This window comes from Citrus sinensis, chromosome 3 (genome assembly GCF_022201045.2).
Source record: "Citrus sinensis cultivar Valencia sweet orange chromosome 3, DVS_A1.0, whole genome shotgun sequence".
Lineage (NCBI taxonomy): Eukaryota > Viridiplantae > Streptophyta > Magnoliopsida > Sapindales > Rutaceae > Citrus > Citrus sinensis.
The window spans coordinates 48,912,955-49,142,788 of record NC_068558.1 but is presented as its reverse complement, the minus strand read 5'-3'; the positions used below and the strand labels follow the sequence as shown (position 1 = coordinate 49,142,788).

General features: G+C 35.4%; 39 protein-coding genes, 3 long non-coding RNA genes, 1 other non-coding gene and 5 pseudogenes across 80 annotated transcripts; 21 read left to right on the top strand and 27 right to left on the bottom strand.

The window, feature by feature from the left end:
• Window positions 1-4,142: 4,142 nt before the first annotated feature.
• LOC127901383 ((+)-neomenthol dehydrogenase-like) lies at window positions 4,143-6,649 on the top strand (annotated as a pseudogene).
• A 490-nt stretch (window positions 6,650-7,139) lies between these two features.
• On the top strand, window positions 7,140-9,431 carry LOC127901381 ((+)-neomenthol dehydrogenase-like). Of its 2 annotated transcripts, XM_052438543.1 has the most exons (5): window positions 7,140-7,334; window positions 7,439-7,688; window positions 8,272-8,340; window positions 8,495-8,677; window positions 8,762-9,431. In XM_052438543.1, exons 1-5 carry the CDS (start codon window positions 7,315-7,317, stop codon window positions 9,134-9,136), a joined length of 897 nt encoding a protein of 298 aa, XP_052294503.1. In that variant the 5' UTR covers window positions 7,140-7,314; the 3' UTR covers window positions 9,137-9,431. The 2 variants fall into 2 exon arrangements, with proteins under 2 accessions (XP_052294503.1, XP_052294504.1); XM_052438544.1 differs by lacking the exon at window positions 8,272-8,340 and having other exon boundaries at window positions 7,145-7,334.
• A 1,681-nt stretch (window positions 9,432-11,112) lies between these two features.
• On the top strand, window positions 11,113-14,145 carry LOC102611933 (phosphomannomutase). Its single transcript, XM_006490990.4, has 12 exons — window positions 11,113-11,290; window positions 11,385-11,478; window positions 11,547-11,591; window positions 11,673-11,739; window positions 11,847-11,923; window positions 12,093-12,128; window positions 12,346-12,401; window positions 12,518-12,617; window positions 12,735-12,830; window positions 12,938-13,027; window positions 13,347-13,398; window positions 13,799-14,145. Exons 2-12 carry the CDS (start codon window positions 11,410-11,412, stop codon window positions 13,855-13,857), a joined length of 747 nt encoding a protein of 248 aa, XP_006491053.1. The 5' UTR covers window positions 11,113-11,290; window positions 11,385-11,409; the 3' UTR covers window positions 13,858-14,145.
• Window positions 14,146-14,197: 52 nt separating this feature from the next.
• Window positions 14,198-17,702, top strand: LOC127901242 (putative threonine aspartase). 3 transcript variants are annotated; one of them, XR_008053390.1, is made up of 10 exons: window positions 14,198-14,506; window positions 14,631-14,681; window positions 14,795-14,915; window positions 15,055-15,139; window positions 15,410-15,491; window positions 15,635-15,925; window positions 16,020-16,183; window positions 16,793-16,916; window positions 16,988-17,085; window positions 17,415-17,702. XR_008053390.1 is itself a non-coding variant. In XM_052438144.1 (10 exons), exons 1-10 carry the CDS (start codon window positions 14,363-14,365, stop codon window positions 17,505-17,507), a joined length of 1,260 nt encoding a protein of 419 aa, XP_052294104.1. In that variant the 5' UTR covers window positions 14,198-14,362; the 3' UTR covers window positions 17,508-17,702. The 3 variants fall into 3 exon arrangements, 2 of the variants coding, with proteins under 2 accessions (XP_052294104.1, XP_052294105.1); XM_052438144.1 differs by having other exon boundaries at window positions 16,981-17,085; XM_052438145.1 differs by having other exon boundaries at window positions 15,050-15,089; window positions 16,981-17,085.
• Window positions 17,703-18,023: 321 nt separating this feature from the next.
• LOC102612232 (bifunctional protein FolD 4, chloroplastic) lies at window positions 18,024-20,788 on the bottom strand. 2 transcript variants are annotated; one of them, XM_006490991.4, is made up of 5 exons: window positions 20,387-20,788; window positions 19,702-20,039; window positions 19,372-19,608; window positions 19,057-19,224; window positions 18,024-18,863 (listed from the first exon to the last, which is right to left on the bottom strand). In XM_006490991.4, exons 1-5 carry the CDS (start codon window positions 20,598-20,600, stop codon window positions 18,693-18,695), a joined length of 1,128 nt encoding a protein of 375 aa, XP_006491054.1. In that variant the 5' UTR covers window positions 20,601-20,788; the 3' UTR covers window positions 18,024-18,692. The 2 variants fall into 2 exon arrangements, with proteins under 2 accessions (XP_006491054.1, XP_006491055.1); XM_006490992.4 differs by having other exon boundaries at window positions 19,702-20,027.
• Window positions 20,789-21,546: 758 nt separating this feature from the next.
• On the bottom strand, window positions 21,547-32,598 carry LOC107178705 (K(+) efflux antiporter 2, chloroplastic-like). The gene is made up of 21 exons (XM_052438143.1): window positions 32,277-32,598; window positions 30,409-32,097; window positions 29,798-29,969; window positions 29,611-29,701; window positions 29,197-29,333; window positions 29,053-29,112; window positions 28,834-28,953; window positions 28,336-28,404; window positions 27,714-27,779; window positions 26,805-26,894; window positions 26,102-26,206; window positions 25,893-26,021; window positions 24,962-25,171; window positions 24,459-24,608; window positions 23,283-23,336; window positions 23,101-23,159; window positions 22,818-22,884; window positions 22,567-22,743; window positions 22,293-22,349; window positions 22,003-22,077; window positions 21,547-21,856 (listed from the first exon to the last, which is right to left on the bottom strand). The coding sequence occupies exons 2-21, from the start codon at window positions 32,019-32,021 to the stop codon at window positions 21,734-21,736; spliced, it is 3,624 nt and encodes a 1,207-aa protein (XP_052294103.1). The 5' UTR covers window positions 32,022-32,097; window positions 32,277-32,598; the 3' UTR covers window positions 21,547-21,733.
• A 3,187-nt stretch (window positions 32,599-35,785) lies between these two features.
• Window positions 35,786-37,397, bottom strand: LOC127901130 (LIM domain-containing protein PLIM2b-like). Of its 2 annotated transcripts, none has more exons than XM_052437433.1 (5): window positions 37,108-37,397; window positions 36,924-37,023; window positions 36,806-36,834; window positions 36,526-36,618; window positions 35,786-36,341 (listed from the first exon to the last, which is right to left on the bottom strand). In XM_052437433.1, the coding sequence occupies exons 1-5, from the start codon at window positions 37,240-37,242 to the stop codon at window positions 36,063-36,065; spliced, it is 636 nt and encodes a 211-aa protein (XP_052293393.1). In that variant the 5' UTR covers window positions 37,243-37,397; the 3' UTR covers window positions 35,786-36,062. The 2 variants fall into 2 exon arrangements, with proteins under 2 accessions (XP_052293393.1, XP_052293394.1); XM_052437434.1 differs by having other exon boundaries at window positions 36,526-36,615.
• Window positions 37,398-38,002: 605 nt separating this feature from the next.
• Window positions 38,003-42,484, bottom strand: LOC102613814 (uncharacterized). 7 transcript variants are annotated; one of them, XM_052437427.1, is made up of 14 exons: window positions 42,335-42,484; window positions 42,185-42,238; window positions 41,896-42,097; window positions 41,719-41,793; window positions 41,429-41,593; window positions 41,232-41,272; window positions 40,908-41,021; window positions 40,543-40,657; window positions 40,242-40,432; window positions 40,033-40,149; window positions 39,670-39,750; window positions 39,223-39,461; window positions 38,960-38,999; window positions 38,003-38,750 (listed from the first exon to the last, which is right to left on the bottom strand). In XM_052437427.1, the coding sequence occupies exons 2-14, from the start codon at window positions 42,230-42,232 to the stop codon at window positions 38,172-38,174; spliced, it is 2,007 nt and encodes a 668-aa protein (XP_052293387.1). In that variant the 5' UTR covers window positions 42,233-42,238; window positions 42,335-42,484; the 3' UTR covers window positions 38,003-38,171. The 7 variants fall into 7 exon arrangements, with proteins under 7 accessions (XP_052293387.1, XP_015389726.1, XP_052293389.1 ...); XM_015534240.3 differs by lacking the exon at window positions 42,335-42,484 and having other exon boundaries at window positions 42,185-42,334; XM_052437429.1 differs by lacking the exon at window positions 42,335-42,484 and having other exon boundaries at window positions 41,492-41,593; window positions 42,185-42,334.
• Window positions 42,485-42,561: 77 nt separating this feature from the next.
• On the bottom strand, window positions 42,562-45,596 carry LOC102613129 (uncharacterized). 2 transcript variants are annotated; one of them, XM_025092506.2, is made up of 6 exons: window positions 45,484-45,596; window positions 45,302-45,392; window positions 44,664-44,736; window positions 44,033-44,186; window positions 43,743-43,793; window positions 42,562-43,509 (listed from the first exon to the last, which is right to left on the bottom strand). In XM_025092506.2, exons 2-6 carry the CDS (start codon window positions 45,379-45,381, stop codon window positions 42,632-42,634), a joined length of 1,236 nt encoding a protein of 411 aa, XP_024948274.1. In that variant the 5' UTR covers window positions 45,382-45,392; window positions 45,484-45,596; the 3' UTR covers window positions 42,562-42,631. The 2 variants fall into 2 exon arrangements, with proteins under 2 accessions (XP_024948274.1, XP_024948273.1); XM_025092505.2 differs by having other exon boundaries at window positions 45,302-45,565.
• Window positions 45,597-50,398: 4,802 nt separating this feature from the next.
• LOC127901135 (DEAD-box ATP-dependent RNA helicase 8) lies at window positions 50,399-56,334 on the top strand. Its single transcript, XM_052437536.1, has 10 exons — window positions 50,399-51,168; window positions 51,386-51,446; window positions 52,463-52,697; window positions 53,216-53,454; window positions 53,974-54,225; window positions 54,318-54,498; window positions 54,915-55,003; window positions 55,093-55,166; window positions 55,309-55,431; window positions 55,988-56,334. Exons 1-9 carry the CDS (start codon window positions 50,894-50,896, stop codon window positions 55,385-55,387), a joined length of 1,485 nt encoding a protein of 494 aa, XP_052293496.1. The 5' UTR covers window positions 50,399-50,893; the 3' UTR covers window positions 55,388-55,431; window positions 55,988-56,334.
• A 2,808-nt stretch (window positions 56,335-59,142) lies between these two features.
• On the bottom strand, window positions 59,143-60,047 carry LOC127900851 (uncharacterized). Its single transcript, XM_052436111.1, has 2 exons — window positions 59,264-60,047; window positions 59,143-59,180 (listed from the first exon to the last, which is right to left on the bottom strand). The coding sequence occupies exons 1-2, from the start codon at window positions 60,045-60,047 to the stop codon at window positions 59,143-59,145; spliced, it is 822 nt and encodes a 273-aa protein (XP_052292071.1).
• A 4,595-nt stretch (window positions 60,048-64,642) lies between these two features.
• LOC127901163 (transcription factor MYB17-like) lies at window positions 64,643-67,065 on the top strand. The gene is made up of 3 exons (XM_052437705.1): window positions 64,643-65,380; window positions 65,727-65,856; window positions 66,079-67,065. Exons 1-3 carry the CDS (start codon window positions 65,248-65,250, stop codon window positions 66,752-66,754), a joined length of 939 nt encoding a protein of 312 aa, XP_052293665.1. The 5' UTR covers window positions 64,643-65,247; the 3' UTR covers window positions 66,755-67,065.
• A 230-nt stretch (window positions 67,066-67,295) lies between these two features.
• On the bottom strand, window positions 67,296-70,841 carry LOC127898616 (remorin-like). 2 transcript variants are annotated; one of them, XM_052437706.1, is made up of 5 exons: window positions 70,528-70,841; window positions 68,511-68,576; window positions 68,110-68,197; window positions 67,837-67,918; window positions 67,296-67,698 (listed from the first exon to the last, which is right to left on the bottom strand). In XM_052437706.1, exons 1-5 carry the CDS (start codon window positions 70,712-70,714, stop codon window positions 67,504-67,506), a joined length of 618 nt encoding a protein of 205 aa, XP_052293666.1. In that variant the 5' UTR covers window positions 70,715-70,841; the 3' UTR covers window positions 67,296-67,503. The 2 variants fall into 2 exon arrangements, with proteins under 2 accessions (XP_052293666.1, XP_052293667.1); XM_052437707.1 differs by lacking the exon at window positions 68,511-68,576.
• A 5,623-nt stretch (window positions 70,842-76,464) lies between these two features.
• On the top strand, window positions 76,465-80,187 carry LOC127898696 (tRNA-specific adenosine deaminase TAD1-like). 3 transcript variants are annotated; one of them, XM_052438937.1, is made up of 11 exons: window positions 76,465-76,702; window positions 76,783-76,903; window positions 77,032-77,192; window positions 77,350-77,484; window positions 77,794-77,907; window positions 78,240-78,409; window positions 78,488-78,564; window positions 78,648-78,767; window positions 78,853-78,940; window positions 79,348-79,458; window positions 79,621-80,187. In XM_052438937.1, exons 1-10 carry the CDS (start codon window positions 76,567-76,569, stop codon window positions 79,435-79,437), a joined length of 1,212 nt encoding a protein of 403 aa, XP_052294897.1. In that variant the 5' UTR covers window positions 76,465-76,566; the 3' UTR covers window positions 79,438-79,458; window positions 79,621-80,187. The 3 variants fall into 3 exon arrangements, 2 of the variants coding, with proteins under 2 accessions (XP_052294897.1, XP_052294898.1); XM_052438938.1 differs by having other exon boundaries at window positions 76,466-76,702; window positions 77,350-77,460; XR_008053658.1 differs by lacking the exon at window positions 79,621-80,187 and having other exon boundaries at window positions 78,869-78,940.
• A 2,078-nt stretch (window positions 80,188-82,265) lies between these two features.
• LOC102617039 (uncharacterized) lies at window positions 82,266-85,767 on the top strand. The gene is made up of 4 exons (XM_006491009.4): window positions 82,266-82,830; window positions 83,472-84,031; window positions 84,661-84,853; window positions 84,950-85,767. Exons 1-4 carry the CDS (start codon window positions 82,618-82,620, stop codon window positions 85,577-85,579), a joined length of 1,596 nt encoding a protein of 531 aa, XP_006491072.1. The 5' UTR covers window positions 82,266-82,617; the 3' UTR covers window positions 85,580-85,767.
• Window positions 85,768-87,523: 1,756 nt separating this feature from the next.
• Window positions 87,524-91,101, top strand: LOC102617343 (uncharacterized). The gene is made up of 6 exons (XM_006491010.4): window positions 87,524-87,945; window positions 88,907-89,358; window positions 89,464-89,656; window positions 89,836-89,900; window positions 90,010-90,220; window positions 90,538-91,101. The coding sequence occupies exons 1-6, from the start codon at window positions 87,778-87,780 to the stop codon at window positions 90,895-90,897; spliced, it is 1,449 nt and encodes a 482-aa protein (XP_006491073.1). The 5' UTR covers window positions 87,524-87,777; the 3' UTR covers window positions 90,898-91,101.
• A 934-nt stretch (window positions 91,102-92,035) lies between these two features.
• On the bottom strand, window positions 92,036-92,806 carry LOC102630532 (actin-depolymerizing factor 10-like). Its single transcript, XM_006495304.3, has 2 exons — window positions 92,329-92,806; window positions 92,036-92,256 (listed from the first exon to the last, which is right to left on the bottom strand). Exons 1-2 carry the CDS (start codon window positions 92,574-92,576, stop codon window positions 92,106-92,108), a joined length of 399 nt encoding a protein of 132 aa, XP_006495367.1. The 5' UTR covers window positions 92,577-92,806; the 3' UTR covers window positions 92,036-92,105.
• Window positions 92,807-93,841: 1,035 nt separating this feature from the next.
• Window positions 93,842-95,134, bottom strand: LOC127901027 (uncharacterized). Its single transcript, XR_008053001.1, has 2 exons — window positions 94,132-95,134; window positions 93,842-93,994 (listed from the first exon to the last, which is right to left on the bottom strand). It is a non-coding gene; the product is annotated as an uncharacterized LOC127901027 (long non-coding RNA).
• Window positions 95,135-95,136: 2 nt separating this feature from the next.
• LOC102617920 (FT-interacting protein 3-like) lies at window positions 95,137-99,621 on the top strand. Its single transcript, XM_006491012.4, has 2 exons — window positions 95,137-95,498; window positions 96,338-99,621. The coding sequence occupies exon 2, from the start codon at window positions 96,422-96,424 to the stop codon at window positions 99,446-99,448; it is 3,027 nt and encodes a 1,008-aa protein (XP_006491075.1). The 5' UTR covers window positions 95,137-95,498; window positions 96,338-96,421; the 3' UTR covers window positions 99,449-99,621.
• A 433-nt stretch (window positions 99,622-100,054) lies between these two features.
• On the bottom strand, window positions 100,055-104,619 carry LOC102618201 (ripening-related protein 3-like; annotated as a pseudogene).
• Window positions 104,620-105,647: 1,028 nt separating this feature from the next.
• Window positions 105,648-106,258, bottom strand: LOC102623027 (kiwellin-1-like; annotated as a pseudogene).
• A 1,327-nt stretch (window positions 106,259-107,585) lies between these two features.
• LOC127898608 (AT-hook motif nuclear-localized protein 9-like) lies at window positions 107,586-112,805 on the bottom strand. Of its 3 annotated transcripts, none has more exons than XM_052438160.1 (6): window positions 112,316-112,805; window positions 110,945-111,405; window positions 109,881-109,948; window positions 109,132-109,263; window positions 108,340-108,501; window positions 107,586-108,035 (listed from the first exon to the last, which is right to left on the bottom strand). In XM_052438160.1, exons 2-6 carry the CDS (start codon window positions 111,369-111,371, stop codon window positions 107,799-107,801), a joined length of 1,026 nt encoding a protein of 341 aa, XP_052294120.1. In that variant the 5' UTR covers window positions 111,372-111,405; window positions 112,316-112,805; the 3' UTR covers window positions 107,586-107,798. The 3 variants fall into 3 exon arrangements, with proteins under 3 accessions (XP_052294120.1, XP_052294121.1, XP_052294119.1); XM_052438161.1 differs by having other exon boundaries at window positions 110,945-111,389; XM_052438159.1 differs by lacking the exon at window positions 112,316-112,805 and having other exon boundaries at window positions 110,945-112,300.
• Window positions 112,806-118,671: 5,866 nt separating this feature from the next.
• LOC127901464 (uncharacterized) lies at window positions 118,672-119,805 on the bottom strand. Its single transcript, XM_052438837.1, has 3 exons — window positions 119,638-119,805; window positions 119,485-119,546; window positions 118,672-119,187 (listed from the first exon to the last, which is right to left on the bottom strand). The coding sequence occupies exons 1-3, from the start codon at window positions 119,693-119,695 to the stop codon at window positions 119,062-119,064; spliced, it is 246 nt and encodes an 81-aa protein (XP_052294797.1). The 5' UTR covers window positions 119,696-119,805; the 3' UTR covers window positions 118,672-119,061.
• A 1,007-nt stretch (window positions 119,806-120,812) lies between these two features.
• On the top strand, window positions 120,813-125,584 carry LOC127898614 (serine/threonine-protein kinase BSK3-like). Of its 4 annotated transcripts, none has more exons than XM_052437203.1 (11): window positions 120,813-121,303; window positions 121,860-121,941; window positions 122,046-122,266; window positions 122,707-122,842; window positions 122,945-123,078; window positions 123,170-123,275; window positions 123,508-123,593; window positions 123,705-123,893; window positions 123,999-124,151; window positions 124,413-124,526; window positions 124,876-125,584. In XM_052437203.1, exons 2-11 carry the CDS (start codon window positions 121,860-121,862, stop codon window positions 125,128-125,130), a joined length of 1,476 nt encoding a protein of 491 aa, XP_052293163.1. In that variant the 5' UTR covers window positions 120,813-121,303; the 3' UTR covers window positions 125,131-125,584. The 4 variants fall into 4 exon arrangements, with proteins under 4 accessions (XP_052293163.1, XP_052293162.1, XP_052293161.1 ...); XM_052437202.1 differs by having other exon boundaries at window positions 121,636-121,941; XM_052437201.1 differs by having other exon boundaries at window positions 120,818-121,303; window positions 122,037-122,266.
• Window positions 125,585-125,798: 214 nt separating this feature from the next.
• LOC102619947 (hypothetical protein) lies at window positions 125,799-127,659 on the bottom strand. The gene is made up of 3 exons (XM_006491018.4): window positions 127,364-127,659; window positions 126,897-126,951; window positions 125,799-126,408 (listed from the first exon to the last, which is right to left on the bottom strand). Exons 1-3 carry the CDS (start codon window positions 127,580-127,582, stop codon window positions 126,071-126,073), a joined length of 612 nt encoding a protein of 203 aa, XP_006491081.1. The 5' UTR covers window positions 127,583-127,659; the 3' UTR covers window positions 125,799-126,070.
• Window positions 127,660-128,159: 500 nt separating this feature from the next.
• On the top strand, window positions 128,160-130,407 carry LOC102620231 (hypothetical protein). The gene is made up of 2 exons (XM_006491019.4): window positions 128,160-128,466; window positions 130,110-130,407. Exons 1-2 carry the CDS (start codon window positions 128,353-128,355, stop codon window positions 130,233-130,235), a joined length of 240 nt encoding a protein of 79 aa, XP_006491082.1. The 5' UTR covers window positions 128,160-128,352; the 3' UTR covers window positions 130,236-130,407.
• A 553-nt stretch (window positions 130,408-130,960) lies between these two features.
• LOC102620517 (UPF0187 protein At3g61320, chloroplastic) lies at window positions 130,961-133,392 on the top strand. 2 transcript variants are annotated; one of them, XM_006491021.4, is made up of 4 exons: window positions 130,961-131,820; window positions 131,944-132,111; window positions 132,329-132,535; window positions 132,876-133,041. In XM_006491021.4, the coding sequence occupies exons 1-4, from the start codon at window positions 131,134-131,136 to the stop codon at window positions 132,903-132,905; spliced, it is 1,092 nt and encodes a 363-aa protein (XP_006491084.1). In that variant the 5' UTR covers window positions 130,961-131,133; the 3' UTR covers window positions 132,906-133,041. The 2 variants fall into 2 exon arrangements, with proteins under 2 accessions (XP_006491084.1, XP_006491083.1); XM_006491020.4 differs by having other exon boundaries at window positions 130,963-131,820; window positions 132,889-133,392.
• Window positions 133,393-133,671: 279 nt separating this feature from the next.
• Window positions 133,672-136,098, bottom strand: LOC102620969 (riboflavin biosynthesis protein PYRD, chloroplastic). Its single transcript, XM_006491022.4, has 3 exons — window positions 135,550-136,098; window positions 134,898-135,196; window positions 133,672-134,725 (listed from the first exon to the last, which is right to left on the bottom strand). The coding sequence occupies exons 1-3, from the start codon at window positions 135,925-135,927 to the stop codon at window positions 134,119-134,121; spliced, it is 1,284 nt and encodes a 427-aa protein (XP_006491085.2). The 5' UTR covers window positions 135,928-136,098; the 3' UTR covers window positions 133,672-134,118.
• Window positions 136,074-136,147, bottom strand: TRNAV-CAC (transfer RNA valine (anticodon CAC)). Its single transcript has one exon. It is a non-coding gene; the product is annotated as a tRNA-Val (tRNA).
• Window positions 136,148-137,282: 1,135 nt separating this feature from the next.
• LOC127901425 (serine/threonine-protein kinase STY8-like) lies at window positions 137,283-138,575 on the bottom strand. The gene is made up of 4 exons (XM_052438728.1): window positions 138,461-138,575; window positions 138,293-138,378; window positions 138,056-138,171; window positions 137,283-137,688 (listed from the first exon to the last, which is right to left on the bottom strand). Exons 1-4 carry the CDS (start codon window positions 138,480-138,482, stop codon window positions 137,553-137,555), a joined length of 360 nt encoding a protein of 119 aa, XP_052294688.1. The 5' UTR covers window positions 138,483-138,575; the 3' UTR covers window positions 137,283-137,552.
• Window positions 138,576-139,306: 731 nt separating this feature from the next.
• Window positions 139,307-141,398, bottom strand: LOC127900850 (integrin-linked protein kinase 1-like). Its single transcript, XM_052436110.1, has 7 exons — window positions 141,366-141,398; window positions 140,958-141,185; window positions 140,785-140,859; window positions 140,167-140,247; window positions 139,962-140,056; window positions 139,470-139,590; window positions 139,307-139,399 (listed from the first exon to the last, which is right to left on the bottom strand). The coding sequence occupies exons 1-7, from the start codon at window positions 141,396-141,398 to the stop codon at window positions 139,307-139,309; spliced, it is 726 nt and encodes a 241-aa protein (XP_052292070.1).
• A 757-nt stretch (window positions 141,399-142,155) lies between these two features.
• LOC127901026 (uncharacterized) lies at window positions 142,156-144,474 on the top strand. The gene is made up of 2 exons (XM_052436837.1): window positions 142,156-142,573; window positions 143,929-144,474. The coding sequence occupies exons 1-2, from the start codon at window positions 142,303-142,305 to the stop codon at window positions 144,132-144,134; spliced, it is 477 nt and encodes a 158-aa protein (XP_052292797.1). The 5' UTR covers window positions 142,156-142,302; the 3' UTR covers window positions 144,135-144,474.
• Window positions 144,475-144,682: 208 nt separating this feature from the next.
• LOC102621529 (F-box/kelch-repeat protein SKIP4) lies at window positions 144,683-146,914 on the bottom strand. The gene is made up of 3 exons (XM_006491024.4): window positions 146,566-146,914; window positions 145,640-146,222; window positions 144,683-145,405 (listed from the first exon to the last, which is right to left on the bottom strand). The coding sequence occupies exons 2-3, from the start codon at window positions 146,122-146,124 to the stop codon at window positions 144,820-144,822; spliced, it is 1,071 nt and encodes a 356-aa protein (XP_006491087.1). The 5' UTR covers window positions 146,125-146,222; window positions 146,566-146,914; the 3' UTR covers window positions 144,683-144,819.
• A 426-nt stretch (window positions 146,915-147,340) lies between these two features.
• Window positions 147,341-153,872, bottom strand: LOC102621834 (acyl-CoA hydrolase 2). Of its 2 annotated transcripts, none has more exons than XM_006491025.3 (17): window positions 153,626-153,872; window positions 153,325-153,417; window positions 153,125-153,192; window positions 152,959-153,046; window positions 152,824-152,870; window positions 152,523-152,648; window positions 151,766-151,843; window positions 151,121-151,208; window positions 150,255-150,367; window positions 149,298-149,360; window positions 149,174-149,229; window positions 148,987-149,091; window positions 148,829-148,885; window positions 148,500-148,601; window positions 147,892-147,940; window positions 147,735-147,803; window positions 147,341-147,638 (listed from the first exon to the last, which is right to left on the bottom strand). In XM_006491025.3, the coding sequence occupies exons 1-17, from the start codon at window positions 153,639-153,641 to the stop codon at window positions 147,564-147,566; spliced, it is 1,293 nt and encodes a 430-aa protein (XP_006491088.1). In that variant the 5' UTR covers window positions 153,642-153,872; the 3' UTR covers window positions 147,341-147,563. The 2 variants fall into 2 exon arrangements, with proteins under 2 accessions (XP_006491088.1, XP_024948314.1); XM_025092546.2 differs by lacking the exon at window positions 153,626-153,872 and adding an exon at window positions 153,522-153,613.
• Window positions 153,873-154,479: 607 nt separating this feature from the next.
• LOC102622123 (60S ribosomal protein L36-3) lies at window positions 154,480-156,987 on the bottom strand. Of its 4 annotated transcripts, none has more exons than XM_052436838.1 (5): window positions 156,741-156,800; window positions 156,144-156,248; window positions 155,745-155,944; window positions 155,584-155,627; window positions 154,480-154,730 (listed from the first exon to the last, which is right to left on the bottom strand). In XM_052436838.1, exons 2-4 carry the CDS (start codon window positions 156,243-156,245, stop codon window positions 155,597-155,599), a joined length of 333 nt encoding a protein of 110 aa, XP_052292798.1. In that variant the 5' UTR covers window positions 156,246-156,248; window positions 156,741-156,800; the 3' UTR covers window positions 154,480-154,730; window positions 155,584-155,596. The 4 variants fall into 4 exon arrangements, with proteins under 4 accessions (XP_052292798.1, XP_024948317.1, XP_006491089.1 ...); XM_025092549.2 differs by lacking the exon at window positions 154,480-154,730 and adding an exon at window positions 154,836-155,233; XM_006491026.4 differs by lacking the exon at window positions 154,480-154,730 and adding an exon at window positions 156,888-156,987 and having other exon boundaries at window positions 155,447-155,627; window positions 156,741-156,781.
• Window positions 156,988-161,815: 4,828 nt separating this feature from the next.
• On the top strand, window positions 161,816-165,392 carry LOC127901036 (uncharacterized). Of its 2 annotated transcripts, XM_052436895.1 has the most exons (7): window positions 161,817-162,056; window positions 162,243-162,355; window positions 162,530-163,240; window positions 163,716-163,774; window positions 164,029-164,157; window positions 164,319-164,454; window positions 164,934-165,392. In XM_052436895.1, exons 3-7 carry the CDS (start codon window positions 162,536-162,538, stop codon window positions 165,252-165,254), a joined length of 1,350 nt encoding a protein of 449 aa, XP_052292855.1. In that variant the 5' UTR covers window positions 161,817-162,056; window positions 162,243-162,355; window positions 162,530-162,535; the 3' UTR covers window positions 165,255-165,392. The 2 variants fall into 2 exon arrangements, with proteins under 2 accessions (XP_052292854.1, XP_052292855.1); XM_052436894.1 differs by having other exon boundaries at window positions 161,816-162,056; window positions 162,243-163,240.
• Window positions 165,393-165,773: 381 nt separating this feature from the next.
• Window positions 165,774-174,365, bottom strand: LOC127901035 (beta-amylase 7-like). The gene is made up of 11 exons (XM_052436893.1): window positions 173,668-174,365; window positions 172,667-173,294; window positions 171,774-172,058; window positions 171,410-171,487; window positions 170,937-171,140; window positions 169,791-169,985; window positions 169,207-169,371; window positions 168,623-168,883; window positions 167,980-168,198; window positions 166,283-166,502; window positions 165,774-166,106 (listed from the first exon to the last, which is right to left on the bottom strand). The coding sequence occupies exons 2-11, from the start codon at window positions 173,114-173,116 to the stop codon at window positions 166,078-166,080; spliced, it is 2,106 nt and encodes a 701-aa protein (XP_052292853.1). The 5' UTR covers window positions 173,117-173,294; window positions 173,668-174,365; the 3' UTR covers window positions 165,774-166,077.
• A 389-nt stretch (window positions 174,366-174,754) lies between these two features.
• Window positions 174,755-180,202, bottom strand: LOC102623695 (beta-amylase 2, chloroplastic). Of its 3 annotated transcripts, none has more exons than XM_006491033.4 (10): window positions 179,158-180,202; window positions 178,629-178,706; window positions 178,130-178,333; window positions 177,440-177,634; window positions 176,724-176,888; window positions 176,372-176,507; window positions 176,247-176,275; window positions 175,880-176,098; window positions 175,511-175,730; window positions 174,755-174,979 (listed from the first exon to the last, which is right to left on the bottom strand). In XM_006491033.4, exons 1-10 carry the CDS (start codon window positions 179,431-179,433, stop codon window positions 174,909-174,911), a joined length of 1,593 nt encoding a protein of 530 aa, XP_006491096.1. In that variant the 5' UTR covers window positions 179,434-180,202; the 3' UTR covers window positions 174,755-174,908. The 3 variants fall into 3 exon arrangements, with proteins under 3 accessions (XP_006491096.1, XP_006491097.1, XP_006491095.1); XM_006491034.4 differs by having other exon boundaries at window positions 176,429-176,507; XM_006491032.4 differs by having other exon boundaries at window positions 176,247-176,507.
• A 2,532-nt stretch (window positions 180,203-182,734) lies between these two features.
• LOC127901489 (transcription factor EGL1-like) lies at window positions 182,735-186,739 on the top strand. Of its 2 annotated transcripts, XM_052438920.1 has the most exons (8): window positions 182,737-183,315; window positions 183,887-184,141; window positions 184,272-184,368; window positions 184,520-184,534; window positions 184,815-184,871; window positions 184,968-185,876; window positions 185,957-186,397; window positions 186,481-186,739. In XM_052438920.1, the coding sequence occupies exons 1-8, from the start codon at window positions 183,191-183,193 to the stop codon at window positions 186,550-186,552; spliced, it is 1,971 nt and encodes a 656-aa protein (XP_052294880.1). In that variant the 5' UTR covers window positions 182,737-183,190; the 3' UTR covers window positions 186,553-186,739. The 2 variants fall into 2 exon arrangements, with proteins under 2 accessions (XP_052294881.1, XP_052294880.1); XM_052438921.1 differs by lacking the exon at window positions 183,887-184,141 and having other exon boundaries at window positions 182,735-183,315.
• Window positions 186,740-187,206: 467 nt separating this feature from the next.
• On the bottom strand, window positions 187,207-188,611 carry LOC127901490 (gibberellin 20-oxidase-like protein; annotated as a pseudogene).
• An 889-nt stretch (window positions 188,612-189,500) lies between these two features.
• LOC102623604 (16 kDa phloem protein 1) lies at window positions 189,501-190,567 on the top strand. Its single transcript, XM_015534186.1, has 4 exons — window positions 189,501-189,567; window positions 189,901-189,966; window positions 190,078-190,216; window positions 190,420-190,567. The coding sequence occupies exons 1-4, from the start codon at window positions 189,501-189,503 to the stop codon at window positions 190,565-190,567; spliced, it is 420 nt and encodes a 139-aa protein (XP_015389672.1).
• A 2,284-nt stretch (window positions 190,568-192,851) lies between these two features.
• On the top strand, window positions 192,852-193,074 carry LOC107178696 (probable cytochrome c oxidase subunit 5C-1; annotated as a pseudogene).
• A 2,074-nt stretch (window positions 193,075-195,148) lies between these two features.
• Window positions 195,149-196,470, top strand: LOC127901398 (uncharacterized). The gene is made up of 4 exons (XR_008053543.1): window positions 195,149-195,316; window positions 195,689-195,852; window positions 195,994-196,126; window positions 196,254-196,470. It is a non-coding gene; the product is annotated as an uncharacterized LOC127901398 (long non-coding RNA).
• A 780-nt stretch (window positions 196,471-197,250) lies between these two features.
• LOC102624946 (rop guanine nucleotide exchange factor 3) lies at window positions 197,251-200,833 on the top strand. 2 transcript variants are annotated; one of them, XM_025092463.2, is made up of 8 exons: window positions 197,251-197,728; window positions 198,106-198,475; window positions 198,588-198,704; window positions 198,794-198,948; window positions 199,032-199,106; window positions 199,212-199,505; window positions 199,821-200,145; window positions 200,396-200,526. In XM_025092463.2, coding segments are annotated over exons 2-8 (1,293 nt in total). In that variant the 5' UTR covers window positions 197,251-197,728; window positions 198,106-198,150; the 3' UTR covers window positions 200,398-200,526. The 2 variants fall into 2 exon arrangements, with proteins under 2 accessions (XP_024948231.1, XP_006491099.1); XM_006491036.4 differs by having other exon boundaries at window positions 197,253-197,728; window positions 199,821-200,165; window positions 200,396-200,833.
• On the bottom strand, window positions 200,796-201,890 carry LOC127900617 (uncharacterized). Its single transcript, XR_008052726.1, has 2 exons — window positions 201,608-201,890; window positions 200,796-201,317 (listed from the first exon to the last, which is right to left on the bottom strand). It is a non-coding gene; the product is annotated as an uncharacterized LOC127900617 (long non-coding RNA).
• Window positions 201,891-204,589: 2,699 nt separating this feature from the next.
• On the bottom strand, window positions 204,590-216,950 carry LOC102625411 (mediator of RNA polymerase II transcription subunit 12). 4 transcript variants are annotated; one of them, XM_052438230.1, is made up of 14 exons: window positions 216,475-216,950; window positions 215,421-215,482; window positions 215,096-215,287; window positions 214,772-214,831; window positions 214,453-214,558; window positions 213,931-213,999; window positions 213,749-213,802; window positions 213,437-213,544; window positions 213,211-213,360; window positions 212,777-213,121; window positions 210,207-212,620; window positions 206,958-209,570; window positions 206,068-206,401; window positions 204,590-205,515 (listed from the first exon to the last, which is right to left on the bottom strand). In XM_052438230.1, the coding sequence occupies exons 3-14, from the start codon at window positions 215,221-215,223 to the stop codon at window positions 205,063-205,065; spliced, it is 6,834 nt and encodes a 2,277-aa protein (XP_052294190.1). In that variant the 5' UTR covers window positions 215,224-215,287; window positions 215,421-215,482; window positions 216,475-216,950; the 3' UTR covers window positions 204,590-205,062. The 4 variants fall into 4 exon arrangements, with proteins under 4 accessions (XP_052294190.1, XP_015389690.1, XP_006491102.1 ...); XM_015534204.3 differs by having other exon boundaries at window positions 216,576-216,950; XM_006491039.4 differs by lacking the exon at window positions 215,421-215,482 and having other exon boundaries at window positions 216,576-216,950.
• A 4,411-nt stretch (window positions 216,951-221,361) lies between these two features.
• Window positions 221,362-223,005, top strand: LOC102626074 (hypothetical protein). Of its 3 annotated transcripts, XM_025092479.2 has the most exons (5): window positions 221,403-221,524; window positions 221,824-221,848; window positions 221,969-222,087; window positions 222,415-222,494; window positions 222,578-223,005. In XM_025092479.2, the coding sequence occupies exons 3-5, from the start codon at window positions 222,019-222,021 to the stop codon at window positions 222,840-222,842; spliced, it is 414 nt and encodes a 137-aa protein (XP_024948247.1). In that variant the 5' UTR covers window positions 221,403-221,524; window positions 221,824-221,848; window positions 221,969-222,018; the 3' UTR covers window positions 222,843-223,005. The 3 variants fall into 3 exon arrangements, with proteins under 3 accessions (XP_006491104.1, XP_006491105.1, XP_024948247.1); XM_006491041.4 differs by lacking the exon at window positions 221,824-221,848 and having other exon boundaries at window positions 221,362-221,524; XM_006491042.4 differs by having other exon boundaries at window positions 221,383-221,524; window positions 221,824-222,087.
• A 181-nt stretch (window positions 223,006-223,186) lies between these two features.
• LOC102626559 (uncharacterized) lies at window positions 223,187-229,484 on the bottom strand. Of its 3 annotated transcripts, none has more exons than XM_052436984.1 (7): window positions 228,287-229,484; window positions 227,319-227,733; window positions 226,973-227,037; window positions 225,204-226,848; window positions 224,935-225,098; window positions 224,656-224,848; window positions 223,187-224,548 (listed from the first exon to the last, which is right to left on the bottom strand). In XM_052436984.1, the coding sequence occupies exons 2-7, from the start codon at window positions 227,467-227,469 to the stop codon at window positions 223,851-223,853; spliced, it is 2,916 nt and encodes a 971-aa protein (XP_052292944.1). In that variant the 5' UTR covers window positions 227,470-227,733; window positions 228,287-229,484; the 3' UTR covers window positions 223,187-223,850. The 3 variants fall into 3 exon arrangements, with proteins under 3 accessions (XP_052292944.1, XP_006491107.1, XP_006491106.1); XM_006491044.4 differs by having other exon boundaries at window positions 227,319-227,659; XM_006491043.4 differs by having other exon boundaries at window positions 227,319-227,619.
• Window positions 229,485-229,834: the final 350 nt, after the last annotated feature.

Below are 229,834 nucleotides of genomic sequence, written 5' to 3'. Positions count from 1 at the left end.
TTCTTTGTATGATAAGAAAAATTTCTTATCATTACAAACATGAATTGTTGCACCCGAATCGAGCCACCAATCATAGGACTTAGTTTCAGCCATATTGGTTTCAGTAATCATGCCAATTTGCATTTCAGAAACCATAGCACAAATCTCTTCAGATTTGTTTTCAATAACATTAGCTTTATGGGAATTCACTTCTTCCTTTTTCTTCTTGAATCTGCAATCACTTTGGCATTGGCCTTTCTTACCACAAAAGAAACAATTTTCAGAAAACTTTTGTGTGCTGGACTTCTTGAATTTCTTGTCATTCTTGACTTTAAAATTCTTTGAGAATTTACTAGCTTCAACAACATTAACTTTAGTATAATCATGCTTATCCTTGGATTCACGAGACCTAGTTTCTTCTTCAATTACCAAGTGTTTTTGCAATTCTTCTAAAGTTATGTTCTCTTTACTATGAAGGAGTTTCTTTCTATAATCATTCCAACTTTGAGGCAATTTAGCAATAATAGCCCCAACTTGAAATGATTCAGAAATTTCAACTTTTAACTCTCGAAGCTTAGCAACAATAATTTGTAACTCATGTATTTGATCAAGAATGGATTTTGTGTCTACCATAATAAATTCAAAATATTTAGATACAAGGAATTGTCAGTACCTTCTTTCTCCGTTTTGTATTTGTATTCAAGAGCATTCCAAATTTCCACCGGAGAAGTCATAGAATTGTAGAGATCATATAATCTGTCAGAAAGCGTATTGAGTATGTGACCCCGGCATATCAATTCATCATCTTCACGACGTTTCCTTGCAGCCTTAACAACTTCGGTATCATCTTCTCGTGGTTCTGGAAATGGTTCCAATTTCGGATCAAGAACATATGCCACTTTAAGAACAGTAAGGAGAAAGAACAATTTTCCCTTCCAACGAGTGAAATTAGTTCCATCAAAACGATCGAGATGGACACTAGGATTCAGAAATGATGTCAAACTCTTCTCAACCTCCATTTGCACAAAATAAAACCTTAAAGATTGTTGGAGAATTATGAGAATATGGAGGCAAAGAACAATGAAATTTCTTAGGATTTGAGACGTGTTTACACACTTTCCTTTAAGGTTTTATTTGCCCTCACCAATCTTGGTTTGCTATTGAGTTTTAATGGCAAATTACCCCTAAGATATATCAAATCCTGAATACAATCTTTAGCAAATAAGATTGTATTTCCAGAACAAGCATGAAATCTTCAAAATCTGATTTCTAATCTTATTGTATGTCTTTCTTTTTATGAATAAGATGTTTATTTGAAAGAATACAACCATTAGAAATGGTACTTCTTCGAAAAAACTCTTTTGGTTTGAAAATGCATCGATTTACAATTGAAATCTTTTCAATCTTGCTAACCGTTTTCCAATTGACAACTTTCTGGAAATAAACGGTTAGCCGTTTTCTCAATAAACGGTGAGCCGTTTATTCTAGGACATAAAATATGCTCTCTGGACTTAAACGGTTAGCCGTTTTCTCAATAAACGGCAACCCGTTTTCGTCCAGAATATCAAACCAAATAAACTTGAAAGATGTTACAATCTCTCTTACAAAATCAGCATTAGAATGATCACTCTTGAGTTACCCTCACTAGAGTCTAATCTGAATGTTAATGGCTTCTATTTTTACTTTTATGTACTGCATTTTTTTCTTTTTTCTGGAACTGCAATTTTTTATTTTTTTAAATTCTTGTGGTTGGCAGGTTGAATGTTGTTAAATCTCAAGTATTTTTTTTTTCTCAATGATGAATTAGATTTAATGTCGAGGAAAGTGTCGGGGGGTTTTTGATACGATAATTGGATTGGATGTTGTGCTAAATGTTGTCAAAATAATGACATTTTATGTTTGATTAAATTATCCTTATTTTATTAGTAAATTATTAAAGATATTTTTATTTAAAAAATTAAATTTAAATGTTCATGATAAATTTTATAGTGCAAATATCCTCACTCAAGCCACTCGGCCCAAGGCCGAGTAGTCAGGGCTTGGAGGGCAGCAGTTCGAACCCCCACAAATGCATTGTGGGGGTATTTCCTTCCTTAATTAAAATTAAGTGAAGGTAGTCTTCTCCCTTACCCAATAGTGATGAGTATACATCCCCCAAATATTTGTGAGGGTTAAAATCTATACAGAACTCCATTAACATAGATGTAAGTTGGTCTTAATAATAGTCTGATTTGTAAATATCAGTTATAGTCTCATGTAATATGAGTTTTAGTTTGAGCAATAGTCTCGTGTAATAAAAAAAAAATTTCAACTCACAAAACTTTTGAAATTGAATGTTGTTTGCTTGTGTAGAATTTATAGAGGCCTTTGAGACACCATTCTTTCAAATAAAGAGAAATTTAATTATTATGTAAGAATAGACCTATCTAATATTGGTTGGTTCATCTTTTATCGAGATGTAATTTTTTAACTCCTAATAAATTATGGATTAACTACCGTGAAAAACTATCTCACATGTCTTTATTTATTATTTTTTTTAATCTATTCTGAAAGTAATTTAGTCGTTGATTCTTTCACCAATTTGGAGTTATCTTGTGATCAATTTACTAAGTTTGATGATGCTCCCTCTCCTGTGTTCAAAGAGCATTGTTTAGTAGGGTTTTCCAAATTATAGATTAATGTAATTTTTCTTTGTAGCTGATGGCTCATCCTTTAGCTTTGTCTTTACATTCTCATTTGGTTTTGGGAGTTACTTTTAACGCCTATGTATGCTACTCTTCTTCCACTTTTAACTTAATGAATTTTCTTTTATTAAAAATAAAATGAAACTTTTAAAAAAATGAAATTAACACTTAAAAGTTATGATATTTATCATTGGAAAATGATGTTCTCACACATTCGCGCACAAACGTTTGCACAAAACGGTGCGTTTTGTTTTAAAACGCTCTTCAAACGTGCACAAGAACACACACGCTCACGCTCATGCTCTTCCCAGCTCGTCACACTCACGTTTGCCTCCTTTCATTGCAACAAAAAACCTTGTTCCTTTCACTGCAACAAAAACCTAGCAGCTTCCTCATTCTCTAGACACTATTCTCTCTCGCTCTAAGCTCTGTACTGCCTCATTCTCGCTGGATCTGTTTTGCCACACTCTCTCGGCTCCGATCTCCCCCAATCTCTCGATCTCAGTTTCATCACTCTCTCTACCCCATTTGGGCCACTTGGATTTTGAATGGTTATTGTTGAGGGTATCGTGATTTTGGGTTGTATTGATATTAGCTTTGGATTTTGAACGAATTGATTTATATAAATGCATCAAGATTTGTAAAGAAAAAGAATTTAAATAAATTATCGTTGTTACTTTCAGATCTGGTTGTATATACGTAGTTGACAGACAAAAAAATTCCAAGGGCTCCCTCTTTGCATAAAGTTGTTGAGCCTGCAAATTTTGTACAGAAGCCATGATTATCTTATCCTCGCACGGCTCATTGCCTTGCTTCGGGTGATATCCCGGTGTCATGCCTTGGAGATAAGGATGGAAATGCTGAGGGAAATGGATTTCTTCTCCTTGACTCAGAATTCAATGTGAAAGGAAGGTAAAACAATAGATTTGTGTAAACTTGGGCTACTATCTTGCTTTTTTCATGCTATTCACTATTTTAAATAATGTAAACTTGAGCTTAAAAAATAGATTCATGCAAGTGATGTTGCAAATTATTTGAACAATGTGAGGCGGTGATATTGTTTGTCATTAGTTCAGCGAAGGGAGAATGAAAAGCTGCTGCGTTTTTGTTGCAATGAAAGGAGCTTTTTAGAATGAAAACCGAGCTGTTGCAGTGAAGGGAGAATGAAATGTAACGTGCGCGTGTCTTGTGAAATTATGAGTCGTCTTTTAAAGGTTGCACAAAACGCACCGTTTTGTGCAAACCTTTGTGCTCGTTTTTGTGAGCATATCGCTACTGTCATTTTTTAAAATTTTTTATTTTTTTATACAAACACATTTTAAAACTGTAGACTTGAAAAAAAAAATTTTTTTAACTTCTTTAAAACATAAGTTTTTATAATTTATATAATAACTAACTCTTTTAAATTGAATGATTTAAAAGTATTTGCGCTAAAAAAATAGATAAGTGGCACCTGTGGATGATTTTTTTATCACTATCCGCACAAAAAATCTAAAGAAATATTTTTTTTTCCCGACTTTATCCAAGACATGATGGAGAAACGGAAACTCTCAATATATCTCAAGCCAGTGACCTTCGTTGTCGTGCACAACTTTATCATTCCATTCAATGGCAGAAGCAGCAACAAAGTACTTCCTTCTTCCTGTTCTTCTTCTTCTTCTTCTTTCATGTTCTGTTTTCTTTTCTTCTCTGACTTCTTTTTATTTTTTCGGTTGGAAAATTTCTTATCAGGCATGCAGTTGTTACAGGAGCAAATAAGGGAATTGGGTATGAAATAGTGAGGCAATTGGCTTCAAATGGGGTCACTACGGTACTAACAGCCAGAGATGAGAAGAGGGGTCTTGAAGCTGTTGAAAAACTGACACAGTCTGGCTTTGATAATGTGATCTTTCATCAGCTTGATGTTGCAGACCCTGCTGCTATTCACTCTCTAGCTAATTTCATTCGAAGTCATTTTGGAAAGCTTGATATTTTGGTACGATTGAACTTCCGTTTCTCGATACTTTTTCTATCTTTTTTCTTAAAATATAGCCGGGTATGTACATCATAATTCGGATTTGTGACGTAATATAAGATTGTATGCGGCATTTATACTTTGTAGAGCATATTTATTGCAAAATATAATAATAGTGTGTAACGTTGTATGTCCCAGTTGGGTACACAATTCTAGAAGTGATTCTTCTTGATAAAACTACGGTGCTGTTGCTAATTGGTGGGGCCTTACATTAGATTGAAATATTCAGGGCTTTTTTAGGTAGGCAAGTAATATCAACTAATTTGTTAGATTTTTGGGTTAATGACAAGTCTCTGAAATATAACAAGCGGTATCAGGGCAATCCAAAGTTCATCCGTCCTCCATACCACAAGAATATATTAGTTTTCTTTGTCATGTAACTATTTTTGGTCGATATATAAACCAATTTATTGTAAATTTTGGATTTTTTGGCAGGTGAACAATGCAGGGATTAGTGGAGTCTGTATGGATGGTAATGATTTATCTGGTGTTGTCAAGGTACTTCCACATATATATGTGATTTATTTTCTTTCCATTATCTTCAAAAAAGGGATAAGAATGGTATTAGATGTAATTTGAAGGAAAATAGATGGCTTGGGTGCTGTCATCTAAGATCCTGTTCGTAATGTTTGTTGCAGCTTGATTTTGAAAGTACAGCAACTAAACACATTTTGTAAACTCTTTCAAGTTACTTCTTAAAGTAATATGATTTATTTCGCAGTTATATATACCCAATAGTTTGGTCAATATATAAACTGATTTATTATGAGTTCTGTACTTCTTGGTAGGTCAACCGTTCAGGGACTAGTGGAGTCATTTTGGAGGGTGACAATTTCTCAGGTTTTGTCAAGGTATATTTTGATATATTTTTTTCCCTTTTCTTTTCTTTTTCTTTTTTTCCCCCTTGCCATCCACAGGCCTATTTGTAACTGCAATGCTGTGGCTTAATTTTGATAGAGTAGTAGATAAAGTGTCTTGCATCAAGTTAGTAGACAGCTATTGATAAGAAACTGTTGATAAACGTCATAGTGCTTTGATCCCAAATAGATCATGTATATTTCCAATCCTTTCAATTGAGAGCCACATGAAGGTTTAGAGTTGAAAGTGAACAACAGTTTGAAGATCTATAGACTTAGCTTACTGTATATAAAATCCTTTGGAAAAAATGTATAAAACAGCACCTCTGAGACCAATTCCCCCCCCCCCCCCCCCAATGATGCAGGATGGTACGCCGGTCAAATGGTATGAATTGACAACTCAAACTCATGAGTCAACTGAAAATGCCTTCAAACAAACTTCTATGGTACCAAAAGAATGTGTGAAGCACTGATTCCCTTCCTCCAATTATCAGATTCACCAAGAATTGTTAATGTTTCCTCTTCCTGGGGAAAGTTAAAGGTAAAATAATTTGACAACCCTTATAATATTAAACTGTGATTTATGAATGGGCAAAAGGAGTGCTAAGCGATGTTGCTGATCTTCTTGTTCAGTATGTGACAAATGAATGGGCAAAAGGAGTGCTAAGCGATGTTGAGAACCTAACGGAAGAGAGAGTGGATGAGGTGCTGAGGGAGTATTTGAATGATTTTAAACTAGGTTCCCTTGAAACCAAAGGCTGGCCGGTTTCTATGTCCGCTTATGTAGTATCAAAAGTAGCTATCAATGCCTACACAAGGATCTTGGTCAAAAAATTCCCGAATCTCCACATCAATTGCATTTGCCCTGGTTATGTCAAAACAGATATGAACTACAACAACGGCAAATTAACCACAGAAGAAGGTGCAGAAAGTCCTGTGTGGTTAGCTCTGCTGCCCAATGGCGGTCCTTCTGGCCTATTCTTTTCGCGGAAAGAAGAGACCTCTTTTGATTGAAATCTATTCATCCACCTCTGCATGTGAAAATTTGTGAATTTGAATGCTATTACATTGTATACTGTAAGACTAGCAAGCAAGTAATATTTTCTATTTTGTTAGATTCCTTTTTGTTGCATGTATATATCGTATCTGAATGCTTGCTTCTTTCAGACATTTGACAGGCAGTGTTGCTACTAGAAATAAAGCTAGCTCTATGACTTGTTTCTTTATTATTAAGCTGATCTTTTTTAATAATTTAATTACACAAAAACACTTTTAGTTTTACATAAGCAAACAATTTAATGTTTCAAAAATACTTTTTTAATTGACAATCAAACATCAAATAATTTTTTGTCAAAAAACTCTATTAATAGAAACTCTACTTATATAATTTTTATTGTTATAAATTTTATTTAATAAATTGTACCAAACGGAGTATAACGGACACCCGAGCAAATTCTACCAAAAATCTTTATGTCATTTACTTGCAAGTGAACTAATATTAAATATTACAAATAAAAAGCCCGCCTTTGTTGAAAACAAGGATAAACAACCGGCACGGGTTAATTATGTGTAGACATGGGAAAGTTTTTTCAATTCTTTAAAAATGTCTTATTATGATTGCACCTATTTTTGGTGTTACTTTAATGGTGTTTTCCCCTGAAAAAAAAAAATCTCCGCAGGAGAAGAAATAAATCAATAAAAGCAAGAGTTTCATTGCTTTTCATCGATACAACCAAAAAATTTTGAATACATTGCTCAATTCTCCCACTTCTTCTCATCAATGGCGGAAGCAACTAAGAAGTATTTTTTTTCCCTTTGGCCTTGATTCGTTTTCTTTCACGTTTGATTTTCTATTTAATTGTTCTGACATTGTGTTTTGTTTGTTTTAAATAAATTGTGTTCAGGTATGCAGTTGTTACAGGATCAAACAAGGGGATTGGGTTTGAAACAGTGAGGCAATTAGCTTCAAAAGGAATCACAGTAGTTTTAACTGCTAGAGATGAGAAGAGGGGTCTTGAAGCTGTTGAGAAGCTCAAAGCTTCTGGTGTTGACCCTGAGCTTTTGCTTTTTCATCAGCTTGATATCTCTGACCTTGCCAGTGTTTCGTCTCTCGCTGACTTCATCAAAACCCAATTTGGAAAGCTTGATATTTTGGTAAGATTTTATCAGTTCTATTCATTTCCATTTCAACCCATACCCATTGCCCCTCCTCTAACCTCCCCTAACCTAAGAGGAGGACGGGGATGACATATACTGTATTTATTTCATTCTTGGGGTGGGTAATATCATCCAGCTCCCTTTCATTTTTTTCATATTTTTCTATTAAGGACAACTTTTATTCTTTTTCTATTTGTATGAAATAGGTCCCTGACTAGCAGCGACCAGTGACCGCCCTGTTGGAATTACTGAAATATCTTCTAATGTTAACTTGCGTGAATGCATTGCATCAATCAAAATTCAGTATTTTAATTTTACTTTGGTCAAAGCAATAGGGACAGTGACCTATTTGGTACAAGAAAAATATGAAAATCAGGGATGTGGATGTAATTATACAATATGATAATGTATGAACCAAACTGCAATATAGTGAGTTTTTGAGACAGATCTATTCCTGAAGGTATCTATTTTGCCAAGTTATCAAAGGTTCTGTCTATGAATATGTTCTTTCAAGTCTATATTCTTGTAGTCGAAGTATAAAATGAAAGATGCTGAGGGTTAGACCTGTATGTGCATACAGGCTAACAATGCAGGAATTGCAAGTGTCAAGTTTGATATGGATGCTTTCGCAGATTCAGGCTATCAAATTGTAAGATGTAATCAATATATTATATATGATTCAATATTAATTAACCTCATTTTCCACCATCAGAAAGTGAGTTTGGAACCACTAATATTTTAAATTTCACATATCTATAGGTGAAATAATAATCCCATTATTAGTTAATGTTTGTTTTCTATAGACGAAGGGTGATGCTGAAGTTGACTGGAGCAAAGTTTGTTATCAAACTTATGAGTTAGCAGTAGAATGCCTGAAAACAAACTACTACGGCACTAAACAAACATGCGAAGCACTTATTCCTCTCCTGGAATTATCTGATTCACCAAGACTTGTTAACCTTTCCTCCTATGTCTCTGCCCTAAAGGTACCGAATTTTCCTTAACTGAAGGATCAGTTGTACATTTACAAAAACAAAACTTATGATATTCTCGTGTATAATTTGTTTCAGGATTTACCAGAAAAAGCCAGAGCTGTGTTAGGTGATGTTGAAAACCTTACAGAAGAGAGAATAGAAATGGTGGTGAAGGATTACTTTAAAGATTATGAAGAGGGTGAAATTGCAAATAGGGGCTGGTGTCCTCACTCTTCTGCTTATAAGGTGTCGAAAGCAGTTATTAATGCGTACACAAGGATTTTAGCCAAGAGGTATCCAAAATTTTGTGTTAATTGTGTGTGTCCTGGCTTTGTCAAAACCGATATAAACTTCCATGCTGGCATATTATCTGTTGAAGAAGGTGCTGAAAGTCCTGTGAAGCTTGCTTTGCTGCCCGATGGTGGTCCTACTGGTCGTTTCTTTCTGCGCAAGGAAGAGGCACCTTTTTGATGCAATGCTGCTGATGAAAGTTTAACATATACACAGATGGAGAAGAACTACGGTTCTAACCCTGTCACTAGTTTTATGTTGTGTTTACTTGCTGGAGTGGGAGTGAGGAGTGTGGATTCCTCCCACTCCAACGTTTACTTAAAATGGAGAGGGGTTGGGAGTTCCACTCCGTGGGCCCCACTCATTTTTGGAGTGGGGAGTGGGAGTGGGAATCCACTCCCACCTCTCCCATTTCTATCCTTTTTTTATTTTATGTTTTATAATTAATAAAATAAAATAAATAATATTATATTTATTTAAATAATAATATTATATTTAACTAAATAATAATTTACATTGATTCTAAGTTAAAATTATTTTAAAATAATATTATTATATTAATAGAAAATTAATAAATATAATATTATTATATTTATTTTAAAAATAATAGTACTATATTTATTTAATAATAATAATAAATACTTTATTCTAAGAAAATATTAATTTTGTACTAAATAATATTATATTATTATTTTATATAATAATAAATTTAATATAATTATATAAAATAAAATAAAATAACATTTTATTTTATATTAAAATTACAATTAATAATTTATTGTTCATAATTAAGAATATTAATAATTATAATAAATTTACAAATATAATAAAATAAATATTATTCATTAAATATATTTTTTATTAGTTTTGCAATTAAAAATTATAATTCTTTAAATAAGGGTAAAATTATAATTTGAAACTATTTACTTCCAATCCAAGACAAAGTAAACACATAAATTAGATTCTGATTTCCATTTCATGCGTCCATTATAGTGTAAGTAAACAACCTACTCCCACTCCTACTCCACACTCTCAATTCTAGGATTCCCACTCCCCAAGATTCTCAATCCAATCCAAAAAGTAAATGCTGTCTTAAAGTAACATTTGATTCCTTCATCTGTGTAATTCAAATCCAAAACACGCTTGCTTGATAAAATAAATAATAAGTTTGCGAGTACTTCTGAAATGTTGATGTCATGTGCATGCATATTCAGGTTCATCTGAACATATTTTAATGGCCTAAAGGATGAGTAGCCAAAAGGGTCCCAATGAACAGGAATTCAGGGCAATGAGAAATTTCCTCTCAAGCTTAAACAAAAAAGTGGTTCTCAGAAGCAATTTCCTTTCACGTCTTTTGTAGCTTGTACATAGGCAGCTTACTGGTTACTGCCAACGCTCTATGTCGTACACTACAATCACATTTTGTCGGATCAAATCTTATTCTCTCACGTAAATGGTTTTTCTGTTTTCGACAGGAAACAGAGTATTGTCTGTTCTTCCAAACCCAGGTTCCATCTACTTTGAGTGACCCTAAACACAGAGTAAAAGACCATTCATCAATTGAATATGGGTCTTGCAAAGTTACAGATAATTGAACTTACAATAAATTCACATGTAATTATTCATGACTTTCTACTTATTTTATATGGTACTATTCTCTTATATTGGTTGATTACTTTTGGATTGTTGTAAGTTACATATAATGTAATTTAATTACTGTCTTTAAATAAAAATATAAAATATCATCTTTTATAGATATTCATTTATTTTTTTATATACATGCGCGCGTGCGCACACACACACATATATATATATATGGTAAATTTTTAACCAATATCCTTAACCATATTAAAGTTGAGAATGAATTAAGAAATAAAAAAATACAGATTTTTAATAAAAAAACATTTACCTCATTGTAGTCTCGTAGACATGCAAGTAAAAGCTACTGCAACCAATGCAAATGCGACACGTCACCCTCAGTAAAAGCAGTCAGACCAAATTGAATCTCTCTAATTCTCCATCGCTTGAGATTGACGTTGGCCCGCAACCCATCACCGTCAGATATCGCATATTCCAACGGTAATGATCTAATGAGTACATCGGAACCACCGAACATCCGCTAGAGCCTGAAGCACGAGAGAAGAATCGATAAACCACTGAAGACTAATCTCCAGATCTAACGTCACTCTCAAGTTACCCTCTAGAATACAATTACTTCCCCGTAACTTCCCAGCTTCCGCCATTCAAGATTTCAAGATCAAGATCTGCTTTAAATTCCGCGTCCAAATTCAAAGCTCTGCGCTCTACTCACGCTATTCATTCACTTCTATTCAGGTTAATATTTTCTGAATTTAAAAGGAAGAAACATCTTTTATTATTATTATTATTATTATTATTGCCTTTACAAATTTTGTGAATTTGATTTCAGATAAATCTATACATTTCAAACTCCAATGGCTGCTAGGAAGCAAGGTTTATTAGCTCTGTTTGATGTTGACGGAACTCTCACGGCTCCGAGAAAGGTATCTACATTTTCAATGCTGTTGAATTGAAAATTATATTTCATTTTTAATGTGCTTCTGTCATTCAGGCGGCAACACCACAAATGTTAGAGTTCATGCGGGAATTGAGAAAGGTAAATGGCGTTTGTTATTGTAAATGAGTGATCTTTGAAGTGCTTTGTTACAATTTGATTTAAGATTTGTTCAATTTGTAGGTTGTTACAGTTGGAGTCGTCGGTGGATCTGATCTTTCTAAGATATCAGAGCAGCTTGGGAAGACAGGTTTGTAGAGCCTATGATTCCAAAGCTTGTGTGTAAATTTATTGCTTTCTACATTACAGTCACCAAGATTTGTTTTCGGGCTTTAAACAATGTTTTGGTTAATGCAGTTATTGATGAATACGATTATGTGTTTTCTGAGAATGGTCTTGTGGCTCATAAGGATGGGAAATTAATTGGCACACAGGTACTTCATGACATGAGCCCTGAAACTTGAACTAGGCTTCGTGACATGAGCCCTGAAACTTGAACTAGGTCAAAGGCATATATCACACTGAATCTGAAGCGTCAAATAGCTTTTTATGAACTATTGATGTAGAGTACCCTGATGGGTTGTGTATTTTTCCTTTTTCCAGAGCTTGAAATCATTTCTTGGAGGCGAAAAGCTCAAGGTAAGATGTGTCCCTACTGAGTGTGATAACTCTTTGATGTCATGTTTGCAAAATTAATAATTAGGGTTAAAATAGGTGTTATACCATGACAATATATGGCTTCTGAGCTTTTTTAAATGGTTTTTGAATGCTATGCTCATATACACCATGGTCAATGGTCTTACTGGTACATGGAATTTGTACTTTTTAATTTGATGAAGTGGAAACAATTATGCAGGAATTCATAAATTTTACTCTTCATTACATTGCTGACTTGGACATTCCAATTAAAAGGTGAGCCGGTAGTGCATCAGAGCCTGATTATTAATTTTCAGGTAAAGTTGAACTATCTATTCTTTTAGCTGCACAGCTGAATATAACTTCATTTTTTTTATTGGTTCAAATTATAGGGGAACTTTCATTGAATTCCGAAGTGGGATGCTTAATATTTCACCAATTGGGCGAAACTGCAGCCAAGAAGAAAGGGACGAGTTTGAGAGGTATGACAAGGTAAGAAAGTTTTGTTCTTTTTATCTAAAAGATTATACTAGTCTATATTTATGCAGTGTAGATTACCTCTTTGACAATATTTTTGCTGACATACACTATGCACAACTGAGGTTTCAGATTCACAATATACGGCCAAAAATGGTATCTGTGCTTCGGGAGAAGTTTGCTCACCTTAACTTGACATTTTCAATTGGAGGACAGATAAGCTTTGATGTGTGTTGATATTATATCAAGATTATGGTTCAATAACCTTTGAACTTTTTACTTTTTAAGGTAAATTGGAAGGATTGCTAATTGAATCTAGATGACGTGTGTAACAGGTGTTTCCCCAGGGATGGGACAAGACATACTGCTTGAGATACCTTGATGACTTCAATGAAATTCACTTTTTTGGGGACAAAACTTACAAGGTTAGCTTCTGTCCTTGCTCATTTCTTTTGTGCTTGCTCTTCCTTCTTTATGTCTATGCCACTCAACCTTCATTTTTTATCCTTTTGATGATATTTCTCTCTTTTATGTAAATGTTATCAATAAATCATATTTTCTGTGACTTATTCCAATCAACTGCTTTTACATGGTTTCTATCACTACTAGATTTATCATTTATTGGGATTGGGATTCAGGCTTGGGCCCACACTTCCACACGGCTTTGTAGTTTTAGTCTAATGATGTCTTAATGTATCTGTTGGAAGTTGGAACTAATAAAAGAGCTTGGGTGTTTTGTTTCAGGGAGGGAATGATCATGAAATTTTTGAATCCGAGCGAACAGTGGGTCACACAGGTCAGCTTTACATTTTAACTTCAATCTACTTCCTGGCATATTGCATGTCAGATGGAAATGATATTGCCCTATTCTGTTCTCCTAACCAAATGGGTGCCCAATTGAACAATCATTAGAATTGGTGATGATGCTGACATCAATAGCTAGTGTATGTAAAAGCGGTTGTATCCTTGGACACAAAAGAAATGATCTTATACATGAGATGACAATAAGTTGTTTCTACCAGACGCCAAGTAAAACAAAGTAAATAGAGTTATTTTTTACGTGGTTGCTCAAGATAAGAGAATCTCATTTCTATGGAATTTCCAATGAACAATTGTTGCTGCAACAATGCTTTCCATTATTTATATTGTGGTATTAATATGAATATGATGTCCATTATGGGGTTTCCCTTTTGCAGTTACCAGCCCTGAGGATACTATGGAAAAGTGTAAGGCTCTCTTCCTGGCTAAACCGTGAATTTGGGAGAAGTTATAGTAAGTCTACAAACACAAGAGAATAATTCGTATTTCTAATGCGAGCAATTCAATGTAATTTTATTTGATCAATTGAGAAAGGCATTTGCCAATTGGATTCGTTGTATTTGATGTATGGATATGTTGCGGTTGTTTGATCGCGGGGTAAGTTCCTGCATGCTGGATGTAGGAGTGCAAAATCTCCGTTAAAAACACGGGAGCGGCAGCAAAACCTGCACATGAACACTATAATATATCGTTTCATAATCCAATAAACAAATTTCTTTGTATACTTTTTTAATTTATCCAACTGATAGCAAACTGAAAACGCAACTGCGTCCGTGGGCCGACATGCTTAATTTTGAATCTGTTAATTTCCATAAAATGGCTTAACTGAAACCGACAGTAGCCCGCGCAAAGCCGCAAAGACTCGCCCTCGTTACTCTTTTAGTGCTTTAATCTCTCTTACAGCGCGCATTGATTCCACAGCCACTTAAGCTGATCATCTCATGGCCACTAAGTCGGGGGATCATAAACCAAGGTTCTTCGTAGCAGTCCATGTAGGCGCTGGATATCACGCTCCTTCAAACGAGAAAGCCCTAAGGTCCGCCATGAAACGCGCTTGCCTCGCCGCCGCTTCTGTTCTTGGCAAGGTCTTTCTTTTCTTTTCTTTTCTTTTTATCAATCATTCCCTCTCTACTCTCGAAAGTTTGTTTAAACTAAACAATTTTGTTTTCTGTTTTTTTTGGGGGGGAACCGGCTGGTCTTTCAAATTAGGGTTCTGGTGGATGCATAGACGCTGTTACAGCGGCAATTCAAGTGTTGGAGGTGATAAAATAAACTATTCTCCTCTAGAATGTTTACTTCCATTCTTAATTTTGTACTTTAAAATTATAGATTCTGCAAATTTCCTTGTGGTTACATATTTTACTTTATTGAAGGACGATCCAAGTACGAATGCAGGCAGAGGCTCCAATTTGACGGAAGATGGTCATGTGGAATGTGATGCAAGTCTCATGGATGGTGAATCTGGAGCCTTTGGAGCCGTTGGAGCAGTGCCGGGTATTTGTTTAGTATTACTAGACTGTTACTTTGTCTTACAATCAATGTGACCGACTTCTCTGCTGTTACTTACTCCATCGGGGGTTTTCACTTTTATTTGTACTCAATAGTTTCTTAAATTTCATTAGTTGTAGACCAGGTGTCTGGAATGCTATCCAGATTGCTGCTTTTTTGGCCAAGGAGCAAATGATGGGGCCTTCATTGTTGGGTCGAATACCTCCCATGTAATAATTGCTCAACATTGCTTCTCTTTAAATCTCTTGGACAATTCTATTATTTCCTCTTCAAAGCATTGCCTTTTCATTTTTCCCTTTTGATTTTTGTTTGAAACCCAACATCTGTGGTGTATATTTTGAAATTCTTGACATTGAATAGTTTTTAATGTTGAGGCAGACATGGAGCGCCATTATCATTCAATGAACTGCTGTTGAAATGATATCATATAAAATGAACTTTTTTTCTCCCTAGTTTAAGAAGTGTTCTGTTTTGTCCAGGTTCTTGGTGGGTGAAGGTGCCCGTGTATGGGCAAAATCCAAAGGCATTGCATTACCAGCAACTATAGCCGAGGCTGATGAGGTATAGTTAGTTTATCTACCTTGATTCTGATAATTAAAAAGTTCCTTTTTATTTAATTTCGTGTGCAAAAATATTTCAGTCAAAATATCTTCTTGTATATCTTAGGATGATGGGTATGTTGCAATTTTTGTTTTTTGAAATAGTGGATGGTAACAGAGAGGGCAAGAGCACAGTGGAGAAAATACAAATCAATACTTGCTGATGCTGAAGCTAAGACTAATACCTCTGCTGAAGGACATTCTAGCGTGGCTGAAGAGACTGCTTTTACATCTGGACGTTCTTGTGAGCCCTTAAAGTGGAATGGCAGTGGCCAATTATCAATACCTCAAGTTCTGGAAGAGGACAGTAACATCATGGACACAGTTGGAGTTATTTGTGTTGACTCTGAAGGGCATTTAGCATCTGGTGCCTCAAGTGGTGGTATTGCATTAAAGGTAATGGATTAGGTAATTCTCAATGTCTTTTCATACTATTATAATTTTGTTATCATGTAAAAGCATATCTTTTCTCTCTCCTCTTTTAAATCAGGTTAGTGGACGTGTAGGATTAGCAGCTATGTATGGTTCAGGTTGTTGGGCTTCCTCTAAAGGTCCCTTTGGAGCTCCATTCATTGTTGGATCTTGTGTTAGTGGTGGGGGAGAATACTTAATGAAAGGATTCGCTGCTCGGGAGTGCTGTGTCTCATTGTCGCTGTATGATCAATCTTTAAGCTAACATTTATAATTCTTCATTAAAACCACTGTTTTTGGTAAGACTTCTTGTATGCTTAGGCTGCAGCCCCCTTTCTACTTTCGGTGATTGTGTTGATCTGCCAAATAAAAGAGAAAATTGGATAATTATTGTTGTGATTGGCATTGCTAAATTCTGCTTTTTGTTCTTTTACCTCCTTTTTCCATTAAGAATGTTTGCACATGATCACTTTGTCTGTTTATTTAGTTTTCCACATATATGTCACCTGATTGTACTTATGGGAATGCAGAGTCAAATATTTTACCTATTGGAATGTATGTATTGTCAACTATAGCTCTATTTAATATTATAAAGCTTGAGCTTTGGAATTATGTCTGTTGTTGAAGTCTTTTTGGAGTCTTTCAAATCTATTTAGGAGGCAAAAGTTTTAAGTGCTGTATATATACAAACGTATTTAGTTGCCCAATTTTCTATCTTAAATGCCTTTTCTTGTTTCTGAAGATTTTAGAAACCTACCAAGTTTTGCTTCCCTTGAATCCTCTTTTATTTTATTTATTTATTTATTTTTAAAATGCTGAGTTGGTGTGATTGACAAGGTCATCTTCTTTCAGTTCACAAGCTGGTCCTGCCTCTGCATGCATGACAGTTTTATGCCCTATCGTCCAAGAGAGCAGTCAAAATGGTACTGATAAAAGTGCAGGGATATTAATGGTGCAGGCTGATGCTCCTGTGATGGTGAGTACCTTTGCTGAAAGTTTGGTTGTCAGGGTGGTCATCTTAACTTACTTTTGTCTGATAGGTTTCAGGAAATCCACCAGAGCTGAAATCAATAGAGATAGCAGCTGCTTATTCTTCATTGTCTTTTGGCGTTGGATATTTTGGAAGCTCTATGGAAAGGCCCAAGGTATCGCTGTCTGTTAAGTCTTTATAGTTTAAAGACCTAACAGTTCCTTCAATTTCCACCTATTAATTTTGTTCTTTTGAAAGACAAAATACATGCTACCAGAAGTAAAGAATAGCAATCTAAAAGTTCATTCCTTACCAGTATAGGTGAGGGATGGTTTTCCTGCTTAGTTGTCTACATATTAATATAAATGAGACATCTACAATTATCTTCTTACCTGGTAACATAAAATGCAGCCTCATCTTTGTGCAATTGTTGGTGTCTTTTGATTCTTCATTATTTAAAATACTATTCTAAGTTAATCTTTTCTTGTTCAATTTATATTCCAGGTCTCAGTTCTCCGTAGTACAAGGCAGCAAAATCAAACTGGGATAGACCGTTTTGAAGCACGAATTGATCTTTCTGAGAAAATAGTACAATGATTGCAATCTTTTAGTGGTTTTGGATTTCTGATTTTGAATATTGAAAGAAGATGTTTTCAAGTTGTCCAAGAACAGTGAAGAAGCCTGCAGATTATCATGTGTTTATGATGGAAAAGGGCTTGTATTTCTGTGCAAAGGTTTGATGCATCGTAAATGATCGAGCAGGCAGTACAAGTGCCTTTAGATCCCGTAGCATATCTTGCCTAAGCTTTTACAATTACAAAAGTAAGGTTGAGAAAACTAGTTAAAATGACTAGTTAATTCGAAGCGTGGGTGAGTTATGCACTCATGCGAAAGGGGCCAATAAGGATCCAAGACAATGGCTGGTCTTGGTCATAATAATAATGGCTTTGGTTGCCAGCTTCTCTTCTCAAGTGGTGAACTAAATCGATTCTATCGATGCCGTCCTTTTTTTCAAACCAAAACTTCTTGTATGTCAACCGACTGCGAGTTCGTCGTCCAGGATATAATTACAGCATTGAACAATGGAATCAAAAAAAAAAAAAAAGCGCCTGGTGAAAAATGATTTTGAAAACTCTTTGTTAAAAATTATGAGGGTCACATACCACAATTTGTTCTTTTCTACATGAACATAAACAGTCCGATTGAACTCAGTGAACAGAAGAATTCATGGGACATTGGTATAATAAAATTACTAGAGAATGGTGGGCTGGAAGGCCAGTACAGCATGGCACTAGGATACAGATGAGTTTTTTGAAAAATAACCTCCCTCGGATCCTTATGCTCGTTCTCATTCACAGCAAAAACTGAAAATGAACCATTTCTTTCGTTCCATCGCCCTTGACAAAAAATTTCAACCAACACAATCAGTGTTTAAACAACCAAATAAATTAGTTAGAAACATTTTGGTTTAAGAAAACCACCCAGTTTGCCAGATTTTGGCGTCAGAGGGCTGGGACATAAACCAAAAGCTACGAAACCTCCACTGACAAATAATCCGCAGGTTTTCTGGCAGGACTGGAATCCTTTGAACTCTGCTTTTAAGACTCTAGTATTTCATAATCCTAAACTACTGATATGACACGGCTGGATTTGAGACTTTATTCCCACAAAAAATGAGGCTCAAACTGATACAGAGACAGGAGCAGCAGTATCTGGATCTGAAACATGAATTTGAATGGTAGATTTCCCTACTAGAACAATCATCTTGAAATCTTGTAGGGATCACTGGAAGTTGTGCACCCTCTTTGCCGAAGTGAGAGTATTAGAGAGCAGCATTGCTATAGTCATTGGACCAACTCCTCCAGGAACTGGAGTGATAGCTGAAGCAACCTCACATGCCTCTTCGTAGCAAACATCTCCAACCAACCGGTAACCTCGGGGACTTTTTGCATCCTTTACAGAGATGCACATACACGAAACAGTCATTAACAAGATGGTCCAAAAAGCAAGCATAAACTAAGACAAATCCAAAATTTACACAAGCCTATAGGCGTGTATGAAGGGAAAGGAGAGAGAATGTAGAAAAATTATTGAGAAAAAAAAAATTGCTAGACTTTATCACAAACCAACAAAAAAGTTTCCTCACCTCGACTGGGTTTATTCCAACATCAATTATGACTGCACCAGGTTTTATCCAGCTCCCCCTTACCATATTTGGTTGCCCTACAGCGGAAATTATGATATCGGCTTGTCTCGTAATCTCCTCAGGGTTCTTAGTTCTGGAATGGACAATACTAACAGTAGCATCTTCCCTCTACAAACAGATTGAGGGAAAGAGATTAAAAAGAGAGAGAGAGAGAGAACTGGCAACTGGGCATTATTGTTAGAAGGGAGAGGAAAGCAAAGCCAAGAAACTACTTTCTGAACATTGAAATACAACATTGGGGTAAAAGATTATTACTTGGAGCAACAAAGCAGCTGGCATCCCAACAATATTGCTTCGGCCAATCACGACAGCCCTTTTTCCTTTGATATCAAAGCCATATCTATGCAACAACTCTATGCAACCTTTAGGCGTACAAGGAATGAACAAGGGTTCTCTACCTCGCATGGCTAGACGGCCAATATTCAGCGGGTGGAAACCATCCACATCTTTCTCCATGCTGACAGCATTTAAGATGCTCTGCTCATCTATATGCTGGAGGAAACCAATGAAATGAATAACAGCAACGGGAAGGCAGCTTTAATCTCAATGAACAAAGAAAATTTAGTGTTTGCATTAGAAACATACACAAGGCAGAGGCAACTGCACAAGGATGCCATGAACTGAAGGATCATCATTGAAGACTGAAATATGCTTGAGTACTTCTTGTTCAGAGGTGTCCTCAGGTAAATGAACTTCAAAAGAATTGATCCCCACAGATTGACAAGCTTTTTTCTTGTTGCGAACATAAGTTGCAGAATCCTTCCTATCTCCAACAAGAATAACAGCTAACCCAGGGACAACTCCAATGGCATCCTTCATCCTGGAAACTTCACCAGTTATCTCATCTCTGATTTGCTTTGCCACTGCTTTTCCGTCAATAACCTTGGCAGACGCCTCACTAGCCATAGTTGCTGAACAAGACACTAACCAAACAGGTAAAGAGGGGAGTATCAAAAGTACATAAAATTCATCATATGAATTATTGGAGTATATACAATGAAACCAATTCAGATACAAAGCAATGTCAGAGTAGCCCACTTACAGAAAGTGAGAAGAAGTAAACTAAATGATAGGACAAAACCATTGCAAGTAACAGAAAATCTATATTGCTAGCAACCACCCTCATTACAACTAAACACACATTAAGTGCAGATAAGATAAGCGACCTAAAACCTAACATTAAATATTGTCGTAAAATTGAAGTCCTGATTATAGGAATTTTTTTTTTTAAAAAAAAAGGAAAAAAAAAAGGTTGGAATTATAAATATACCGTTCATAACAGGAAGAGACGGTGAGGGAGAAGAGTGGACGGTGAGGGTGGTACGGAGAGAGGCAGGAAGTGAAGGTCCCACTCCCACATGAAGACGCCGCCGAGCACAAAGGGCGCCTCCGCCGCAAAGTAATCGGCTTCGGCCGAAAGGAACGAGCCGAGCCGTCGTGGAAGAAGAGCAGTCAGCAAATATCATCGACCTCGAACCACCCATTCGAATTCTTTTACAGCCCGGGTTCAGTAGTTTGCTTGCCGTTTTGCGTTTTCTTCTGGTTTGTCTATATAATAAAATAATAATATAACTAGGGTCTCTCACTCTCACTGATTCAGTGCGCGCTCAGCCGCGCACGAGAGAGAGTAAAGGCAAAACGGTGCGTTCATACTTGGCTGATTATTTAAGCGTACTCGGCAGTGCGTGCGTGTGACTGAAGTATTTGCCAATTTGGTATAAGATTAAAAAATCATAATATTTTTATTATTTTTGATAAAAAATTTATTCATCATGCTCCATAATTTTATTTTTATAGCCACAACTATTTCATATTAAATTTTTAGCCAACGTACCTTAATTCTAAACATAGACTTAATTTAATTATTTATTTTGGGAGTCTTGATCAAGAATTTGAATCAAATCAAAATTGTAGTAAAATGTACTCAGCTACTTAATGTCATTCATATGAGTCAGAAGTTTTGAATTAATATTGATTATCAATTTTTTAGAGATCAAAATAAAGAAGGCAAAAAAAAAAAAAAATCAATAATTGACTATGTTAATGGGTTAGAATATTTTTAACTTATAATTTTGACGTAAATTTTTAATCAACAATTTTAAATTTTAATATCTACCATATGAATGGTAACCTAATTTTTTTTTACCAACAAAATTAAACTACCCAGAGGATGAATCCCCAGTGCCCTGCCGAAGTCCGTCCTGTAAACCCAAGGTTTCAGGTTTTCATCTCCTCCCCGCTAGCTTGTTAATTGAACGCGCATGTTTTAACATGAACGAGAACTTTCTGAATATCATGTTTCCGAATTATAATATTTCGTTGAGAATCAAGGCTTCTGCTCTTTCTTTTCTTCAGCAAGAGATCCCATCAACTACTACTGCAATGGAACAAACAACAATTTTCTCCTTCTAGACATCTTACAAAGAAGAATTTATCAGGGTCTATCAAAATTTATTAGAGGAATTGAATAATAGAATAGTTTGTAGCTGCCTCTTCTTCTCTGGTCTATTTCTGTACAATTTATACCAATGAAACAAGTTTTTCACTATACAGTTTTCCTTTTCCTTGTTTTTCCCCTTTTACTAGGCTTTATACTTAGTTTGTCCCAAGAATTTTTTTATATAGCAAGTGTTCCTTCAGCGACTTGGCTTTCATCTGAAGAATCTGATGACTGAGCTTTTGGTTTACTCATTACCCGAGAAATCCCATAACCAAGTGAACTTCCACTTGCTTGACATAGCTGCAAACATAAGAGAAACAACAATTGTAGATACTCTGATCTCAAAAGTTCATATATCCAATGAGGACGATTATCCAGATCCACAAATTAAAAATCTTATTGACAAGATCCACAGATTAAAAATCTTATTGACAAGATTTGAGTACCTCAGTAAGCTCGGACAGGTGGCGAGTTCTAAATTCATTGATTGTTGCCGCAATCTCTGACGCGGGCAGTTTTGCCTAAACACACAAACAAACCAAATGGTCAGTTTAGCTCACATCCTGTCACTGAACAGTCTTTCGTACACTGGATGTAGCACAACCATCTCACGATTTTACTTAAGATGGGTATACTTGCGAACGAATTACCCATTTTTATAAAACTCGTGTGCTTGTTCAACTTGCTATTTTACACCAGATCTAAATACCTTTTCACGTTGATAATCATGTATTACCTGTGCAAGAACAGCAGCTGCTAACTGCAAACTTGGTTCCAAGGTTTCTGGAACAACCTGCAAATTTTTAAACCAAAAGGTTAACTGTAATGGAACTCAACATGTAATGCAGGAGAGGTGATGTCCATGAAAGTAAATTCCAGCTCAAATGGGCAACTTTTGTTTCTCTGTCTTTTTCTTTGGGGAAGAAATAAAGCTTAATAGGAGAATGTTAAACAGAAAATGGAGGAATATAGCAATCGCCAAATAAAACAAAAAGAGTTTAGAAAATTACAGCTGTGGCCCCAGCCTTCTCCAAATTGAGACCATGGTCAATGTCATGAGCACGAACAAAAGTCTTGACATTTGGGAAATACTTGCTCAAGGCCCAAACAGTTCTATAATTTGCACCAGGTGTATCCAAGGTTATTGCTGCAGCACATGCTCTTTCCGCACCAACTTTATGGAGGACCTGATCATCCAGTATGAAGCACATCAAATATTCATCTGCAGGTAAGCATTTTGACATGACTTACTATATTTTACCTCCCGACTTCCAGCGTCTCCAAAATACACAGGAAGATCCAAGGCACGCCCAATCGCCACTCTATCACTGAAACAAAGGAAACGCCAATTTAATACATCTTGGAAAGATATGAACTTGATAATTCTGGAAAGCAAAATTACAAACTGTATAGATCCATCTGAGAGAACCAAAAAGGCATACATAATACTTGTACACCATATACACACACAGTGAGTATCTGGTGAGTGATTCTTTTCTCTTGGTAGGAAGGGGGGAAAAAAGATAAGACATGGTTTGGTTTACCTCCGCACATCAAGAGCAACGAATGGAATTAGTCTCTCTGACAGAAGCTGAGCAATGATCTGGGGAAAGAAACCAGAACTATTATGATCAAATATATGTATCATACTGTAAACTAAGAGCAGATTCACCTTGAGATGCTGTTAACCTAATTCATCAAATAAGTAAGGAAATCCAATCAATACCTGGCCAACACGTCCGAATCCACAGAGGATAATATGATCTTGCAAATCATCAGTCTGTAAATAAAATTAAGCCCAGATATACCTCAGTTGAGAATGATTTTTAACAATAACCAAGTGAATCATACAACAAAGTTGAAATTCAGCATATGAACAAGTATGGCTAAAATTATAGCACAGGAAAATCATAAATGTAAATAACTTGGTATAGAAGAAATATTAATCTTCCAGTGCATCATCAAGGTGCTAATGAGCTGCATGATGTCACATGGCAACAACAACCTCTTTCATAGGATGAAGGTTATAAATAACGCAAACCCTACGTACAACAGGTGGTGTAGGTGGAATCAACTTGTTTGAGGTACAGATCTTTATTAAGGGCACAGTCTGATTCTATGAAAAAAATAATAATAATTAAAAAAAAAGACTCACTTCACTATTTCCATATTCATTATTGATGCTGAAATCAGGGATTCAACTATAATACAATCATGTTTTAAATTGAGTTAGACATCTAAACTTTATACATCTGTTAGAATTTTCAAATAATTCAACTCTAATGTTAGAGAGTTCAGATAGGATATCAACTTTAGTTGGAGTTTTCAAATTCTGTGTAAAAAATTTAACATTTGTGTGTCTGTAATATTACATGTATGTATACTAGCCTCTTGAAATCCTCAAACTGAAATTTAAGCAGTGACTATTTGAGAAGGAACCTAACTCAATATACTAAACATGGCCAAGTAAGACATTTTTATCAATTTCTTTTGAACAAACTGATCAAGAAGTTGAAGAATTCTGTCATGTGAAACCAAAAAGTACCCACCAAAACTAAAGACTTGTCCAAGCACATAAAAACACTTGAACCGTGCCACAGTTAAGAAACTTCTTTTATCATTTTCTGCTGCAACTATGAAATGGAAAGAATGAGAAACAAGAAGTCTCTTTTCACGTTTCAATTGCTTTAGGACCCAAATGTTGCCCAAAATTATCATAGTTGCCAAATTAAGATGATATAATTAACTGATAATAGATGACAATACTTCTGACTAGAAACTCATCATATCTATCCATCTATCTGTTATTAAATCAAAATACTACCAATAATGATCTAGAATTCTGTTTCTGAAGATATATAATTCTTCAAAGCTCACTAAATTTATACTTTATGCATTTTACCTCACTCTCAACAGGTAATAAACTTCGAACGTCATGCTGCTCAAAGCGAGAAGCAATTAACTGGCCTCCAGCAGCTAGCCATGGTGTAAGGGCCATTGAAATTCCCACAAGAAGAAACAGCAGAGATGATAGCTGAGAAGACATTATTCCCTGGAGAAAAACCAATTAGCAAAGTAGTACTTCTGCAAGTAACCAGTTAACACCTTTAGCAGTAATTTTGCAATTAACAACAATTGTTTTGACTATAACTATTTAATTCAGAAACGCAATTTTGTCCCTCGTTTTCCTCTTAAATAAAATGACTTCGCTTATCTATATGAAATATGTATAATTAAGCCATATCTAACACAGGCATCTGAGATTCCAAAGGGCTTGCTGTTAAACACTTAGTACCATGTTGAATCAAAAGCCCACAATTAAAAAAAAAAAAAAATCATTATAAGCTGTAGGTAAATCGAAATACCATTGGGAATCAAGAAAACTGTGTGTGGTTGGAAACAAACCTGATTAACAGCTTCACCAAAAGCCACAAATGCAAACTCTCCACCTGGAGCAAGAAGGAGACCAGTCCTAATTGCAGATATCACTGAAACGCCAAACAGTCTACCAACTAAAGCAACCAATATGGTCTTGCCACCTATTAAAAGTCCTAATGCCCCCGTAATAACAGGAAAATTTGAAAGAAGAAGCTTTGGATCAATTGACATTCCAACCTGAAAACCAACAAAAATATTGCTGTTAATTGGATAGAAATCGAACAAACAAAATTACCAAGTATTATCATATTCTCACTCAGTCGCATAACAAACTTAAGCGCATAAATAGTGAAAAATAAAATGTCCAAAAACTGGCTCAAACAGCCTAAAGATTATTCAAAGAAAAATAGTAAGTTGGATTTAACATCCAACTTACTATTTTATGGGACTGTGCAGTCTTGGCTATTTTTTGGGTTGTATGGAATGAAAGAAACCAAAGAATCTTTGATAACAAGGCTGGGGAAGATCCTTCATACCTATGGGACAAAGTCAAGTTCTGGGCTTCCCTCTGGGCATCTATAACTACTGAATTCAAAGACATCTCTTTCTTTTTTATTTTGCTTAATTGGGAAGCTTCTATATATTAACAGGGATGCACTCTTAGTGAGCTAGTGTTTTTGGGGATTGGGTTATTTTATCTTTGCGGTTTCTAAGTGTTCTGTTTATATTGGGACTTCTCATCCTTTTTTGTGGTTTTGTAATCCTCCTAATCCTTGTACATATTTCTTATAGTTATATTTAATCTTTGTTTCTTAGCAAAAAAAAAAAATCCAAAATTTCTCTCAGATTATTGTCTGCATGAAAGTAACAAGCCAGTAGCCTTATCCTTCTATCGAACAAGAAATAAATTTTAACACAAGAAGTGAGCAAGCATAGAGATGCAGTTACAAAGATTTACCGTCATGAAGAAGAGACCCAATAAAAGGCCACGATAAGGAGCAATATCAGATTCAACCTGCAAAGAGAATTCAGTTTCTGCAAGGAGTAAACCAGCCAAAAATGCTCCCAGTGCCATCGAAAGTCCAGCCTGCTCCAGAAAAGGACAAAGATATGATTCATCATTGTAAGATATACGAGAACAGCAATCAATAAATAGCATTTTTATACCCTGGCGGTAAGGAGACTAGTTCCCAGAATCACAAGGAGCGTATTTGCAGAGAATATCTCTGCATTCTGGTTTTCTGCAATTTGCTTATAGATTGGTCGAAGCAGCTGCAAAATCGCATAAAGAGAATATAAATTCACACACCAAATTTCATTATTCACTGATGGGCAGAAGAGAATGGGAGACCCTGTAAGTCCCAGAGAATGAACTCTCCAGTCCAAAGAAACACACAGAAGAGGGATACAATTGAGAACTATCTTTTCCCCGTGGCCATGTATTACTGCACCAAGGAAGTTCGCCTATACTTCACAGTAAAGAACATCACCCTAAAATGCATATCCCATCATCATGTGCAGATCTAAACTGACAATGAGCTAAAGTTTTATGAAATAGAATATAAAAACTAACTAAAAATTTGGCTAAGGTCTCAACTTATTTAAATTTCTGATGCACCAGAAGAATGGACCATAGAAGGTTAGAACACAGTAAAAAAAGTAGCTATGAACAGCATCAAAACAATAAAACAGGTTGCTACTTGGACTCAAAGTACAATACCAGCTTACAACAAAGTTTCTCATGATTTCTCATCAGGCAAAATGGTTGAATAGATCAAGAAATAAAATCACTGACAAGATGTCTTTATCAAAGTGATTCAAACAAATTGAATGTCAGTATGCATGATGTCTTAGAAATTTTAAAACTTACCAAGCGTCCACCTGCAATTATGGCTGTGATGGCAACAGCTGCCTTCACAGCAGCCACTCCAAGAGCTTCAGCAATGGCTTGAAAACCAACCTGAAACAAAGCAGATTGCATATTCAATAATTCTGACAAGAGTGGTGGTAGCGACCATGACCGCTACCAAAAGGAAGTTAAGTCTGGAATAAATTCTTGACACACACTTCATAGGAAAGAACAGCCTTTAGTGCATCATGCTTACAATGGATGGACGCGGCAGTTTAGGGTTGTTTTATAGGCCTTACTGATTCTAATAGAGGGAAATAGGCATTTAAGGCCATATATCTATCTGCCATAATAACACATAGAATTGTAACATTGCAGCTTTAGTCCTCAGATAGAGATAGAAAGAGAGATGCAAACAGTCATTATGGCAAATTTTCCAAGATAAAAATAGTAATATTCAATTTCTGTTCAGACAGATGCAGTTTGTATCTGAATCCAGTGCTTCATCTTACCGATCCAACTCTTTCTTATGAATGTTTTCACTTAATAAATATTAATGAATTTTCTCATTTAAATCAATTCCTCAATAACTTTTCAATGAAACCAATTCATATGAGCACTCCTAAGCAGTCAGGGATCCATGCATTCTGGGAAAAATGGTAGGTGTAAGCTGCAAGGACAAAGGACAAAATGAAATATAATGATTGGATGAGACAGGTATTTACAATATTTATTGGCTGATAGCACTTTTGATGTTGCTCATCAGCAATCTTAATTCCAGAAAACCTTAATTACTTGTAGTTATGTGCACACAAACTCAGAACTATGTGCAAGCAAAGGAACAGTCGCAGAAAATAAGTGATCAGAACATTCACTAACTTATGAAAGAACAAAAAGAGAAAGAAAAGATAGATTGTTTGTAATCTTTACCCCTCCTTTGGAAGAATTTGGTGAAATAAGAGGAATGAGTATTAGCAAAACCACAACAGCCAAATCCTGAAGAATACAGAAGGAAGAACATAGATTTTTGTTAGCATATTTCCACAAAAAACAAACAATGACAAAGATATTTTAAAAATCACCATAGATGAAAAGCAGTGGGTAGTAATATGCAATTAAAATTTTTTGTTAAGCTGTATGTGGTACTGAAATTCACTTTTGACATCCAAAGGAACAAAGCACTAAACAAATTAATATCCACGTTTGTTTAGGATATTAATATTTTACCATATCATGAAGCAGTTAGACTTTTCATTTAATCCTCAGTACAGATGCCAGTAAGGCACAGCAAAAATCACAAAAGCAGGGATTTAAATCGATATTTTGTCAAGAAGTTCAATTGGATATATTAACTGCTAAAGGAGCCACAATCGTACAAGCACAATATTTTTTAATTATTTAACCTAAGGCAACCGAATCCCATCCGCACCCATGTAAGCGGTGTTTGAACCCTCGACCTCTTGTTTTTAACACAAGAGATTTCCCACCTCAACTCGAAAGTTTATGAATGTTTTCCAGGTGAATACTTTTCTGTTTATTTTCGTAGAGTAACCTGGAAAAGTAAGACAGAGAATGTAGCACGGCCATGGCGTGATGTGCTCTCGCCTCGCTCCTGTAAAACCTGCAACAAGATCCATGAAAATTAAATCACTTGTATGACAAAAAAGGTGTAAACTAATAATCATTTGCATTGGCAGGTCCACTACAAAAATGGCTAGAGAACAAGCTCTTCTCCAACAAGGAAAGTCTAAGAAAGCCGTGGGCCAAGGACCTTCCAAGTTATTAATCATAGATCATTTAACAAATGGTTGATTTTGAAGATTTTGCAGTACCATATATATTTTACATTTGGAATATAAGACGAGGTAAAATGACATAAACTTGATTGCAGCACAAATAAGTTCCTAAACTATTTAGAAATCAAGATACAAAATGTCCAAATATTTTACATATTTCAGTTCTGTTCCTTCTCCAAAAAAAATGGGTGACGCGCAATACAAGGAAGTTAATATACCAGAAATCTGAAGCAACAACAGTTCATAATAAGTACCTGTAGGACAACAGCTGTAGAAGACAGTGCTAGGCCATTTCCTATGACTATTGATGCAGGACCAGGCAGCCCAGAAACGAAATGTGCAACCAAGCCAACCACCACTGCTGTCACCAAGACCTGCATTATGCACATTAAATATCTATAATTAAAAAATTGATCAAGTGGACCTGACAAAATAAACAGATATGATAAAGATATTGGAAGTTTCCCAATCACCTGAGCGGAGCCTAATCCAAAAACATATTTCTTCATGGAACTTAGCCTTTCAACAGAAAGCTATAAAATGAAAAACACTTCTGAGTTAGCTTTCCGCATTATTGTGAGAATAAAATACTAAGAAGGAATGTAAAAGAAAGTCACCTCAAGGCCAATATTAAATAGCAAGAAAACAACTCCGAATTCTGCTATTGCCTTTGTTCCATGCACATGACGGATTATAGAAAGACCATAAGGCCCAATCAAGATGCCAGCAGCCAAATAGCCAAGAACAGGACTGCCTAAACGTACAATAAGTATAGTACTAGTAAATAAAATCAAGATTTGATTTAAAGCAAGAACTTGCTGTCATAATATTGATCAGGATCAAGGCGGCACCAAAACATTTAACTGTACAATATTTCGGGGAAAATTTTGATAAATAAGGAGAATGAAATATATGCCGAAAAAGTTCAAGCACCATTTAATAATAAAATTTTCATTTTGGAATATTCTAGAACTACAAACACATAAACTATACAAGCATGTATTAGATTAAAGACTTATAAATTCAATTACCTCCAGGAATTTTCTGAAATATAGGCACAAAAATTACACTTGCAAGAAGTAACCACAACACATCAAAGAGCGAAGCTTCCTCCTCGTTTATCTAAGAGAATTCAAAATTAAATCAATTAAGAAAGAACTATCATATTGCACTTAAGATCCAAGGCAGAAAAAGTTAATGATACATGAAATTGCATGCCTCTTGCTCAGGAAGCATATCCAGCAGCTTTTTTATTCTCTTAGGAAGTTTCTTAACTTCTCGGATTAGAGGCTTTGCATTTGAAGAAGCTTCTTCAATACTTGTGGTAATAACATCTGGTTGTTGAAGCTGCAGAGAGCTCCTCTCTGCTTGATTAGCATAAAAGGCAACCCTGTGATCCATTAAGCATTTGTTTTTTAATATCAAGAAGGCCCCTCTAAACTAAATGTCACAATCTAATATATCATATATGAAACAACTAATAGAATTATGTAGTAACACCTTTCAGAGGAGCTAAGGAAATGAACTGTAGACATCGACAATAGGAATTTACACCAACATAATCGAGCAATAGGTTAATAGGAAAATAATGATAGACAAATGCTTCAATGGTTAACAAAGAAGGTTGGTGTGCTTGTGAACTACTTTCAAGTGAAGCACTTCTTTTCCTCCAAGTTATAAGGAAAACTAAAACGAACTGCAATATCAAATGATGTGTGTAGCACAAACTTAATATCACTCAACAATGACATGATTAATGAAGTAAAATCAATAATGAATTTTTACAAAAATATATAGAAACAAAGAAGTAGCAACAGAGTGATACATACCCTGCTCCAAAGAGCAAAAAGCCAAGAACCAGCTTAGGCAATTGCTTCCTTGCATATTCCATGAGCCCCTGGAAAATTGATGCTTGTGTGGACTCAGTCCCGTCCACAGCAGAAGAGAAGAATGAAGCAGGAAAGAAACGAGAAGATTTTTTCTGCAATGTCTTCGGAGCATTAACGGGTGAACTCTCCCTAGTCAGATCTTTCTGCATTTCTTGCTTTTTCGTTTGAATAACATTTTTTGACTTTTCTGCTTCCACTTCAGCTTCTTTAGGAGAGTCTAAATTCAGCTTTCCATTCTCCTGATCGATCAGTTCATCAGATTGGTATAATTCCTCAGAACTCTGGCTGACTTTATCCGGTAGAATATCATGTGAAGACTCGCTGACCAAATAGTCACCATTAACTGGCACATCTATGTCTCTTTCAACATTAACATCATCAGTGCTACCTGCCTTCTCTTCTTTGACTGCAGTCTCATCACCTGATACGTACCCTTTGATTCTTTCAGAGATATCAACAGAGGAATTGGAGAGCGATTTCTCTGCTCTCTGTAATGCAATTTCGGCATCATTCACACGTTGCGTAGCCTCTATCTCAAAAGCAACGGCTTGCTCTGCTAATAACATAATGTTTGCGACATCCTCCTCGGCTTTCAAGGCATTCATCTGAGCTTTCTCTGCAACCTCATTTAATCTATCCACTTCCTTCTGCAATTCTTCCTTCTTACTCTGCAACCGTCTCAATTCTGTCTCACAATTTGCTAAATTTGCTTGACACTCCTTGATATCATTTTCAGCAGCCAAAAGAAGTCCATCCTCTTCTTTACCATCACTTTTGGCATCATCCTCTGTAGAACCTTCTGGATAATCATCCTCTTGTTTTACATCTTGTAGTGATTCAATAGCCACCTGAAGCCTTGCCTCAGCCAAAGAAAGAGCCATTGTTGCTTTATGAACAGCTTCTTTGGCAATGCACTCCTCATTCACAATTTCGTGAACCATATCAAGTGTGACATTAACATTGTTCCAAGCATTTGCTGCTTCATCCTTCAATGCTATTGCAGCTTCTGATATTCTCTGAGCCTTCTCCTCAAACATGGTACTATTCAGCTGTGCAACTTCCAATTCTTTCATTGCATTCATCAATAATTCTCTCAATTCGTCAGTAGTAGGTGGTTCTGCATCTTCTTTTGTTTCTCTTTCTTCTTCGCCCAAGCTATTTGCCTCTGGACCGTCACCATTTTCAGAAAACTCAACATTTCGGCCATTTCCATCAATAAATGCTAAAGAATCATTACCTTGACATGTTGGACAAACTCCCCTTGACAACTTTGAAAAATCATCAAAACTACAAAATAAAGACTTACAGGTGTACAAACCCCACAAATTAGCATCGGAGTTTCCTCTAAAAACCAAACTTGATTTTGAACAGCCAGCATATGAAATACTTTTACTCAAGTTTCTCGTGGACCGGGTTTTTGAAACAATCCTCCGATTGGAAACATTATAACCAAAACCTCCATATCTAAACCTTGAATTAATTAGTCTATCGGAAATTCTGTATCTCGTACCCTCAAACACATTAGGCTGCTGTAAACCACAAGCAAAACCCATTTCTCTAAGCCAGTCAATGCAATCCAATATTTATAGAATCAGGCTCACGTACTCTAATTGGCATAAAGTCAAACACCTGGTGAAAGTAAAATGAACAAGTAGAAAAACCCACTGTATCAATGCGAATCTTCTTAAGTTAAAATGTCAGGAACCTTCACCCATATACAATAAATAAACCGAAAATAGACATTAAAATACTAGAAGAAAAACACAAATATGGAGTTTACACGCTATACAGAAGGAAAGTGGAGTTACCGATGACGAAGAGCGAGATGGTGGCTGTGACAGCGGCTGGAGCTGATAAAATCGATGGGGCAGTTGAGAGAAGAGTTAGGAGCCAACAGAGCATGTAAACGAATTTTCTATAACATCTCTCTCTTTCAGCCAGCCTCCAGGAATCAGGAGTGAGAATAAGAAAGTAGAAATTATTTTGATTTGTATATTTTATTTCAGTTTTGAGATGAATTTACAACAATGGCCTTTCCGTCAGCGGGAGATTCACAAATGCCCATGGATATTCCAGTGATAGGGTTTTATGTCCACTCCCACTTGAGCTTCGTGAGAAACAATCTGTTTGTCGCAGCTCTCGCCCCAATCCACGTACAGGGGCTCAGGCGGGTTGCGCGCGTGAGATTAACCTACCCTTCTGTTAAAAATCTGACGTGGAACGTTATAGTCGTTTGGAGCTGTTAGTTGGTGGCTGGCAAATTGGAGAGGAGCCCTGTTGGCTATTGCACAAAAAATTTATGACAAAGATTAACGGTCACATGATCATGATGTTATTTACATTAGCAGTTGGCAATGATCAAAACAGAAAATAGACCTTTTGAAACTTCTTATAAAAGACTATTTTAATTAAAAATTATTTAAATAAATATAATTTATTTTTTGTGAATAAAAAATTGATTAAATACTTAAATAACTTATTCTTTAAAATATATTTTACACCCACTTTATTTTGTAATTTATATTTATATTTTAATATTAATAAAAAATTCCTTGAAAAAATTGTAAGAGTATGAAGCTTCAAAAATAAAAACTAAATAATTTTTTTTTGAAATAATTATAAGAGTTTAAAGTTTCAAAAATAGAAACAATATAATAAGAAGAAGAGTTTAAAGCAATTTACCAAAATGTTATAATTTTCAAAGCAAAATAACCAAAGTCAAGCTGCTTTCCCTCTCTTTTTCTCTACTATTTAGAACTTTAGCCTTTAGTCTTTACATTAATGTTAGATCATTAGGGCTTGTAAGTTGTAAACCTCAAGCGACATGTGTATGTTTTAAGTGTTTTTATTTTAAATTAATTTAAGAGTTAAGGATTTGGTCAAGATTTTTTACTAGGGTCGGAGACTTAACTTGAATATAATCAAAATTTTTTACTAGGGTCAAGATTTCTTTATCTTCATACATGTCGCGGATCCTATAGGATTTGATGCAAGAATATGCGTGAAATAATATGCAATATGCAAAACTACGTAGTTGTAAACCGTGAGTATCAACTGTATCCCGAACTATCTCTATCCTGTGTAAATGCAACACATGGTATAAAACAAGCACTTTTACCTGTATGAGGCTCTGCATGCTATATGGTGATATTGACAAAGTTTAAACGGGCAACAACAAATTCACAATTCTTAAGAGCGGAACTAGTTATCTTCTCGAGAGATGAAGTAAAACATGATGCTATCAGTAATTGGTCCAATACCATTACCATCAACTTCTTCGACTGCAGAAACTGGGAATTTCAGCAGGGGAGGTTCATTGCAGGAGTAATGTACACACTGTGCTTGTAAATAAAGCGTAGTAACTGGGATCGATCGTGAAGATTACTTGATCTTTTTCTTCAACACCGCATATGGTATCTATTGCAGCGAACTCCACTTCCCGACCGTCAAGAGTAAAATGAACTTTCGGGTCAGAAAATGTAACACCAATGATACTGTATATATACCTATCTCCTCAGAAATCGCCAGGCCTAAGAAAATACGCCTGAACTCTGTTGCAGGTCTTCCAAGCTCCACTTTGTGTTCACCTGGGAACATTAGAAATTATAGCTACACGACTTCAATCAATTCCATTTCGCTCTCCACGTGACTGAATCCTGAGGTTTCATAAATTCAGATACGTGCAACTAATCAAATCCTTAATCTTTACGTGTCTAAAATATGAGAATATATAAGATTGGCAGCCCCAGCTTACGCATCAATCTCAAAGTCTCAAACCATTAACCGTCGAAGCCCATTTAAGATAGAGAATTTCAAGAAACAGGCAAGATTATTTCACTGAGTACTTTCGGCGCTAAAAACAAAAAGCCGACTCTTTTAATCTGCCCTTCATCAGCGTGAATAGTGACCAAGTCTTCGTTAGTGCCACCCATTTTAATAAGCTTTTCGTACAACTGGTGAAGATTGATACGAGCAACGTTGTCGTGTTTGCATTCAAAGCAATCAAATCCCGTAGAACTTATCAACCAAAAAATATCCCTATCCCACTATCACAATTCACAAGAACAAGAACAGTCTCCCTGTCCCTGGCTGAGAATGTCAGCTGTTCATTGCTTATAGAGATATAAAAAGAGTTTATCAGCCCTTGCAGATAAACTTCACCAGTTAATCCCTGTAGAACTAGAATCTACTCAGATGTACCAACAAATATGCTAATAGGATAATCAAATAATTACCTGTTTCCCCACCAGTGTCCAGCTCTGTGAACACTCGTTTAAACTCTTTAGCAGGAATCCCAATGGCCAGATCATCATATTAACATTCACGTCTATCCACAGGATCTCTATCAGCTTTAGTCAATTCCATTTGAAAGAATCGGGTTTTGCCAGTGCCTGAGATTGTATTCACCATAAGTTAAAGCGTGTTTAAAATCTAAAGGCACCATGACAAAGTCAGACGCAACTCAATCATATTGAAGTCAGGTATATTGTTTAAACCGCTGAACAGCTATAAGGTCCATTTCAATGGACTTCTTATCTTCCCGTGTACCAATACTCAAGACTACATATTCAAGATCCTTTCTTTTCTCTCATCATCTCAGAACAAAAGAATAGTTACACAGCAAAAATAACCTGGAAGCATATAAAGCAAAGTTATCGAACATTTCCATTGAGTCAGTCTCTTGGCCACTTTTTTATTGCAAAACCAACATTTCTTTTCCCAGGTATTCTCTACGCGCTAACAGTTGCCATTCCGAATCTTGGAACAAGCAATATTCAAAGAAAACGGAAAAAGGAACATACCCAAGTCCTTACAACGAAACTTAATGGCCTTGTCCCCACGAAAGGTCTTTATCCTTCTTATATCACTAATGAGATAGTGATGACCTCATTATCAGTAGCCAAATTGAGTAACTCAGAAAAGGCATTGAGGTCGATGTCTCTGTGTCCTGGTTTGTCACCGTAAAATGTTTGGAAACCCGAAGGCATCAGATGAAGTACAGAAATGAGCATGCCTGGAGGCTCCTCACAAATATAGAGAGATAACTCATCTTGCGTGCAGTAAATGGAGGCTTTGGTAGTGTGACTGATGTTTGCCACTGACGCCACGGCCTCTTTCAGCAGAATACTCTTATGAAATTTGAGCTCTAACATGGTGGCAATAAAGAGAAAGAGAAATCTGGGGGAGAAAATTTTTTCCTCTTGATTTTATGTTATTGTTAAGAGTATGAGTACTTATTTTAAGCGCGTGCTAAGAGGACATGTTTTTAATGTTATTGTTACAGTTTAAACAAGAAATTTGAATTGAGGAAGCTCAAATCAGTAAGTAACAGGTTCATTACACACGACAAACAAAGTTTTATATGTGCACAAGTCAAATTTGATGGAAACAAATATTTTGGCAACAGTCTAAAGATCTTAATATAGTGTATCACATGATTGGTATCAAGGACGTAAAAATAAGGAAATTCAAACAATTTGTGAACAATAAGACAAGAATTTCAATTTGATGAGAAGGTCTTCCACCGGATAAAAGCACTTAAAATCTCGAAATGGCGGCAAAGAGAAGAATTCATATAGTGCTTCTCGTATGAATTAAGATTGCTCCTCTGTCTGGTCTTCGGCACCAGATTCATCATCTGGTTTATTCTCAATTTGTTCAGCAGGGGATGTAGAAGAAGAAGAAGCAGTTCTTTTGTGGTTAGCGGCCTTGAGGACATGGCTGTAATTGCCTTTCTCCATGAAGAGCTGAGCAAAGTGATGCTTGCAGTAAAGAACTCCATCAAGAGCAGCATATGATGAGTGCGTGAGAGGGCAACCTCCATGAGCACATCTGAAGCATGTCTTGTGGAAACAATCTCCTTCCATGGTCACCTGTTTCAATCCAAATGATCATGAAGAAAATGAAAATTGATTCTAATCATCACAAATTGATCATTCAGAAATAGGATTTAACTTTAACATTTTTATATACGAGATCCAATATGAAACTTTGATTCAGCCTAATTCCTTTGCAAAAAATGAAACAAAATATATACGTGATCAAAGCATTACAAACCTTCTCCAAGGGATACACAGTTTTCTCACAAGCAGCACATTTGTCTTGGGTTCCACTGAACAAGGAGGAGAGTTTGCTGGGGGTTCTATTCTGCTACAGCATTGATATAAATTAAGTAAAAAAAAGAAAGAAAAATCAGAGTTTGAAGGTGACAAATCCAATTTAAGTAGGAGGGTTTCCAATTCCCATGCAAATCTAGCACAAGTGCTTTCATTGTAATGATACATTTAAAAGGCAATCCAACTATATGCATCTAAATGTACAGAATTAGAGGGCATACCAGCTCCATTTGTTTCTCAGCTTTTGTTCCTGTAAATCATTCAGCAATAAGAAAGGTTATTGCTTGCTTAGCCGAAATATAATGTTATGAACATTCGAACAAGACGAGGGATTCTTACCGGTCTGAAAATTCTTGCTAAAATTGCCAGATTCCTTGAAAAGTTGCTCGAAATGAGGCTTGCAGTAGAGGACTCCATCCATGGATGAGTAGTTGCTCATCTGGCAACGGTACATTTTTCAAAAAACTGGAAGGAAGGAAAAGAATTGTAGAGAAAAAAAAAACAAATACAAAATAACACATACCACAAGAGTTCCTTTGCAATGGCTGCATTTGAAGCAGGATTTATGATAAGGCATTCCTTCAAGGGACAACATGTCAACAACATAAACAGTCTTATCACAGGCCTTGCATTTGTCAAGAGTTCCAGTGAATGCCATTCTTTTTCCCTTCTTCGAAAAAGATCCGAAATTCGGAAACTTTTTGAAGATTTAAAAGAAAGAACGAGTAATGTTTCAGGTTGGCTGAGTATCAAAAGGAAAAAAGGCTGAAAAAGAAAATACCCCAGTAATTGCTTAGTGCCTCAGACAAAGGTAGAATAAACAAAGTCCTAGTTCTGTTCATACAAAACAGATTTATATCTAGATTAAAAATGGGTACTTGCCTTGTCTTGCAATGGTGGAAATTTGATTGGATCGACCTGTAAATAATGGACACGTGATTGGAGATCCCAACATTCTGAGGTAAGTCTGCAATGTTAGCGCTGTAATTGTGGATATAATCCAATAGAATTGGAGTAAAATAAGGTTAGCAATCTGACCATTTCAATTGTAAAACAACTGTTTCTGCTATTAGCTGTGGTTGTAGTTAAGTGTCAAATATACAAATGGCATGTTATGTAAGTCAAAACCAACTGTTAAAATTATAATTCAATTAGCAAATGGTGGGTAATAGTTTCAATGTTACATTAATCCGGCAGTAGCTAGCCTAATGGATTGGTACAAAATTAAAGCTGCTTTAGGTGGGTTGGATCATTAATTTAGTGTTAATTCATTTGCAACCACCACAATTCGACTTTGGGTTTGCAAAATGGTTTCACTTGTTACAACTATTAAAGGCATCTAATGCAACCGTTTTATTAAGTTTCCGCTTATTTTGGGTGCAAAAAGAATAGTATTTACAGCCACAGGAATCCTTAGATATTCTGGAATAAATTAGTTCTGAAATTGTAATAGGACAAAATACTTATTAGCATATTCAGTGCTGTGACAAATATCCAAAAATATAAAAAATAAAATAAGATGAAGATACGAAAACATTATTTCAAAATGTAAGATGCAGATACTACAATGGTGCTTGAACCACTCAATCACGGTAGCACAACTTGCTGGGAGAGGATGAGATCCGATATTGATTTCCCATGCCTATCAATCCTTCTAGAGCAGTTGACACCGCCATCTAGAATGTTTCGGACCACCACGTTCAAAGAATGGATTCCTCTGACTTCATAAATTTCCACCTTTACATGTTCATTGACCCACTGGTCTCTCTTGTTGATTGCATCTGAGTCAGGAAATGAAGAGGTATTCAGAAGAGTTGAGACAACATCCTTTACCCACCGGGGTGTTATGATCATCTTCAGCCTTTCAAAATCTAGAGGGAAATGTGGGATCATGGAGAAATTTAAGTCATTTCCTTTGTCTCCTGATCTACTGTGGCATACAGTATAAAGAGGAATCTTCTGGCCAGATGGAGCAGAAGAAAGGCCAATTTCTTTTGATGAACAATCCACAGAACAAATGTTCAGACTTGCTTCTGGCAGCGATAAAGGTTCATGCACAACATCAGTCTTTAGCAAATTTTCTTCACGAGTGACCTCTTGAGTAATAGAATCTGCTACTTTACTGCACTTTAATCCAGTTTGCCAGAAGACATGTTCACGTCCAACCTGAATGACCATCGAACATTTCTTCTTATGATACTACATTCTGACAATTGAGAATTTTTGCCTGACAACTAGAAAGATTTGAATAAGAATCTTCATGTGTTTTAATAAATGATTAGATGGACTGAAGGTTTAAGTACTGATTTTAGGAATACAATGATGCAGATAAAAATTGATGGCACAGACAAAGAGAGAGTGGGCAGAAACAGTACCAATTGCTTTTCAAGAATGACCTCTTTTTTGTGTCCGGTGCTGCGTACAGAAAACAAATAAGTATTTGAGGAGATCAAAAAGAAAAGGGGGGTTGGGTCATCCATGGATCATGAATGCAAGGGAGAAGTAATAAAACCAAGATAGAAAACTACTTTGAACAAAGTCAAATAATTTGAAACAAACTGGTTTAGACCATGCAGGGAGCAAAATGCTCCCACATTTTTTAAACAGTAAAGGACGAACAAGCTGATAATAAAATAACCTGACACCACCACCACCAGCTGGTCCATTTGTATATAAAGCAATGAATTCTTTAGTGAATTGCACTGCATGATCCTTCAACTCAAACAGACCATCCATGCGTAATCTAATATCTTCACTGGTCCTCCATGACGAAGGATCATCACTGATGCTTGCTGTCTTCAAGCTATCAAGTCCAATTATGTAAGAAAGTATATTGTGATTTACTCCAGGAACCACTTCTTCCATCCACGACCTAACCTAAATTACATAGAAAAGGAAAAAGAAAAGAGAAACTATCAAATAAAATTATGAGCCCAATGCAGTTGGATCTTTTCCTTCTTATTTCATTCAAAATGTAGTTGGATCTTGGAGGTCTCAAGTGGGGACCTCAAGTAGAGAATTAATAATCACTGTTATTCTGAGACATCAAACTGATTAAAAACTAGTCACATGCTTAAGAGCCTACCAAAAATTCAGCAGCTCTAGCTCGTTTAACACATTCATGTCCTCCATAGGATACCTCCCCCCATCCCTTCCATCCACAGTCCTGAAAAGTAGGAAATTATAACATTAGAAAACAAAACATATAGCTTCATTTGTTAACCAGAATGGTCCCATCAATTGTTATTGAGTATCATCCATCAAGGTCAACTCCAGTAAAATTGTTTCACACAAAATTCTGCATTATGTTGTAATAATATCTCTGCAATGAATATGGTCAAGTAAATTTTTGACAGACCAAGGACTTTGATATTCACGAAAGTTGATCCCTTTCATTTGATTCATGTTCTCCATAACAGTTAAGTAAAATCAAGAACTCAAAAATTACCTTTGGAACCAACCGCAAGAGTTTACCAGGCACAGATTCAGGAGAAGGGTTTGCTCTACCACAGAGAACTTTATGGCTTGACAATGACTGGAAAGAAACATCCCGAATGTCAATTACCTGCATTGACAAGTAAGAATTCAAGTTTGCACTCTTTTCTTTTATATCCTCCATTATCATGACCACAAGTTCTAGCTATGCAACTGACTTACCACATCAGGAGTGACATAGGCAGCTGGATCCCCAACTTCATAAAGAAGTTGTTGACCACATGTTCTAAAATTTAAAATTCCACCACTGCCCTCCGCTTTCGCCACGCATATTTTTCCATCAAAGCTAATTTCAGCATAAGGAAGTGACTGATCAAGAAGACTCTGGAAAGATATATCCCGATACTTGTCTCCTACAGTAGAGATATGAGAAAATTCTCAACAAACCTATCAAATATATTACGACCCACTGCAACGCTTAATGAAACACAGTGGAGCTGCTTAGATCTAAAATAAAACCCACCTGGATGCATGAAGTATCCCCCTGTAAGTTGACAACCACACTCTAAAAGGTGGCCGGCTAGGGAACCCTGTGCCAGCAGCTCTAAGTTATCCCAATTCCAGCCTAGTTCATAGACCTATTCATATATCGGTTAGATCATGCTTTGTGCTGATAACATAAGAGATCATGCTTTGTGCTGATAACATAAGAGATCATGCTTTGTGCTGATAACATAAGAAAAGTATCTGGTTCTTAAACCTATGCTTTCTCTATTTCTTTCAAACTTGTAGTCAATCAAGGATGGTGTGTGCTCAATCCTTGTGTTTATTTTATGTGCAGGATCCTCTTTGAATGGAGATGTCAAAAGAAGGAAAAATGTTACATACCATTGGTGCTAAAAATAAGGCAGCATCAGCAACCCGGGAAGTAATGATGACATTTGGTTGGTACTTCTCCAGACATTCAACAATCGGAGCAGCCCCTAGATAAGTGCTGACACCCTTAAAAAATTATACCAAAAGATGAGTCAGCTTTATAAAAGGCAAATTAAACGGAAAGAAAAACAGGAATCTTTTGCTCTGGATGAACAATCATCATTACTGCATATTATTCTGGCTAAACTTATTACAGATATGAAAAAGTCAACATAATGCAGATATGTACTTGGAATACTTGAAAAGGAAATAACCATAAGAGTACCAGATTCTTACACCTTCCATGATATATGGTTTCTTAGTAGAGGAATTTGAACCTGAAAATGCAAAGAATAACTTTTACAACTGATGTTGAACAAATAAAAGAAAAGGAAATCATTCTAAAGGGGAAAAAACAAAAAAAAACAAAATGGATATGCATTGTAAATAGCCTTAATTGATTAAAAAAGCTGCATGATTTTGAATTTCTCAACTTTGCATGTACTGTAGTTGCTTTGCTTTAGTACCTCCCAAGAGCCGAGAGAGAGCAGCCATACCTGATTCTCTAACAGAAACTTCATAAGCCACAGCAACAGAGACATTGAGCCCCAGGGTAGTGGCTATTTCCAGAACCTTTTCCTGAGCACCAGGTGGGTGCACTGCCCAAAAGAACAAAATGGGTAAAACAAATTAATACAATCAAATGAATATTCAAAAGGCATTATTCTTGTCTTATGGCATCAAGATTCAGTCAGGACTTCAATCTTGATGAGTTTTACTTTACTTGCACCCATGTTGGTAATAATGCAAGTTCCTCTCTCCACAGCCAAGGGTAGGAGCAACCTCATCCACTCTGAAACTGAGGAATTCGTCAAAAACAAAAATAATAATAATAATAGTTAGTTTTTTTTTTTTAAATAAAAATGAAAAATGAAAAAAATGGAGTAAAAGAAAAACATACTACGAGAATCATAACCATCGCCACCGACTGACATAGTCTGAAAACGGTCAGCAAGCGTGCGTTCAGCTAAACATTCAAGTACAAGATAGTTAAGTTGTTTGACGCTTTGAAGCAACTTAAGAGCCGCCATCGGCCTGTCACCTCCAAACCCAGCTCCACATCCTATGTATACCTTGTCTCTTCGTTTTTTAGGGTCCACTCTCTGCAATCCAATAATGTTGTCTACTATTAATAACTGATCTCCACTAGTACGATTTTACGAACATAAAATTAAATTAAAAATACTAACCAGCTTGATCACGCAGTTATGAATCGAATCACTGTCTTGTTTTTCCATTGACAGCTTCGATCAGGAGAGAAAATTGATTAATTTTGCTACGAGTAAAATTAACAATCACCTCATTGAAATGAGCAGCCACTGTTATCACTGTCAGCTTACCCTTACAAGAGGGAAGAAGATGATCAAATTTCCATTTGCTGCTAAACAACTCCGTCATAGTTCGCGTTCATTGCATCAATTCTTTAAACGACGTCGTATATCCGCATAATGGATGAGAAGAGACGTAACCAAGGACAAGTCAAATATTTCTCTTGGTTTATTGTAACCGGCATTACGATTATGTGTAAACATTTGGTTCATTGTAACCGGCATTACGATCATCAACATGTACTCTCAAAAAAGCACGAACACATAAATTGTAAGAAGAATAACAAATCAATGAACAATTGTTACAATTCATTTCATTTCCTCGATCAAAACTTTGCTCTTGGATTCTACTTTATCCTCTCTTTTGACAGAACTTTTACTGCCTCCACATTCTATGCATGATATTTTTTCTGCCCTTAGGAGGGCTGCTGCAGAGGACCAGACTTCTCCAGGCTGTTCATGCACCCAACACATTATGAAATAAATTTTCCTCTCAGCAGGCTTCAGCTTGTTCTTCATTTCTACCTTTCTTGACTTTTTCGTCTTCTCTAATTTTAGCTCCCTCTCTCCCCCCTGAATCATCCTCTGGAGATCACAAAGTGCACAGATTAAAGCAGAACTTCCCAGCGAGACTAGGCTTATCGTATCATCAAGAACAGTCAATCCAAGCTGTAACCCACCCATGTCTTTGTACGAGCTGCAGGTTTGCTCCAAGCAGTAAGACAGAACCTCCTGCACACTTTCAGGCTGTCCACCTTGCCCCAAGACAGAGGACACACTCAAAACCATCATTGCTGATCCTATCGCATCTGATTGCCAATCTCCATTGTAGAGACGAAGCGTCAAACAGTAGCTTAATATAATGTCGACCAGGTGAACAACTAGAAGGGGAGACGGCTCTGTAGAACTAAGCTTGCTGATTGGAGGTAGTGGGGCCTCAGGACCAGGTGGAATTTCACTTGATTGGTTACTTTCTAGATCATCTTCAGGTGGTGCTGATGAATCATGCCAAGCAAGAGGTTGGACAAGTTGAGTTCCTTGCTTGCTGAGAGAAATCGTTCTGGCAGAAGGCTTCAGCCACCAAGGATCCCATGGCTCAATCATTCTGCTCAGTTCTCCAGATGCCACGGCTCTTAAAAACCGCTTCTTCTCATCTGCAGATAAATCATCAAAATTGACTTCACCACCTGCATAGAGTGAAAAGGAACAACTCATATCAGCTTCAGGGTATAGCTTGGAATCCATCCATCACCAGACTCCACAAGATGTAATCAATCTTCGCACTCCAACTACAACCTACGGAGTGCTGCAATCTGTTTATGTGCCACATACAATTAGAACTGACTGATAGGAGAACAAACTGAAAGGAAACATTTTGTGAAATCTAGTGAAATCTAGTGAAAGTTATCGTGGAGCATACCAGACAAAATCTTTTGCATTGTCTCCTCAGATAGTGTTGATTCTGTTGAACCTGCCACAGTGCATTTTGAGCAGTGAGCTGATCATTGTATCTCATATATTCCAACACCAGTACAAATATATTCTTAAGAATTACAGGACATTCCACATAAGTAAAAAGGTAATAACAAAAGCTTCTATTTGTACAAACCCTCTAACAATGATAACAGATACATAAGGAACAAAACCAACAAGATTTGATACAAGTATTAATCAAAGAAAAGATTAACAATGAACTAAATAACAACATACCATCTTCATCCATGCTATCCATTTCCTCTTCTGAATGGAATCGCTTCAAAATATCCACCATTTTCCTTTTAGTTTCATCATCAGATTGCATCCGCCGCATCTCTTCAACCACATTATCTCTCATGAAGGATTCAGTACAACGTCGACTATGAGACTATACAGCAAAAGAGAACCATGGAAAGATTTTCAACATATGAACATAAACATAATATACTAATTCCCTTAGCGCTTGAGAAAGATAAGGACCACTAGGAAGACATTCAAATTATAATTGATCTTTTATGTCTCACTTTTTCCCTGACAAATATATGGAAGAAAAACTTTAAAACACAAAGCACCAGGCTGCTAAACAATGGTAAAATATCTCATAGTTGAAGCAGAGTTGCTTATGTCTGACTAATATCAACCTTGTACAGGATGCATATAATTATGAACATGCTGTAGTAATCCATAACTATAAACAATTACGGATATCAAAAGGCATAATACAAAACTAGTAAATTTGAGAAAAATGATAAATCAAGCTTTTGACTTTCAAATTTGATCCTTCACCTACCCTTATGATTTGCCTGTTCGTCAACAACATAACATTCGTTAAAATCTGGTACTCCTAGAATAAGATTCTGCCTACCTGATAGCACTTAAGGGAACAATATCGCGAATTACATCGAGGGCAAGTATACTGCGAAAATTGCTTCTGACACCTGCACAATGGAGGGGAAAATATCAAACTAACACGAAGAGAAGAGAATTCATCAATTTAAACCAACATAACAAGTAAAACAAAGACCAAAGACACTGCAATTGTCAAAAAGTAGGATTTTACATAACTACGATTTCTTAACATTTTACACTATTCGTCTTTCAAGCAATAAACAGCCTCTGCTTATAAAGGTACAACAATTGACAACATGCTCCAGTTAAATGAATTTCAGAAAATCAAAATTGCATTAACATTTTGGCAACAGTGATGTTAAATCAACGAGCATAAAAGCATCTATTCGTCTTTCAAGCAATAAACAGTCTACTTATAAACGCATAGCATGCTCCAGTTACATGAATTTCGGAAAACCAAAATTGCACTAACACATTGACAACAGTGATCTTAAAATCAACGAACATAAAAGCAACCAAACTGAGCATCAAATTTAATTACAAAATAAACAACTTTAGCATGATTAAACTAAAAATCACCCCTTTCAACAAATAAAATAAAATAAAATCACCAAAAGAAGAAAAATGAAGCTCGAGATTTATAGAAAAACATACACGTGGCAGATTATTCGAGAAGGAGGATTCAATGAGGACGAACTCGAAGGTTTGTCAGAGGTTAGGATTGGCTCAGCCATCTTCAATCAATCTAAACAAAGTGCTTCCGAGGTTACTTTTGGATTTATAATTCAAATGTTTCAGATATTAGGGTTTCAATTTAAAAAAGTCAATTAACAAACTCTGAGAGTCTTGAGTTAAGTTGAAGAATTTGAGCGTCGGACGACAGAGGCCACCGGCACTGGGATTGTCGTCTTGGAGAAGAACGTTCTAGCTTCTACTTTCTACAGCTACAGGCCTACAGCGCGGCAAATTTCAATTTGGGCTTTGGACTGCTACAATTCTGAAATTGGGCCAGGCCCATATTCACCCAATTGATTAAGCTAATTGTCTCGCCACGTACAAATAGAATGCTGGTGGGGCCTTACAAGAAAGTCAGAAACCAATCCACCACGGACTTTATGTCTGTTTCCTGAAAACGTTTTCGCGCGGCAATGCAAAATATCTGGACCGTTGGTCTCCAAGCTTCTTCTTGTCAATATAATTCTTTGCTAATCTGATTGATACTTCTGCTTCTCCCGGAAAACTCGTTAACAGAAAGCATAGCTCTGAGCGCATGAGTTTCATTATATCTCAAAACGGAAAATTTAGCGTAATCAAATCACCTGGTAATTATATTATCTCTTCCATTTATTACCTTCTCCGTTTAGCTGCCGAGAAACCTTCTAGAAAGTGTGCTTGACATATTATGATCTCTTAGAATGTTTATAAATCAGTTAAGCCATTGGTTTCAGTTAAGAAAATTCTGATGCTGCTGCAAAGATGATGTTTTTGAATATTTTTCATCAACAAATAGATACTTGAGCTTTTGACATTGAGTTGATAAGATTTTCTACTTTAAAAACTTATTGCTATTAGATTTTAATTTGGAAGTCTTTTATGTCAAATGCAGGTACGTGGCACATGAAGCATCATCATACATAAAATTGAATATCTTCATATTGCGTTGAGTGTTGAGAATGAGCAGGTTATCATTGATAGCTGGAAACTGTGGAGGAGCAAATGGAGGCGGTGATTGGATTTGGGGTCAAAATCTTATTTTGGCAAGCACTTTTTCTAGCCATTTTCGTAGAACCTCATTTAGACGGTTGAACGGGCATTGGTCAAACGGATTGGAAGGGTCCAGAGTTGGAAGAGGAGACAGGTTTCCTGTTCTGCAAAGAGTAAGAAGGGGAAGAAGCATAATTACCCAACTGACCAGATGATATGAATACAAATATCTCCAGTGGACACTTGACTTACCTATCTTACTTCAAGCCTCAAGAGGAGAAACTGAAACCTGTGACTCTTCCATTTGAGAGGCCTTTGGTTGATATGGAGAAGAAGATTACTGAAGTGAGCCTGTCTTGAATCCTAAACTCAGACTTTGAAGACTCTTTCTATATTTTCGGTTTCGTTCAATCAATCTTGTGCAGGTACGTCAAATGGCTGATGATGCTGGTCTTGATTTTAGTGACCAAACTGGAGCTCTGGAAATCAAATACCAGCAGGTATATTTCATTTCCATATCAATGGATGTTATTACAGAATTTTGCTTTTACACTTGTTGCTGTTGGAGCTGCTGTTCTCATTCATTGGATTGGTAAATTACCTGATTAATGCCCTCTCTTAATCAGTCACATTATGCACTCAACATAATGTCGCTAAAGATTTCTATTCAGACCTTGACATTGATATTCAGGCCTTGAAGGATTTGTATGCACACTTGACACCCATTCAACGCCGAAGCATTGCTCGACATCCGAACAGACCAACTTCTCTTGATCACGTATTAGATATCACAGAGAAGGTAGTTGATTACTAGAATCACTGCTTATAACTATTTGTTCTTACACGGTGGAAAGTACTATTTCTCACTCTGTTTTCTTCATCTTATAATGGGTGGAACTCCATGGAGATCCTGTGGACTACAGTGATTTCGCAATTGCAACTGGTATTGGAAGAATGGATGGTAAGAGCTACACGTTTATTGGTCATCAGAAAGGCAGGAACACGAAGGAAAACATTTTTCGCAACTTTGCCATGCCAACTCCTCATGGGTATGTTTAAGGATCTTTCTTTGAATATGCATAATCTTTGAGCATTTTTGTTGAGCATTATGCATGAAATTGTCCTTTCTTTTTTTTTTCTTTTTTTTTTCCTTCTGAATAGAACGTGAAAAAATATAACAGAGATGTGTGACATGTGTCCCTCATATTTCCTATTCCAAACTCCTGCTAAAATCCATTCCCAGCACTAGCAATGTTTGCTCTGTCTGCCATCAGCTATGGGAAGGCCCTGCACATGATAAAATATGCTGATCATAATGGGTTTCCTATCATTACATTTGTTGACACTCCTGGGGCCTTTGCTGATCTCAAATCTGAGGAACTTGGTCAAGTGCCTATGCTGTCTTCATGCATTGCATGTTGTATCATCTGTGATGCACATTATTCATGCAATTTATATATCTCAAACATTTGATGCTTTATGTTTTGTGATTTATGGTGCAATGTCAATGTTTACCATCATAAGCTTCAGCTTCTCTTTTGTTTGAGTAAAATTATCATAAGCTTTGTCGAGAAACGTCTTAACATAAACATTTGTTGATCACTAGTCAGCAATTTTTATTTTTCTTCTTTTAGAAAATAGCTTTTTTCGTTTAAAAAAAAAAAGGGAAAAAGGCAACTTCAAAAATAAAGATTGGCCTTGGGATAAATTTTTATTTTTATTTTTTCTCCTATCCTTTTCAAAAAGAGAAAAATAATGGAACCGGCGGCATTAGATTTTCTCGGGTCCTACAACCGTCCTCGAAAATCACTCAATAATGATCCATACCCGTTTCTGGCCCTTTTGTAAAAGAGAATTTTATTCTTCTCACCCAAATCTTTTAACAATTGTATCTATATCCTTCAAAATCTTGGAAACTCAGCTGGACCTTCAGACTTTACTTGAGTGGTTATACATCTCCCCAGCTCTGCAACTTCATTTTTATATTTTATTTTTTGAAAGGTAGGAAAGTGAGCAAAGGCAAATCAATTTTTTAAATTTCTTACCTTACTTTTGACTTAAATAAGATGAACAATTAAATCAAATTACTCCTTAAAGTTTCAAGAACCTCCAGAAGGCAATAATAACTTCAATTGAACATAACAAGTTTTATTTAAATCATACATCTCCAAGTTTTGCCACTTTAATCACATATAATAAGGTTTTATTTAAGTTTAAGAATTATTTCTTTACGTCGATGTGATAATGAGTTATAACTGTTTTGCATTTAACGATTTAAAATAGATGGCGTATAATCATTATTTTGAAAAGATTTTCTTTCTAGACACCTAAAGTTAATAATTATTAGTAACTTTAAATCTTCTAACACAAATTTTAATCTCATCAATTAAACCAAATTAACATCCATTCATTATAAATTGACTAATAAAAACTTGCTATGCTCAATTTATAATGTTTTTATGAATAATTGTTAGGGTGAATACACGTTTAGTCTATATATTATGAGATTAGTGTTTTTTTTTGTTTTTATATTTTTAAAAGTACCTCAAAACATCAATGCATTTTAATTATTGACACACCTGCCGCTAGTTGTTTTTTTCTTTTGGTTTGCTTTTACAATGTTAGCCTCTTACAATAATGTTTCTTCTTTTTTACATTAATAAAAAAATTAAATTATCATTTTAACCTCAAAAAATAAAATAAAAGCAAAAAGAATATATTTTATTTTTTGTGGAAGCTCACATATGTCCAAAAAGATATTGTAAAAAAATTAAATTTCCAATCTTTTTGGACATTAATAAAAAAGAACATATTAACTACTCAACATAGTGTTATCCAAAAATTAATATATATTATTTTTGTTTCTATTTTATTTTTTAGGATTAAATTAATAATTTAATATTTTTATTAATGTCCACAAAATTTATTATAAGAGGGTAATATTGTAAAAATAAGTCAAAATGAATAAAAAAATAATAGTAGGGATGTTAATAATTCAACGGCAGAGATATTTTAAAATATTTTTTGAAAATATATGAACTAAATAAACACCAATCTCAAAATATAAAGACTGAATAAGCTTTTACTTGTATGTAAAATAATATCGAATGATGATATGGGATATTATAAGAATAAATGAATTCCATCACCATCACACGTTAGCTCGTATCATTGACACATAAAATTATTCCATATAAAATGTTTGCTTTAATCTTTAATCATGGGGTCGTGAGTATTATTTTAGTGTTTTATGTGGTAAGAGATATCCTTTTGCCAATCTAATTAATCAAAGCATCAAACTTTTACTTAATTTATTTATTGTATTCAATCAAAAATTTCACTTGATTTATTTACAAAGTTCAATCTAAATTTCAATAAATTTTTAATTAAAAATATGTACCTTTTTTTTTTCTAACCATGCACCAAATAAATTTTTCTATGCAATTGTTTCAAAAATAGAACAAAAATATAATCAATTATAGCATCTTAATGTAAATTGTCTATGCATCACTTAGGACTAAGCGAAAGACATGATAATTAAATAAGAGGCATTTATTAAATTCCTTACGAAAAATTGACATTAAGAGAAAAATGATAAAAGTTTTCTCTAAACCTTGCGAAATAGCAATGGTCTTGGATTAGAAAAACAATAATATGAGTGCTTCGGATTCATCGGGTTCCTATAGCAACACATGCTTTTGAAAAACGATCCAAAGATTATTTCACAAATAAAGATTACTAAATTTGAAAGAAAAAGAAGTTCAACGAACATGAAATGATTTATTATTATTATTATTATTATTATTGTTAAAAAATTTAAAATAAATATAATGTTCAGCAATGAGTAATTGATGCCTTCAACAATAAATATTAATCAAAATTTCCACTACAAAATTGGTTGTCCAGTATAACAAAATGACCCAATTTCCCTATTTTTTGACGGTAAGTTAAAATAATAATAATTAATAAAATACTCACACGTAAAAGCAGAGAAAAGTCGGTGGCTTTGTATCAATAATAGAACGAAAGGGGCCATTTAAGCAAATTAACGATTCATCGAGAAACGATTGACGCCCTAAGGACGGTGTGAGTTGTTGTTGGTCATTTTTGGAGTTTCAACCAAGCGCAAAACAGATCGATCAAATCGAAAAATAAAGCCATGAATCGACTTGCTCCTTCACTCTCCTCCACCTAAAGAAAGAAAAATAAAATTCAAAAATTGTAAAAGAAAAAGAAAAAAGAAAATCGAGAGACCAAATCGTTTCATTTCAGTCACTTGCCCGTTCAAAAAAGCCACACCATTTTTCGAGATTCGCCCCCAGATCCGTACATAAACGGCTTCCGATTTTCTCCAATTTTACGATCTCGCCCTGTAACAACGAAACCCTAGCTCTTTACCTGTCAATACACACTTTTTTTTTCCCTATTTTGGCCACTTTTAAGGCTTTCATTCGTCAACCCAACCCTAGAATTGGCTTTTATTGCTGGTTTTGTATCGAATAGTTTTGTAGTTAGGGTTTTTTTCCTGTTTGTTTAGTGGTGATGAATAATAGTAGAGGGAGGTATCCACCGGGGATCGGCAGCGGCCGCGGCGGCGTTAACGCGTCTAACCCTAGCTTTCAGTCGAGCCGCCCTCAGCAACAGTACGTGCAGCGGAATTTTCTTCAGAACCATTACCACAACCAGCAATTTCAGCAGCAGCAGCAACAACAACAACAGCAGCAGTGGCTACGGCGGAACAATTTTCCTGGCGCTGATTCCTCCATTGTTGATGAGGTCGAGAAGACCGTACAGTCCGAAGCTGCCGTCGACCCGAGGTCTGTCTTCGTGTTACATTCATATAAAATTGTTTGAGAAGATGCATGTCTAGGTCGTTCATGCTTCATGAGATAGTTGATTTTTTCATGGGAAATAAATATCATAATGATATATTCAATGTGTTATAATGTCTTGCTAGGTTTTGTATGCATATGTATAATTTTTGTAATTTTTTTTATTTCAAAGGTAATCTAAATGTTTCTTTTCTCATACTAGTTCCCAAGATTGGAAGGCACGGCTAAAGATACCACCCGCTGATACACGCTACAGAACTGAGGTATGCCTATCATTGATACTTGTTTATGGTAGTGTGATTGATCTTTTGCATTATTTTGTCCACAAGTGTTGTTGTATTAGAAGAATTTGATGGGCCTTGCTTTGTGCAAGGTTCCTTTTAATTTTCTACCTTTTGTTCTGGATTGGCACATGAGGGATTTTCACTGTTGTGAATAACCATTAAAACATGGATGAGCGACTGATTGCAATTCGGGTTCTAAATGCTTATATTGGTTAGGGGATTTTGACTGTTGTGGTTATCAGTATGCACAGATGGACGAGTATTGATTGCAACTTATTTTTGAAAAAGATCAATTCATTATGATGATTTCACATTGTCGCCACATGATGCTGTCTGTATGTTACAAGTTTGACTTTAAGAAACTACATTATCAAGTCTCTTTATCAGTTATCTTTACATTGATCTTAAAAACAGTACCTGAGATATGGCCTTGCTTTTTATCACTCTTTTGATTAATGAACTTATCGTAGTAATCAAGTTACATGCATAGCCAAAAGGATGTGGTGGAATACATCACCTCACCCCTCGTTCCCAGTTTTCTTGGGTGCTCGAGAGGGGGTCAATATGCTGAACGCGCTACCACTGATTTAGGGGATTTTTCGCGCTACCACTGATGTAGGGGATTTATTTATTTTGTCTTTATTATTACTATTCTTTTAGTTGACACTAAATGTGATTGTATTGGTACACGTCCTTTCTTGCACGCATAAATGGATTGTTTTATATGGGTGAGAGAAATCATTACTGCATTAAATGGTGTTATACAACCCATGCGGCTGGCCTGGATATACATAAACTATTAATGAATGAGAGAACCTTTTATATTCATGGAAATTCAAGGAGCTGTTTTACTCAATGCTTGTTTGAAAATATTCTTAAAAGTCTGGTAATTTTGTCTCTTCTTGTTTTCAGTTAGTTCGACTGCTTAATTTATCATAAGATGCTGCCATTTTTTATAACATTTTATTTGACCCCACTTCTTGTTTGCTTCCCAGGATGTTACGGCCACAAAAGGAAATGAATTTGAGGACTATTTTCTTAAACGTGAGCTACTTATGGGAATATTTGAAAAAGGGTTTGAAAGGCCATCACCTATTCAGGAAGAAAGTATTCCTATTGCTTTAACGGGTAGCGATATTCTTGCCAGAGCTAAGAATGGTACCGGGAAGACAGCTGCCTTCTGCATTCCAGCATTGGAAAAGATTGACCAAGATAACAATGTGATTCAAGGTTTGGTTTCTGACATGGCTTATTTTATAGTTTTGGCAATTGTGGGCCTGGTCAAATAATAATGGCTATTTTGATGTTTAAGTTTAATGACATTAGAATAACCCCTTTTTTATCATATCTACTGAAGTACTTTTCCAATCAAGAGAACATTGTAGGTACATCAATTGCTTTCGATATTTTGCAGCAGTTAATATAGATTGGGAAACATGGGTTAATGAGGAAACATACTGCATAAGTGCAGGCATTTGGGCCATAAATAGAATTTATATTATTTCTTACTTTGAAAGTGGAGGGACTTTATCCCTCTCAACACGTTTCTGGAGCCCAACAATTAGTAACTACTTGTGCTGATTTTTATGTTGGCACTAAGTTTCAAGTTGGTTGTATTCCTAGTTATCTGTCCTCGCTCAAAGTTGTTATAGCACAATTTCTTCTACATCATTCAGATTGTAATCAGCAATGATCAGCACTTGTTCCGTCCCATTTTGTTTACTTTATTTGATACTTTCTTGGTGCAGTTGTTATCCTTGTTCCAACAAGAGAGTTGGCTCTTCAGACATCCCAAGTCTGTAAGGAGCTGGGGAAGCATTTGAATATTCAAGTCATGGTTACCACTGGTGGAACCAGTCTTAAGGATGATATTATGCGTTTGTATCAACCTGTTCATTTGCTTGTTGGAACTCCTGGAAGAATACTAGATCTTTCTAAGAAGGGTGTTTGCATTTTGAAAGATTGTTCAATGCTTGTTATGGATGAGGTAAATGCTTGAAATTTCAATGCAGTGTACATATGGGTGTAACTAAATCCGGCCCAATTTGATGATAATTTGTTCTCCTTTTTGCACTTACATAGAAAACTGGACAACCGTTATAGAGAAGGAGAGAATGATATTATCATTTTCTGGGGGCATTTTAGTGGTCCTATGGTTCTTTCTTTTGCAATTCTCCAATAGATTCAGCCAATATTTTTAATGCTACTGAGAATAAATTCATGAAATATATACTTTTTTCCACTCTTTAGCTGCTATTAAATTCCTTAACAGTATTGGCACCCCTTTCCTGGGTACATACCATTAAATTCATTGAAAGTAATGGCATCCCTTCCGCAGGTACATCTACATTCCATATTTTAGTGGTGAGGTCTGGGTTTGAGTTGTGATGAAATTATGAGGATTGAGTATAATTCTTCGCGCTTATGTAACTGTTGCTATATAAGCTCTGCTCTGCTTTGATTTTATCCGCATCAAGAATCTGATGTTACATGCATTTTCTTTCAGGCTGATAAGCTTTTGTCACCAGAGTTCCAACCTTCAGTAGAGCAGCTTATTCGTTTTCTTCCTGCAAATCGTCAAATTTTAATGTTTTCAGCTACTTTCCCTGTTACCGTCAAGGACTTTAAAGATAAATACCTACAAAAACCATATGTTATTAATCTGATGGATGAGCTTACTCTCAAGGGAATTACCCAATACTATGCTTTTGTTGAAGAAAGGCAGAAAGTCCACTGCCTCAACACACTTTTCTCTAAGGTTTGATCTCATTTTAATTGTTATTCATATTTCCTCTTTTTTGTGGTATCATTATGATATTTAATTGGATACCATATTGGGTGAATTTTCAGTTGCAAATTAATCAATCTATCATTTTCTGCAATTCGGTGAATCGGGTTGAACTCCTTGCCAAGAAAATTACAGAACTTGGGTACTCTTGTTTTTATATCCATGCAAAGATGCTGCAAGACCATCGCAACAGAGTATTTCATGACTTCCGCAATGGTGCATGCAGGAATCTTGTTTGTACTGGTATGTTAATTTCATGACTTCCTCCTGTAAAATGTAGGAAATAGGAAAAATAAGATTTAATAGGAAAATAATTTTGATGTTGATTTCTTTTTTGAGATGCTTAAGGGTGTATGGTTTCCCAAAACTATTTGAAGTTTGTTTCTGTAGATTTTGCACCTGTTTAACTTTGAAAGAGCTTGAGGTATGCCATTTGATATTTTTAAAGCTTGAATTTTAGAAATTTAATCTTTTAACATGTAAATGGTTTAGCAGTAGCTTCTGATGGTGAAGAGTGAATGGCAATTGAAATTTGAAAGTTTGGTCATGACGAAGTATCTCTGCTGGGTGGAAAATAAGCTTGGTTGCTTGTAAGATAGTTAATTTAACTTATTGAATGTGTTTTATTAGATTCTAATGATGATCAATACTTGATGCAGACCTATTTACGAGGGGTATAGACATTCAAGCAGTGAATGTTGTCATTAACTTTGATTTTCCTAAGAACTCGGAGACATATCTGCACAGAGTATGTTGGATACAGTTATCTTTCTCTCTCTCATTGCCAAATTTGCAGTTTATGTGTTCAATGCTTATGTATATTTGTTTCACGGACAGGTTGGTCGATCTGGAAGGTTTGGACACCTTGGATTAGCTGTGAATTTGATTACTTACGAGGACCGCTTCAACTTGTATACTCCTTTGCTCTTCCTTATAGTCTTTATTTGCCATATGTTGTGTGCTTGTGCTATATTGTCATTCTTATTTATCTGTGAGGTTAAGCAAGCTTGTACTTGTACTCTTACTGATTCGATACCATCTTTACCCAAACAGGTATAGGATTGAGCAAGAACTCGGGACTGAAATTAAGCAGATACCTCCGCATATTGATCAGGCAATTTACTGCAGGTGATTTATGGCCGGTATCTTGCTATATAGCCAATGGTGGTAGCAATGGTGAGTGTTAACAAATGATAATCTACAGCATTTGTTTTTGTGTAAAGTTATTGTATTGAACATAATAGTGTATATGCTTGTCTTCAGATTATTGGTTTTTTGACGTGATTGAATCTCCAGAATGATATTTTTGCAGAAACTTTTGATATCAGTCTTTTCGTGTGTGTGATGCATGCTTTCTGAGAAGCAAATTGTTCAAGAACATCTTTATTTAGATGTTATTGAAGTGTCAATAGAACAATTTTCATACCCGCATTTAACTCTTATGGCAGTGGGAAGTATTTTAGTGCAACTTACATGTGGCGAAAACTGTTTCAATTTGGAACTTTTTTAACTTTGTAGAGTTTACATAATTATTAATTTAATAAATTTGATCAGAAGAGAAGGATAGAAGTTCTGTTACCACAATGTTTTACTTGCCTTTGGCTTTTCGGTTTTAGCTCTAATACAGTATGTGACCTAATAGAAATTAACAAGAAATTTGTATGCAATTTTATATTTTGACTATGCTAATGATGTGTTAATCTGATGATGTATGCTAATTGATATTTTTTAGGATTCCTGAGGCTGTTGATTCAAGGCACTTGGCTCTGCAGCTGAGGAAGCATTTTATGAACTGGTTATGTGTGTTGGTGGAAGACTTGCAGCTGGTGCTGTGCGATTAACCCTGGATCCTTTTTCTCTCTTGGTTTCTGGATTTTCATAGTTCTAAATATTTATCAGGATTGTAGAAGAGTTTTAGAACGGTTTATAAATCCCAGATAGAAGCTGGGTCCAGTTCACAGCTGCGTTTGCTTTCATGGATGGACTGGTTTGGTACTTGTATGCCCATGTTCTAGTATGATTTACTGCTGAATTTGGAGGTTGTACTTTGCAAAAAATTCGCCTTTTTTCTTTTGAACATCTTTAAAATTCCTTGGTGCATTTTCTTAGTTCACTCTCGCAAGAACAATAAAAATAAAGGAGTCCAACTGCACTCTGTTTGAGCAACTGTGATTACTCGTGTTCTGGCTCCGAGGTCTTGGCTACCACCTTATTTTTCCTGGTAGCGACAGATTCAAGACAATTAGTCTGGTAAGAGATGCAAAGCTATCTACAGCAATGCAGTCTTGTGGTGATCCATGGTAAATGAAGCATTTAATTACATAATTGCCGTCTTGTCTTGTGGAATTAGTGTTGTGAGGCATGCTGTGTGTGTTTTTATTTTTATTTTTAATTTATTTTTCCAAAAGTGCTGCGGTAATAAGTCTTGCCTTCCTTATCATAGCTTGAGTTTAAAACTACTGTGAAATGTGACTCTCACGTTCAAAACTTGGATCTTACGTTTATTGGGTTCTTATGAATGGAGAAAATCATGGATTCTAATGGGTTCTGGTTCTGAGCCGGCTGAAGACATTCACTTTCAAGTAAATGAGTTGGTCTTTTGACCCCAACTCTAAATTTCTTGTCAAATCCCTATTCAATTAAAATTACATAATAGTCAAAGATAAATAAATTTTTTTTTTGGGTATTCAATGAAAATTTACTTAAAGATTTAAATGGATTGTTCTTTTAACCAAGTCTTACGCTCACTCTCATTTCATAATTTGTATTTGTGTCTTAATGTTTTTTTTTTTTTCTGAGAAACTTATAAGAATGATGAATTATGGAGATGAAAATTATGTAATAAGAAGAAAATAATTTAAGATTTTAAAATTTGCATGGATTTGTAAATAAAAGCTTAAAATAAATACCATATTTAGGAGGAAATTTGAGGACAAAGACGATTGATTTTAATACATAGTTTGGTATTTATAAATTGAGATGGGGCATTTTAAGAAATAAATTCAAAAAGGGTGTCAGAGATCTTTGATTGGTGTTAATAGCTCGGCCTCCTTAAATGAATTTAGGTAATTATCCACTGGCTATCTGTTTTTTATAATTTTTTTTAAAATATATATATATATATATATATATATATATATATATATTTACAATAGTTTACTTGAAGTTAATATTTTTTTTCACTGGTCCATTTCTGTTATAATACTATTAAAATTTTACTGATATTATAAGAGTAAAATTATCATTTCACAATAATATTATTTGAAGATAAAAGTGAATAGGTAAAAAATAATATAATTTCAAGTAGAATTTAATAAAAAAAATTAAGAATTATATATTTTTTAAAAAATATGAAAAAAAAATCAGTGAATAATTGTCTTTTTTATATTTAGGGATAAAAAAATTATTTATATAATATTTTGTTAGTTCTCTTAATAGTTTGAAGACATAAGTGTACATATGTAAAATAATATAATTTTAATTAGAATTCAGTAAAAAAAATTAAAAATTATGTATTTAAAAAAAATATGAAAAAATAAATAGTATGCGGATAATTATCTAAATTTTAGTTGGCCTTTCTACTACAGTTATTAGAGAGCAGAGATGTTAAAGATGGGCTGCGGTTAAAGATTTGGATCTATACACTGTACACTACTATTCATGCTCTGCTCGTCATTCAATAGCCTATGTCTGTCAAATCCCCCCCTCAGTCCAACTTTCAGATTGCCTGTCATGCAAGGAACACGGGTCACTGTGTTTGAAAGAAAAGATCATCATGAGTCATGTACCGCATTAAATTGGCTGCACTTAAAATCCAGGTCGCCGATGGAGATATAATAATAGTAATAATAGGATAGGATCCCCTATCTTAGATATATCTCCCTCACATAAATAAATAATACGTGGATCTCATATATATATATATATATAATTTATTTATAAATAACATTAACTATAATCTTAAAAAATCTTATTATTATTACGACAATTCTTATCTTACGTACATATAAAATATATCTTTTTTATATAAATAATTTTTGTAGTGCGAACACTGTTTCATCGTTGGGTTCATCTTGTTCAGAGAAATAGAATTCCAATTCATCTTTGGCAGGAGAGTAGTCTGTGGTTGCTTGAAGATGTTCAACCAACCGGATGGCCTTTTCTCTTTTGTTGGGACAATCTTTGGCATAGTGGCCTTTTCTCTTGCAGATGAAACATCTGCTTGATTGCTTTCGTTTGAATTCTCTGGAGGAGGAAGATTTCTTTCTGAAGAACCGGTAGGGCTTTCGGGATCTGCGAGGTTTGGATGAAAATTCTGGAGTTTTGAATTTCCGAAAATGCCGTTTTTTCTTTGAACTGCAATCGCAATCCTTTTTCTTGTGGCATTTGATCTGTAAATAAGGCTTTTTGCAAGCACTGCGGAAAGGTTCTTTGTCTTTCAACAGTTCTTTGAAAAACTGTTTTTGCTCGCAAAGTTTGTCAAGGCAGGTTTTGGCAAGCTGGAAGATTTTGCCAAGGGAGATGTTGTCTAGGGAAAGATTGGATGCTGTAAGTTGTCTCTGGATGTCAGGTTGGAGTTCTTCGGGGAGGGAAGCCAGAAAGACATGCTTTAATGTCGGCTCATTGAATCCATTAAGCTTATAGAACAGCAGGGACATTCGCTTATAATGGAAGTCAAGATCCTTAGCATTGAGGGAGCAGCATTTCATGTTGAGGTAGTCTCGTCTGGCAGCTTCAAAGACTGCAGAAGGGTCGCCAAGGAATTGATCATGAAGTACAGCAAGAGCACTTGAAACTTCTGGAAGGTCAACAAACTGTAACTGGCGATATTGTCCTAACGAATCAAACCAATCTCTTAGAGCACCCGTAAAACGAGTAGCAAATTCTCTAAGGACTGATTGAGTTGTTGCTCCTGTTCTTAGCATCTGCAGGTCAATCCAGGCAGACATTTCATTGAGTCGGTCACGCCATTTATGAGATGGAAGATCATCAAATGTGAACCATGGACCATTTGACGATTTTTGACTAGGTGGATTGGGCTGGGCTGGAGAAGGTTGGTTTGTGGCAGAAGATTCAGGCATTTCGTCTTCAACTTCGGAGGGAATATCAACATATGGTTCTGTATGAGAGGTTTGGCCTTGATCAGGTTGAGCCATCAGGATTTTGGTAATATCAGCATAGGACTTTTCAGAGTCACTGGTGGATGCTGAAGATTCTGAGTCGGTTTCGGTATGGCTATCTGAAACAGCTAGATTTGAATCAGAAGTTTGATCGTCCGTGGTAGAAGAGTGGGCGACTGTGTGAGCAGTAAATTGGTTCAAGGGTTCTTTATCTTTTGATTGGGCAGGGACTGATAAAGGAGCTGGTGGTGATGTCGGTATAAAAGTAGGAGATGGTTGGCCAGGGATGGTCAGAGAGGAAGGATGAAGAGGGGGAGGTCGAGGCTGCGGTCTAGGTTTGGGTTTAGGTTTAGGTGGCAGTGGCAAAGGATTGTCTCTGAAAAGAGTATGAGTCATGCCAAATAACTTGGAAGGGTCATATTGTTTAATAGGAGAGAGCATAGAGGCAAAAGGATGGTAAGTTGGACCGATAGAAGGAATAGGAGGTGAACTGGTGAAAAGGGTAGGTCTCTGTTTTTCAGATTCAATCTGAGCAAGTTCAGCTCTTAATCGCCTGATTTCCCTTTCTTTTTGGTCAAATTCGGGACCATTGTATCTGTGGGCTAGCATGGCTCGTAACTCTGAATCGAGTTGGCCAATTCTGGACTGGAGATTTTGGTGGATCTGCTGCATCTGTGCAGAGATGGAGTCAACCTTTGTCTCAAGCTGTTCAGTTCGTAAACTGATTTTCTCAACTTTGGAATTGATATTGACCAAAGTATCATTCTGTGCTCTAGCATTTTGGGTTTGCCAGTTGAGGACTGATTCAAAAGGTTTGGGAGGTTCTAGGTGGCCAGATGAGGTAATTGGTGAAGGGACAAAGGGTTTGGACACAACATTTCGTTGAGAATCTGTGTGGGTGTCTAAAGAAGGAAAAGAGGAAGAATAGTCGGATGAAGTAGATGAGAACATCATACAAGCCAGTGGTGGTGTGGGATTTGAGATTGATGATGGAATCTCAGATTTGCAATGCTTTGCAATCCATGTGAGTTCTTTTCGGTAGATGGGTAATGGAGCCGGTGGAGGTGGAGGATCTGATGGTGGTTTAGGGTCATAGTGGTGACATGGGACAGGAGGGTTCAATGCCGAGTTGCCAAAAACCAGATTTTAAATCAAATTTGGAAAAGATCTGGGCATTTTTGAGAAAAGTAAACCAGTTATGGTGAAGTACGTGGCGTTGTTAGTTATGGTGAAGTACGTGGCGTTGTTATACCAGAACTACAACAGTTAAAACTGTTCTTTGGACCAGTAGTCCGCAAGCTCGGGTTTCCAGCCGATATACCTCTGTAATCAAAAACCTTTAAAACATTTTTCTCAGGTTATACAACCCAAAACAGACTTTCCTTTAGTCTAAAACAGGGTACCAAACCAGATAAGAAATGATCAAAAGTTTTCTGATGCACAGGATCCTTAGAAAAGGCAAGTGCAGAGCATACTTCCTTAGGTTTTCAAAATGAACAAATTTAATTCTTTATTCTTTTTCTTTCTTAGGACTTCATTTGCAGAGAGAGAGAAGAGTTTTAGGGATTCATGGTGTAAGAGAAAACACGAGTTTATTTCTTTCAAACTTCTATATCTTACAAGCAAGGGGAGAATCCTTTATATAGGGGAGGATTCTTGAGAAGATAGGACAGGACCCCTATCGTTTTCAAAAGTAAAAGCAAAAGATAAGATAGGACAGGACCCCTATCTTTTACATAATTGCACAACTTTAATTATTACAAAAGACAAAAGTGCTTTAATAATTAAAGCATGACTTGGACAAAAGTATTAAAGTAAAAGCAAACTTTAATAATTATGCAAACATAAAGCGAAACATCATTATGACAACAAGACAAACTACTTTATTGAAAGCAACAAGACAAACTACTTTATGGAGAGCGGAGATTCATGTACTCGTCTTCGGATGAGCTTTCGGTCTCATCTGGGTCCGTATCACCAGAGTGAGGATGCTTTTGGAAGAAAGTTTTGGAGAGCTTTGGATGCTTACAGGAGGGACCACGGCATGGTGGATAAGGGCAATTATAGTCTCTGGGAGTACACTTCGGAGTATACTTAGGGGAAGTTTGGGTGGCTTTGTCAACTTTGGATGGTTGAGCTGGTCGTTTGGAAGATTGGGTTGAGGGTCCTGGTACGGAGGGGCCAGGTTCATCCATTGTTGGTTGGGGAAACTGGTGGAGGTGTTGGCTCAGAGGAAGAAAATCTTCCCATGGATCTTGTGAGTCTTGATAAAGGAAGTCAGTGTAGTCTGGTCGTTCTTCTTTGATGATGATGCCAGTGGACTTAGGTTTAGATATGGCAGATGGAGTGGGTATCATGAGAAGGTCATGTTGTGGACCTAAGGAGGTGTGAGAGATATCTTTAAGTGGCGGAGGTTGGTGGTTTAATTGGCAAAGGTAATTGTGCAGGACGTCTTGTATGTCATTTTCAATCACAGCTATATGTGGTGCAGTGAACCATTCATATACCTGATCTTGAGTCCAAAAGAGATGGGTGTCTGGATGTTGGAAGTATGGCCTGTGAATAATAAAAACTGATGTGAACATTTGTGCTTCAGGGGCAGGCATACGGTCAAGGTTGTAAATTTCGGACAGTTGTTGCAGTTTCTTTCTCCACCATGGGATGGGGGAGAACCATTCAAGTAGGGTCCAGGTAAGAGAGGTGGCGTTATCTGGATTAAGGAGGTGGTCCAGAGTGGGAGAAATGGGGAGGATTAACTTGGTGGCATAAAGGACTGTTAGGCACCAGGTGTACCATAATACGTCTTCAGTGGTGTCTTTGGTCGGATCAAGGGTTAAACCTGTAAGGAACAGATTTTCTGGGTGGAAAGTGGAAAAAGGAAAAGGGTCGGTGACAAGGTAGGCTTTCATGAAAAAGCGAAAGAGAGCTTTTCTAGCAAATTCTTGGATGGCGAAAACAGAAGAGAAGGTTTTGTTGAAGGGAAAAGTTTTCTTGGTAAGAGCTTCTGAGGGTAGTGAGGTAGCCATGGAGATAATTGGAAAATGGTAGGTGGTGGAAAACAGGGTGAGAGGGTCTTGTGGTTTGGAGAGTCTGGAGAGCATATCAGGGATGAGGTTCTGGGATCCCTTTATATGCTTGACTGAAAAGTCATATTTGGAAAACCAATCTTTTAATCTGAGTAACATTTTTTCGGGAACAGTTTTACCTTTGAAATGAAAGATATTGGGGAAGGCTGAGCTGTCCATTCGGATGAGAAAATGGTATCCAATCAGATGATACTCAAACTTTTTGATGCCATTCTTTACCGCTAAGATTTCTTTAAACACGCTATGGTAGTGCTTCTGTGTGTCAGAAAAATGTCCACTAGCGTAAGCGATAAAGTGTTCCTTGTCATTGAGTTCTTCGAGGAGGATGGCACCCCATGATTCATCACTTGCGTCTGTCTGTAATATGCGCTTGCCATCAGTAATCAACTTTAAAGGAGGCGGATTTTGCGCAATCTGCTTGAGAGTAGTGACAGCACGTGTGTGGTCAGCATTCCACTCTGGGGGCTGCTTTTTCAATAAAGCTGAGAGATGATGAGTGTGATGGTCCACATGTGGGAGGAAATCACGGATGTAATTGATAATGCCGAGAAACTGTTGGATTTGCCTTTTGGAAAGTTGCTGATCTGGAAAGTGAAGCAATTCTTGGGCAATGTGCTTTCCTGGCTGGTAGTGTCCATCTTTAATGATCATACCAAGGAATTCAATATTATCTGTAGCAATGGTGCTTTTCTTGGCCGATAACTATATAAAAAAGATATATTTTATATGTACGTAAGATAAGAATTGTCGTAATAATAATAAGATTTTTTAAGATTATAGTTAATGTTATTTATAAATAAATAAAATTTATTTATAGACTTATTGAAAAGGACTTGTTATAAACTACAATCAGTATAACTCAGAAAAATTCATAAATATAAAAAAAAAATAAGAACAGTAAGATATCAATAATATTAAGAATTTCGATACTTAAATTATCCCAAGTTCATGAATTTAAACCGACAGATGACCTCATCACGTATCCAAAAGCATAAATAACCTACAAAACTGGAGGGAGCACAAACAGAGGTCCAATAATAAATAAATGATCGAAGCAGAAACAGCTACCGGTCAAAAAAATCACCGACTCATCAATTTCAACTCATTTCGGATATTTTTGACCTTGCCATTGACTGCATTTATGAGGCTTGACTAATTTCCTGATTAACTAGACTGTGGCCAATAGCCAAGAGCCAATAGCATTGCTTTACTTGGAAATTTCTTTAACTCTTTGCCCTCTCCATGCCAACATGGCATCAGGTCAGGAGAAGAGGGTTGACCACGCGCCAACATATGATTGATGACATGTCATCATTGGATTGGACCACGCTCCTCACTCGCGTCTTACCAAAATTTTGAACTCAGTAATAACTTCTCTTACTTCTTACACAAACACTGATACTGAAACCCACGCCACAAGGGCGGAGCTGCGCTGGCCTCAGTTTTTTTTTTTTTTTTTTTTAATCAAATCAAGGATAAAATTATAGTGCAACTGTGTTATCGTGGCACAATTATACCCTATCGTTAGATTTTTATCTATTTAAATAGACTTCACTCATTTAAATAAATTCAACGACTGATGCAATTGTGACATGGTACCACAGTTATACTGTAGTCCGATCCTCAAATCAAAGCCCGTCTCAGTTTTCAAATTCCAGCATTTTATGAAATAGAAGCATTGTTCATTTTGTACAAGAATGATCTTACAAGTAACCAAACACGTTACTAATTCCATAATATTTTTTCACATAAACGCTGTTGAAACAAGTGTAACTTAGACAACGTGCCTCACTAAATCATTACTGAATTTAGTAGATTTATTTATTTTCTCTTATTAAACAAACGAAAAATAAATGAAAAAAAAAAAAAACTCAATGTGAAGTAGTTTCATGGTCATTAATGCTATTCCATTATTTATTTTCTTGAGAACTAAGTAGGGCTCACCAAAGAGAGAGAAAATCGAAATAAATAAGTGATTGGTTCGGCTATATTAGAATTTATCTACAATAAAATACGAATTTTAATCACACACGTGAAATAATGAATTATAATAAATTTTTTTATTATTCATCACTGTGACTCTGCCATGAATAAACTCCGACGTATCAACGGCCATAAGCGATACACCCGATTCTCACCATATGTGTGTCCGTACGGTGAAAGTCACTGTCATAGCGATAACTCTCTCTTTCTTCATAAATTGTTCCTCTCTTTGTCTTAGCTTATGAGAATCCGCCATTAATGCATTTCGCTTTCAAACTTCACTGCATCATTTTCTCTCGTCTTTATTGCTTCTGTGCTTCTGAAAAACCCCATAAACGAAACCCCTCCCATTAACTCTCTTTACTGTTTGTACAAGTTTCTTCCTTGCGCTCAATGATGATTCAATTTCTCAATGCGTGTAATTGTCAACATAAATACATCCCTCCATCCATATATGTAGATACACACACACACCCCCCTATATTTATTGCAAAGCCAGCTTAAACCTCGCTGAGCGTCCCATCTCTCTGCTCTAATGCTCTTGGCTTGCACCCACGTATTTATGAGAACAACAATCAATAAACAGATAATAATTTTCACTTTCGATTTTCCCTAGATAAATACCGTAGCAGCATTTAATGCCCTTTTTTCTCTGTTACTAGTGTGTAACTTGCTTGCTTCACAAATCACAACCAAACTGTGAGCTGAGCTTTAAAGATTGAAGGGTTTGCTTTTATCTGTTCATTGGGTGGTGCTACTGTTGGTGGTGGTCGTTGAGCATTGATAGTGAACAAGAGATAGAGATGGGAAGGACACCGTGTTGTGATAAGAAGGGTTTGAAGAAAGGGCCGTGGGCTCCGGAAGAAGATGAGATTCTTGTTGAATACATCAAGCGGAATGGCCATGGCAGCTGGCGTTCTCTTCCTAAGCTCGCAGGTCTCACTCTGACTCTCATCTTTCATTCGTTCTTTCTCTCTTTCGGTTAAAAAGCCATTAGAACGAAAAGAGACACTTTTCTTTTTCCTTTTGCTTTGTCAATGGTTAAACATAAAGTGCTGTCTTATGGATCTATGTTGAGTGCTGGGATGCGAAGAATTTGAGGGACATGAGGAAAGTTAAAAAGTCTCTGTGATGCTATTTTTGATTTTGTGATATCATAAAACATCCCACTTGGCTGATATATAATATAACTGAAAATTTTAATCATGTTCTGAGGACTGATTAGGTAAAAAATTTCTATTAACTGTTTTAGAGTTCTAGTATGATCTTTCTGCTTTTATAGGACTTCTCCGCTGTGGCAAGAGTTGCCGGCTTAGGTGGACAAATTATCTTAGGCCAGACATAAAGCGCGGCCCCTTTACCGAAGAGGAAGAGAAGCTTGTCATTCAGCTTCATGGCATTCTTGGAAACAGGTCCTCTTTCCTGCTGCTGGGCTTTTTTAAATTGCTATATTCAATTACGTTTTGGATCATTTTCATTCATAAGAAACTTTAGTTTTTTAAACTTCTGGCTCTAGGGAGGCAAAATTCCATTCGTGATCGATTATGCTTGAGCCCGACACCGTGGTTGCGTTAGTTTTTGGTTTGTTTGACATTTTGGGCTGTAGAAATAACTCTAATATGCATGGATTTCAGGTGGGCTGCCATTGCCTCTCAGCTCCCTGGAAGAACTGATAACGAGATCAAGAACTTGTGGAACACCCACCTGAAGAAGCGGATGCTCCTCATGGGTCTTGATCCACAAACTCATGAGCCCTTCAGCTCTTCTGGACCAGCCATCAAAGCGCCTGCAACTCCGACCACCCGCCACATGGCACAGTGGGAGAGTGCTAGGCTTGAAGCCGAAGCTAGGCTTTCCAGGGAATCCTTACTCTTCAATACACCATCTATGGGAAAGACTGATTCTGATCATTTTCTTCGCATGTGGAATTCTGAGGTTGGAGAATCGTTCAGGAAGTTCAATAAGGGAGTGAAAACTGCATGTCAAAGCCCGAATTCTCAGGTTTCTTCTTCCACAAAATGTGGATCAGTTTCAGCGGTCTCAACGGAGATCGGACACAACTTAGCAGGGTCCTCTGCTACGCCAAGCAATCAAAATGAAGATACAGAATGCAAGAGCTCTAAGTCATGCACCGAGGATATGGTTGCAGGGTCTGATACCTCGAGTTCCAATGACTTGCAGGATTCTTCAGACTCTTCTCTGCAATTGCTGTTAGATTTTCCCATTAACAATGATATGAGTTTCTTAGAAGATAACTATTTTGCTTCTTCTGCAATGTTCACTGGAGACTCATTGATCTGCCCACTCTAAGCAAGCTGTTTCGTTGGGTGTTGCTTAACTTTTGATCTTGAATTTTGGCATCAGAACCTTATGAGTTATGAAGTTAAAAAGTGGAGAAATGAGAATTTTGTGGTGGTTAAGAGGTGTAGTTTCTTTCAACTGGGTAGGTTTTAGAGGATTTAATGTACCATCAATAGGTTTAACCGGAAACCCAGTTTATTTGGCATGTATAGAAGATATATAAGTTCCCTAACCCGGTTTGAACCTATCAATTAGATATGCAAATACTTATTCTGTATGATACTTATTATTCAGTAGAATTTCGGTTTTGCATCTGTCAATTTTGCATTCAAGTTTTGTAGATACGGTTTCATTTCCTTTTGGCCTGCTTTCATAAGAACTTCTCTAGCAGATTCCTAATTTGGACATTGTTCATATATTTTAGTTACAAAAATAGAAGAAGCAAACTGATCAATGAACAATGTTCAGATAGATTTTACAAAAATTTTGAGGAAACGGTTCAGTAAATAAATGAAATTGAATGTAAAAGGTAACGGCTTCTGAACTTGGATTAAGAAAGTCATATTTATTGTTTCAAACAAATAAAAAGACAGATAGTACTTCTATTCCACAACACTTCGATCTTATCATTTGCTTTAGTTCCATTGAGATTTACACACAAAACAGCACACCAATGACACAAGAAAGTATACAGATATAAAGTTGGGAGTCATAATCATAAACACAAAAAATATACCACTTGCAAAAACAATTTGATTTCAGAAGCAACCGAGGAGCTTCTTTGGAGTGGTCCCAGTAGCCCGATATTTTGCAGCTATCTCCTCAGCCTTAAGAACGTCTTCTCCCCGTCTAGCTTCAACCATTGCCCTTTTCTCTTCTGCTTCCTTGTGAACTAGAGCTACCTTATTTTTCATTTTTTCAGCATACTCTGCCTTCTTCCTCTCCAGTTGTTCCTACCAATTATTAATATACTTAAGTTGAATGTAAACTTGAAGCTGCCAGAATCATGTTTGGTTGCTTCCACAAAGTAGATATAAAAATAAAATAAAAATCCAAAGATGTACAACAATACACAAGAGGGGCTAAGTTACCTCAATCTTTTTCAGTTTGGCTTCTAGAGATGCTTTCTTGCTATTTTCCCATGCAGCAACAGCTGAGAGCTTTTTCTGAGCCCTGTTCAACATTTTCAACACAACTCATTCAAAATCAGATCCCAGACGGAAAAGAACTGATTTATATTTTTTGCTTAATCATTGGTTAAAATGTTTAAGTTAAAGGTGACTAGCACTCCCAGCGTAATAATATTGCTGCATACCAGTCCTAGCATTTTTGTTAAAAGAAAGACAAGTTAGGGAAAGCCTTACTTATTCTCTGCTTTTGTTTTTTCACTCTCTTCCCATGCCTTGATAAAAGACTCTCTCTTTTCCTTTTCGACCTCTGCAAGAGCAACATCTGAAAAAGCATAACATGAAACCACATGTTATTCGTTTAGGAACTTCTGTATATTCAATTAAAATTGAAACATTTCACTGCACTCCACAGAAAATTTAGACAAGAAACAAAGCAAAACAATAGTCACTTGGAATAATGGAAAATGTGACAATTTACATCTGCAGCCCTAACTTAGATGCAAGAAAAAGGATTATTGGCTCATTTCTTTTGCTAATTGTCTTGTGATCTCTAATGCAAACATTTGATTGTTCTATGCAACTGTCATGATAAAGAAGATAACAAATAGGTTCTCAGAAGTACTCCCAAACCTTACCTCTATCATGCGATCCAGAAATTTTCTTTTCCCCAGAAATTTTCTTTTTGGCCGAATCTGGAGTTTCTGTCAAAGGCAATATATGGAAATACATAAATCTAGTACTCCGATGAGAAAATACATATGCAACACTAACCATATTATGAAAGAACTAGATTTACATTATTTTTTGACCTAGCAAAGGAAAATGCATGAAAGTGGATGTCCATTTTCGAATTTAGAATGAGTTTTTCCTTTCAGTAACTATTATTGTATGTTTTTATCAGATCTTATGGTATAATGGGTGGCCTTAGTCTTTAAATAACATGCTTAAAGCATGCAAGCTAGCATCATTCAAGGTAGTTTACATGATAAGCCCCTCTTATTGATGACTGAACAGGATAATACCCCTCTAATTGCAAGCTCATGCGAGGCAGGTCTGGTAAAACAACTTCACCTGGTTGTGCACCAGATTCCATTCTTTGGAGGAAAGAAATATAAGTGGCTTCAATATTATGAAAGAACAGTCAAGAGAAATTGTAAACTCCCGTTTCTTCCTACATATGATATGTTGCAAGAAAATGATTTTCCCAGAAACCATAGGATCTCCTTCCAACCTATTGAGGATATGGCTTGTGCTTTGATCCCTTAAAGCAAGGGATACCAATACATGATTTACATGAATATTTACAATACACAATAACTTCTACAATAAAGCAATAGCCATTAGCCAAGTCAAAGTAGGCTAACGTAGGGAAAGGGAAATCTTTTTGCTGTACATTGCAAGTATTTTGTATAGTAGACAGTTAGTAATATGATGAGATTTGTATGCATGCTAAATTTACTAATTACAATAATTATCAAATTTGCATTATGGAAAATCTAGTAAAGTGGAAGTCCAATCGTCAGCAATTAGAAAGGAATCTTAGCTGTTATCAACCCTACCGTCAACATTAATTTTAGATTAAACCCATCATTTTCTCTCCTTTTGGAATCCTATGGTGTAAAGCATAGGGTTAATTTCTTCCATCATCTAATTAAAGCATGCATAGAATACGGTAAGCTTTTCATAAGTTGTTGGTTAAAGTGTCATCAATCATGGAACAAAGTGGACAAGCATCTTGATTTATGCCTAATCCGCTATATATATATATATATATATAATAAAAGTATTCTATGTGCAAAAGTAACGCTTTGATATTAAATTGCAAAAATGATCAACAGAGAAAAAGAAATGATTTTTTCACACAAACCGGAGAGAAGCTGTTTCTCAAAAAGGGGTTCTCAATAATAAAAATTAGACCCAAAAACCTTAATGATTATTATGAGACAAAGGGTACTTAAGAAATTTCAATGGCTACAAATATATTCATGTGTGTTTTTCTATTATTATTAAATTAACGCTTTGATATTAAATTGCAAAAATGATCAACAGAGAAAAAGAAATGATTTTTTCACACAAACCGGAGAGAAGCTGTCTCTCAAAAAGGGATTCTCAATAATAAAAATTAGACCCAAAAACCTTAATGATTATTATGAGACAAAGGGTACTTAAGAAATTTCATTGGCTACAAATATATTCATGTGTCTTTTTCTATTATTATTATTATTAAAATCTTCTTTTTTATATAAAATTAAATCTACAAAAATATTCATTTATATAAAATTAAAGGAAAAAGAAAGAAATCAAATTCAGAAAACACAAAACTAAACATAAATGGATCAAAATTGAGAAAAATAATCCTGAATTGAACACTAAAACTCCATCATTTAATCTCTTTAAATTTTCAAAAAACAGAGTAGGCGCAAATGATCAAAACTATGAGCTTAATATTTTCTATTTATTTTTATGTATAAAAACAATGAAAATTTAAATCTCCATAAGTCAGTTAATTGTATTAAGCTCGTTTGATACAAGCTGTTTGTTTTCTCAGGTCCTGTAAAAGCATTCAATATTAATTTAAAGAATAAATAGTCTAAAATAGCAGCAATTAAAATTATATACTTATGTTCGCAGAGAGAGAGAGAGAGAGCTTACGATCAACTACTGCGAGAGCTTTGGAGTCATCAACAGGCTTCTCTTGATCATGTAATTGAGTAACAGCTTTCTCCTCCGCGACGTCGTTGTTGGGGACAGCCGGAGCCGGAGCTGGAGCAAGAGCTGGAGCTGGAGCTGGGGCCGCTGGCGTCTCAGCTTCTACTTTCTTCACTTGCTCCTCTGCCATTATCGTCTACAGAGACTTCGCGTATACAGCTCACTACGACAAAGCGATTAGCTTCTCAATATTTTCTTTCAATAATGTGCAATATGGCTCTGTTCCCTCAGTGGGGCTCTCTCTAATCTCAACGTAATATAATATATATACAGCGTCTCTCACTCGAAGAGTGTAGCTGAACAATCAAATATGTTTTGTCATGTGAGCTCGATTATTTCGAGTACGCACATGGTCTAATCACCGTTGATCTTGTGTTATCCCGCTGATTTTACGCGGAAAAAAAGCATATCCAACGGTGGATCTTCATTCTTTGGTTTCGTTTCGGAGAGATATTGACATCAAAGCATTGAGCATGGTTGCTTTTTGCCGACCAGTAAAGTCGGGAACGTTCTATTATGCTGCCACGTGTGAGCAGTACTTGAGAAACTGCGGTGTCGGCATGTGCCATACGGGAGCGTTTTAAGACAGAGCCAAAAGAAATAACACGTCAGACTTAAGTTTCGCTTCAATGAGTCGTACCCTTTCAATAAAAATGCTCGCTGGCGACTATCTCATCCTCCCACGCGCTCGCATTACTCGTGCTTTCACGAATTCACTCAGTTGTTTTATCATTGACATCCCTCTTAAAATAAGGATATATAATCTGCCTATCCGTTTATATTAAAAAATTAGGGTAATTTTTGGCCTAACCTCCTCAATGAATTGACATTTTGTACGGTGCATCCAACGAAATTGACTCGTTTCATCGTCCACCCAATTCTATTACTTTTTCAGCTCAGTTTGATGGTGCAGGGTAGACTTGCAATCCCGTGCCTTCAGTTAATTTTAATAAAAATTCTCCTCAATTCTATCTCTTTTTTACTTTGTTTTCTTTTCAATTTTATTTTATGTTTTTAAAATCAAACGCTCTGATTAATGATTCGTGGGTAATTTTACAAATTGGGTTGAAGAATATGGTGGTGGATAAGGATTTTGTGACGATGAAAATGGTTGTGGAAGAGACAAATTTGATTGTGATTCAAATCATAGTGAATTTGTTATGACTTTTTTTAATTTATTTTTATTTTATTCTATATCCAGATTTCTTTGTGGACGAGAATATCTTCCTCTATTAAATTTTTATTTGTGGCCATGTGTTTTATAAATTGATAAGATTTTTCTACGGAAAAACATTAATGTTGACAATGGATTTGTAAGAAGAAGTTTTTTAATTGCAATTAAAATGAAATCTTTTTCCTTTACTTTAAAAAAATAAAGGCATGTGCTATGTAATTAACCTTTTATTTAAGGACATTAGCATAAATCTAAAATGTTGGACTACGCTTTATGTAGTAAAACTTATTTGAATTCAAAGAAAGGGGCATTTTGGTCATTCAAGAAAAAATCAAATGGAGCTGTTGGGAATAACTGAAAAACTAATGAAATTGGATGTGCAGCGGAACACGTCAATCATTTGGGGTAGGTAAAAGATCACCCTTAAAAATTATAATATTACAATTACAAACACTTATATACGTCGATATGTTCTAACATGATTGATTGATTAAAAGGATAAACAATAAAAATAAATCACGCAAGTGATTTTTTACAAATATATTTTTATTTCTATTTGAATTAGTCAATAATAAGTCATTTTTTTCTTTTATTAGTCAAGAATAAGTGAAGTAAAATTTGTTAGTGCCGTAGACACATCGTTAGTTGCTTTGCTAGTTTTTCTACTTTATTATTCTTAGTTTTTCCTTATGGTACGTGGTTGTAATGCAATTTTCCTCATGGTACATAGTTGTAATGCACTTGTACATAAGCACCCTAGGGCACGAATAAAAGACATTGAACAAGTTTGTTCACTCATTATTGAGTTGTAGAAGGCCCAACTCCTCAAAGAGTTAGCAATTATGCTTCGATCTTTTTATTTTCTAAAACAAAGAACTATGTGTAAGAACTTTATAGTTTTAATTACCTAATTACATTATATTACATTAGTTTATACAACATTATTTATATAAAAATATTCATGGCTATATCATTACTTATATTAAAATAGGCTTATATCAGTACCCAAAGGTTTAATTAAATGGTTTTCAAATAGTTTTCTTTGATTGACTACGAATTTGAACTTACGAGATTTGGGAACTAAAAAAATTAATTTAAACTTTATCTATTTGCTCTATATATTTTTTGGGTAAAATTTTTGAACTTACTAAAGTATCTTTTCGTATTACAAACTTATAATATATAAGTAAATTAAAACTTTACAAATTAGGAATATAGACTTGCATCTCAAATGTACGAATCAGGGATGGCAATGGGGAGGGGAGGGGAGGGGACTGATCTCCCCGTACCTATCCCCGATATTTTGCGTATGTCCCCGTCCCCTCCCCTTCCCCGTCAGAATTACTTGAGAGAATCTCCATCCCTTCCCCGAATAATAACAGGGGATCCCCGAAGGTTCCCGATCCCCGAATAACTAATACATTTTTTTTTCAATTTTGAGTTAATCATATTAAAATAAAAAATTCAAATAAAAGTAAAGTTCAAAATATATCTTAAATTAATATCTATTACAAAAGTCACATACATTAAATTAGTAGGTAACGCAACATGCTAGGAATACAAACTTCTTTTACAAACTATCATGAACAAATTAATAGTTTAATACAAAATTGTTACAAATAAAATCGAATTTAGATTCAAAATTAACTTTTTCAATGGTGGCGTGGGCACTTTATAAATGTGGACTATTCCTTTTACAACACAATAGTTAAATCGGAGCAAATCAAAAGTAAATATTAGATTAGATTAGATTAGATTAGATATTAAAATTATGATTCGTTGTGGGCAATTATAACATCTAAAAATAAATAAAAAATAGATTTAAGTTTAAAATATTTAAAGAATATTAAAATTAAAAAAAATGTTTGGCTAATAGAATCTACTCGGTCTTTTTAATGTCCTAAATAAAAATTTAAGACTTTAATTAGTTAATTAGGCCTAAAAGTTTAATAATATAAATATTTTGATATTTTTTATTTTTACCAATATTTATAATTTTATAATTTAAATTTTATAATTTATTTACTAGTAATTTTAAAAAATTAAAATAAAATTAAAAATTAAAATGGGGAAATGGGTAGGGGATGGGGATTCCACCTCATCCCCATCCTCTCCCCGAATAAGAAATTGGATAAAAAATTTTTCCCGTCCCCTCCCTGAATAAGAAATTGGGTATGAAATTATCCTCATACCCTCCCCGAATAGGAAAAATCCCCGAGGGTACCCGTCCCCGTGGGGATTTTTGCCATCCCTATGTACGATGCTAATTAATGATGGTCATGTATTAGGTAATTATTATTTTTTTAATAATTTTATATTTTAACATTAGAGTTAGCGACATGAATTGTGTTGCAAAAAAAAAAGGCATAACTTGAAATGTATGATTTGATAATGACATTAGAAAATTCTGTAAAAAAATTTTGTAGTAATTTATTAATCATGTAACACCAAATAATAAGTAACAATTCAAAAGTTATCAATTTAGGATTATGATACGGAATTTATAAGCTTGAAATTAATCAATACTACAAAAACTTGCATGACTAAATTCAATTGTAGGGGTAGTTGGTCATTTACATGGAGCAGAGACCTATTTATTACAAATGGACAAAGCTACACAGAATATAAAAAGAATTAAATTGGAGGTAACTACACGAGCTTACATGAGCGTGAAATGCTCCATTCCTAGTTTTCGACAGCAGCGTTGTGCTGATTGCAGAACATGTGTGGGGCTTACAGCGTATATAAATTATGTATACGGTTACATTGAATTTGATGGATTGAAAAGTTAATAGATGTTGTGTTGGTTTGTGCTGTTTCGCAACTGTTGAGAATCAATTAAATGTAACTGTCGTTTTGTTAAATTCTCCTGCACCCTTCATTCCACAACCTAATCCAGTGTGGTAGTATCTGTGAATTAATATCTTAATTTTCTTAAATATCTGTAAATGATGAAAAAAAAAAAAGGGATCGTAATTCCATGATTGAGATTTTAATTTAATAAATGTGAAAGGTCGGCTTTACAGGTTAGTTTTTGAATTTCATGATTCCCAAATCGAAAAGGCAAAATCACAGGCGTTGAAGTGGTTTTTGTGTTTGATTAAGATTTGTTATTTGAAGCCAACCTGTTATTTTATTCAGTCAAAAAAATTAAATAAAATTTATTCATTTTTTTTATATCTTACTATCAAACCAATTCATTTGATCCGTTATTATTTTAGATAAAATTTTGAATATAAAACACAAACAATAGTTCGTGAGGATAAAAACCCCAATTATAAATGTAACTCAACGGTAAAAAGGAGGAGGATGAGTGTAATAACCATCTATTAAGAGTTATTTTCATTCATAAAGTGATCGAGATTAGAGCAAAGTAAATAATATCTCTTTGTACTATTAGAATAGGCTTTCAAAATTAAAATGTAACGTAAGATAAGAAAATAATTTTAGTTAAAATAAGTTTTGGTGTTTGACATCATACAATTGCCCAACAAACATCTGTATAATAATAGGGATGGCAATGTGGCAGATATGGGTTGGATCTACTCTACTCCAGATCCAGATCCACAATAAAAATTAAGATCTGTATTTGCTCCATATCTGTCATGAATCCATATTTTTCGCCCCATATTCAAATTCAAAAAAGAAATAAATATATATATCTGCTCCAAATTCGAAAAAAATTAAAATCCAAATCTACTCTAGATCCGTCATGAATTCTAAAACTCATCAATTAAAAAGTAATAATTTTTTAGAATGAAAATTGAAGGCTAAATGTATTGATAACAAATAAATTATATAATTTTTCTCAAAAATATAATAAATATTGTAGCTTATATTTTTACACCGAAATAAACAAATAAGAAAGATAATAAAATATCTTTCAAAAGTAATTGCAGGAGTAACATCAATTTCATATTCTATTGTCTCCATCATTCTAATATCCACAACACACCCACCCTCATTTCTATAATATTAAATAATGATATATAAATTAAATAATGATATATAAATTAAATATGATTTATATTCAATCATTTATTATTTTTATTATGACCATATTTGACTAAATATATGAATAACTATATTCCTTAAAAATTATTTGGTCAATATAATAAAATAAATTGCTAGGTTGTATTACTTGGATTTGAATATTGCATGTACATGCTTTGGGGCTGGCTGACATTTAAATTTACAAAACTAACCTTTAAGTTTTAAGAGTTTAAATGCATTGTAAATACCACTAATATGCTATGAATAAAATTTATTATCATTATAATTCCATAATTGTTAAGAAAATTTTAAAATTAAATTAAAATAAAAGATGAGTGGATATGGATATAGATTTAAATATTAAGATAGATCCAAACATGTTCCAGATCCGTCTTAGATCCACACATTAATATGCAAATCCGATTCAAATCTATTTTAAATCGATCCAAATCTGATCCGATTGGATTTGAATCACGTGAATCTTGGATCAGATCCAATCCATTGTCATCCCTAATAATAACGATATAAATAAAGATTTACGTATAAAAATAAGAAAACGGTAAGAACTAAGAATGAGAAAATTATTAAATATACATGAATGCTAATGGGCTAATCCCAAAGCCGGCCTGTTCGTAAATGGGTTAGACTGATTTGGCCCGTTAATAACCGGACTTGATACATTTGTATAGGGTGTCCGTGCTTGAGCACTGATTAGCTAAGATCCAAATCTTGTGCGTGACCCAATTTTGCTGACGTGTCAGAGATTTTCGATGGTCTACCTCTCGCTGACTCTTGAAGGCACGTGGTGATGGAACATGGATACTGAGTGCTGGGGAGACGAAGTATCGAAGAAGGTTTTGTGGCAATACAAGTCACTGCCGAAGAAGGGGAAGCCTCAAGGACGTGAAGTTACAGTCTTGGCTGCGTTTCTCATCTCCTCTCCTTCTAAAGGTCATTTCCTTTTTCCTTTCTCTCATATTTTATTTTTAATAAAAGAGCCGGCGATTGGTAGTTAATTTGTTTAATTTTAGATTTGGAGGTTGTTGCTCTTGGAACGGGAACAAAATGTATAGGCCGTTCGCTCTTGAGCCCCCATGGTGACATTGTCAATGACTCGCACGCTGAAATCGTCGCCCGTAGAGCTCTACTGAGGTTTATTTTTTTATGTGGGTTTATTTGTATCATTAAATCATTTCTTCAGGAATTGTATCGGATGTCATAAGTGTATAACCCAGTTGAGTTTTTTTTTTTTTTTTTTTTTTCATATTATAACAACACAGATTCTTCTATACTGAGGTTTTGAACAAGCAGAAATGCAGTAATGGAATAGAAGGTCTGCGAGATGATGTTTTCAACAACTTTCTTTTCGAATTGGGCCCAACAGGGAAATACAGATTCAGAGAGGGCTGGCAACTTCATCTATACATTTCACAGTTGCCATGTAATGTTTGGTGTTCTTTTTTTTTTCCCCCCTTATTTATTTATTTCTTTGTTTTCGTAATTGTATTTGTTCTTTTGGACTAGTTAATTAATTAATTATATATATATGTATATGTATATCCAAAAGGCTAATGATGTTTTTCTTTGTTTTCTTATAGGTGGGGACGCTTCACTCAGTTCATGTCATTCTGCACCGAGAAATTTCTTCTCAAGAGAAGGCAACTCACTGTCATCTGTGGATGAACTTAATGGTTCCAAAGATGGGATTTGTGAGGCTTCAAATTTAAATAATGGTTGTCATGGAATTTAAATTTTTTTCTCCAGATCATTCTTATGTTAGTTGATTGTTGTCTTCTGAGTAACTTATGTTCTATCTGCTCCACTTCTTCTTTCTTCTTTTTTTTTAATGCTTGCCAATGTTTTAAATTGTACCACTTAAATCTTTATGGCTAATTTTATTTTCTTTCTTATGATGTTTGAATATGTTTTTTATGATAGAGCTTTGGCATTTTTTTTTTTTTTGGGTGTCTACGTTTTATTGTAATAAGATTGACATGAGAGGCTGATTTACTCAAAGAATTTACAAGAGTATATACTTGCAGATGATAGCCTGCAACACATTGGAAGGGTGCAGAGGAAGCCTGGTCGTGGTGATACAACATTGTCAGTTAGCTGCTCAGATAAGATAGCTCGTTGGAATGCTGTTGGAGTTCAAGGTCTGTTTAATTACAATTTATGAGCGTTTCAAAATTTTTACTCCAATCACAGTCAACAAGTAGCATAATTAGTAATTTGTTGTAAAATGGTGCTCCCATATTGCCAAAGCTTCCATGCCTTCTGGCATATGCAGACTAGTTAAGTGCATAACATAAGTCATCTGCCCAATAAGAGTTAATATCTCTACTTAGCTCTAAGTTCGCATACATATGCATTTGAAATATGGCATTCTATGTCTACTACTTCCTTAGACAATGATATTTCAGCTGATGCACATTGTTTCTGCATTGGCTAGAGTTAAATGATGAGGTCATTCTTCCTCTAATTTCAGGAGCTTTGCTTTCCTATTTTCTTCAACCTGTTTACCTCTCTTCCATTACTGTTGGAAGATCCCCTAACACTTCTGAAGATTTTCCCTTGGAGGAGCACTTGAAAAGATCTTTGTATGATCGAATTTTACCATTATCAGAGGAACTATCGAGTCCCTTTCAAGTTAATAAGGTATGTGAAGTGTTGGTGTTTCAATAACTTGGAAAGTGAGCAGGGTAATGACAAAATTCTTCATAATGCCATTGGCAGCCAATTTTTCTGGCGGCATCAGTACCACCGGAGGAGTTTCAGCATTCTGAGACTGCTTCATCCACTTTAACTTGCGGGTATTTTATTGAATTTGATAAAAGTCTTGAAATTATTCTGTTGTGCTTTTTTGTTCAATATTGGTCTATGCTTTGGTTCGCAGGTACTCCATATGTTGGAATAAGTCCGGCCTGCATGAAGTCATTCTTGGAACCACGGGAAGAAAGCAAGGCACCTCTGCTAAAGGAGCTCTTTCTCCATCTACTCAGTCGTCTTTATGCAAGTAAGCTGTGACAGATATATGCTCCGTAGATATTCATATGAGGCAAAATCGTTATCTTAACCATTGCTATTTTTGTCATCCTTAGAAATCGATTGTTGCAGGTTTTTTTGTCTCTGAAGCATGAAAGCAAAATCAGATGCCTAGCTGCTGATATTTCCTATAGAGAACTCAAGGTAGTTTTGATTTTCTGGATTTAAAAATGAATGGCCCCTTTTTTTTTGGTTCATTCGAATTTATTGTTACTTTACACTGTGACATGTTATGAGTTGTAAAATCTCTTTTTCTGCTCTTGTGATTAAAAAGAAGTTGGATGTAGATTGTCGTTTCTATTAATTTGAAATCAAACTTTTTGTTATCTTCGACTGATGGTTGTCACTAGATGTGAAAGGCGGAGTGAGATTCTTATCCTGGAATTCATTTCTATTGCTAAATCTCTAATGCATTAGCCCCTGGCTAATTGTTGTTTATCCTTGGTAATTTCACTGATTTAATAATATATTCTGAAATTGCAAAAATGCTTGTCTGCTAACTAGTAATAGCTTCTGTCTTCTAAGTAGTTTCATATGAAATTTCTTTGCAGGACGGTGCTCAAGCATACAATATAGCCTCAAAAGTTTTTAAAGGAGGACCACCTTTTAATAACTGGCCATTAAAAACCCTTGGGATATGAAGCCTTCTTCCAAGGAGAGAGGTAAACTGAATGGAGTCATTAAACTCTCTTGACATTTGAAAGTGGGAACTAGAAAGGACACGCAGATTAGTACTCGGGTGCATAGCCTGATGTTCTCAAAGAATGATCTAAAGTTAGCAAACACAGACTTCACTTTTATATTTGCTTCTCCTTGTGGTGCAGATGCAGTGAGAATGTTAAGACTTGGAAAGCCTTGATCAGCTTTGAGCAATTTTGTTGACAAGATGAGTAAAGCTGTTGTTAAACAAGTCGTTCAAACCTCGCTATTGTTATGCTTCGTGACTGAAAAAAGAACATATTGGTAAACATGTGTGTTACTGCCTGCCTGCGCATTGCAAGCATGCATGTTCCAGAGACTAATAGAACAGGCAATTCCCATGTGCTTGATCAACAACTGTAATTGCCTAATATTTGGGGCAGAGTCAGGGGGGAATAGACATTTGTGTGTGGCTGCTGACTGGTGAATTACCCCGTGGGTTAAGGCACTTAGTCGCTGTGGGACTTGCAAGTCAAGGGTCCAGCTACGTTGCCTCTGGGGTTTGGTGCCCCATTTTTTTGTCTTTTTCAAATTCACCGTTGGATACAACGCTTGCATAATGGCTTTGATGTGATTTTAGGCTATTAACATTAAAGGCCCCTCTTGTTCATGTAAAATAAGAAAAATTATAAGTTTTATAATTATGACATAAAAGTCCATAATATATATATATATATTTTTACACTATTAAACTAGATTTCCAATTAAATGACTTATTCTTACATGTATTAATATCTATTTAAATTAATAAATTTACTTATTAATTAAAAAATTAACTAATTTATTATATAGTTAAACTATGTATATTATTTACGAACCATAATTAATGATAAATATAATTTTTTTTAATTTAACATAACGGCAACTAGTTTCCTCTCACCGATGTGACTAAGGTTCAAACCCCATAATCTTTTTTATTCCAACACGAGATTTTACTATCTCAAGTAAATGTAATGTACAAAATATGAAAATAAATTTAATTTGATATTCTATGTAGTTAATATTTTTTTTTGGAAACATAAGATTTATTTAACATATTATCAATTATTTAATTATGTAGTAAAAATATGTTAATTTACTAATAATAATAAAGTGTTAGTTTATAAATTTGTAAAATAATTTTTGTTTGTTTGAACAATGAATTTGTATTTTTGGTTGAGTTTTTGTCCTTAAATAAAAGAATAAATTTAATTACACACTTAAATAAATTAATATTTGTTACCCCACCCCAATAGTTTAAATAGTTATTAGTACACGTCTATATGATTGAGATCTTTCATTAACTTAACTAAGAGAAGGGTAAAAAAATTCTAAACAATTACTCTATTTAAAATAATTTAAATATTTCCTTAGTTTTCTTTTATTTAAAATAACTTAAATAATTCAAAAAACTTTTCTTTTAATTTACTAGTGTTTGTATGTATAAAGAGAATAAGTGCTTGAATTCTAAACAAATCATGGCTTTTAGAAGTATTAATGCAATTAAAAATATTTAGGTGCAGGATTAATGTGTGAAAATTTAAAATTTTTTAGTGTTTTTGTTTTTATAACCAATAACAGGACTTCATTATAATTAACCTTGAAAAAGACAAAAGAAAGGGGTATCAAACCCATGTTGCAACGTAGTTTTGCCCGCAAGTCAAAGCTGCTGTCGTTTTTCTTTTTCATGCGTCGACTTGTCATCTCGGCACACGCATGCCATGCGAAATCCTAATCCTGTCGTCTGTAAACCGAATTCCAAAATTTGTGATCATATGCCTAACTTGGGAATTCCGAAATTTATAATTTCATTTTTCTTGGCGAGCAATTAAGAGGCAGGTGGCAAAGACTTAGACAGTTATGCTACAAAATTTCATATGATATGCCTGTTTTGTTTTTGTTCTGTCAAACTATTTGTAAATTTTCGAATAAAATTGCGGGCGATAGATTTTATGATCGTAATGAGTTAAAGAGTTTACCCAAGCGTTACCTTCTACTTTAACCGTCAACATCTTTCTCTCACACGTTTTTTAACTATTGGTAACAAGATCAACTGTGCCCTAAACGTGTTTAGGCCTAAATTACAGGGTGAATGTCACTAAACCGATGACTGACTTTGAACTAGATTATCCTAAAACTAAATTATTAACCTTTTTGTCTGATTCATTGTCATTGATGTTACAAATTGAAAGAGATTAGACAGAACACGGATTCAACATTAATAACAATAAAGCAAGTACTTAGTTCTAGTGGAACTTATTAGTTATTACCTAATCAAATACCAAGAGAGACCATTGTATTTAGCAGTAGCCTAATTTTATTGCCCCTGTAAGCAGCATTAATTTTTGTTTTGATTGACCGCACGTAAAAGAGTCAGCGTTTGTCTTGCGGTGGAGCTGCTGTAAAATTAGTCATAATCGTGTTGAGTGGGATGCTCGAAACACTAATTAAACAATGGGCAGGACCATGTAAGTTACAAATTAATTTTAATAATTAATATGATGATATTATGGAGCAAATTGTGGGCATAAAACGTGAACCAACCCCTTCATTAACAAGGACGCGAGGCATGTTTCCATCGTTAGTCAGTCTTCTACACCAACTACTTAATATTGAGATAAAGAGTTATGACTCATTCATACTTAGGGTGCGTTTGGAATTGAGGTTGGGCAGCTATAGCTTAAAAGCTACAGTACTAAAGTGTTTGGTAAACACTAACTGCTGTAGCTTTTAAGCTATGTTGATATGATTTTTCACTTGTATAATATAAAATTTATTATATCTTTAATAATTTTATCAAAATTATTATTTAAAATTTATATTTATTATATATTATTAACTTTTGTTTCATAATTACAGCTTTTTTTTCACAGCAGCTGTAGCTTAAAAGCTACAGCACTTCAATCCCAAACGCACCTAGGACGATAATTTGCGTGGACCAACGAATGGCTGCTATCCTCACTCCTCGGTCTTAAAAGTCTTTCATTTTCTTTTTTTTCCTTCATTTTTTTTCTTGATTGGTTTTAAACAAGACGTTAGAAAAATTTATGTGGAAGAAAAAGGTGTAGTAAAAGACATCAATGAAACACAAGCCCAAATTGTTGTATAGCAATAATTATTAATCGTATGTAGGCGGCAAAGGCATGAAAAAGAAGGATAATAGACATCAAAAGAACACTTGCTGGCCATGGCAATGGCAGTGGATTTGGCATGGCTCCTCCTCAGCCTCAGGCCTTTATGGACACTTGACTGCAGCGCCATCGCAATCACCATCAAGAAAGAAGCAGACAGCTGCCACCTTCTTCACCTTCTTCCTCTTCGTTGGTGCTTCAGTTTTTTTTGGCTGGTTCCACTCCGTAAGCCCTCCTACTCCTAAATCTAAACCCTCCGTTAATTTTTTTTTCATTTGCATTCATATTAATTAGTACCTTTTTGTCTCATTTCTGTGACATAACAAATCAACATGAAAATATCATGCACTAGTTGATCTCCTTCTTCACTTTGGACTCCGAAAATGTTTAATACAACGCTTCTAATAATAAGAATAATATATTAAAATTATTCTTTTGAGGGCGATAATTTTTTTTTTGTTTGTTAATTAGTTCAAACAATTAATAATTTCTATTGATTTTGCCTCTAAATTCAATAAGCCTTCGTTGTATAAGAAACTCAAGTGCATAGTTCTTTTGGTATTCTTTCATTTTGCATGTTCATAACATGATGATTGAGTATTATTGAGAAAAAAAAATTTAGATGATAAAAGAGAGATAGAGAGGAAAGATAAAAAGTGAGATACAATATGGAAAAAAAAAAAAAAACTTTTTTGATGTTGGAAATATAAAGAAGGGATCTGTATCGACAACAAAGTATCTAGAATTTTAAACATTAATATTATTTAATTTGGATTGTTGGATTGACTTAAGAATAAGTGTGATTTTAAAATCCGCCCCATAAAATGTATTAATATTAATTCAATAACTAAATACTGTGTCCACAGTCTATATTTTCAGGAATTGTGCATCAAAATTCAGTTATAACTACCGCAAAATCACCGATCGAGCAACAAGAATTTGATCTCCAATGCACTAAACATAATGTAACGCAAAGCTGCCCCACCAATTACAGCTATCCAACACCTCACAACCCCAAAAATCCTGACCGTCCATCAAATTTAAGTACGTGTCCATCGTACTTCCGATGGATTCATGAAGATCTACGGCACTGGAGAGACTCAGGGATCACAAAAGACATGATCGAACGGGCGAGAAAGACCGCACACTTCAGGCTTGTGATCGTCAACGGGAAGGCTTATGTGGAGAAGTACAAGCAGTCGATACAGACAAGGGACAAGTTTACTTTGTGGGGAATATTGCAGCTGCTGAGATTGTACCCTGGAAGATTGCCGGATTTGGAGCTCATGTTTGACTGTAACGACCGACCTGTCGTCCGAGCCAGAGACTTTGGAGGCCCAAATTCAGGCCCACCACCTTTGTTCAGATACTGCTCCGATGGGTCCAGCTTGGATATTGTGTTCCCTGATTGGTCTTTTTGGGGCTGGTAAATATCACCTTTTCCTCATTTTTCATTGAAATTTCTATCTAAATAAAAACATGATGTTTAGAGTTTTAATAGCAAGATTTCAAAAGTAGCTCAGTTAGCCTTTTTCTTTACGATCTAGCAAAAACTCAGCATTTCAAATATAAATGCCCCCAAGTATATATATTTTGCGAAAATATTCAAGCTCGATGCTTTTTTGTTGTTATTATTATAATAATTATTATTATTTTGTTGTTTGAATATCAATCATATGCAATTTTGGATTAGATAAGCAACTGGCATGCGGATCACCTATCAATTATTCATTGGTTGGACGCTTGACATGTCAATTTTCTATTGATTGTTCATTGACTACTCGTCAAGTGTGACAGATTATGTGTGCATTTTAAGAAATATTGTAAGCGAATTATTTATTTCCGTAAAGTTTCCAAGACTTTTTTCTCTTCCGATTTAGAGTGTAGGCTAGATTCGATGGGAAGATCTTTTGTATAACTAAAAGAAATCTTATTACTAATTTAGTTAGCCCATATGATCCGTGGGAAATACTAGTAACCACTAGTGAATGAGTAAATATTTGGTTAAATATTAAAAGGTGAAATAACACCAGCAATAATACTTGTTTTTGGCAGGGCTGAGACTAATATAAGGCCATGGAGTAATGTGTTGAAGGACATTGAAGAAGGCAACAAGAGAACCAAATGGAAGGAAAGGGTACCCTATGCTTACTGGAGAGGGAATCCAAACGTGTCCCCAATCAGAAAGGAGCTGATGACCTGCAATGCCTCGGACAAAAATGACTGGAACGCTCGCCTTTATGTTCAGGTAATTAAATATTTGCCTTAACAGTAATATATCAATAAAAATGTTGAAGTAATTATTAATTGTGTTTGATTGAATGCGCGTTTTAATTTATTTTAGGACTGGGGACAAGAATCAAAACAAAATTTCAAGCAATCGAATCTAGGAGACCAATGCAGCCACAGGTATAAGATATACATAGAAGGATGGGCGTGGTCAGTAAGTGAGAAATACATTTTAGCTTGTGACTCGATGACCTTAATCGTAAGGCCACGTTATTATGATTTCTTCTCGAGAGGAATGGTGCCAATGCAGCATTACTGGCCAATCCGAGACAACAGCAAATGCACTTCTCTTAAATTTGCTGTGGATTGGGGCAACGCTCACACAGAAAAGGCAGAGGCCATTGGTGAGGCAGCAAGCAGATTCATACGGGAGGATTTAAAGATGGGTTATGTGTATGATTACATGTTTCATCTGCTAAATGAGTATGCGAGGCTATTGAGATTCAAGCCCTCAATTCCTGCTGGGGCACTTGAGCTTTGTTCGGAGACAATGGCTTGCTCAGCAAAGGGGACATGGAGAAAGTTCATGGAAGAGTCAATGGTCAAATCTCCTAGTGATTCAATTCCATGCTCCTTGCCTCCGCCTTACCATCCTTCTGCTCTTAAGAATTTCACAGACACAAAAGTTAAATTAACAAGGCAAGTCGAAGCCTGGGAAAATGAATATTGGAAGAAAATAAATTAATTGATACTAATAATTTTTCCGATAATTTATGATAGCTTAAGCTTATTGTATCTTCCTTTTGATATTTAATGTTTTATGTTTTTATTCTCTTATTATCCTGTATAAATTTGGATTCGGATCTTCTCTCCTCCAGGAGTTTAATCTTTCCTAATGTTTGTAGAAGATGTCCCCACGCGTCATTTTTAATGAGTTTATTCACAAAATTTAATTAATCTTTCTTTATTAAACACATGTTTTAGTAGCTAATTACAATTCTAAAAGTAACAGTCATTCACGCGCAAGTGGTGCCATTTTCATAGTTCTCGAGAACTTTGTTCGAATTTGCAGGGGGCATATCAATTATGAATAATGTCAAGATCACAGTGAGAACACGACCGAACAAATTGTACGAAAATTACTAAAAACCCTTTCTTTAGCAAGTCACTCAGTCTCGGCTGTCATCGAGAGTCAATCGTCGATCGAGATAGCGGCCAGGATTGTGAATTCGTAAGGCTAATGATGCTTCTTTCCAATGAGTTGAGCAAATCGAAGAAAAGCACAAAGTCAATTGAAAAAATGATGGAGAAAAAAAGGAAAAAGCAGTAACATGTATAACTTGCTTGGTAAGGGAGAGAAAGGAAGAAGGTGAGAGAGTTATTAGAGGTAAGATTTGACGACGAGGGAGAGAGATGAAGAAGTATTGTTTCTTATTTTTATTTTTATTTTTATGGCTCGTTTTGAAGATTGGTGGAAACGTGTATCACTTGTTTTGGGTTTTATTACTGTAAGCCAGACTTTGTTTTGTATGTTTTACGATTTATATTTAAGATGTGACCCACCGAACAAGTTCTACGCGTAAATTTTAAAAACAAAAATGAAATGATGGCTACAAAACCATTACTGACCGAACAGGTCCTTATTTTTTTTTTTCTTTGTTGATTTTTGTTTTATTACCTTAAAAAGGAAGAATAGTTCAATTAAGTGTGACAAGTGGTTTATTTTCTTGCTTAATCATTAAATCAAGGCAGTTTTCTCCATTTCGAAATGTGAGTGAAGTAGACATCCCTCGAATATTAGAGAGGATAAAATCTGGGCAGTGCTATATAAGAATTTATGTAAATTAGGTCCAGTAATTGTCTGATTGTAAATATTAGTTGTAAATCTCATATAATATGAGTTGTAATATGAGCATTAGTCTCATGTAATTCAAAAAAAAAGTGTGACCAATGGGCCTTTGGTCCAATAGGAGAAGCCTTGCACTTACAATGTTGAGTGCAATGATTCGAGCTTCTATAAGAGCATTATGGAGGTTAGTTTCGGTTCTTCATTAATTATCAACTAATTGAGTGAAGACAGTCTCTCCCTTACAAAATGTGAGTGGAGTAGACACCCCTCGAATATTAGAGCGAGTTTAAAGTATTTGGACAAGTGCTTCAGTGGGTTAATGTATGACGGTGATCCCAGTTGTTTAGTACGATTGTAAATATTATAATTGTAATAACTAATATAATATCAGTAACAATTTGTGTATAACAAATTAAAAAAAAAGTGTAAATAATGAAAAATAATACTATAGTTTTAATCGGGAACTCTACTCGTCCGACCTTTTTACTTGTCCTTTTAGGGATCTTTTAAGTATGTTTTTGTCAACCCATCAATGAGTGGATTAAAAAAGGCAAGCTACAAATAAAATGAGTAAAAAATCTCTCACCATCGAATTGACGAACAAATTAATTTCTGACAAAGCAGTGATGGTTGTGAGTTGGCAGATTAATTGGTTTGCGTGTGTAAACTGATTTGCGTTTCACCGGCCACATTCTCTGTACAAACGCATTATATAAATGCTGTTATATATGTTTTAGTCGAAGTTAACTAGTTAAGGTGAAATTGGGTAAATGTAAACAACCGAAACAAGGGAGAGCGGCGGGACCACAGTTACTTGATAAGTCGAGACAAAGTAGACCAAGTCTTTCGGACTCTTAATAAGCTCTCCATTTCCTTTTGCATTTTCTTTTTCTTTTCTTCTCCGTTTAGTATTTCTTATATCAATAATTTTTGTGATAATATTATTTTGATATTGGTATCAGGACTTCTATCCTGAAACCTTGAAGCGTTCATCGATCGATACCAATTTTCAATTTTGTTTTTCGCGTTTTAGAGTTTTCACTAGATAGGCAGTAGGCAGGAATTAGCCAGATTAATTATAGCTGGTAGAGTTAATGGAAAATATTGGTGCATTTCTTGGATTTTGGGAGCGTGGAGCTCAAAAACGTAGCAATTTTGAAGAGACTGCAAGTCGATCTGTGAAGAGATGGGCGTCGACAACAGTTTTCTTATCATTTTTCATGATCCTCTTCATTGGTTCCTTCCTTTATTGGGTGAATGTTGTAAGTATCTACCTACTTGCTTCATAATCTGTAGTCTTTCTTTTTCATTTTTTTCTCCCCTTGTGTTTTGCTTAATTAATTGTTATTTATTAATTGCAATGGCTACTTTGGATTTGTTTTAATATAGAATACAAATCACAAGTACACAAGTAAATTGATAAATAGTATTTTGATCGTGTGGTTATAAAAACGTATTCTACCTTTCAGCGGCTCCAACATAACCGGATCCTTTATTAATTTATTTTTAGAATATAGTACTTATTTATTGATAAATGACAGAGTAAGATATCATATAACTAATTATTATAATTACTATGAAGACTTTGACAATATAAAGGAATTATTTTAATAGAATTAATTCTTATTTGTATTGAAAATTTTCCTGAAAACGTTAGTCTCATATAAAGTAGCTCAATTAATTGATGATAAGCGGCAATTCAATTCAAAGTTGCCACACTTTAATAACACAACCCTGAATCTGATCTGCTTAATATTGAGTGCATGCAAAGGGACACATGTAAGAAAACATAGAGTGACCTAAGATCAGTTAATAATTTACACTTAATTGAGTCCGTATTATTCACATGGCAGTGTCAACAACCTTTGAGTTGGAGTCCACACCTCCTTTCCTTAACTCTAGGTGAAGGATTCCAATCTTCCTTCTAGTTATGGGATTTTATCATTAAATATGTCGGGTTTCAGTTGAAAATTTTCGCTACACAGTAAATAAACTATAATCACAATAATATTACTTTGATTAAAAAAAAATTAGGTTCCAAAATTTTCACAAAATATAATATGTATATATATCGAGTTTATATATGGTGTCTACACCGATCGGTTATGAAATGTGAACATAACATTGTTTATAATTTACTTTCTTCCTTTTTTTTTTCAAAATTTTGCTATATTATCATATCCCTGGTTAGATAATTCATAGATATTATTTGTTGTTATTCAGTCTGTGTTTCCAGGTTCTCTTCTACGTGAAGAAATATTTGCCTCCAAAAGTTCGGAAGAATCTCTTGGCGAATGTCCGGAATATTTCCGGTGGATACACAAAGATTTAGAGCCATGGAAGCACACAGGAATCTCCAGGGAAATGCTTGAAAGAGCCAAAGCACATGCACAGTTCAGACTAGTGATTATAAATGGAGACGCTTATGTTGAGAAGTATAAAAATGCTTATCAAACAAGAGATGTTTTTACGGTATGGGGAATTTTGCAGCTTCTTAGATTGTACCCTGGGAAAGTACCGGACTTAGAGCTTATGTTTTCGTGCGGTGATAGGCCAGTTGTAAAGAAAAGAGATTACGAAGGTGCAAATTCAACGTCGCCGCCGCCTGTTTTTCATTACTGTGGCGATCAGGAGTCGCTGGATATTGTATTCCCAGATTGGTCCTTCTGGGGGTGGTAAAGCCTTCATAGTTCTTATTTTTTGTACTTTCTATAAGCTATCTCTAGCTGGCTAGATGTTCATTGACTTTTATTTTTGTCATTATTATATTTAACTTGTAGGGCTGAGACGAATATAAGGCCATGGAATAGCATACTGGAGGATATAAAGGAAGGAAACAAAAGGACAAAGTGGATAAATAGGGCGCCCTATGCATATTGGAAGGGGAATCCATACGTTTCCATAGCCAGAGAAGATCTTATGAAGTGTAATGTTACAGATAAATATCAATGGAAAACTCGCCTTTATGTCCAGGTAATTTTATTTCACGGTAAATATTTTTGTTTAAATTGAGATACTTCATCCATTATATGGAGATCATCTATAGTTTTGTGAAAACTTTGAAAAAATCGCCAAATATCAGTCACTATAACATGAGTAACATTAATTAGTATTCATCTGTATCTTGATGGATCACTTACAACTATGTTCAGGACTGGCATAAAGAAAAAAAGCAAGGCTTTGAGAAATCAAAATTAGCAGATCAATGCACTCACAGGTACCCTAATTTTCATTTTTCTTTGGGTCAAATTTTATTACAAAATTCAGATAGGATTGTCTCTGCTATACTGATAAGATTTTGATTCATTGTTTTTAACTTAATGAAGATACAAAATTTACGTAGAAGGACAGGCATGGTCGGTGAGTGAAAAATACATATTAGCATGCGATTCAATGACCTTGCTGATAGAGCCTAAATATTACGACTTCTATTCAAGAAGCTTGGTGCCCTTGCAGCACTACTGGCCCGTTAGAACTGCAAGAAAATGCAGGGATATTAAATTTGCTGTTGAATGGGGCAACACTCATACTCGCCAGGTAACAGATTATTGGAAAAAAGAAAATAGTAGTGCTACACATCTTAAATTTTTTATTCTCAAAAACTCATCCTAAATGATGTGGCATTAATCAATTGGTTGGTGAGTTAATAGAATTAATTTTCTTGTATTTTATAAAGAATTATCAGCTGCTTAAGGAATAACACATTATTTAGGATGAAATTTGAAATAAAAAAATTGGAATGTGTATCATTAAAAAAAAAATGTTGCAAATTAAAAACATGCACGTCGTTTCCAAACAGTTTTATTATGATGCTGTAATAATAATATTCATAAATGTTAATGAATGAACTACAGGCACGGGCTATAGGGCGCGCAGGAAGCAGATATATGCAAGAGAAGCTAAAAATGAAATATGTGTACGATTACATGTTTCATTTGTTAATCGAATACGCCAAGCTTTTGAAATTTGAACCAAGAATACCCAATGAAGGGAAGAAGGTGTGTGCACAGAAACTGGCGAGCTCACAAAATGGGCTAGGGAAAAGATTCATGGTGGAGTCAATGGTGAATTCGTCTAGTGAAACACTTCCATGCACGATGCCTCCTCCTTTTGAACCGCTGTCACTTGAAGCGTTTTTCGAGAACAATGAGATGATTAAAAGACAAGTGGAAATGAGGGAGAAAGATTCCTGGGAAAGTCTCAAATTTGGTTAATAAATTGATGGCGTATGAAGCAATAATTTAGCTTTTTAGTTTTTGTGCTCGTTGTTTATTTATTTTTCTAAGTACATTTATGTTAAAAATGAAAAATAATTAGATATAGAACTAGCAATATCTAATGGAATTAGGGCTAGATTTGGTAATGTTGTACCTTTTTATTGGCAATGCTATAGAGATAATCAGCTGTTAAAAAAATCAGTTATGCGTTTAGTAAATTTATTTTTAAAAGTATTGTGAGTTTTAAAATCGATCGTATATACATGGTAAATATTACTATTAAATTATTGTAAGAATGTAAACAAATAAATGGGGCGTAATGTTGAATAAAATTTATTTAAACATTTATAAACACATATATAAAATATTTTTAATGTGTATATATAATAATTAATAACTAAAATATTTTATATTACTAATTTTATTTTTATTTAGTTGTGCCAACATAATTGGTAATAGTAATAATCTCTTTAAAATTAATGATTTTATTTTTGAATTAGTAAGGATAATTTTGAATTTTTATATGATATTATATTAAATATAAAAAGGATTTTTAAAATTAGATTTTGAAAAGCTATTCATTCCATACTTTTCAAAATCCGTTGTAGGATGAGGTGATTTTGCCAAAATGATTTCAAAATAAAAAATTACACCAGAATTAACATTTAATTTTTCAAAATCACTTCTAAGTCTCCCAAAAGTAATTCCAAACCAGCCCTTAATATTGTTTAATATTTGGAATACGGCTCCCTCATTTTTTTTTTTATGCAAACACGCTTTTAAGTCGTGTAGTTTAAGAGAGTCAGTTTTTAATTCTATTAAATCGCATTGCTTTATAGTTTATTAAAAAAATTAAATTCCACAGCTTAAAAGCGTGTCCGCATTAAAACAAAACGAGGACACTTGCACATAAGAATGATTAGTGCTATCAAATTAGTAAGATAAATGGGTAAATATTATAATTTAAGCTGCCTTGTTTTTTTACGTGATTATCTTGCATATTGAGAGACGAAAATTAAAGCAAAAAAATAAAATGGGGAATTGTATTGTGTATAGCTACAGCGATTCAGTTTTGTTACGTTAATATATATATGTAGAGAGAGAGAGAGAGAGAGAAGGAAAAATGGTTGGAAAATATTAATTTGACAAAATTCACACAAGTGTATAGAAATAGGCCACATATATATATATATAACAGGAAATTATTAGAGGGCTCGGCCTTTAATAATATCCAAGCTCATCTCACTTGGGTCTGTTGCCTGCAACTCGACGTGAATCCCGTCCAATTCTCTCTTGAATCTATCCTTCGAGCTTGCATAAACCATCTTACTCCTCACTCTAGATGCGTCCGGCGCCCTGTACGTGCACACAAAAATTATGACGCTTATTTAGTTTAAAGGACAATTCGTAGCATGGACTCAAACGTACCAGGCGATGAAGAAAATCTTGGATTTCTGGACGTTCTCGCTGGTGGTGAAATCAAAATCAAAGACAGCATGGCGGCACTCATCGGCAGGCAATGACTTGGTAAAATCCTCGTAGCTTGCTTGTGGGCTGCCAACTCTCTCCACTGTCACTTGCTGGATTTTCTCGTCAATCTTGAACACAATGAACCGATGGTTCCTCTTTGCTTTTAGCTCCAAGAACTTGAGCTTGCACTCGTCATGCACCGCCATTCCAGACACCGCATTGGCCTACCACCATAAAAAATTATCAATTTGATGAAGAAGTTAATACCTAATTAACTCAGCTATACCAACCATCACTTTTTTATTTCTGTAAAAATTGATATATTGAAATATTCATATAACAGGTGATGCGCCACGTCCGTTTGCTACTTTGTTCATTATTCCAGACACCTCTCCTCATCTCCAATTTGACAATTAATTCTATCTCTAACGAGTTTTGGAGTTGGACCGGATCAGGAAATCTTGGCTCCATCCTGAGGGAATCACATTAGCTTTTCAGGATTTGATCACCAAACAACGTCTATTCAATTTTACTACAAGGGACTAAAATTATGCCAAAAGAAATTGAGATCCAAAATGTATATATACACGAACTACGGCATTTTACAACCTATAGTCTGCAATGAAGTATTGAAGGAGCCATTCTAAAGTTACCTTGTTATTTATTTATTTTTGCTACCTTTTGATAATTTCCTTTCGAGTGTTATATATGCTAAAAATTGTATAACAAATGAAAAAAAAGGGGTTAATTAATTCAATGGGAGAGTTGAGTGAATTACCATGTTGGCTGCGATGGAAGATGAATCTCGCAAGGATTATTATATTGAAGAAAATGATCAAGAAAAGAAAAGTAATGAGCTGGGATTTGAAAAGAATTCAAGAGAGAGTGTTTTCTGATTACGGTGTGACATATGATATGAGAACTGTTTTTGTTGCGAGAAACAAAAGAATTGTAGGGGATGGAGGAGAGATTCTTATGGGATGAAACACTTTTTTTTTTTAGTTTTAAATTTAATTTTAAGCCGATCGCGTCCACAACAAACTTTGATGTTGCCACGTTGTGGATTTATGCGTACATTTTAGATTTTCGATTAAGATTTAGGCTGTTGAAAAATCGGGATTTCTAAAATTAGAATATCTTAAAGCCTAATCTTCCTTATACTTCGCATATTTATTATACGTAATGATGAAATTAAAAGGGTGGCACGTGATTCATATATGCAAATTAGCCCAGATAAATTTAGGATATTATTGCCCCTTGCCCAAGTCATTCATATTGAATCACTAACTTAAAAATGATATAAAACTTGATATCTTTTTTTTTTCCTCTCCGAAGATTAATATAATATGGATTAGAAGCAAATTAGGTATGGATAATGTGACATTAGTTCAATAAAAATATAGAAGTTGAGTTGGCGACGATGATAATAATGTCTATGCTTATCTTTCCAAAGGGGTTTATTTATATAGTAATGGTCTCACTTTGTGTGTTGACCCTCACTTAAAAACAAATACAATAGCATATATACATATAATTTACAAAGAAAACAATTCATGTTGCACACGCAAGATATTGTTGTGGTATTTAATTTGTTTCATCGATTTCTGAGGCACGATGTGACGATCTGCAAAAATTACAAAAATTACAAAAATTACAAAAATTACATTACCAAAAAGGTTAAAAAAAAAAAAAAAGAAGAAGCGATTTCAATTTGGGTTTGATCGTGTCACGTGCGACGGTGAGTGGAGTTCATTTGCATACCCTTCTTATTTGGGTTTCAATTCTGAGAGTGGAGGCGGGGGGTGCAAAAAATGGTCACATGAGAAACTCGTGGAGGAAGAAACTCCACCCCCCATCCGCGCGCGCGGCACGGACTCAGTGGAGTCAAAATCATGATGCCGCTCTCTGTCTCTGACAGAACAAAGGGGGGCGCTGCCCCTTTTGTTTTTGGCCCAGCTCAATTGTGATCGTAGATTACAGTCTGCAGAGCCAAAGCCAACGATCATCAATGAACAGATTTTGTTATTTCCGTAGGCCCCGCTCTGTTTCATTAAATATCTGGCCATTTTTAAGTCGATTTGGACCGTCCGATTAATTAAAACAGTACTGTACGCGTAACCAGTTCTGATTTCGATTGTAATCCTTACTTAATTTTTAATTTTTTATATTTTTTGAAAAATAGATATTTTTTTTCTTTTTTTCTATCATTAATCTACTCGCTAACGTATGCATAAAATTCCGAACGCGCTGCTGCTGGCTGCTGCTGAAATCGAAACTCAGCATGACCGTTAATTTTAACAATACTGATTTCTTAAGATTATTTACTGCCGTTAAAAAATGTCCCACTATTTGCTTCTATTATTGCTCATACATACGTTACAAAAGGAAGTTAAAATGTTTGCCTTAAATAAAAATCATCCTTAACGACGCATTTAATCAATGACATTAGAAATTAAATATGTTTTTAATTCAATAAATCAGCAGTTGTACATTAATAAATAGGATAGCACGAATGATAAATGAATTTGAATATTTGGTATGAGTGTGTGTGTGTGTGTACAGAAGAAAAAAAAAAAGAGAGAGAGGGGGGGCTAATGTAGGGATGTATGAAAAGGGTGACGCGTTTTGAAATAAGAGAGCGAGTGTGGAGCAATGACCGATATTCACGAGTGGCCCAAAGTTTTGAGAAAAAAATAAAAACGCTGATAGTTTCGTAGCAGAATCCTAATGATGACAAAAACAGAGCAACAGAGGTGCGTCGGAGGGCGGGGGGGAAAAAGAAGAAAAATACAAAGAGAAACTGATAAGAAAACAGAGAGAGTGGACCGTGACCACCAATCAAACACAAACGAATGAATGACTTGCATTCATTAACTTTCCCGTCTACGCTGATCCGTCAACGTTAACTCGTTTTCGACGACTTTGTATCTTCGCCGAAACGTCGTTACACGTACTTGTCATTTCATTTCTTTTCTATTTGATGATCATCTGTTCATCTATCTACTCAACTTGGTTCATCACAAATCGCAACCCCCCACAACCCACCCCCAAAAGCAAACAATAAACAAACAGAGCTCTATTTCAAAATTCAACCTGCGAAAGCTCCAGAGATTGCATAGAGGAGGAAGGTCAGTCTTCTCTCAGCCTTGGGGGTCTTTCTTTTCCTTAAATTTCTCGTTTGTTTTTATGCCTTGTCTCTTGCATGCTTTAAAATGGATTATTTTTCTTTGCTTTTTGATCCCTTGACAATCACGGATGGTCGGATAGTACAGATACCTATATTCTTGCGAAAAGGCGGAGCTGCTCTGTTCTGGGGTCTCTCTTACTTTTTTGTTTTTTAGTTTTTGTTTTTTTGGGACCATTTATCTCAAATCTCTGCAGCTTAGATGAGATATAATTGAAGTGTTATGTGAAATATGCTCTGTTCGGCTTTGGAGGCAGCTGAAAAAGTACATGAAGGACTCCCAAAAAACTCTTTTTCTTCCTTTTTTCGTTATCCAGAATGAATATGCAAAATATCATTTCTTTGTTCTTGATTCTCTTTCCGACTTTTACTTGTTTTGCTTTAGTATTCTGTGGTTCATTGTTTTTGATACAGTGCTAAAAGTGGTGTGCCTTTCTTTCTTAAAAGGATCCACCCATCCAACTTTTTGTTTGTTTAATACAACAATTTATTCCCATTCTTTATCTCTTTTCCAGATTCTACCACCATTGGTATCTGTAAATTTCCCGCATAGAAATTAAAACAAAACTCGACGAAGCCACTGTTTGGGGGCTTAGGGTTTCAATCTATCGGGTTCTTTAAATGGCATTGGACGTATTTGTGCATGTACTTGCTTTAACTGTCATCAGTGTCTTTGTGTTGTTCAAATTTTAGAATTTTTTTCTTCATTTAGTTATCCTCTTGTTGGTTCTAGCATAAAATGCTCAAGTAAGTTTTAAAATCTATATATGTGCTGGATTTCAGGTGCTTCTTGCTTTCTGACAATTCCTGAAAGAAAGCTGATTTGATTCCTTCAAACTAGTTCCTCAAATTTGATAAAAAATTACCATGAGTCATCTCAAGCTAGGAGTAGAAGTTGTGAGTGCCTACGAACTCATGCCCAAAGATGGGCAGGGCTCATCCAATGCTTTTGTGGAGCTCCATTTTGATGGTCAGAAATTCCGCACAACCACCAAGGAGAAAGATCTCACTCCTGTTTGGAATGAAAGTTTCTACTTCAACATTTCTGATCCCCACAATCTATCAAACCTTGCTCTTGATGCCTACGTCTACAATCATAATAGAACAACCAACTCCAAATCTTTCCTTGGTAAAGTCCGTCTTACTGGAACGTCATTCGTCCCTTATTCTGATGCTGTTGTTTTACATTATCCTCTGGAGAAGCGTAGCATCTTTTCTCGTGTTAAAGGAGAGCTTGGATTGAAAGTTTTTGTTACTGATGACCCATCAATAAGATCTTCAAACCCTCTTCCTGCAATGGAATCATTTGGGCATTCAGATTTGCGCTCAACCAAATCTCAAGCACCAGAACAAGTTCCAAGCTCAGCGCCTGACCCATTCTCAGATGATAAAGCTCGGAGAAGACACACATTTCATCATCTTCCAAATGCAAATATCTCGCAACAACAGCAACATTCATCCCCATCTGCAGCACAGCCATCAATGAATTATGGTGCTTATGAGATGAAATCTGAACCACAAGCTTCTAAAATTGTGCATACATACTCAGGGTTATCTTCACAACCTACTGATTATGCACTTAAAGAAACAAGTCCTTTTCTTGGAGGGGGACAAGTTATTGGAGGGCGAGTTGTGCGTGGTGACTTGCGAGCTAGCACCTATGATCTTGTTGAGCAGATGCGGTACCTTTTTGTACGAGTTGTGAAAGCCCGTGACCTTCCTTCCAAGGATGTGACTGGGAGTCTTGACCCATTTGTTGAAGTAAAGGTTGGGAACTACAAAGGGATTACAAAGTACTATGAGAAGAAACAGAATCCTGAGTGGAATGAAGTGTTCGCCTTTTCGCGGGAGAGGATTCAGTCATCTGTGCTGGAAGTTGCTGTCAAGGATAAGGATGTGGTGAAGGATGATTATGTTGGATTGGTCAGGTTTGATCTGAACGAGGTTCCCACACGAGTTCCACCTGATAGTCCATTAGCTGCAGAGTGGTATCGTCTTGAAGACAGGAAAGGGGAGAAGAAAAAGGGTGAACTGATGCTTGCTGTCTGGTATGGTACGCAAGCTGATGAGGCTTTTCCTGATGCATGGCATTCAGACGCTGTTACTCCCACTGATAGTCCTTCAAATGTCTCCACACACATCCGGTCTAAAGTTTATCATTCTCCAAGACTATGGTATGTCCGTGTTAATGTGATGGAGGCACAAGATCTTGTCATATCTGACAAGAATCGGTTTCCTGACGCATATGTTAAAGTGCAGATTGGTAACCAGGTTCTAAAGACAAAATCTGTTCAATCTCGAACTCTGAATCCAGTTTGGAATGAGGATATGATGTTTGTTGCTTCTGAACCATTTGAGGATCACCTGATTCTCACAGTTGAAGATCGTGTGGGCCCCAATAAAGATGAGACTATCGGTAAGGTTGTGATACCATTGCACTCTGTTGAGAAGCGTGCTGATGACCGCATTGTCCACACCAGGTGGTTCAATCTTGAAAAGTCCGTCTCAGCTGCGTTGGATGGAGATAATGCAAAGAAAGATAAGTTCTCTAGTAGACTGCATCTTCGTGTGTGTCTTGATGGAGGTTACCATGTGCTTGATGAGTCAACTCACTACAGCAGTGATCTCCGACCAACAGCAAAGCAGCTCTGGAAACCATCTATTGGTGTGTTGGAGCTTGGCATTCTAAATGCCGATGGCCTCCACCCGATGAAAACAAGAGATGGAAGAGGCACGGCTGACACATATTGTGTTGCAAAGTATGGTCACAAATGGGTTAGAACTCGAACCATAATTAATAGCTTGAGCGCGAAATATAATGAGCAGTACACCTGGGAAGTCTATGATCCAGCCACAGTTCTTACCGTGGGAGTTTTTGATAACAGCCATATTGGTGGTTCAAGTGGTAGCAAAGACGTGAAAATTGGTAAGGTTCGGATTAGAATCTCTACTCTTGAAACTGGTCGTGTATATACACACTCTTATCCCCTTCTAGTGCTCCACCCCTCTGGTGTCAAGAAGATGGGTGAATTGCATCTGGCAATACGGTTTTCTTATACATCATTTGCAAACATGATGTTTCTATACTCACGACCCCTCTTGCCGAAGATGCACTATGTCAGGCCATTGACCATGGCTCAACAGGATATGTTGCGTCACCAGGCTGTCAACATTGTGGCAGCTCGACTTAGTAGGGCAGAACCTCCTCTGAGGAAGGAAGTAGTTGAGTACATGTCCGACGTGGACTCTCATCTCTGGAGCATGAGGCGCAGCAAGGCAAATTTTTTCAGACTGATGTCAGTTTTCTCAGGATTATTTGCTGCTGGAAAATGGTTTGGGGAAGTTTGCATGTGGAGGAATCCTATTACGACAGTTCTAGTACATATTCTCTTTGTGATGCTTGTGTATTTCCCAGAACTGATTTTGCCAACTGTATTTCTGTACATGTTCATGATTGGGCTTTGGAATTACCGTTATCGTCCAAGATACCCTCCTCACATGAACACGAGAATCTCGTATGCAGATGCAGTGCACCCTGATGAGCTAGATGAGGAGTTCGACACATTTCCTACAACAAGGAGTCCTGACATAGTTCGCATGAGGTATGATCGGCTCAGGAGTGTGGCTGGAAGGATACAGACAGTCGTGGGTGATGTAGCTACTCAAGGAGAGCGAATTCAAGCGCTATTGAGCTGGCGGGATCCTCGGGCCGCAGCTATATTTGTGATTTTCTGTCTTGTGGCTGCTGTTGTGTTGTATGTGACACCTTTCCAGGTGCTTGCTCTTTTAGCTGGATGTTATATCATGAGGCATCCCAGGTTCCGGCATAAGACACCCTCTGCACCAATTAATTTCTTCAGGCGGCTTCCGGCTAGAACTGATAGTATGCTTTGATGGGTTATTGGTGTCACTGGCTAAGTTTGTTTTACTAGTGTCAAATTCTGGTTTTGATAGTGGTGCTTGTAAAGCTTTGGCTTCTTTACTTGTTTACTGATCCTGGAAGTAATTAAGACATATGTTCATATACTTAATTTGAGATTAATTATATAAATCTTGTGTTTCCAACATATCTAGCACTAAACTCCAATGCCATTGTATTTATAAGGTTATGAAGAGCATTAGACATGTGATATATCTCTTTCTTTCTCAGCGTCTTGTTTTAGACATCTACTGCACTATAATCTGTGCAGCTTAAGTTTTGAATTAAAAGAATAGAAAAAGTACAAGGCTGATCTAACTAAATTTCTTTTTGTATCATATTAGCAATTGACCACAGAAAATTTTCTTCCTTCTCATTTTTATTTTGCCGATTGCAGAAGTCGCTGTCTCGCTAAAGGGAACAAGCGTTATTTTGGTCGACTCTTTGAATGTTGGTTGCCTCCAATTTAGTTTATCGAGGTGTTAGATTCTTGGAGACAATTGTGTTGTAGTTCTTAGTTCTTACAGAGAATATCACTGATCCGTACAGTGATACAGAGTTTTAACTAAAGAAAATTTGAAGCAGTTTTAATATATATAAATACATAAAATTTTACGCACCAACTTCAAACGAAAGGAGAAAGTAAAATTAAAAGAAAACGAACAGTAACACAAACTTTCATTACAATACGAATAATACATGGAGGACTATGAAGTAAACAGGAGTTAATAAAAGCATCATAGTATCACAAACATCGTGAGAATCAAGCATCAGACCAATATATTTCCATTTCACCCTTACTTTGAGGCACTCCCAGGGCTTCCCAAACAGCTTTTGATGCATCAACAATATTGTTTCGGCATGGAGGCTGATAATCATGATCGGAATCACATCCCATTGTGGAGTCACACTCATCGACAACTTTAGCCTTGACACTATTTCCATTACCGTAGATGTTAATATAGTTCAAGCACCTGCTGCCTTTGTTGTACCATCCAGTTGACAGTGCCACAACTGGTTCATCATCTGAATGGTACTGGTTGTCACATTCAGATGGGCCACCGCCATCCCCGCCTTTCTGGAAGCTGTTGAGTGTTAATGTTGCCTTTGTGTGACCCGTCACCGTTGGTGAACATCTGAAAATGCTGTAAAGCTTGCCTTGTTTGCAGCAATCGGAGTAGTTTTCTTGATTGCACTGTCCTGGTGGAGGCTTTTTCCCTCTTATCTTGCCACTGGGGTTACAAGTACCAGCTTCAACACCCAATGACACTAGTGCAAGAACGCAAATGAGAAGAACAACACAAGAGGAAAGTTGCTTCTTCATTTTGTATATTTCTCTTCTTTTGCTTTGTGAATCTGTTGTAATATAATAGGTTTGGTGAAGGACTTTAAAATGCAATAGGCCGTATATATAATAGAGGTTACATGAATATGCAAAATTTTATTACTTAATGTAATATTTACGCCATTTTTGCAGTCAGAGTTTTAAGAATTAGATCCATTAATTATTAAAGATAACGTAGGTGATAAAGCCTTGGAGTGTTTTTTTGTATTCTAATATTACAAGAACCTTGATTTAGATTTTATTGTGAGATGTTCATAGTGAAGTCAACTTAAAGAAAGTGCTTATGCTATGTGATATATATGTGTTTTGTCTTACCGGAGGCACAATAATCAGAACCAAAAGATATATATTGTATTATTATCAGTATATTGCTGCAATAATTTATTTTTAGAATCCCATGATCTTGCATTACGATTCACACACGAACCAGAGAGAGACAAGATCATGTACATTGATTGGCCATGATCAATGATGCTGCTCAGCTCCTGTTACAGCCTCTGGCTTCTGCTGTATCTTGTTGCCTTTAACTCAAGCTTGAAGCTACAACAATCAGCCCACACACACACATGCTAGCAAAACAAGAACGAGAGAGAGATTTCTACACTCTTGGCATCAAATGACTACATAGTAATTCTCGATGGGCCAAAGTTATGTATATACCATAAAATGGGTGTAAGAATTCTTTATGTACCAGTACAAAATTGTTCATCGCTAAAATAACATAATTAAAAATTATACTTGTCCATAGTATAATAATGTATAAGGTAAAAAAATTAAACTCAATAACATAATATTTGATCACATAATAAAAAAAATCTATTAAAATTGACTTTTAATATTTGACACTAATCACGTATTAATCTGATTAAATATAAAATAATTAGAATGATTTATATATGCTGCCTCACGTAAATATACCATATATGTGACATAAACTAGCAAGAAGACCATTACCTTGTTTCTATATTGATTGATCTTTAAACTAACTCATTGAGACAACAAGATTACAAATTAAAAAAAATAATTACCTCCGATATTTAGTGAAATCAATAATTTCCCCTGATCATATTCATAACCTACTAAAACGTCCCTAGATTTAAAATGTTAACAAATATTAGAGTACTATACTGGATCACTTTTTTTATAGGGTAATTCCAGTCTTTAATCAAAAGTAGCTAGATAAGTCGTAACAGAACTAATCAATTGATTTCAAAACTGTCTTTTGAAAAAGATTGAATTATCATTCAAAGAATGAATATCATTAACGTTTTCACAATGGGGATTTCTGTTGGATGTTAGAATGTTAATTAGTTTGAAGATGGTTAATTAATTTTGTTAAACGTAATTTTTGTCGTTGTGCCCTATATACAACATGACATACATATATGAGTATGATAAAACTGAAAATCAAGCATCAGCCCAGTCAGTATATTCAAGCCACCCCACTGATTTTCAGGCATTGGATCCCCAAAGCCCTTCCATACAGCTTTTTGATGCGTTAACAATGTAAATATATATCATAAATCATAAATCAGACGGCAATCGTGATCGGGGTCAAGTCACATTCATCGACGACCTAATTATATAGCTCTAACTCTTTTCCATTACCATGCATAATGGTAATATTAATTGTTAATTTACTTGAAGCATCTCCTCTTAATCTTTTTGAACCATCCTGTAAGCTGATATAATGCCACAACTGTTTCATTTTTTTTGAAGCTGTTTAGTGTTAATGTTTTACCTTTGGGTACCCAGTAATGGGTACAGTTATAGCGGGGTGAACAATTGTGTTTGTGTGTTTATATATATAGGTATATACACACTAACTCTCAGGCACGGGCACCCCACATTTTTGTAAATGCTGACACGCTCTTAAACCGTGCGGTTTAAGAGAGTTAACATAATTTAACAGCGTGTTCGTAAGAAAAAAAAAATGAGAGTATCCGCATTAGAAAAATACTTATATATATATATGTGTGTGTGTGTGTGTGTGTGTTGGGGGATAATATATTTGCCTCCAATGCAACACTGAATCGTTTTTGCGTTTTCCTCTACGTGGTTTTTTGCCACATATTTTGCCACTGGGCTTGCAAGTCTTAGCTTTAACGCCAAATGAAATTACAAGAAAAATAAAGCAAACAACAAGAAAATAAAGAAAACTAAAGCAAGCTCGTGTTGTGCAAATTTATATAATGAGGATAATTTATGTGTTGTGCAAATTTATTTGTAGTGATAATTTTGAGGTTGTCTTAGTAGTGAAATAAAGTATAGCATTCGTTAAAAATATCACATCACTAACACAATGAGGTACATGAATCAGGGAAAATTGTAAGGAACAGGTGGAATCTATATACATATAGATAAGATTTTCTACCGGTTTCATTGGTGAATTCAACTTAAAAAGATATTCCTTTAGAATCCTATGGCCGCAGCATTTTCTAAATTCAATCGTGTCTAACGAAATTCAGTATCAAAACCTAGTAAGGACGGTATCCTACTTAATTGCCAGTGCAAAGCAATACATATTAAATCGAGTAACTGAAATGAAGTAGCTATCAAGACCTCAAAAATGTATCTTTAAATAGTTAGATTTAACTACTCTGCTAATTAATTGTCAATCACTTTGTATTTTGCTCTGAAGAAACTTAGATCAAAAGAAAATCTTGATCATCCGTCACAAAATTAAATCAACATTAGATTATTATCATCACAATTTCTTCGGAAAATTACACCAATCCATGCTGTGATATTGGGTACAACTTATCTGAAAAAAAGATTAAAGCTGTTTATATTACATTAATACTTAAAACTTCATAGCAAACCTTATAGCGTGCATGCATCAACTTCAGAAAAAGAAAGGATAGAATGAATCTGAAAGAAAAAGAAAAGAAACACAAATTCTCATTACAATTATCAATACATGGAGGATTATAAATGAGTATAAATTTTCTTCAAAAAAAAAAAAAAAAAAAAACAGAGAAGGGGGTTTGGATGAGGATGAGAATCTTCACCGCCCATTAAACACCAACATTTATTCTTTATTATTATTCGGACTCAAACTCGGGCGATTGTGGACATAAAAAGCATTTATGGCCAACCGATCGAGCTATGGTGAGGGGCTGGAAAAGCAGCAAATATAACCATCATAAGCACATATATTTGATGAGAAATAGGCATCAAGCATCAGACCAATGAATATCCAATTCACCCCGAGATGTAGGGACTCCTAGGGCTTTCCAAACAGCTTTGGATCCGTCAACAATATTGTTAGGGCAGGGAGGTTGATAGTCGTGAACAGAATCACACCCCACTGTGGAGTCACACTCATCAACAACTTTAGCCTTAACACTTTTGCCATTACCATAAATGTTAATATAGTTCAAGCATCGGCTGCCTTTATTGTACCATCCAGTTGACAATGCCACAACCGGGTCATCGTCTGAATGGTACTTGTTGTCACACTCAGATGGGCCGCCACCTTCCCCATTTTTCTCGAAGCTGTTGATGGTCAACGTTGCCTTTGTGTGACCGGTCACTGGTGGTGAACATCGGTAAATGGTGTAAAGCTTGCCTTCTTTGCAGCAATCTGAGTTATTTTCTTTGTTGCATTGTCCTGGTGGAGGCTTTTTCCCTCTAATCTTCCCACTGGGCTTACATGTCCCTGCTTCAACGCTCCCATATGTTACCAGAAAAACAATGCTAACAATTACAAGGATAATATTGCTAGCACAAACTTGCTTCTTCATGTTTATAATAATTTGCTTGCTTGCTAGTTTTGGTGTGGCAAACTTGGGTTTGTGACACGCTATTTATAGGGATATTTTGACCAAACCCGACTATTTAATTCAAAGTTTCTGGCAGTTTCAAGAAACAATAGTTACAATCAATATATACCGACAACAAAGAGCTACATAGACGTCATTTGAAGTGATAATTTTGAGGTTTTCTAATTTGTTGCTTTTTTCACATGTTACGACAAGTTGTTCTTCATTAGTCTGGATTAAAAAAAAAAAATCATAAATCTTGAGCCACTGGTTTTATTATAATATTATATTTTTTTAAAAATAACTCTTAATTTGTATAAATTAAGAGTTACATCATCGATGTTGCATTTTAAAAATAAATGTATAAACATCTATACATGAGAATCTTCAAATATATAATACTGTTTACCATGAAATTTACATTTTGTATCTAAAATTTGTTTTTTATTATAATTGATATCGCTTTTCCATTTAATGTTATAGATGTAGACGAATGATCATTGGTGAAGTATACTCAATTTATATGTGGGAAGTAGCTCGAATCTTACATCTACCTCGATGATAAATTCAATGGAATTAATCTAACAAAGCTCATGAATATAAAACAAAAAAAGAAAAGAAGGAATCTTACTTCATTGTTCATACAAAAGCAATTAATTAAGTAAAAAGAGGGAGATAGGATCAAAACAATTATCATCATAAGATCTCATAAAGAACAACTGTAATTTTAATGCAAAATCTTATTAAACTAATTAATAATATCAGGTGATGACAAGCCGAAACAACAAGTACAAAAACAAGATGATTGTTATAGCGACATGATGTGAAATCTCTAGCAAAAAAAATAAAAAAACTTTGGATTTAACAATTATTTTGTTGTTACATGTTGTTATGCAAATTAATTTAAGAGAAAGTAATAATAATTTAAAAATTAAAAATTAACTCTCTTAAATCTACTGTTTAAAAGTATGTCTGCATAAAAAAATAAAAAATAAAAGCGCCTGCACTGAAGAATGACTATACAAAAAATGAGAGATAAAACATAAGACTAGAAAAATATTTGGTTCAACTCAAATCAATTTCAGGGACTCCCAAGGCTTTCCGCACAGCTTTTGAAACATCAACAACATTGTTAGGGCAAAGAGGATGATAATCATGACTAGAATCACATCCCATTGCGGAGTCACTCTCGTCAATAATAACCTTAGCCTTAACACCATTTCCATTACCGTAGATGCTAATAGATAAAGTTCAAGCATCTGCTGCCTTTGTTGTACCACCCAGATGACAAGGCCACCACCAATTCATGATCCGAATGGTACTGCTTGTCACACTCAGACGGGGCGCCGCCATCTCTGTTTTTCTCAAAGCTAGCTGTTGGGTGTTAATGTTGCCTTTGTGTGTCCTGTCACCTGGGGCGAGCATTTGTAAATGCTGTAAAGCAGGCCTTGTTTGCAGCAATCTGAGTCATTTTCTTGATTGCATTGCCCTGTTGGAGGCTTTTTCCCGCTCATCTTGCTGCTGGCCATGCATGTCCCAGCTTCAACACTAATACTAGTACTCAATGTAACTAGAAAAATAATGCATACAAGAAGTAAAGCACTAGCACAAAATTGCCGCGTCATCTTCGACCTGGATCTCTTAATATATTTTTCTTGGTTGTAGTTTGTAGGTCAATTTTGGAGTGAAAAACTGGAATTAGTGAAACGATATTTATAGGGATATATTGACCAAAGCCGACAATTTTGAGGCCTTTGGAATTTGGAAAGCATCGAGTAGAGAGTAGAGACATGATGAAGGCAAACTAATGCCAGCCTACGTACAGAAAAGCTTTGATTACAGTTTGTGCCAAGTAGGTTTTACTACCTGAAAATTATAAAAATGAGACTATTCCTTTTAGGATGCAACAATGCTAAGAATCAGTAACAGGGACAAATTAAGTTTGTTCATTTGTATTAAACAAGTCTTGACCAAAAATCCTCTGTGAAACAACTGATATATACCCTTCAGGTTTATGTTACAATTTACAAATGATGGTCAACATATATAGCTGTAAGTATAATTCGGTCAATATATACGACAAGAACACTAGAACAATGATACAATAGAATTATTTTAGGAACTTGTATGCTCTAGCAGTCAAATAACCGTGATTGTTCTCACCATAAACAATCTCGAAAAGAAAACAAAAGGTGAGATTAGGATCCAAAATTTGTCAGCAATTCATCGGGCCGTAGCAGTTATGTTAACAGAGCACCAGTAGTCAGGAGGTACCAGTCAAAGAAGTCATGTAAAGACTACAGTAGATTGAAAACTCGTAGCAAAAATTAGGCAATTTGGTTTGATACTGGTTATGTGTATCCACTTAAAGTATGCTCTGCATCAAGCATTTAATGATAAGAGAACGAAGAGTTTTTGGTTGAAAATTTTTCTTCTCCTTGTAGCCATTCTCTTTTTAACAAATTCTTTCAAACATTGAAGCTCAAAAATGTCGTCCAAGCGGCAATATAAGAGGAAAAGGGGCTCCATCTGGGCAACGCAACACAGAGAATGACTCAGATTGTTGTCTAAAAGGGAAGCTCTACACAACGTACAAATGTTCACCGCCAGTGTCCAGCCATACCAAAGCCTACTTGACTCTCAACAGCTTTGAAGCAGGCAGAGATGGCGGTGTCCCCTCAGAAGGTGACAGCTGGCATCACTCTGATGGCACTTCAGTTGTTGATGAATGCGACTCAACAACGGGATGTGATAAAGATCATAGTTATCAACCTCCTTGTGCTAACAGCGTTGGTGCCTCCCAAGGTTGAACGAAAAGCACTGGGTATCCCTCTTAGTCAATGGGTGGCCTTAATATTACACGGACTGCTGCTTAGTTTATATATCGTGTATTTCACATTCTCATTTATTCTGTAGCCATCATGGAACCTGTATCTATTTTATCCTCAGTAAAATTGATCATTGTTCTGATGAATCAAGAATGGACATGAACCACAAGATGTATGGTCGTTGAAATCATGAGCACTACAAATTTAAGCGAAATTTGGCATTAAGCTACAATAGAGCTGCATTATCTGTCTGGACTGAATTATGTGAGAATTGTTAACCCAAAATCAACTGGTTCTTCTCTGTCATCGAACTTCAGAAAATCAGTGGAGTGGCCTTGAAACAACGAAATATATGTACATTGCTTTTGAAACTAATGAAAGAAACTTGTCAACCACGCATTAAATCAATGTCAACGTGAGCATTGCGCATCATATCCATTTGCCGAGAACCAGCCCATACGCCACCTACTGAAGAGGTTGGAGTGAGATTTTGACTCGATGGAGCAGTAGTTGGAGTAACTGGGTTTTCGACCGACTGATGTTCTGAGTCTCTAACGCCTTCTGAAGCTTCCCCCTTCTTATTTTTCATCTTTGGACCTCCCCACAAGAAACTCCCCACAATTACCTGCAGCATCCATTATTCATCTCAGCCTATGAAGGAAAGGATGCAATCGCCGATACCTCACAAGAATAGCCCATTTATTAAAATGACATGTCTAACTACCACAGACCAAGAAGCACAGGAGTTGAAATAGTTTAAACACCTTTCCCTTAATGGTAATTTTACCTAGAAAATCTCATTGAAATCCTAGCAGTAGATCTACATAATGGTGTCAACATGAAAATAAATAAAGTTCTAATTTAAAGAATCGGAAAATTTAAGAGGGAAGCAAAGCTTATTACGAAGACAAACACAATCTAAAAGTTACCTGAACATTGTTTGCAGCAATAAGCATTCCCCCAACTCCTCCACCGATGACACGTCCATCCGGACTAGCAAGGGAGACACTCAGACCACCAGATCGATTGCGGGAACCACCATTACCGCTGAGCAGGTAAGAGCCCGAAAGGCACAATATCTCAAAACGCCCCTATGGAAATCAGAATGCACCAATAAAGTTAGCTTCTCTTCTATGAATCATGTGAAAGATGGAAGCTTCAAAGCAAACAAGTTGTATCTAAATACAAAAACAAGTTAACACTCATAAAGAGGTTGAAGTTTGAAAAACATACGAATAACAGAACCATTACTACTGTGTATGTTCATGTGTTGGTTGCACTATTATGCAAGTCGTTACTCGTTGGGGAGGAAAAATATTAACATGGGACTAATGAACCAAGATCTCAACATTCAGCCGTATACTTCCAGAAATGGGCACTGGAGAGATTCCAGAAGCAAATTAGTTAAAACTTAACAAGATCATTGTCATTTTCTTTAATCAAATAATTCTGAATTTGAGGTAAATGAACATTAAGGACATTAATAGTTAACTCCAAAGACACAAAGACTCAACTCAAATATCATACTGCAGTCGCAAGCTTAAGACCTGAGAAGCTAAATGTCCAAGCTTATGTTCAGACACCTCAATGTTAGTGCCGATATCAAAGAACAATTACTTTTAAACTAAAAGCAGGCAATCTTCTCCAGAAATTATCAAGCATCATCTGCAGGTAAAACTGGCAAGGAAAAAAATTGAAAAAACAAATTCAAGCACTCAGACCTCGTATGTAACAGAGCCACCAGAAGATGACGGCTGACGAAGAGTTGCAGTAGAGATGGCACCATTGGCCGACAAGACACATATTGCTCTTGGGCCTTGTTGTGAAAATGACAATAATTTCATCGCAATGTCCTACATGAAATATTAAGCAGTTTCAAGACACAGTAATTTCTTCCAAAAATCACATAACCTGCCAAAAGATATAGTAACGGATTGAAAAACGTTGCCTCAAAAAACTAGAGACAAGGAAAAAAAAAAAATTCTTTGAAAGTATTCCAACAACTTTAATAAGAGAAATAGAACTGTAATATTTTAAGCACATTTAAGCTCTTCTCAATTAAAGAAATGGCAGTTCAGTGAACCAAATGATAATGCAGAGAATAATCATCTCGTACAAGGTGTGAAAGGATGCGAAAAGCACATCAAACCAGGCCTTGTTATTTTATTTTTCCAATTCCTATGTATTGCATCCAAATTCTAAGCCTTGGGTCTCTATGGAAGGATAGAGCCTGAATAAAAAGTAAAATCAAAATGACACAAGGCCAAGAGCACATACTAATCTTTCTTGATTGGAGTTTATTTAAGTGTATTTATATCAGTTTTCTGCAAGTAGAAAATAGATCAGAATCGAGAAGCAAACATATTGTTGACATCCAGCCTAGGTACTGTATCTTGGCCACCAAGGCGTGTCAAAAGAGGGTCTTTGTTCCCAGTATTATACAGTAAGAAATTAAGAAAAAGTGACATACTTCCCCTACTGCAACAGTGATGACATGTGGAGTAAATCCCATCCCAGCTGAACCAGAGAGCGATTCACCTAGCAAAACAATTTAAAATCAGCAAAATCATCGAAACAAATTATAATCCTATGCACAAACATAACACCCAACCTTGCTCCAAAAGGCAGAGTAATTCTCTCATTGATGGGGCTGCTCATAATTAGAATTTAAGTAGCTAAAGAAATCAAATAACAAGCTTGTGAAGGTTTAATTGCAGTAAAATAATGCTTTGGTATACATCCGTGGATAATATATTTTAGCAACAAATCTAATAAATATGATTTTTGCTGGTGGCTTCATACAGTATGATGAAGAAGGTCATAAACCTGAGAATTTTGGTTCTTGTGGATGCTATTATTGTTTCTTAACAGAGATTTTAGAAGCAAACAATTAACTAGGGATTTCAAGAAGTTTCACTTTATATGCCCTGCATTTTCCAGCAAGAAAACAATCTCAAAACTAGTACATCAATCCCCTCCCCCCCCCCCCCCAAAAAAAAAGACACCCACTCTTGTTCCTTTCTGACTAAATCTCCCATAAACAGCTGTCTGCCAACAAACGATTTTTCACTTCTGAGGTTTTCGAAGTCAAGACAGATACATTTGAATCCCAACATATTGAACTTTCAAACATCAGGGACAAATAGCAAGTTTAAAACTTAACCATACCTTAAATGTACACTGTTATAAATTCAATATACATGACAAAAATAAGAAGACAAATTATTTGTTTCATCCATTCTCTGTCATTTAAATGTTGATGCATTATCTTTACCAAATAGAATAATATCTTTACCAAAACTATAAATGGCTTGTGATATTCTTTAACTAGACCAATGGGAAAATTATAAGGCATCTTTTATATTGTCAAATTAACCTGTTTTCCCTCTTCACTGGATTGCTTAATTGCTAGTTTATCAGTCCTTATCTGAGGTGAATCAGAATCTGGCTCAAACAGGTTAACGAGCTATAAGTCCTACATTCATCACAGTCAGTGTGACCTCAGCAGAAACAAAATATGCCAAGAATTCTTACCAAGAGAAGATACTTGTTGTTTCCTTCCAGTTCCTGGTGGCCGTCCTCTTCCTCGCTTCTGAGTTGGTGATATGGTCCCTGGATGAGTAGACACGGAGGGAGACAATGCCAATGACACGGATCCATCAGGCCCATATTTCCGGGGCCTTCCTCTCTTCCGTTTAACAGGCTCGCTTTGTGGCATTGAAGCAGATGCAGTAACATTGACACCATGAGGAGAAATTGCACTTGAAGGGTCTACAGATAATGTTGATCCAATAGTAGAGCCTCCGATATTTGATTGAAACTGTAGACTTGGATTAGATAGTGGATGAATGCCTGGAGATCCATGAAGACTAGGCTGTGTTCCCGACCCAGAACCAGTCATTCCTCGTTGCATATAGAAAGAAGCTGACCCAGGTAACGCCAGACCATCCCTTCGATCCATGCATTTACTTTGAAAAACCTAAACTTAAATTACTCTGAATCAACTCACACACAATTAATTGCAAAACTAAGGTACTTCTTTACTGGCTCCAGTGTTCAAAATAAGAAAAATACTTCAAAAATTGAAGAAGTCAGAACAATGAAAATTCTATTGGACTTCAAATTTGTGACCAACGAAAACAAGGCTTACCACAGAGGGTATGAATCTTAGATTCTTAAAACCAACATGAAAAAGGGTCACATGCAAGACATGCATGACATTACAAATAATTATGATCCAACACCGCCAATGTTCACACATGTAAAAAACTCATTGTGATACCACTCCGGACAAGAAAGCTCAAAGCAGGCACATTACTTTGACAAAGAAACAGAACAGTACCCATAAGAATGCAGTCAAAGTTATACGTGAAATCGCTAGAATCAAGAAGGAAAGCAAGCCCAGATTCAAAGCCTCTTCAAAGTTCCAAACAAGAAAGAACTAAACAACCCAAAGGAAAAGGAAGCAAAACATGATTAGATAACAGAAAATAAGAAAAGATCCCTGAACATTAACAAAGAAAGAGAGGAAAAGAATTCAAATCTAAAGCCAAGAACCTAAAAGAAAAGACAAAATGCAGGGCTATTTTACAGCTTACCAACTAGAAGAAACAAGGAAAAAGGCTTAATCTTGAAGACAAAGACCAGAAAGGTTGAAACTGGTCCACTCTCTCACCAACTCACGATAATTGATAAAGCCTTAAACACCAAGCATGTTCCTTGGCAACAAAAACCCAAGTAAACGCCATACAATAGCACAAACCCAGTTCTCACAGATAACATCAAAGAAACCCAACAACAGACAGCAAAGATAACATTTTTATTATTTATTTTTTCCTTTAAATGGTCTCTCCAAAACCAAGTGGGCAACAAGTTTAGAAAGTAAAAGATAGAGAATTTACTCACATTAGTGAAGTGAGTCAACGGTCGAACGCGTTTCCGGTCACAACTCACAAGGTAGAGAAGAGAAGGGATGAGTGGATGGAGAGGCTTAAAGGTCGAACAGTTTTAGTGGGAAAAACAAGCTGACTGACAAGTGTAAGGAGGAAGAGGAGGGGGAGGAGGTCATATTTGTGTGGAGACTGAAGAGGCAGGCAGATGCAAAGGCAAAGTATTATTGTTACTAACTACAAAAAGCGCTTTTTGAGACCAGTCCTTATCGGAAGGCAATGGCAATGGTAATGGCAATAATAATAATCTGGGTCTTTCTCAAGAGTCTTCAAAACCAATAAAGTTGTTTATCTTTATATCTACCTATTCTTCTGTTGAGTGAGTGATGATGCTTCTGCTAACGCTAGCGCTTTACTGGGTTTTGTGTGAATGGCAGATTCAGAAACAAACAAAAATTACAACAGAAGAAATCGCTTATTCTTTTGGATAACCCCCCCTTTTTTTTTTCTTTTTTTTTTTCTGTTTCTTGTTTGGAATTAGATTTTTGGAAATTAAATTAATATTAAATGGCACACCTCTGACTGCATCTGTTTCAGCGGATACGTCATCGTTATCAATCCAAGTATCTAATGCGACGCGCTGCTCACCGACGCGTGCTATCTTTCCTCCGTTTATAAAATTAAATTAATCAAATTCTACTTTTTTTTTAAAGAAATTTGTAAAAATTAAAAAAAAAAATCGATCAAGTCTGTTTCTATAGATCTAGCATAAAATAATGTTACTATACTGTAAAATATGTCTAATTATTTTATTGAAAGTTAGTAAAATGAAAATATTTAAATATTTAATTAATTTTCATTTGAAATAATTCAATTAATAGTGGTTCTTAGTAGGGATGGCAATGGGCACCGCCCGCAGCGGGTTTGCCATTACCAAACTCAAACCCGTACAAAATTTAAATTACCAAACTCACCCGCAACCCGCAGTAAGTTTTAATTTTTTTACAAAAACCCACCCGCAGCGGGTTTTAACAATTACCAAACCCGCAATGGTATCCGGCGGATTTTTTGCGGGTTTCCGTATTTAAAATCACAAATGTTTAATATATAAATTTATAATAATAACCTCAAATTCCATATAACATACTCAATTTTATATTTAAATAATGTAAATGAAAAATTAAAATTTCCACATCAATTCAACACAAATTCTCAAATTTAAGTATAAATTACACAAATCCATTTAAAAAACACAAACTAGTATCTAAAAATAATAATTACATTTCATATTATCATTTAAAATAAGCTCCAAGAGAAGATATTCATTTCATTCACCACCATAAGCACCCATCCAACACAATGCCTATAATAATAATTAAGATTAATATTTTCAAATACTAATTCGAAGGAAAATGCCTTTAGTTTTCTTTAGATTATGACTTTAGAATAGGATATAGGCCACATACACACATACACAACTTTGAGCCTTTGGCTATTTGGTAATTTAATTAATGACATTATTTTCTTTATACATTTTTAGATTAAAATTAAATTAAAAATATTTGAAAAAAATATTGCGGGTTTGGTGGATATCCATGCGGGTATCTACCGGATATAAGGTTAATACCAAACCCACCCGCATCTATGTGCGGGTTTTAATTTATAATACTAAACCCGCCCGCAACGGGTAAAATTACCCGCAACGGGTGGGTTTTGGCGGGTGGGTTTGGGCAGATTTGCGGGTACAATTGCCATCCCTAGTTCTTAGGTCCGAACTTCTAGATTTTACAAATATTTGAATTTGAACTAAAATCAGAGCTTAACGATGCTGTGCAACTTTATTTTTAGTTCAAAAAGCCTTGAACCCGAGCATGATTCATATAATTAAATTAGTGGTTATCTAAGTATATAACATTTAATGCCTTAAGTACTTGCTCGAATAATTTTTAAGTAATCTTATTTGACTGATCACTTGGGTTCAAATTTTAGGGAATGTAAGAGACTAAAAAATAAATTATAACATTTAGTTTATTTTTTAAATTATTTAACATAAGATAGAATAACATTAAAAATAATCAAATTTAGGTGGCGTTTGTTTTTTTGTTTGAAATCTTAATAGACCTGAATTAGTCTGAATTCTGAATAGGTTTGAATGTCTGAATCTGAATAATACGTTTGTTTTTTCGTCTGAATCTCAGAAAATAAGTATATAAGTTGTTTGTTTTTTTTAACTTAAAAAGCTGAAAATATGTACTTTTACATTTGTATCCTTATTAAATTTGAATGTCAAATAAATAATATATTAAATACTACAATATTTTAACATTTATAAGTAAAATTATATTCAAGTGAATACATAATTATTTTAGAATTTTAATATATAAAATACCATAAATTTCAAATTTTATCCTATATAATATAAGAAAGAAAAAACAGGGATATTTTTATGTGGGGTAAATATCTATGGGTGAGTTTTGGGATAGACATGAAAAATAAATTATAAAACAAGAATTTTTTTTTTTTTTTACATTAGCAAGTAATTGACTTAATTCAGATTTCTCCATTAAGTAAAAAGCCAAAAAAATTAGCTTATTTTATTAAGTCAAAGTTATCTAAAAAATCTCATTAAGTTATAAAAACAAACACCTCTAATTAACTTAATTAATTAAGTTAAATCACTTTAAGTCATTAAGTTAAAAAACAAACGCCACCTTAATATGATCTTATTCTATCATATTCTATTTGACGTAGTTGAAATCAATTCATCAATACCAAAATGCGCCCTATGTATGTTATTTGATATTGTAGCATTATATGTTTCATAATACATTCTTTGTAAAATAATGGCTATAAACCAAGTTTCTGATATTTGAAAAATCCTTTTTTTTTTTTGTAAGTATATTATTAATATTTACAATCACCGTTTTTTGGAACCACACACATATTCACTTATTAATATACACAAGACACGTGTGTTCCCAATTTATAAGAAATATAAATGTATTTTTTTCATTAAAAACTTAAGTCAAACTCTCAATAATATTGAAGGTTCATGTTAGATTTGGACAATAGTATTATGATATTTCATTTTTCTTAAAAAAAATTTCAAAAAAAAAGGTAGTGAAAACAAAAAGCTTATTCACTAAAACGCCACCATTAGCTTCTTATTAGAGTGGCATGATTAGCACCCCTTCACTAATCTCATAAAACCCCTATTCTAAATGACCCATTAATCAAAATATTAAAATTACTCTTTTATTAATAACACTCATGTTAGTTCCTCAAAGTAATCCTATCCTCTTCCTCCTCCCTAAAATAATTTTAGAAAAAAAAAATCGCATGACCAATAGTAACATTGGGCTAGATCTAGACCTCAGTAAACAAAATTTTCCACAACTAGTAAACAAACTTTAAAGAATAAGCCACCATTACTAATAACCCTTTTATACCCTTTCCTCTCTAGTGAAAAGTATTAAATACCCCTTTGATTGCTAGTTTTACGTGCGAGGGAAAAATATATTTTGTACCTCATTTACTTAGGTGGCTCAATTTTATTTTATTTTGTTTTGGAAAACAGTTAGTTTCTTTCTTAACCATATAGGGGCATAAAGAATTCTTATAATTTCAATTAAGCACGTAAAAATACATCGTAGCAGAGTTCACTCTTCTTATTCTAACTTGAATTTAAGTGAGCGTCGGCGCAAAAAAGCCAGTCCACCTACGCTGACTGAGGGGCTAAAAAAATAATTGACAAGGCAGGGGAGGAGGGGACAAGCTGATAAGTTACTTTCTTTTTATTATTATTCATGGTAATAAAGTATGGTGATGAGTGGCGTGACATAACTCGCTAATGAGTCGCGTGGAGTTCATCAGCCCACTGGGTAGAGAGAGAGAGAGGTAGAAAGCTTCGTTTGAGTGTATTTTTTATTTGTTGGTTGTTACCGTGGAATGATATCATCTCCCCATGTTCGAACTTCAAAATCTAAACTGACCCCACCCGTGACCGTGAATCAATTAATTTTTGCCAACAAAACTTTTTTAGTAAAATAAAAATTAAGTCCATAAATTTAGTCACACTCATTGCAATTTAAAAGAACATATTTAATTTTTTTTTTAATTTTTAATGAAGTGAAGCTAGTCAAACTACAAAATTTAGTCCTTTTAAGCGTTTTTAATATGTTTTACTTTTTTTTTTAATTTACATATCGAAAAAAATGTGTTTATTTATTATTTTTTTCCACCCATTGGTCAAAGGCCGACTTTTGGCCACTAAAAACAAATAAAAATAATATAATAGAGAGAGTACAAGATTGTTTTGGAAAGTAGGTTGATATATTTATAACATTTTGTGAATGATTACTCTTGATATTATAACTATTATTGTTGTTTACCGATAAAAGAAAATAATGATCTTGTTTGTGGCAATGCATGATATATGGGATCATCAATTCCAAAAATGGAAGTGCCTTGGACTTTGTCCTATCATGAACTTTCCCTCCTTGAGTCAGATATATATATTTTTATACTTTGATGATTTTTCTTTTCAATATTTTTAGTTGGCAATCCAATGCCGACGCACACAGTCAGGGGAGAATCCACAGAAATTAATAATATATTCATTAGATTTATTATTTCATCCCCCCCAAAGCAATCAATTATCATTAGAATGGCATCAATGATAAAGTCAATATAATATATCAACTTCCTTGCAGACTCCTCGTCGCTTGAACCTATAAAACACACACGTAGAAATATACATACCATTATTAAACGATAAACAAACAAATAAATGAGTACCTTTAGTCCAGGAATGGTGGAGATCGGTCTTATCGAATCCGGTGAATGATTGATTCCTCGACGAAGTAACTCGTCGGACTGAACCTCCCTCTCCCTCCCTCTTTCTCTCTCTCTCTCTCTCGCAAGAGCAGAGAGGATTCAGCGTCGTCACATCAAGTATAGCTTCGAGGTAACGATTGGATAAATCAAATTGGGTTGAATTCAAATACGCATTCGAGACATTAGAGGCAAACGAACAGTCCCTTTGATTATTATTGTAAAGGAAAAGTCAAATTGTTGGACTGAACACATCTACGTTGATGAAATTCCATTCAGCAGACCTACAAGTGGGAAAAGGGAATAAGAAAAGGGAAAGAGAGAAGGACATTTGAGTTGAAAAGCAAAGATTATGTTGGTGGGTGGAACCGACCCTCAACCTATTTATTTCTGTTGAAGAATAAAATTGTAGGATTTGGGTGAAACTGTGTTTTCAAGAATAAAACAAGTTTTGCTTTTGACTAAGAACCTCTACTTGTTTCTTTTTAATGTCGGCACTCTAAATAACTCTGATCAAGCTGCAGAACCATGCAACATGAATGCTGCAAACGCTTCCACGTAATGCAAAGACACGTGACACCATTATCCTTTACTACAGATAGAAAGATGGTACCCAGGTCAGCCGTAGGGGAATCTCTAAACCACTCCATCAGATGCGTGGTTTTTGTTTACCCACAACAGCTCGTCCGATGACATGCCGTTCGGTGCAACTCTTACATAGCCTTTGGAAGGTTAATTCAACTTCTGGTCAAAGTTAGGATGTTCTGGCCTCCTGGCGATGAAACAGCAGTAACTGTGGACTAGTTGTTAGAATGAATAATGACAACCCAATCTGCTCAAATGAGTAACCTCTTCTTTCTCACTTCCTTTTCGCTATATACCTGCCTAATTTGATTTATTACATTTCATCTCCACATGGTCATTAATTCTATATAATTACGACCCAGCATACATATCATCTCAATCAAGCTCCAAGGTAATCTCATTAATTACAGAACCAGTAATATGATCAATTAACCATAACTCAATAATTCCAAAACTTCTGCTACGCAATCGTATGGAACTCACTATCACATGGTGTGGATCTCTTAAAAGAAAAGAATATCGCACAATAGGTTCTTCCTCCCTCCTGGACAACTGCGCATTACCCCTCTACCCTAACTGAAAAGCAGGAGCACAAGTACGCACTTCACTAATCCCCTGGATATCTAGGTAAACAATCATCAAAGACAACAACAATAAAATTCTTGATGAGACATTGAACTTAAGTCACAAAAGGATAACGCATATCACCAACTGTTAAAGATAATCAGGCAATAAAACCCTGACTATGTTTGCAAAATTCCATAGCCTGCCAGTTCTTCATTTTTGATTACCCTCACAGTCCAGTCACTTAACTGTAACCAATCAGATACTTATGTAAGCATAACAGCAGAATGTTGTTGCAGAATTTAAATTTTCCTTTCAGATTATAGATAAATATCTTCATAAGCTACTTGATAAAAATTAAATTTTAGATAGCACACAAAGAATGCAAAATATTGCAAAGCTAGTTGTTACGACATCCAAAATTTCCCAACTTTACATATAATCATTTACATAAGCAAATTGGTTAGAAACAAAAGTGCTAAGCAGGACAATAAAGTGTTAAAACATGAGATAGGAAAGTGAAGACAACAGCCTTCATGGACCAGATAAAATGTTTCGCAAGAAGAGTAGTATATTGTCAAAAAGTTGAAGATAATCCAGCTAACACAGATTAGATATTCTCAAAAGTAATCTGGCAGCAAGCAAATCTCATAAACTTTTCCCTCTAATCTACAAAATGAAAAAAAAAAAAAATTCAAGAAGCAAAGCCTATAAAGCTCAAAACTAATGCTTCAAACTTGTTAACTTATCCATGTGCACCGGAAACATTCAATAAGAAGATCAACTGTCGAGTTCCATTGCCTGGGCAGCTTTAGCTTTTGCTACTGCTGTCAATTTGGTCTTCACTTTCTTCCCCACTTGAAACCCGCTAGCACCCTTCTTCTTTTTCTTGTCTTTCCCATCAACCTAGGCACAAATACACCCAACATTAAACCAACAACATTAAAACTAAAAAAAAATTATTTTTGTTAATTTTGTGTGTGTGTGTTAAAATCTACTTAAATATCGTCCCACAAATCTTGTAATATACCATTAAACTCCTATCAATAGATCATCAAGTAATTAATCAATCTGCTAAGCCATAAAGATTACAAATCCGAAAAGCTAACTTAACTGAGACTAAAACAACTACATAGGTAAATTGAGCTAAAATTTTTAACTTTTGATCGCCAAAAAAGCAAACCCAGAAAGAAAGAAAGTAACCTTCATCTTATTTTTCTTTGCTTGGAGGTTTCTGGCTTTCTTTTCTTTCTCTTGCTTCTCTCCTAATATTCCAAAAATTGCATTAACAACAAGCAAAAACGATATTAAGAAAAAAAACACAATAAACGGATAAATAATTCAAAATGAACATACTTTGAAGCTCGAATTCATGCTGTCTTTTCCTGCGAGCTAGATCGTTTTTCTTCGACATTTATATGCTCTGTATCGGACTCCGAAATGAGGTCTCTCCCTCCTCCGTAGCGAGATTGGGACTCAAACCCTAGAAATTTTATTTGAAAAGTTTCTCTTTTTATCGCTTTAACCCTGTTAGTTTTACGATTTTGTTATATTTGGACGTATCTTTTTCTTTTTGAAATTCTGCATCAGTACTAAATTGAGCCCATTTTTTAAGGCCTGTTTGAACTCAAGAGGCCTGCGGACACTAACTTAAGGGCCTGCTGCCATCTGGACAACCCAACAACCGAACGTTGGTAACCCTCATACATTTGGATCCATTAATTTTTACATTTTCTCAAATAAGAGCATAATTCGAGCACTTATACCAAATAGGTCCCTAATTCCAGGTACGGCAGATGGCAAGCATGGCAAGTTTTTATGTCTCTTAAAATTTATCGGGCTAGAATTTCACATTTCACTTCTCCTTATCTATGGCTCCTTGGTCCTTTGCTAATTGCTATGCCATCCCTGATTATAAGATAACAAATTGCCCTAATTTTGCCCATGACGATGAGTGCGGAACTTGAAAAATTAATAGGAAGTTTGATTTATTATTTATTTTTTAAATAATATTATGCTCGCTTAGTTTAGATGCTTAATTCAAAAACAAAATAAATAAATTTGAATCGTGACCGTTGTAGGAGGAATTTAACCGTCCCTAATTCTTATTAAAATGACAAAAGTACCCTTAAATATAGAATTTTGGAATGATTTTTGTATAATACTTAACACTGCAACCGTGCAAGAAAGCTTCGACCAACAAGCAACATGACTGGTCCTACAGCATGCACATGCAAAGTGAAGTGGCTGAGCCGAGCAAAACATGCAAGAACCAAAACGGCGCCGCTTACGGAAACAAAGGAGAAAAAGGGGAGTACAAACGGAAATGATTACGGCGGGGAGCAAAGAGAATGATGAAAGGCGTAAGGGGGGGGCTGGCTTTGGCCCCATAAAGCTTCTCCTGTAGCTGTTACTGCTGAATTCTCTGACCAGAGACTATTTCACTCTAAATCTCACCAGCGGTGCAAAATTATTATTATTATTATTAAATTTTTAAAAATGCTAAATAAATAATCCGATATAACATTTGTAAAAATTAAAAATTCAACCAATAAAAAACTCATTTTATATAAAATAATCAGCAGATTCTATGGCCTTGAATAAAAATTCGTGACATGTCGGTAATTATTGCCCTTATTCTTTTATCATCAACAGACAAACCTAAAGAAATTAAATCATATCATCAAATACATGTGGTCTGATCTGATCTGAGCTGAGCTGAGCTGAGCTGATCTGATCTCCTCTACTCTCTTATTTCCTCAGCATTGATTCTGATGCTCTAGTTCTTTTGTCAATTTGAGGCGAGAAGGTGGATCTTGTAAGTGTTTTTTGAATTGACCGAAGGAAAGTCTCCAGTGGTGTTTTCTTGTGGTGGGTTTTACTTAAAAAGGCGTGGAACTGATAGCTGATTGATATTATTTAGTGGGTTTTTGGTTTTGCCATCTGGGTTGTGCCTAAATTGTGGTTTCAGCGTCTCTGAAACTGGGTTTTGACTTTACAAGAAGCAGAAGCACTTTTTTAGGTACTTATAAATCCTCGTACGTTTTGTTGTCCAGCTTTTATTAGTTGTTAAATCGAGTTCTGATTTAATTTATGAGTATTGCTGAAAAGTAACATGCTTATAACCCAGAAATTTGCCCAAATCGTTCATTTTTATTTTCTTATTATTTTTCTTTTCTGGATTGTGATTAAATGATCAAGTGACTTCAAAGTGGAGCATTGATTTATTAACACCAAGTTTCTCTTCCTAATATGCAAGTTTTTGTTGACTTGAACTCATTCAATTTGCCTTAGAAGTTGTGATACTTTGATTGTGTTCTAAACTAAAGTATCCATCTATTTTTTTTATCTCAGATTCTGCTGTTCTGAGTAAATTTTGTGGATAACTGGGGATTTAATAAGTTCTCCTGAGCCTTTTAAGTAATTGAGAAGATCAGGATCCCAACTTTCTACTCATTGCACAATCAAAGTGAATGAAGCTGAATGAACTGGGGATGCAACTGATCCCAGTTTTGTTTAGAGGGTTTCTTCTTTGAAGAGGGTTTCTTTGTATTGATGCTTTTATTTCTAATATTTAGATGGGGATTCAGTGTTCTAAATTCACAGCATGTTGCTGGAACTCACAATTCAAGGCAACAGTTCTTGAAGCTCCTGATGTCGGTGGGTATATGTGATTGCTGTTATTGGGTTCTTTATCTTCTATAAGAATGAGAAGAAGCTTTGGAGTGAGCAGTTATTAACTCTTTCATGTTTAGATGCTGCAGAGAATGATGAAATGAGCGAGGTCGATGGCTTGCCTTCATTCCGTGAATTCACCTTGGAGCAACTTAAAAATGCCACATCGGGGTTTGCAGTAGAAAATATTGTGTCTGAGCACGGAGAGAAGGCTCCTAATGTTGTTTATAAAGGGAAGCTGGAGAATCAGAGGAGGATTGCTGTTAAGCGATTTAACAGAATGGCTTGGCCTGATCCACGACAGTTCTTGGTAGGCAGTCATTAGCTACTGTAAATGTTTCACTTCTGTCAATTCTTTTTCACATTTTTTAGCTGGTTTTTCTTGAATTGTTTCCACACTGATATACAACTAACTCATGGAGACATGGTGTATGTTTTCATTTTTCTTTTTAATTTTATTTATTGTTTCACTACTTTGTTTCTTCATCTTTGTTCCAGTAAACCTTCCTAAATTCTTTGTTCCTTTGAAGCGATGGTGAAACTTTTAGTTTTGTTTTACCCTTTATGGCCTGAAGAGGTGATGAAACATTCCTTGTAATGACCAGCGTTAGCATCTTACAATGTGTTTCTTTTGAGTGCAACATGGCAGCACTTATATTTCTTCTTTTAGTGCCTCCTTGAAAAGGTACATTAGATTTGGCCCATTTATGGACTTATCTCAGTTCATTTCTTCTTTTTCTGACACTGTAGGAGGAAGCAAGATCAGTTGGTCAACTGCGAAACAATAGATTGACAAATTTGCTAGGCTGTTGCTGTGAAGGCGATGAGCGGTTGCTTGTGGCAGAATATATGCCCAATGAAACACTTGCCAAACACCTTTTCCATTGTAAGACCTAAGGCTTATCCTCTTGCTCATCCTTTCTTTTAGATATATGTTTAATTGAGTACTGCATTTGACCTACAACGCGTAATTTTTGTATTGAATCAGGGGAAACACATCCTATGAAATGGGCAATGCGATTAAGGGTTGTTCTACATCTTGCACAGGCTCTAGAGTACTGCACAAGCAAAGGGCGTGCCCTTTATCATGACCTCAATGCCTACAGAATTTTATTTGATGAGGTTAGTACAACTGTTAATTTGTCTTTTCATAACCATTTATCTAGTTGCTTTTACTATCAGTTCGTCCAGTTACATTCTAAAATATATGCAGGATGGTAATCCAAGACTCTCAACTTTTGGTCTAATGAAGAATAGTAGGGATGGAAAAAGTTATAGCACAAATTTAGCATTTACTCCTCCTGAGTATCTGAGGACTGGTATGTATTTTTATCATGGAAACAAGATTTATTTTTCTTGGTATTAGATTTCAAAATATTTAGCTGATTGACTCTTTTAGTGAATCACTTAGTCGGATAAGAGTTTTCAGTTCTTAAAGACTCTACCACCATGTTTCAACTTGATGCTTCAAAATATTGGTCGACCATATATACTTTTCCAGATTATATCATTTAATTGTCTTAGTTTGGAGTCTTATAATTTATCTTGCAGGAAGAGTAACGCCTGAAAGTGTAATATATAGCTTTGGGACTCTTTTACTGGACCTTCTTAGTGGGAAGCATATTCCCCCAAGCCATGTAAGTGTAAATAATTGTGGAAGATATTATAAAGTGATTTTTAATTATTTTTTGATCTTTTAATAGGCATTTGTACACCTGTGCATCTAACACTTAAATAATTTGTACCAGGCCCTCGATCTGATACGGGACAGAAATCTTCAGATGCTGACAGATTCCTGCTTGGAAGGACAATTTACTGATGATGATGGGACTGAGTTAGTACGTTTGGCTTCTCGGTGTTTACAATATGAACCCCGAGAACGCCCAAATCCAAAGTCATTAGTGACTGCTTTAAGTCCTCTTCAGAAAGAAACTGAGGTAAGTTGTTTTCTTTTTCTAAAGTAGCAAAGGCATTTCTTTCTTCATAACTTTGAATTTGAGAATTATCAGCTGTAAATAGTTTTCTATTTCCCCTCTCTGCAGGTTCCTTCTCATGTCTTGATGGGTATTCCACACAGTGCTTCTGTCTCTCCCCTGTCCCCACTTGGTGAAGCCTGTTCAAGAAGAGATTTGACTGCCATACACGAGATCTTGGAGAAAATAAGCTACAAAGATGATGAAGGAGTAGCAAATGAGGTCCATTCTATGTTTTCAATAATCAAGAATTACTGCATGGCTCTCAAGTATTTGTTAAGCATTATCTATGTTTTGCTTTCGACATGCATTTTTAATTGGACATACATGCAGTTCCAGTTATGCTCATGTTGCATGTTCTGTTCTTTGCAGTATTTCTTCCTTTATAGTGTGCAATTGTTTATATGTTCGTTGGTTCTTTGCTTTTCCTATGCAAATCATTTATTTTTTGGCTGATGCATCTTCTTTCATACTATTTTCCAGCTCTCCTTCCAAATGTGGACTGATCAAATGCAAGAAACATTAAATTCCAAGAAAAAGGGTGATGTTGCCTTCAGACAGAAAGATTTAAAAGATGCAATTGAGTGTTACACACAGGTGAAGATCTTTCAATGAAATGCTTGGAAATTTTTAATAACTTCAGTCACATGAACCCATAGACACATGATTTTTACATTTAACCATTCGGTATTTGCATTCCTTGTCAAGTGACAAACTGTTTGCTATTCTAAATCTGTTATGGCCATCTCATTGAATAGAAATACTTATTCTATAACTTCAACACATAAAAGTTCATCTATCTGTTCTTTGCCTGATAGTAATAAATTTTCATTTGTAGTTCAGAAAACAATCGCAAATCTTTTTTATATTGTATCAATCTGGATGCTTAAATGACAATCTTTCTAGTATTTGGGATCCTGCTAACAGCATCTTTTTTAACTTGCAGTTCATTGATGCTGGAACCATGGTTTCACCGACAGTTTACGCACGGCGTAGTTTGTGTTATCTCATGAGTGACATGCCTCAAGACGCTCTGAATGATGCAATGCAAGCCCAAATCATTTCCCCCATCTGGCACATTGCATCTTATCTTCAGGCTGCTGCTCTTTCTGCCATGGGAATGGAGAATGAAGCTCAAGTGGCACTCAAGGAGGGCACAACTCTTGAAGCAAAGAAGAATTCAACTGCTGGACAAAAGTGAGAAAGCAATGTGTCCGAAGTAGCCTTTTACTAGTATCATCTTGGTCATCAGAAAGATGAAACATGGCATTGATTGTGATTCAGGCTATCATTCAGGCTAGCAAATCTCGGAGTTAAATGGTTCAGACATATCAAAGTAATTTTTTTCTCGTTTAATTTTAAATCCAGTTTATGGTATGAAATTCATAGATGGGTTTGAGGTGGTAATGGACAAAAGATGTGATGATGGAAATAGGCTGTCCATTTTCTCCTGTGGGGCGTGTAAGAAGTTCTTTCATTCTTTGTGCGATTTGATCAATTGTTCATGTAGTGTTCCAATTTTTTCCTTCACTTCCATAAAAATGGGTTGCTTCCGAAGAAGAAAAGTTGGAAGACTAAAATTGTTGACAGGCTTGTAATTCTGTGTACAGATACTCTTCTTTGTGTGCTTTGCTAATGAAATTGCTGGTTTTAGACGTTTAGGTACGTATTTTTTGGTAGACACTAAATAAGATTTATTTCTATGTCAGTAAGAGAATTTTGTTCCCTGCAAGCCAATACTTGATGGCATCGTGGCTAAGGCTAATATTGTAGCTGTTCTAGTACAAACGGTGGAAAGGTAACGTTTGAGAAATTATACAAAACTGGCCGTGTTCAGATAGCTCCCATTGCAAATTCTTAGGCGTGAGGTATATAAACCATAATAAATTGCAAATTGTCGCGTCCCTCTTTCCCTCCTAGCTCCCTCAAAGAATTGGGGACTTGGTTTTATTTTTACAACAATATTACTGGAATAGCTAGCAAACTTGTTAAATAATCCCAAATATTCTGTAAGCATTAATGCAAAGAATTACAATAAAAATCCCTCTGTATTATTAAGGAGGATGAAGCCTCCACAATCCGTTCCGGCACTGCTTTATTTCCTTCCTTTCATCTCACAATGTAATTGAAGAGAAATCAATTCATGATCCTTCAAAATTCACTTGAGAACTTCGAAATGATTCCTTTGTTACTCCGTAATAGACTGGTTCACTACCAGAAAAGGTGATAAAGTTCCAGCCAAAAGCTGATCCTCCAATGATTTGTGACCCATCACTGTCAACAGTTTGCTGCTTCGTAGAGACAGAATTGGACTGTAAAGACTTATTATCAGATGGTTTGGTGCTTACGCCATCTGGTTGAGGCTGCTCAGCCACCTTAACCTCTTGGGGTTGCTGGCCATCAGGTAAAACTTTACACTTCTTTACAGAAATTGTTTCTGCTGTCAATTGCTTGTATAGTTCCATCAGTTTCTTTATCTCTGCAAGATGCAAATTATATGCCTCATAAGCACTTAAAGCACATACCACAGAATTGGCTCCAATTTCCAGTAATGTAACTGGCATCATTAGCAGCACCAAAGATCACAAGGTTCAAAAAATCAATATCATAGTTTTAACCCATAGTTCAAAGTCACATATAAAACTTAGGGCAAATCCAGAGAGGAAAAACTTAAATGGTGTTCAAATGAGACAAATATTCAAGAGGGGATGCACGCAAGCCTATTATGCTGATTGTTTGTTTCCACATGAATCCTCAAAAGCACTTGAGAGTGATTAGTCAAACAGGCATTGGTTCAAGAATTTCAAGTTAAGAATTCGAGTCACAGCAATGAAATTCCTCAAGAACTATAGTTAGAATTAGCTTAAGCATGGTAACATAGAGATCGTGTTTGCATTAAGAACAAATATACTTAGCCAACCATAAGGAAGACTAGAAGGACATATTGAGACATGTTGATGAGCTTACTTTCCTGAATTTCAAGGGAAGCTTTGCAATTTCGAAAGTCAGGTGTCCGCAACACCTGTAAGAAATCAAAATAGTGAAAGCAGGTCAAGAGTACCGACAACACAATCCTAAAGTTCAGTCCTTTACAGAGACACACATGATCTAACTACCACAACTTTACCCTAAAATCACATTGATTGTAGCGCAGAAACGACCAACATCGTCAACGGTTCCAGAAAAACACGAAACAAACTCAAAAAAATTATGTCTTTATTAGGCCCTAGCTAAAGAAACCCAGAAACGAAATCCCACGAGCCAAAAAAAAAAAGCCACTAGCACATACGGCACGTAAAACATCAAGAAACGTCAAAAAGGGCAGCCTCATCAAGCATCAAATCAAGTAAACCCCAGAGAGAAATCACACAAGATCTCCAAAAATGGTAACCAAATTTAACATTTTTGCAAATGGGTTCTGCATTGAATTGTACCTCAACAAAATGAGGACGAAGATCTTTAAGAACAAGACGCATCTTGTAGCAGCTTGAGTCTTGTATTTGGGCATTGTTATCAAGTGGTCTTTTCTTAGAGTTAGTCGCCGCAGTAGCTTGCGGTTGAACAGGAGGCTGTGAAGGAAGTGTTTCAGTTTTGTCTGGCTGTGGGTTCGTAACTTGGGCAGCTGTGTTCTCAGCTGGTTTTGGTTCTTCCATGGATGATGATCTCGTCTGAATCGAGTCTGGGAAAGCTAATGGTAATTGGTAATCGAGGAGGAAATAAAAAGTTTTTAACTCTTGTTGTGCAGAAGTTTAATTAGAAAAGACCTTGTGAAATTAATGCTAACATTGAGGATCTTAATGAAAATAACCATAAATCACGACAAAACAATACGACGAAGAGCGATGGTCCAGTCAAAATGACAAATAGTTAAAAACTGAGGGTCGGTCAAACTCACGGAAATGAGAAATCTCAAACTCAGCCGTTAAAACACAGTTTGTCAAAGAGTCCCTCATCTTTAGGAAAAATAGATGAAGACATGGTTTGTAAACTTTTTAATACAAGTCCCAAACTTTAAATTTGATTAATAAAATTTATAATTTAATTGTTATAACCCTTACTATTTTATTTTATTTTATTTTTTCACCCGAAAAGGGCACTTACCTCCTAATCAAATACTTCTACATGAGCTATTTTAAAGGTACAGAACAATCAAATTACTGATTCTGATAACAAATATTTAACTGAAATCTCATAATTAGGACTATATTAAAAGATCCGAACTATCACCTTCATTGTAATTTTATAAAAGATTGGCGACCTAAACGTTACTATATTTTTCCAAGCTGGAACATTCAAGTTCTTCCAAATCCTTCTGAAAATCCCTTATTACTGTGGACTTCACCTGTGATCGAAACGAAAACCCACCCTCTTTCTGTTTCTCCCTCTGAAATTAAGCAAGTGGAAGAAAAAAGGAAAATTGACAATGAACCCACAAACAGATAAGATAGTGAGGAGGACAACGATGGTGGCCACTGCCGTTGCTTCCTATTTTCTGTTAACAGCTGACTATGGCCCCGAACCCAATGCCCTTGACCCCGTATGTTTCTTACAGCAAATTTGCAAACTGTATTTATTTTCTATTCTAATTCTTTTGCACTTATGTCATCTTGATGAGTTTGGAAGAATCTTTTCTTCTTACAGATACGACTGACATATTTACTTTTGCAAATTGAGAACCTTTTATTTTGGTGTTGTTTAATATTGCTATTTGCTGTATAAGTTGCTAATATCATTCTCAAATTTAGGGGTCAATCGTGTTACATTCAGGTGACCTGTGTGGTTGCTTACTATTTGAGTTGCAACTTATATCAGTTTTTGCCCTTGTGTTTGCTGACAACCTGTTCTCGGTTGAAAATCATCTCCATTTCCCTTCATTGTATGTAGTTAATACCTCACAACAATCTAGATTCCTTACTTTTTAGATATTTAGCCAACACTGTCTCTTAAGGTATTATCATCTCCTGATTAGAAATAGCTAATGAGTTGCAGCTCATTGCATTATTAATTGGTACTAAACGGGATTGAATCAAATTTATCTAATCTTCAGGTTGATGACCTAGAGATGTACTAAGATCCCTAAGCCTCATTAGATTTGATTCCATTCAGTATTAAAAAATTTCATGTTAGTTGCGAAGTTCCTTAGGTTAAAGTTATAGGAGTGCTTCGTCCCAGCTTCTAGGAATAGTGACTTTCATACCCCTCATATTTTTTTGATTGTTTCCTTAAGATGTGTTTTTTTATCTGGTTACAGCAGGGTTTGAAAATTCTTGCTTTGAATGTCATTTTGTAGCATCACTGTTTTGACCCTCGTGTAAAACCAAGTAGTACTTTTGGTGACTACTATAGAATGAGATATTCAGCTCCTGAAGAGAGATTACTTTTCCAAGCTTGTGACTTATCAGAATATTGTAGATGACTTAGTAGCATTCAACTTGGGTTTTCAGCATGTCATCATTTTTCAGTCTGTCGAGCTGTTTGCCCAAAATTTGTGTTCAATCCAGACAGAACTACGAGGAGGGAGCCACTGGGAACACCCTCTTTTCTTACACAATCCGTTCTTGAATCCTTTTTTCAATTTCAATGAATAAAGATAAATACAAGCTCAAAACCTGAAGCACTAAATGATTGTTTTATAATCTCTTTCTGACTTGTTATTGTTATTGATGTTATTCTTTCGGTTTTTTTTTTTGTTCCTTTCACTCTGTTTCTTTCGGTACAACATTCGGACTTGTTGTACTGGATTCAACCCTTCTAGGCATGATAATTTTTTCTCTGTATCCTAAAAAACATTCTTTCCAAATGTTACATTACTAATAAGAATAGGGAATGGTGTCGATTGGAATTTGCTATGAGAAGCTTCAATAATAATATTGATGAAAAGATGGAAGGTAAAGGAATAACCAGTACCCCTATGAGACATAAACTAGAAGGTTCATTCGTGCAAATCACTTCTAAGTGATTCAGCTTATGGAATGTGCTACATTCTTAACGAGTCAGCCTGCTTAATTATCAGTTGACCTTGCTATTCCTTCTTGTCCATAATCCCCCACGTTTCCCAAATCACTATTTTAGATTTCTATGCTTAAAATATCTTGATCCTATATTGATTGAATTATTTACACTGAGTTCTATGACTATCAAAAAAGTTTTTATTCTAATGACAGTGAGTTTCAATGGCAGATTAAAAAGGCAATACTATCAGCAGAAAGCTCTGTGAAAGAGTTCATCTTTGGATCAAAGAAAGAACCTCGAGAAGAAAGTCAAACAGCAAAGCTGAGCTCTGATAATTCTAAGGAACATCCTTAACCTACAAGATGTTTGTTTTGCATAGGAACATACATGAGTATTTCAATTTTCAAGTAGATTTCATAAGGCTGTTGTTTGGATATGTGAAGATTGTAATATGAGACCGAGCTCCTTTGATCCTTTCCTGGAGGCTCTTTTATGGAAAATTTGATAGATAATCTCTTTCTTGGCTTGTTGGACTTTTTAGACTCTTAAAAATTTTCTAAGGAAAATGCTTGCTGCTAATCACATACAGACAGAGAGAGAGTATTTTACATAATTTCAATTAAAAATAATTTTCTCGTCAAAGCCTGCAGTTAGATCAGAACAACAGATCCAGGACAACATCTGTGATGAACGGTACAGAATGGTCGGTCAACCAGGAAAAAAAAGAAGAAGAAAAGAAACCCCTACGGTTTATTTTTTTGGGAAAGAAACTCCCACAGTTAACAAAGAGAAAATGTTTTAATTATTTTATATTATAACATAAGGTATATAATTTTTTTACGGTAGTTTGATAAAAATTTAATAATTATAAAAATAATATTATTTTATTATTTTATATTTTTACTATCTTTAAATTTTCATGTGAAAAATTATGTAATTTACGTAACAGCGTAAGGGAATAAACTCCGAAAAACTTATTATTAAAAAAAAGATGAGAGAAATAAGAAGAAACTTATTATTAAAAAAAAAAGAGAAATAGGAAAAAAAGGAATATTTTATTTATCCAATTCAGAATTCGAACATGTGTAAAATTCTGGGACAACCGTTTTTTGAACAACCCAATGGCCGTGACCGTCCATCATCCACTCTCACTCCTCACCAACTGAAGTTGTTGTTCAAACTTAGAACATGCTCTCTGGTCTGTTTCATCATCTCTCCTTCTTCAAAGTTCAAACCCTAATCTTTATCACAAATGAAACAAGCCACATTCCGCTCAAAAATCTTACCTCCTTCCCATTTTATCCCCAAAACCCTCCTCAAATTACAACCTTCAATCACCACCCTTACCTTTCCCTCCAAATCCCCAAACCCCCTTACTTTCAAAACCCTCTCTTGCTTAGAGTCGCAGTCTCAATCAGAAACCAAAACCCTAACCCTGATTTCAGTCCTGCGGGCGATCCCAGACTGGGCGGACCGCGTGAAAGAGCGTGGGGTGAAACAAAAACGTACCTTATACAGCCATGAGAAGTGGGTCGAACACAGAAGCTCATTGCGTCACGTGCGGCACTTGCTTTCAAGCTTATCTTCCCGCGTGATACTTTCACTGATCCCGCCTGTGATTGCGTTTACTATGGTGGCTGTGGTGATTGCGAGTTACAATTCTGCTTTGGACTCCCATTTGTTGCCTGGGTTTTTGCCCGTTCTGAGAGCTTCTTCACTGCCGTATCAATTGACGGCTCCTGCTTTGGCTCTGCTTTTGGTGTTTAGAACTGAGGCTTCGTATTCAAGGTTCGTAGACGGAAAAAAGGCCTGGACTCAAATCATTGCTGGAACTAATGATTTTGCTACGATGGTCATTTCGGGAACTGACAACTCCACTGACGAGTGCATCAAAGATTCTCTTCTGCGCTACATTATGGCTTTTCCGGTTGCTCTCAAGGTGATTTTGGTGTTAAATTGGTTTTGACGAACAATTACATGGATTACCAGACCAGTAATTTTAGAAAAGAGAAGCTAAGTACTATACATATGTGGTATCTAACTTTATTCTTTGTATGTGCAGGGTCATGTGATTTGTGACTCAGATGTTAGCGGAGATCTCCAAGATCTGCTTGATGCAGATGATCTAGCAATAGTACTCGATTCAAAGCATCGACCACGCTGCATTATCGAGTTCATTTCTCAAAGCCTTCAATTACTAAACTTAGAGGCGACAAAGCAAAATATGTTGGTATCTCTCTTCCTGGATTACATAAATACTCAGAAATTTCCATTCTATGATGACATTTTCTGAAGTGATCTCAAGGAAAATTCTATCTTTACTTCAAAGTTTGGGTTTTTTTTTCCCCATGAAATATTATTCAAAAACCCCAAAAGCTGACAGGCATCTTAAACTAAATATACTTTGATCAATATATTCATCTTAATTTCCCCAAATCATGATGCAGGAGTCAAAGATCTCCTGTTTTCACGAAGGCATTGGTGTATGTGAGCAACTCATGGGTATCCCTATTCCTCTCTCGTACACTCGCTTGACATCAAGATTTCTAGTCCTCTGGCATCTCACCCTCCCAATCATACTTTGGGATGATTGCCACTGGATAGTAGTTCCTGCTACTTTTATCAGTGCTGCTTCTTTGTTCTGCATTGAAGAAGTAAGCCTCTCTTACCTCTTTGCTAGTTGGTGAAAATTTTAAGTTGATCTCAAATAACTTATGAGTAGTGGTAGACTTCCCAAAATTTCCTCCCACTTGATGTGTCATTCATCAAGTGATTGATAGATTTTAACGTTCCAAGTAAATTAATTATATTATCATGCCACCCACTTGCTGAATGCCGTATCACGTGGGAGGAAATTTTGAGATGTCTAACACTACTTACATCAAGTGCAGCTTGCAGCATTATGTAGGACAGTTTTACCTAATCTGCCATCAGTGATGCACTTGTTCAAATTCTGTTTATTATGCACATTGAACATGGATGCTAACTTGACAGTTTGTTTTGCGAGGTTGGTGTCCTTATTGAGGAACCATTTCCGATGTTAGCTCTGGATGAGCTTTGCAATCTTGTTCAGAGCAACATTCAGGAAGCAATTGCTACTCAGAAAGTTATCCAAGCTCAGGTATCTGCAAAAAGAAAGAGCCATTCCTATCAGCACTGCGCAAATGGTTGGCCTAACTCTTAAAAGTGGACAGGAAAGTCCGTGTAGTATAGTTTCACGGGACTACAGAATAACTACTCAAATACTTATCCCATTCAGTGGAGCTTGCATTCCCTCCCTTCTGTATCACAATGACACACTAAAGCTCGGCTTAGTATCTTGAATATGTAAATATGATGTGGCATATCTGGGAAACCTCAAATTTTGATGTATTTGTTGTATATATACATACACACATACATACATGCATACATGCATAAGTGTGTGTGTACACGCACACACATAGGCACACCAAATTCAAATCATTTGTAAAAACCTTGGCTGCTTAATTCATAGGTTAACAGTTGGTCATTTTCCTGTTTTGGAATGCTATTTCCAATTTGATGTTGCAGTTTTAATATATTAGGTGTCTTTACAACAATTCTTAGACAATATCGTATAAATATAACGAGTCCAATTCTACTAGCGGGTAACTGAGTCCAATTCTTACTCTCTTCATTTTCTTAACTTGGGTGTTCGTATGAAGTTTAGGCTGCGATATTATAGAAAGACGTTTAAAGCTGTTGCCCAAATGAACCAAAGCTCTAATATTTCTGTATATGTTTATTAAAAAAAAAAAAAACTACTTAATGGAACTCAAATCTGAATGTGCCTCGACACAATTTTTCTATCACAAAAATAATAGCGAAGGTCAAATTACATTCAATAATGTCCTCACGGCATGAAGAATGCCGCTTCAAGATTCAAAAAGCTTCTGCTGAAAGAACATTTTTATGGGGCCATGAAGGAAATGATCGCCGAAAGCAAACTATTGGGTCAAGGGCTATGCAGCCCTTTTCTTCACAAAAGGAAGCAGATACTTCCTTTCAAAAAGAGAAAGGCCGGCGGGGGGGGGGGGGGGGGGGGGGTGGGTGGGGGGTGAAGAAGCGAAGGAATAAAGAAAGGAAGAAACGGAAACGGCTACTTGCCTACTAGTGAAATGAAGGACTCCCTGCTAAGATTGCCATAATGGCGCCCATCAATATTAAGTTAGAGAGAATGAATTCTGTATCCATCCATGGCCTCCAACCACACACATCATAGGTACCCCTCGAGCACAATGCTCTGGCTTGACATCTTAGGCTGTAAATTCTTCAATATCAGTCTTTTCCCTAAACTATTCAATAGGGTGTGTGGATTGCTGCCATCACTTCCATTCCATACCGGCAAAACTTCCACCACTATCTTTTGCAACAGATTTTGTTCGATACCCTCTTTGAGAAGCATTTCAAGATCACCATAATTACCCCTCAAATCCACCAAAACACTGCAAAATCCGTGGGAATAGCAGTAGTCCAAAACAGCTTTTAAATTCAACTGATGCAAATTTACTGTTTCAATTCCTTTTGTACCCATATCAGGTTCTACAGTTATCTCTCCATCTGTAAATACTATCACTTTTGAAGAAGATTCTTCAGAAAGACCAGGAATTCGGATTGGAGAAGCATGATTACTTACTGTTATAATCCGAAAGGGCTGATTAGCATCAGGTTCTTGTGATGCAGGTATTGAATACTTCTTAGTTGATGATGCGGAAAGTATAATTGCATCATATTCCTGTAACAACTGCGAGTAATATCCACCAGATTCTGCAACTCCTTCTCCGAGTTGGTCTAGGACGTGGCCATTGACAGAGAGCGTGTATCTGCAAGTCAAGAATAGATATTCAATCAGACCACCTTTACATTTTTATCTCAGAATTAATGGTAAATTGTCTGTCTGGCAAGTGAACTTGCACCAAAACCCTTCAAGAAATTACACAGTAACATCTATCCATGTGTTATAACTAATGTTAAATTCAATAACTAAAAGCTTACCTAAGTGTAGCAAAAGGCTTCCCTGTGACTATTCGATGGATAAATGCCTCATTGAGCCTCTTGCACAACTCATCCTCTACACCCACAGTCACATCAATTCCAGCATCTCTCAGTCTTTCCAATCCCTTTGAATTCACAATTGGGTTTGGGTCTAACATCCCGACCACCACCTTTTTCACTTTAGCTTTAATCAGAGCTTCAGTACATGGTGGAGTTCTCCCATAATGATTACAAGGTTCCAAGCTCACATAAGCTGTTGCACCCTCGGCCAACTCCCCAGCATCTCTCAGAGCAAATACCTACAAGATACATCTCCTGCCTCAAATTATTCAGCTTTCAAAAACAAAACACAGCAATGTCAAACTCACATACAGCCATTAGGATAAAATGTATAATAGTTCCACAAGCCAACTACACAAACAAATCAAAGTGAAGGTCTGGATTGCATTCCAGAAATGTGTTTGTTTTCCTTTTCAGAAACACAAACACATAGTGGATATATTCCCCCAAAGCTGGAGGCAAATACTTCCAACCAAACACTTAAACATTTTATACTACTACAAGAATATACAATTTTAGACTCCCATGTTAAATCTTTCACCTCACCGTGAACATATAATATTCTTAACAAATACATACCATTGAGGCTTACCTCAGCGTGAGGCTGGCCTGCTTTAGGGTGAAACCCTTCACCAACAATCTTGCCATCTTTCACAATCACACAACCCACCATTGGGTTGGGACTTGTAGAGCCAACTGCCTTTGTAGCAAGCTCCACACACCTCCTCATATAAAACCCGTCATCTTTATCATTATTTTGTACCTGTCCGCACCTGATCCTATATCCACCCCTACATTTTCTCGTGCTAGTTAATGATTTGGCTAGCCTTTTGAGTGAATTGCAAAACCCAAATGTTGAATTTTGATTGAATGCAAGTGTTGGTGATGAAGTGGGATAAAATATACGACAAGGTGAAAGACCGAGTTGGTGAAGATTATGATTTGGTGTTGAAAGTCGATGAGTGTGCATTTTCGTGGGATATTCAATTGTTCACAGCGGTGGTTTGGAGATGAAGAGACGGAAAAAACGAAAATCGATACAGTACTGTATCCGCATCAATTCCCACCTACCGCATGAAAACGGGGGTTTGGAGATGGAGGACTCAAAAAAAATGATGTCTGAGCCCGGGTTCGAACCGGGGACCTCTAGTGTGTGAGACTAGCGTGATAACCAACTACACCACCCAGACGAGTTTGTTTTCATTTACTGTCTTGTTTATTAATTATTATATGCATCTGACTCAGAGTAAACACAATTTCTAATCCTCCTACATAGAAAAAGTTTATTTTAATGCCACTTTTACTAAGTTGAAATCGAACTGAACAATAATAAAAATATGCTGGAATGAGAATAAAGAATGAGAATCAGAATAATTTATTTACTTGAATTGTAAGAATCGAAATCAGAATGAGTTGGATTGTCATTAATGTATTTATTTTATCTTGAATCGAAAACAGAATAAATTAAATTGTTACAAATTACTAATAAGCTCTTATTAATAATGACACTAATATTAATTAAAACAATAAAAATAATAAAATTTAATAAAATAATGTTAATAAAAATAAAAATAATATATAATAATAATAATTAAAATAATAAATTTAATAATAATAATAATAAATTAAATAAAAATTTTATAAATTTTAACAATATTATATCAATAAACTACTAAAATTAATAAAATTTAATAAAATAATAATAATAACAATAATTAAAATAACTAAGTTTATTTTAATAATAATAATAATAATATTGACAATGCTAATAATAAATAACAATGATTAATAAATTTTAAATAATATTAATATTAATGACAGCAATAATAACAATTAAAAAAACTAAATAAATTTTAATAATAATAATAATAACATATTTTAAATAACATTAATATAATAGTAATGAGATTAATTAATTAATAATAATAATAATAAAGGACTTATGTGCAAATAATACAAAACTTTTTGGTATTTTCATAAGTTCCGTACGGACTAAAATGCAAAAATGATAAGTTGGTTGAGGACAATTTAGGAATTATAAAAATTTAATGGGATATAATAAAAAATTTAGAGAATGGCTTGGAAATCAATCCCTCATTTTCCATTCTCAAATTTGAGTGGGGCTCGTGATTTCGATTTTGATTCCCGCCCTTATTTTGCGAAGTAACGCTGTCAATAATTTTAATTTTGGATTCCGATTTCTTAATCCGTGAAGTAAACACTGGCTTGGTTCATTCCAATTTGCTGTTCGCAGATTCGCAGGACTCAGAAGAACTGCTGTTGCATGCGAGCCTGTGAATGCTGGCTTTGTTGTCAATACTGGAAGGCATCGCTTATAAGTTAACAAATGACTCAGCTGGAATGATCAGAGGTTCATATGCACAAAATAAAGTCGTAATGATGAACCATGTCAATGTGTGTAACATGTACGACCAAATCCCCACAAGGTTTTTGTACAAAATCCGGGTGATTAATCTTCTTCCGGATACTAGTAAGCAAAGGCAGAAGTGCACGGTGCAAAGCGGAAACATGTAATACAAATCAATTATGAGGGAAAGTGTATATAGAGAATATATATCTGCTGTTTAAGCCGCCTCATAAGATCATACAATCACAGCAGGATGGTACTGTCTTCTTCTGGAAACTCTCTTGGATAGCCTCTAGCCGGAAGATTATCTCTTCGAACGTTGGCCGGCGGTCTGGATTCTTGTGCCAGCATTCTCGCAGAAGCCTAATGTAAAATATATTAGTATAGGCAAATTAACCGTGCAACTAAATACTAGTTTTAAACAAAACTGATCAATAAAAATAATCTGGTATGATGTCATGATCACAATCTTAAAACTGACTCTCTGAAAGGTAGATGATTGTAAATACATGGAAAAGCCACCATTCACAAACGATATTAATATGAATGATTTATTGTACTTCAAAGCACACTGCAGCACCAGAATGATATTTGCGAGTTTTTCTTGGAGGTAAATATTTGAAGCATTGCAGTACTTTGGTCGCTGCATAAGTCCTTTTTCACAATATGGCTTATCTAGGGGCACGTCTTTGCAATTATTGAGACGAGAGAAGCAATCAAAATAACTCACGCCTTGATTGGTTCAGGATACAAAGATGAAAGAGCTGGTCGTGAATCTTCATATGCCCGTCTATCTGCAACCTGTACTGCAGTGTCTGCTCTATTAGACGGTCCCCCTTGAAACATCTGCAAGCAAAAGCCAACCCACGACCACGTATAAGATACCAAAAAAGCAAACTTAATCAGAAATGAAAAATACATCAGTTGAAAATTATATGGTAAATAATAAAGTTGAGCTTAGGGTTACCTCGTGGACTATTAGAGCGAAGGAAAAGACGTCAACACTCTTCCCATATGATTCTCGACGATAGACCTCAGGTGCCATATAACGATCTGTTAAATGTGATAGGACCAGCTAAACAAACATTCAAATTTTAAAAATTTATAAGCTTTTATTAAGATAAAAGAAAATTACATGAACCAGTTCCTCCAGTCATTTTGTAACTATATGAATCTTTTTCTTGTGCAATTTTGCTCAATCCAAAGTCTGTGACCTTGAGGTGCCCTGCTTCATCTTGTAGCACGTTGCTGCCGGTCAAGAAAAAGAAAGGCATATGAGAAACTTTTAGGTGATTCAGAAATTGCTGAATACACCTAAGCCAAAGGCTTGATTACAATTTATGACCTGATATTAATATTTCAAAGTTAAATGCACTCAACATTGAATTGTCTGAAAGGTATATGTTGCAATACCTAGGTGTCAGATCTCGGTGTATGATAGCATGCGGTCTGTGATGATGGAGATAATTCATTCCTCTACAAGGTTCCAGAAGGAATCAGCCCATGACAGGAGTTTACAGAAATTGACGTGTATATGGCTATACAAATGTACGAATTAAAGACGATTTATAAACAGAAACAAAATCAATGATCTTCATGACCCAAAAGCATGAGAATCCAAAAACTAAATGCAAATTTCATCCAATGATATTCTCTATGCAGTTTTTCACAAACCAAATTATAGTCCTCCTCTTGAAAACTTCTTTTAAGTTCTGGGATACACACAATGATGCAAGCAGCAGATTGTTGCATTGTACACAGTATTCAAAGCATGAACATTTACATTTGAATTCTATAGCATTGTTTTCATGTTGGATGATTCATGATTCAGGCACTTTCAAAGATGAGAACTTATGCAAACTTCAACAGTATGTACACAGGTACTTTTGATGGACAGTAAAAGTACAACAATATCTTATCAGTAAATTTTCTGCTAAAGCGAAAATTCTATCAATAACTTCAAGGGCAGAATTGTAATTAGCTAGAATTTGTACCTTGCAATGTCTAAAGCATAAGCAACTGCAGTGGGTGGATCTAGTTTTCCTTTCTTTTTCAATATATCATGCAAACTTCCCTAGCACATTCACATGAAGGAAAAATCAGCAACTTTCCAAAAAGATAAATTCGGTAATAACAAAACTCACATTGCGAAGATACTCTGTTAGGAATATTAAGCGCTCTGAGTGCTTTAGGACACCAAGGAACTGTACTATATTAGGATGACGCAACTTTTGCCACAATCCAAGTTCCTTCATGAATGAATTCCTGTTAAACAACCAATCATGAAGAAACAAATGTTAATTGTTAGCAGGAAGGTCAAAAATCTCACTGATCTTATGGAAAAGTATCCACATCAATATTACTTTGCTTTACCACTAAAAGAAGTAAATCCACACTGATTTCTCATGCTTCAAAATAATACAGATCACTATTTAAAACACTTCAACCTACAACAATATAAATTCTCCCTTTTGTAGGAGTTGAATAATTTTATTAGAACAAACTGAAAAGTGAAACTATTTATAAACATCCATTTACAAAAATTGAGAAAGAAGGGAATAGAAGGAAGGAGAGGAACACATTACACATTGTACAGTAATAAAACACCATATTAGTTGTACAATAACAAAACTCACCTCACTCTTGGATTTGATGCAATGGAGGAGCGTATGGTTTTTGCTGCAATTTCTGTACCACGCCACTTGACTAGATAAACTTCACCGTATGCTCCCTGCAATAATAGAGAAAGTCGGGAGAATGCTGGTTGTTAAGATGTGGCAGTATGACTATGGTTTTAGATGTCCTCAACATTTGCCTAGAAAAGTTAAAATAGGAAATTACTTCTCCAATAAGTATTGCTTCATCCATGGCCACTTCATCAAAATCAATTTCATAGCAAGGAGCATGCGAGTCAAGGCCCACCTGTCTTAAGCAAAAAATAGATAAAGGTTCTTACAAAACTATTAATAACTCAAATAGGTCCTCATGAACCTTATGTTCTAACATATAGTGACTAAAGAATGCTCACAAAACCTCAACGACATTGCACTTAAAAACTTCAGAGTTACAGTTTTAGCATCTGTACAGTTACCCAAAAAGAAGTTACAGTACAGCATTAGAAAAAAAAAAGTTCAAAAATATAAAAGAAGAAGAAAAAGAAATCCTTCAGTCAATGTGAAAGTAGACGCTGCTGACAGGCCTTACAAAATTATCATTAGACGCTGCTGACAAGGTACATAAAATTAATTATTGATAGCTCCATATGATTAACACACCACTAGTTTAACTGTTTTTTTTGTGGGGGGGTTTGAGCGGGAAAGTGGTTAGTGTAAATGCCAAATCACAAAAGCAAAAGCAAATATAAATAGGTTCTGTAACATCCATTTCCTTTCCTTTGAACATAGTATTACAAATATAGATATATTAACAGCTGTATATATGTTTAACAGTATTAAATACCGGATCTATTCCACCCCGATCTTCCAATATCTTGCAAATCACCACATGACCGAAGCTGCGAGCATCTGAAAGTGGCTGATAAAATGAATCATATTACATACAACATCACCACCAAATCCAAATATAAAAGCATTTTGAATATCAAAAGATGAAAGATTTAGATTCAAACTTACTGTGCGACCCCACCGATCTAAGGAGTTGACGTCAGCTCCTTTCTCAAGAAGTAAAAGGACAATTTCGGCACGACCTTCGCTTGATGCTAAATGAAGAGCTGTTCTCTTGTCATAGTCAGCAAGATTCGGTTCTACGCCTTTCTCTAGCTCCTGTAAAACCCCTGCCCTGTCCCCTTTGCTTGAACAATAAAGCAGCCTATAGGGACCTTCCGAGTCAATAATTTGCCCCTGCAAACTCTTGGAACCCTTGGATCTCAAACTTTTTTGCAAATATATACTCTTTTTTTTTTTTTTTGTGAATTAAGTTTTACAAGGTTAGGAGAGGTTTGATTTTTATTCATGTGTTATTTAAAATTGATGAAAAAAGAATTGTTTTTCAAGATTCTTACAATAGCAACTGAAGCTTACCTTTGGAGGTGATGGGCAGTTGGAATCGTCCATAATAGAAAGATGGAAATCAAGATTTCCAGTTGCAAAAGCTATGCAAGATGTCGTTGAAGAAAATGAATGATATAATTATCAGTGACCGAAGTGGTCACAGTAAATAATATTGAAAAATCCAAATGTGTCTTCATCTGACTCGGAGAATACAAGGATATCTATTGTCCTATTAGGTGAGATTCAGACAAAGAATTAAGTAAATATCAGTTCCTCGATTTCTCCAACCAAAAAGGAAAGATGGCTAGGGTCAGGGTTAAAGCTATTTTGGTTGCTGAGAACACGAAGAGATAAAATCGGAGTGAGGGTTAGGGTTAGGATTAATAATCTGTTTCGTTCCTGAGAAAGCGAAGAAAGAAAATTGAATTTCAGGGTTAGGATAGAAAATTGAAGTTACAGTTATGATGAAGCATCGGTTCGCTTCCTGAGAAAACGAAGAGAAAAAATATCGAATTTTCCTCCGCTTTCTGATCAACCAAACAGGTTTTGCTAACGGACGTTTAGCAGTACTTTTTGAACTTTCTTTTGGCGCGGGAAGAGGGGTTGCTCTTACATTGCTGGCGATGTGAGAACAACGCGGGAATAGTCGAAAAGTCTGCGTCGAAACGACGCTGTTTTAAATATCTATTGTGGAAATTCAGTGTTGAAACGACGCTGTTTCGCAAGAAATGAAACTTTTTAAAGAGAGTGCGCAGTGCCCCTGATGCAGAGCTGTCATACCAAGGTGTGCGCACTGTACCCTTCCCCGCGCGTACCAATGATTTATCATTTATCGTTACATCTCACACATAAATAAATAAACAGAAATAAAAGGAAAAAAAATGCGAAATTTTCAAATTTCAAAAACCCTAACGTCCAAAAAACCCTCCAAAAAAACAACTAAATCCACCCGATTTCTTCCACTCTTATGGCATTAAACGACCCACCGAAAGCCCTGGAATCCCGGGTCGACTTTCGGGGAGCTGAGTGCGGACCGGGAGAATCCGAGCGCGAAGAGGAAGAGCTGGAGAACCTAGAGTCGGATGTGAAGAAAATGGCGCAAAAGATTCTAGAATACAGAGCAACACTGCCGGATCAACTCAAGCACACTTTCGCTACGATCCTTTCAGCTCAAAGACCCATTTTTCCTGGATTTGTATCCGTATCCGAGCCTGGACCATCCGGAAAGGCTAACCCAGGTTCGATTTCCTTCCAAGGATTTTCACTTAAGAGTGCTTGAATTTAAAAAGAAAATTGGATGGTTTTGTACGTGGGTATCTCTGTTGTTTAATGGTTCACTGAAATTGAATTGTCGCCAGTTTAATTTTTACAAAAAATAATTTTTTTTTATATTTTATATTTTATAGTGATTTGATTTTTGGATCTTAGTTGACGGAATGGTTATTGGCCTTTTAACTTGCAGTCTACCAGTTTATGGAATTTCAAATGCGAAATTCCTCCCTTCATTGTAGTTTTGTGTTGATGGAATGCCATTTATCTAATGGTTTGAAATTGAAACTGAATGCCTGCATTTTTGTGCTAAATGTTTCTCCTGGGGAGTATTTTATTTGTGAATGTGGGAATAGACAATGCCCATGCTCAAAGGTGAAGTCCATAACTGTGTGCAATAATACGGATTAGTAAAGGAAAGTTCCATGGAGAGTTGTAAATTAAAATAACTGTTTTAAGTTACATTTATCCACTTTCCAGATGACTGCTGGATAAGAGATTTCCCTAGATGTTTGGCGCTCAGATTGGCACATTTTAAGTTTTTTGGTCATAACTTCATTTATAAACATTGAATCTGTAGATAATGTTATTCTTATCAAGGTAGTTATATTAGAAGATTCAAACGTCTATGTTCAGTTGCCCTCTTAGATCACTTTCAGTACTGAAAAACATCTGTGTACAACTACTGCGGTTAAACTTTGTCTCTTTATAGTTTACTCATTTGTTGCCTGTTGTACATAGTGTTCTGTTAATGTATGCTTTGCTGGAAGCATAATAATCTGGTTCATTAAGGTTAATTAAATTAGAACAACAAATGGCCAGTCTGTGACTGCAAAGCAACAGATATAACTATGTAGTTGTTTTTCAGCATCAAATGGCTATGGATGCCCCACTGTCGAAACTTGAAAGGAAGATGTAGTGGTTTTGATTGGTCTAGTTGCGACGGTAGTTATCTCAGTGATGGTGTCATTGCTGGCAGTGGATTTGTAGTCGCTTTTTTGCAGTAATGCAACATGGTAGGGTAGCAGTCCGATTGTTTTCTAAAGTTGAGACTTAAGTTATATGGAGAAAACTTTGTGGTGACATAATAACACTTGTCTGCATTCTAATTTTTAAGCTGTTGGAATTACCCAAGGACTGTTTTTAAGCTGTAAAAACAGTGCCTTCTTGTTTATTTGTTTGTTTTTTTGTTCCTTGGCAAAGGAAAAGAAAATATGGATCACTGTTGTTTGCTCCCAGAAAAAATATAATGTTTGCCTGATCAAAACTTTAAAATGCAATTTCATATTGTGATTAAGGCGTTGAACATTTGAGTATTCTACAGATAATGAAAGTGAGGGTACAACGCCAATGGAGGAAGAGCAGAAAGCTTCAGAGAAAGTACACTTGCTTAAAGAGAAAATTTCCAGTAATATGTCTGCAATGCCTACTGTTCTGAAGAGGGTGAAAGAGTGTATTTCCAAGATTGATGAACTAGATTCATACAGTGGAATCATACATCCTGCTTTCAAAAGGAAACGGCCTAGCTGACCTAATTTACTTGAAGTTGGCTGATTTTTCTGTAAACATTACTACTAGCAGCTCAAGAGGAATCACAAGGGTATCCCATCAACTGACCACTTTGATTGGTACAACAGTACAAGGGACTTCTCCGTGCAGCTTTACAAAATCAGGGAACTGCTCACCAACATTTTTTTACCAATATTAGGTTTAGGATTTTCCTTTGTGTTGTAATTACCAGAACCATTTCTTGTTATGTGTACCATAATATATTGTTGATAGTATGTGAATGCCCCTCTTAACACTGATTCATGCATTAATTCTGAAGGTAAAGGTAATGTCTGTGCACTCATTGTGCTTTGCTTCTCGATCATACGCATATGATGAATGTTTTAGAACATAACAACTCTTCGGTAACTAATTGTGTGGAAAGTTATTATATTATTTTTTTATTTTTTGACCGCAGAGTAATTGAAGCTATTCCTCCTTCCCATTATTCGAGTCATTAAGATTACATTCCATTGCCATCAACAAAATAACTTTGCTAATATCACGTCATTAGACCCTTGCACCTAGGGTACACAAAACAGAAAAGCTTACATCCAAGTATCATACAATTTACAGTGTAACAATTTCATCTCCAAGAGAAGTACAAATGCCGCCCAAGCAATACAATGTTCAGGGTATTACACACGATAGAACTTCAATGCAATCTTCATATTGCTAAACATTTACAACTTATAATGTCATCATTATCATTCAATTTTGGAATAGAAGAGCTCACCATAATCCCTCCAATATTCCCTATATTGCCAACATCGATTACCACGGCACTACATCCCTTTCCTATTACAAAAATGGTTTTTCCAATGGCAACAAGCTTGCAGGGTGGTCTTGTAAGTAGGGTTGACAGCCTCCCAACTGGTGACCACTCTCTACTCTCCTTTTGCCACATCATCAACTTCGTTCCTGAACTCTGATCCAACACATAAAGAGCGTCATCCACAACAACTGCAGGGCCCCGCCATCCTGATGCCATGTTTGCATCTGCATGCAGCCACGAGTCAGTTGAAGGTTCATAAACTAATGCACAAACATGAGAAGTTGCAGCAGATGCACTGCAACGGATGTAGATTTTGCCGTCCATCACAAATGAATCTTCAATTTCAGTGAAAATGTTTGGCTCTGTGTGCAATTTCCAGTTGTTTGTACGAGGATCATAAACATCCCAAGAATGTGTATCACCTAATCCACCAATGCAGTAAATTTTCTGATTTAGAACTCCACAAGGAAAGTAGCACCTGAATGCATCAAAACTGCATGAGATAACTCAAGATAACCAGAAGAAATGAAAAAAATGTAAGCCGTGAATGAGTGCATATGCAGACATGGTAGCTGAACCACTCAGTGATAATCAGCAACCATAAGTTGAAAAGTCCGTAGAACAACATAATATGAAAACAGGAAACAGATTACTTAAATTATCTGGCCTCGGACAGTCACTGTGGAAGAATTAAAAAAAAAAGGTATATTACCTTGCAGTTGACATGGGAGCAGCATCAGTCCAAGTGTTCATGGAAGCATCATAGCAGTACACCTCACTAGTGGCATCTTCAGACCAACCACAGCCCCCCAACAAGTAAGCATTCTTTCCCAACACCTCAAAACCCATCCCTTTTCTCCTCAAGGTACGAGCTGGAAGCTCATGAATCATCTTCCAACTCCTCCTTGTTGAATTTGGGTCCAATACATAACAACAAACACGCTCAAGCTTATTATCTCGACAAAAAGCATATATCCAAGTCTCATCCAAATTATGCTTTCTACGATAAGCACACCACTCTTCACTGTGCAGTAAGCCTCTCCATCTACTTGAAACACACTTTAGAACTGCATGATACCTTCGAGGAACTCGGGCCAAACAAAAAAGTGCAATGTCATCTGGAAGCCCAGATATCAGTGGCACTACAGATGGATTGCTATTGGATCGGCTTACAAGACGATCCATTGTAAATAACATAAACAAACAGCAACCTTCCCAGTATTTAAATAAATCAAATCAAATCCGCATCTGAAACGAAATCCCCCAAGCCGAGTAATAAGGTGCATAAACTGAATCTGAATCCACATTGAGCAATTAAAAAACATAGTTCCAATATTAGATTCTACCACAAAAAAGAAGGAAAAAAAAAGAAGCAATTTCATAAATTATGCCAATCAATGGAGTTTTAGGGATTTATACACAATCTATTTAGACCTAATTTATGAATTAGGTTATTATAATCAAGGCATAACAACTATCAAGTGCCACGCACAACAGAAAATCTGAGCTAAGCCACTATTTCTTCTCGAAAATTAATTCTATCATAAAAAAATAATAATAACGTAAGCTATCAGTCAGTAGCTCAGATCCATCAAACACCGAGCTATACGTCGTTTGATAAACGGAAAAGAATCTGACCTGCAATGATTTGGGTCGGAGCTTTCGACTTGCACACACTGATCTAAATTCGTATTAATCGAGGGGGATGATTGAAGCAATAACAAGTTTATGATTTTTGGGGTGATAATTTGTTAATTAAGAAACGAGTAGTAACGAATAATCAAAGTTATCGTTACCCGCGCCGCGTGAGATTCAACTTTCAAGTAGACCGCTTTTGAAATGCCATCTCCTAAAATTTTAATTTAATGGCGGTTAATAAATTCAAAAATAAAAAAGGATAAGAGTTTTTAGATTACAAGCAAAACATGTTAAATTGCTATTCTTGGACGATAATATTCGCTGAAGCTTGAATTTCTTCTACATTGATTTTATCGTTTTTTTTAAAAAAAAAAAAAAAATCTTTTCGGGGTATTCTATCAACAATACATATTATAATTTTCATTATAATTAGAATATTAAACTTGAGCCTCCTCTCTATCAGTATATAGAGAAAAATAGTTTGATTTATCAGCGACTAACGAGTAATTCTCAATTTTATTGGTATTTTCATAAATAGTGCGACTCCTTGCAGCCTAAAACGCTAATTTTTTTTTTTTAACAGCATGTTGCTGGATCCTCACTGTATACAAAGTGGAGGCAGTTTCGCCCTGAATTTTTGTTTTTCTGCTATATGACTCGGATCTGATGTAGCCAGGCCCCATTTGTACCGCGCGTACATTTTCAAGCATTTGCTGCTTTGTCGTCCATCAAAAGATCTCATATTAAATTTTATCGATTTTGTAAAAGCACGAGCTTAAATAATTTACTCGTAGAATAAAGAAATAATACATTGTCGGATCTATTGCCAGCAGTACGAGCTTGAATGCGATATTACAATTGATTTATAGCAATTTATTTATGGTGTGTGAAATGAAAGAGATATTGCGCAAAACTCTACGGGGCATCGAAGCAAGCAAAGAGGTTCCCTCAGGATTTTACTGCAGTGTTTTTACGCAAACGTTCTATTTAATACCTGTTCATAACTTCGATACAGGTATTGGTTTCGGTTTAGGGCTCCTCAGTAAGGCCTCTTGAGTCAATGATACAAGCAGCTGCCCAAAAATAAAGCATAACTCAGCTACAAAAAAACAGTTGAGTTGCAGGACAAAAGTGACAAGTGAAGGAGAAATGGATCACATATGCAATACCTCTCCCTTTGTGTTAAACATTTCCCCTGAAACAAAACCGCGTGCCTTGGATGCAACAGGACTCACAATCTGTAAAAAATGTGTTATCCGTGTTTTTAGACTTACAAAGAGGGAAGAGAATCTCCAAATGTGAGAACAACTAACAACTGACACTTACCACAAACAACAACCAGTCATCAGCCCTAAAAGACCGGTGAAACCACATCCTGAAAAAGAAAAAGAACGTAATTAGGGAAAATAATGCAAAGTACATAGTCTAACATTCTTCCAAGGGAGAAGCAAGCTAGTCCAACATTCTTCCAAGGGAGAAGCAAGCACCCTTTAAATAACTTCTTGCCAAAATAATTTATATTTTTATGCATGTAGATAAATGTAATATTTTCACAGGAGCAATCCCAACCAAAACAGAATTGTTTGACCTTGTTCGACCTGTGCTTTGGATCACAAATAGATAGCCCAGTTGGCTGGCTGCTTGCCATGGAAGCTAGAGGTCAATGGTTCATTTCCAAGAGGATACGTGGTGGGATGCCCGGTAAGGAATAAGAAAATAAAAAACTTTTGCTCTGAAGTTCTTTAAACAAACAAGGAGACTCATTTATGAGTTGTTTATCCTCCTTATATTTACATGGTAAAAGTTCATGACAAATGGACTTAAAAAGTCAGCCCTCCAACTGAAACTTTCTGTTCTCCTTGGTCAGATCAGCATATTTGATGGACAAGCTAGTCAAAAAAATATTTAATTGTTGCTGAGAAGCTGATACTTACGAGTGGTCCAGACTGAGAGAAGCTGTTCTGAAACCCTTTCTACGGTGGGGATTCAAACTAACTGAACTGAATATTAGATCTGAAGCAAATGCCACCACACATCTGAAAAGCAAACATATTATCAGCACATCATCATAATCATATTTGAAGCTACTGATCCTTAACTGCTTTTTAAGCACCTACAGTTTTGTTAGAAAACATACCCCAAATCCACAACCATCCAATCACCACACAGAATTCAAGTTAAATGATTTAATTAAAATTCATATTTAAATGTGGTCATAGCTGACATAAAAAATAAATGTCAGCATCCAAAAGGGGCAACTTACCTATGCAGAGCCTGGTCGTCTGAAAGTTTCCCTTTGGCTCTGAACCAGTACCTCAAGCTGTACCACAAAAAAGCACAGCAAATTTCTACATTTGTCATAAGGTGACAAACAACTGAGACAGAAAGATTAAATTTCACAACACAGAAAGCCAATCTAACCTTGGTGGAGATTTACTCTGATTAGTATAACTGTTCGGCTCGCAAAACCTTATATCTATGGGCCACGGGACAAATTCTTTTGAGGCAACCTTGTTTCGATAGCTCCTGAAACAACCAAATGGGCAAGTAAAATTTGTGCAACTGACGGTACACCAGCTAGTTATGATCAGAGTAATTGAAATCTTACCTAGGAAGGCGAGGATCTGTGAGACGTCTCTCGCGTAGCTCTTCCATTGACAGAAGCTGCAACAAATCAGAGTTTAGTACCACCAGAACAATTGACTGAGTAAAATTAAGCACATGTCAGCTACCATTTCTGGAGCTGGCACTAGTGGCATAGTCGTCTCCTGGTGTTCAAATCCCTGCTCTTCTTTCTGTAAAATAAGAAAAATGTTACCAGCATATTGAGATGTCTAAACCAGTCTTTTGGTCGTGACAATTTGGGCATACAGTTTTAACAGCAAAATTTAGGTAAAAAGCAAAAAAGGCTTCTGACAGATAATACACCTTAAAAAGCAAAAAAGGCTTCTGACAGATAATACACCAGCCATCTAATAGCTACATGCACCAGACCAAATAAGAATGTGGCAGATGGAAGAAAAATAATGTTCTTCCTTCCTTCCTCAAGATTGTCCATCACTAAACATGTTGCTGTACATCTAATACTGTTTCACTTTTAAAAATCCAGACGCAGAGCTTCAAAATATGTTTACCATCTAAAATAATCTCAATGATGTCAAGACATTTACAACTTCAACTCAATTGTCATAACCAATCATTCATCGATTAAAGTTCACCTTGACCTATCATGCCAACTTAACAGAGCTCCACTGATTGCTAGTTTTAGAACCCTACCGTATCTATTCCAAACAGATCCATGGATTTTCTAACCTCCGATAGAATGAACGTCAATAAGGATATCTTATGTTCATTAGTACTTTGAACAGTCTTTTCTATTTTCTCATCCAACACGATGATGATGAAGCAGAAATGTGCTATTTCAAGGAATCAAAAGAATGGAGTGGATGGTCTAAATGATAAAAATATCAGGTAATGATGGATCTTTAATAGTAAATGAAAGGAGGGGGAACAGGATAAGAAATAAAAGGATCCAACATTCCAGTCCCCCACAACGACATAAATAATGAAGATCAGCACTAAACTTAGCAACCACTAAAACACAACATATGAGCAAAAATTGAAAACAACGAACCAAAATACTTTCTCAGATTTCATGAAATATAAGAATTAATGGAATACTGCATTACTTGAAATGAAGCGAGCAAAGTGAATATGATGTTTCCTTTTTGTATTGCATCAACTCTTCGGGTTGCAAAGCTATTGCCGTCACGTACACGGTGAACTTGGTATATAATTGGAACTACAAAAGTATATTTCCATATAAATTACGATACTTTCCCAATGCTCCATGAATTTAAAAGGAACATCAAAACAAAACAAAGTGCATAATTAACTGAATTTGTAAATTAGACACTATAGCAGCAATGCCAAATTGCAACAATGTATCAGCAATCTAGCATGCCAAGTTCAAGCTCAAAAACCATGTAAAAGCCTTAATTTATTCATGTGAGTTCAGGTGAAGGATACTTCAGAATCATTGTTTCTATACCCTATGTAAACAATGAAAAGGAACTTCCAGTCAGAATGAATCTATTGCATAAGTCCATAAACAGACATCTTAAATAAGTCATGACCTAGAGAGATTTGCTCTACACATTACAGGCTTGACCAAAATGGATAGTTAGCTTTAGATGTTCCTTTCTAATGTATTCTCTTGCTGGGCTCTTCCACTAATTCATCGACTTCAATAAGCAAGTTACATCAACTTGGAAATCCATAATGCCTTGGTTTGAAGGGAGGTTGTCTAGCCATAGAGCAAAAAAGAAATTGGAAAAGGTGACCTAACTTGCACTTGTCTAACTTAAAACCTTCAACAAATAAGGCTACTTCTCAATGCTACTTGCATATATGAGAGACCAGATAATGGATTTAGGATGATGATACCCGGCCAAACCATAGGGAAATGAGAGAGAATACACACAACTTGAAGTTTGGAGTGATATCCTCCAGTTTATTTGTCATAAAGTCTTCAGAAGGTTCAGTAATTACTTACTGTTTAAATCCCCAACCAGAAGAAAGTAGCAGTGCAAACTATGGACAATTTTAAGACAATCAACAGTCTTTGATGCTGCAGCCAGCGCCTGCAGATATCATCATATAGGTTAAAAAGTGAACTATTTCAGAAATGGCAGGTTAACTAACAACAAAAATATAGGATGCAACCATCAGCCACCACCCAGTATTGATTTATCAAGAATGCAAGAACCACATCTAGCTAAACATAAGAGAGAAAAAGTGTTTTAAATAAAAGATTAGATTGAGATAGTCTAGTTTCCTAAGATTTGAACAAAAAGTAAATGAACAAGTACCACTTTCTTTGACTTTAAGGGATAGGGATCTTATTTACAGTAATGGCAAATATTACCTATCAACGGAAACACATATATACAGTGCATTTAACCCCATGGATCACTTCAAGAAAGTAATTATGACCATCAGATTTCAAATGGAAATTTTACATTCAAAACCATAAGTTCCGAGAGTTATCCAAGCACATAAAAAACCATTGGCCTACATCTAATTGTTAAACATAAGTTTGTAACTTTAATTAGTAGCATTGCAGTAATATAAAATGAAAAGTGTAGTAGTATGGTAAGTACAAAGAAACAAAGGGGAAGAGAGAATGAAGCTGTCCTACCTGCCCAACTAACTGTCCTCCGAAGACCTTTCCAAATTTTGGAGCATCTGGCAATGTGATCCCTTGAAATATATTCACCTTCAAAGCATTTGTGATAATTTTTTTCTTAAAAACAAAAAATGGGCTACTAACCAGACTATGCATCACTGTTAAAAAATCCATAGAATGAAGCACATACGAAATCAACCATTTAGCTTGAATTTTTAAGAACCACATATCATTCAAGTCAAAACCAACAAGAAACTGACATTTGTTAGTTGTTACTATTTATGTCCATGCAACAAAATCAAAGCTAAGCATCTGATCTTGGCTCACTTAGGATGAATACTGAATAATTAGGCCAAAATTTATTCAGACTCTTTCCCCACTGCTAGTTTGAATGATTATCTCTCACTCATCCCATTTTTACTCCACTAATGAAGGTCGACTTTAAACTATTCTCGGAGAAGCCATTTTAGATGGTTTTTTAGATGGTTTTGCTCTGGATCCAAAGAACAAATATTATTAGGTTGATTTAACTCAAATGTACAACAAGAAGATTGAAGAAGTGACTGTAAGCTACCAGATAAAGCATGGACTTAACAGAGAACATTGCCCACAATGGAAATTGGAAGAAAGAATTCAGGCAGGCAACCCCAAGTAGTTGAGATCAAGTGTTTAATGGTTGAGAACCTAAGCTAACAGATGAAGGCAATGATTTAACAGAGCACATATGCATCGGACTAAAAAAAGAATAAATCCAAGAAAACAAAAATACCTCTACAGGCTCTAAATGCAATATATTCTCCACAAGTGAGCATGTCCCAACTGTCTTATCTGCACTCCAGATTGATTTTGTTTCAAGCCAATTGCAATGTTCATGCGGCAGCACTAAGCAGGTCAGCTGCCGGGACAGACAACAGATAACAGTTCACTAATGATATCTAAATAAGCCCCATTTGAGGTCAATTTCATAAGTTTGAGTAGTTAGCATGATGATTTTAAGGGGAAAAATCATAAAAAACAAAAAATTAAAAAATTGAAAAAAAGAAGAAGAAAGAAAAGAAAACCATAATTACCTCTGTCAAAGCAATTACATCTCCCTGCCGGAAGATTGTGGGCGACCCTGGCATCATTGGATATTTAGACCACCAAACCAATGTATATAATAGAAAAGACCACACTGCTGAAAATTTAAAAACAATCAATCTCACCATGTCCAAAGTAATCATATCGTTTTAACTGAAATTCAGGACGATCTTCTTCCTCAGCCTGAACTGAGTCTGACACAGAGACTTCAGCCTATGATACGCATAAATAAATCTCAGCTAAATAAATTAATTCATTTAAGATAAAAACCGCGCTTATAAGCAAACTAACCTCTCCTTCCCATATGAAATAAATTCCCTCCCCAATATCCCCATCTCGAACAACATACTCTCCTTTCCCTACAATCCAAGATCCAGTAACGAATAAATAATGTTGAAATGACATCAAATTTGACAAATCAAAAAGTAAGCAAGTACAAACTTGAATGATGTGACAGTCGCAAAAAAGAAAGAACTCCAGTTGAAGCTCACCATAGCGTTTAACAATAACAATATCAGCAATTCTCTTCAGAGAAGAACCCGGTAGTCTCTGTAGCAACGGAACACAGCTCAAGAACTCGATCACTGCAAAACCGACAAAAGCAGAATAATTTTTAATTTAGAGACGTTTATAATTCCAATTAAACCACGCGAAAAATGAAACACTAAAAATATCAGAGCTTGTTTACTGTTTCCCGAGAAACCATAAGAGAAAACAGGAACTATGGCAATTGACGAATGCATATTCAAAATGTTTAGTTTACACGAAGATTAGGGTTCATTGTTATTGTACCTTCGTCAGGGTCCATGGTGGCTCGGCTCGCAACCGAAGAGGAAAAAACTTTATAAATTTAATTAATTTAATAGTATTTTTTTTTTTTTTGGTAAGCTTTTTTGCGTTGATCTTTGAGGTGGCAGAGGAGGGAGCTGGAATTAGCAGATTTGATGACTTTTCGTATCAGTTTCTGTTTCTTGCCCGGAGACGAGATGATCCTAATAAAGCTCGTAACCAATTAGTCTTCGACACTAGACTGTAACTCTTCAGCGACCTTTTTTGCCGCACGTTTTAGTTGACTCCACGTTGATGGCAGGCGGAGCGCGTGCCCATCAAACATTTGTGCGATTTGCGCCGATCATTTGGCGCGTGCGTGATGTGTCATTTTCAAAATAAGAAAATTTTTATTTATGTAAAAATATTTAAAGATGCAACAAACAGTTACAGATTATGAAACTGGTTGTGGAAATTTGGAAATTTCTTCAATTGTTAAACATGAGCGGTTACAATTCACTAGATACCCCGTAAAATGAATCAATCATTATTAGTTCGATAACTATAAAAAAAAAAAAACTTTAATATGAAAAACTTGTGTACACTACATCACGTGCGCATATATTATTCATATCAAATTAGATATGTATGTATTATTGATATCAAATTAAATTTACCAACTGTAACGAGAGATCAACTCATATTTATGATTTATTTACTCATCAGTAATAGCAAAAAAAAAACAAAATGAGTCAATAATTTCTTCACTTAAACACTAAGAGAGAGAATAAGAATGAAATTAGTGTACGGTTCATTAAATTGCGAATACTTACCGGAGTTCTAATCCCTAAGATGGGTGACCAAATAACCCCCTTAAATCTTATAATTTCTATTTTATCCTTCATTTAAATATTAGAAAACAATAAAAAAAAGACCGAACACCGCACAATCAATCTAGTTGCGGCTGCTGCTCGCTGATGTCGTCGCTGAACACCCGCTGGTCGTCCCCACTGCTTGCTGTCACTGCTCCCGCCTGTCATCGTTGCTACTGCTTGCCACTATTGTTGGTGCTTGCTACCAAAGGTAACTGCTATTGCTCGACTGTCAATTATTGTTGCTAATGATGATGCTAATGATGTGATTATTATTATCATCATCATCATCATCATCATCATCATCATCATCATTCGTGTGACAAATAATAATAACAATAACAATAATAACTAATTAAGGATATTTTAAAACCTTGATACAATTCATTTCGATTTCAAGACAAAATAAACATAGCAATACAACTCTTTCCGATTTCGATTCCTACAGTTTAAGCAAACATCTCTACTTCTCATTCTTCATTCTTATTTCAGTCCATTCAAGTCCATTCAAGTCCATCCAATTACCAATTAGTAGGCACCATTGTATTATAATTCCCATTCCAATTCATTCTAGTTCATCTAAATTCAAATTTGTAAATGCACCATTTTTTTTTGGGCTGTGCTTCACCTCTAATCAAAATCAATAAGCACCTGATGATCAGTTCATCACACCTATCACTAAACCATTGATCTGAAAAAGCATTGGCCAACATGAACCAATGGCAGATCAGGTGTTTCAAACCAATCAAGATAACGTAGTCTGCAGAGCAATGAAAACGAATTCCCATAATCAGAAGATAAGGAGATTCCCAAAGTATGCTACAGATTGCTATACTGGGATTAAATAGATTTAATCATACAAAATGCTCACATCTTTCATCAACTATAATGCGTGAATGGATAATCAATTCTTATCGATGATTAAAAAACTGGCAACTGTGAGTAACATGATACTCAAATTTCACAGACAAAGGAAACAAAACTGAACTCTCTCATTGGAAACAAAGTACAGTTAACATTTCAAAGCAAGTCTAAAACTCTAACCAAAATTCCAATATTAGAAGAACAAAAGCTAAATAAAATTCTTTCACTGATGAATCTAAAAGAAACCTTGAATGAGGCTTCACTTCTTCTTCTCTGCACCTCCAGCCGACCTGAAAGGATAGGCCAAATAGTACATTAAAGATCCTGATCAATAAAACAAAGGGGGGAAAACAAAATATAACCCCCCCCCCCCCCCCAAAAAAGAAAAAACAAAAGCTTCAAGCTACCTCATCTTGCGTAGAGCATTGGACATTTCCTCGCGCTTCTTCTTGGCTCTCTTGTGAGTGCCCAACTTTCTCTTTGCCACCTTCAAAGCACGCTTATCTTTCCCAACTTTAAGAAGTTCAGTAATCCTCCTTTCATAGGGAGCAAAACCAGCAACCTCCCTAATGAGGTTCTTCACAAAATGGACTCTCTTACTAGTTTTCTGATATAAGAAAAAACATATGGTATACATTAACCAATCAAGACAATATGAAGATACGATATATACTCTAAATATCTTTCTTAACAACAAAAGGAGATTATAAGCATGCAAAAACTAAGGTGTTGGTGACTTGACATAACTCGCTCTACTTAAACCATCATAAAAATATACTTGACAATAAAGCATCTTAAAAACATACGCCTTTTCTATCAGAAGGGCGGGGAGGCAACTCCTTCTTGGTCACGACATGTCCTTTGTTTAGACCCACAAAAAGGCCAGTATTTGGCTGCTTTGGAGCCATCACCTGTAATTACCAACACCCACAATACACATCAGAGTACAGAAAATTCTTCAGAAAGACCAAGTATAAACTCTGTCCAAGGCATGATTACGACACCAAAAACTATAAGATAACATTGATTAGAGACTGTGGAACCGCCAATAGTTTTAGGGGCAAGAACCTAGGAGCACACCAACAAAAGCTACTAACAGTCGATACAACTCCGTATTAAGAAAATATTTTAAATTCAATGTTAACTAATTTCCGCATTTTCGAAATTATCAAGCAATTTGATCTCGGATGTATCATATTTGAGCAATATATAGAAAATCAATTAGCTACGACGCAAAAGCCCATGCAACCAACAGGAGGCCCATCGACCAACAGTTTCACAAGCATTTTCTGAGTCTACTGAAACCTGGTAACTAAATTAGAATAGTAAAGATATTGCAAAAGGAAACAGATCAAATTCGGCAATAAGACGGTCAGTGTGGCTGAAGAAGTGAATTTTCTCACCTACCAAACAGCTCCTACTACAATCTTCCGGGAATATATAACTGCAAGGAAAAACCAATGTAAACTTCAGATATCTTAACCGAATATGACAAGCTCAATCGTTAGGGTTGGGGTTAGGGTTAGGGCTTGGAGAGGAATCTCTCTCACCTTCTTCTATAATGGAGGCTGTTTAGAACAAAGGAACGCTAGGGTTTTATGCTTAATATACTTTGCCAATACATGGCTTGATCAGAAATCCGGGCCAGTTCGGGTCGGGTCTCATCTTAAAAACTTTTGGGCCAAACTAATATTTTAAAGAGCCATTCAATGAGGACCCTGTTATCCAAACTCTATTTTATTTTTTGGGCTTAAAGTGGGGTGTATTGAGGAATAAAAAGAGTGTATCCCGGACTGGGGTACTTTCTTGAGTCACATTCAAAAGAGTAATGTTGACATATTTACTTAGTTTGAAATTTTATTTGTATCTCTACCCAAGTAGTATTTTAAATATCATTCCTTGGTTGAATTTTTAAAAATAATTAATATTATACACATAATAATAAATGATGATCGGTGATGAATCAATTAGGATATAAATTAATGATCATAAATAAAAATTATAAAAATTATTAAATTAAAGATATGATTGTACCTTTAATCATCATTGTTTAAGTTTTAAAAGTTCTTTGCATACTCAAATTGACACTTAGATTGACATAAGGTTACTTCTAGTCCATCCTTTTGATAGTCTTTCTTGGGATAGAAAACAAGTTCTTTTGTAATCGTAAGCTTCACTAGACTAGGGATCCTTTTATAATAGGAGTACATAATTTAAAAAACCTTACATTGTATTCCATCGAATAAGTAAAATTAATATACTTACTCATTTTCATTATGAAAGCAATAAATAAACTCTACCACCATCCCTTAAAATAAGTAAGTAAGTGGATAATTAATATGAGTTTATCTATTTATTTATTTAAATAAGTGACTTATCATGTGAATCACATAGTGAAAATTTTTACGAGCCTAACATTGGTAATATTATTTTAGACTACATTTTGAATGCCGAAAAGCTTCATTTTAATAGGTTTGGCACAAAACTAGTAACAAATAGATATTCTGAATAATTGATTCTCAATTTCAATATTGGTTATCATTATTTTTTTTCTTTTTACTGGAACAATAAAAATTTTTAATGGTATTTATGAAGTCAAATTTACTCCTAGATTTGCACAATCAAAATAGCAAAAAAGCAACTGGAATTTTATTAGGGTATTCACCTTTTGCAGAAGGCATGAATAGGAAGTTAAGAACTTCTTTTTTATGACTGTTGTGTTTCATTAAAAAGATAAAATTGTGAAAATGAAAATAAATAAATAAACGGGGGAGCTGGTTTAAGGAATTAAGGTAGCGTTTACTTTTTGGATTGGATTGGGAATCCTAAGGAGTGGGAATCCTAGGATTGGGAGTGTGGAGTGGGAGTGAGAGTAGGTTGTTTACTTACACTGGAATGGAAGCATGGATTAGGGATCAGAATCCAATTTATGTGTTTACTTTGTCTTGGATTGGGAGTAAATAATTTCAAATTATAATTTTATCCTTATTTAAAGAATTATACTTTTTAATTACAAAACTAATAAAAAATATATTTAATGAATAATATTTATTTTATTATATTTGTAAATTTATTATAATTATTAATATTCTTAATTATGAACAATAAATTATTAATTTTAATACAAAATGAAACCTTATTTTATTTTATTTAATATAATTATATTAAATTTATTATTATATAAAATAATAATATAATATTATTTAGTACAAAATTAATATTTTCTTATAATAAACCATTTATTATTATTAATAATATTAAATAAATATAGTACTATTATTTTTAAAATAAATATAATAATATTATATTTATTAATTCTCTATTAATATAATAATATTATTTTAAAATAATTTTAACTTAGAATCAATGCAAATTATTATTTAGTTAAATATAATATTATTATTCAAATAAATATAATAATATTTTATTTTATTTTATTAATTATAAAATATTAAATTAAATTAAAAAAAAATAAAAGGATAGAAAAGGAAAAGGGGGGAGTGGATTCTCACAACCCCCTCCCCCAATGGGAGTCCCACTCCCACTCCCCACTCCAAAATTGGGTGGGGCACACGGAGTGGGACTCCCACTCCCTTCTCATTTAGAGGAAGTAAACGCTGGAGTGGGAGGAATCTACACTCCTCACTCCCACTCCAGCAAGTAAACACAATATAAGAGGAGTGTCAAGAGTAACTATGGTCAATGGGCCGTGCCGGCCAATTGTCGGCCCACAAGGGCTCGTGGGCCGGCACGGCACGGCCCACCAATCTGGTGGGCCGTGCCATGCCGTGCCCACATTTTTTTCAGTTGAGCCCGGCACGGCCCACGGCACGAGTCCTCTCGTGCTGTGCCGTGGGCCGTGCCCAAAAAAAGCCCACTAACTTTTTTTTTTTTTTGCGTGGTTTAAAAAGCCCACGCGCCTGACGTGCTTTATTCAAGCCCACGTGCCTGACGTGCTTTTTTAAGCCCATCAACATAATAATAATAATAATAATATTCAAAATCATAATCATATTAATTTTTATTAAGAGAGCAATTAACATTTTTCTTGTGTATAAAATGAAAAATATTTCATTCACAAATGAAACATATCTCTATTAAATATTAATTAAGTTATGATTTAATATTAATATGAAAAATATTTTATAATTAATTTTGTAAAAAACATTATTTTAACTTAGAATAACATTATTTTAAATTTAATTTTGTAAAAAACATTAAATATAATAATATTATATTTATTAATTCTCTATTAATATAATAATATTATTTTAAAATAATTTTAACTTAGAATCAATGCAAATTATTATTTAGTTAAATATAATATTATTATTCAAATAAATATAATAATATTTTATTTTATTTTATTAATTATAAAATATTAAATTAAATTAAATTAAAAAAAAATAAAAGGATAAAAAAGGGAGAGGTGGGAGTGGATTCCCACTCCCACCTCCCCCAATGGGAGTCCCACTCCCGCTCCCCACTCCATAATTGGGTGGGGCCCACGGAGTGGGACTCCCACTCCCTTCTCATTTAGAGGAAGTAAACGCTGGAGTGGGAGGAATCTACACTCCTCACTCCCACTCCAGCAAGTAAACACAATATAAGAGGAGTGTCAAGAGTAACTATGGTCAATGGGCCGTGCCGGCCAATTGTCGGCCCACAAGGGCTCGTGGGCCGGCACGGCACGGCCCACCAATCTGGGGGGCCGTGCCATGCCGTGCCCACATTTTTTTCAGTGGGGCCCGGCACGGCCCACGGCACGAGCCCTCTCGTGCCGTGCCGTGGGCCGTGCCCAAAAAAAGCCCACTAACTTTTTTTTTTTTTTGCGTGCTTAAAAAAGCCCACGTGCCTGACGTTCTTTATTCAAGCCCACGTGCCTGACGTGCTTTTTTAAGCCCATCAACATAATAATAATAATAATAATATTCAAAATCATAATCATATTAATTTTTATTAAGAGAGCAATTAACATTTTTCTTGTGTATAAAATGAAAAATATTTCATTCACAAATGAAACATATCTCTATTAAATATTAATTAAGTTATGATTTAATATTAATATGAAAAATATTTTATAATTAATTTTGTAAAAAACATTATTTTTTATTTATAATATATAAATTTATGATATTTATAATCTTATTTATTAAAATCATGATATTTAGTTATTTACTTATTCATTTAATAAATTATAAACGTAAATAAATAATTAAATAAATATCATAAATAACATTAAATAACATTATTCATTTAATAAATATCATAAATAAAATTATGATATTTATAATTTTATTTATTAAAATCATGATATTTACTTATTCATTTAATAAATTATAAACATAAAAGATTAGAATATTTATTTAAACTAAGATTTAATGATTTAAATTAATTTTTAAAAGTCTATGCTAAAAAATATATTAAAACATTTAATTTCAAGATATTGTACTTTAATTTCATAACATTTTATATTTATTTTTTGTTAAAAAAATTTACTTAGATATATTTTGGCCCACGTGCTATTAATGGCTCACGGGCCGCGTGCTAGCCCACTAATGAACCGTGCTTATTACGCGCTTTTTCGCGTGCCGTGCTTTAGCCTATCTCTTATCGTGCCGTGCTTGAAGGCCCTCGTGCCTAAAATTCTAAGCCCGGCACGGCCCACGTGCGTGCCGTGCCGTGCCTCGTGCCTCACCGAAACGTGCTCGCGCCGTGCCATGCCACGTGCCGCCCGGCCCATTGGCCATCTTTCTCAAGAGCATCACTAAGGGTGTGTTTGTAATTGAAGTGATGTAGCTTTTAAGTTACAGCCGCTGTGAAAAAAAATTATAATTATAAAATAAAAGTTAATAATATGTAGTAAATATAAATTTTAAATAATAATTTTGACAAAATTATTGAATATATAATAGATTCTCTATTATAAAAGTGAAAAATTATATCAATATAGTTTTTAAGCTACAGCAGCTAGAGTTTACCAAACACTTTACTGCTGTAATTTTTAAGTTACAGTTGTCCAACTTCAATCCGAAACGCACTCTAAAATCCAAAACACAAATCAAAGTTCCAGGTCAATATTAGTTTTTGAAATTTTATTTTTTAAATCCTGAATCACATTAATCTTAAGTCTACAAAAAATTTGGATAAAAATTCATTATCTATCATAAGATTTAATTTCAAACATTGTTTTTTTTTTTTACCGATTTTTTTAACACACATTTTGTCTTGTTACTGTCACATTCTTACTAGCTTTTCGTTTTATTGTTATAAAATTATCGTCACATAAGACCAACTTTTTCACCTTCCCGTTACAATTACTTGTAGATGTCGCTCGCATGCATTGAAATACAATTTTTTTATATGTCGCATTCATTCCTTTAATTTTTAGATAAGCAAACAGGAATTTTTTTTTTTGGGGGGGGGGGGGGGGGGGGGGGGGGGGGGGGTAAAGAAACTGAATTTGATTTAATAATAATCAAGAAGAGAGAGCTCGAGAATTGGATTGGACCGTCACACAGAAAGGCCGGCCCAACCCGAACGCATCACAGTCACCGTTAGAGTGTTAGTGCGGCTTTCACCTTTTAGTTTTACAGAAGTTCAAGTGGCGGCCAACGACTGTATTTTGTACAGTGGCTTGGATGTGGAATTTGGAATCTAAACCGTTCTAGATTCTGCAAACTGAAACCACCCCAAATTGAAATGGGTTTGACCAGCAGGTATGGCTAGGACAATTAGTTTTCTCGTTTTCGTATTTTCAAAATTATTTTCTTGTTTGTTGTCTCTGTCTTGTTTTTAAAACCCTACGGCCTGCTGCTGCTGCTACTACTGCTTGAAGCTTAATAATTTCACTCTTTAATCATTGTATGTATATGGTGTTTAAAATTGGTTATTTTCATTGGCAGGGGCCCAAGTTTGTTGTGCAGTGATCACCGTAAGCTTTTCATTAGTTGACTTTGTTATGCATCGTTGTTGTTGTTGTTGGTCAGCACTCAGCTGATATGGTGACTTGTACAAGGTGAATTAGGTCTTTTTTTAGCTTGTTCCTGCATTTCTGAACTACCACTTTTCATTTTCATCGATATTCCCTTGTGAATATTGTTTGGTACCGTTCACCCAACTTTCAAAGTGATATTGACATTTCTACGATAAGCCTTGTCGCTTAATCCATGTTAAAATACTTGCTCTATAGGCACCTATGTCAATTGTCTGTGGTATTCCCCTTCTTGAATGCGTATACTGTCTTGCGTGTGCCCGCTGGGTTTGGAAGAAATGCCTCTACACTGCAGGTCATGAAAGTGAAAACTGGGGTCTTGCCACGGTTGAAGAATTCATGCCGGTTCCTCAACTTTGTCGCCTTATCCTAGCTGTTTATGAAGATGATCTTCGCAATCCAATCTGGGAACCCCCTGGGGGTTATAGAATCAATCCAGATTGGGTTATCTTACGAAAAAACTATGAAGAAACTCAATGCCGTGTGCCTCCTTACTTAATATACCTTGATCATAAGAATACTGATATAGTTTTGGCAATTAGGGGGCTTAACCTAGCAAAAGAAGGTGATTATGCAATTTTGCTTGATAACAAACTTGGGCAGACAAAGTTTGATGGTGGATATGTTCACAATGGGTTATTGAAGGCTGCAAGGTGGGTTTTCGATGCCGAGTGTGAGTTTTTGAGGGGGTTGGTTGAGAGGAACCCAGATTATACTTTGACATTTGCTGGGCATTCACTGGGGGCAGGGGTGGTGGCATTGTTGGTGTTGATTGTGGTTCAGAATCTGGACAAGTTGGGGAACATTGAGAGGAACAAAATCAGATGCTTTGCTATTGCACCTACTAGGTGTATGTCACTGAATTTGGCGGTGAGATATGCAGATGTCATCAATTCTGTTGTGCTTCAGGTAAGATCTACATATTTCACTGGCAACTCTTTTGCTTTGATGGCCTTTCTTTGGTTAACTTGAACTTAATCAAGTCTAAATTAATTAAATGGTAAATGGTAAAGATAAACTCAATGCTGAATTGTTCCTGTGAGAACCCTCCAAAAAGGGTTGGTGCAGTAGTATTTAAGGAATCAATTTCCAAGAACTGATGATTATGAAATTTTCCTTTTTTTTAAAATTTTTCTAAGGATTGATATCTTTTCCAAACTTCATATCCTCATGAAACATGAAAGAACTGGCAATCTCATTATTCTACGGTCAAACACCAAATAAGATCACATATTTTTATTCCTTAGGGGTTAAGTATTTCCAATTTAAGTTGCTTTTCTTCTTCCTGTGTGGTATACCGTTTTTGTTGTTTTATTTTTGTATATTCTGTATTTGATATTTTCTTATGGCTTATGTTCTAATATGAGTTATTGTAATGAATCAGGATGATTTCTTACCTCGAACAACAATGGCACTGGAAGATGTTTTCAAATCACTTATCTGGTAAAAATAGTATGTCTTAGACACCTTTCTATTGCTAGTTTATCTTCTGTTTTCTTAGCGCCATACGTGTGATGTCAATATTGGCTAAACACGTTGAATATATCGTATAACCTTTGAAGTGTGTTCATTTTTATCCAATGCAATATCAGTGCATTTAATTTTTTAAAAACCAGATATTAAGGTGCATTTTTTGTGATTATAACCATGCCATAAATATGACTTATACTAAACTGACCTCGCTTCAACTAGTGCAGTTTGCCATGTTTGCTCTGCCTTATGTGCCTGAAAGATACATGCACTCTGGAGGAGAAGATGCTTAAAGATCCAAGACGGCTATATGCTCCTGGTCGGCTATACCACATTGTCGAGCGGAAGCCCTTAAGGTATGGTAAGATGTTACTAAAATACAACTGTTCTACATTATGAAGTTAATATTTCTGCTTTATTTATTCATCTTTAAGGTGGGGGGAGTTTGAGCTGTGACCCTGGTGGGATGCATTTACAATTTTATTTATTTCTTCTTCTTCTGTTACACTGGTTTCAGGATAGGAAGATTTCCTCCCGTTGTGAGGACTGCAGTTCCAGTAGATGGCAGGTTTGAGCACTTAGTTCTTTCCTGCAATTTAACTGCTGACCATGCTATCATTTGGATAGAAAGAGAATCTGAAAAGGCCCTTGATGTAAGTTCTTGTCTTCTTCCTAAGCTTCCAGTGAGACTTTATTATTTGGGGTTAGGTTAAAAGGTATCTGTGTACCCCAACTTTGTAAGAATTTTGCTAGAAAGAGAATCTCAAAAGGCACTTGATGTAACTTCCTGTCTTCTTCCTGAGATTGCAGTGAGACACTAATGGTTAGGATTGGGTTAAAAGATAGTCTTGCGCCCCAATTTTTTAAGGGTAGTTTTGGTTAGCAGTCGAGCTGTTGAGAAATCAAATGAATGCAGTCTCTGAATACTTAATGAGAAGATCAAATCTTTAACTTGTTTCTCAATTATAGATGGTCAGTAAAAATTGATTTTATATATTTCAAAAGTTTTTGTGACATCACATGATTTTGATGAATTTACCAGGTTCAAATGCCATACCATATTTAAGTTGAAGATTAAGAAAGAAATTTTTCTCATGGCAGCAAAACTAAATCATTGTTTTCCTTGATATAGTTGATGCTAGAGAAAGATAGGATCATGGAGATTCCAGCTAAACAGAGGATGGAGCGTCAGGAGTCACTTGCTCGAGAGCACAGTGTGGAGTACAAGGCAGCTCTTCAGAGGGCTGCTGCTTTGGATATTCCACTAGCTTATTCACCTTCTCAGTATGGCACATTCCGTGAAATGCAAGAAGGGGAAACTTCTAGCAGATCATGTGAGCAAACTTCTTTGTTGTCATCTAAGGGAAGGAGGGAAAGTTGGGATGAATTTGTAGAACGTTTTTTCGATGTTAATGAGTCCGGCGAAATGGTGTTCAAGAAGCCTGTCTCATAACGCCAGCAAAATTCATGTTGTAAATAGCTAACCAAAATCATATTTTTTATTCATATCAAATACCCCGTTGTTGGGGATTTCGTGTGTCTCATGCCTTACCGGTAGCATGACTGTGCACGAAAGTTCAATTTTATCAAAGGCGCTTTAACGTGCAGACACCTATTTGATGCTCGATTGGCCAAAAATTTTAGCCATAACATCAGATAGGATTTTTCATTTTTCCCTGATATGTGGTTAAATATGTGAATAATAATCAAAGAGGTGTTAAAAAACTCAATGTCAAACGAACGCTACTCGGTTGAAAATGAGAGAGCGAATCAGAAGAAGAAATTCCGAGTGCGAACACAATGAGTTGATAATTTTAAGGGATTTATATGATTTTGTTCATTTCTTTTTATGTGCATGAAACTCAAACAGATCTTGTTTCTCTGACTTCCACCCATGGGGAAGCAAATTGCGACCAAATTTAACATCTGCGCCTAATTAATTATCTTCACGTCAATGGGTGGACATTGTAAATAATGCATACAGAACTTTGCGGTGGTAACCCTGCAATTAGAGCCAACTCAATTACCCAAACAATACACCAATTGGATCTTTGACTAGTTTTTACACTATAACCGAGGTCGACGTGCAAGCTCAGGATTTGGGAAACTTGCCTGCTTTGCATTTTGTGATCCCATTTACAAGTTACAATAATGGAATTAACTGATATTTAAATTTAACAATACCATCCTCTAAACGGTAAGATGCTAAACCCCCACTTCTTCCATGGGGAAAAAGAGATGATACCGGATCTGTTTAGAAAATCTTTATTCCTCCGCTACACCTGGAGATCCAGAACTGCTTCCCCTGCAGCAAAAAATAAGACAAGTGAATGACGGTTCCTACCGAATAGATTTTGACTCAAATCAGTTGCAATCCTCATTTCTTTCCTATGCCGTATTTCAAACTGAGCACCATCAATAACAGCAGATGTATTAAACCAATAACAGTTGCAACAACACAGTCTCCTTTTCAAAGCTTACCATGCATCCTCTTGACAAATCGTTCAAATTCCATAAAGTTTTCTCTCTCCATGAGACCTAGGCCGAGCCTAAGGTACGTAAACGACAAAAAGTGTCTTCTATCTGGGTCACTAAGGGGCTTGGCATTATCCAAAATCTTGTTATAGCCTACTCTATCATGGCAAGGGAGTGTGTTCTCACTAGCCACTGGTGTGCAAACATCCCATGCAGCATTCATCACCTGAAATTGACAATTATCACATTAACTGTCAAAAGACTTACAAATCAAATTTAAGCCAAATTACATTTATGGTGCGTTTAGTTGGATGGGGGAATCGGAATCGAAATCGGAATGGTGGGGCCCACCACTATTTGGGAATGAAGAATGGAAGATTGATTCCCATGGGAAGAGGTGGGAATGAGTCTCTCATTCCAGGGATTGACCATTTTGCCCTCCCCCAAAATTGAAAATGCCCACTTTGTCCTCTTTTATAATTAATTAATATAATATTATAAATAAATAATTAATATATTTTGATTAATTAATAAATATATATATTATTAACTATAATTATTAAAAATTATATTTCTTGAATAAATAATCACAATAATTAATATATTATTATTATAATAGTACATTAATTATTATTAACTATAATTATTAAAAATTATATTTCTTGAATAAATAATCACAATAATTAATATATTATTATTATTATAGTTAATTAATTAATTAATGTACTATTATAATAATCATTAATATAATTAATTTATATATTATTATTAATGAATTAATATAATTATTACTATTAATTAATATATTATTAACAATAATATATTAATAATTATTGTTCCTGAATAAATAATCACAATATTTAATATTAATATTATTAATTAATTAATATACTATTATAAAAATAATTATTATAATTATTACAATTAATTCATATATTATTATTAATTAAATAATATATTTATTACTAATAATTAATATATTAATATATTATTAACAATAATTATTAATAATTATATTTTTTGAATAAATAATCACAATAATTAATATATTATTATTGTAATTAATTAATTAATATACTATTATAATAATTATTATAATTAATTTATATATTATTATTATTAATTAATAAATTTAATATTATTAAATAAATAATATAGTTATTACTACTAATCAATATATTATTAACAATAATTATTAATAATTATAATTTTTGAATAAATAATCACAATAATTAATATATTATTTTAATTAAGTAATTAATATTAATATTATTAGTTAATATATTTTTATAATAATTTTTATTATAGTTATTATAATTAATTAAAAAAATTTACAATTATTAGTTAATAATAATTATGACAATAATCCATTAAGTACTTTTTAGTAATTTGTTACAATTTAATTCATTCCGATTCCGATTCCAAGACAAGGTAAACACATTAATGACAATCCAGCTCATTCCGATTTCGATTCCTACAGTTCAAGTAAACAACTTATTTTGATTCCCATTCCATATTCCCATTTTAGCTCATTCCAATTTCAGTTTAGTAAACGTAGCATTATAATTGAAACAATTGCATGGTAATTCTCCAAATTTGCCTCTAAAAACACGCCTTTATGAAGATAATATCCTATTTGAGTTTGAATTACAGACACATAAAAAAGAATTATTCAAGCAAATAACGAGGTTTGGAATGCTTACTTGCCACATTAACCCATCAGGATCAGCCAGCGCTTCTGAAAACTCCTCCTGCCGCTCTAATGTGTGCAACTCAGCAGATGCAAAGTTCAAAACAGCTCCATTCTTCTTTAGCGTTGCAACAATGGCAGCATAGCCATCTCGATTACATGGGTTATAGAAACCAGCAGTTAACTCAGCAGCATGACTAGCTGTCTTGTACCACCAGTGAAAACCTGATAGCTGCTCAGCAATTAAAATATAGCAAACAGACTGGATGAAGCAATAATGATAAGGAAAAAATTTTCTAAATTAGTTTCGCAAAGGTCATCTAAAATCATGATTGGAAGGGACTAATGGGATTGAATAAAATTGTCCGCCAACTAATTTACACAACCCCAATAATAAATTGATACTTCTACCGCCAATCCATTTTGCGGCCACATGGTGTAGAAAGATATGTAGCCAAGGACAGGCCTAGCACAGGGTCTGAAGAGTTTCATTATAAAATAAAGAACAAAAATTTAATATAGATTACGAGGGGTTAAATTTTTTGAATACTTTCCTTAAAAAACATTATAAGTTACGTACATCTTAACTAACTATATACAAGTAAAATAATAATCTTCCATCAAAGATATGAAAACTTATCAAAAGCCTAACTCACCTTTGCCCCGATGCAGGTGCCTTCAAAAGCTAACTTTGCGAGAGAAAGCACGCGATCACCATGATCAACTAGAACCTGAGAGTACCAGTTAAGGAAGAATCTACCGTAGTAGCCATTATAGTCACCACCATCACAAAAGAAGCCTGTTTCATGTGGACGTGAATTGTATGAGCCAGCATTATCTGGTCCTCGAGCCCAAAAGGAGTGACCCCTGGCTTCTGATGCCTTCCTCAGGTTTTTTAACAAATACTGATCATAACACTGCAAACAGAGAGATATATGTTGATGAGCAGCAAGAAGAAACATACTGTTACATGATTATTGATGATAAGTTAAGAACTGAAAAGATTTCTTTAAAAAAAAAATGATGAAATTTGGTTGAGCCCACAAAATAGGGGGAACAATTGTGATCATGGTGTAAGCATAGCCAATTTTCCCATCCCCAATATTTGGAGAAACAGATCTTTTTCTCAAGCAAATCAATGCAACATAATTAAAAGTTTTTTTTTTCTTTTTGATAAGAATAATCAAAGCTTTATCAGACAAGGTTAAGCAGTAGACCCTGAAACTACAGAAAAGATCACCTGGAATTCTCCAATGCCAGGATATCTCCAACCATGCTTTACAGGACAGGATGGGTACCGTAGCTCACCACAAGGGCCTAGTCCAACTACAACCATGGAGATGACACCGTTCTGAAAGAATTCGTCGAATTCCACTCGGAAGCTTCGCATGTAGTCAAAGTATACCTACATAATTCAAAAAGCAGACAAAAAAAACCTCTACCAATAAAGTCCGTTTGTTAGGCAAGAAGATCTAGTTTAAGTGAAATACCAATTCCAGCAAAGCACCAATGGTTCAAATGAAAGCAATTTTTTTTTTTTTAATTCAAATGCTAGAACCCAAGTTAGATACAATTTTAGATTCGCCGTAATTATGTTAAAAACAACAGCCAAAACAAAAAGATATACTCAAAATTTTAATGATGCAAGAATACTGCAGACTGGGCCAGAGTTGGTATATATGTATTAGCTGCTGTCTGTCCAACAAAATCTACAATGATTTGCAAAAGAATAAGAAGAAAGCACAACAGAGACGACAGCAAAGATAATGATCACAAACAGTTTCAGTCCAAACTAGCTCTGACAGGCATTTCAAAATGAAGTACCTCCAAGGCAGTTCGGCCTCTTAAAACTCGTTCCTTGTCAATTCCCCATGACAGACACTCAGGGTTTCGTCTTCCCTCTCTATCAGTGAAGAATATGTGAGGATTAATTCGACCAATTTCTGCCACCCAATGAGGTAGAGGAATACAGACATCATCGCCAACGTTGCCTCCACATTCATGAAATGACATCACAACCTGAGCCAATATTGACAGTCAGATCCAAAATGACTTCTTGGGAGCATTAAAGATGCAACCACACTCCACAGAAAAAATCAATTATTATCACAGGAGGGAGGTTAAGCGACAAAGGTTTCACAAAACAAAGAAAACATTTCAAATTGTAAATTCACAAAATTAACACCAATATATTGCATTCGTTTATTTGAACCAGGTCATTCATGAGACTGTCTCTTATTAGTACTTTAGATCAACAGAATTGTGAATATATCAAAATCCACATCCCTGACTCAAGTTCTGGAGGGCAGCAAGCACAAATCAAAGCCACCCCACCTCCTCCCTTTGCAGAGGTTTGAGGATGGCACCACATGTACATGCACCGACCCCAGTCTCTTTCACATGTTGAGACCAAGCTCAGGGTACATCAATTTCTAATTCAATGATATTTGAGAAATCTCCTTTGAAAAAAATGATGCAAGAAACCTTAGGTCTCGTCTCCTAGCATCACTTCATGATCTAATATTGCATGTGTCACGCAGATTTGAAAATGGACATGTATCTGCATGAAACATTGGTGCGCGGAACCATGCATTGAACATTGACTTTATGAAGCAATTTGAGGCCAAATCAGCCAGCCTAGAGAGAGGAGGCTTAGAGAAAGCCTTAAGAATAGCAAATAGACTTTTGAGGTGTGCGTGTTACTGGTGTCAAAAGAGTCCAGACTCAGAAAGCAACACTGTGTGATGAAGAAATTTAAGGGCAGAAAGTTCTGAAATCCTAAAAGTATTGATCTCATACGTCCATCAAGCATAGTAGCCATGCAAAATTACGGAGACAAGTTCAATATAAAATAAATAAATAAATAAATAATGAGGATGTAGTGGAGATAATGATGCTATCATCTTCTGAACATTTCCCTGAGAAGAATAAATGTAATCACAACCATACAAGCATATCTTAAAAAATCACCTGTAATTTAAGCTTAAGCTCAGAAACCATCTGGAAGAGCTTCTTGTAACCATTCCAGTTATAATCTTGAGGAGTATGAGCCTCAACTATTCCCCACCAGCAATCAACCATGACCCCATCAACATTGATGGATTTCAATACCCGTAGTTGCTTCAGCAGACCATCGGGATCAATCAGCTCACATTTCAAGTTGATGACACCCAACTGCCACCATAAGAGTGAATCATTGCAACAAAAGTTGCACAAGTACTCATAAAGAATTATGTATGGCATTTGATGAGCTATATCAACAACAGCATAATCTTTAGAGGGTAAGGCTAAATTATAAAACATGAAAGTGAATAAGAAAAAAGTGTCTGCCAACCACACAAAGTGGATTATATTGACTAGAATTTTCAAGATATTATTAAAACCACGAAAACAGGGGAAAAAAAAATTGTGTAAACAGAGGATGATTAAGCTTTAAAACATACCGGCAGCATCACATAAACTGGAACATATGGAGTGCCAGAAAAATCACGCTCCGGTAACTTTGGAGGTACATCTGCAATCTACAGGGTAAAAAAAAAAAAACAATTATAGCACGAATCAACCGACGAAACTTTCATTTTGGAACTTGCATTCCTCTCAAAAAAATATAAAAAAACACAATATCTGTACTCAATTTATATCTGATTGCAGATAATTTATCATTGGCAATTGCAAATTTTTAGTTTCACCAAGTGATACGATGGATATCATGAATATCAAACTTCTAAACAGTAATAATACAACATATCAGCATCAGATTACCAAAGGATGGAGAAATTGGGGAAACAAAATTATCAGTCCTATCACCTGCTTGTCACTGACAGCGTCCACGGGACCGCCAATATGAGACTGAATCTCTGTTTGTTCTCTCCCATCTTCCACCAAAGAAGGTTGTGACTGAGCAATTGGGGATAGATCATAAGGTGATGGTGTGGGCATAAAAACACCTTTCATTTGACATGTGTTGTACTCGACTGAGCTTCGATAGCCAGAAGAGACTCCTCGAAGGGACGTAGATGGTGTCTGCTGTGACACCATATGAGAAGATGATGAAGTTACCATCGAAGAAGCGCCACCAGCAGTTCTTGAACCCTAAAATAGTTATAAGGGAAACACTTCAGTTGGATTTTTCTGATATTAAAGGAATGCTCATAAGGTATTCAAGTTCAGCCTGTGACAAAACGAATGATCCTCACCAACTGCCATCCAAAAATGCATTTGTTAACATTCGAAGCATAATCCATTAACAATTTGAACGTCAAATGTTATGTGATTTGACCCAAGATTCGTACTTGCAAAGCTCTAAGCTATATCAAGAAAAACATGCCTACTAGACAGAGATGCAGGCCTAGGCACATAAGACATTTCAAGATAACGGACACACGATGTTTCAAGAGAATGAACACACTGTCTTTGCTAAGTGAAAGTTAAGCAAATGAACACACGGCAATTCCAAAATTAAAAAATTGTCATCTCCGCACATCTTAGGCAACAACAAGACCGCTCTATCCAGGGATGCCGCAGGCCCAACCATGGAGGTTATATCCAAGTCCAATGATAACACTTAGACAAACTCATTTATGCTTAAAACCTTGGCATATTAAGGCTTTTACAGATCACTTTTATAGATACTTAATTTAAAATTTAATGATGTGCAGTACCAAGTGAGAAAGGACAGCTATCTCTTGACAATTATGTACCTGAGATCTTGAAGGGAAGGTGGTTCCATCGGGGAGGACAACCCAACCAGCTTCCCTTGCCAGAGCCGCAATCACGTCATTAATATCAGCTCTGACCCTAAGATTATAGTTCCCATGCCTCCGCAGGCCTGCCAAGATCCTAGCAGTAATTGCCCTTCGATGTCGCTCCCTCAGCTTTGTCCTCTCCTTCTCTTCTAGAGGTCTGGACCTTCGCACTCCTCCCCCTCCTGGGGTGCCCGCTTGCTCTTGAATTTCCTGCTGATGTTGAAACTGATTATTATTACTACTACTTGGTGCTGTACATACGTCAACCCCCACCATCACTTGCCTCCGACCGTGTTTCTCCCCATTTTCTTCTTCATCATCATCCTCTTCCTTCACATCCATATCCATTTCTTCTTCATCATCTTCTTCGCTCGTTCCAATCAACCTCTGCATATCTGTTGCCATATCTCCCACTCTGTACTTCCCAACTTCTACCCAGTTACTCTAAGATGATCAGCTTTCTATCAGAAATGTCATCATTGATCCCAAACTGTGCACACATTCGATATCCGACCTTCACTTTTTGTTCAGAGTGCAGATGTCTAATCTGGAAAATTCAATGCCAGATTGATTCCAGAGCTCGCTGGAAAAGATTGGAACGTCAAGCTATGCTCACATGAATTAAACAATATATGAAAGAAACAAGCTAAAGGAATGATGTAGTAATTTTAAAAATGGTAGTTAAGCGGGAAATTCAAATGGAATAAGATGTCCAGTTGTTGACGTCTTCAGGAGTAAAGAAGACAAATATTCAACTGTCTCCTAGCAAAAAAGTTGACTCTTTGAACAACCAAAAACACGAACGAGAAGTAAAAAGCTGAACATATCTCGTTTCAGTCACCACCATACATAAACAAAGTCATTCAAGCCAATATATTCCTAGAACCTCCCACGAAAATAAATAAATAGACCTAAAACCTAAGACCAGTTATCAGGGAAAAGAGATTTCGTATCACCTTAAACACAGATTCTCGCGTAAATCTCAGGCAAAGCCTTCCCTTTACAAATCTCATTTATACAAAATCTTCAACCTGAAGCGTTCATTAACAGATCCGTATCCCCTCCTCCAAAAACCCTATTAGAACAGCCGAAAATGGGTCTAAAATTCCGAAACTTCCCGCCACCGGATCGAACGTCCGGCGCCGTTTCACGGCCAGTCGACGGACCTACGATGCAAGAATAAAATATCGGAAAACAAAGAAAATCGAGGCTTCGCCGGCGAGAACGGAGGAGCGGCGACAGGAAAAAGAGAGAGACGCGCGCGTGCGTGTGAGGCCTCGGATTTCACGCGTGTGCGCAAAAGCTCGAACGTGCATGTGTGTGCGAGCTTTGGATTTGGCACGAACGGGGCGTGTGGGGGTATGCGAGCGCGTATAAGGGGTAAAGGAGTTACGGACGTGTGAGTGGAACACGTGTTGCACGTGCGGAGACGGGAGAGGGCCTGCTGGACACGAGGTATGGCGTGCCCTTGTTGGGCATATCACGTGACCGGGATTCACTAGACCGTTACAGATCCATTTTCTTGCCCGGCCAAAGCCTCCCACCACAACTAGATAATACTTGTGGTTTCCGGAATGTTGCCACGTGGCCGTGGATATCCAATAATGGTTGTTTTCTTGTTTCAGAGTGTAAACAAAAACCTGATTAGCCAGTAGTTTTTCTTCCGTTATTTTACGTTTCAAAGTTTAAAATGACAAATCTCCATATTAAATCCAAAACAAGATATCATTCTCACCATTCACAAACAGTCTTATAAGACAAATTATCCAAACATTTACTCATTTCGAATGCAACCAGATCACAGTTTCTGGTGACTTGTAACTATGAGGTTTATAAGGTTCATTCTGTTTCATGATAATAACTTCAAAAAAAACAAAAAAGAACAAACACATTCAACCAAAATCATAAAAATCGATTTCGCTTCCCATCTTCAAGTATCGAATCTTATGGGTAAATGCCCCTCATCACTGCAGAAATTTCCACACAATTAATTGAATGATAAAAACTCTGGAGCAGCCTTTTGTAAGATATATGGGTACCATGTTTGCAAAATTAATTTCATTTATATATATATATATACATATACAAGATCGAAGTATATTTTAAGTTTGTGAACAGAATGACTACAGAGAGAAACCAAGCTAACAGTATCTGGCGTGCAACGGGATATTTACTCAGCAGCAACCTGGTTGTCTACTCACTGATTTTTGGAGCATTCTTCTTTATTTCCTTCAGTTGTATAAACCCGGAGATCAGGAACTGCTTCCCCTGCAATGGCAATTGAGGCGATCATGATACATACATTCTAAATATTAATATATAGTAATACCTATACTTCTCTCTTCGTGCACAATATAGTAGTTCTTTGCGCATGAAAGCAGAAATAAGACTTCCCATGATCTTTAAAGACTTTGAAGCAATCCAAGATCATGGAAGTTGGTTAAGCCCAAGTACCTATGCCTTCATCTACCAAATGGATAGTAAGACAATACCCAAGGGAACAAAAGAGAAAAAATTCAAATTTGATAGGAGACAACAACCAAGTACTGAAAAGGTTTTTTATGGCTAGGTAATGGAACCCCATTGCAGGAATCAATTGTTCCTGTAAGTAAAAAAGGCAAATCTAGGGCACTTGTAAAGCAACTTCCATCATCACATACGTAGTTTAAGCAGTTTTAGTGTAAGATGATGAGGGGATGCAGACAATTTTAAATATCTTATTGCTCACAACAAAAATCATCTGTAAAAGAAATGTACACTTCAGGAAACAATGTGATAGTGAGAGGAAGGTCGACTTACCATGCATTCTCTTTACAAATCGTTCAAACTCTATGAAGTTGTGTCCATCCGTAAGAACCGGGCTGAGCCTGAGGTAGGTAAAAGCAGATAAATGCCTCCCATCTGGATCATTTAAGGGTTTGGCGTTTTCTAATATCTTGTTATAGCCTTCTCTGTCATAGCAAGGGAGAGCATTCTCACTAGCAACTAATATGGATACATCCCATGCAGCATTAAGAACCTGGAAGTAAAAAAATATACAAACATATTATATGTGGTTTCGCATGATAATGCAGCTCAACCATACATGCTCAAGGTATAACCAAATTCCTCAAAATTTTTATTCTATGATTTATTTTTAATTAACATCAAATTTCTGCTCTTGCATACCTGCCAAACCAATCCTTCAGGGTCTGCTAATGCCTCTGGAAAGTCCTCATGCTGGTCCACAGTGCGCAATTCAACACATGTGAAGTTTAGGGCAACCCCATGCTTCTTCAACATTGCTGCAATTGGAGCATAGCCATCGCGGTTCGATGGGTTGTAGAAGCCAGCAGTCAATTCAGCAGCATGGCTAGCTGTTTTATACCACCAATGAATACCCGATAGCTGCTCATCAATCGAAGAATTCAGTGAAAAATCTTTATAGTGAGATGAATAAATGAAATTTTAGTTTTAGTATTCATTCACAACATAAAGTTTTCTAGCTCCTGAAAGAAGAAAAAATTTAAAAAAAAAAAAAATTCTGGTGACTCACTTTTGCAGAGATGCAAGTTCCTTCAAAAGCTAAATTAGCCAAAGCAAATACACGATCACCATGGTCAATCAAAACTTGAGAATACCAATTAAGGAAGAATCTACCATAGTAGCTATCATATTCACCTCCATCACGAAAAAATCCAGTCTCATGTGGTGTGGAATTATAAGAACCCGCATTACCTGGACCTCTAGCCCAAAACAAGTGTCCCCTTGCTTCAGCAGCTTTGCTCAGACTCTTCATCAAGTACTTATCATAACACTGAACAGAAACAGTTTGTATTAATGCATTGAAGAATTGCATATGGTTTTTAAACAAAATACTAATAAAGAGAAGCTAAGGACCAGTCATAACTCTGTAAAATACTGAAAAATGAAGAGAGAAAGAAAAAAGGAAAAAGTAATTCATTAGATAATCATAACTCCATAACGAGTAGGGTCGATTCCGGTTCCAAATACCAATTACTCAAAAATGTACCTGGAATTCACCAATGCCAGGATATTTCCAACCATGCTTTGCGGGATAAGTTGGATACCTAAGCTCTCCACAAGGACCTAGACCAACTTCGATTTCAGCAATTATTCCATCCACAAAAAACTCATTAAATTCTACGCGAAAACTTCTCATGTAGTCGAAGTAAACCTGGGCAATTTGTTACCGAACAAAAATTACAACATACAGCAGTATTAAAACTCAACTCTGCAATAATGGCATGGCTGAACAAATAGGACAATAAAATAAATAAGCAAAAAACATCCAAGCTCAATTCCCAAGCATACACTTCAAACACAAAGCCATAACTGGACCAGTTCATGTGGAAATAAACTTCTTCTGAAGAATACTGTTATTAGTAGACATGAAAATAGGCTGAAAAAAGTGATACAATATAGCATTTAGTGATAGAATTGGACCATGTCTTAAGATGGGTAACAGATCCATGTGCGTACTGGGCTGGTGTTAAAGTGCCGCTGTCACGGACCAATGCCATAGATCACCGCAAGAAATGAAACAGAAGAATGAACATAAAATATGACAAAACTAGGAAAGGCACAGGTACAAACACTTTCTAATTCATTTTTTGATATTAAACTCAAAAATGTGTTAATGATGAAAAATCAAAACAGAGAGTTTCTTACTCAAAAGATGGAAACAAAAAAATCTAGCATTATGTGATAATCTTAGTTGCACAATACCTCAACAGCAGTCCGACCTCTTAAAACTCGTTCCTTGTCAATTCCCCATGTCAGACATTCAGAATTACGTCTTCCTTCTCTATCTGTGAAATATATTTCAGGGTTATTTTGGCCGATTTCCATTACCCACTGAGGCAGTGGAATATGTACATCATCACCAACATTGCCTCCACATTCATGAAATGACATGACAACCTGAGACCAATAAAAAGACATGAGATAAGTTTGTTTGCTTCAATATTTACCTCTATCATACAAAACTGTTTGTGAATGCTGCAAAACTTACTATTTAATCATGTCGAATTTAGGAGTCAAATGCAGATTAGTTTTTTGGCCCTTTCTAAGTTAAACTGGCATAACAGTACTACGAAAAGAGTAGACTAGTAGGAATGTTAAAACTTTGGCCGATTAAAGGATGTTGTTACACATGTGGAGGAAGATAAAAAAGCGAGACATCTATGTAAAAGTTGACAATATTATCGTGAGAATTGCATAATTCAATCTTTCTTTTCCATTCCATGTCGAATCAGAATTAGAGAATTGCTGCCAATCAACTAGAATGCTAAACTTTTATCTGACACAATTCAACAGTGTGAGATCAGCACTGGTTCCCAAATGTACAGAGTAAATACAGCATTAATTATTTCAAGTATTGCTCTAACAAAACACAAAAGGTAAATAAGAAGAGACCTGTAGTTTAAGCTCAAGTTCACGCACAATCTGGAAGAGCCTTCTGTAGCCACTCCAATTATACACCTGAGGAGTATGTGCCTCAACTATTCCCCACCAGCAATCGACCATAACACCATCAACATTAATAGACTTCAAAATCTTCAGCTGATTCACAAGAATTTCTGGATCAACCAGCTCACAGTTCATGTCAATGATACCAAGCTGCCACACCCAACAAAATATGTCTTGCAATCAGTCAAGTTGATGAGAAAACGCCAGAAATTTTTTTCTTTTGTCTTTTAGCAAACAGATCTGGAGTCTAGACAATGATTTATCCACTACGTGTCACTAGAAAAATATTTTGACCTCTAACTCAATTGAAGCCGGTATATGGACACAAAAATAAACCGATGGAACATGAAAGTAAATTATGATCTAGAAAATGGAATTAATGAGCTATGAAGATAAACAGAATACAGTTTCTCATAGAGTGACAAGCAGAAATCAATAAACTTACAGGTAGCATCACATAGACGGGAACATAGGGCGTTCCAGCAAAATCACGTTCTGGCAACTTTGGGGGCAAGTGTACAGCCTGTAAAAAGAAAAGGGAATGAATAAAAAACCAAAAAAAAAAAAAGAAAGGAGCAAGAATCCTGTGGAAAACTATGAGAAGGGGTATCAAATTTTTTCAAACTCAAGAAAACCTAAATTTTTAACTTAGTTCTCTAATAGTCTCTAAATTAAACACTTTGTCATTCACCAATTATCATCCATCTGTTTCTCTAATTTCATCTCCGATACAAATATTTTGACTAATGCTCTCAACAGATTAAAACATGTAATCATAATAATACCCTCGCTTGTTAATTTCTCATGTTTGTCTCACTCATTTGTGTCACATTTGCTCCCTTTTCTTTCGGACTTTTATGGCATTAGTCAAACTTTAAAACCAGTAATCAAATTCCTAAATGACATAACGACACAGATAAATTCACAAAATATAGAGTAAATAATAATAATAATAACAACAACAACAAAATTACTTTCATATCATCAGCAGCATCCACAGAATCACCGCCATGAGGATCGTCTTCAGTTTCTTCTTCCCACTCTCCAATTGCCGCCAGAGTTCGAAACTGGGTACGCTTAAAACGACACGCATTGCAATACGTTACATTGCAATACGTTAGGCTATGAAAAGTTACAGGCACTCTCTGAGAAGTGAAAAGCGTTTGCTTATGTGACAACGAGGAAGTAATTGGAGATGAAGCACCCGGAGCCCTCAAGATATCGCAGAATTGTGTTGATGAAATCGCCATTTTGAAATTGAAACCCAACTTCAACCGAAAATGAAAAAGATTCTAGAGAACTAAATGAACAACAAAAAAAAAAATCAGGTGTGGGGAAAACTCTTTCCAATTCCCATCAAGGTTCATGATATAGTATCTTTCTTGTTCGTTAATTTGGGGTTTGAATGAAAAACGAACTCATAGGCTCAGACGAAATCGCCGTTCTGGAATTTGAAACCCTAAGGGTCCATTTTGTAAAAATTAAAAAAAAAATTAAGGGAATTAAATAATTAAATAAAATATGAAGAGTAAATTAACCTCTTTCCAATTTCTGAAAAGATTCACGTGATAGTTTCGTTTTTCACGAAAACTTTATGAGTGATCCAATAGAAAGCAAAAAGAGTCAGAAGTGGATGTTGGTATGCTAAGTCTAAAATGAGACCCTAGGGATTTGAGAAAATCTTAAAATTTTGAAATTTTAAACCAAGTATACTGTCTGTTTGGAATGAATATGATAAAAGATTCAAGAAAAATAATAAACAACTACTAATAAAATTTGAAGAATGAAGGGAACTTATTTGCAATTTCGATAAAAGATTCACGAAACAGTTTCGAGAAAAATAAAACAAGCGGATTTGAGATTTTCTTTTCGTTTCCTCTGTTTCTTTGGAATCCAAGATTGAAGTGGGGAGTGACCCAGTGAGAAAATGGCGGGTAAAGGAATCAGTGACTGTGAGACCGCTCGCGCGATACAAGATTGGCCGTTATAAACGTAACGCAACAAGTCGTCCATTTAAAAACCAAAAATGAAAAATGTATCTTCTTCCTAAGCATATAGAGACGACAAGTCGTTTTATAAGTTTTAACATACGAACCTTTAGATAGCCACAATCACTTAGTGCATTTTTTTGTACTACTTATTTAATAATCATAAGTGATTATTTAATTTTATATTTTTTTATTATTTAGTTGTTTTTAAATAAAACTTTTGAAGTTTAAATAAATTATATTGCCTCTACTAATAAAAGCTCATATTTTGAGTTTTTACAAGTAAAAATTAAAAAAAATTTAAATGTTAAAATATTTTTTACTTCATTAACAAACTTATTTTACTCTTTTTATAACATAACTTTATAAAACTTGCCTATTAAAATAATTTCATAAATTTTTAATAAAAACTCTCAATAACAACCAAACAATTGAAATTTTTTGGGTAAAAATTGTATTTTTAAAAGCTCTATTTCAAAAGTTGCACCAAATAGAACTTTATTATTGTTATTAAGAAACGACAAGGAACCTGTTGTGTGTGTGTAGTCTTTCTTTAGTGCGAACGCCTTCATTTTTTTTTTTATACAGACACTTTAAAACAGCAAGATTTAAAAAAGTTAGTTTTTTAACTCTTTTAAACCACACGGTTTAAAAATATGTCCGCATTAAGAAAAATACAGGCATCTGCACTTGAGAATGATTTCACACACACACACACACACACATATATATATATATCAAGAGTCAACTGTGGCCTAAAGTAGGAACTAGATCTGACGCTACAATCCATAGTTGCTTCAATTAAGTGCTATTGATTCAATTCGAGCGAGGTTTGAGGCTTACGCGATGGGGGTTTTGAGTTTTGAGTTTAGATTAGGAAATAAGGTTGGTTTGTGGTGGTGTAAAAATTGACAAATGTTTTTGGAGAGTTAGTGCGGCCATCTTGGCGCTACTTTGACGAGGCAGTGGAGGTCATGGTAGTGGCTTTGTTGTTGACAAAGTGCGGAGGAAGGTCTTCGAACAACTTGCCCATTGTAAAGTTTCAGGAATTTGCGGGAATTAATAGCGTGCTTTTTTTTCTTGGGGTTGTTAGACATATTCAAGTTGAAATATGGTACATATGAATAATCTCTTAAAAAAAAGAGAGAAAGAGAAGAAATATTTTAATTTTTCAATAATTTATCTTCTTAAAAGATAACATTTTAATAACTTTTTTATGTAGATAATTTTTTAGTGATTAAAAATTCCAAGAAATGATGTAGTGCCGACAGCTAAATTGAAGGGTGATTCGGTCTTTCGGAAATTTAACAAGTTTAAATTCAAAAAAGGGTTAAATTAGTCAATTAACAAAATAACTGATGGAAACCGTTAAAATGACAGCCAAACTGACGGTTTCGGGTGCACGGTGAAAGAAGGTGAAACAATTGTGCGCACGATAGAAAATATCAAAAGAATTGGGGGTAGGGTGGAATTATTCGCTTATTAATTAATTTACATTTGAAGTTTGGGCCCCCGCATTCAGGAAACAGGAATCCACCATTTATAACATTCACGGCTTTCTTGTGTACCTTTTTTTGTAAATTGATTTTACAGCACAGTTGATTGATGTGAGAATAAAAAATAACTGCCAAGTTTCTTTATTATTTTCTAGGCTCCACTTCCACGTGCTATAATTAAATTTTTTTCTGAGAATTGGACTAGAATCTCTCGTCATTTATAAGTTCATCTACGTCTATTTTTAGAGAAATATGTGGTGCAATTATGGTATTGTGTTATAGTTGTATCCAGTTATTTAATGTCAGTAAACTCTTTTAATCTAAGTATATTCAACGACAAGATACAATTATTACACGGTACTATAATTATACCGTAACCTGATCCCTATTTCTGTTCATTATTGCTACTACATAACTTTTGAATTCGGTAGTGAGCAGTCACGCTCTAAATATCAAATACCAAATACAACTTACGAGGTAATTAATAGGACCCAAAATTGATTCGCTAATCTCTACAAGCTGAGAAGAGTACGTTTAACACACGGTTAATGACGAGGGTGGCTCCAATTGTTAATTGATAGATACTACTAGTTTAACCATAACTTGGAAGCATAATGAAGCTCGACGAAAAAACAATCATGGAGGAGAAAGGACATTTGTTTTTTTTTTCATTTTTTCTTTTCTTTTTTTGACTGTACTAGAACATATATACAAATGTCTTGTTGGCATGTGTTTTACCATAAAAAAGTTATTGCGACAAATGTATCAAATTTATTATAACATAATATAAATTTTTATTCTCAACAAATCTACTCTACTAATACGATGGAAAATATAATTATCCCTGTTCAATTTTACAATCAACAATAAAATACAGACCCGTGACCTGCCCGCAAACTCAAAACTTGGAAGGCGAGGGTTGGCAATGGGGTAAGTAAGGGCCCATTGGCTACATAGTTGCTTTGTTTGGAGCAGCTTATATTTATTTGTTTATGCGGGGCCAAAACTAGAAATAATTATTACGATAAAGCTGCCAAAGCAATTCATTCATTACTTGGGGCCGCCTTCAAAGTTACTTCCCTCTTTTTCTTGGTATTAGTACTATGAGAAATTGGGAATGGGCGAAATGAGTAGTATATTGGCATAGAAATTAAATTACTGAGAGCCACAGAATAGAATTTGCATTCAGAAAATAATTTTTTCATGAACACTCTTTAATTGTGCATGACCCCACGTTTTTCGTTTCTTCTTTTATAAAAGACTAACATATAGTCCACCTTTTTGAGTTCTCTTTTCTATAATTCTATAATTCAGTAAGCTTTGCTTTTACAGCGCAGTAAGGACCTTGCTGCATATAACTGAACTCAATGTGTGATATTTTGTACAACCAAATTTTGTTGACAGAATACAACTGGAGCTTCTTTTCTGTGAAGGCTTTGCTTCTTGTTTGTTGACCATTTTGTCTGTTGATGGGCTTTCTTTCCGGTTATCTAAGTTGAATTTACTGATTTTTGTGCTTGACAATGGCTAGTGCTGCTCAAAACCAGGAGGGGGTGCCAGAAATCTTAAGAAAACAGCTTGCTGTTGCTGTTAGGAGTATCCAATGGAGCTATGCAATTTTCTGGTCATTATCAGCTGCACAACAAGGGTATATAATCTTTATTTTCTTTTTTTTTTTTTCCTTTTTCAAGTATTTCATTTCTACTGTCCAATATCTTTTGGTGCAATTTTGTTCTTCTTTCAACTTCTATATACAATTTTGGTTTCTGGAGTCAACGAATGCCATCTTTTTGGTTAAATTTGCTATATTTGATACCTATAATTCACTGATATATACCGCTATTTTAGAAGAAAGAGCTCACATTTTTACCTTTGTATTGCCAAATTTTTAGACCGCATAACCCAATATCTGGTACCACATTCTGTTTTTTTATGAAACTTGAGGAAATGAGGTTGTTAATCAATTTACTCACCTTTAAAGTGATGTTGCCAGAGATGGGAATCAACATTATATTACCTTACAGAGACTTTTTTGTAGCAATGGGAAAATGAATAGTGAAGCTTTATTTTGTTTTATCTTTTTGAAGTGTAAACGGCCTCTAAAAGTTTTCCTTTTTTGCCTAACCAACTCTTAATGGCCTACAATTGGTCTATGTACCGGCTTTCTATTACCGTTCTTTGTACTTACCTTGAGATAATAAAAAAACAATGGTTCCTAGGGTTCTAGAGTGGGGTGATGGGTACTATAATGGAGACATCAAGACTAGGAAGACAATGCAAGCAATGGAACTTACACCTGATAAAATAGGTTTACAAAGGAGTAAGCAACTAAGAGAGCTTTACGAGTCTTTGCTGAAAGGAGAATCTGAGCTGGCTTATAAGAGGCCTTCTGCTGCATTGTCTCCAGAAGATCTTACTGATGCAGAGTGGTATTACTTGGTTTGCATGTCCTTTGTATTCAGTTCTGGCCAAGGGTACTACTCTCTTCTATTAATCAAAACTTATATTTTCACCTTTCATTTGCAATTTTTTTCCTCTTATACATAGCATTCTTATCATACGGGGGTTTTAATTAACATGGTCACCTTCCACTTTGTCTTGTAGTTTGCCAGGAAGAGCACTTGCAAACAGTGAAACAATCTGGTTATGCAATGCTCAGTGTGCAGATAGTAAAGTATTCTCTCGCTCTTTATTGGCCAAGGTCAGTATTCCTCTGCAATGTTCTCTTTCCATTCGTTTGAACAGCTTGTTTGGTGCATTAAATACTCATATTACAACCAGTGAAAGTACTGACTTTCTTTATTTGTGTGGAACTTGTTTTTCTGTGACTGGTTGTTGATCATGGCATGTAGAGTGCATCTATTCAGGTATGAACAGCTCCTTTTGAACAAAATAAGTTATGTCTTAATGTATGGATAGTCAAATACGACACAAGTTATAATTGATTTGAATCAGAAACAAAATCAACATGAAAAAAATGCAATCCATATATCAAAAAATGGAGAAGATTCCTGTCATATCTGCATTGTATAGAAAATCTTTTCAAATTCATGAAATGTGGACAGATCATCATCCCCATCGTTAGACGGACTTGCTTAGCAGTAACTTCTACCTGACATCAATTTCCATGTTTGTTTTGGTTTTCAGACTGTCATATGCTTTCCTCATCTTGATGGTGTAATTGAACTTGGAGTCACTGAACTGGTAATTTATTTAAAAAAATTAGATCCCAAGTTTCAATTTTTGCTTTACTAATGTATAGCGGTGCAGCTTATCTTCTTATTTCTGGCTTATCTTAAGGTCCCAGAGGATCCTAGTCTCCTTCAACATATCAAAGCCTCATTATTAGACTTCTCAAAGCCTTTTTGCTCTGAGAAATCTTCCTCTCCTCCTTACGATGAAGATGATGACAGTGACCCTCTGTGTGCCAAGGTTAGCCATGAGATATTGGATACAGTGGCTTTGGAGAGCCTATATTCTCCCGGAGAAGAAAACAAATTTGATGGGGAGGGAGTTTATGAACTACATGGAAACATCAATGAAGAATTGCACTTAGATTCTGCTGATGAATGCTCAAAGGGCTGTGAGCACAATCACCAGACAGAAGAATCCTTCATGGTTGATGGTATAAATGGTGCAGCTTCTCAAGTTCAGAGTTGGCATTTTGTAGATGATGACCTCAGCAATGGTATTCCAGACTCCATGCATTCTAGTGACCATAAATCTGAATCTCTCGTGAATCAAGCAGAGGGTTTTCCTTCTTCCAAGGATGAAAACATGAGCCACATTCAATTGAAAGAACTTCAAGAAGGCAATCATACAAAACTAAGTTTGTTGGATCTTGGGATAGATGATGGTGCACACTACAGGAAAACTCTTTCTGCTATTTTTGGAAGTTCAAATCGGTTGACTGAGAACCCGTGTTTCCTTAGTGTTGAGCACAAATCCAGTTTTGTAAGTTGGAAGAAAGGAGGAATGGTTAAGAGGCATTGGCCAGGGATACAGCAGAACTTATTAAAGAAGATTTTATTTTCAGTTCCTTTGATGCATGGTGGTTGTACTCATAGGTCCCAGAAAGAAATTTGCAGAAAATATTGTCCTGTAACAATGGAAAGTGATAATTTCTGTGAAGAGCATATTTCATCAGATAAGAGAACAGAGAACGAAAAATTTATGGTGCTAAGGTCAATGGTTCCATATATCAGTGAGGTGATATATTCGACTGTTATCTGCTGAAAATTATTTGATAATTCCTTGTCAGATGAAAATATAATTTCATGATTATGCAGGTTGACAAAGCATCAATTCTCAGTGACACAATTAAGTACTTGAAAAAGCTTGAGGCAAGAGTAGAGGAGTTGGAATCTTGCATGTACTCAGTTGATTCTGAGCCAAGGCCAAAGAGAAATTACACAGAGATGGTGGAGCAGACATCTGATAACTATGACAACAAAAAGCTTGATAACCACAAGAAGCCTTGGATAAACAAGAGGAAGGCTTGCGACATTGATGAAACTGACCCAGAACTTAATAAATTTGTTCCAAAAGATGGCCTGGCTGATGTAAAAGTCAGCATCCAAGAGATGGATGTTCTAATTGAGATGAGATGTCCCTCTAGAGAATATATATTGCTCGATATCATGGATGCTATAAACAACCTGCACTTGGATGCCTATTCAGTGGTATCGTCAAATCTTGATGGAGTTCTCACATTGGCCCTTAAATCTACGGTTAGTGCTTAAGTCAATTTTCCTTGAATTTTCTTTGGTTCCACATGCACATTTTTTAATCTTTGTCAACTTAAATATTTCAGTTTCGGGGAGCAGCCATTGCACCAGCCGGGATAATCGAACAAGCTCTTTGGAAGATCGCTGGTAAGTGTTAAGAAGTAAGATCTCAAACTAGTAATCAATTTGCAGTTGTAGTCTTCTTCAATTGTGTAGGTTTAGTTCCTTAGTGTTTTGAATGCATAGTTGTAATGAGAGAAAATCCTTCAGTGTAACTTATCTAGGATTTGCTATGTTGTATCCCACTTGAATAAAGCAATTTAATTTGACAATCCTTACTAGGTAGCGGGAAGATGACTACAATCGCACAAACCATGTGATGATTCGATATCTTAAAGTAATCTATGTGGCTTCATAAACAAATAGGTTTAATTTGTACTATTGGCAATGCGGTGAACGAAAAAAACCATGTAGTTTGAGAGGATTTTATCTAAAATGGAGAGTCGCAAATTGCCAGGTTTCTAAGTGCCAACTTCTTGCATTTTTTATTAAAAATTTTCTCCATATCCTTCAAGAAACAACAAAAGATTTACATGCAGAATTACAGCAAGACATCAATGGAAAACCTGTGTCTTCTTGATGAAAATGTCAAGGATTTCTTTGTCTTAAGTTAAATATACAGCTTGATATTCACTGTTGGATGTCTTGAAGCACCATTTTACAACAAAATACTTGATTTCCAAACATTTTAGCCTACAAGAATTTTTGAAAAAAGAAAACCATTTCTACAAGCTCCTGTTGTATCTCCATACATTCACAGAAACAAAAATACAAGAATAGTATAAGACACGGGTACACAAGTTGGGATTTGAAATCCCAACTGTTCTGAGTTTGCTCAATTAACTACCAACAGGTCAAAGCTCCCAAAACTCAACTATTGTCCCCTCTAATTCCCCTCTTCATCTTAACTTAAGAATACTTGCACAAACAAATCTGCTCGGTAAAATGAAAGGACCAGGTGATTTTAGCTCACATTTGGAATCCAATCCCAGCAAAATCTTTGACAGTGAATCCTACCTTCTCAAACTTCCCCCTCTCACTGTTTTCTCTGAATTTCAAATAGTCCTAAGTCCTAACACACAAACGGCTTACATAGTCTCATGCTTTCTTCTCCTACAACTTCATCCGATGCCAAAATCACCTTCTCCTCTTCAAAACACCAAAAGAAAACTAAAGAAAGGCAGTTTACCGATTGCCTTAAAACAACCCAATGTTCTAATGATCTGAATCTTTCATTGCCCCAAGCTTGCAACATATCCCCTATGTTCCTTCGCGTGGTCTTATGTCGATCCACTTCCCCTCTTTTGATCTCACTTGCAAGCCACCAATTTCATCTTGGTATACTATAGTTATACAGCTCATATCAGTGTGCATTCCTAGCCCCTCCACTTCATTTTCCAAAGCTTCTGGAGGTGAGCAGTTTATAATTCTCAAGTATCCATGACAATTCTTGAATTCAGATTCATAGTACTTGTTCTCAAACTATCCCCTAAGCTCATTAACAAAGTCTCAACAATTTTCTACGATAATCCTGTCATTTTGCTACCATATTCTTGCAATAACTCACTGCCGTGATTGAAAAAGGAAATAGAGACAAGTTAAGATGGAAAAGGAAAAGGAGAAGAAAGTGTCAAATAGCATTTAAGAACAGAAATTAAAAAAAAAGGGCTCAAGGGGATAATCAGCAATTTGTATTACCTAAATTCAGAAGTACTCTGTTTGGTCAAAGATGACATTTGCAGATGCAAAGAAGTTTGGTCCAGAAACTCGGAGACTCTCAAAGAATGGAGAAGCAATGAAGTGAGGAGTGTAAGTATTTGTAGAAGATGAAGGACCAAGTTCAAGCTTGGCATCAAAAGGGAGGTCGAAAAGCTTTCTTGAAATCATATAGAGTCTCCTATAAAGATCCCTAGAGATCCCATGATTGCTGATGAGGAAGAAGCCCTCTTTTGCAAGCTTTAGTGAAAGAAGACACAGCAGATGGCTGCAATGGCTGAGAAATGTCTAAAATTGGAAGCTCCACAGAAGTTTGAGATTCAAACATAATGGAAAGCTGAATATTTGATTAATTTGCCAACTTTGTCATAGGCTATTTATCAAATGTAAATTAAAGCAAGTAAATTAGGAATGCTGGTCATTATATGAATCCAAACAAGAAGTTTGAACTGCATACATGTTTCATATAAAAATTCATTGCACAACATAGACGAGTTGTTAGTTCTAGATAAGGCATTCCACAAGCTTGAGCAATAAATTTGTTCGTATACCTAATATAAAATACCATAATTATTTTACAACTAATACAATGTAATATAATACAGTGTGCTAAAAAAATGTAGATCATATATGCATATGATCGCATTGAAGTTGTCATGTTGAAATATAAATTATAATTTTTTTGTTTGAAATATTTAAATAAGAAACGCATTAATTGCTTTCAAATCCGTAACTTTTCTTAAATTTTTTAAGTTTGGGTTGTGGTACGGACTTAAAGGTGCCTCCCACAGTTGGGGCCCATTCAAAACCACCTTGTGGTTCAGTTAAAAAAAAAAAATTACTTACTAGAGAAGAAGTAGAATTGCTTTAAGCGGATTGCAGTAAAAATTATTTCTATACGAATATCTTTTAAATTTGTAAATGATGTAAATGTGTGATTTCTATTATTATTATTATTATTCTTAATATTTTTACCTTTGACAATTTTGATTAAGGTGATGGAAATAATATATGTTATACAAACTCTCAAATTCATTATTTCTCATTAATACAAATTAAGCACTTTACAAACAAAAACGGTATAAGTCAACAAAGAGGAAATGTAACTTAAGTAATATTTATTCCCCATGCAGTTACTCTAATTTGTGTGAATTTGAATCTTGGGTTGGCCGTTAAAATTTAGTTTCCTTTCCATTGATTTGACTGTTATTTAAAGTGTCCTAATCTTCAGAAACTAGTAATGCCATTGTTATTAAATAAGTGGGTTTTATTTCTGATCTCACGTATTAACATAAACACAAAGGCTTACGCGCACTCGCATCACATAAAAATGAAAGGAGGCATTCTTGAAGTTCTTCTCGTTAATGCTGAAGGCATTAAACACACAAATATTTTTGGTACTCATTTATCTATCTCTCGATCCCTCTTTTCATTCATGCCTGGTAGCACTAATCTGCATATATAAAATATAGAGAATTTCTCAGGTATAGGTGCACTTATTTTATTTTTTTTCATACGGACACGCTATTAAGTTATATGGTTTAATAAAGTTCGTGTTCTATTCATTATTATAAAGTCATACAGTTTAACAACACTGACTTCATTAAACCATATGACTTAACAATATCTCTGCATAAAAAATTAAAAAAAAATGAGTATGTATGCATCTGCATGAGAGAAGCATTAATATATAGAAATTCTCATTCTCAAGTTTGGTCATTTGATCACAGGAACACCATCCTATTACGTCATTGCACAATGTGGAAATCAAGAACATAGAAGCAAAAATTCAATGGGTACAATTAAGTGAAATTAAGCTTTTATTCTTTGAGATGTATATTTGTGTTGATGCCATGAACTCATAATGCTAATACTCAACCGATCGAGTAACTAATTTTGTGATGTAGTGAAAGGTGAAAAAGCATGGTGGAATGAGAAATTCATATTTGAATTTCCGATGTCTGATTGGAAACTTTTGACTCACATCAAATTCAGAATCATGGATACAGAGTTGCTCACAGATGGTGGATTTGTTGGCGAAACCGTGTAATTTATTAATGTCTTTACTTAAGTGATGTTTCCCCTTAATTAATTTGCTTACCATGAATTTATATATAAAATTAATCACGGGGTGTAATTACAATTTACAAACAAGAAGATGGGTCGTATATTTCATGTGCATATCATATTAATATGTCGTTATAAAGTTTTTCATATATACATGACCAGACGAGTGTTAATCAATGCAGATACTACCTAGGTGGAATAATCACTGATCAGAGCAATGACAAGGAACTGATAGAAGTGAAACCAGCCCCCTACAATGTATTGCTGGAAGATGACACTTATAAGGGACAAATAGTGATTGGATTCAAATTCATCGTCAATGTAAGTTAAGTATGCATGCATTAGTTCGGCACCGCATGAAAAAAAATAATAATAATAGGGGTCCAATTATGTTGGAGTTGCTCCACCATGGAGCACTCCTTCATAACCACACGATCAAACTTATAATGCGTTTTTTTATCTTTTTACTATTTATCACTTTAATCGTGTGATTACGAAGAAGTACACCATGGTAGAGCAATTTCAAAATAATAGTAGTAATAGTAATAATAATTTCATTACATTGATCTCAATACTTTTTACCAAATAAAAAAAAAATTAAAATCAGCTTTGGTACTTTTGCAGAGAGAGGTTCGCACACAGTCAGAGGGAGGAGAATTTGTTGGGCAAGAGATTAACAATAATGCACCGAGGCAATCCATTTGTAGATGCGTTCTCAATCTTTGGAAGATGTCATGGTTTAGGTTCTTGTTTCGCTGTACTACGAAAATGAATTATGAAACCAACAGACCCAAGCAAAATTAGTCCAAGTCAATAAATATGCATGTTAGAACGAACATACATTAATTGTTGTTTGTTGTGTTCATTTGTTTTCCTTACTTTTTAGTTGCTCTTATCAACTAATGATCAAGACCTAAAATTTAGTGTCTAATGTAATGTATGATAGATGATGTGTTGAAACCATATATATGCAGACTATTGAACCACTGGGAATGTATATCTAAGGTTCGATAAATGTTAAATATATATGATATACATAATTCGTAAAAAGGCAGTTGATAATACCATGAGGGTTCGTAGGCTGAAGAAATTTTAAAATTATAATAATTAAATAATGTTACGACATGTGTGCACTTACTTTGAAAAATCTTCATGCACGCAATGATTATATTATATTTAATTATATATATCATACATGTATTCATTAGTTGTAACTCTCATTTATTTTAGAATTTCTCACTTGGTAGAGGCTTCAATAGTTTTTAGAAATTGTATGGGTAGCAAGAACTAAGTGGGATGGGCGCGTAGATGGTGTGCTGCCCTTGTGCATTAAGATTTTGACAAATATATCAATTTGAAATTATCCAATTAAATGGTGGGAGATAAAGTTAAAGACAAATGGCGTGTGTAATAGGACGGTTCAATGAGATCACCCCATATAAGCTGCTCTCAACAAATTCAACTATTTCATCATCTTTATAAAACCCGTGTTGAAATAAAACAATGTCTCATTCAAATTTAAATATATTTATTTGTTCTCGAACTCTTTAAAGCCACATTCATTAATTACATAATTCTTTTATGCAGATTTAATTCATTTTCTCCTTTCTTTTCTTCTTCTTTAGAAGTTGAGTCAGTTAAGATATTATTTATCTAATTGGTTTGCATAAATCTGGAATAATCTTCTTTTCTTATTTTATCATAAAATTAATTGTTTCTTACTTTTAATGTTTTCAAATTATAATTTAATCATTTATAATTAATTTGCTTACTTAAATTAATGATTATTATACAAAAATTTATCAACCAAAAAACTTGGTTTAATTAAATAAGGTACTGCGCGTAGATTATTATATACATTTTGTTTTTTTACCACAAGTTGAATTTAGAAAGTGCGAAAACTTAAAAATGAAACAAAATAAAAGAAATTTCAATATCCCATTGGAGAATGACACGTGACTTAAGAAGCGAAATGAATCTTATTTATCGATCTTGTATTCTTGTATATGAAATGAATCTAGTTGTTTTTGCTTACTACTTTTATAACTATGCCGTCGCACTTTGGTCAGGTTGGATTTCGTTTACCCAGAAAATGACTTCGATTACAAACTTTCTGGCATGGCAATAAAGTGATATGGAATTTATTTATTTTAGGATTATGAAGCATGTAAAAAAATATGTTGGCATCAGATACTAAAATGATGTTTTACGTTGTCAATGATAATATGAATGATTGTAATGAAAAGCTTAATAGAAAGTAATGCTAAACATAGTTATATTGGAAGCCATATGGTTTCTAAACGTAGGGATATAGGTAAGTGAAGTTGAGCTAAGCTCCAGAATGCTTGGGCTGATTGGCTCAAACGATATCATTTCAGTATTTATGTAGGAGTTTTGCTTCAAATAAGTGACAAGCCACAAGCATTGTACAAGCAGGTTGTCGTCGTAACCTGTTAATGGTTAATGGGTTCTCATGTATTGTTCTTGCCATTTTGTTTTCTATATTTTATTATGATTCACATGTCAGTTTTCCTGGGATTTCTTTTTGCCTACTAACAGGGGAAAATCCTGTTGTTTCTTGAATGTAGGTTTACTGCATCTAACTGTAAGTGAAATGGCTGGCCACAAGATTGTTCGCGCTACCTCGAAGGGTCTAAGTGTTATCAAGGAGATATGTTTAGAAGCTGCACTGAGGTTGGGTATCGGTGGTCTTTGAAAGATGAATCACTGGAATAATCAAATGAAAAGCAAGGGTATTTTATGACGTGCTAGAGAAAGGTGAAGTTAATGTTGTTGCAGAAGAAAAAAGTGTTTATGTTATCACGATTATGACATAATGACTTCAACGATACTCTGATAATTTGGGTTCTTTCATTTGACTCTTACATCTCGCATGACGTTGCCTAATTTGGGTTTTCAATAAATAAATTTTGCTTTTTTTAGACTTGGACCTCATTGCTGGTTTTGAAATTGTAAAGATTCTTGGTTCTCTTTATCAAGCATTATTTGTCTCGTGGATTTTTTTTTTTAAGGTTACTTTATTCGAAATGCTATTAGTTTGTTACCTGATATGTGTATGCATTACAAATTTACATGTCTAGAACAAGAAATACATTCTTGTGAGTGCAACAAGCTTAACTCCAATGAATTGGTTGTTCATTTTGTAGTCTCTCGTTATATGGGTTTAGTGGTGATGGCATACGCAGATAATTTGAATGTTATCAATCATGTTTGGGATTGAGATGTTATACTTTTTAAGCTACATTTGTTGTAGGAAAAAAAAAAAAATTATAACTATTAAACAAATAGTAATAATATGTAGTAAATATCAATTTTAAATAATAATTTTGACAAAATTATTAAAGATATAATAGATTTTTTATTATACAAATAAAAAAGCATATCAACATAGCTTCCAAATTAAAATATCAATTTTAAATAAGGGCCTAGGAAGTCCGGACTTTTTAATTTATAAATAAAAAATTAATTACATTTAAATAAAAAAGAAAAAAACTTAAAATTTTAAATTAATAAATATTTTCTATATTAGTATTTGTGATTTATTATTTTGTGTTACTAATATTTCATATATTGGACTATATTATTATATTATGTATTAGGTAATTATCTTTAATTTCAATATTTTTTACTTTATTAAAAAAATTATTTTATAATTAATGAAAAAACTTAGGCCCGGCTCAAGTCTAACCCATCCAAATGTAGATAGACTTTTGAAGGTTTAAACATATTTTCAACATGTGAACTTGGGCCTAAACCTGGAAAAGTCTAGCCCAAACTCACTGATTGCCAACCCCTAACCCCAAAATTTAGCTTAAGTTGGGAGTCTTCCTCCCATTAGCTATATGAGTAGAGCTATTAGCACCCCTATATTATTCTTATAAAACCTCACTTTAAATAAAATTACAATTAAGGATAATTGAAAATTAAACACATATAGATTTTTTTTTCCCAACAAATTACTTAATTCATAATCAATATTTTTCAAAAAAATAAATCTATATGTTACTTCCTATCTAATTAAAATAAATTGTATAAATTTAGAATAATTTATTGTTCTCTTTTGATTTCTTATTGATTAAATATTTTATACTTAAAATTGCTTTGAAATTATAATTTGAAATATGTGTTATTTCAACCAATGATTAATACTAAAAAACTTATCACCCATACAACTTTTTAATTTGTGTGTAGGTTAATAATAAAATTAAAAATAATTAAAAAATAGCATAATAATACTTTGAGTTTTAACAATAAAATAAATCAAATAAAAAATAAGAATTTAAAAAAGTATATCTAAAAAGGGGTATTTTCAGAAATAAAATAAATATAATTAAAAAGGGGGTTCAATGAGGAAATCAGAGGGCTGACAATAGTCCAACTCTAGCTATATTTACTAATTAAAAAAAAAATTATATTTGTTTTGAAGTACAAAGAACCCCTTACACAGTACACATCAAACAATCAACCGTAAAAAGCCGCCTAAGATAACGCTTCCAAACGCTAGTTCGCCTAAAGATGCAGATGCTAACATCAAGGTTGTGACGACTGATAAAGAAGAAGAAGAGTCTTTGCTGAAATATAAGATGACCCTTTTTGCTTTATTAATTCCTTTGTCACTACAACTCGTTTTTTTGTATAAGATGAATCAATTCAGCGTTATCAAGATCCAGGTATAAATTAATAAGATTTAACAAATATTGTGCATGCTAAATTAAATGCTAGCAGAAATTTGAATTAATTTATACTTAATTTTTATGTGTTCAATCAAATATTTTTCTTAAATCTTTTCTCACGTTTTGGTCTCATTAGGCGGCGTTGGAACATGTAATTACTTTTGAAAAGTTTCTTGATACAATGGTGCTAAATGCCTGATCCCTACACTTGGGAAGGTCGGAAAATGCAACACACACACACACACACACACACACACATATATATATGGTTTAGGGTTTCTGTAGTTCATTGATTATTTATTTTGTTTAAATTTTTTGTTGCGTTGTAGATGCAATACTAAATTTGGATCGCTTTTTCTATTCTTGGATGGCTGGCTATTCCTCTGTAAGTTAAATAAATGTATTCTTTTTTGGATTTAATTGGCTGAAATTCTGGGTTTTACTAATTCGTTGATTTTGATTTTACCAAATCATCGAGACATGCACACATATACAAATTACGCATAATTTTGATTGGTCGTAATGCTATTTTTGAGAAAGTGTTTGATTTTGCCTGACCACCGTCCAGAGATAGGGAACGAAACAAGCACGCAATTCACTTAGTGTCAATGCTTCGTTATATGTTTCATGTAGAAAATTTTCATAAAAAAAGGAACCTGACTTGGACAAATCCATTCAAAGGAAAATGGTTATGTTTTATGTTTAGAGCTCTGTAATCTATTAACACCTGTCTAAACCACTGTATATGCAATTACAGTCTTACAGGTGAAAATGTACAATAACTTTGAAGATGCATGGAATTACTTCAATCGTCAGATTGAAGAACGGGGAATAATTGATCAACAACTTGTTCATATAGACGAGGCTGAAAAAGAAAGAATAAGAAAGCAGCGCCAAGATTTCAGAATAAAAAATTCGGTGGTATGTTGAGATTGTAAATAGCTTTTCTCTAGAGAAGCAAAATTTAACTCTTTTATTACTTTAATTAATATCCTATCCTTCCAGTTATTGTCATTTTACTGTTTCATTTCATTTCTTCTACTGAAATTTGTTCTTACGCAGGTCACCCTCTTGGCGATTGCCAGAGGTAAAGCAGTACCTTTTGTTCCCAAAGCCGTTACTTCTAGGGAAGGACTAAACCATGCCATTCGTCAACTTAGCGACTGTGTGCGAACATGGCAAATCTGAAATATATGTATGTTTATTCGGTTGTTATTTATATATTATTTTCGAACTTGAGACTACGTGCTAGGCTGAGCTTTGTTTATTTTAATGTAAGTGCCATGAATTGAATGTTGGCATGCCGGCATCTGTGAATGCAGGACCTCGATGCCAAAGGACCGCTTGTCTTCGGAGGACATTCGTCACGTGTATCCGCACTTAAAAGGATTTGAAGCCTGTATATGGTCGATGGAACCGGCCCTTAATTTAGTTTGGGTTTAGGCCCAAAATAAATTTTGCCTGTCCTGTGGAATGGGGCCTTAACCCCGAATGTTGTTTATTATTATCATTCGAAGAACATAACTGAAACTTAGTTTTTTTTTTTTTTTTTAATTTTTAATATTACCGATGGACGCATGAGAACTGAGAGGTATATAGCTCAGCTGATGCACAAACGTCGAAGAGACTCGAACCTCAAACACAATTATTACAATACTTATTTTGACTTGAATTTATTAATTTTCAAACGACAAACAATGTAACGTCACTTACGCAAAGCAGAAGAACACACACCCATCGGCCAAATCAGAACACCAAGACCTGAGAATGGGCGGCACGTCTATTTCACGACAGACATATTTGTCTATTTGAGATCATTTTATTTCTCACACTAAAGATACTAATTAACTCTATTTTCTAGATGTACATTAAATTATTTTGAAATTGTCAATGCTGGTAGTTCGTATACGTATGTATATAACCCACGTGCTTTCTAAGCTAGCTTTCCGACCAGGCTAACTACTGCACCATATGAAATCGCCAAGACATGCAAAGCCTTGTTGTCCAGTTTCATCTTCACGTTAAAATGGGTTCAATTAAAATTATGTTGTTACAATTAACAATAGTCTATCTAATTTACACATTCATGAAAGATGATGAATTTTTATTGACCTTAACTCCTATAATTGTTTGGCGCATGAAATTGTGTAAACTGTAGAAGGGAATAAAATATTTGCTAATGTCTTATTAATAACAAGGAGCATCGCTGGCACAACCACGCTCCTACTATCTCTCTATTTTATACGAATCACAATTGACTTTAATTCTTTAACAAGTTATTTTGGTCATTAAGGATAGGTGCAGTCAGTTCTGTTCCCACATCCAAAGGATGGAAGAATTTTCCAATTGACTATAAAATAAATGATTCTCTGAATTCTTCTGTAACACCCCAACAAGATATTTGTCACGTATTCAGAACCACATCATATAACTCCAGAAACCCATTAATCCTCTCATTTCCAACTAAAGTTGACATTGCATGTTCTCTCAAATTACTCAATTCAACTTAAAATTACAACTAAGCCATTCTGTTTTCCCTTCATTAATTATTGAAAGCTGCAGCATTCGCAACTGGGGTCTGCGTTGTTTGATCAGATCACAGGGGCTATGCAATCATACGGCCAATGTTCCCGGGTTTCATGATCTTGGTGATAGGACAAAGGGTGTGTTTGTGTTTCTTTTGTAAAGGAAGATAAAGGTTACAGGACTTGGGAGAGTAAAGAAAGATTAGGGGGGAACTGTTTTAAAACGGCCTTGTTTTCGGTTCAACGTTCAAATTCAAATCCACTCTTTATAGGTAACTTTAAAATTAAAAAAAAAAAAGTGAGACCGTTGCTTTTTAATTTTTATCAACCGTTAGGCTTCAATTTTCAAATTTCAGTTTGTTCGCCTTATATTTGTATTCAAGATTATTCTTTGCTGCATGTATTCAGTGAATTATTGGCATGTCTGGTAACAAAAACGACATGTGAATGCCTTCTTTTGCTTTTGATTTTTTTCTTTGCCACAAAGCTTAGTCTTTGTTTATGTCTTCTTTATCTTTTTTTGTTCTTTTGTTTTTTTTTGTCTATAGTCTAAAACGGTGCTACATAAGTAGTCAATTCCCTCCAATTTTGTTTGTTTGATAATGATCAAAAGTTATGAAATTGGTAACACTTGCATGATTATTTGCAGAACTGAGCTACTAGGCCACAAGTCATATAACTTTCAAAGGCTCAAATGGAAAATTCGACGAATTCAGATGAAACTTATGATCGGGGGTGTCGGCCTTCACCTTCATCAATAGACCAAAATGACCAGACATCAACATCTGAAACTCCAGTTTACTCAACGATGAGCGCTGATTCTTTTGCATACCACCGGACTAACTCTGAGACCTCAGCCTTTTCAGACCCCATCGATGATAATAGTTCTTGCAGTGAACCTTCTCCTTCGAATTGGCCGGTTTCAAGATCTGGACAGCCTGCTCTTGGCCGACCAGAAATGAGGCAGCAAAAGACCGTTGTTGACAAAAATCTTGATGATCAAGAATCAATGGACTTAGGTAGAGTCCTTTTCTATATATACATATATAATTTCTCTCTCTCTCTCTCTCTCAGAGTTCTGAAACCAGAACAAAATTTGGATAATTGTTGCTGTGATAATTTTATTGGCAGAGCTGGAGCTTATGAAGGAAAGATTTGCAAAGCTTTTGCTTGGTGAAGATATGTCCGGAAGTGGCAAAGGAGTGTGCACAGCTGTTACAATCTCAAATGCCATAACCAATCTTTATGGTAATTTTTTTTAAGTGAATAAACTTGGTGGCTCATAATCTTCAATGTTATTTTCATTTTCATTGATCACTGCTGTTTGCATTCTGCAGCCACTGTATTTGGCCAAAACTTGAGATTGGCACCTCTAAAACCTGAAAAGAAAGCATTGTGGAAGAGAGAAATGGATTGTCTTCTTTCTGTGTGTGATTACATTGTTGAGTTCGTCTCTGAGTCACAGAATTTACGCGACGGAAGAGAAGTTGAGGTGAATTATTAAGTCCAAGGCCAAAATTCATACAAGAATGTGTTATCTTAACCTGTTTTTAACATGATGCTATGATGTTTCAGGTAATGGCAAGCAGACCAAGGGCAGATATTTACATCAACCTTCCTGCTCTACAAAAACTAGACACAATGCTCATGGTAAGAGAATGATCGCATTCCTAGTCTTCAAAATAGAGTAGCAAAACAATGTTTTTTTTTTTTATCATACTGTGGCTAATGGCAAGTTGGTTTTGTTTGACCTAGGATATATTGGAGAGCTTCCAGGACACAGAGTTCTGGTATGCAGAACAGGGGAGTATGTCGTCTAATTCAACACGATCAGGCTCCTTTCGAAGAGTTATTGTTCAGCGTAAAGAGGAGAAATGGTGGCTGCCTGTTCCTTGTGTCCCTCCAGGTGGTCTCTCTGAGAAGTCAAGGAAGCACCTACGCCACAAGCGTGATTGTGCTAATCAAATTCACAAAGCGGCCATGGCTATTAATAGTACCATTCTTGCTGAAATGGAAATTCCAGACTCATACATGGCAAACCTTCCGAAGGTTAGTCCTCTTTTGAACCCTCCAGAACTCATCAACAAGAAATATAATTCATAAGATGATGAATCATGAAGTACACTCTTGCTACAATAGTGGTTTGCTACTAAGTTCAAAATTAGAATTGGTCACATTAAGAAAATAACCCAAGCATTGAACCTGGAAGCAATTTCAGAATCATTTCATAGTATGCACAACATCATCATTTATCAGGTTATTTATATGTAAGCCAAATAGAATGATATTATGACATGTATTTAGGCTTAATAGAACTGCTGTCATCTAAGTTTCACTCTTGTGGGAAAATTTTCTTATGTTCAGAGTGGAAAAGCATGTCTTGGAGATTTCATTTACCGCTACATGTACACAACTGAAAAATTCTCGCCCGACCATCTTCTGGACTGTCTCAGTATAGCATCTGAACACGAAGCTCTTGAGCTTGCAGATCATGTTGAGGCATCAATGTATACATGGAGACGCAAAGCTTGCATGAGCCACTCCAAATCTTCATGGGACATGGTTAAAGATCTCATGTCTGAAACTGATCGCAGCGACAAAAATCATCTTTTGGCTGCAAGGGCAGAGAGCTTGTTATTTTACTTGAAGCAGAGGTATCCTGAACTTGCACAGACATCCTTGGACACATGTAAGATTCAATGTAATCAAGTAAGTCTTTCGCCATCTTATTCATTTCTAAGCAGCAATAACCAAAAATCACCGTGCGCATAATGTCAATATCGTTTTGCCAGTATAACTGCATTAAGGAAGGAACTAGTAGTTGCACAAAATTGACTCTAAATAATCCCCCAACCTTGTATAAATTCATTTGAGGTGTAATTTCATATATCTGGGAAATTTAAAAAAAAAATTACTCAAGGAAAAGCAACTTCTTGCAGGATGTGGGGCAAGCAGTCTTGGAGAGCTATTCAAGGGTGTTAGAAGGCCTAGCATTCAACACCGTGGCTTGGGTTGAAGATGTTCTTTTTGTAGACAGATCAGTAAGAAACCAGGATCAGTAAAAACGAGGGACATCCCAATCCCAGCACTTTTCTCTGGCCAAAAACCATTCAAAAAGTTTTGGTAGCTCGAGTACTGCAACGGCATGATCATGCGAATTAAACTAGGAAATAGCAATTATTTGCTTATAAGCGAAGCCAAGTTGTTATTTATTCATTTTTTTCTTTAAATTATTTTCATACAGAATTTGTTTTCAATGTCCTGTCTGATACTTTTAAGCAGACGTGTAAATTAACATCATGAAAACTAGAAGTTCTAACACATCCCCAACTTTTCTGATTATATTGAATTTTGACTATATTAAACCCTTCAATTCATCTCCTCTTTTCGATGCCAGAATCGCATATAGCAAGATGCTTTGTTCGATGCAAAACATCACCATTTTTTCTTTAGCCAATCTATTTAACCCAACAGAAGGAGGAAAAAAAAAAAAAAACCCAGGCTAGCTATGAGACATTGGAGAAAATTATAAGAGCAGTAAACCCAAAATCCTGAAACATGGTTACCACTAATTTATTTCATACATCAGTCAAGGAACCACTTCTGAGCATCAAAGGACCCAAAGGCTTCTTTGAATGAGAAGAAGAAGACTGAAAAGCCTCTATCTTTGACTTGCATTTGGAGTGGGTCTCTTGTTCTCCTTTCTTTTCCTCTAAACACTTCTTCAAAGCCTCAGCTTCAACTTCAGACATTGCCTCCTCTGTCTTGCCTCTAACTCCATCAAAACCATTCAATCCCTTTTCCGTATCCATTGCAACAACAATCACCGAATCTGCAAGCTTCCAAAATTTCAACGCTTCCCTGCAAGATCATTCATAATTTACCGCAAAGGTTAATCAACAGAACTAAAAATCTATAAAAACATTAAACTGTTCTGCTTCAATGAAGACTTGCCAAAACAACAACAACAATAATAATAATAATAATTCTTTGGGTATAAAAAATTCTCACTTTTTCTCCACAACCTAATTGTTGTATAAGAGAATTTAGCCTCAAAAAATAACTTTATAAAACATGGATTATAGTGGATTGCCAAAAAAAATTAACAAATTGAGAAATCTTGAAAAGAAAGAAGGAGTTCATCAACTTACTTACTGGGCAGGAGACCGAAAGAGAAGGAGCGACTGACAAGTTGGCTGGCAAGAGAGCTTGTATGTCTATTTTGTACTCTACTAAACGCATATACAATAAACCAAAGGTTAGAGCCACTTCCTCCTAATTGCGAGGGTAGTTGTCCCGTAAAAATATCGTGAGAGATTTAATTCTTTCTTTATATCGGAATGAATGTGTTTTTTTTTTTTTTTTAAATGTCAGTGGAGTTGACGTCCCTCCAATATTAAAGAGGATTAAAAGTTTGGATAATACTATATAAAATTTAATATAAATTAGCTCCAGTAATTATTTGATTGTAAATATCAGTTGTAGTCTCATGTAATTAAAAAAATGCATAGAAAATAAAGCAATCCATCATGCATCCTAATATTTAAGTCTCAATTGTTGTAGTATGTATTTATTAGATAAATTAAATTAAATTATTTTATAAATTATTGAATATAATTCTATAATATTTAAGTCTCATAGTAGTTTCATTTTGTGACGAATAGAATATGTATTAAGATTGCGTTCACCAATCAGTAATTGAAATAAGTTGGAATCGGAATGAGGATTGAAATTATAATAAATTGTTTACTTTTAATTGTAGCAATCGAAATTGAAATGAGCTATATTGTCATTGATGTGTTTACTTTGTCTTAAAATCATAATGGACTCTTATAAGTAATTGAAGTGACCTAAGTTGATTATTGTCATTATTTATTATAATATTTGTGGTTGTTGCTGTTGTTATTATTGGTAAAATTATCATCATCATTAATAATAATTACAAGAATAATAACAATAACAATAATACAATAATATATTAATATTTTATTGGGACAAAAGTGAAATTATGAAATTTAAGTAGAGTAAAATAAAGAGTTCAAGAAATGAGAATTTAATTCCGAATCACTCAAATTAAGTTTCCATTTCAAAAACATGTGGATCCGCATATTTCATTCTTATTATCACTTTTATTTTGAGAAGTAAAGACCATCAATTATTCCTATTTAAATTGCGATTTTCCAATGTCATAAGCAAACGCACCATAACATTTAAAATGATTTAAGGAGAAATAAAAAAAAAAAGAGAGATTAAGCAGTTGCAACATGTTCCTTACCTTGTTATGCTTGGCCAACAGATTTTTAACAGGTCTTGGGTCCTGAAACTCAATCTTTAACCAAGTCTTAGATAGAAATATAGAATACGGTTTAGCTCAGCTCATGAATGTGACATGAACACGCGTGTATGTGTAAGTAATAATTTTTTTTTTTTGAAAGGCAATTCCTAAGTTACAAATTTTCGGAGAATCTCGGTCGTTCAAATGTACTAAAATCTAATCCAACGGACGGTTATCAATTTGTGGGAAGGTAGTAACACGAGAGAAACCGGCTGAATTGGTTAGTTTTAGGCGATGGGCAATTGGGAAAAATGGAACAGAAAATGATCTAATGATTGTGAAGGACAAAAAACTAATAAAATTTATAATTTTCCCTTTTTGGTTGTCGATTTTAACTTTGATCAATGTTGTTGATTATTGATGGAAAATGCTTATTTGAAATTTTTTTTAATAAACTAATCCTGATTTAAAATTTTAAATAAATATTTATGAATTTTGGTGCACATGTGGCATATTTTTACCGGTCAACTAGCCAATTCACATGCTATAAGTTAACGTAACTAAGGGAGAGCCTGATTGGAAACCATGATAAGCCCTCACACCTGAGACTCAGATTGCAACAATTTTTAAATTAAACTTAATTTAAGAAAATCAAAATGAGATGCAAGCTTAATGTATTAAAATTAAATGAATTAACAAACCCCTTTTGTCATTGTAAATTTGTAACAGTTGTGATGAACGAAATCTGAAAATGTAAAAACATTAAGCTTGCATCTCATTTTGATTAAGCTTAATATATCTGAATGTGACGACGACGCAGAGGAAGAACAGGTTATATTTGTGAAGTAAGCCAAGCCCCACTCGGCCATTGACAACTCAAATCTGCTTTGCGTACTCTTTTTTAATCCAACATGTCCCGACGGCTGCAGTTGTTGATTTAATCTCAGTGGGCCGTGGGGCTCCGTTAATTTAAAATCATACCCAAAACTTTCAATTTAAAAGTCCTGTACAAATTAGAAAACACTAATGTATGCAAGGCAAGTAGACTTCTTTAACCCAAATCCAAAAACCTTCTTCCTTATTTTTTTTCTACAAAAGCTCGCTATCAAGCAGTAAAACAATAGTAAGAGTGGCAAAATTATCCGACATTATATGCGTACTCCAACTCCAAAGCCGAGAGATTGTCGAAACTAGCGTGCGCTTCCCAACTGCAAATTAAAAGAAACCGAGCATAATTTTTATCACAGCAGCACCAGCTGAACCTAAAATATCATTACTAATTTGACCATATTTTTACCTCACCCAAAACCTAACTTAATCCCCTCAGGTCTCCTATTCTATATTTCATAATTCAAACCATTACATGTCACACAACAAAACCAGTGATACCTGCCACACCCCCGGCATCATATTCATAGTTAATGATCATGATGCCAAGCTATCACAAATAGCCGACTATATTGAATTAAATCAAGAACTACGAGAGGACAAGTTAAAAAGAAATGGCATCCAAAAAATTTACAGTAGCAAGTGTTGGTACCAGTCTACTTTCATCATTGATCCACTCTGGTTCTATATTTGTTCGAAGAAAATGCTTAGCTAATTCCATGCGTCTAACCAAAAAATCCCTTCTTCGTCCAATTTTTCGATCTTCCCAGTCATTACCGGCGGGCCCTTCTTCCCCTAATTCTTTCCATTCTAACAAGGAATTATCTAGAATAATTCGCAATACATATGCATCCACAAAATAGTGATTCCTAGAAACGTGAAAGACAATTAAACCGTGTTTTACAGTGAAAATAATAGAAGCACAATGCTTGCACAATAAGAATATATAACATAAGAGACGCATGCATCATGCTATAGAATATGTGCATGAGCTTTTATTATATTATGAGGGAAAAGAGATGAGAGCAAGATTGATGAGCATGAAACGGCTATATATCATTCTAGAGATATTCTACTCAGATCAATGGGTAAAATGAAACAATTGTCTCTATATATACAACAAGCCTCTGAACCGGACGGTCCAGATGGGGGGTTACAAAAGGTTAGTTAGTCAAGCATGTCCCAGACCAGGCCATATGGCAGTGAGCGCATCTTCACATTTTCTTCCCCATGGAGTATGGACCCATGTCTGCCAGAACCCCCCAACCCCCTCCTCCCTCGAAAAGAATGCCTCTCTCAACAGCTCTCTTAACCACCAAACCACAAGGGCAAGCCCAAGATCAAGTCTTGCAGCCAATTATACAAAACAAAAGAGAACACAGATTTACCCATTGAGGGGGTGGCTCACCCCAGATCAAATCAAAAATGAAGTTAAACCTAAAATCAACTATCATCATCCACAGCACCAATGTATGTGAGGTCTGTGCGCCTCACCCTTATGGCCCCTTTAAGCCAGCTGGCAGCTTGAAGATTAGCTTGGTCACCACTGCCTATGGCTGCAGTATTACTCGAAGATGGGCCTGATCCTGCACCATCTTCCAAGAGTGTCCATGGGTCTATCTCCATATCACTATCCTGCTGCAATGGAATTGGCTTGGACTTCCCTGTGTTGGTCGCGGATCGTGCCAAAGGAACTGGATTTCTCTGAGGTAGGTTTAGATTTCCAGGGGATGCCCCAGAAACTGAGATGCTAGGTTGAAGTGATGCAAGTGCAGCCACTGGGACAGATGGTGGCTGGCAAGTGAGAGAGCATCGCACAGAAGGTAATAATATAGGTATGGCAGCTTGGATACGCCATCTAACAGTGTCAGGTAGTTGCATGTGATCTAAGTCATTCTGCACCCACAGACATAATTTCAGAATCAGAAGAGTCAATTATTATCTGAATTTTCAAATTATCTTTATTGACTGAAGATTTCAGGTAAAAGGAGAGAATATACACCAAGATCTCAAGAGTCAGGTGCAGAGATGAAGAAAAAGGCTTATTTTCATGTCCATGATGGGAGCAGTTAAACCCCCAATGCCATTTATATTATATAGTCCAATGAAAAGTAAAATTAAAGGAAAAAAATTAAGACCTTCTAAAAGTTTTTCCTAAAAATCATACATGTTTATATTATATAGTCCAATGAAAAGTAAAATTGAAGGAAAAAAATTAAGACCTTCTAAAAGTTTTTCCTAAAAATCATACATGTTAATAGTGTCAAGATGGACACTATTAACCATGTCAAACTTCCTTACAGAAATTTTAGAAAATAACCATGAAAAGATAGCTAAACCTACAGACTAAAGAGAATAAATATCCCAAATTTAATTCGATAAAGTTAAGAGTTAAATCATCGCGAATAATATACATAGTTTTGAAAAGTATTCCATTGATGAACAAACCTGCAAACTCTCTGCTATCTCACGATCAAACCCAGAAGAGTCCTTCAATGTGTTGTTGCTAGACTTGAAGGCCGGCTTTGGCCGCAACCAACTTGGCTGGCAACTACTCAACAAGCCATAGAGGACCAACAATAACCGATCAAAAAGACTTTCCCCAGAAAAATCTGCGGAAGGTACAGAAGAAGCCTCAGGCAGTGACTCCACCTCTCTCTTTGACTGAGGGCTCTGCGTGGGATAAAAGGAGAGGTCTGCATCCTCATGAACAACCCGACTCCCAAGTAGACGGAGAATTACAGAGGCAAGCAAGTACCTCATGTTTCGGCCAGATGGCTCCCTGGAAAATTCAACACATGGACAACTTAGCAAATTTCTACATCCACTATTGCAACTTAAAAGAAGCACAACTAAAATATGCAACCAATACAAGATGAGTGTTATTTAATATCAAAGATTGTATCATATTCAAGTTTACCCTCTGATTACAAGGAAGCACAATTGTGGAGAAACAATATACATGACTGGGATAAATTTACAATTCAAAATTTTCACAATGATGCAAGAAGCAAGTACCTTTATAATGAAACAGGCAGGTGACAAACACACACACAAAAAAAACACTATTTGTTGGACTGAAAGCAAATCTTTTCTTTACAGTTCCCCCAAGTACCCTAAGCAGCACAGACAACGAAACCAATATTGAAACCAAACACGGAAGCACCAGATGGGAAAAACAGCAAGAAAACATGATTGCTTTTGCTAAATGCCAACATTTGCTACCAACATAATAGTAAAGGAAAAAAGTGAAACAAAACTGACATTGCAAGAGCAAAATTTAAAAATAAAACCAAACAGAACCATAGCTAAAGTTTAGACAAATATTATATAATTACCCGTCCGTATAGATGAGAGGCAGCAATCTCAGAAGAAACTGCAAACGCAGTGACATAGATGCTCGCAAAGCAGCAGGGGAGGGTGGTGCAGGATCAGCTGTAGCAGCTAGTCGTCTGGCCAATCCAGGGCTTCCACCTCTTATACTTTTGCGATTACTGCCTTTATTTGAAGGAACTTCAATTCCAGAAGGAACTGATCCTGTCAGCTTATTTGCTCCACGAGTAACAGCACTAATCTGCTGCTCAATGTTATTCAACTGCTTGATCAAATCATTTGCAAAGGTATTGCGTGAGTCATCAGAGCTCTGATCTATGCATGGAAGAACCAACTCAATGAATGCCCTCTCAGTCACGTGCTGCTGGCCGATGCTGGTGCCTTCAGCATCAAATAATGGATTGGACCCTTTCCCATGTCGTTTTGAGTCAATGCCTTCTTCCACCACTTCTCCTTCTTCAAGAGAGGTAGCTTCCAGCTTCTTCTTATCTCCCCTGTTTAAACCAGGACCAAAACCAGAATTAACCCAGCCCCAAGGCTTCCAAAACTGGGCCTTAGTTGAAAGGCCTTTACTCTCAGCAATATTAACAAGACGCTGTCTAATGGTTTTCCGTCCAAAGAGAACATCATGTCCACCTAGGAACCATTTAGCCTGCAACAACATCGAATCCTCTAGCGACCTCCCAAAAAGATGGACCAATTCTGAGAACAGAGGTGCAGCATCTGGTCTGACCAATAACCTTGTAAGGATAATCTCAATAAAATTGTTCTCATTCTCAGAAGCAGCAGCTTTTTCAGGACTAGGTGATAAAGAACGAATGGCTTCGGCTAAGGACATTTCATGGTTCTCCAGTCTATCAATCAGGGCTTGTTCGTTCAAAAGAAGCCTGAGCTCAACCCACTGCCAATGAAACTTTGCCGGTTGCAGGGAATCCAGTACATGCACAAGCTTATCCAAAAGCTTTGCTTCATTCTCTGCACGATGACTTTTGGATTCAGTATGTCCAGAAACTCGATTAAAGTCCTCTGGTTTAAAAAGGGAGGATGGCATTTTACAATCAATGATAGCATTTAAAAAAAGCCTTGCACGAAGAGGAACAAATGCCATCAATTTCAACTGCAAGTCCAGACCATTCAGTTCCAGCATTGCTGCAAACTCAGCATCAGTGGAATCTGCAGTCACAAGATTGTAGAAACCCTGACAGTCTCTCAGACATACATCCCTGAAAGGCAGGTGTCTTATGGCATCATTGATGGCCATTGTTAAAGACTGATACATTTGATGGATATCTTCACGGACTGCAAGGCTATTGTTCAGAATGAATGGCCTCCACAGAACAAAGGCAAATATTAAATATGCAGGTGGAAAGACTAAGCTAAGAGGAAGCATTCGCTGCATTCTTGAAAGAGCTACTATAGATGGTTCGCCCAAGAATTCCACAACTAGTCCATCAGAAACAGTTCTACAGTTCCCAACAAGTAGCCTAAACCAATGCACGTGAACTTCAATTGAGTTGTCCAGTTTAAAAGTCCCAATTGAACGGGCACTTCCATTTGAATTGGATTTTGTACTCCTCACAAACTGAATCACATCCAGTCCTTCCTTTAATCTAAAGACAGTAACCATTCTTTCCAGGCTGGTAACGCCGTGAAGAACAGCACCAACAACGAGTGCAGAAATAGCAGCTGTGACTTTTGAAGTTCTCCCAGAGGCTACTTTTGAGGAGCTGTTTAATATATCATTTGACATATTTGCATTAGGATCATGGGCTTCAGGAGATGACTGAAACTGACTCCGAGCAGCCTTTCCAGGAGTAAAAACTCGAGCAAGAGCACAAGAAGCTTCTGTTGCAAGAGCTATCTCAAACACCCGGCTCTGACGCTCTCCAAGTGCTTCCTTCAGCAAGCATAAGCAAGTTATATATATACGCAAAATGCGCCTGGCAAAGCTTAAGGAACCTGTGGTAGACGCATAATTTTGATAATTACTGCCAGCTGTAAAATCATGAATTTTCACCATAGTTGGTATTACATTTCCAACAATGGCAGAAACCGCAGATGACAACAAAGATGGATCCCCTTCTTGAGCAGCACCACCAGTCTGCCTGAAGCAGTCCATCAATCCAATAATTATTTGTTGAGCAATCTGAGATTCATCATCTGATTTATCTATAGCAGGATTTCTTGGTGAACCAGCTGCAAATAGCTTTCTCTCTTTATCATAAAAATAATGGAAGGCCTCCTCCATGTGCCTATGCACTACATCTCTCATGCTCAAGCCCACTCTGGACAATTGACCACCACTTATCTTTTGACGCAAATAATCATCAGGATCCTCGATCCCTGCTGGAACTCCAAGTGGAAGTCCCAACTCTCCATCGAGTGATCTTCCAGATTCAAGCTCAGAAAGAAGTCTCTTGTCACAAGTTGCCTTGAAATTCTTCTCCCATTCAATGACACTAGCCATATTGCCGTATTTCTTTAATAGATATCGGGCATAACCATAGGCTGCTGAACCTGAAACTCTGCCATTGGAGGCCATAACTTGTGCAGCACGATGCATTGTAGCAGATAAGGCCTCGGGAATTAGATCTGTTGCAATAATTATATTTTCATACCTGGAAAAAAATTTGACATCGATGTAAGAAAAGCATTAAATTCATTCATTCATCCAACATCTACACACGAAAGCCACACCACGAACAAAAGCTATTTACAAAAAAAAGTCAGAACCAGAAAAAATCATAGATGCTGAATTTGACAGTAAAACAGACAGCTCCCTCAAGGAAAGAAGAAGGAATCATTCATTACTAACTCTAAAATAAACGAGAACAAATAATTGGGAAAACAGATGTACTTACTGCACAATGTGGACAGTAAAAATACGAAATACTCAACTGTTTGTTTAGATTAAAACAAAAGCATGTTGGATGCAATATAATTCTAGCTGTCTACCAGCACATCTTGCTGGTAAAAGAGAACTGGGAAAAAGATTAACTGATTAAGATCAACCCAATGATAATGAAAGCATATGAAAAGAGTGATATAACAGCAATCGCTACAAAGATATCAATATATTTGGAGCAAAAGAGACTTAAAGGATTGGATTGCCTACTTAATTCAAATAGACAACAAAGAGAATCAAACAGACATCAATGCAGCAGCAACCAAACTATAGCAGGCAAAGCATAAAAGGCATGATAAGTCAAATTCAAATAACACACGTTAGAAAGAAACTATTCTGTAAACTGCACCTTCGTAGGGACGATAACAAAAATGCCTCTCCCACTCCGCATGCATGGTTTTCAGCATTCCTTGACAGCATCAGAATGTTCCTACCACTATTAATTGTTGAACTAGGACTATTTAGAACCTTTGGCAGCAACCAAAGAAGAAATTTGGCAGCAGAAACTAAATCATCACAAACATCCATGAAATATAGTATAGCAGATAACTCATCCTCACTAAGCCTCCAGCGCCCAGAAATCCTACCATCAACTGGAACAAAAGACCTATTAAATTGGCCAACCTTGGCAGCAGTCTTCTCAGCTTCTTCAATATGCTGCCTAGCTATAGATATCAACCAAACTGTGACTGTCCTCTTCTCCACATATCGGAGTTTCTTTAAAGCCTTTCCTATCGAAACAATATCTCCATAACAGGCGGTCCTGACACCATCCATTGACTTAAGCGTTTCTCCTTCCACTCCAGTTTTATGGTGAGGGCAGCTTCCTTTGTTATCACATACATGACTTGTTGATGCTCCCTGGCTACCTTCAATCCTAGCAGCTGCTAACTGAGCAAGACTTTGAGTTCTACGGACAGTCTTTTGCCTACCCCTAGAGACCTGCTTGGTTGACTTAAGTGGTGGATCAGCTTTGTAAGACTCTAAGGGTTTAGGTCCCTTTCTCACCCACCACAAATCTTCATCATCAGAATGAATCGGTGAAGAAATTTGCAGAACTGAACTTCTATCCTCGCATAACTTTTGCCTCTTAACCCGTTTACAATCTTCACACCCAGGTGTACCTTCTGAAAGATCCATCTTACTACTTACTGCCCCCAGAGACCTCTTAACACTACCTTGAGATTCATCCAACCCTGAGTCTGCAGATGTAGCAGAGGAGCTTGGGAGCTGCAGTATCACTGCAATGGAGGCCTTCAGTTCTTCAATGTCAGCATCACTTTTCCCACTTCTACCAGATGATATACCAGTAGTTGGCTGGATGGTTTTCCACTGATCAGCTAAAGAAGGAGAAGCACCATCTCTTCCGCCAGCCATGTGACGCTTTTGATTCTGAGCTGCTACATTTACATAGATAGATTGATCAAAAAGAAGCTCATGAAGGACAAGGCGGCGCTCATTTGAGTAAACATGTATGGCCTCTGAAAGTTGAGACCCTTCAGCAATCCTTGCTTCTTCCAAAGCAACACGAAGAAACAGCCCTGGAAGCACCTTTAAAATTCTATGGTGTCTCCTCCTCCTGTTCAGGTCAAGACCATTCATGTCCAAAATTCCACTAACCATCAGCTGCCTCACATATGCCTGAGGATAAAATATGCCTGCCCGTACAAGTTCCATAATGAAATGTTGCACACGCTTGACACCCTCTCTTTTGTGAATCTCATGTTGATCAATCCAGCAAACTATGATATCATGCAAAGGTCCCGGAGTTTCAAATATGTCAGACGAATTTATTCTCAATCCATCTAAACGATTGGCGTTGTTTTTGATTTCATAGCCATTTCCCTGAAAATTCCTATTAGCATAATTATTCCGTTGACGGGAACCCTTAGCAAGGTTATCAATAATACCAAGGGTACTCTCAGATTTGCGACGAGGCGGAGTGTGCAAATCTCTTATCTTTTGCTTCAAAAGCCGAATAGCAACATATATCTGTGAGAAATCTTTTCTACCTGTGAACTTCATGCCATGGGGCGGAACAGTTCGAAAATCCCGGAAATCACATGTTGCCCATTCACAAATAAAGAATACTGAGCAAACAGACGACAAGCTTACAGTTCCAATCCACTTCAGAGATGATCTTAAGCAAGGACTAACTTCCGCAATCCAACTTTCATCAAGAGCTGCATCACAAAGATCTTCAAAGAGATGTTTGTAAGCCTCTCTAATATCTCCTTGTAAAAGAGCTTTGTCCAAGGCCTGCACAGCTTTAGCCACGCTGTGACCTGGATAGCCAGGGCTTGCATCCTTTGCAAGATTATCTGCACGTCTCTGAATGGCTGAAATAACATTATCAAAGGACAAGGATTGATATTGTGCATCAACCGCTTTCCCCCTAAACACACAGATAGCGTCAGTTGAGTAATTCTTCATCTTTCCTACATCTTCAGATGCCTTTGACACAAAATTCCCGTCATTTGCAGCATAAGATACAACACAGGATGGTAAAGGGAAACAATCCAAAGCAACAAATGTATCAGGTACTGCCAGTATCAAATATCGAAGCATCTCAGCCAGAGCAGAAATTGTGTATGCCCTCCGAGAATTATCTACAAGATCGGATCCTCCCGGAGAAGGTTCGCGAATAAAATGAGTTGCTATCCCCACTAGAGAGCGTACATATGTTTGGGATGAAACAACAGTTTCTAAAACACCATATATGATAGGTAATACCAGCTGCAAAATCTCGAGCAATTCTTTATCCTGACATACATCACAAGCAAGACCAAAGCAATGAAACATAAATTCAACAAACCAACAGATTTATGTTACTAAAAGAGAACATAGGCAATGTACCACACGCAAAAAGTAGATCTTCACTAAAAAAGAAATGATGAGCACAGCACAACGAAAATATACCTTTAGTTGATTTAGAACCCACTCGATGATGTAAGAAGGAAGAAGGAGCCCTTCTGCAAGGTGCCATTGGACAAGCCGCACCATATACCACCATTTGAAATGGAGGGAAGGCTCCTCACTATTAATGACTGCTGCTGGATCACTCCTTTGCTGAGGGGACCCGGTATAAAGCGTTTGTGGGGACCGATCTCTGCTGTATTGAGTAGAATGAGAATTATTTCTCGAAAAGAATTCATCCAGGAGGTGTTGTAAATAATCAATGACATCTTTTGTCCAGATCTCAGTGCGAGAAAGCTGAATTTTGTCCTGTGCCCCAGATAAAGAATTTGCAGAACCATGACGAACCTGAAAATATACAACCATAACCTGCTGTTTACTATGATTTTTTAAAAAAATTTACTTTGATAACACTATAATAATCCAAACCTCCATACCTGATTAAGATAAGTTACTTTTATGAACCAAGTTGCTCTCAGCAACGGGACATTATTTCGGATAAGAACTTCAAACAGGGATCTTTTCCTATACCCATGAGGAACATGATCGGCCAAAGAACGTAATCGTTTATGCTGCTGTGATAAACCCTAAAATGAAGAAAAAAATTGGGAAAAAGATTAGAAGTTATTAAAAGGATAAAGAAAGAATATAATAGATTCATACCTCAATCCATTTCTTCCTGAATTCTTCACCACATGGCCTTTGTTCAGGAAAGACACCAGGCTTAGTTAATAGTGAATCAGAAAGAGGCACGCCATAAACTTGACCAGCCTGTCATAGCAAGCATAAAAGTACAACTCTCAATTTCCACGATGCAATTAGATCTTAATAGTGTTCTATACGTATTTATGCACCTAGGCGCATAACAAGAATAGTTCAAAGGCAAAACACGTGTAGGCCAAAGATTTGGATTTATTAATTTCAGATAAAGAAATTTCCTGAAAATGAAAAGTATTTAAGAATGCAATGTATTACCTTACGCTTCTGGGCACGTGATTCATTAATTGCCCTGAGGCATTTTCTGATTGCCTGTAAAAAGGAACAAATTAGTTTACACCATCATCGAGACCACCAGAAATTTTCATTAGTCAAATCCTAACATGGAGAAAGTTGCAGAATCTAAATGGTCATCATAGATTCATATATCAATCACTCACCTCTCTGCACTTCAGTACAACAGGCTTATTAAAAGTTTGAGCTTGAGTCAGTGATATCTCTCTGACTTCCTGATCACAGCATGTAGGAACAATTAAGAATTATAGCATCCAGAGGAGACAAAAAATTTTCCCATCTCATTAACATATTTGCAAGGAAACACGGATAGGCACGATAACGAAAACCAGAGGACTATTCATTCAGACTAAATTACATGTTCATTCAGAAAAATGATGACTGTGATCCTTACACGATCATGTCAAAGGACCTATATATTTGGAGCGCATGTTTATTACCATTATCCAGTGATTTCTTAATAAGATAAATCTTAAGAATCCTGAACATATCAACAGAAGCTTTCTCCTTAAAAACAAGTACAAATATTGGGAAAAGAGGTAAAACTTAGCACAGGTGTTCTCACAAAGATGATCTTACAATTAAACAGATCAATAAGCAAATGACATCTACACCTGCATGCCACCACTTGAAAAAGGTAATGAACATAGATGATTATGACATCGTACCTCAAGTCCTTCGACGGTCTCCTTGTATCCATTCTGCACATATTCTCTCGTGAGAGTCTCCTCGGGGCAATTGGGAGTCTGCGGGTGAAAATCAGGCGGCCCAAGTCTGATAATCAAATCATTACAAATAGAAACATGGATAAGAAAAAACATCCAGCAGAACACCAAATAAAATACTTATGAAGAAACATACCAAAAGCAGCAACTTCTACAAGTTTATACGTAACCTTAGAATTATACTTAAATTCCAATCCCTCAAACACTCAGTTAAATAGCTGCATAAAGAGAACCCAATTAACTAATATACTGCAGAAATTACCGTGAATTCAGAGATTCTTTGTCACACTTCAACTTGTATGGCGTTAGCTGAGTTGACCTCCTGCAAAAATGAGAACAATTCACCAAGTTACAAGGGAATAACAGCAGTTTATTTTCACTAAAAAAGTTTAACAATAACCCAACAGAAAAATAAAAAAAAATATTGAAAAGCTCTCTTCAAGGTATGACCCCAAGCCCTTAACTGCAACTTTGTCATGCTGGAAAATCTTCAGAACACGCCACAGTTTCTTTAGATAAAACTTAACATGTGTTTAGGGAGAGAGTGGACCATCAACAGCACTAGCAGAGTTTCTATAACCATTACCGAGAATTTATAGAGAAGTTCGCAGGCAATGAAGAAGAATCAGCTCGAGTAGCATCCCTAGCTGACGTACCACTTATTGCACTGTTATTTACTGCACTAGTGCAGCTGGTAGGATGATACCTTTGCATTTCTCCCAACTATCACCGGCATACTGCTTTCAACATCAAACCACTACAAGCTGTACAAGCTAAACTGCATTTGAAAAAACGCCTGCTGCATCAGGTCTAGCCAAAGCAAGGAAACTATGATCTACGAAGTCAAACAATTTCCACACTAAGAAATAGACATATAAATTGGATACTAAAACAATGAACTCAGTTATCACCTCACGCATTAAATATCTACAAGTTAAATGCAATAGACTTCCGTCAAAAAGTGCTATCTGACCTGTCAAAAAGCGTATTGCAATGTATTAAGCACGTGCATATATTTTAAAAGAAAAAGTCAAACAGGGGAAGCTTAACTAAACGACAGACAATTACATAAATAACCAAGAGAGCATATTCCAAATTTGCAAATTGAAACCAAAAACGTTCTTATATACACCCTATTGATATAATATACTGCATAATAGTTCTAAATCCAAGATGTAATTTCACAGAATATTTGGAGGATAGGTCAAATCTAAATTCAAGATGGAATTTCACTGGATATTCGGAGGATGGGTCAAATCTAAATCCAAGATGGAATTTCACAGGATATTTGGAGGATAGGTCAAAACCGTTAACTCTAAATTGCAGACACATCAAAACCAGGTATTTGTGGAACTTTGCACCATTCAATTGACACAACCCAAAAGTTTGGAGCAGCAGCATTAACAATGCACACCAAGTAAAGGGTGCAAGCCCTAACTAAAATGGGAGTTGAACATAACCAATAATTAGGAGTTGCCGCCCATCTACAAGAAATATCCAATCAAAAATAAAATGGTGAGGCCATAAATATAAAAATTTGGAATAAATTCTTACTCTATAATTTCAAATAAAAAGAATTTCAAATGGGAAAAATAATTAAAAGCTAGCATTTCAAAGATGTAACCACTAAGAAGTTACAAATACATGCCCAAAATCATCAGCCAGAAAGAAAAACAGAAACAGATTAATCAAAACGCTTTGATCTGCAAGTACAAATCCTAAATCAATAAAAAATATTCAAAATTCGAATTTTTTCCCTCCTAAAATTACGAACCGAAATCCAGGATCAGTTAAAAACCAAAGCGAAACAGAAAAATCAATCAAAAGCAGAACAAACAACACCATGTCCACAAAAAGCACAATAATCAAAGTGAATCACACAAATTCCGAACTGCAGCAATAGAATTTGACTTGCTAACCACGAATTCAAAGACTAAATCACAAAATCTATAACCAAAAAACAACCTAAACTGAACATAAATCAAAATTAGGGTTTATGCATAGCTCCAATTTCCAGGGTCAAGTGAGCTATTGCAGATACTCAAGGTGAGGTTTTTTGGACATACCAGTAAAGCTAGGGTTTTGATGGCAAAATCGTAAATTACAAAATAAGTTAAGGATAGAATGGGAACAGAACGAAAGATTTGGATTTCGCGAGCGAGCGACCGAGCGGGCGAGCGAGAGACGAGAGAAGGAAAAATTTGGATTCAGAAAATTAAATTAGGGTTATCGAAAACCGAAAGAAGAAGAGTCTCGGGCTTTGACTCTTTTTTAGCTCTTTATTTTTTTTATATTTGTTTTTTGTTTGCTGACGATGACGATGATGCCTCTGTTGTATGTTGTTGCTTCCTGTGCTAAAACAATAAAAGCGAGAGCCGGAGTGATATACTGTATTTAAAACATTTATAATTTATTATTAAATATATGCCCTTTTTTCTTTGTCTATTTCCTTTTTTTCCATTTAATTTCCGGCGACGTCTGGGTTTACGCGCTTCCAATTGCATTTTATTTTGTGCGACGGTTAATCATTAATTTATAACCAATGCTAGCCAACTCAATATTCATGTCCTAATTTGAAGCTCGACTAATGTGTCATTTATTAATTAATTAGTAGTTAAATAATTTTATATTTTATGTATTTTATTATTTATTAAAAAAATAATATATGTCATTACTTTAAGTTAAAACTCAAAGAATAAAATCTCAAATATGATTATTAATTTATGAAATTTTATAAATAAAAATAAAACATGGGCTGATTACTAACCCCTTTTAAAACACCGTTATTTATTAGATTTAAGCTAAATTAATGGAGAAAATTTACTAAAATTAAATATTAAAGAATTTTAATTTTTTTTAGGTAGATTCCACCCCAAATCTTTCTCCCTCTTATATTTTCTATATCCTTTTGCACGTGTTTTCTCTCTTCCTCTCTTCTCTTCTCTTCTTTCGTTTGCTTTTTTTTTTTTCTTTTCTCTTTCTCAGCCAAAAATTTCTTTACTCCCTCCAAAATCATCTCAAAACTCTTTGTTTCATACTGTGGCATATTATTATGTACTAATTAGTTGCTTATATTGATGCTTATACATTATTTATTATTAATATGAATTTTTTATCGGGACATAGAAAACGACCTTGGTCTAACTTGGGAAAAGCTAATTCGCATGTCGTTGAGTGATTGTACTAAAGGGGTTAGGTAATTAACTGTGACAATTTTAGGGTTCATATTTGGAACTTATGTTAGTGCACTATAGTTTTGTACAAATTGGATTTTATAGAAGTTTCTTTTTCTATTTAAATTCGTTTTGTACTATTCTTTAAAATTAAAAAAAAAATCATTGAGATAATCTTAATAGATGAAACAAAGATTTCATTGAGAAAAGAAATAGACGAAACAAAGAGTGAGATGAATTTGAAGAGAGTAACAAAAAATTTGGTTGAGAAAAAAAAAATGCAAATAGAACAATAAAAGAGAAAAGAGAGGGAAAGAGAGAGAACTGCTGAAAAAGAGAGAAAATATAAGAGGAAAAAAGATTTAGTGTGGGATCCACACAAAGAGATAAAATATTAAGAATTCTTGAATATTAATTTCAATAAATCTCCTATATTGATTTAACTCAAATTCAATAAATATTAATGAGAGTAAAATTAAGAATATTTTTATGGGGGTTGTTGATATACCCCTATATATAGCGTAGTTCTGTTAAGTGTTAAGATAACAATTCTACTAAAATAAAAAATATACAAATTTCAGCATATTGGAGACTATTTTTTATTAATGTATTCATTTTGTGTAATTTTATCTATCTCACTTTATTCAAATAGGAATATTCTTCTTCCTCTTTTTTCCTCGTCTTGTTCCTCTTCCTCTTCTTCTTCTCCTTCTCCTTCCTCCTCCTCATCTTCTTCCTCTTCCTCTTCTTCTTCTTCTTCACTTTCCTCCTCATCATCTTCTCCCTCTTCCTCTTCTTCTTCTTCACTTTCCTCCTCCTTCTCCTCTTTTTCTTCTTCTTCTTGAATTAGAATAAAATCAAAATGTTGGGTGTATGTTGACCAAAATTTTCTTCTAACGACCAGTTTAGAATTGCTTTTAGGAGGTTTAAAGTTATTTTAAAAAGTTAAAGTTAATTTTGATACTTGATAATTAGGAAATAAGATCATCATCTTTGAATATATATATACAATAAAAGTATTCTATATAGATGTTTATAATTGTGTAAATGAATTTTATTTAACATTTTGTTTTATTCAATCATTTATATCCTTACAGTAGTTTAATAGTAAGATTTAATAAACACGTACGACAGAACAATTGATGGTATTGGGAGCATGTCTCCTCGATTGTTGGACAATTAATTAATTCAATGGAGATAATAGAGAAAATTAATGTAAAAAATTTTACTTATTTATTTGAAAATTTCAAATCTAACTTTATGTTAACTTTTGGATGGTATAAAATCATGTTCGCCCAATTTGAAAGAACAATGAGGTTTTATTAATTTTACTTTGATAGAGTTCGCTGTGGTTTGTGTCAATTTATATGTGTGTAAAACTCTATTACCTAATTAATTAATGTTATAATATTAAAATTTTCCATTCAAATCAAATGTCATTATAATTATATTACCCAGACGACTCAACTCTTTAACAATTCTTATCGCTACATTATTTGAAATGTCACGAATGGAACAGGGTTCATGTAGGTCGGACACTTTTTGCAACAAAAGTTTCGAATAACAACGATACTCATATTTTAAAGATATTTCTTTCTCGTTGAAACTAGTTACAGTAATTTTTAAAATAATTATTGTTAATTATACTGTAAAAATAATCAACCGTAACGATAATCAGTTTAACGTTTGATAAATTAAATTTTATAAATGTTGTAAGTTTTAAAAGCAATAGTATGTATTTGGTAAATCTTACTATTAAATTGTTATAACAATATAAATAACTGAATTGAACATAGTGTTGAATAAGATTTATTTACGCATTTATAAACATGTATACAGAATATTTTTTGTTGTACATATATAGTAATTGATAATTAAAATAAATATTTTTGTTACCTCAATATAATTGGTAATCATAATAATAATCTCTTTAATGTTAATGATTTTATTTCTTAATTAATTTGAGATTTTTACAATATATATATGAAATTGTATTAAGTATAAAACTAATCCTTAAAATCAAATTTTGAAAAGTCACTTATTCCCTACTTTTTAAAATCTGCTGTATGATTGAGTAATTTTGCTAAAAGTAATTTCTAAATAAATTTACGAAACAACAAAATTAATTTTTAGCATTTCAAAACTACTTTGTGCCTCCCAAAAACAATCTCAAACTGGCCCTAAACATTAATTATAACCATTCAATTCATAATTTATTCATATATATCTATATGAATAACATGCCCTTAGTATAAAATATTTTTACTTTTAACTCTATGTATAGAATCCAGTGTTAGTTGGTAAAAGAGTGAATGATCAAAATCCTCTTTTGATCTGATATTGTTTTAAGCAAATTCTATTAATGTGATTGGTGGTTAATAAATTAAAAAGAAAAAACAGTTAAATCCTAATCATACAATAACACTAAAAGACAGATGGTACAAGATCGGTACAAGATCAGGAGTGCTCAGATCAGGAGAGGATCCTAATCAATCAGTGAAACCCTATGTTGTTTGATTAAATTAATGGAAACTCTATGATGTTTCAAAACATATTCAAACTCCCCAAAGTGTCGAATGTTTTGCAAATATTTTCATTTTACCCTTGATAGTTGCTTGAAATTAAAGATAACAATAACTTTTATTATTTAATTAGTTGAATAATTGAAAAATTAAATTTAAAATTATGAGAAAATGCAAGGAAATTGTCATAACTATTAATTTATTATGAAATATTATTCAAAATTTATTAAAAAATTAAATGTAAAATTAATATGCATACATATAAATACTATTTTGTTTGGAATCTAAAAAGATAAAGTTATGTGTGCGCGCGTGCGCGCGTGCGCGCATGCGTATGTGCATGTGTGGGTGTGGGTGTGTGTGCGTGTGTACATATATTATTTTTATTGTTTCAAATACCCTCAACTTATTATTCTCCAAAAAGATAGTATATGCATGTTTACTTTTCATTTAGATTTTCAATTAATTATGGAAAGATTTGAAACTAATAAAAAAAATATAATAATTTTCTTACTTTTTCTAATAATTTTACATTCAATTTTTTATTATCTGTGATTAATTAAATAATTAAAGGTATTCGTACTTCTAACATCGAGCAACCACCAAGTATCAAAATAGTAAGATCAGCAAACAAGTTGCACTTGAGGATTTTGGATGTGTTTTGAAATATTAGTGGTTTCAATTGGTTTAATCAAATAATGAGTTTTCACTCTTTTCTCCAATGTTAAGTAGGAGCATAATTAACAATAATACTCTTAAGTTGTAATGATAATTTTAAAAATTATTAATGATAACTGTATTTTTGGAAACTATTTAGAACAGGGGTTATTTATTTGCCATACAATATAACTTATTATTATTTTTGCATGGATAGAACATTTTAAGCTATGGCAAGCGAATAATTGATAATTTTCATCTTCTTCGTACGAGTATTGTTTGCATTTTGACATGTACTTAAACAAATCTAAATCCTTTTTATTCTCAAAGTATAAGCCCATGTTTAAATTTGGAGTGTGATAGAGTGGGGTGTGTGGTAATTTCTTTACAAATTATTAACTAACTAAAATTTAAAATATAATATTAAATTCAATTTTGATAAATAAATAAATTTATTTTTAGTTATTTAAAAAATATCAATTAGAAGAATTTTAAGGGATGGCAGAGACCATCCACCCGCTGTCGTTTAAAATGAGACAAATTATTTGAAAGAAAGAAAGAAAAAAAAGACTATAAAAAGGTAAAAGGCAACGGGAACGAACCAAGTGTTCGTTTCTGGTTGACGATTGTGAAGCCATGGCTGCAGCCTAAACACTGGACAAGGTGAGTGTATTCAGTATTTTACTCGAAGAAAGTAATTGTTTGGCTACTGTTAGATTGAGAAATTTTAGAACACATTTTAAGTACTGTATCAGTAATATAATAAATAAATAATATCATAATAATTATATTAAATTCAATTTCACGCGTTATTCATATATTAATTAATTATAATACATATAAAGGTTTTCTAAAATTTTTGCTGTTGATGATCAGTGTCAGTGCCATAAATTAGAATTCAATCATGACATTTATTGATTTCATTACTGTTTGTTTATCTTTTGTAACTTTGCCATTTCAAGATTCCTTCGGTAGTCCGTGCCAGTGGTGAGCTTTTATTATTGGCTTTGCTAAAGGGGCAGTAACCCGGGGTTATTTTAGATGGGTTTGCACGGAAAGTGTTTGTAAAATTGACTGTGAGAAAGTTTTTGTTTCTCGCTGGGGCAGGGGAAGAGTTGTCGTTGAAGTCATAAAGTGCATTGGTTTGGCAAGTACTTATGAGCACCGAGATGCAACAGAAAACCGGGCCTCCCCAAATTTTCAAGTTGGATAAAGCATTGAAATTGGTAAGTTTGTATTGCATGATATTGAATAATGAACATGGCTGTCAGTTGTTTTACTCCTTACTCCTTTGTGGGCTCTGAACTTGTGGAGATTGATTTGACCCAATTTATTCAGTGATCGCCGCCCTTTCCTTCAAACTGTGGAAACAGTTATTGTACAAAAGGTAGTATAAAATATTTGCATACTCCCCAAACTTCGAAATGCATGGACAAATTTTCATCAATTGGGCAGACGTATACATGCATAGAGCAACAGAAAAAGTGTCCGCGCTTGCTTATGCTGAACCTTGATCCTTTTTGTTGTATTTGACGTTGTTGGCGGGTGTGCAGGCTGAACAATGGGTTGATAATATGACCAAAGCTGCAGAGGATGAACCAACCGAAATAGAACCAGAGGCCAGGCCTTCTAGGTCAGTATATTCATCCTAACCTGACTATAAATTTATTTTGTCATCGTAGGATGTTGGGAATAACTTTCCTCATGCTGTCGTAGGCTTGGACTTGGTGCAAAAGTTTCACGCCAATCAAAAATTGGACCCTCAAATGATCCTGTTGAAAGAAAGTTGCAGGTCAGCTTGAATGCTGGAAAAAGAAATGCTGCCAAAACTGCTGAGGAGTCCACTCCCTCTATTAGAGATGGCCATGGTGACAATGATGAAGATGAAGCTGAAGATTCGGAAAGCAGAACTAGTACATTTGCAAAGAGAAGACCAGCTCCACCAACTTCATCCTTACAAGCATTGAAGAAACAGAAATAACTCGTCACATCTTCAAGACTTAATTTATGGAATTGTGTGTTATTATTGAATTTGATACTGACCCCAGGTCTGATGCTTGATAAAACTGAGTCTACACAGACAGGATTTCCTTTTATGATAGATGGTGATATAATTCTCTTGATTATTTTCCAATTTGTTCCCAGCTGATGATTCATTTTCGGAGGAAATCTTTTTTATTAATTAATGTTCTGTGTTACTCTTTTAAATCTGTATCATATCAGGCGTAGTTCTTTGTTGTAAGACGGTGATTATTCTTCTGTTCATATGCAACCATCATCCCATCGTCCGAAGTAGTGTATTCCAAGTTTGAGGAAAACAAAAGGGAACAATAAACCTATTTTCTCTGCATTAGTTCTCAATAATCCGATGTTCAACACCCAGCAGCTTTTTATTGTATATATTAACACAAGGTGATATCCGTTTCCTATGAAATACATCAAAAAACTCGCCACACTCCAAACTTTGTAAATGCATCAGAGAAACAAAAGAAACTAAAACTAAAAACATGAACGATTAATTAATGGAATCAAACCAACTGAAAACAAACCCTCAACTAAATCAACACACAAATTCTGTAAGTTATAAAATAGGTGGACTTTTATTGATTATTGAGCGAAATGCAAGTTGTTGCCTTGACTCTGTCGACTCTGGAAACGTCAGCAGTGAAAACCAAGCGTTTTTGGTGCAAGAAGCACTTGCAATGCAGAGTTACTCTTTGCTCATGAGAGATCCTTCAACTAACGATTTGTGCAAAAGAAGGCTCCCAGGTATGGTTAAATGACAAACAAGATTATGTATATCTACATGATTTCAGTGGCAAAGTCAGGTGTCAAATTGATCCCCAGATCACACTGCAAGAGCACTAAATGAGCCGCCTCTGAGCTGATGCACAGCCATTGCTCTCCACCTGATGCTCAAGAGAGTACCCCAATGCAAGGTAGTTCGCAATTTATTGGCATGAACAAAAAGCAGAATTCTGATTTACAATTAGATGTTGATGTTGTTTTCCTTCAAGTCAGCTGGAAGCAGTGGACATCCATCTTCTGAGTTGGTGCTGCCTTCGCTTTCCTTCAACTCAGCCAGAACCGATGGACATCCTCCTTCAGGACTTTCATTTACACAGCTTAATATGATGTCTTCCATCAATTCTTCAAGAATAGCATCCCCCATCTCAATACAAGTACTATCAGTATCAAATCGAAGGTCCATCCACGTTCCAGATTTAGCCATGTCTTTTCTGACAGTCTGGTCTAGTGTATGAGGCAGTGGCAGTGGGATGAGATGCCATAGGACTCCTTCCCAAACCTCACAAAGGGAGTTTTTTTTGTCCGGGACAGGCCGGATGTAGGGTTTAACAAATGATACCCAAGGTGAGCAACCAAAATAGTGCCCACAAATCTCCATGAGAACTTCATTAACAAGATCAAACAGGAGTTTCTGTTCATAACAGAGCTGGTTGGGTAAGAAGTCTATCTCTTCAAACAATGAGGGGTCTAGAAGCTGGTCTGTAGAAAGTGATTTCATACAAACTTCATCCCAATTCAAGTCAGAGGCTTGTACCACAGTCTTTACATACTCAAAAACTGATTCTTTGTCCACGGAACTTTTCATTTGGATGCTTGGAACTACAGCAGAAGAGGCATGTTCTTCAAATTGAATTCGGTGTGGTTCCATCGGTATATCACCTGAAGATTTGTAAGTGAATTAACAAATCAACCCAAAAGTAGTGTCAAAATAAACTCAGCAATAAGTATTGGATAAAAATATATTAAACACTTCATATAAACCCTACCAGCAAGGGATCTGGTGCTTGCAGGGCTAACATCATCCTCAATATATAGCGGCTCAAGAACAGAAACAGGACTTGGGCGCTCTAATACGTCAATAGCTGTCTCTTGATCGTCAACCTTCTTGGTGGTCGAAGAGTTTGATGGAGATGCTAATGGAGAAGAAGGGAGTTGGTTATCTTCAGATGACTCCAGCTCCTGGAAGCAGAAGAAAATGATCCACAAGATGAAAAGAGATAAACAATGGGGCAGAACAACATACATGTACCCTAATGTGATGTTACCTCTTTTATACGTCTGCAATTTTGTTCATTACATATTTCAGACTCATCACTGTTATGGTCATTGTCTTTAATACTGGAAGCACAGGTTGGTTGGCAGGAAGCATCCAAGACATTGCTCTCCTCCAGGACTACAATTTCATTTGTTTTTATAATTTCCATCTCTCCTGCAGATATTTTATGGAAGGCTAAGTAATAAAGAATTTGAACACAGGGATAAGGATATATCAATATGCTTGTTACCATAAATTGTTTAATTGACTACACCATACCTATAGAGTTCCTGTCATCTCCATCAGAGCAAGAGGTTTCTTTCACTTCATTATCATGAATCTGCTCAACCACGATAGTTGAATTGAAGGTAGGGGTTTCTATTTTATAGTCAGAGTTGTCATCAGAAATGCATGGCTGAGTCTCCAAACTTTTTGTTGTTTGACCTAGATGACAGCTCGGGCTCTCTTGGTTCAGAGATGATGAGTTGTCATTCACCTTCTGATACTTGTCTGAGTTAACAAATCTCATCTGTGCAGTTACAAAGCCATCCTCCCAGTTTCTTCCCGGGCTGCCAACAGGAGAGTAGTTGTATTCAGGAAGAGAGAGAATTCTTCCAAGGGTTTTCGGAACATATCTGCTAGAAGAATCAAGAATTTCATCCCCAGTGCCTAGCATCTCAGAGAGATGTTTTTTGGCCTCAATATAGATACTAGATACCCTTTGCTTAGGTAAATCAGCACTTCTGTGTCCTGAACCTAATTCACTGTCCTTTAGCTTGCCAGTCTTGTCCACATTTTTAACACCAACAGGTCTAGCAATTTTTTCAATAAAGAAATGGTCTTTAGTTGGAGAGTTTATTCCAGCATTCTCCTTAATGCCTCTGTCTCTATCTCCCAGCTTTTGACACTCATAAGAATCCCCTTTTTGACTACTATGCTGCTCTTTTCCCATTGCATATTTCAACTTTCTTTTAATTTCTGTGAGAAAGAAGTGGGAACCAATTCTCTCATTCGGCCCATTATTTCCGAGGACATAATGAGATTCTGGTGATGAGCCAACAGTGCTCTCAGCTCCAGAGTTTTGGAAGCCTGTTGGTCCAGGCTTCAAAATAACAATCCTATTTGAATCTTGAGGTCTCTTTTCTCCATTTGGTGGGCGTCTTTCCTGAGACTTGACCTTTCTCCTGAAAAACCTTCTCTGTTTATGATTGACAAGCTCATCAGATTGTCTATTATTACCCATCTCCTGCTCTGACAAAGTGGATCCTGCGAGTGAAGTGGAGTCCTCGTCTTTGTCCAATTGTGCATCTGGAAAGTTTTGAACGCATTTGACCAACAGTGAATTTGGGTCTTGTAGATATTTCACAAACATTTCACCATCCGAACCCAAAATCTGAAGAGCATCCATAAGCTCTTTGGAGAGGTGGATTGGCCCATCTTCTGAATGCTGTTTACCTTTAACGAGCTTCTGACTTATTAACAACTTGATAGCTTCCCTCAATTTTTCTTCAAAATCAGGATTCTTCTGGTGTAATCGCCTGTGAAGTTCACCTGGCTGTTCATGATTCATATAACTTATACTTTTCTGATGGATCTGGTGGCAGAACTCTTCCATTACCTTGTCTATATCAAGGCTACTTGTATGTTGATGCTCCGATTTCTCATGAAAGGGCTGTTCGGCACTTAAACTTTCAGAGGCATCTAAATCATTGATGCTATCACAGCTTTTCTTCCGAGTTTTTCTCATTCTTTTGCTTGCCTTCTTTCTAGGGCTTCCCTGTTCCAAATGAGAATTCTTTGGTTCTGCTTCAGCATTGTTTATCTTGTTCTGGGTGTCTTGCTCATTGATCATCTCTTCGTCCATGAGTTTCTTCACACTTGGCTTACCAGCATTAGCTGCCGCATTTCTACTCTCTTCACCATCCTGAAACACATAAAATAGTGTCAATTGACATCAAAACAGTTCACCCAGTAGTAATGCAATAAGCATTTAGAAAATAAAAGGAGCAAAAGAAACACTTAAATTTGTGTAAATCGAAAATACTTACAAAGGTTCCTTCATTATTGTCAATCCAAGTCAACATGTCAAGCTTATTGATTGGAACTCGAGCACCTGCAAGAGGGATTCAACAAATAAGAGTGAAAATACTATTTGATTAACTTGATTAATCACAACCTATTGTCTGTCATTAATGACTAAAAAACACTCCACATATATATGGATAATTTTTTTCCATAACTGACATCAATTTAGAGAAGATTAAGTAGCAACAAGTAGCCGAAAAATTCCTGCATGTTATTACTACTATCTCTCTGCACTTAAAGAGACTTGGCATCTGCTTTTGAGAGGGCAATAATCTTTCAAATCTTGTTGATCTTAGACAGAGTTCTTACCAGATGCAAGTTTGCCAGTACGCCTCCTATCTGAAAGCATTTTCTGAGTAAATCGACCATGACGGAAGTCGAAAATGCTTATGAAGCCCCACATACAGCCTAACTGATCTTTCTCATATCGCACAGAGCGTCTCTGTGATTTTTTCCCCATAATGATCAGAATGATTCTTTGAAGTAATTATGCTCTCCTCACCAAATTCTTTCCCTAGATAAAGAAAATCCGACGAAACAGTTCACACAGAATACCGCTTCTAACGCAAGAACTGAAAGATCCAAAAGGCTTCCTCCTCATCAATGATCACTGATTTGATGTAGAGAAGGACAAGATAATTCACATGAGACTGCAAACAACTCAAAAGGATGAAAGGATGCAGTTTTAATAATGCGATGATGCAGCCCACCCCCTCCCTTTCTCCTTCGCTCATTCACACGCATGCATACAAAGCAAGAGAATCATTAAAGTTCAATGAAAAATATTTTCTGACCATACTAGAGGACGTTTGATGGTTCTGAAATGACAGCATCAGATCATAAAAATAAGAGAAAAATGAACCGCATGCAAAGAAACACAGAAGATGTAAACTATTGCGGTTACAAGTATGGTTTTCTAGTTCAGCTATTTTACATAAGCTCCCACGAGGTGACAGGATGCATGTTCACTAAAGAGTTCTCATTCAAGCTGAATCGCCAACAGGTATAATCATTTCAGAATCTAGAGGGGTAAGTAAAATATAAGCAGAATTACTGGAAACATGAAAACATGCTAACAACACGAGATCACCACAGAACAATCAACACCAGAATAGAATGCGATACACGACACATCCACTTCGTACATCATCATATTTGCATTGCCTTAAAAATGATCTGTTTTCCAACTTATCAAAGTGCTTAAATTTTGTTCATACAATTCCCAACCCCATCTGTTCTGAAACTAATTATTTTGGAAATAAAAAAATAATACATACCTTAAGTTACTCGGAATGGTCAAGAAGAATAGCAAAAGTAACTGCAGATAGATGTTAACTATCAAATAATATTCGAATTTCCAATCACCACGCAGGGTAAAGCGAAAGCTTAACAAGCTTTCATTGGATGGCAAGGTATCAAAACCTGCTTTTGCCTCAAACCTCTCACCAGCAAAAGGCTTTTTGATAATTTGATCGTCCCTTCAACGAAAGACCAATTATTTTTCATCATCAGAACTCACAACTACATATCATAGCTCAAAAAATTCACCTTCAAGCCTTTTAACCATGAACAAAGACTAAACAAGGATCAACTTGATGACTGACGAGGATGTCTTTGAACCACATTCAAGCCTTGCCAATCTTGATTTTGTGAAAGGCCACATAGAAAATTCCGAAAAAACTAAATTGGATTGGATTATTTGCTTTTTTTTTTTTCTTCTATTTTTTTTGTCGGGTACTAATTGAAAACCTCTCCTTCAACGTCGTATCAGCAACACTCAAGAACCAAGTTTAGTTTTTTTTTTCTTCAATGTCAATTGTCAAAGATGTTGCTCACCAAAAAATGAAAAAAAAAAACCAAGGAAAAAAGAAAAGCGAAAACAAGGACTTTTATCAAAGTGGGTATCTTTTGACAGCCAAAAAAGAGACCCCGAAATCGTTATCTAGCACCGACCCATTATTATTATTATTTTGAAGAAGCAAATTCTCAAACGGGCGGGCAGAGAGAGAGAGAGAGAGAGAGAGACAGAACTTTTTACAATACTGTTGTTGTCTGACTGTGGAAGTGGAAGTGGAAATGGAAATGGGAGAGGAGAATACGTGACGGGTGGGTTTTGTGTTTTTGATGGGCCCATCTTGAATGAATGAAACAGAGTAAAGAAATAGAGAGAGCCCTGTGCCTTCGTGATGAAGAAAAGTCTCTGCTGCTGCTGCTGAATTGTGAATTCCACTGCAATTGCTACGTCACTTCTTTAGCCTTTTTCTTAATAATTTATTTCAGCTCTGTCTTTGTGTGTGACTGACGCCTGCAGAGGCTTCACGCTTAACCATCATCGTCAGAGTCAGTAGCCAATATTTGGAAAATGTTGATAAAATAAATGGCTGCCCTCTTCCTCTCTCTCTTTCTGTCTCTCTGTTGAGGAGGAGTTGTTGTTGGGTGTACTTTTTTCGTTGAGATAGTGCGCGAGAGATTATGGGCGCTGTCGGCTGCAAGTCCCAGATTCCTTATTATCATTTACCATGCGTATGCGCGTACGACTCTGAAAAATATGAAGGCTAAAAACGTAAATGACTCTGAAAAATAAACCAAAATTTGTTTGTTTTCACAATGGACTACGTACTTAAAATCGACAAATCTACGAAGCTGAAGCTCTATAATTTGATTTTGCTTTTTATATTTTAGTTTTCATGTATTGGACAATGGTGACAAAAATAACAAATATGGAATGTCATTTTTAAAAATATGATGTAGATTAATGATGATATATGGATGGTGGCTTTTGCCTTGCTCTTGACTCCAAGCATAAAAGCACCTTTGGTCAAACC

Bases quoted from the DNA above. Each gene is read 5' to 3' on its own strand.
- LOC127901036 (XM_052436894.1), top strand. From the start codon at position 162,536: ATGTCAATTGTCTGTGGTATTCCCCTTCTTGAATGCGTATACTGTCTT. The intron at 163,241-163,715 runs GTAAGATCTACA...GTAATGAATCAG, and splicing joins TCAATTCTGTTGTGCTTCAG to GATGATTTCTTACCTCGAAC. The intron at 163,775-164,028 runs GTAAAAATAGTA...CAACTAGTGCAG, and splicing joins GTTTTCAAATCACTTATCTG to TTTGCCATGTTTGCTCTGCC.
- LOC102612232 (XM_006490991.4), bottom strand. From the start codon at position 20,600: ATGGGTGGTTCGAGGTCGATGATATTTGCTGACTGCTCTTCTTCCACG. The intron at 20,040-20,386 runs GTATATTTATAA...CTGTTTGGTTAG, and splicing joins GTCTCTTCCTGTTATGAACG to TGTCTTGTTCAGCAACTATG. The intron at 18,864-19,056 runs GTGAGGAAACTT...ATCTCTGTAAAG, and splicing joins TTGGAATAAACCCAGTCGAG to GATGCAAAAAGTCCCCGAGG.
- LOC127900850 (XM_052436110.1), bottom strand. From the start codon at position 141,398: ATGGACGATTCCAACTGCCCATCACCTCCAAAG. The intron at 141,186-141,365 runs GTAAGCTTCAGT...AAGAGTTTGCAG, and splicing joins ACTGCCCATCACCTCCAAAG to GGGCAAATTATTGACTCGGA. The intron at 140,057-140,166 runs GTAATTTCCTAT...CTATTATTGCAG, and splicing joins AAGCAATACTTATTGGAGAA to GGAGCATACGGTGAAGTTTA.
- LOC127898608 (XM_052438160.1), bottom strand. From the start codon at position 111,371: ATGGATCGAAGGGATGGTCTGGCGTTACCTGGGTCAGCTTCTTTCTAT. The intron at 109,949-110,944 runs GTAAGAATTCTT...TTGTTTTGCTAG, and splicing joins ACAACAAGTATCTTCTCTTG to GTGAATCGCTCTCTGGTTCA. The intron at 109,264-109,880 runs GTATGTCACTTT...TATTTCATGTAG, and splicing joins TCACTGTTGCAGTAGGGGAA to GACATTGCGATGAAATTATT.
- LOC102626074 (XM_006491041.4), top strand. From the start codon at position 222,019: ATGAGCACCGAGATGCAACAGAAAACCGGGCCTCCCCAAATTTTCAAG. The intron at 222,088-222,414 runs GTAAGTTTGTAT...GCGGGTGTGCAG, and splicing joins TGGATAAAGCATTGAAATTG to GCTGAACAATGGGTTGATAA. The intron at 222,495-222,577 runs GTCAGTATATTC...ATGCTGTCGTAG, and splicing joins CCAGAGGCCAGGCCTTCTAG to GCTTGGACTTGGTGCAAAAG.
- LOC102617920 (XM_006491012.4), top strand. From the start codon at position 96,422: ATGAGTCATCTCAAGCTAGGAGTAGAAGTTGTGAGTGCCTACGAACTC.
- LOC102613129 (XM_025092506.2), bottom strand. From the start codon at position 45,381: ATGGCTGAGCCAATCCTAACCTCTGACAAACCTTCGAGTTCGTCCTCA. The intron at 44,737-45,301 runs GTATGTTTTTCT...TCCATTGTGCAG, and splicing joins TCTCGAATAATCTGCCACGT to GTGTCAGAAGCAATTTTCGC. The intron at 43,510-43,742 runs GTATGCTCCACG...CACTCTATGCAG, and splicing joins AATGCAAAAGATTTTGTCTG to GTGGTGAAGTCAATTTTGAT.
- LOC127901242 (XM_052438144.1), top strand. From the start codon at position 14,363: ATGGCCACTAAGTCGGGGGATCATAAACCAAGGTTCTTCGTAGCAGTC. The intron at 14,916-15,054 runs GTATTTGTTTAG...GTTGTAGACCAG, and splicing joins AGCCGTTGGAGCAGTGCCGG to GTGTCTGGAATGCTATCCAG. The intron at 17,086-17,414 runs GTATCGCTGTCT...TTTATATTCCAG, and splicing joins GCTCTATGGAAAGGCCCAAG to GTCTCAGTTCTCCGTAGTAC.
- LOC127901381 (XM_052438543.1), top strand. From the start codon at position 7,315: ATGGCGGAAGCAACTAAGAA. The intron at 8,341-8,494 runs GTAAGATGTAAT...TGTTTTCTATAG, and splicing joins CAGATTCAGGCTATCAAATT to ACGAAGGGTGATGCTGAAGT. The intron at 8,678-8,761 runs GTACCGAATTTT...AATTTGTTTCAG, and splicing joins CCTATGTCTCTGCCCTAAAG to GATTTACCAGAAAAAGCCAG.
- LOC127898616 (XM_052437706.1), bottom strand. From the start codon at position 70,714: ATGGCAGAGGAGCAAGTGAAGAAAGTAGAAGCTGAGACGCCAGCGGCC. The intron at 67,919-68,109 runs GTAAGGCTTTCC...AATGTTGAACAG, and splicing joins AAAACAAAAGCAGAGAATAA to GGCTCAGAAAAAGCTCTCAG. The intron at 67,699-67,836 runs GTAACTTAGCCC...AATAATTGGTAG, and splicing joins CCAAACTGAAAAAGATTGAG to GAACAACTGGAGAGGAAGAA.
- LOC102623695 (XM_006491032.4), bottom strand. From the start codon at position 179,433: ATGGCGATTTCATCAACACAATTCTGCGATATCTTGAGGGCTCCGGGT. The intron at 178,334-178,628 runs GTAAGTTTATTG...TGGGTGTGGCAG, and splicing joins CCGTCTATGTGATGCTACCT to CTTGGTATCATTGACATGAA. The intron at 175,731-175,879 runs GTATGCAAGAGC...TTTTACTTCCAG, and splicing joins CTGAAGGATTGGTTTGGCAG to GTTCTTAATGCTGCATGGGA.
- LOC127901163 (XM_052437705.1), top strand. From the start codon at position 65,248: ATGGGAAGGACACCGTGTTGTGATAAGAAGGGTTTGAAGAAAGGGCCG. The intron at 65,381-65,726 runs GTCTCACTCTGA...CTGCTTTTATAG, and splicing joins TTCTCTTCCTAAGCTCGCAG to GACTTCTCCGCTGTGGCAAG. The intron at 65,857-66,078 runs GTCCTCTTTCCT...CATGGATTTCAG, and splicing joins CATGGCATTCTTGGAAACAG to GTGGGCTGCCATTGCCTCTC.
- LOC102621529 (XM_006491024.4), bottom strand. From the start codon at position 146,124: ATGTTATTTACAATGGATCGTCTTGTAAGCCGATCCAATAGCAATCCA. The intron at 145,406-145,639 runs GTAATATACCTT...TGATGCATTCAG, and splicing joins GCTCCCATGTCAACTGCAAG to GTGCTACTTTCCTTGTGGAG.
- LOC102621834 (XM_025092546.2), bottom strand. From the start codon at position 153,576: ATGCATTCGTCAATTGCCATAGTTCCTGTTTTCTCTTATGGTTTCTCG. The intron at 149,230-149,297 runs GTAGCTGACATG...GATTTGTTGCAG, and splicing joins TAGTGCCAGCTCCAGAAATG to CTTCTGTCAATGGAAGAGCT. The intron at 148,602-148,828 runs GTAAGTTGCCCC...TTTGCTTTTCAG, and splicing joins GACGACCAGGCTCTGCATAG to ATGTGTGGTGGCATTTGCTT.
- LOC102630532 (XM_006495304.3), bottom strand. From the start codon at position 92,576: ATGGCGGTGCATGACGAGTGCAAGCTCAAGTTCTTGGAGCTAAAAGCA. The intron at 92,257-92,328 runs GTACGTTTGAGT...GTGCACGTACAG, and splicing joins AAGATTTTCTTCATCGCCTG to GGCGCCGGACGCATCTAGAG.
- LOC102623604 (XM_015534186.1), top strand. From the start codon at position 189,501: ATGAAAGGAGGCATTCTTGAAGTTCTTCTCGTTAATGCTGAAGGCATT. The intron at 189,967-190,077 runs GTACAATTAAGT...TTTGTGATGTAG, and splicing joins TAGAAGCAAAAATTCAATGG to TGAAAGGTGAAAAAGCATGG. The intron at 190,217-190,419 runs GTAATTTATTAA...TAATCAATGCAG, and splicing joins GGATTTGTTGGCGAAACCGT to ATACTACCTAGGTGGAATAA.
- LOC127898614 (XM_052437201.1), top strand. From the start codon at position 121,860: ATGGGGATTCAGTGTTCTAAATTCACAGCATGTTGCTGGAACTCACAA. The intron at 123,079-123,169 runs GTTAGTACAACT...AAATATATGCAG, and splicing joins ACAGAATTTTATTTGATGAG to GATGGTAATCCAAGACTCTC. The intron at 124,527-124,875 runs GTGAAGATCTTT...TTTAACTTGCAG, and splicing joins CAATTGAGTGTTACACACAG to TTCATTGATGCTGGAACCAT.
- LOC102625411 (XM_052438230.1), bottom strand. From the start codon at position 215,223: ATGCAAAGGTATCATCCTACCAGCTGCACTAGTGCAGTAAATAACAGT. The intron at 214,559-214,771 runs GTAATTTCTGCA...TTTGATTATCAG, and splicing joins AAAGAATCTCTGAATTCACG to ACTTGGGCCGCCTGATTTTC. The intron at 213,122-213,210 runs GTATGGAGGTTT...GTATATTTTCAG, and splicing joins AAGTAACTTATCTTAATCAG to GTTCGTCATGGTTCTGCAAA.
- LOC102626559 (XM_052436984.1), bottom strand. From the start codon at position 227,469: ATGGGGAAAAAATCACAGAGACGCTCTGTGCGATATGAGAAAGATCAG. The intron at 225,099-225,203 runs GTATGGTGTAGT...AAATATCTGCAG, and splicing joins AGATGACAGGAACTCTATAG to GAGAGATGGAAATTATAAAA. The intron at 224,849-224,934 runs GTAACATCACAT...TTCTGCTTCCAG, and splicing joins ATTGCAGACGTATAAAAGAG to GAGCTGGAGTCATCTGAAGA.
- LOC127898696 (XM_052438937.1), top strand. From the start codon at position 76,567: ATGGATACTGAGTGCTGGGGAGACGAAGTATCGAAGAAGGTTTTGTGG. The intron at 78,410-78,487 runs GTATGTGAAGTG...TGCCATTGGCAG, and splicing joins GTCCCTTTCAAGTTAATAAG to CCAATTTTTCTGGCGGCATC. The intron at 78,941-79,347 runs GTAGTTTTGATT...ATTTCTTTGCAG, and splicing joins TTTCCTATAGAGAACTCAAG to GACGGTGCTCAAGCATACAA.
- LOC127900851 (XM_052436111.1), bottom strand. From the start codon at position 60,047: ATGCAGCAGATCCACCAAAATCTCCAGTCCAGAATTGGCCAACTCGAT. The intron at 59,181-59,263 runs GTCCATGGTTCA...ATTGACCTGCAG, and splicing joins TAGTCAAAAATCGTCAAATG to ATGCTAAGAACAGGAGCAAC.
- LOC102622123 (XM_006491026.4), bottom strand. From the start codon at position 156,245: ATGGCTCCAAAGCAGCCAAATACTGGCCTTTTTGTGGGTCTAAACAAA. The intron at 155,945-156,143 runs GTATGTTTTTAA...TTCTTATATCAG, and splicing joins GCCCTTCTGATAGAAAAGGC to AAAACTAGTAAGAGAGTCCA. The intron at 155,628-155,744 runs GTAGCTTGAAGC...CTATCCTTTCAG, and splicing joins AATGCTCTACGCAAGATGAG to GTCGGCTGGAGGTGCAGAGA.
- LOC127901035 (XM_052436893.1), bottom strand. From the start codon at position 173,116: ATGGCAACAGATATGCAGAGGTTGATTGGAACGAGCGAAGAAGATGAT. The intron at 168,884-169,206 runs GTGATCTTTTCT...CTCTGTTTGCAG, and splicing joins CTGGCATTGGAGAATTCCAG to TGTTATGATCAGTATTTGTT. The intron at 168,199-168,622 runs GTGAGTTAGGCT...ATTGCTGAGCAG, and splicing joins GCACCTGCATCGGGGCAAAG to CTATCAGGTTTTCACTGGTG.
- LOC127901489 (XM_052438920.1), top strand. From the start codon at position 183,191: ATGGCTAGTGCTGCTCAAAACCAGGAGGGGGTGCCAGAAATCTTAAGA. The intron at 183,316-183,886 runs GTATATAATCTT...AATGGTTCCTAG, and splicing joins TTATCAGCTGCACAACAAGG to GGTTCTAGAGTGGGGTGATG. The intron at 186,398-186,480 runs GTTAGTGCTTAA...TAAATATTTCAG, and splicing joins CATTGGCCCTTAAATCTACG to TTTCGGGGAGCAGCCATTGC.
- LOC127901026 (XM_052436837.1), top strand. From the start codon at position 142,303: ATGGCATTAAACGACCCACCGAAAGCCCTGGAATCCCGGGTCGACTTT. The intron at 142,574-143,928 runs GTTCGATTTCCT...AGTATTCTACAG, and splicing joins ATCCGGAAAGGCTAACCCAG to ATAATGAAAGTGAGGGTACA.
- LOC102613814 (XM_052437427.1), bottom strand. From the start codon at position 42,232: ATGGAAAAACAAGACAGTGATTCGATTCATAACTGCGTGATCAAGCTG. The intron at 40,658-40,907 runs GTATGTAACATT...ATATATGAATAG, and splicing joins CCTTATTTTTAGCACCAATG to GTCTATGAACTAGGCTGGAA. The intron at 39,751-40,032 runs GTAATTTTTGAG...CCTACTTTTCAG, and splicing joins TCTTGCGGTTGGTTCCAAAG to GACTGTGGATGGAAGGGATG.
- LOC102611933 (XM_006490990.4), top strand. From the start codon at position 11,410: ATGGCTGCTAGGAAGCAAGGTTTATTAGCTCTGTTTGATGTTGACGGA. The intron at 11,592-11,672 runs GTAAATGGCGTT...TTCAATTTGTAG, and splicing joins TCATGCGGGAATTGAGAAAG to GTTGTTACAGTTGGAGTCGT. The intron at 12,129-12,345 runs GTAAGATGTGTC...ACAATTATGCAG, and splicing joins TTGGAGGCGAAAAGCTCAAG to GAATTCATAAATTTTACTCT.
- LOC102617343 (XM_006491010.4), top strand. From the start codon at position 87,778: ATGGAAAATATTGGTGCATTTCTTGGATTTTGGGAGCGTGGAGCTCAA. The intron at 87,946-88,906 runs GTAAGTATCTAC...GTTGTTATTCAG, and splicing joins TCCTTTATTGGGTGAATGTT to TCTGTGTTTCCAGGTTCTCT. The intron at 89,657-89,835 runs GTAATTTTATTT...AACTATGTTCAG, and splicing joins AAACTCGCCTTTATGTCCAG to GACTGGCATAAAGAAAAAAA.
- LOC102620231 (XM_006491019.4), top strand. From the start codon at position 128,353: ATGAACCCACAAACAGATAAGATAGTGAGGAGGACAACGATGGTGGCC. The intron at 128,467-130,109 runs GTATGTTTCTTA...TTTCAATGGCAG, and splicing joins AACCCAATGCCCTTGACCCC to ATTAAAAAGGCAATACTATC.
- LOC102620517 (XM_006491020.4), top strand. From the start codon at position 131,134: ATGAAACAAGCCACATTCCGCTCAAAAATCTTACCTCCTTCCCATTTT. The intron at 132,112-132,328 runs GTATCTCTCTTC...ATCATGATGCAG, and splicing joins CGACAAAGCAAAATATGTTG to GAGTCAAAGATCTCCTGTTT. The intron at 132,536-132,888 runs GTAAGCCTCTCT...TTGTTTTGCGAG, and splicing joins CTTTGTTCTGCATTGAAGAA to GTTGGTGTCCTTATTGAGGA.
- LOC102617039 (XM_006491009.4), top strand. From the start codon at position 82,618: ATGAAAAAGAAGGATAATAGACATCAAAAGAACACTTGCTGGCCATGG. The intron at 82,831-83,471 runs GTAAGCCCTCCT...CTGTGTCCACAG, and splicing joins TTTTTGGCTGGTTCCACTCC to TCTATATTTTCAGGAATTGT. The intron at 84,854-84,949 runs GTAATTAAATAT...AATTTATTTTAG, and splicing joins ACGCTCGCCTTTATGTTCAG to GACTGGGGACAAGAATCAAA.
- LOC127901425 (XM_052438728.1), bottom strand. From the start codon at position 138,482: ATGACTGGAGGAACTGGTTCAT. The intron at 138,379-138,460 runs GTAATTTTCTTT...CACATTTAACAG, and splicing joins GACTGGAGGAACTGGTTCAT to ATCGTTATATGGCACCTGAG. The intron at 137,689-138,055 runs GTGAGTTATTTT...ATTTTACATTAG, and splicing joins TATCCTGAACCAATCAAGGC to GCTTCTGCGAGAATGCTGGC.
- LOC107178705 (XM_052438143.1), bottom strand. From the start codon at position 32,021: ATGGGTTTTGCTTGTGGTTTACAGCAGCCTAATGTGTTTGAGGGTACG. The intron at 27,780-28,335 runs GTTACTCTACGA...TGTATTCTTCAG, and splicing joins TCTCTGTCTTACTTTTCCAG to GATTTGGCTGTTGTGGTTTT. The intron at 22,078-22,292 runs GTAATACATGAT...TTGTGTGTTTAG, and splicing joins CAGCTGCTGTTCTTGCACAG to GCAAAACTGCCCGCGTCAGA.
- LOC127901130 (XM_052437433.1), bottom strand. From the start codon at position 37,242: ATGGCATTCACTGGAACTCTTGACAAATGCAAGGCCTGTGATAAGACT. The intron at 36,835-36,923 runs GTAAGAATCCCT...AATGATTTACAG, and splicing joins TAGCAAGAATTTTCAGACCG to GAACAAAAGCTGAGAAACAA. The intron at 36,342-36,525 runs GTTTGTAATGCT...GGATTGAAACAG, and splicing joins CTGTGTATCCCTTGGAGAAG to GTGACCATGGAAGGAGATTG.
- LOC127901135 (XM_052437536.1), top strand. From the start codon at position 50,894: ATGAATAATAGTAGAGGGAGGTATCCACCGGGGATCGGCAGCGGCCGC. The intron at 51,169-51,385 runs GTCTGTCTTCGT...TTCTCATACTAG, and splicing joins GAAGCTGCCGTCGACCCGAG to TTCCCAAGATTGGAAGGCAC. The intron at 54,226-54,317 runs GTTTGATCTCAT...GTGAATTTTCAG, and splicing joins TCAACACACTTTTCTCTAAG to TTGCAAATTAATCAATCTAT.
- LOC102624946 (XM_006491036.4), top strand. From the start codon at position 198,151: ATGGAAAATTCGACGAATTCAGATGAAACTTATGATCGGGGGTGTCGG. The intron at 199,107-199,211 runs GTAAGAGAATGA...TGTTTGACCTAG, and splicing joins AACTAGACACAATGCTCATG to GATATATTGGAGAGCTTCCA. The intron at 199,506-199,820 runs GTTAGTCCTCTT...TCTTATGTTCAG, and splicing joins ACATGGCAAACCTTCCGAAG to AGTGGAAAAGCATGTCTTGG.
- LOC127901464 (XM_052438837.1), bottom strand. From the start codon at position 119,695: ATGTCGAAGAAAAACGATCTAGCTCGCAGGAAAAGACAGCATGAATTC. The intron at 119,547-119,637 runs GTATGTTCATTT...TTGGAATATTAG, and splicing joins GCATGAATTCGAGCTTCAAA to GAGAGAAGCAAGAGAAAGAA. The intron at 119,188-119,484 runs GTTACTTTCTTT...ATTTGTGCCTAG, and splicing joins CAAAGAAAAATAAGATGAAG to GTTGATGGGAAAGACAAGAA.
- LOC102619947 (XM_006491018.4), bottom strand. From the start codon at position 127,582: ATGGAAGAACCAAAACCAGCTGAGAACACAGCTGCCCAAGTTACGAAC. The intron at 126,952-127,363 runs GTACAATTCAAT...GATTTCTTACAG, and splicing joins TTCGTCCTCATTTTGTTGAG to GTGTTGCGGACACCTGACTT. The intron at 126,409-126,896 runs GTAAGCTCATCA...TGCATCTTGCAG, and splicing joins TTCCCTTGAAATTCAGGAAA to AGATAAAGAAACTGATGGAA.
- LOC102620969 (XM_006491022.4), bottom strand. From the start codon at position 135,927: ATGCACACTCATCGACTTTCAACACCAAATCATAATCTTCACCAACTC. The intron at 135,197-135,549 runs GTAAGCCTCAAT...TGTATCTTGTAG, and splicing joins CAGGCCAGCCTCACGCTGAG to GTATTTGCTCTGAGAGATGC. The intron at 134,726-134,897 runs GTAAGCTTTTAG...CTTGACTTGCAG, and splicing joins AAGCCTTTTGCTACACTTAG to ATACACGCTCTCTGTCAATG.